The sequence below is a fragment of the Apodemus sylvaticus genome, chromosome 20, assembly GCF_947179515.1.
Source record: "Apodemus sylvaticus chromosome 20, mApoSyl1.1, whole genome shotgun sequence".
Classification (NCBI taxonomy): domain Eukaryota; kingdom Metazoa; phylum Chordata; class Mammalia; order Rodentia; family Muridae; genus Apodemus; species Apodemus sylvaticus.
The window spans coordinates 22,882,528-23,170,885 of record NC_067491.1 but is presented as its reverse complement, the minus strand read 5'-3'; the positions used below and the strand labels follow the sequence as shown (position 1 = coordinate 23,170,885).

Here is a 288,358-nt window from a genome sequence, read left to right as displayed (position 1 = left end):
TTTGGCTGGAGTTTGGTGTTTTCTAAGAGGGGCAGGTGAGAAGTTAAAGAATGGCCGTGATACACAGCATCTTCCCTGGCTGGCAAGGACTTGAGGTCCACAGGGCAGTCCAGCATTTAGAGAAATGAGCTAGTTTATTTCCAGAAATTAAACTACTGTAGTTACTGGAACTGTCACACGTCTTTTTATTTTTGGTTTTTTGGATTTGGTTTTTTTGAGACAGGGTTTCTTTGTGTAGTCCTGGCTGTCCTGGAACTCACTCTGTAGACCAGGCTGGCCTCGAATTCAGAAATCCACCTGCCTCTGCCTCCCAGAGTGCTGGGATTACAGGCGAGCGCCACCACCGCCCAGCGAATTGTCACACTTCTAAATAAAACCGGGTTTTACAAAACAATGTTCTGTTCCGACTAACACTTCTGTGAGATGGTCTTGACCCCACACCTCACGGCTTCCTGACATGGGTATCACTTCATAGCCCATCACTTCATAGCCCAGGCTGGCCTCGAACTTGAGCTTCTCCCAGCTTCATAATATCCTTATTTTTTAATTTCTATAAATTACTATTTTATATTCTGCTTTTTAAAACCTGAGCTCATTTTCTTTGTATAAACAATGTCATCGTTTAAGACTAAAGATCAATTCTTTCTCTAGGAAGACATAAAACATTTGCAGAAGTTGGCTTTAACAAATTAAAATGACTATACAGATGTAAGAATAATCAAAAAAGCAAAATTCTATCACGAAGGGTCAGATGTACCTGAAGTGACTGAGGTAACGGCCTCGTATCTGGTCCCACTTATGTTTGCTTGTTCTAGGCCCTCTACCCCGCAATGGTCACGCTTGCCTCCACAACACATTTGATATTTCTATGACCATGGTTCCGATGAATTAACCAAAATAATTAGTGTAGACTAAAATAACTGAAGAAAGTATAAATTAAAAATGATTGTCATGTTAATCTGCAATAATTACTATGCTCAACCAAGAACGGACACTTCAAGGTCACTGTTTGACTCCCCTCTCGTCTAACTTTGGTGTCACCTGTGGTCTATGTGATGTTTGCCTTTAGAAACACTGTGTCCCTGAGCTTCCACACCAAGAGACCTTAAGGCGTGAGGCTTGGTCACCAGCTAATAAAAGACTCGCAGCCGTGTGGTGGTGGCGCACGCCTGTAATCCCAGCACTCTGGGAGGCAGAGGCAGGCGAATTTCTGAGTTCGAGGCCAGCCTGGTCTACAGAGTGAGTTCCAGGACAGCCAGGGCTACACAGAGAAACCCTGTCTCTAAAACATTAAAAGACTCACTATACTTTTAGTAGTCAGCAAGTGTACTTGTTGGTACCTTTCTCACATGGACGATTACAATAACAAGATTAAAATCAAATCAATGAGCTTTATTGTAAGGAGCCAGGGAGTGGCTCAGCAGGGTGAAGGGACTTGACAATCCTGACTGCCTGAGTTTGACCCTCTGGACCCAAGTGGTAGAAGAGAACCGACTCCAGCACCCTGCTCTCTGACCTCCACATGCAGACAGTGGTGTGTGTGTGTGTGTGTGCTGATCTCACAAAAACAGACAAGTTAATAAATAGACAAACTTTTTAAAAAATTATCGGAGATCGAGTCAACTGGATAAAATGAGACATAAGTAATTTTTAAATTATTTTAATTTCTATTTTATATACATCAGTGTTTTGCCTGCATGCATTTCTGAATGAGAGTGTCAGATCCCCTGGAACAGGAGTTACAAACAGTTACAAGCTGCCATGTGGGCGCAGGGGATTGAACTCAGGACCTCTGGAAGAGCAGCCAGTGCTCTTTACCACTGAGCCATCTCTCCAGCTCCTGGGAGAAATAATTTTTACTTCGGCTATTAACTGGACGAGAAGAAAGAACAGAGTATGGTGGATCATGACGTCACCAAACAGAAACTGCCAACGAGACAATAAGTAAACCAGGGTTTCTTTTAAATAATTTTCAACTTAATTAATTATTATGGTGTGCGTGTGCATGTGTGTGCAAGTGTGCGTGTGTGCGCAAGTGTGTGTGGTGTGTATGTGTGTGTGTGTGTGTGTGTTTGTGTGTGCTGTGTGTGTGTCTGTGGCACGACTCACATGTTCACATGTAGAGGTCAGAGTACAACTTTCTGGAGTTGGTTCTCTCTTTCTAACATGTGGTTTCTGGGCATCAAACTCTGCTCTCTGGGCTTGCATACTAAGCACTTTCCCTGTTGTGCTATCATGCTGGCCCAAGCTGGAATTATTTATAAAACTGCAGACCTTTTTGTCCAGAGAGGCATTTTGTGGAAAAATGTACTACTATCACCAAAATCTTTCCCTGATTAGAGGTTCTGAGAAACAAAGGTTCTACAAGAATTACCAGAAAGTCAGCTGCAGAACTCGCTGTATGCATGTATGAAATTCTCAAATAGCTAATACAAATATTAGTTTTATTGGTTATTTTGTTTTATTTACATTTCAAATGTTATCCCCTTTCCCGGTTTCCCCCTCCACCAAGCAGCCATCCCCTCCCCCTCCCTCTGCTTCTATGAGGGTGCTCCCCCATCTACTCACCCACCCACCCACTCCTGCCTCCCACCCTCGAATTCCCCTACACTGGGGCATTGCGCCTTCCCAGGAGCAAGGGCCTCTCCTCCCATTGATGCCCAACAAGGCCATCCTCTGCTACACATGAGGCTGGAACCATTGGTCACTCCTTGTGTACTCTTTGGTTGGTTTATTTAGTCCCTGGGAGCGCTGGGAGGTCTGGTTGGTTGATATTGTTGTTCTTCCCATCGGGTTGCAAACCCCTGAAGCTCCTTCAGTCCTTCTCCTAATTCATCCATTATGGTCCCAGCGCTTAGTCGGATGGTTGGCTGCAAGCATAGCTTCTGTATTGGTCAGGCTCTGGCAGAGTCTCTCAGGAGACAGCAAGGGCTTCTTGGCATCAATATTGTCTGAGTTTGGTGTCTGCATATGGAATGAGAGATGGTTCAGCCGTTAAAGGCGAGGCTCACAACCAAAAATACTAAGTTTTAAAAAGTGATCTACAAGCTGGACATTGCACCTGGGAGTCAGAGGTCAGAGGATCAATAGTTATTGGTCAGTCTGAATTATGTTCAAGGCCAGCCTGGGATGCAAGAGGCCTTGTCTGAAAGAAAGTCTGAAAAATCCAAGTGCATTATTTCTTACTTTTCTACAGTGATAAAACATCGTGCCTGAGGTGAGGAGGAAAGGCTTGTTTTGTTCTTACAGCCAAAGGGATGAATCCAGCACCATTACCTCAGGAAGTAAGGCAGCAGGTGGGCGTGGCAATTTGAGCAGCAGGAAGCAGAGAGAGCAAACTGAGAATGGTGGGAGGCCCTGAAACTTGAAAGCCCACCTGACTGGCATGCTTACTCCAGCAAAGTCACGGCTTCTCTTTTTTTTTTAAAGACTTATTTATTTCATGTATATCAGTACACTGTAGTTGTCTTCAGACACACCAGAAGATGGCATTGGATCCCCATTACAGATGGTTGTGAGCCACCGTGTGGTTGCTGGGAATTGAACTCAGGACCTCTGGAAGAACAGTCAGTGTTCTTAACCTCTGAGCCATCTCTCCAGCTCCTACCCAATCAGTGCCTCCAAGTGAGGATCAGGCATTCAAACCCCTGAGACTATGAGGGATGTGGAATTCAAACCACCACACCAAGAATCTCCAAAGGCCTGTTAAGTCTCTACAAAGCCAAGACACACTTTATAATAATGAGAGGATATAATGCATCTCACTGCATTGATGTTTATTCTATAATGAGCGAGAGGGAGAGAGAGAGAGAGAGAGAGAGAGAGAGAGATTTAGAAAAACTTGTAGCCCACCATGGTAGCACATGCCTATAATGTCAATATTTGGAAGGACGATCACCAATTCATAGTAAGATTATCTCAAAATGTTATATCTTTTTAAAATTCTGTGAGATAAAATGTATAATGTTTTCCTGATACACACCAAAGTTTTTCTCAGTGGAACATACTTGTGATCAAATGGTTAGAGAAACCGCCTCTTACATGGGATCTATTCATACCTAAAATAAAGATAGCCAAGCTCTATGTAGCCCTGCCTGGCCTGGGACTCCTGTGTAGGCCAGAGTAGCCTCATAATCAGAAAGATTTGCCGGTTTCTGCCTCCTAAGTGCTGAGGAGCATGCACTACCATGCTTGACTTTACATACACATTTTTTTCTTTTCTTTTCATTTCTTTCTTTCTTTCTTTCTTTCTTTTTTTTTTTTTTTTTTTTTTTTTTGGTTTTTTGGATTTGTTTTTTTCAAGACAGGGTTTCTCTGTATAACCCTGGCTGTCCTGGAACTCACTCTGTAGACCAGGCTGGCCTCGAACTCAGAAATCCGCCTGCTTCTGCCTCCCAGTGCTGGGATTATAGGCGTGCGCCACCGCCTGGCTACATACACATTTTTTAAGGAAACACAAATTTATTTTGATTTTGAGGGAATATAGTATATATGGGTTAGAGAGGCAGATGCTCCCCCCCCCCACCCATGTTAACAGGAACGTGCAGCTGGGGTTATTCAACTCTTCATATCTCAGAATAATGAGAAGCAGAGAAAGGGGGAGCTGAACATAGTGGTTTATGCCTGAAACTCTAGCAGTTGGGAGGCTGAAGCTGGGTAATTGCTGAGTTCACAACTAGCCTGGGTTATAGAGTCTATCTCACTTGATCTTAACCAAAAAGCCGAGAAGCAATTAGAGTCTATCTCAAAACAGAAGCAAAAACCAAAACAGGACATAAAAATAGGCTCAGTTATATTTCTGTAGGAAAACAGTCATGTAGCAGTTTCAAGGGTTTTGGGATGGCCTGAGCTTCTAGGAACTGAATTCCTTGCCATTTCCACAGGCAGACTCCAGCACGGCAGCTTGCTTCTTCAAGGTCAGTGTGAAAGTGAGAGTCTGCTGGTGAGATGGATTCTTATGTAATGGGACTGTCCATCGCACGGGCAGGTGCTGGGATGTAACCACAGGACTGAAGTCTTACCACCTGGGTCCTAGTCAGTCTACTGAGATTCCACCCAGACTCATGGAAAGGGGCTTAAGGAAAGACCTTAGCCTCCCAAACACGGGACCACTGAAAGTGATTATCTTAGGGGCTGTCACAAGTACTGTAGAGGAAGGAAACCAATGAATAAACATTCCCCTCTTCTCTATTCATGCAGGTAATTCTTGGTGCATTCTACTACATTCTTTATGTATTTATTCAGTTAGCCTACTGAGGCTAGAGCAGTCTCTCTGTGTGTATGTCTGTGTGTATGTTGGATGTGTGTGTGTGTGTGTGTGTGTGTGTGTGCAGGTGTAGACACCTGGGTGCACACCTGTGAAGGTCAAAGGTTGACATCAGGAGTCTTCCTCTATCGATCTTCATCTTGTTTAGACAGGGTTATGTCACTGAACCTGGGGCCCACTGATTGGCTAAACTGGCCAGGAGACTTTAACACACACACACACACACACACACACACACACACACACACACACACACCACAATTACTGTCATTTAACTTGGATTCTGAAGATCTGAACTGAGGTCCTCATACCTGCACAGAAAACACTTAATCCACTTTTCTATCCAGCTCATGTCTCTAATTACTTGACTGAGGTAGGTTGGCAGGCAGAACTCAAGTCGTTTACACTGTAGGAGAGAACTTTACCAAGTTTGGCACCGGTTAGGCAACTCTTGATGGTTCAACAAAGAGTAGCAATAGTAGTGAGTATGGAAAACTATTAAAGAGTGTTTTTCACAAACCACAAATGCTTATAATCCCAGCACATGGGGAGTGGAGGCAGGAGACCATTCTTAAACTATCTGAGCTCAGTGCCAGCCTGGGCTATATAAGACCGTGTTCCAAAAAAGTAACAACAAAAAGAAAAGAATACTACCATTAAAAATACCACTTTCCTCAGTTTTCTGCTGTGTTGGCTGGTTTTATGTCAACTTGACACAAGCTAAAGCCATCTGAGGGGAGGAACTCAAGTGAGAAGATGCCTTCAGAAGAGGATGGTCACACACTGGTAGGGCATTTTCTTAATTAGTGATTGATGGGGCAGGGCCCAGACCACTGTGGGTGGGGCCACCCCTGGCCTGGTTGTTCCTGTTAGAAAGCAGGCAGAGCAAGCCATGAGGAGAGAGGCAGTAAGCAGCACCCCTCCATGGCCTCTGCATCAGCTCCTGCCTTAGGTTCTTGTCCCGAATGGGTTCCTTCACTGCTTTTGATGATGAGTTGTTCTCTGGAAATGTGAGCAAAATAAACCCTTTCCTCCCCACGTTGCTTTTGGTCACAGTGTTTCACTGCAGCAACAGAAGCCTTAACTAAGACATCTGTGCTTCCTAGATGCTTCCTCCTCAAGTGTTTGAATAACTGTGGCTTTCTCTGGCTGGGTTCTTTATCAGACCACAAGGGAGAAATGAATTGATGCTAAGGCACTACATTTAGAGGCTGGGGTTACGAAGAAAGAGCGTGATGCTTGTGGAAAAGGGTGTGAGAAAGGAAATCCAGCACCCAGCAGGGTGCTTAAGAGTCAGAGTCAGCTGGACACCATGCCAACCGATGGGTGGTACTAATGTTCCCTAGAGCTTAACACTGGCTTCCTGATCAGAGCCCTCATTTTCTTTCCTTAGAATTGACCAGTGCCCTCCAAAATGGTTGAAGACAGGTAGTGACCACTGGACAGGCCCAGTCTTGACTAAGCATTGGCACACCATTTTACAACATCCTCATGAGATCAGATACTATTATTAGTTTCCTGAAGCCCAGGGCAACTATCAGCCCAGTTAGGATGCTGAGTAACTTGCCCCAAGTCACACAGCTAGAAAATGACAGAGCTAAGATTCAGGCTTATGACCAATGACTCAGAATCCCAAGCTTTTAACCACAAGCTTTGCACTCCTGCCTTGGGGGTGGGGTGGGGATCAAGCCAGGAAAGCCTGATTGCTGATGTATATACATATATTATATATAATATGTATGTGTGTGTGTTGAAAGCATGTAAATGAGTATATTTCAATTATTCTGTAACCCAGGGTAGACTAGGACTCGAAGGAGGGTCAGAAGTTCAAAACCATCCTCTCTCTGCTATATAGCAGTTTGGGGGTCAACTTAATGTACACAGGGCCCTGTCTCTAAACAATAGCAACAGCAACAACAATAACAACACACACCTTTAAAACATAGAGAAAGAGGAACCCTTATTCACTGACGGTAAGAGCACAGGTTGTACAGTCATTATAGAATTCAATTTGGAGGTTTCTTCAACACAAAGCCGTAAGTGCAGTGCCGTGTGGCGGAGCTGCTCTAAGCCTGGCCTGTCACGCAGAGAATTGTGTCCCCCGCCACAAACACTCTTGTCTGTCCATCTTTGTTGCTGCTCTACTTACCACAGAAGGAGATGGACGTTAGCTACCTGTATCCAAATGCTCATCTGCTGATAAATGGGTAATGACAATCTGGGGTGTGTGTGTGTGTGTGTGTGTGTGTGTGTGAGAGAGAGAGAGAGAGAGAGAGAGAGAGAGAGAGAGAGAGAGAGAAAGAGAGATTTGGCTCTAAAACAACGAAATCAGAGTTTGCAGGAAAATCAATGAACCTAGATTGTGTAATAAGTGAGGTTGCCCAGTCCCAGAAAGAAAAAAAAGAATCCACATGTTCTCTCTCAAACCTATGTGTGTGTGTGTGTGTGTGTGTGTGTGTAGTGGCTGTCAGTTTGGATATAGTGCAGTGGTCCTTAACATTCCCAATGTTGTGACCCTTTAATACAGTTATGATTAATTCATGTTGTGATGACCCCCAACCAGAACATTTCATTGCTACTTCACAACTGTAATTTTGCTACTGCTATGAGTCCTAGTGTAAATATCTGTGCTTTCTGATGGTCTTAGGCGACCCTAGGAAGGACTCATTTGACTCCCAGGTCGAGAACCACTGACACAGAATAACATTTGGAAAGGAGACCAAGAAAGGGCAACATTAGGTAAGGAGAAAGGAAAGGAGAGGCTGGAAAGCTACTGCGTTTCTAGTTTCAGCTCTGACCTTGGTTTTTCCCTCCTCCTGTGGTGAATGAGTATGTAAAATGTAACTAAACTGATCAAGAAAAACCTGCAAAACCTAAGTGACGCTCCCCTACCTGCTTCCAAATGGCCGTCCTAACTGGACAGCAGTTCACCGAGATAAACAGTTTGGATTGGACAAATGTTGGGTTGAGTAGCTGCCTTGATCTAGTTGTGTGATATTTTTATTTGTGATATTTTTACTCATTACAGTAAAGTGATTGGTGTTATGAAAATAAGGAACACATCACAAATTTGCATGTATTCTTTGTACAAGGGCAGAGTTAATCTTCTATTCTAATTTTATCATGTGTGCTGTCAATATAGTTTTTGTTTGCTTGGTTTGTCTTTGTTACTATGTATTTTTATTGTATGTACTGATCTTTGGTCTCCATCTATGTCTGTATACCATGTGCTTGCCTGATGCCTGCTAGCATTTTGTCTAGGCTCTGCCCCACAGGTACCTAGCAAAAGCCAGGTGTGCCTGACTCACTATAAAAGGGGCGGTTTGCCCCTCCCACTCACTCCCTCTTGCCTTCTTGCTCTCTGTCCTCTTCCCCTCCCCTCTTCCCCTCACCCTCTTTCTCCCCGTGCTCATGCCCTACCTCTACTCCTCTACTTCTCTTCTTTCTCTCTGCCTCTCTCTCTCTACTGCCCTCTCAACTCGCTGCCCCCATGCCCTGAATAAACTCTGTTCTATACTATACCATCCTGTGGCTTGTCCCTCAGGGGGAAGGACACCTTAGCATGGGCCCGTGGAGGCACCCCCTTCCCCCATACCTGACTGCACATCCACCCAACATATTCTCTCACAACAATGCCCACAGAGGCCAGAAGAGGGCATTGGATCTCCTAGATCTGGAGTTCAAGATGATTGTGAGCTACCAACTTGGGTTCTGGGAATCGAACCCGGGTCTTGAGGAAGAGCAGCCATCTTTCTATCCCTTCAACATAACAATTTTTAAAAGGCAAGTATGTCTCTTCAGAAGTTTGGCTTTATTACATATAATCAACCTATTAGGGATTTTTTAAAAAAGGAATTCTGTAATTATATAGCCAGAAGGGGGCAGTTAAATACTTGGAAAAAGCATCCTGTTTAAGGGGAAAAAAAAATTAAAGTTGGGATTGCCTGATGGCATTGCCTGCGTGAGACAGCCGCCTGCCTTTCGAGTGTAATTAGCACCTCCTCGCGCATTCACACTTGGAATTTGTGAAAATAATTGAGCACACTGAAACAGACGGATTGTAAAACCACATTTGAAGGCCTGTCTGTGCTAGACTGCTTGGGCTGGGCTTTATTCATGTGTGTATATCTTGCTTTTATATTATTTTGTGTTTATTATAAAAACACATACAAGAATCTCAAGAAATGACAACAAGACAAATCAGAATCATGATGAGTTACTTAACCGATGCTGGCGCAGACTGGTCGGCTCTAGGTGGCCAAAATGAGAGCCTGCCAGAGCTCTCTTCTGCATAGCTATATGCGGTTCAGGAAATTTAGAGATGGGGAAAAAATGGATTCAAGCACACTTCTGCTAGGGACTTGTCCTACTATGCTACCCAGCCGCTCCACAGTGGGAAAACGTCATTAGCCCACTGTCCAGATATTGCAGTGAGAATCTCGTCATCGTCGTCGTAGTCGTCATCGTCGTCGTCGTCGTCGTCATCATCATCGTAGTCGTCGTCATCGTCGTCGTCGTCGTTGTTGTTGTCATCATCGTTGTCGTCGTCGTCGTCGTCATCATCGTCGTCGTCATCGTTGTTGTCGTCATCCTTGTCATCGTCATCATCATCGTCGTCGTCGTCGTCGTAGTCGTCGTTTGCAGCAGCAGCGGCCGTGTCTTCCTCCTCCTCCTCCTGATTATTATAAAATGCCACTCATCCTTCAAAAGCCACTAAAGGGGACGCTTTCTGTGACAAAAGAGAGGGGAGTTAAGTTAAAATTACAACTACACAATCTACACGCCATGTGACCACTCAGCCATGGTTGGAATGTGACCTCGGCTTGGTCTGTCCTAGCCCTTCAGAAACCCCGAGGTGCATCTACTTCCGTCCTTTCTTGGTTTGCTCTCAGTTAGCCTGCTGAAGGCAGATTAGTCCTTCACAGAAAGGGGAGTCAAGGGTACTTCCCTCCCTCTGGCAGTGACCAGGTTGTCCAGATGACTCTCCCACTCAGGGAGCTAAATCCTCTGCCATGGGGGGTGGGGGGCGAGCCTCCCGCACTTGGGAAGCCAACAGAGTGGCACATTCACGCGTTCAGTTTGTCAAAGTAAGTGAAGCGCTCTTCTAAGAAGACAGAGGAAAGCACGACTAAGGCCTATCAGTACTAGACTGCTTGGATTGGGCTTTTAGTATTGTGTGTATTTATAATTGATTCGTTTTTTCCCCCAAATGTCCTGTATTGTAAAAATAATAAAGATCGACTTGTTTCCGTAGAGTATTCTAGGATTGTTCTGCTTTCCACTATGTATTCTAAGGTTAAAGAAAATAGGACTAGCAGGGCAGTGGTGGCACACACCTTTAACCACAGTGTTGGCATTTAGTGTAGACTCCGCCCCACAGTTACCTGGCAACAGCCAGGTGTGCCTGACTCACTATAAAAGGGGGCCCCCCCTACTGGCTCCCTTACCCTCCCCCCACCATACATCTCCCCAGGTGCTCATGGCCGACCTCTATTCCTCTACACTCTCTCCCTCCCTCTGTCCTCCCTCCCTCCCTCCTTTTCCTTCTCTTGCTGTGCTGACTGATCTGTCCGGGAACACGCAGTTTTTAACTAACACCCAGTACTTGGGAGGCAGGGCCAGGCAGATCTCTGTGAGTTTGAAGCCAGCCTGGTCTATAGAGAGAGTTCCAGGACAGGCAGGGATATACTGAGAAGCCCTGGTTCAAAAAACAAAACAAACAAACAAAAAGAGGAACAAGGAAGAAGAGAAGGAGGAGGAGAAAATGGAGATGCTATTTCTAAGCAGTGCTGACTTCATACTTCTTATGGGTTTGAAAGGGAACCATACTGTGCTAGCATGTAGGAGGCTCTGGCCTTAATGTGCAGCACCACAGAAACAAAACAACCCCGTGCCTCAAGTTCTGAATTTTGATCTTTTGCTGAGTCAGTGGTGTGTAACACAGCACCGGCTGGTTGCACAGCAACTGTGGGGGTATATAATAAACTCTCCATACACTGCCAAGCAAGAATGGCCAGAGGTTAGGCATGTTAAATATACTTACAACTTAAGGTATATCCAATTTATCTCTATCTGGAAATAACAATACTGTATTTGTTTCAGGGCTAGAGATGGCTTCAGGGTGAACAGCACGTGGGCAGCTTAAGGAAGACTGAAGTTCATTTCCCAGCACCCACAACAGGGGGCTCACAACTGCTTGTAAAAATAAACCTTAGCCCAGCAGTGGTGGTGCACCACACACCTTTATTCCCAGCACCTGGGAGAACAGGCAGGTGGATTTCTGAGTTTGAGGCCAGCCTGGTCTACAGAGTGAGTTCCAGGACAGCCAGGGCTACACAGAGAAACCCTGTCTCAAAAAACTAAAAAAAAAAAAAAAAAAAAAAAAAATATATATATATATATATATATATATAAAAATCTTGAGAGATTAAAAATGGAAGTACCCGAATCATTTCCTAACCTTCTTTGAGGAGGCTGTTTTGTGTCCTTATTAACATATATTAATTAACATATATTAATTAACACATTAATTAACATATTAATCACACAGAGCAATGAGTTTCATTTTGACATTTTCTCTCTCCCTCTCACTGTACCCACGAATCTCCTTCCTCTGCTCAGCTTGTCCCCTGTCAATTGCAGGTCCTTTCCCCCTACCCCACCCCACCCCCACCCCACCCCACCCCCACCCCACCCCACCCCCACCCCCACCCCGCCCCACCCCCACCCCCACCCCACCCCGGCCCCTGGTTGCCCAGTGAGTTACTTTAAGTCTCGCTCACAGGTGCACTGGTGAGGGCATGTTTACAGGAGTGTGGGCACCTTTCCAGTGGGGACACCATGGAAGAGGATATTCCTATCTTAGCAACCATTAACTACCTACTGACCTCTGGGGGAGGGGGGGGAGGGGAACTTGCAAGCTCTTCTTCTCTGGCCAGTCACATGCAGGTCTTCTGTAGGTGATCGCGGTTACTGTGAGTTTAAGAGTGCTACAACAAGGTGGTGGGGATGCACACCTTTGATCCCAGCACTCAGAAGCAGAGGCAGGCGAATCTCTGAGCTAGTCTACAGAGCAAGTTCCAATGAGTTCCAAAGCAAAACAGAAAGAGAGAGAGACAGAGAGACAGAGACAGAGAGAGGGGGGGGGGAAGGAGGGAGAGAGAGAGATTGTTTGTTTGTTTTTGAGACAGGATTTCTCTATGTAGCCCTGGCTGTCCTGGCACTCACTTTTGTAGACCAGGCTGGCCTCGAACTCAGAGATCCCACCTGCCTCTGTCTCCAGAGTGCTGGAATTAAAATCATGCGGTGCCACCGCCTAAGCACAAGAGACTAATTTTTAAATCTTTTTATAGAAACCAAACTAATAAAATATAAAAATGTAGATGTTTAGAGATTAATGCTTCATAGAATTGGCACACATGACTGTGGTGACCTGTGAAAGAGCTTCAGTTTGAGTCAAAGGATCCTAACAGAATTTCTTCTTGGGCTGGGGAGGTCAGCCTTTGATGTAATAAGGCTTTCAGCCAATTGGATGAGGTCCAGTCACATTATGAAGAGTAACTTGCTTTACCCAAAGTCCACTCATATAAATGTTAATCTCTTCTAAAAACACCATCACTGAAACATCCTGAATAATGTTTAACCACAGATCTGGGCAAAACGACCTAGCCAATTTGGTATACAAAATTAATCATCACGGTTGAATTTACTTGTTTGTATCACAGTTGCAAAACTGAAAACGATATTCTATGGTTAGAGTGGCCAAGCCCGATCTAGGTTCAAGTGAAATACTAGAACAAAGAATATCCAGCCAGTGCACACTGGCTTTTAAACTGACTTCGAGGCTGGCGGGATGGCTCATCAGGTACAGTGCTTGCTGCCAAGCCTTATGAATTGAGTTTGATCCCTGAGGTTGACGTGGCAAAGGTGAGAACTGAGGTCCTGTAAGTTGTGTTCTGACTTCCACACATGTGCTGTGCGATTCGTGCACACATTCATTCTCGATCCCTCACCCCATCTTTCTCGCTCTCTCTGTCTCTCTCTCTCTGTGTCTCCATCTCTCTGTCTCTCTCTCTGTCTCTCTCCATCTCTTTCTCTGTCTCTGTGTGTCTCCATTTCTCTGTCTCTGTGTGTGTTTCTCTCGATCTCTCTGTCTCTGTCTCTGTGTGTCTCCATCTTTTTATCTCTCTGTCTCTGTGTGTGTTTCTCTCCATCTCTCTGTCTTCCTGTATGTTTCTCTCCATCTCTGTCTCTCTGTCTCTCTGCTTCTCTCTCTCTCTCTCTCTCTCTCTCTCTCTCTCTCTCTCTCTCTCTCACACACACACACACACACACACACACACACACGGTATGAACTGAATTTACATTATTGAATTAAATATCCTTAGTTCAGCCTGGTTCAGCCGCGCTTTCGCTGCAGTGCTTGGTGATAAGGGAGGCTAAGGATCAAGCAGGAGCTCTGCTTAGATCACGCAGCCCCACCCCCTGGCTCCGCAGCTACCCCTGCGTGCAATCCTGGGTGAGTTATTTGGCTTTGCTATAACCGTCCACTTCCTCGCTGTGTAGGGGAATACTAATACCTACTTGTGGGACGATTTGCTTTGTTAAGCAGCACTCTCTGCTCTTGCCCTTGCGGACCCACGGCGGACTGGCCTTTTTCAGTGTTCCTGCAACCTGACAAAGCTAAGTGACTTAGCATCTTGGTGAAATGTTGCGGAACTGACACGTGTCAGCCAGGTGTGGTGTCCATCACAGTGAGCCCGGCACCTAGGAGGCCAGAGGCACGAGGCTCAAGACTTCACGATCTTCCTTCTCAGGTTCACGGGGTGTTCTAGGTTATGTACTACATGAGTTGCTACTTCAAAAATCCAAAGCAAACAAACAAAACACAGGTCTCCCCCGCCCCAAATGCTGAACCCAAACAAACAAGAATTGACAAGTGTCCCTTTCCAGAAGAGAAAGTAAAAGACCAATATGCGTTCCCAAGGTCTTTCTCCCCATCTTTTCCAACCTCGGCAAACGATTTGTGTAAAGATAATGGCACTAGCTGGGCATGCGCGGTGGCTCACTCTTTGAAGTCCAGAATATGGAAGGCAAATGCGGGTGGATCTCTGTGATTTACAAACTCATCTGGTTTACATACAGAGCTCTAGGAAGACTTGTAATGCCATCTACTTGGAAGGCTGTGGCCAGATCTGCTTGAGAGACTGTGGTAAGAGGATTGCCACACTCAAGGCCAGCCTGGGCAACTTAGCAAGATCCTGTTTCAAAATAAAATTTAAAAAAAAAATGAGGAAGGTCTTGGGATGTTAGTTAAGTGGTAGAATACCGACTTATCATGAAGAAGGCCTTGGGTTTCATTCTTGGTGCAGGAAAACGTTTTCAGGATGCTCGGAGGCTGGGGAGATGGCCCAATGGATAATCCTATTTCAAAAAAGGAGAATGGAACCCGCTGAAAACCTAAGTTAAATTCCCAGAACCCAAGCAAAGGTGGAAAGAGAGAATCAAGTCCACAACGTTGTCCTCTGATCTCCACTCAAGCCCTGTGGCATGTGTGTGTTCACACACGTTTTCATACGCACACACAAAGCAACAGCAGTAATAACTGTTGTCACGTGTCTTAACTGTAATCTGAATTCAAATAGGAAGGTACAGAGAAGGGGGGAGGGGAAGAAGGAAGAGGAGAGGTGCAGGAGGAGGAGGAGGAGGAGGAGGAGGAAAAGGAGAATACCGGGCTGGAGCTATATCTCAGTGGTAAAGGGAGGTGGAGCACGTGTGAGGCCATGGTATTTAATCCATAACACCATCACCACTACCACCATAACAACAGCAAAATCATAAAAATAAAAACCAAACCAAAAGCCTTTTGAACAACTACAGTGTACAACTACAACCATTAAAAAAAAAAAAATTCCCCTAAAGAGCAAATGGGAGTTGGGTGTGATGGTGCATGCCTTTGATCCTAGCATTCAGGGAGCAGAAGCAGGGGGATTACTGTGAGTTCCAGCCTAGGTTACATAGCAAAAGCAAATTCCAGACAAGAAGGAGGAGAAGAAAAAGGAAGAGGAGAAGGAGGAGGAGGAGGAGGAAGAGGAGGAGGAGGAGGAGGAGATGGAGGAGGAGGAGGAGGAGGAAAAGAAAAGCAAGGAAGCACAAACAGATGGGGAGCATCTCAGGGTCAGCTTGTTTCATGGTGTCAAGAGTAGAAAGAATGAGTTAGATCTGTCACTTTAGTGACGAACCTTCCTGCCTCCATCTTGGGCTTAAAGCCATCTCATAATAAAGACAAACTAAGTTCATTCCTGTTTGTGATGAAATCTCTGTTTCTGAGATTTCACACTTAACCTTAGCTGTGTGTCTGAGCTGCCTGTCCCAGGGAGTGGCGGCCACACCTCTGCTTCAGGAGGTCGCTATAACCACCTACTGTCACAGCCAGCGTGTTCTGTTCTGTTTCTGTAACCCTGTCTATTTGCCTGCCAAATCCCCCACTGGAAACCCCCTACCCCTGAACTGCAAAAAAACTCTTCTTTTCCCCTCATCCAATAGGGAAGATGAAGTTTTAACCCCTTAAATCCTGCCGTAGGGGAAGGCAGCCCATGTAAAAGAATTATAAAGCTTGCTTTAATTGTTTGTTTTAATTAATTTGGCCATGATGATTTGGGTTGGTGGCCTTTCTCGTATCTCAAATTCCCACATCTTTAGGATTAACATTAGAAGCCAAGACTAGGCTCAGATGTTTTATTATGTGTAATGAAAAAAAAAAAAAAGAAAACCACAATTTATTATGGACAGGAAAATTTGAAAGAAAAGGGTTGGGTCTCATCTTCTCCCTGATTATTAATTGAAACCCTCCGATTTGAGAGGCCAGGTAAGAGAGTTGTGAGGGAGAGCAGGTGACTTGTGTTAAGACCAATGGATAAATCATTGCTGTTATGATATAAATGTTTATGTCCTGCCATTCATATGTTGAAATCTCCACAGCCCCCAAAATGGCGACTGGTATTAAGAAGTATGCCTTTGGGAGGGACTGGAGCCAGAAGCCTCATAAATGACAGTGGCACCCTCGTAAAAGAGGAACAAGAGGCACCCCGACTCCACATGGGAAGACCGCTGTTTATGAGAAAGTGGTTCCTGTGAGATGCAACGTAACCTTAGACTTTCCAGCCTTCAGAGCAATCAGAAATAAGTTTCTGTCACCAAACCTATTCCATCACCCAACCCAAATGGGGGAATATGGTTTTTTACAGCAGCCCCAACATGCTGAGATAATTGTAATATTTTAAAATTTTCTTTTATGTTCTGGTTATATTTACTTATTTTTATGTGTACGGGTGCTTTTGCTTACATGACTGTACACCACACGGATGCAGTACCCACGGAGGTCAGAAGAGTCCAGGAACTGAAGTTACAAATGGTTGTGAGACAATACGTGGGTGCTGGGACTCGAGCCCAGGCCATCTGCTAAAGCAACGAACACTATTACCTGCTGAACCATTTCTCCAACCCCTACTTCAGAATTTAAATAACTATTGGGTATCTGAGTGGAAAGCTTGTCTAGTGAGGCATGCACAGATGGCCATCTAAAATTTTTTTGTGTGTGACGGCAATGTGGATACGTTTTGTTATTCTTCTTTTCATAGGCATATTATAAGTGACAGATATATCTATATCTACCTTTATCAAGGTTAATCTCTATCTCATCTATCCATCAATCTATGTATCTACCTACCTATTTATGTATATATGTATTCTTCTATCTAGCTATCATCTATTCTACTCTACTCTACTCTACTCTACTCTACTCTACTCTACTCTACTCTACTCTACTCTATTCTATTCTATTCTATTCTATTCTATTCTATTCTATTCTATTCTATATAAAGGATATAAGACCCTATGCCTAAGGGATATTTACAGAAACACTGGACCTCTCTGTGTCCCAGTACAATTGTCCCAGTACAATCAGAAGCTGTGTAGTTTTCCCCACTTAGTGTAGATTTGTTGAACATGATACCACTTTACAGTTAACTGACTATCCAGTTTCATTATGGATGCATCAACAACCTCACACTGCAGAAAATACCTGTGAGTATTAGAAACAGAAATTTCCTGACATCCTGGTTCATGTTGCAAATGCTGAATGGATGACACTCTTATTTTAAAAGATTTAAATAGCTAGAAAAATGACATGCTACCATTTTCTAGCGACAATCTTTCCCAACTCTTCTGCCCTAATTTTTACTCAAAAGACATTGCTCTCCAAGATGCTTTCAACAATAAATCATTAACAAATACCGAGAACATATTATGTAAAAAAATACTGTTCCAAAAAACAAAAATGGGACGCAGCAATTTTAAAATCCAGGCCTGATGATGTAGTAGAGCAGAAGACTAAGATTTCAAATTCCACATTTCAATACGGTGTGTGTTGAGCATTACGGTTTTGTTTTCGTTTCCAATCCATTTGGTGTTCTGGATGCTTCCAGCACCTTGGGATAATGTGTTGGGATTACATGTGCATTAGTATAACATGTGGGATGTTTATAAGGTCAAAGGATTACTCCAACAATGAGGCCTGGGGATAAATTCAGTGGTAGGTATTCACCTAGACTGCATAAAGTCCTAGGTTCAGTTCCCAGTACCAGACAAAGAGGAAAAGCAGGGAGGGAGGGAACCAGGGAGGAAGGGAGAAATGACAACTCTGTGTTGGCCAGATCTTTACTTTTCTGACATTGTGCCTGGATTTTCCACCTCCCTTCTTCTCCTCTTCCCTCTCGATTCCCCCCTCCCTCCCTTCTGCCCTTTTTCTTTGATGGGTCTCTTTTTGTCTTTGAATGGAAGTGTTGAATCATAGATCAGTTTTACGCAGGGTAGATATTTTTAACAATATTTAATCTTCTAATCCATCAAAGTGTAATTTGTGTCCATTTGCTAGTGCCTTGTCTCATTCATTCATTCGTTCATTCATTCATTCATTCTCCTCTTATTCCTTCTCTTCACCCTCCATTTCACTCACTCACTCACTCAAACTTTGTGCACCACTGTGGACTGTGTAAAGATCAGAGACCAACTTTGTGGAGCTGAATTAGCCCCCCTTTTACATGGGTTCCAGGGGTCCCCAGCAAGCACCTTTACCCACCGAGCCCTCTGCCATCCGTCCCACCTCTTTGTTTTTGAGTCAGGATTTTGTGGCATAACCAGGATGATCCTCACCTCGCTGGTTGGCCTAGCTCATCTGCGGTTTTCATATGTAACACTAGCACACCGAGGTCATTTCCTCCTATTGCTCCTGGATCTGGGGACTTTTATCTTGTTGGAGTTTGCCAGGCAGGCTTTAACCACTCATTGGAACACTCATGAGGCTGTTTTGGTCCCATGGTCTACTGATGTAGTTACCTCAGTGTCTTATTTTCACATGTTGAGATTCTCATGTAAATGGAAAGAATTAGACTGCCAGAATGGATTATATAGATTATATAAACACTATCTCAAAAAATTATATTAATGAATTTCATGATAGTGATTGAAAAACATTTTTTTTAAAGATTTTCTTTGGATCTAATAATACTAACTCCTAATGACTGCAGAGTTAGCATTTCATCACTGAACCTAACAGGGACTTCTATGCATAAAATCAAAGTGCACACTTCTTGTCAAACATTAGCACTGGAAAAATAAAACATTAACTGAATATATTTTCCCTTCAAACAACAGTAACTGTCCAAGGAGAAGTCTAAGCTTCCATTTGATGCTATTTTGCTGGTTTTTATCAGTTTGACAGCTGTGCATTTGGAATCTGCTCAAATGCTATTCTCAGCCAAACCATGTGAACAAAAGGGTCTGCACATCTGTGTCTTCACCTCTCTAGCGTACTCTGTGTTTGTAGATTGCCTTATGTAGCCTAGAACACACGAGTATGTTCAATTGCCATAGTTCTCTTGCAATGTTTGTACTCTTTCTAAGATTAGACATGAGAAGGTAATGATTTTTATAGTTTTATATTTGGTTAAGGATAAAAAATAACATGCATTAATTATGATGTATTCCCACGGAACTGACCTCCATGTACAGAAAAGAAAATTGACATACATTGACATACCCCCTCCCAATAAGGGTCCAAAGAAACAATAACAACAACAACAACAACAACAACAACACACACACACACACATACACACACACACACATACACAGATGTTACAGTCCAAACTCTGCCACGGGATAACCAGGATTCTTTGGTCCAGGAAGGCACGGGTCCAGCGAAATGACACACAGACACTGAGGTGGTTTTTGGATCTGAGTGTATTTTTCTGGGTATTCCCCTGGTCCAGTCAAGTTAGCATCTCAAATTAAGCATCACATGTCATCTGTCAAAGCTTCAGTTTTCTGAAAAAGGTGACGAAGGTGGCATTGCAGAGCTTGGGCCTGCACTATCCTCCCAAGAGCACCTCTGCCTAGTCTGCCATTCTTCTCTGTGCGATGCCCGGGGCCGCCCTAGGCACCTGGTGATCAGCTCTGGCTGCAGCCCCTAGCCCCAGCCCTGTGAACCAACTGGGGAGTCTCTGTGAGTAATAAGTATGAACTGTATCCTGAATCACACCTGGATAAATTAAGAATGTTGTTTTGGTCAAAGACTCCCTAGGTGGGGTCTGCAAAACAAAAGCAGTTCCTCACAAGCTTCCATTGAGGCAGCTCTGAGCACACACACTTACACAGGTTGGAGATGTACCTTCGTTGGCTAACGTGCATGAGGCCCTGGGGTCTATCCATAGCACTACTTAGATCAGATATGGTAGCACATACTTTTAAAGCCAGTAATTGGGAAATAGAGGCAGGAGGATTAGGAGTTCAAGTTCATCCACTTGGAAAGTCTGAGGCTATCCTGGGCTACAAGAGACCCTGTCCTAACAAACAGGCAATCATGGATCATCGCCATACTGAACTCTCAGTAATTTCTTGATATCATCCAATTCCTAAACAGTATTAAGATTTTCCTGGTTATTCCAGTGTCTTTCTCCTCCTTCCCTTTTGTTGCTATGGTTTTGAGACACTGTCTCATGTACTCCAGCCTCTTTTCTTTTTCTTTTTTTCTTTATTGGATATTTTCTTTATTTACATTTCAAATGTTATCCCCTTTCCCGGTCCCCCCACACCCGGAACCCTCTATCTCATCTCCCCTCCCACTGCTTCTATGAGGGTATTCTCCCACCCACCCACCCATCCTGCCTCCCTGACCTCGAATTCCCCTACACTATATCCCAGCCTCTTAAACTCACTGAGTAAGAGAGGATGACCTCGAACTCTCTTGATCACCCTGTCTCCACTGTTCAAGTGCTGGAATTACAGGAGAACATCTCACAGTTGTCCATCAATGGGTTTTAATATATATAAAACTTTTTTTTCTTTCTTTCTTTCTTTCTTTCTTTCTTTCTTTCTTTCTTTCTTTCTTTCTTTCTTTCTTTCTTTCTTTCTTTCTTTCTTTCTTTCTTTCTGAAATAGCATTTTAATCTGTAGTCCAGGCCAGTTTACAATTCACTGTGTAGCTCACAATGGCCTCAAACTCCAGGTGATCCTCCTGCCCTGTCTTCTAAGTGCTAGGACTATAGGTATGAGCTACTATTCAAGACTGAGAAGCAGTTGGGTTGAATGCGAATCTAATAAAACTCCATATATTGTGTTTAGTTGACAGGTCTGATGAATCTGCTTTAATCACAACAATATCCTTTTTTCCCTGCCTCAAGTGCTGGGAAGACAGCTGGGTACTACTCCCCTGGTTTTGGTTTGCTGGAGAGCAAACATTTGCATGTTGTATAAGAATTCTACCAATGGAGATGTTTCCAGCCCTATAGTACTTTCTGTCTTTTCTTTTTTCCAACTAGGGTCTCAATATGTAGCAAAACTTGGCCTGGAGTTTGACATGTAGACCAGGTTATCATCTGCCACTTAATAAGTGTGAGGCTACCCTGGGCTACAAGAGACCCTGTCTCACCAAACAAACCTGCAACTGTGCATCATAACTACATTGAAGTAATCTTCCTGTTTTTATTTCCCAAGTGTTGGTGATCCAGATTTATGTATACCTATCTTACTTGTAATTAATAAAGGTCATTTTGCTCTAGAATTTTCTCTGCTCTTAGTTTAGATATTTTCAAATGATATGCTTTAGTAATTTAAGAAAGAAAAGTAATTAAGAAAGCAAAGATAGCAGTTTAGATGCAAATGATGTCTACAAAGATTTGGCCAATTGTGAAAGTGTAATTAGTTTAACACTGTAAGATCACTAAGAGTCTGTGGTGGTTGGTCTATGCTTGGCCCAGGGGGTGGCACTATTAGAAGTTATGGCCTTGTTGGAAAAGGCATGGCCTTGGAGTAGGTGTGTCACTGTGGGTGTGGGCTTTAATACCCTAGTCCTAGCTTCCTGGAAGTCAGTATTCTGCTAGCAGCCTTCAGATGAAGATGTCGAACTTTCAGCTCCTCCTACACTATGCCTGGCTGAATGCTACCATGTTCCCACCTGTATGATGATGGACCAAACCTCTGAACCTGTAAGCCAGCCCCAATTAAATATTGTCCTTCTGAGTGGCCCCTGGTCCTGGAAAAGCTCAGTGCAGCAGTGTCTGGGAATACCAGGACAGGGAAGTGGGAAGGGGTGGACTGGGGAACAGGGGGAAGGAATAGGGCTTATGGGACTTTTGGGGAGGGGGGATCCAGGAAAGGGGAAAATCACTTGAAATGTAAATAAAGAATATATTGAATAAAAAAAAATGTTGTCCTTCTAAGAGTTACCTTAGGGCCTGGAGAGATGGCTCAGCAGTTAAGAGCATCTGACTACTCTCCCAGAGGTCCTGAGTTCAATTCCCAGCAACCACATGGTAACTCACACCCATCTGTAATGGGATCTGATGCCCTCTTCTGATGTGTGTCTAAAGGTAGCTACCATGTACTCATATACATAAAATAAATAAATCTTTAAAAAAAAAAAAGAGTTGCCTTGGTCATGGTGTCTGTTCACAGCAGTAAAACCCTAACTAAGACAGTGTCCTTGGAGGCTGTGATCTCTAGAAAGGAGCTGACACTCAAATGTTAAGTTTTGAGCTGGGGATGGCAGCCCACACCTGCAATCTCATCACTTGGGGTTCTGGAGGCAAGAATATTAGGAGCTCAAGGTCATCCTCAGCCACACAGTGAGTTTGAGCTAGCCTGAATTACATGAGACCTGTCTCAAAACCAAAGCAAAGCAAACCAAAGCAAAGCAAACCAAAAACAAAGCACAGCACTGTCCTGCACAGCTCTGCACAGCACAACACAGCACAACACAGCACACACAGCACAGCACAGCACTGCCCTGCACAGCACAGCACAGCACAGCACAGCACACACAGCATAGCACACACAGCACACACAGCACAGCACTACACAGCACAGCACACTGCAGCACAGCACACACAGCACAGCACAACACAGCATACACAGCACACACAGCACAGCACAGCACAACACAGCATACACAGCACACACAGCACAGCACAGCATACACAGCACACACAGCACACACAGCACAGCACAGCACAGCACAATGCAGCACAGCACAGCACGGCACAGTACAACACAGCACTGTATAGTGTAGCACAGCCCAGCACAGCAAAGCAAAGCAAAGCAAACACAAAACAGGACCTGGAGAGAAATGGCTCATTAGTTGAGTGGTTACTGCTCTTAAAAGAGGTTCAGATCCCAGCATCAGTACCAGGTGACCCACAAACTACTCACGACTCCATTTCCAGGAGATCGCCAACTCTCTGACCTCCACAGGCACCTGCATGTACATGGCAGACACAAGCTCATGCAGGCACACACAGAGCCACATGAAAACAAAACAAAACCCAGAAGAGAACAAAGGAAGGATGGAGTTTTAAATAGGGTGGTTATTAACCACAGTCTATTTCCGGAAAGGATTCTCTGGGACTGGAGCTGGGAATCTAATTAAAGCTGTGCACGTGAGAGTTACAGGCCAAAGTAGGTCTCATAGTGATCTACTGAAAGCAGAGAGGGGAGACAGTCAATCAGCAGAGCCCAGAGCAGAAGGAAGAACCGTGAAGGCACAGTCAACGGACTTTATTGGAAGGTAAAGTTCTCTTTCTCAGGCCAGTGAGATGCCGTCATGGGTCAAGTTGCTTGACCCTGGTTTGATCCCTGGGCCCCACATGCTGGAAGGAGAGACCTACTCCCCCAAGTTGTCTCTGAATCTCCACACATGTGCAGTGTCATCACCCCCAAAACAAACTCTAATAAAGTTGTCTCTCTCTACCTTGCCACCTGGAGAATGGGTTAGAAGACCTGGCAGAAGACATCTAGGTAGGGCTTGTCACTAGAAAGCATAACAGTTGGCTGCTCCCTGGTCATTTTGCAAACCTGCATGGCACCCTCATTCTCCAACAACAGCATACAGACTCTTGTAGCTTACAGAGTCCAGGTCCCTTGCTAGCCTTGCTTTTATTTCAGAACAAACCTTATACATGTTTGACAACTGTGCATGACTAGGGTGAGGCTAGCACCCGTAAAAATCACAGCTTATTAAATTGAAAGAATTATATTTGAAATGGCTTATAAAATTGAGACTTCTTGGGAAGCTAATGTTTCTATAAATACAGAGTAGACAAAACTGACTGAAATGGTATATTTAGTCACAGACTAGAATACAAGTACTATTAACATTTTAATTTGTATTAAGGATAGATTTGTATCAGGAACATGGCTCCATTATTAGGATGCTTGCTTCATATATACAATGCCCTGAGCATGATTGCCAATCCTGAATAAACCAACTGTATTTGGTGATACATGCCAATGTCTTAGCTCTCTGAAAAAAATGTAGGCATGAAGGTCAGAAGTTCAAGGTCATCCTTTCTTGTAGGTTGAATAGGAGACCTTTTCTGTGTTACTAGAGACGCCGGTCTCAAAAGGTGAGTCAAGCAAAAACGGAAAAATAAAAGTCATTTGTATATTCTGCAGAGAAATTATAGATCTGGTTTTATCAACAATACAATAAGAAGTAGGCAAAGTTTGGAAAATTCTATGTGAAATAAAGAAAAAAGAAGTAGGGCTTTGATTTAAAAAAAAAAAGAAGAAAAGAAAGAAAGAAAAGAAAGGTGGGGCTGGAGAAATGGCTCAGCAGTTAAGAACACTGGCTGCTCTTCCAGAGGGCCTGGGTTTGAATCCCAGCTTCCATATGATAGCACACAACCATCTGTAACTCTAATTCCAGAGAATCCAATCCTCTCTCCTGGCTTCCAAAGGCACTGCACACATGTGGTGCACAGGCACACATACAGCAAAACATCTGTACGCATTAAATAAAAATAAAATCTAAAAAAACTTCAGGGTGCCTGGTGTGGTCGTGCACACTTTTGATCTTAGTGCTTGGGAGGCAGAGGCTGGGGGACAGATCTCTGTGGATTTGAGACCAGACTAGTCTACAAAATGAGTTGCAGACAGTCAAGATCTCATAGTGAGACCCTCAAAAAAATGCAAAGTATAATTTCTGTGTGCTAGAGTTAATCACAGCTTTGGAAATACAGGAGCTATGATATTTGTATGTTTGTTTTTTGAGATATTCCAACATTTAATCATATTTGTGATAAATTACTTTTTTATATGCCGCCGGAGAACTGAAAGAAAACACATTTGCAACTGGGGATGTCTATGTCATCTGTGTAATAACCTGAGGAAAATGGATCCTCCTTTGATTTGTTCTTTTGAGATAAGAGTCTGACTTTGTAGCCTTGGCTGGCCTGGCACTTGTTCTGTGGCCTCGGTTGACCTTGACCTTCAGGTGACCCTCCTGAATCTGCTTCCGGAGAGCTGGGGTGAGAGACAGGAGCAACCCCCCCCCCATCCCCATCCCCATCCCCCTACCCTCTACTTCTTATTCATTTTAGAATTTGAGTTTAAGATATTTTATGAGTTGAATTAAACATCTGGAGTCAATCTTTGTATCTAAAGCCTCAATTTCTAGCTATTTTTAGGTAAGCTGTTAAAACTCATAGCACCTAATTTTGAATAGGCAATGTGGGTGGAAAGAGTAGGCAGGGCTTTTCAATAGGACTTAATTGTTCAGAAACTGTGAATGCATAATTATGTAATTTGTTATGATGAATTTTCATTTTTAGACTTCTATGGTAGGAATCATTAATGCTTATGTGGAAATCATGTAATTCTGATTCGTATAGCTTGATATCATCAGCTCCTAAATATATACTAATTACTGACTGTATAATAAATCATCTCCACTGGTACCCTGTGCACATTTAAAATAAGAATGTCATTATGAAGGAAAACACTTAAAATGTTGGAGTAGCACAGCTACTTCAGAAGAGAACACCTAGAGAATATTAATGTAATTTTGCCCCACATGGATGAGAAGGAAACCGAGTGGCTGTGTAGAGCATTTTCACCTTCTAAGGCATATGTCAGATAGAAAAAATGCAGATAGCACAAATGCAAATAAGTTGGATGAGGTCGGTTTTAAAATAAATAGGAAATGGAATCTGGTTAGATGTATTTCTGATCTCAAGCATTCCTTTAATGTTATTTTATTCTTTTGAAATTGTTGTTAAACTAATTTTAAAAAATACTATGGTTTTATACATGAATGCTTTTTAGAGTTATACGGATATTGTGGGCGTGAGTTAGATTTATTGATACATTGCTTGCTTCGTGAGTATAAAGCTTTGGGTTCCATCGATCCTCAGAATCCTCTAAGTGCCTGTAATAGCAGCTCTTTCCAGAGACTAGAGGGTCAGAAGTTCGAGGTCTCTCTCAACTGCATGGCGAGTTTAAGGCAAACCTGAATACCTAAGACTATTTCCCTGGCTGCCTACCTATCTATCTATCTATCTATCTATCTATCTATCTATCTATCTATCTATCTACCTACCTACCTACCTACCTCTGTACCCATAATGTTATTGAGCATTATGTAAAGATGATTATCCTTGTACTATTCAAATGCTGATTTCTGTGCCCCATCTCTGGTTGCAAAACATTGCTCCCTAACTATTCCCCGACTGATCAATAAAGAAGCTGACCAGCCAGTGACTGAGCAGGAGAGAGAATAGGGGTGGACTTCCTCCCAGCCAGGGGAGGGTAGGAAGCAGAGAGAGGGAGTGGGAATTCATTCGCCATGGGGAGAGAGTCCAGGAGACCCCCAAGAAAACACCTGGAGCCTGGAGAGCCAGGGCAGCACTAAAATGCAAATATCACTGGAATCTTGACTGGGAGGAAGGCGGATTAGCGGATTGAAATAGAGTAGTACTGCTCAGTTGTTGTACCCTTAAAACTTAAGTAAATATAGTAATCCACTCGCAGTTGTTTGAGAGCTAGCTAATAGAAAAACTGCAACAAACATTTATAAACAGCCACAGGCACGTCTATATATTTATCTATATCTAAATCTAAACCTATAAAGCTAGTTATGGGGTAAGGTAGCACACACAGAGGTAGGTGGATCTCAAAGACAGTCCAGTCTAAATAGAGAGTTCCAGGTCAGCTGAGGCTACACAATAAGACCCTAATCTCAAAATAAAAGAAAAAAAAGACATCTGTAAATTTTTAAAAAGATTTATTTTTATTTATATGAATGAATGTTCTGCCTGCATGTAAACATGGGTTCCATGCATGCCTGGCATCCCCAGAGGCCAGAAAAGGGTGTTAAATCTCCTGGAACTGGGTTTACAGACAGTTGTGAACCATTAGTTCCATACTAGGAATACAAAGTGAGTCCTTTGGAAGGACAGTTCGTGCTTTTAACCACTGAACATTTCTCCAACCCCAGCTTTTTAAAATACATGCCACTTATAACGTTGCTCTTTATTCTCAATTCTCAGGCTTGTGATCCTTTCATTTGGATTTTTTTTTTTCTGACTCAAAAAGTGAATTTCTTCAGGTCTTCCTTTAATGCATACATTTGCAACTTAGCTGCAAATTCTGCCTTTGATTTTTTTGAAAATGATTTTTAAAATTTTTTGCAATATTAGGCTTTTTGTCCTGTCTAGTTTTCAGTGGAAGCTAGGGCTTGGCTACTCCACTTTTAGTCAAGTGCCCTACTACTGAGCCACATAGTTCTTTATTTACGTCTTCTTCTTCTTCCTCTTCTTCCTTCTTCTTCCTCTTCTTCCTTCTTCTTCCTTCTTCTTCCTTCTTCTTCTTCTTCTTCTTCTTCTTCTTCTTCTTCTTCTTCTTCTTCTTCTTCTTCCTTCTTCTTCCTCTTCTTCTTCTTTTTCTTCTTCTTCTTCCTCCTCCTCCTCCTCCTCCTCCTCTGCTTCCTCCTCCTCCTCCTCTGCCTCCTCCTCCTCCTCTTTCTCTTCCTCTTCTTCCTCCTCCTCTTCTTCTTCCTTCTTTCTCCTCCTCTTCTTTCTCCTCCTCCTCCTCTTCTTCCTCCTCCTATTTTTCCTCCTCCTCTTCCTTATTTTGAAACAGGTTTCAACTAAGTTGCCCTGGCTGACTTTGAACTCACTGTGCAGCCCATGAGGGCCTTGACTTTATAATCCTCCTGCCTTGATCTCTCAAATCACTGGGATTAGAGACCTCTGCCATCACACCCAGCTAGCCTCGTTCTTGAAAGAGTTTTTCAACATGGGCCTTAGAATTATGGCTGACGGGTTTTTGTTTTGTGAGAAGTGCCACTATATTCACAAGCTGGCCCCAAACTCACTATATAGCCCAGGCTGGCCTCCACCTTGCAAATCCTCCTGCCTCTGGCACTGAATCTTGGGATAGCAGGCATGCTTCACAACACCCATCCAGTCATTTTCTTTTGGCCAATTGAGTGCACCCCACGCCTTCTGGTTTCTATTGCTGCTGCTGAAACGCATTCCTTTCTTTGCCACTTTAAAGGCTTTCCCTTTGGTTTTGGGATTCTGCAGCTTCATCGTGGTGGATCTAAGTGCGGATTTATTGTTCTTCAAATTGCTTAGGATTTGGAGAGTTTCCTAAGTCCGTGGGCTGCAGTCTATCATCAGCTCTCAAAAGTTCTCAACCATTATCTTGTCAAAAATTGCTTCTGCTTATTGTCTTTTTGCTTTTCTTCCAAAGCCATAATTAGATTTATTTTAAATCTTACAATGTCTTCAATTGCCACTTAGATTCTCTGTCATACATATTTCATATACATAGTTACAAAGAAGTCTTTGTTTTGTTTTTAATTTAAAATAAAATACCATTTTCTTCACCCATCTGTGTATGATGTGTGTGTGCATATGTATGGTGTGTGTGTATGAATGTATGAGTGTGTGTGTGTGTGTGTGCATTGTATGTGTGGGTGCCCATGTATGTGCATGTACATGAGTATGTGTGTGCATGTGTATTGTAGGTGCCCATGTATGTGTGTATACATGTGTGCATGTGATCATGTGTGTGTGTGTGTGTGTGTGTGTGTGGATGTAAGCATATGCCTGCAGGTGCCCTCAGAAGCCAGAGGTGATGGATCCTCTGGAGCTGAAGTCACAGGTGATTGGTACTCATCCAAAGGGAGTGGTGGGAACTGAATTCAGGTCCTTTGCGAGAACAATCCTTACACTCTGAAATGTTTCTCTTCTGTCCTCCAACTTGTATTTCAGCTGTGTCAAATAGATTACTACACCTCTCCATTGATTTTTAAAATATTATTTATGTCTTACTCCCTTAAGTTCTATTTAGCAGACTATGGAGATAACTCAGTTGATGCAGTGCTTGCCACACAAAGCACGAGGACTTGAATTCAATCTCCAGGACCCACATAACAATAGTGCTCGGTTATAAGCCTGATGCTGGCGAGTCAAGAGACAAACAGATCCCTGGGACTCCATGGCCAGATAGTTTAGACAACTTCTTGAGCCTCAGGCCATTGAGAGCTACTATCTCAAAACACATATATGTGCATACATAGTATACACACACACACACACACAAATAGGAAAAATTGCCTTTCATAAATATCACCACTCATTCAGTTTATTGTTTTCTTCACATAATGGTGTGTGTGTGTGTGTGTGTGTGTGTGTCAGGGTTTCACTGTTTAGCCCTGGCTAGCCTGGAACTCACTGTGTAGACAAGGCTGGTCTCAAAATCAGAGATCTGCCTGCCTCTGTGTGCCGAGTGCTGTGATTAACAACCGCCACGCCCAGCCTTCATGCTTGTCTTTCATTCTTAAGTTAGTACTGTTATTTTACAGTTTGTCCTCCATAAATCCAACAACTTAGGTCCTTCCTAATATTATTGTCTTACATTAGAATGACTTCTCACTAATGGTATCTCTTTTAGTTAGGGTTTCTATTGCTCCAAAGATATCTTAACCAAAGCAACTTGGGGAGGAAACCTGGGGAGGCGTACACATCTACATCACAGGACATTATCTAAGGAAGTCAGGGCAGGAGCTCACCCAGGGCAGGAACCTGGGGGCAGGAGCTGGTGCAGAGGCCATGGAGGGTGCTGGTTATTGGCTTGCTCATGATTTGCTCAGACTGCTTTCTTTTTTCTTTTATTGGTTATTTTATTTATTTACATGTGTACTCCTTGGTTGATGGCTTAGTCCCTGGGAGCTCTGGGGCTCTGGTTGGTTGATATTGTTGATCCTCCTATGGGGTTGCAAAGCCCTTCAGCTCCTTCAGTCCATCCCCTAATTCCTCCATTGGGGTCCCCATGCTCAGTCCGATGGTTGGCTGCGAGCATCCACATTTGTATTGATCAGTTATCCTGCTTTCTTATAGAACTAAGAACCACCAGCATGGGGTGGCCCCATTCACAATGCCTAGGGCCTTCTCCCATCAATTTATTTAAGACAATGCCTTCCAGGACTGCTGACAGCCTGGTCTTATTGAGGCAGTTTCTCCTCAGACGAGTCTCCCTCCTCTGCGGTAACTCTCCTTTCTGTCAAGTAGACATTAAGCTAGCTAGCGCAGCTTCCTACTTTATTTTATACTTACTACTTTTAAAATATGAGCAGGTAATTTTTTCTCGATATTACTTTTTAAGGCTCCAGGTGAGGATAGATTCCTTCAGAGAGGACTGCTGTTAGCTTTGCAGGTGTCTGAGAACTTGATCAGTCAAAATCAATAATTATTGGCTTAAGCTTCTCTGCGACTATCCGGGTACTTGGGTGAAAACTGGATCGTGGTGCTAAGTTTCCAGCTATGACTCTGCCTCCCTGCTGTCCGCTAGGTGTGAAGGTTTAAGGTTATTTACTGATTTTCTTATTTGTAGACTCCAGAGGAGAAGAGCATTGGTAAAGACAGGCTTATTTTTAATGTATCTTCACCACGACGACTAATCCTTGGTACTGCAGCTGTGGTGTTTATCTCCCATAAGGCCATGTGGGACGCAAAGCTCATTTTTAGGTCAGATTGAAGTACAGGGGAAATTAAGGGGTCATAGAAAGGGAAAGAACTGCTTACCCAGCACTCTGTTTGAGTATCTTGCCAAGAATTTCCCAGCTGCTTGCAAAGGGCTATAATCACTTTTCTGAGAAGAAAAAATCTCACACAGATTCTGAAACATACTTACAAGCAAAAATTGTCTTCACTTCCAAATGACCCATGAATGGATGATGAACATTCCTCTCAACTTCTCTTGATCTGTGTTTTTTTTTATTTTGTAGCTTAGGAACCCGTATAGTAAACCTCATAGCCCCTCTTAAAATCTTCCTTACTAAAAAGCTGTTCAGATAAAATAAGTGCACCAAGATATTCAATCTTCTCAATTTTTTGAACCATGTAAGTTAATTGAAAGGCCACCTAAATCACATATTGGGTTGTTTCCGTTTCCTAAGACAGGGTTGCACTATATCGTTCAAGCTATCCTAGGACTCACTATGTGGCAGAAGCTGGTCATGAGCTTTAAGTCCTCCTGCCTCAGCTTTTCAAGTGTTGTGACTACAGGGAGGCATCACCACGCCCAGCTTTATAGCTGCTGTTGTCTGCTGCTGGAGAAGCTCCCCCGCCACGGCACACACACACACACACACATACACACACACACATGAGCTCATCCTTTTCTCTTGTTTGTTTCCCTCCTCTTGAGACAAGGTCCTAGTAGCCCACACTAGCCTTGAGCTGTTTGTGTAGATGAGGCTGGGCTTGAACTCCTGACCCTCCTGAGTCAGGCTAGCATTACAGGCATATGATACCATACCTGGAGAGACCACCTATTACACATAGGTTTTTACATGAGTGTTTACAATCTAGCTGAGTAGTTTGTAGATTATTTTTATATCATTAAATAGATGCCTAAATATTATTCTCCTGTAGTGGGCGTAGCCTTGAAGTCACTAATGTGTGGGCTCATTTCAGTTTGGTGTGCTTGTGTCTTAAAATCTCTGTGACTTGCAACAACCACTCTTACTGTTTTACTCTTGCTTCATGTCACCAGCTGCATCTCCAAGGAGGTGGGTGAGCTTCAGATCTTCACTCTTGCTCCTCTTTCCCAAATCCAATCCCCCAATCTCCTCCCCAGCTCTGTAGCAGACTACCTGTGTGGCCTCTCCTCATTTGCTGCCCTAGTTCCCTGGAGTCTAAGCAGATCCTAGTGGGACACCTTGATGTCTTCCCTCCTGTGGAGGCCCCACCCCAAAAGTGTCAACCCCAATACCTTTTAGTATCTGACAAAACAGACTTCAAGCCAGAACTAATCAGAAGAGACAGGGAAGAGCATGACATCCTCACCAAGCGGACATTGCAATTTTAACATCTATGTACCAAACACAGGGGCAAACAAGTTAATAAACCAAACACTACTACAGCTTAAATCACATACTCACCCTCACACATCGATAGTGGGAGACTTCAATGTCCCACTCTCACTAACAGACAGGTCAGTCAGACAAAAAGTAAACAGAGAAATGCTGGAGCTAACTGTCATTATAAATTAAATACTCCTGACATATTTCAGAACATTTCACCGAAACACAAGATAATATATCTTCTTCTTAGAGCCTCATGGAACTTTCTCCAAAATTTATCACATACTTGGACACAGAGCAAATTTCAAAAGAGACAAGAAAACTGAAATAACACCCTGCATCCTAGCTGACCACCGCAGATTAAAGCTGGGTATCAGCAACAGAAATAACAGAAAGCTTACAAAGTCACGGAAGCTGTACAACTCTCTACTGAATGAAAACTCGGTCAAGCCAGAAATAAAGAAATTAAAGACTTTCTAGAATTGAGTGAAAATGAATGCACAACATACCCAAACCTTCGGGGTGCTGTGAGGCAGTTTTAAGAGGCAAGCTTATAATACTAAGTGCCTACATTTAAAACTAATGGAGAGATAGCATTCTAATAAGAACACACATGAAAGCTCTAGAACGAATAGAAGAAATCACATAAGAAAGGAGTAAGTGGCAGAAATAATCAAACTCAAGGCTGCAATCAATAAAATAGAAACAAAATAGAGTATATCAATGAAACAAAGAGTTGATTCTTTGAGAAAATCAGTAAGATCAACAAATCCTTATTCGAACTAATGAACAGGCACAGGGAAACTATCCAAGTTAACAAAACTAGAAACAAGAAAGAGGGGTATGACAGCAGACACCTAAGACACCCAAATAATCTTAAGGATGTGCTTTTAAAAACTGTACTTCACCAAACTGGAAAATCTAAACAAAATGGATAATTGTCTCAATACAAACTTTTAACCACTAGTGAAACCTAAGCAGTTATTAAATGTCTTCCAACCAAAAACATGTGCAGAGCCAGATGGTTTTATTCCAGAATTCTACCAGACTTTCAAAGAAGAGTCAATGCTAATACTTTGCAATTTATGCCACAAAGTAGAAGGAACATTGCCAAGTTCATTTTATGAGGCCAGTTACCCTGATACCTAAATGACATAAAGACATAGCAAAGAAAAAGAATTACAGACCAATTTTCCTTATGAACAGATGCAAAAATAATAAAATACCTGCAAATTGAATTGAAGAACATATCAAAAAAGATCATCCACATGATCAAATAGGTTTCATCCTAGGTATGTAGGAATCATTAAATATACATAAATTGATAAATGTAATCCACTATATAAACAGTCTTAAAGAAAAAAGCCCACATGACCATTTCATTAGATGTAGAAAAGGACCTTGTCAAAATCTAACATCCCTTCATGATAAAATTCCTGAAGAGATAAGGGATACAAGGGACATACCTCAACATAATAAATGCAATTTACAGCAAGCCCTTACTCAACATTAACTTAAATGGAGAGAAACTCAAAGCAATACCTCTAAAATCAGGAACAAGACAATGCCGCTAACTCTCTCCATATCTATTCAATATAGTACTTAAAGTCTTAGCTAGAACACCAAGACAACTGAAAGGGATCAAGGGGACACACATTGGAAAGGAAAAAGTCAAAGTATCATTATTTACAGATGATGGGCTAGTATATAGAAGTGAGCCTAAACATTCACTAGGAAACTCCCACAGCTGATAAACACTTAATAAAGTGGCTGGATACAAAATTAACTAAAAAAAAAAAATTCAGAAATCCTTCTATATACAAATGACAAACAAACTGAGAAAGAAATCAGGGAAACAAACATCTTTTACAATAGCCTTAGAAAATAAAAATATCTTGGGGTAACTCTATCCAAACAAGTGAATGACTTGTCTGATAAAAACTTTAAGCCACTAAAGAAAGAAATTGAAGAAGATATCAGAAGATGGAAAGATCTTTCAGGCTCATTGATCAGTAGGATGAATATAGTGAAAGTGGCCATGCTCCCAAAAGCAATCTACAGATTAAATGCAATTGCTCTCAATTTTCCAAAACAATGTTTCACAGATTGTTTTTAAAGGACAATCTTCAACTTCACATGGAAACAGAAAAGAACCCAGGATAGATAAAACAACCCTGACTAATAAAAGAACTGCTGTATTACCATACCAATTTCAAGTTGTACTACAAAGCCACAGTAATAAAAACAGTATGGGATTGGTACAAGAATGACATGTTGATCAGTGGAATTGAATTGAAGACCCAGACACAAATCTACTTACGGACACCTGAGTTTTGATAAGGAAGCCAGAAATACACTTTGGAAGAAAGGTAACATCTTCAACAAATGGTGCAGGTCAAATTGGATGACTGTGTGTAGAAGAATCTAAATAGATCCATACTTATCAATTTGCACAAAACTCAAGTCCAAATGGATGAAAGGCTTCCGTGTAAAACCAGATACATTGAACTTGATGGACAAGAAGGTGGGAAACGGCCTTGGACTCATTGGCACAGGAGAAGACTTCCTGAACAGAATGTCATTAGCACAGGCACTAAGATCACCAGTTAATAAAGAGAGCCTCATGAAACCGCAAAGCTTCTGTAAGGCAAAGGGCACCATTGTTTGGACAAAGCAGCAACCTATAGAATGGAAGAAGACTTTTGCCAACTATACATCTGATAAAGGGCTAATATCCAAATATATAAAGACCTCAAACAGGTAGGTAGCAAGAAAACAAATAACCCAGTTAAAAACAGGGTACAGATCTAAACAGGGACTTCTTAAAAGAGGAAACTCTAATGGCTGAGAAATGCTTTAAATTTTCAACATCCTTAGTCATCATGGAAATGCAAATCAAAACTACTTTGAGATTTCATCTCACACCTGTCAGAATGACTAAAATCAATAAAAACTAGTGACAGCTCATGCTGGGGAGGATGTGGAGCAAGGAGAACACTCACCCATTGCTGGTGGGAGTGTAAACTGGCAAATACTCTAATGGATATCAGTGTGGTAGCTCCTCAGGAAGATGGGAACCAATCTACTTCAAGACCAGCTATTCTCGGGCACACACAGAAAGGATGCTTCATCCTACCTCAGAGACAGAGTCAACCATGCACATTACTGCTCTATTCAGAACATCCAGAAACTGGAAACAACCTAGATGTTCCTCAATAGAAGAATGGACAAAGAAAATGTACATTTACACAATAGAGTACTTTACACTCAGCTGTTAAAATATATGAAATTATGAAACTTGAAGGTAAATAGATGGAAATAGGACAAAAAAAAAAAAAAAAACCCCTCCTGGATTAACCAAGATGCAGGAAGAGAAAGATGGTATGTATTTGCTTTTATGTGGATGTTAGTGTTAAGCAATGTAAGCAAGCTGCAATTCACAGACCCACAGAAGTTAGACGTAGAGTGAGGGACTAAGGGGAGACAGGGCTTCCTAGGAAACAGAAATAGAATAGCTATGGATGGATTGGGGTTAGGCGTTGACTAGAACAGGAGGATCGAGTGGAGAAGAGAAGGAAGGAGTGAGATGGGGAGGGACTGCATGGATAGATGGCTACAATTAAAGGCTATTTGAGTGGTAGTATGGAAATCTAATTCATAATAAGCTTCCTAAAATATATTCATTTAAGTAGGCTATATAAATGTAGTTGCTAAACAATGGGGGAAGATAGCACCACAACTGAATATCTCTTGTCACCAAATAAAGTTTCTGCTGCTGGGATTGAGTTGCATGTAATTAAGTTATTGGCCAAAGGAGTTTCAACAGAATTCCCAACTAACCCATGTTGTTGCCAAGACTATAGGTGGCATACCACAAACTGATGGTTTAGAACTATTGATAATGGTTCTTCAGTTCTATTCTATTGATCAACGTGTCTGTTTCTGTACCAATACCATGCAGTTTTTAATCACTATTGCTCTGTAGTACAGCTTGAGGTCAGGGATGGTGATTCCCCTAGAAATGCTATTGTTAAGAATTGTCTTAGCTATTCTGATTTTTTTTTTTTTTTTGCCTTTCCAGATGAATTTGAGAATTGCTCTTTCCATGTCTATGAGGAATTGTGTTGGGATTTTGATGGGGATTGCATTGAATCTATAGATTGCCTTTGGTAGGATGGCCATTTTTACTATGTTTATTCTGCCAATCCATGAACAAGGGAGATCTCTCCATTTTCTGAGGTCTTCTTCCATTTCTTTCTTGAGAGACTTTAAGTTATTGTCATACAGATCTTTCACGTGTTTGGTTAGTTACCTCCAAGATATTTTATTTTATTTGTGGTTATTGTGAAGTGAGTTATTTTCCTGATTTCTTTCTCAGCCTGTTTGTCATTTGTATAAAGGAAGGCTACTGCTTTATTTGAGCTAATTTTATATCTGGCCAATTTGCTGAAGCTGTTTATCAGCTGGAGAAGTTCTTTGGTTGAGATTTTGGGGTTGCTTATCATATCATCTGCAAATAGTGATACCTTTATTTCTTCTTTGCCAATATTATCCTCTTGATCTTTTTGTTGTCTTATTGTTCTAGCTAGCACTTCGAGTACTATATTGAATAGATATGGGGAGAACGGGCATCCTTGTCTTATCCCTGATTGCAGTGGGATTGCCTCAAGTATGTCTCCAGTTAATTTGTTATTGGCTGTTAGTTTGTAGTAAATTGATTTTATTATGTTTAGGTATGGGCCTTGAATTCCTGATCACTTCAATACTTTTAACATGAAGGGGTATTGTATTTTGTTAAATGTTTTTTTCAGCATCTAATGCAATGATCATGTGGGTTTTTTCCTTTGAGTTTGTTTATGTAGTGGATTACATTGATGAATTTCCATATATTGAACCATCTCTGAATCCTTGGGATGAAGCCTACTTGATTGTGGTGAATGATGGTTTTGATGTGTTTCTTGGATTCGGTTTGCAAGAATTTTATTGAGTATTTTTCCATCTATATTCATAAGCGAGATTGGTCTAAAGTTCTCTTTTTTGGTTGGGTCCTTGTGTGGTTTAGGTATCAGAGTAATTGTGACTTCATAGAACGAGTTAGGTAGTGTTCCTTCTCTTTCTATTTTATGGAATAGTTTGAGGAAAATTGGTATCAGTTCTTCTTTGAAGGTCTGGTAGAATTCTGCACTAAATCCATCTGGCTCTGGACACTTTTTGGTTGAGAGGTTTTTAATGACTTCTTTTATTTCCTTGTGCAATATAGACCTGTTTAGATAGTTTACCTGGTCCTGATTTAACTTTGGTATGTGGAATCTGTCTAGAAAATCATCCATTTCTTCTAGATTTTCCCATTTTGTTGAGTATAGGCCTTTATAGTAGGCTCTGATTATTTTTTTTTAATTTCCTCCATTTCTGTTATTTTTGTCTCCATAATGATAATGATAATACCTACACAACACAACGAATATGGGGAAGTTGAGCTGGTGCCTACATGGAGCCTTACCTCTATGTTCTAGCATCTAGGTGTAGGCAGCTACTCTGCATGTTACCAAACGAGAAACATAACACCAACCCAGCCACAACCCTGTTGATCTACCTGTTGTCTTGCCTGCAGGAAATGCTATTACAATGGTGGCACAAAGTCTGTGGGAGTGACCAACCAATATCTGACTTGACCCATTCCATGAGATGGACCCATACCTGACACTGCTTGGGAGGCCAAGATCCTGAGACTAGATAGCTCAGGGACCTAGAGTAAAGTCAAATACGACGAATGTTGCAAAACAGCAGCAGCAGCAGCAACAACAACAACACAGCACTGGAATGACTCCAATGGCATTCTGCAACACATATAGGTCAGTGTCTTGTTCGGCTATCATCAGAGAAACTTCCTCCTCTCTGAGGAGGTACAAAGACCCACAGCCAGACAATATGCAGAGAGTAAGTGACCATAGAACCCTTAAACCTAAATAGGGGTGAAACCTCTCCCCTCAGTGCTCAGGGAACCCCTCAGAAAAGGAGAGAGGACGAGTGTAAGAGCCAGAGGGGGTGGAAGACACCAAGAAAACACTGACAAACCAAGATGGATGATTTAAATATGGACTCACAGAGACCGAGGCAGCACGCAGGGCTTACCCAGGTCTGACCAGATGTGGTCTTAGAGCTGAGAGAAGTGGGCAAATGCCTTCAAACCAAACACAGAAGAAGCAAGCTCTAACTGATAACCACTTGAAAATGTAAGTTTGGTTTCCTCCAAGGAGTTCACTGGGGAAACTACTCTTAACAGTTGGCTGCATGCCCAGTAGTAGATGGCCAACAGAATTGAGCTCCAACAGCATCCTGGGAAGTCCTTTGTCTTATAATGTTGTGTTTAGGCTCTCGCCACCCCTCCCCCAATTTTATCTTATTTTAAATTATTTAAAATTTACATATATTTTTCTGCTGCTTTTTTACCCCATAGGTCCTTTGTGTATGTGTTATGGCTTCTAGTTTAGCGTTTTTATGAAGTTCCTGACTGTATAAATGAGTGGGTCTTTTTCTCATGCCTTCTCTTGGGCTCCTTTTCTTCTGTTTTTCTAATTTCAACATGTTTGTTTTTATTTTCTCTCCTTATATTTTGTTATTATTATTATCCCTTAGAAACCTGTTTGTTTTCTAAGGAGATAGAGCAGGAGTGGATCCGGATGGAGGCGGGTGGGAGGAGCTGGGGGGGGGGGGGGAGTAGAGGGAGGAGAGACCAGAATCAGGACATGTTGTTTGAGAAAATAATCTATTTTCAATGAGAGGAAAACATAAACAAAAAAAACAACCCACAAAATATCAGAGAGAGAGAGAGAGAGAGAGAGAGAGAGAGAGAGAGAGAGAGAGAGAGAGAGAGAGAGAGAGAGAGAGATCCTGCCTGTCTAGGCTCGAACAGGGTTATGGAATAGCAGGGATATCAAATAGGTTATCGAATACCTAAAGAAGGTGCCGATGGGGGTCTGTAGTGAGAGTTGTGGTTTCTTTAAAACCCATTTATGTTATGTGGATATGTTTTTATTTTGACCCAGTTGTGGGATAAGGACTGCCTCACAGCAGTGGGTTGAAAACAGAAAGCATGGAGCGGGATAGCGCGGATCTCCTAAACAAGCTCAGAGTTTGAGAAATGGCGACCGCAAGCGCTCAGTACACCCTACAGGTACAGGCACAGGTACAGCCACTGCAGAGGCAAACCGGAGGGCAGAAGCAATCTGATAAACATCATGACGAGATGATGGCGGCTGAAAGTTGTAACGGAGAGAAGTTGAGCTCAAGAGTCGGCCGTTGGGCATCTGAGGTGTCAGTGTGAAGCGGAGACAACACCAGATAACGCAGCCGGGGCAGCTAGGAATGTAGCCGCACAGAAGCCACAGGCAGGAAAAGTCTCAACAAGTGGATTTAGAAGAGCTTAGTGAAGCAGAAGCTGCATTACCAGGACGAACTCCTCTCTCATGAATCGGAAGAAATGGAGCTCATGTCCCAGCATCGTGTGCTCAATAGCGCTCTTCGCTCTCCGGGAGAGGCTTGCTGCCTCTTCAGACTGAGCCAGCTGAACTGGAGGTGTGAAGGAATGACCGAGCTGCAGGACAAGCCGGAGCAACTGGGATGTTTCAGTATTGCCCAACTGTACCAGACGGACCAGTTCAGAGAAGAGAAAGGAGCGAGAGGGAAGCGGTGTCTTGTTATCATGCCCTGGAGAAAGCTTGACAGAAAGTCAGGATCTCCAGGTTCATGAACTTCAGCAGGCTTTGGAGCCCGACTGCAAACTCTGTGCTCGAAGAGGTGGGGGGCTCGAGGGTGGCAGTGGAACGCGAGCTCAGCTTGGTGAAGTCAAGTATCAGTCACCCAAGAAGCAAAAGGCATTCACTTCACCAGAGAGCAGAGGAGCAACAGGAAGTCGGGAACCTCCACATCGCTGAGCATGACGGGATCTTAAACGGAATGTGAGCAGTGGGAACTGTTGTCCGCCATGTTGGAACAGAAGAATGCTGAAATAAAACACCTTTTAGGTGAATTTAGTAACCTGGAGAAATGTAAGAACTTATATGAAAGTATGGAATCTAAGCCTTGCACACCAGGCAACCCTTGTACCCTAGAATACAGCACCTATTATGCAGACACACTTCAGCTAAAGCTCGATAAACTGAACAAAGAAAATGAAGGCACAAGAGGCGATCTGTCCACACAGAGACTGAAGACATTATTTGAGAGTCAGTTGGCCCCGCATATTGAGCGGAAATTGTTTGCAAAGGAAAGACACCTGCAGCATTCAGAAAGAGAAACTATGAAACTGAGAGGTAAGTTAGATGACTCAAAGCTGAAGTAGGAACCCAAAGAGATAACTGAATAACTCTACTCAAAAGAGGTGTGTGTGTGTTGGGGGGGGGGTGCTGCCATCTAATATAACCACCCAGACGAGATAGCTGCTGCTACTGCCATTGGGGAAGAAGTTTCTAGACCCTGCACTTCAGAGAGAGAAGGACTCCTGTCTTGTACAGCAAAGCCATTTGGTGGCCATAAGAGTGCGTGATAAAGTTGAGGGGCCTGGGAAAAGATCCACCTCATTTACTAAGATAATACAAGGCTGTGGAGAAGCCTTCACAGATTTCTTACAGAGATTGATTTCAGCTGTAAACAAACCAGAATCAGGTGTTGACAGAGATTTTGGTGTTTGAGAATTTGAAGACTGTACATGAGAGAGTTGCACCAATAGATGAATGGATAAGAGACACAACTGATATTGGCTCTCACAAGCATCATGCCAATATCATAGGACAAGCAATAGCTAGAGGTCTCTGATATCAAAATACTTGGTGCTTTAATTTCCGTGAATTCAGTCATTTGCAAAGACATTACAAGGCTAAACGTCTCAGAACTCAAAATGTCAGGTGCATTAATTGAGAGGATGTCTTAGGGTTTTACAGCTGTGAAGAGACACCATGACCAAGGCAACTCTTATAAAGGTAAACATTTAATTGGGGCTGGCTTACAGTTTCAGAGGTTCAGTCCATTGTCGTCACGGCAGGAAACATGGCAGCATGCAGGCAGATATGGTGCAGGAGTTGCTGAGAGTTCTACATCTTGATTTGAAGGCTGCCAGGAGGAGGGTGCCTACACTGGTGGAGTTTAAGAACCCGCAGCCCACAAAGCCTACCCCCACAGTGGCCCACTTCCTCCAACAAGGCCACACCCACTCCAACAAGGCCACACCTCCTAATAGTGTCATAACCTGTGAGTCAAACATTCAAACACATGAGTTCATAGGGGCAAAACGTATTCAAACCATCATATTCCACTCCCTGACCCCCACAGGCTTGTAGCCATAATATAATGCAAAATGCATTTAGTCCAGCTTCACAAGTCTTCACAGTCTATCACTGTCTCAACAATGTTGAAAAGTCCAAAGTTCAAAGTCTCCTCTGAGATTCATTCATTCAATCTCTCAACTATATTTCCCTTTAATATCAAAATAAAAAAATACGTGATATATTTCCAACATCACAGGATATACATTACCATTCCAAAATGTCATAGTGCGGGAATACTGGACCAAAAAGCAAGACGAAAATCCAGCTGGGCAAACTCCAAACTCTGCATCTCCATGTCTGATGTCCAACTCCTTTCAGCTTTGCTGACTGCAGCACAATTCTTTGTCTTGGGTTGGTTCCAGTCCCTGTTAGCAGCTTTCCCCAGCAGGCATCCTGTGGCTTTGGCGTCTTGGTGTTATACATGTTGGATATTGCTTAATTTAACCCAGGAAGTGATTAAAATGTCAAGTTCCAATGTTAAAAGTACATTTCTTTTTGTCTGTTTAAGAAGAGATTAAAGAAACAACTTCAAAAAACCGAATGTAGGGGTCTGGGAAGGTGGCTCAGTGATTAAGAGCACTAAGTGCTTCTCTTTCAGGGGGCCTAGGGTTGATCCTCAGCACCCACATGGTGTCTCACAACCATCTTTATCTCCAGTTCCAGGGATCTGATGCCCTCTTCTGACCCCTATGAGCATCAGGCATGCACACGGTACACATTCACACACGCATTCGCACATAAAAAACTCACACACATAAAATAAATCAATTTAAAACTTTTAATAAAACCACATGTGGAATACAAAGCACTGTTGCATGGTTCAAGTGTTTTATTAAATAACAATTATTTTTACTTTTGTGTATGTGTGTATGTCTGTGTCACATGACACACAGCTTCAGTTTCCTCCAGGACTCCTTCAAACCTAGGGCTCTCCCTCTGACTGAAGCTTCACCTCCACCAATGGCCTTTCTTAGCCTCTCACAGTGCTAGCCCCCAGATGCTCTCCATGACCCATGCAGTCCTGTAACTTTGATGCTGACGAAGCCAGCACCACCAGGGAGACACACTGTCAAATTTCGCTACCAGCTTGAGTTGTGTTCTCCGTGCCCTGTGGAGCACAGCTTATGTGTGCTGTGTGATCCTGTGTGCTGATTCTGTGTGCTGTGTGATCCTATGTGCTGATCCTGTGTGCTGTGTGATCCTGTGTGCTGATCCTGTGTGCTGTGTGATCCTGTGTGCTGATCCTGTGTGCTGATTCCTGGAAGACTTCACCAGAGTGGTACTGGTTGAAGGGACTCTAGCCAGTTCTGGCAATGGCAGGCATGGCTCCTAAAGGCCTGGCCTTTCTCCCCAGTTCCTCTGCCTTGCTAAATACTGTTAGGGTCTTAATTGACCTTAATTTGGTCAATCCCTCCTCCCGAGGGTGACTACCAAGGTTCAGCTATTGAAGCATTTAAGCCCAGCAATCAAAAGTCCCTGTTGGATCATATAAATAACATGGCCAATTAAAATTAAACATCTCATCATAATATGGGGGTTCCCCCTTTACCTTTATAAACTGCCATTTGCTTATGGGCTATGACATCTTCTATCCAGAAGCAGTCCTTTGTCCCACTCTGGGACAAATAACTCTTCCCACCCCCTCTCTTGGCCCTTTTCTCCTCTCTCCTTTGTTCCCCTTCCCTTCTCCTTCTTCCTCTATATCTTGTCTTTATCCCTTATCCCTGCCCTCTGTCCCTCTAGAACAAATCCATCTTCTGTGTGCTGAGAACATGGTCTTGGGTATCTTGAGCCATCTCCCCGGTTCCCTACATTGGTCACAGTGATTTTTTTTTTCAGCCTCAGTTAATATTACAGGATCAGTTATCAAGGCCAGAGTTTTATGGTCACAGATTCTTACTTCAAAATATGACAAGACCTGAGTGGTGGTGGCTCATGCCTTTAATCCAAAACTTGGGAGGCAGAGGCAGAAGGATCTCTGAGTTAGAAGACGACCTGGTCTACAGAGTGAGTTCCAGAACAGCCAAGGCTACACAAAAACCCTGTCTCAAAAAACAAAACAACCCTCCCCCAAACAACAACCACCCCCTAAAACCAACAACAAAAATCAAAACAACAAACAACAAAAACATCCAAACAACAACAACCACAAAAGAACAACAAAAACATCACACCAAACCAAACAACATGACAGGACTGGCTTGATAGTTGCTTCTGAAACTTCACAAGCCAGGCTTCTACTATGCTGTACCTCTCTCAGCCTGTTTACCTTCTAGGCTCCCAGTTTATTAAGTTCTGAAACTCACCAATGATTTTTAGCCCATAGTTCCAAAATCCTTATACAATCTTCCTAAAAACAACATGGTCTGGTTAATTACAGCAATACTTCACGCTCCTGGTACCAATTTATGTTCTAATTTGCTCTCTGTTGCTGTGATAGAACTCTGACTAAAAACAAAACAAAACCAAAAAGCCAACTTGTGGGTGGAAGAGTTCATTCGGCTTCCTGCTCACAGTCCATCACTAAGGGGATCTAGGCAGGAGGTCAAGGCAGGAACTGACATTGAGCCCACGGAGATTGCTGCTCCAACTTTTCCTTCAGGCTTGGATTCAGCTACTTTCTAATACAACCCAGGACCATCTGATTAGGCAGAGCACCTCCTGCAATGGGCTGGGCCCTCCTCTGTCAATTAGCAATCTAGAAAATGCCCCATAGTCTATTGGCCAATTTGATGGAAGCAATTTCTTAATCAAGACTCTTTTCTCAGGTATGTCTAGATATGTGTCAAACTGACAAAAACTATGATACCCTAGATGGGGCTGGATTTGAAGTTTCAATCCTCCTGCCTCAGCCTTCTGAGTAGCTATGATTGCAAGGCTGTATCCTGTTTGGATATGGACTGATATTTATTCTAGTCAGCTGTGATATATGTCAGAACCACTAATTATTCATGACAAATATTAGCATATTAGAATATTAGCATATAGGATATAGAAGTGTTTGTTTCCCAAAAGCCTCTTTACTTTCAATTACTTGCATTCATTTTAAAAAAGATTTTACTTTCACTTACGTGTTTGTGAGTACAGGTACCCGTGGAGTGCAGACGTGGGTATCAGATCTACTGAAGTTGGACTGGCAGGCAGTTGTGAGCTGTCCCAGTATGGGTGCTGGGAACTGGATTCTGATTCTCTGGAAGAGCAGTGAGTGCTCTTAACCATTAATTCACATCTCTAGCCTTAAAAAATTAAAAAAAGCCCCATATTTATTTATTGTATGTATATGTGCTTGTGTGTATGTGTGTGTGTATGTGTGTAAGTGTGTGTGTGTGTGTGTTAGTGTAAGACAACTTATGGCAGTGTACTCTCCCTTGTAGTTCCCAGTGATCAAACTCAGGTCTTTAGCTTATTTTAGACTAAACTATTGAGAACCTTCTAGTTCATCTCCCAATCCTTTTTTGTTTGTTTGTTTTTACATGAAGCTAAAAAGTTACAACTAGTCTGTCAGGAATCTGTATAATCCTTAGTATACTGACTGCTTGTTTCTCATGTGAGCAGCATCTGCTGGGGGAAAAGAAAGCTACCACTCCTTAATGAGTGTGTAGTCCAAAGCCTAAGTCTTATCAGAACTGGCAATGCAGAGTAATTCATCTAGATACATATCTAATTAGCTATGTCTCTAATGTAGGTCTCTTTATTACTCATACCCTGTTTTTTCCCTGCACAATTGGCCAGATTTCCAAAGGCCAATTGAAGAAATTGGGGCTGAAGCAAAAGAGAATTATGCGAAGCAATTTGCCTCCTTTGTTGCAATCTGCGGTTTCAATTCTCAGGGTAAAAGCAAAGGAAACAGCCAAACAGTCAAGAAGGTATATTTTTCTTGTTATCTAATATTCTAGGAACATTGTTTAAATATATTTGATTGCTGGTCACAGTAAGAAATACAATCTAAATAACAACAGGGGACATAATTTTACCCTGATTATTTGTTTTTAAATACAGGGTCTTTCTAGGAGTCTATGCAATCCTGGAACTTGCTATGTAGAAAGAACAGTCTGGTCCTGAACTCTACAGAGACGGGCTGTTATGACCAGCTTGTCACAAGGTAACTTTTAAAAAATATTTATGTGTGCGGGTGTTTTGCTTGCCCTGTGCCTGAGGTGGGATTTGTGTCAGAAGAGGTGGGATTTCCTGGAACAAACAGCTGGGTGCAGGGAAGAGAAACCAGGATCTGCAAGAACAACATGACTGCTGACCTCATCTCACCAGCCTCCCACAAACTAATTTTTGCTTGGTTTAGATGTCATGCATTCTTATCTTTTAGATTATATTCCATTAAAACTTAATTCATTAAAAAATAAAATTGGCTTTTGTTAGTCTGTAACAAAAAACATTGCTTCAGATAAGTGACAAGTTTCAATCTGGTGAAAACTGGAATTTTACCATCATTATATAACAAGAAGTCTCCTGCCTCGCACTGCCTCAGCTCTCAGGAAGTAGAGAGCCAGGCAGCTCTCTGTGAGACCAGCGTGGTCTACAGAATGAGCTCCAGGACATCTAGGGTTACACAGAGAAACCCTGTCTCTTTGAAAAACCAAAAACCAAAACAATCAAGCAAGAAAACCAAACAAACCAAGAATATAATAAACTTCCCTTATGCTTAAGTGAAATTCAAATGTAATTTCTCAGGTTTTTTAACAGAAGAATGTGGCAGCCTCTTCCTCTCATTGGAACAGTACTTCATGATAAATCTAAGTGTTTTTCAAATGTTAACGTATCTGCCTCAAGATGTGTCTTAAAGATCAGTGGTCTGGCATAATTTAACTGGGCAGTAAGTTGCTCTTTCTTTGGGCAATGTAATGGCCACGTCTGCAATTTTTTGTAGAGCTGCTACGAAAGACATCAGTAACAGGCAGAATCCTGTGGCCTAGTTAGGTATCTAAACGATCTGAATGTCATCTGATTTCTTGTCAAGAAATGTAATGAAAATTGTGTAAAGTTAAAAAAAGATCTTGGTTCTGGAGTAGAAGGATAAGCGAATAAGGAATTGAATTTTTAAAGGCCGTGTTAGAGGCAGCGCAGTCCTCTTTCTGTCCTGTTAGGTAGCTTTTCTCTTCTGTATTGTAACTGGCTTTCTTCCAGAGATGAGTGCTTCCCCTTTCCTCTCAACAGGATGGAGAGGGGTTCCTGGGGTCACGGCTAAAAAAAAAGTCAAGAGTCGAGGTACCAAAAGCCAAAGAGTTAAATTAGGCTTTATTTTCAAATTGAGAGGGACTTTCAAATTGCCACGCGGCTTAAACTGTCACCAACCTCACTGTAAAAACTCAACGACTGTAAAAGCTGGCACCCAGGATTCTGAACACGACAAGGAACAAAACCAGAAAAAAGCCTGCTAGGCTATTTTCATCCCAGCGTGACTGAAGTCTACATTTCAAACCTCCTGTGAGGCCACCAGCAAATGAGACGCCACAGTGCACGTGTCACTGGAAGGAGGCAGCGGTGGCGGCGGCCTCTGCCTGCTTCTCAAGCCGGAATGAATGTCCACTCCTCTAGGCCGGCTGGGCTGGAAGTGGGCTGGGCTGGAAGTGGACCGGGCCGGAGGTCGGGAGGCAGGTCGTGCGGGTCGCCAGCCCTCCACCTTAGACCTTCCAGAGGGGGAACCTCGAGGGCGCGGAGGCGAGGTGACAGGTCGGCTCGCCACCAAAACGAGCTGTAGCCGCCCATCCGCCCGCTCGCTCGCTAACCGGGGCCACCGCCTCCTTGCTGCGTCACGTGACGGGAAGGGGGCGTGACCCGAACCCCCCCCCGGCTGGGGGCGGGGCTTCGAGAGGGGCGGGCATTGGGATGTGAAGGCTCGTGGCGCCTCGCGGCGTCCAGAAAGGCGGCGTCAGGGTGGATGACAGCATTCTGCTGCGACGCGCTCCCAGCTGGGCGGCGGTGGTAGCGGCAGCGACAGCGGCTGTGGCAGCCCGGGTGGCAGCGGCGTTCGACTCGGCCGCCGCGGAGAGCGGTAGCGGTCGAGAAGAAAGGGGTTCCGCCCTGGCCCGCGGGCGGAGGGGCCCGGAGTTCGCTCGCTGCTCGGGGCCGAGCCCATCGCCGCGGCTCGACTGTGCCCTTCCTCGGGGCTGGCTCGCAGTTACTGCCGGCGACCGCAGCCGAGGGAAGTTGGGGGGGTCCCACCGGACACTAGGACCCCGGACTCCGGCGTCCCTGTGATCCCGCGGAAGCCTGCTCCCTGCGGGCCGCCTCCTCTGGGGCTCCGCATCGGTGAGTGGCGCTCAGTCCGGCGTTGCGGGGCAGCGGAGTCGTGCCTTTGGGGTGACTGTAGTGCCTCAGTCCCGCGTTCCGAGCTCGGGCTGTGGGCACTCCTGGGTACCCCGTGCCGCGAGTTCCTCTCCTTACCTCTCCTTTGTCCCTTTAGAGAGGGAGATTGGCAGGGCTGGCGGGGGTGGCGTGGTTTTGGGGCCCGCGGTAGGTGCGTCTGCAGCGGTACAAAGCCCAGCGGGGACCTGGGATGGGGGCGGGGGCGGCTTGGCGTTCCGGGTCCCGAGTGTCTGCCCCTCCCGAAGTTTGACAGGGCGACGCCGGGGCTCGCCGGAAGCCCCTGCGCAGGACCTGGCGCTTTGTCGCTCCGGGCGGTTAAGGCAAAGCTTGGGGGTTTTCCTGTGACAGCCCTTAAAGAGGTTGTGCCGCCCGCGGGCAGACCGCACCCGCCTTTGCAGGGACTGTCGCGGTGTTCCTTAAACCTCAGCTCCGTTGGTCTTCTTGCCACACTGGAGAAAAGGCGGTGTCTTCGTGGCACTTTTACGTTTTGTTTGCTGCTCGGCTGTGGAGAGTGTAAGCAGGTTCCAGGGAGATTCACATGGAGCATGCTTTTGCTTCATTGAGCAACCCACTCAAGACTGGCTGAAGCGAAGCAACAGTAGATGCAGATTTTCCATTCAGTAAAGTCATTTAACACTTCTTTGTGAGCGACATCTGCGTCGTGAAACATAACCTAATTTCATTTTAACTAAATGCCGTCTGAAATAAGAAGTAACTTGGGTTCCTCTCTAAACAGATGGGAAAACTTATCTGATGATAGCGTATCTGCTTTCAATAACTTAATGAAGTTATTTGCCTTTTTGCTGCTGGAAGACTTAAGTAACAGCAGTATTAGAATACCTTGGGTATAGCAGGGCTTTCTTAAATGTACGTTCACTGTAAACAACCTCAAATTAGTGCAACTAAAGGTCTTTCAAGATAACCATTTTAAACAGTTTTTGCCTCCTAAAGGATTCCAATGAGCAATTGAGGTATAGGGAAATTGCTTGTTACATTTTCCTTGGTGTTTCATCTAAATTTGATCATGTCGAGAGACTGGGATCAGTCGCTATGTTTGCTAGAACCTGTTTTGCAGTGAGATTGTTAAAATGCTAGTTTTATAAAAACAGGTTGGAGAAGGAAGGAAAAGGCCATGCGATTTAAAATGTACTCTACTAAAAGTCCAACTAATTTCTAACACGTTACTCTTTCTTTTGGTAGCAAGTATGTACTCTTTCTTTAGATAGCAAAGAAGGACTGCAGTGTGCTTGTTCAAAGTGTTAGCAAAGGGAATAGATGAAATTTAAGACCTTCCTAAAGCTCTTTAATTATGGAGATTAAGTTGTTGCGGTCAAATTCCATGTGAACAGTTTGAGCCACAAAGATCAACAGAGGTGCTAGAAATGATTGTTTAATTAAAACTGAACAGGGTTTGCTTCTTGCTTTGAGCTGTGATCATTACTGAATGTCTGATCTGTGCAAGTGATCTTTTCATTTAGAATTGTAATTTTTATTTGCTTGCTTTTGTTTTCTGAGATAGGGTTTTGTGTCGCCTAGCTGACCACGGTATTCATTATGTAGCTAAGGCTGGCCTTGGAACTTGGTAAAATCCTCCTGCCTCAGCCTCCTGACTGTATTCCACTGTGCCTAGCTTTTGTTACATTTTTGGAGCTACGAAATGTTTCTTAACACATTAATAGGATTTAGATATTTGGCAAAATGGTTTCTGCTTCTGAATTCATTTTTGAATTGAGAGTTAAAAATATACTTTGGAGATACCTATGCAATCCTTTGAAAAGACATTTTCTTTCAGCTCAGTTTGAAAATAGTGGTACAATTATGATTTATAGAACGTGCCTTACACAAAAATCTTTGTTTTTAAAGGACAAATTGCAAGATTTTAGCTAAACATTGAGTGGTCTTAGTATGTTTCAACCTGGTTTGGGTAATTACTAATCCATCAACGATAGATAACTTAGACAAAGAATTGATATTTAGATGTTTTATAATATTATTTTTGAAAACTTTTGCCTTATAGCAATACTTGAAGTGTCATGTTTTGATATTCCTATATCCAAAGTTGTAAACATGAATAACAATAAACTGGCATGCCAGATAGTCAAAAAACAATGAATAACAATAATCTTGGAATGCCAGGCAATCAAAAGTATAAGATAAGATCATACCTTATTCTTATAAATATGATTTGTAAATGAGACGTAAGTACAGCCTAGAGCTTCTGAGATGATGGGTGTGGTGTTTGCTTGTGACCCTGCTCTTAGGAGATAGAGGGAGGAGTGTTACCTTGTGTTTACAGCTTGTCTTGAGATCCTGTCTCAGAAAAAAAAAAAAAAAACAATCAATCAACCAACCAACCAACCAACCTTTGAGTGTAGGTGGCTGAGTTCAAGGAGATGGGGAGAAGTACTGAATTGCAACACTGTGGCTGAAGTAGGTTCCCCTGGCATTGGACCCTATATAAACAGCTGTGTGCCGATTTCCTGGCAGTGTGCACTAACAGAGGTTTTAGGTTTATCCTTCTACCTTACTCTATACTGCATACTCTCACAAAAGCATGCAGTCAGATAGACGCTAGAAGACGCAATCATAAGGAGGTTGTTTTTCTTTTTTCTTGAAACACATTGTGAATCGGCCACCTGGTAAGGAAGAAGTCCCTAATCTGGAATTCCACACTTGTAAGTTTATCTGTGCTATAGTTCTAGGTGATGCACACTCTTGACAATAGCAATAATGCATTTTGCCTACCAGTCAGTGAAAACGCTCCAAAATAGCAACCATTCATGTTGATCATCAGTTACTATATGGGAAAAAAATCAAAAACCAAAAAGCCCTTATAGTCCCCCCCCCCCATGTGACAGAACACGTGCAGTGTGTGGAGTGCCACTCAAAGTCGATAAAGTAGTAAGACAGCAGAGAAGAAGCTGTTTAATCTGGAAACCTGCTTGGAGAAGTCTAGGGTAGGCTTTGGTGGAGGTCATGTATTTGAAGGTACCCTGGTATATTCAGAGCGTGTGTGTAAGACAGAGTGAACCAAAATTGGACCTGGTGATACAGGCCTGTAACCCAACTATTTGGGAGTCTGAGACAAGGGGATCACAAGGTCAAAGTCAACTTGATCTGTAGAGTAACTTCAAGATCAGCTTGAACGTGCTGACAGGATGGCTTTGCCAGCCTCATGACCTGGCAAAGTTTGATCCCAGGTGGGAGGAGCCTACCAGCTCCTTTAAGTTGTCCTCTGATCACCATAGACAGCCGCTGTGACCCATCCCCTATAAATTAATGAATAAATGCAAAACAGGAGAGCAGCCTGAGCACCTCAAAGCAGAGAGAACTTCACGGGGCAGCTTACGACTTTCATCCCACCCAGCACTTGGAGTCAGAGGCAGGGGACCTCTGAGTTCACAGCAAAAACAAAAAGAAGAAAAGAAAAAAGCTACAAATCTGTTAGGAATGGGTGTAGCTAAACAAAACAAAATCAAGTTTCAGTCAACAAAACAAACATTGAACTGTCATAATAAGCACAGTTGCTTTTACCTTCTGTTACCTTAGGAAGAACTTTTCTTCTCCCATCCCAGTGCTTACTCTGCCCACTCCCCAAGATAAAAAAGTCTGCATGTTGTGTTCAGAAAAGAAAAGTGAAAATACAGTCAGGCTCGGTGGCACATGCTTTTAATTCCAGCACTTGGAAGTCAGAGGCAAGCCTGAGTTCAAGGCCAGCCTTGTTTACAGAGATCCTGGGTAGCCAGGGCTATACAGAGAAACTCTGTCTTGAAAAACCAAACCAAACAAAAAAGTGAAAATACAGAGTATTTCAGTTTTTAGGAATGGCAATATTAGTTACATAGGGAGGTTTGAGTAAATCTTAAATAAGTAATGGGTCCCTCAGCAAGTTACTGACCTTGGCTTTCTCATTTGTAGAGTGGGATACTATCTTTAACCTCACGTAGTGGTTTGGAGAATGCAATTACATGTGTTTTCAACTGCCTACCTCAATATTTAGCATGTGGAGAGATTTCAACAATCATAAAATTATGTGAAATGTTTTCTTTGCATCTAGATCTTTAAATACTGTTTTGGTTCAGCTATCATTAATTTAAACCTAAGGTCTTGCATATAGTAGGCGAGTGCTCTACCACTGAACTATTAGTGGACTACCTAGGCCATTTTCCCCAAGTTCTCATATTTACTTTCTTTACTTAGTTGACTCATGGTAATGTCCTTTTAGATGCATAGTATGTGCTTTTCCTGTCTGTGTCTCTCTTCCCTTAAATTCTCTGTGTAGTCAGTCAGATTTGACACGGAATTCCTGATCCTCCAGTCTGGTTTGGTTATTACAGAGATGCCCATTCATTCCCCAAAGGGAGTTTTTCTTTGTGTAAGACTTAGTGTTTTCTGATAGAAGTGAATCTTAATTTTATTACTGGCCCTTGCTCAGATTACAAGGAATGCTGGATTCCTGGGAATCGTGAAGCTTTAGTACCTATTTGTCCTTTATGACTCCCAAAGCTTCATTATTCTCTGTGAGTTCTTTCTCTTTTCAAGATCCATGTAGTACTCTTATGAAATGCTCGAGATAGACTTTGAGTTTTGAAACGATAGAAAGGCTGCTTACCACAAATTTCCTATTTTAACCAAGAGTAGCAGAAGATCTCACTCTTTAGGCTTTTCTTGTAAAATTAAAAAAAGGATTATTTAAGTGTATATGAGTGTCAGTGTGTAGGTTCATGCCATGAGTGCGGGTGCCCTTGGAGACCAGAAGAGGGCACCAATGCCCTTGATCCAGAAGGCTGGAGTGAGTCACCTCATAAGGGTGCTGTGAACCACCCTTATGGTGGTTCTGAAACCACCAGGAGGCCCTGAAAGAGCAGCAGGCACTGTAACTACCGAGCCATCCCTCCACCTCCTAGAACTTATCTTAAAAGAAATTATCTTCATCATCATACTTTTCTGTCCATTGTTTTTGAAATAGACAAAAAGCCAAAGAATTTTTAAATTACTGTAACATTCTCTATTTGTAGAGATATGGATGAGTGTAAACCTTGAAGATGTTTACTTTGTGTTTTATTCTAGAATTCTGTAGCTTTGGAGCTGACCAATGGTTTCTACAACATTTCTTTCTGTGTGTGCTTGTGTGTACAGGTGTATTTGTATGTGTGTGTTGTGCTTGCTGAGTAGGCTAGACTGGCTAGCTGGCCTGTGAGCTTTAGGTATGATCCTAATCTCCTTTCCGAGCCCTGGGAGTGTAAATGTAGGCCTCTGTTGGCTTTTTACACATGGCCAGGAGAGTGAACTTACGTACCAGATGCTTGCACATGAACAGTAGTTTATCAGATTTCAAAGTTTCTTGTAAAGAAGCCAAGGCCTTTCTAAGTTATGGAATCTGTAGTGGGAGTGCCCCTCTTGGGGAGAGGAGCTGATGTAAGCAGTATTTTGAACAGGAATGGTGAGGTGGGAGCTGTTGACTAGAGGGCACAGACACATTGTTCAAGTATCAAGTGAGAACGCAGGACTGGAAGAATCCAGGTGTGCTAAGTGTATACTTCTGTGCCTTGTGGCTATTCTATCATTGAAGATGAGCAGTTCAGAAGCTAGGGAAAACCACTGTGCATTCTAGTGTGGCTTTTGTAATAGTACTGTTAGATACAAATGTTGGCAGCAATGGATTCTCTTATCACCATCATTTTAGACAGGTACAGAAACAGTAGCATTGGCTTGGTGCCAGACTGTGAGTTCTGAACTACTTATTGCCTCTGACTGACTGGGGTGGCCACAGGGGAAGACTATGCATATGTAGGCTGAATTGACAGGCTGAAAGGGAAAGTGTAGAGAGGCCAGGCATAGAACCCTGTGGGTTTTTACTTAGTAGAGAAGAGATGTAGGAATTTGTTATCAGAAACTGAAATAAATAGAAATTAGAGCTAGCTAGCTAGCTTGTCCCAAGGCTGTTGTTAGGAGGGGTGAGACCAGGGGAGATGGTAGGGAGGGCAGGTGCAGCAGATCACTGCTTACCACAGCCTTCCTTCCTTCCTGTTATCAGGTGGGTGTGGTGGATGTGCTGGGCTGTCACTGCTGGATTGAAAGGACAGAGATGTGGGTGTTCTTTCTTTATGTTTTCTTCTAAGTCAGAAGACTGGAGGTCTTATGGGGTAGACATAGGTTCAAAGGATCTAGAGTCCCTAAATTAGGGGTAGGGTGTTAGGGAGATTGCTCCGTTGGTAAAGTGCTTGCAAGGTCTCCCTGCGTAGGTAGCTAGGTCGTGCTTGTGCGAGCACGAGGACCTGAGGTGGCTGACCGGTGAATGCCTGGGCTCACTGGTCAGCTAACCTCATGTGAGCAGGAAGCCCCACGGCTCGGATAGACAGACTGTCTCAGAAAAACTAGGTGACAGTGCATGAGGAATGACACTCAAGGTTATCCTCTGACCTCCACACAAAAGTATGTTCCTGGGCGCCTGCACACGCACTTGCACTTGCACATACACCTATAACTCAGCACCCCACCCCCACACCACATGGACACACACACACAGGCTCTCTAAGTAAACAGACAGGTTCCAGATGGAAGGAAGGTGTGTACTAAACAGGAACACACCACAATGGACTGTAATTTTGTCTGAAGCTACTGAAAATTTGGGGTTAAGCAGCTAATGGTGGCACAACTGTAAGCCCTTGAGTAGATGAATTATTTGAGATCCTGAGAATATCTGTAAGAATGGTAGCTGAGGTGGGCGGTGCTGAGATGCTGCTCATACATCAGACGCAGAGCGTATGCCGTGGACTCCTCGAGGGCCATTGGCCAAACCTGAGATGCCCATGAGGATGCAGAGGATAGTCCTTGAGTCTGCTTTAGATGAATGCTGATAGTATCCATACCTATGAAAGTTTTGTCTTGTATGCAGATATTACCGTAAGAACTAGCAAGGGAGAAAAACTAAAACTAGAAGAGTTCTCTTAAAGCAGAATTTCCCAACTTGGCCCACAGTATTTCAGCGGGGTAGTGTTTTGGTTATGAGTTCCTGTTTGTTAGAGAACAGGTTACCCCATCCCTGTACCCACGAGATTCCAGGAATACTTCTCATAATTGTAACAGCTAGAAAATGTTTCAAGACATTGCTAAATGTCCCCTGGGGCAGTAGAGACTACCTTAAAGACAGAGTGTACCTGTAGAAAAGACATTTTAAGCTATAGAAAATCACTGTCTTTAGTTAGAGAGCTTTTCCTTCTATTAGGGAATAGATGAGGTTCATGGAGGCTGTTTATGCATGTGGAGTGAAGGAAATCTGTATTGTTTTTGTGAAGATCATAGTTCGTTGGATTTTTATTTATTTTTTTCCTTTTGAGACAAGATGTCATTGTTGAGCTGTGACTGGCCTGAACTCCCTATGTAGTCTAGGAGGCCCTGAGCTCCATGTCATCCTCCTGTTTACGTACCACCATGTCTCCTTCTTTTGAACCTTGACCCATTCTTAGTTCTATCAACTTCATATTTAAAGTCTCCTCCAATCAGCAAGAAGTCTACTGTTTAGCTGAGCCCACATGAAGAATTACTGAAATTTTTCATTTTTTCTTTATTTATCCTTCTAATTATGGGTACTTTGTATTTCCTATATAAACACATTTTCCACTATGTAACCCTACCTCTGCCTTATGTCTTGAGGTTGTTTATAAATGATAAAAGCAAGTAATGTTGATACTATGACTTCGTAAATATAATTTAAGGCTGGGTCAAGTGGTATGCATAGATTATAATCCATTTTCTATAGATTTTATTACGTGACTCCTGAGTTATTAAAAAAAAAAACAGTTGATAATGCCAAGGTTCTGACTATTGAATTTTTCTCAAAGTTTGGGTAGAGCTTCCTGTTTCCCTTATTTTTCCTGTCCCCTCATCTAACACATATCTCTACCCTGGTCTTCCCTGTACTGCCTCCTTACTCCCCTCCGTTTCCTATTCTACCGTGCTTTCAATCTCAGTGGACAGCCTCTAGATTAGACAGTTTACCTTTTAGGTGTCTTCCTATAACTTTCTTCTGTTATGCTGTTTTGTTTGCTTGTTTTCAGACAGGGTCTCACACTGTAGTCCAGGCTTAGCCCAGCTGACCCCAAATGTACAGCAGTCCTTCTGCTCCTAGGCTCTTCGGTGCTAGCAATGAGCCAGCATGTCTTTATTTAAAATTCTTTAATTGGATAACATAACTTCCCTTTGCCCCTATAATCTTGTGGAAGAATACATTCTCAGGTGTGTGTGTGTATCTTTGTGTCTGTCTGCCCACCCACCCGTCTGTCCGTCCATGTCTAGAGGATGAGTGTTGGGAATCCTGATCTATTGCTCTTTAACTTATGGCCTTGAGACAGGGTTTCAATTTTGAAAATCTTGCTGTCTTTCATGTTAGGCTGGCTAGCTAGCAATCCTCAGTGATCTTCCTGTCTCAGTCTTCCGGTTTTAGGGCCCTTCAACCCTGAGCTTACCGGCCATACCATCTGGCTTTTAGGGTGTTGGAGATCCAAATTTAGGTTCTTATTTCTTGCTCAGCAAGTGTTCTTTCCTAGCGAGCCTCGTCCTCAGCTCACTTTTGTTCTTTCTGAGACAGGGATCATGTAGCCCACACTTTCCTTGAATTCACTTTACAGTTGAGGATAACTGTAAACTTTTTTTAAGAATATAATGTTAGAATCTAGCCGCTGCGCTGGCCATGGGCACAATTCACAACCTTTCCCCTTTGACAGATAGCAACAGGCACCCTATTGAGACACTGAGTCTTTAGCTAACAGACTCCCAGCTGCCAAGATCTTTTACCTGGGGAAATGAGTTTACATCAAAGGGCAGTTGTTTTGGTACTGACATATCCTATATCTAGCTCTCTTCCTTGCCTCTTGCCTGGGAATCAGCGAGCTTGGCTATAGGCTTGTGTTTGGAAACTACTCTATCCTCAAAAAGGAGTACTATTATACACAGTTGCCATTACAGTCTGAATTATAGGCATTTTCCAACGTTCTGAAATGCCCGTCTACTGCGTCCTTGGTGATGTTCTGTCTTCATTTCCCTGCTTGCTTGTAGGATGATTCTGCTTGTCTTATTTTCATGCTTGTGATTCTTGTTCTGTCTTTAGACATTTAGAGGCTCCCTTTGCCTCCATGCCTAGCATGTTTCCCTAAGGTTAAGCAACAGATTTTGTTTTTACTTACATTGTAGTAGCATCCCCAGCTATCCCCCTTTGGTCAATTCTTTTTCATGCTTAGTTTTTCATTAGGTGCGTAGTGATTGTCGGTTGACCTGGAGTTTGCTAGGGCTGGGTGTCCTTCCCATGCCTCTCTGGGTTAGGTTTTCCTTTGAGCAGGAGCTCTGGATGATGGAGCATTGGAAGCCAGAGTAGTAGACTGCCCGTTAGCTGGCTTTGTTTTAGGTTAAGTGGGAAGTAACCTGCTACTGGGGCTGTTGGCCTTTTAAATGGCAGACAGTTTTACTTGGTGTCAGTATCCCTGCCTAATTTTCACTTTCTCTTTGGAGAAAAAAAAATATCGGAATTAAAGAAAGAACCCCCCCCCCCCCAAAAAAAAACAAAACCAAACCAAACCACCAACAACCAAAACAAACAAACAAAAAAACAAACAAAAAACCCCTTAGGCACAGTGTGTTGAATGGTTGCAAAGTACAAGTTTAATCCTAGGATCACTAAAAACAAATAGACTTGTCATTTCTGAGGAAAAACTGCTTTGAACCTACAGATTTGAGAACTTGGTTGCTTGATTTATTCAGTATGTTAACTAGTAAGGTATCGCTTAGTGGTTATTTTGTAGAATGTGGTAGAATGAGGTTGCTTCAAACTATTCAACTGAAATTAATCATTTCGTGATTTTTTTTTTAAGATTTATTTTCTTTATTATATGTAAGTACTCTGTAGCTGTCTTCAGACACTCCAGAAGAGGGTGTCAGATCCCATTATGGATGGTTGTGAGCCACCATGTGGTTGCTGGGAATTAAACTCAGGACCTTCAGAAGAGCAGTCAGTGCTCTTAACCACTGAGCCATCTCTCCAACCTCATGATTTTAATTAGATGTAGAAGATACATTCTTGCCAAAATATTCACAAGGGCAGATGACATGGCCCAGTGAATAAAGGAGTCCACAGTGCAAATCTGACCACTTGGGTTTGATCCCTAGGACACAGTGGTGGAAAGAGATAAATGACTCCTGAAAGTTGTCCTCTGACATGTACTGTGACACAGGCCACCAGTCACACTGTAATCAATGAAAAAAAGTGACTCAACTTTTTCTAACCTTGAGATTGATCAGAATTTCTTTTAGGAATAAACTTATAAGTCTATAAGTCATCTCCATCATTGCTTATTTTTGGTAGCTATTCTTAATTTGAATAATAAAAGTTGTGTTAGTTTTTTTCAGAGACCTTTTTTGAGTTGGCATATGGGATTGTAATTAAGTATCTTGTTTACTTACATTATAAATTAAAAATAATGAGCACTTTGGTTGTAGTAATTTGTACTTAGAACTAAAACCAAGGAACATCAAGGTCAGAGTTTGGTATTCAATGACACACTTTTCTTTTATGGCCAGGTTAAAAAATCCATTCTAAATCTTTATTTAATCTGAAGGAATTCTTTTTGGAATAGAGTATCAGTGATAAAATTATATAAGACTGTTTTGAAATAAAATTAGGTCTTGCATTTTAAGCTTTGATTATTAATAGATTTTTAGCTTAAGTATGGATATGAATTTGTACTTGTGGAATTAAGTTTATTATAACTGTATAAAAAATTAAGTTTATTATAACTGTATGCCATACTTAATGAGAATGCACATTTATCTTTTCTAGTACAAGTCAAAACAAGGTTAATAGTTCTTAGAAAAACCATTCAAGAAAACAACAAATACGTAGAATCAGGTGGATTTTTAATTATAATTTAAAATATATATCATTGAAAACATTTAATATATAGAACTAAATTGTTAAACAAAGGAACTAAATTATTGCTATGAGTTTATAGCAACATAACTGTGAGCACAGTCCTTAACGAAGACTGAGGTTACTCTTTGAGACCTCTGTGATGAGCCCAAGGATCCTAGTATTTCAAGTACATTAGGAAACAGTGCATTTGAACAGATACACTAGGAAAATAAGAATACTGTTAGTAGTGAATTATCTTTCTAGATAGATGTGTGACCTTGACAAACCACTTAGTTGTTCATGGTCTTAGTAAGGAAGCACATTGGAACAGGTGGCTTTTAGGATTTTTTTTTTGAGGAAGATTTTTTAGATATTAGAATCCACATCAGGAAATATGGTATATCCTTATAAGAATTCTAGGGTAAATGACATTGCCAAAGCAAATGGAATGACCACAGTTTTTATAAACTCCATGTGTAAGTGAAGCATTTGGTCATGTAGCTGCTAAAGGTCAAATGACGAGTTGAGCCGTGATCTATTTTATTCTGTGGCCATGTTCTTGTTTAGCTTTCCTGAGCCATGTTGTTACATTAGACTGTTGAATTTTATCCTTAAAACTTGCTCCATCTCTTAACCTGTATTTGGTAATAAGCTTGTTTTGTGTTTCAGCACACAAAACAAGTGTTATTGTGACACTTGGGAAAACTAGAAGTCATATATCAGATCTCTCTATGACTTGTGCCCAAAGTACAACTAGAACCAGCTTTTAAATAGATAAACCAGACTTCTGTGTAAGAGGTGATCAGTGAGTCCAAAGTTATCTTGTATTTATTCTAGTAATAACGTTGTTCAAAAACATATCTAGGTCCCCTAGTTCCCCCTCTCCCAACCTAAGGTCCTATTTAGTCCAGGCTGGCCTTGAATTTGCTAATAGCCAAGCGTGACCACTGCCTCCCAAGAACGGAGCTGCATGCCTATGCTACCAAGCCCAAACTTTCTTGCAATTTTATTTTAGTGCCTTTAACCTCATTATTCTAACATATATTCGGTGTGGTAAATTAGATCTTTTTGGGAATTAGTTTGATGTTTGGGAAAAAAAATTCTCATTCTGAACTAAACAACCTTTATTTTTGAAACAAAATGATAATTGTCAGTTTTAGTTAAACATAAACAGTGACTAGAGGAAGAAAACATTGTTGTGTCACTTACTAGGTGATGAGAAAAGAGTAGTTTCAAAATCCCTTTGTGCACTGGCAGTGTGAAGAGTCTCTAGAACTGAAAAGTCTGGCTGGGCATGGTGGTCCCTTTCCCGCCTGTAATAGAGCAGTCAGGAGTAGAGAGAGGGGTGTCGGGATCCATGAAGCCCCCCTGGTGACATAAAGCACTGTCTCAGAAAGCAAAACAACAAAGATTTAGCTACTCTGCATGGAGGTGACTCGGTGTTTTTGTCTTGTCTTGGAGCAGGGTTGCATGTACGCCTGGCTGGTTTCAAACTCGTTCTATAGCCTTGAACTCCTGGTTCTCCTGTCCCCACCTGCCAGGTACTGAGATGACCGGTTACAGGCCTGGGCTTCCAGGCCGGACTTGAGGTGACCTCTATATGGATATAAATTTTGCCATATTCGTTAAAATTATAACCCGAGATTGCATTGTTAGTTCTGTTTCCTGTTTAGGTTGATGCTGTGCTGCTCTGGCACTGTACTTTGGAGAAATAAGTTAGTGAATGAATTCTTTCCATTTTAGAGATTGTCAGATTTTGCAGAACAGTTTGCAGAAGTTTGCATGGTAATTATTGGTTAAATATAACTAGTGTTCCATAAGTTCTGATTGTCTGTGGCTCAGTATAAATCCAAGCAGCTACCCCACGTGAGTGTGCTCTTTATGCAGTTTCACATCTAAATTTAACCTTATCTTAAGAACTTTAGATATAATGTAGGTTGGGGTTGCAGATGTGTTGGTAGAGTGATTGTCTAGCATGCTGGAACCCTGTTCAGTCCTCAGCACTGCATAAAGCAGGCCTGTGGCCAATGTGTGTCTGCAGAAGGAGGCGGAGGGAAGGTGAGAAGCTCCAGGTCATCTGTGGCAGTGCAGCAGGTTGCAGGTTATCTTTAGCTGACTCAAACCCAGGCAACAACCTCCTTAGATTTAGAGGTTCCATTATCCCTACCTGCATGGCATTTGAATGTCAGTAGTGCACTAAGTTCAGGTAATAATAATAAACAGACATGATTACAGAGGAGTCTGTGATGTCATTCTGTCTTCTGATGGTGTCATTTTCCCTTTAAAACTTCCAAATGGCTGAGTTTAATGACGCATTTTCATTTCTAAGGATTAAAAGATAATAAAAATGTCTATAGTACCTTTCTATTTTTGTTTTATATCTGTTTTATCAATTTGTTACTTTTTGAGACAGGGATTTGTTTCTGTAAGTCCGGATGGCCAGGAAGCATTGTGGCACACTGTGTGGCACAGGCAAGCACTAAGCTACTCCAGTCCTTCCTTGGCCTCTTGACTTTGACTCCAGTGTAGAGATTCCTGATAGGAAGGAGTATAGAATCCCTGAATCCCTAAGGGGATATCGGGGATAAAGGGATCCAAAGAAGCTGACATGAACTGAAGGAAAAAAAAATATTTCTGGCAGGGCCTTTGCTAGGCACTGAAAGAATTCACTGTACCTGGGGGGAATGTGTGAAAAGAGTGGGTATCAGAAAGGTGATACTGGGGAAAAGGATTGGATCAGCAGCAGCATGAGACCATCTAAGAATTTAATAAGAGTTCTGTCCTCCTTCTGACCCTCTAACTCCTAGGCACCAAAGCCAGAGATCATGTAGCCCAGTAGACCAGGCTGCTCTCAGACTTTGCCTGTAGTCAAGAATGACTTTGACTGTTTTTGAGGGGTGAAAGGGAGGGTGACAGAGTGTTAGACTGTAGCCCTAGCTGGCCTAGAACTTGGTCTATAGACCAGCTTGCCCAGGAAGCTGCCTCTGCTTCTAGAGTGCCGTGTTTAAAGATGTGTGCCTTATCCCTGGCTACCTTGAACTCTTGTATTAGATGTTTATTGCCAAGCCCAGCTGAAGAGTTGTGATTACTGTTTTAAGAGTTCTTGGGTTCACAAGCCCATATTTTCATTCTGCCTGTGAACTCCTTGGCATGGAGCTGCTGTGTTGTTGGGTTACCCTTCATGACCCTCCAGGCTGCTTAGACCCTGGGCTGCTGATGGATAAGCATCTGTTCAGGGACCACCACATCTCTCCTGTAACTTCCTGTGCCTGGAGGAGCACTGGCATGCCCTGCACTTCATACTCTGGCATGAACATCCAGAGATCAAGATACACGCGTGGAAGGTGCTGGCACACTGATACTGGAGGTGTGTGAGGAACATGACCAGGAGGAAGGAAGCCTTCCCCTGGTCATGAGCTATCTGGATTGCTCCCTGCCTGCCCTGCATCCCTACCACAAAAAAGTCAGTTACAGTTCATTGGTATAGTTTGCCTGTTGGTATCCTCCAAGCCACATCAAGCAGTATCCCCTTGTCAGTTGTGAAGTAGGAGTTATGGGGGTTGGGGAAGGCAGCTCACATAGGACCTGGTTGCCATAGTTGCATCTGATTTCCTGGCCCTGTTTCTACAAGACTCTGCCCAGTGACTGACAGACCTTGGTCAGAAAGCACACTCAGACCTTTTTTGGCCTCTGTTCTGCTGATTACACCTTTGCCATGTGTTGTCTGTCCATGATTGCAGTAGGCTGCAGTGCAAGGCCTGGATGCTGCAAGCTGGGAACAAGTTATAGAGGTCATAGGGATCGTAGATGATGAAGTGGACTGCCTCTGGACTCTTCAAGAGCAGATTGAAGCTGCATTGAGGGAGAGTCTGAGGGAAAGCTGCCTAGATTATTTCGAGTCCAATGCTCAGAGCACCTCACAACTGCAGGAGCCCGGGGTTCAGCTACAGCAGCCTTCTCACAGCCATTACACCATCCAACACTAGTCCTGGATAGGTTTCTTCAGGGGCCACCAAATATAGGAGGGGTCACTGCCACTTGCTCCCTGCTTCTAGGAAGAATCTATACCACATTGGAAGCCTGGGTGGGGCACTTCTCTCCCTCATAAGACTTAAGAGGTCCTGCTTATCCCTACAGTGTGCACTGAGGACCTGGTTAGTGCATGAGAATCTTCTGGCCAGTCAAATACTCTTCCACCCTCAGCTGGTCAGCTTGGCTTTCCCTCTCTAGCTTAGGCTAGGTTAGATTGGCCAGACGAATCAATTCCTCTCTGTTTGGAACACTCATCTTCTCAACAGACAAGACATTCCAGTGCCTTCCAAAAGCCCTTTCTAAAGTTACCAAATTTAGTTCAGGTCTCTTGATAGACATGCGTGGGGAACCAGCGTAGATGGAGAAAGTGATTCTGATTCATCTTAAAGATGTTGAACCTGGCTCCTGGAAGCTTAAAGTACTCTGTTCTTCCATAGGAACTGAGTATGGTTTGCAGCATCCAAGTTGGGCAGCTTATTAGGGCCTGTAACTTTAGTTCCAGATGATCTAAAACCCTTTCTGGCCTTTGGGCATCTACACACACAAACAATTAAAAATAAAAGTAAGTCCTTTAAAGAAAGATTTTGAATTCTTGCTGTATGCCTTTTGATGTATGGTTTTTGTTTTGTTTTTCTTTTCTTCTTCTTTTTTAACTCCAAGACAGCTTTTCTTTGTATCTCTAGCTATCTTGGAACTTGATCAGTAGACCAGGCTGGAATTGAACTCACAGTTCCCTCCTGCCTCTGTCTCCCTAGTGCCAGGATTAAAGGTGTGTACCACCATGCCTGACTTTGATGTATTTTTTAAAATTATTTATTGAATGTATATGAGTGCTTTATCTGCATATACACCTGCGTGTCCGAAGAGGGCATCAGAACTCATTATAAATGGTTGTAAGGCATCATGTGGTTGCTGGCAATTGAACTCAGGACCTCAGGAAGAGATCCTGAAGTGCTCTTAACCGCTGAGCCATCTCTCCAGCTCCTGATGTATGATTTTTTTCCCCCAAAAATACAAGTTTTAGGCTGATGGCAAGGACAGGAAATATCTGCATGAAAACAGTGGTTTAAAGGAGAAGAGAGTAGAGCTAGTGAGCCCAAAAAGTGCTCACTCTCACCGAATCCCAGCACTTGACGGCTGAGGCCTGCCTCTGGGCTACGTGGTGAACTCCAGTTTAGATCAGCGAAGTCTCTAATGAATGGAGAGGCAGCATGAGCATTAGAGATCTGGTAAAGAATGATCTTTGTGTCAGTAGTGAAAAAACTAGAAGGATGGCTACCACTTTTCCATGCATTAGAAGGAAGTTGGAAGAAAACATAGTTTTCTCATTTAAGATACCTCTTACTCGTTAAACTACGACAACAAAGAATAAATAACCTTGAAGACTTCCCGTTGCAAGAGTCTGCTGTCAACTGTTGTGCTTTGAGTATAATCTCTTACTTCTCAAAATGCATGTTGAAATGTGGTCCTTTGTGTAAGAGAGGAGATGGGACATTTAAGAGACTGTTAGAAGTGATTAATATCTTTCTTAGATATTCTCCTCAGTGGCTGCTACAAAGCTGCTCTCCCCACTTCTCTCTGCGCATGCCCACCTGCCCTATATTACCACTGGTGATGCGGCTTTCCACTTTCACCACACTTGGTTACCTGACCTTGGACTTCCCAAATAACTTTCCTTTAATGACTCAGTTGCATGCAACAAAATTGTTATATACCACCATGCACTAACTAAAGGCAAAATCCAGTATATATATATATATATAATTTACAAAACTTATTTAAATATATCTTATAATTTAAACCCTTCTTTAATTATTCTAATGTGTTAGAATAATTCTAATAAAGGTTATACTATCTTTTAAACCTATCACCAAAGGGAAAAAAACAAAACAAAACAGGGTTTCTTGTGTCCCAGGCTATGAACTCCTGATCCTCCCGTTTAGACTCCTAAATGTGAATGTGGGTTACAGGTACAGATCACATTTTACTGAGGTGGTGAGAGTCATAGGGAAAGCCACTTTTAAAGATTACTTACTTTTGAGATGGTCTCACTCTGATCCTCAGGATAACCTTGAACTAAAGCAATTAGCTTCCCTAATGTTACCACATTTAACATGAAGACCAATTAAGGCCAGCTGAGGGTCAGCGCTGGTTATAAAATCGTATCCTTGAAGGCATGAAAAGGTGAGTTTGTGTGTCTGAGAGGAGGGAGGAGGTGAGGGAGAGGAAAGGAAGGATAAAGAGGGGTGAAAAGAATATGAACTTTAGCTATTTTCTAATTTTAACCCACAGTTTTTTAGTTTTACTACACATGTGTGCACATGCATACATACATGCACTTATTTAAAATTTAACTAAGTTTTTTGAAACAGGGTACCAGACAACAGGAGCAACCTACTTACGCCTCCTGAGTGCTGAGGTGTGCACTAGCACGGCCACCAGGTTTTACTAATCTTTTTCGAGGAACAAAATTGTTATATACCCAACACTAAGGGTAAAATCCAGTAACTATGGAGACTGGTTCTTTGGCCACCAGACTCTGTCTGAAATGGTGTTAGGAGCTCCAGTTGGTCTTCCTCTTTTTCTGTTTTTCTGTGAACATGTACATGCAAATGTACATGTTTGTTTTGTGGGATATTTTCGAAGCAGAACTAGAGCTGTGTTACAATGTTAGGTTTTCAGTTTTCCCACTAATGAGTTTGTTAAGTCCTCATATTGAGTTTTGTTTTAAAGCATTAACTCCATCCTAAAGAGTGTTAGGACCTGGCCTCCTGCCCAATGGTTTGGGCACTCTGTGCCTGGCTCCTTCATCCGTGAAATATATTGTGTTGAAGGCTAGTTTGAAGTTTCTTAACAACTCTAAAATGCTATTGAGGAATGCTAGGGTTTTAAAGGCCAGGCAGTGCATTGCATTATATATAGAAAGTGATTGTCTTAATCCAGCTGTGAACACTTAACAGGATGAACTCTTTGCAAATTAAAAATGATGTCAGAGAGGAGTAGGGGGCAGAGTGGATGTCAGAAAACAGATTCAGAACCACCATTTCTTATTTCTTAGTGTAACCAGTAGGAGGGTCTGTTACTTTTAAGATAACAATGACCTAAATTGGAAAAAAATAATTTCCCCGGCTTATAGTGGTATTTGTATGTGTGTCACTTGGGGGAGGAAACATTATTTTGGATAGTGTCTCATTTAGCCCAGGCTGTCCAGGCTGGTCTTGATTTCTTACTCTTCCTGTCTCTATCTCCCAGATGTTGGGTTTATAGCCATGCACTCTATGCCAAGCTTGAATATATTTTTGATTGAAAATTTAAATCACATTTTTGGGGGCTGTTGGGAATGTTTTGCTTTGTTTTGAGAATTAGGTCATCATTTTACAGTGAGTGCCTTGGGAAAGCTGGGTGGGGTCTGAGGCCTTAGAGCCACTGATGGAAAGTCAGGTTTGCTTTCCCACTCCTGGCTTCTGCCATAGCAGTATTGGGCAAGCTTGCTTGGGAAAGGTAGTTGTAGCTGTCTTTTGAATTGGTAGATGAAGGTGTTGAATTACCATTATGGTTACTAGTTTATTATTAATTATATGCTTATTAAAACAACTTTGAGGCTGAGGGTAGGGTACATACCTATAGTCTTACCATTTGGGAGCACTGTGTCAGCAGGAGGATCCGGAGTTTAAGTTGGTGCTTGGCTGGATAAGGAGGCTGAAGTCAGCCTGGACTATATGAGGCTGTTTCAAAAACTGAAGCAAACAAAACATATGGTTTGGATTTTTGCCTTTCATTTTCTAAGTTGTTGACCCTTATTTCCTTGTAGTTTTTCATTTTTGTCTGCTTTTAAGTTTTTATCTCTGTTTTCAGTTTTCCCTGTACATTTATGTGTGTGTGTGTGTGTGTGTGTGTGTGCATGTGTACATGTGTGCTTGTGCACACACATTAGTGCACATGTGGAGATCAGAGGATACCTTGCAGGAATTGGTTTCTTCTACCTTGGGGTCCTGGGCTAGGGTTGACGGCAAATGCCTTCCTTTATGCACTGAGCCATCTCACAGGCCCAGCTAGTTTTGCTTTTTTCTTCCTTGTCTATATGCTCTATTCCTCTGCCATGCTATATATCATTCGTTGTTCTCTCTGCTTTTGTTTGTTTTGGTGCTAGAGATAGAACACAAGGCCTTGTGGTGGCTAGGCAAGCGCTCCACCTGCCGAGCCTTTGTTACTTTATCCTAGTTTGAATTCAGCACTCCTCCCCCGTACAGTGGAGAGGAAACTGTGCCTATGGAAGGGGCTTTTGCCTTAGTTTAGACTTCTTTTTCCACAAGCCAGTCAATGTTCAAGCATGGAAGGGGAAGGGGCTCGTGAGCTTGCAACTTTAACCAAGAAGCTGAGGACCCTTGACAGGCTCCAGGAGAGGGAGAGTCGGTTTTCTTTAAGGGTGGGACCCTGCTAAGTACATTATACTTCAGCCAGCAGCCCCACACCTGTTAGTATACAGGGAACACAAACTGGACAGGGAGGGTCACTCAGGCTTGGGAGGTGGGAAGCGATCTGGGAGTCAATGGAGGAAGGTGAGAGGTGAAGAGGAGGAAAGTCATTGTGTGGGATTCTCAAAGAACTCATAGATTAAAATGATTTCCTTTAAAATATATCTGATATATTCCTTCTTTGAACCCTCCTGGATGTTGAGATATTGAGTAGTATATTTCCTCCTCCTCCTCCTCCTCCTCCTCCTCCTCCTCCTCCTCCTCCTCCTCCTCCTCCTCCTCCTCTTCCTCATCGTCGTCTTCTTCTTCTTCTTCGTCTTCGTCTTCGTCTTCCTTTTCAAAAAAAAAAAAAAAAAGGAAAGATTTATTTTTAGTGCAGCGTTCTGCATGCATGTATGTCTGCACACCAGAAGAGGGCACCAAATTTCATCATAGATCATTATGACCCACCTTGTGTCTGTTGAGAATTGAACTCAGGATCTCTGGAAGAGCAGCAAGTTCTCTTACACCCCTCTCCACCCCTGAGTAGCATGTTTCTAAGATAAATACAAAATATATTTCCTACCCTAAACAAGAAATTTGGAGTATTTTTCTCCTCTACTCATTTATAGCTGCATTTGGAATTTCTTGTAAGAGTTTTTCTTAATTCCCTTTTAAGTTGTTAAACTCATCCTCAGAGTTTGAGGTATGTATATAGATGTTCCATGCAAATTTCTCAACTCTAATCTCCCATAACAAAGCCTTAAAGAGGATTGCCTTGTAGGGCCTCCCATCCTATATTAATCATTCTTGAAGGCATTGGTTTAAAAATTTCCTAAACCTCATTTAAAAAAATACTGTCTGTAGCAGTATTAACCTCTGTTTTTAAATTTTAATTTTATATTATTTATTTTGTGTGTACGGGTGTGGGGCATGCATAGGACAATTGTCTCAGGACCATTTGAATAGTTGGTTCTTTGATTCTCCTACCCTGTGGGCACCAGGTATTGAAAGTTAGGTCATCAAACCAAGCAGCAGGTAGGAACCTTTGCTTGCTGAGCTGTCTCGCTGGCAAACCTTTGACATCTCAGCAGCAAATACCTCCAAAGACTGGGATTGTGTTTACATAGTATAACTTGCTAAACTTAAAGAAGTAATTTATGTTTCTGAAGAGTGATAAATTCTTTTTTGTCCTCCTGGGCTGGAGAGATGGTTCAGTGGTTAAGATCACTGACTGCTCTTCCAGAGGTCCTGAGTTCAATTCCCAGCAACCACATGGTGGCCCACAACCATCTGTAACCATATACATTAAATAAACTCTTAAAAAAAAAAGAGTGAATTTTTTAAAAAACATTTTATAACCTAGAATTCTATCATGAAAAACAAAAAGAATAAATCATGTATGATTTTATACAATATCACACACAATGTGTGTGTGTGTAAATATGTAGTCCAGATGTGTGTGTATGTGTGTGTATGTAAATATGTAGTCCATGAGGGAGAAAGCAACATTCTTTAAGGCTTCTCCCTCTGCTCTACACTTGCCAAGGCCCTTAACTGGGTGTGGCTGTTAGACATGGATCTGATAAAACCTTTGTTTTCTACACACTTTCTCCAAAAGGGTTACTATTGCTGTGATGAAACTCCATGACCAAAAGCAAGTTGTCAATAAAGGCTTTATTTCTCTCACAGTTTATCATCAAAAGCAGTGAGAGCAGGACCTCAAGCAGAGCAGGAACCTTGAGGCAGGAGCTGATGCAGAGGCCATGGAGGAGTGCTGCTTACTGCTTCTCTCCTCATGGCTTGCTTAGCCTGCTTTCTAACAGGAACAACCAGGCCAGGGGTGGCCCCACCCACAGTGGTCTGGGCCCTGCCCCATCAATCACTAACTAAGAAAATGCCCTACCAGTGTGTGACCATCCTCTTCTGAAGGCATCTTCTCACTTGAGTTCCTCCCCTCAGAAGGCTTTAGCTTGTGTCAAGTTGACATAAAACCAGCCAGGCAGAGACTAATCTAATCGAGTTGCTTCCTGCAGTGGCTCCCTGCTCCATCTGATCTTTCATGTTTCATTTCCTACTGTGTCTCCTTTTCTCATCACACAGTGTTCTTAGGCTGAGAATGAAATGGCTCAGAATTGTAACTAGGTGATTTAGCTGTCCTTTCTAAGAAGTGAAGATACTCTCTAAATAAAATGTAGAAAAGAATTACCACTGTACATATCGAATCCTAATGAAAATCTGTTCGTTTGAGTATTGTGAGACGAGCAGTTCTGTATTCTTTCATCAATTTTACATATGAACATGGCCGTGACTGAGAAGTGATTACAAAGGTGAAATAATATAAAAAATTCTTCAAAATGAAAGTTTTTTTTTATTTTATTTTCCTCAACACCTGTAATCCCAGATCTTGGGTTGCCAAGATAGGTGGATCTTCAGAATCCAGGCCAGCCTGAGTTACATGAGGAGTTTAAAGCCAGTGTAGCATGTATAGCAATACTGTCTCAGAAATTTTTTCACACACACACACACACACACACACACACACACACAATTATGGCATTGTTCATATTAGGTTTCTTGAAATACATTATAATGCCATGAGATCATTGCTTTATTTAGTTTTTAGTTTTTACTCATTTATAAACAGGGTCTCCTGTAGCCTAGATTGTTCTTGAGTGTTCTCTGCAAGAAAAGGAATCTGTGGCCTTATTTCCTGATCTTTTGCCTCAATGCTGGGATTACAGACATGTGACACCATGCCTGAATAGTTTTCTGGGAAGTATTTTTACATCTTGATTTCCAAATGAGCTGAATTGAGATTCTGAAAAACTGTAAAGGCTTTCAAAGTTTCTGTAGCACACGGTGACAGATGCACAGCAGGTCCATATGCTGTGGGTCTATTATTATAGTTCAATCATTATTTTTGCTTTAGAGAAGAGCTATGGCTGAGTTCCAAGAGTGAAACTGGTGAATATAGATATTCACATTATTTTCAACAGGAAGAGCTCTCTCTCTGTTGACTCTGTATCTCATACATAACATTGTATCTTCTAGATGAAGAAGTTACAATTCTGGATGTTACTGTGAAATTTAAATGGATATTTGCATCAGATGAAAAGACACTCTGATTTTTTTTTCTCCCATATATGGGCTTGATGCCATAGGCACACTAATTCTGTCATCTCACGACTGCGCCTTTCCGCCTCCGTGCTTCTTCACAGTGCCAGGCCCTCCACCTGCCAGTCCTTCCACCTGCCTGACCCTCCACCTGCCTGACCCCCCACCTGCCTGACCCCCCCACCTGCCTGACCCCCCACCTGCCTGATCCCCCACCTGACTGACCCTCCACCTGCCTGACCCCCCCACCTGCCTGACCCCCCACCTGCCGGACCCCCCACCTGCTTGACCCCCCACCTGCCTGACCCCCCACTGCCTGACCCCCCCACCTGTCTGACCCCCCCACCTGCCTGACCCTTCACCTGCTGCCCTCCACCTGCCTGACCCTCCACCTGCCTGACCCTCCACCTGCCGGACCCTCCACCTGCCTGACCCTCCCACCTGCCTGACCCTCCCACCTGCCTGACCCCCCACCTGACTGACCCTCCACCTGCCTGACCCCCCACCTGCCTGACCCCCCACCTGTCTGACCCCCCCCACCTGCCTGACCCTCCACCTGCCTGACCCTCCACCTGCCGGACCCTCCACCTGCCTGACCCTCCCACCTGCCTGACCCTCCCACCTGCCTGACCCTCCCACCTGCCTGACCCCCCACCTGACTGACCCTCCACCTGCCTGACCCCCCACCTGCCTGACCCCCCACCTGTCTGACCCCCCCCACCTGCCTGACCCTTCACCTGCTGCCCTCCACCTGCCTGACCCTCCACCTGCCTGACCCTCCACCTGCCTGACCCTCCACCTGCCTGACCCTCCCACCTGCCTGACCCTCCACCTGCCTGACCCTCCACCTGCCTGACCCTCCCACCTGCCTGACCCTCCACCTGCCTGACCCTCCCACCTGCCTGACCCTCCACCTGCCTGACCCTCCACCTGCCTGACCCTCCCACCTGCTGGACCCTCCACCTGCCATACACTTCCTTTTTTTCTCCTTTCAAAACTTGTGTCCAAAATTATTTCCTCTAGAAAGCCTTCATCATTTCCTCCATGTAACTCTCACTGTCTTTGCTTTACCTTAATGCAGACATGAGATTTAATATGAGTTGCTAGCATCCATGCGGTGTTAAGATTAACTGCCCCATCTAATTGTCACAGCTGCTGTGACTTCCATTTCACAGACAGGGCAACAGAGCAAATGGACTTTCTCATTCACCACATGCATTTCTTACGGCATAGTCTTAGGTTTAGCTGTGCGAAAATTCCCTATCATTTTAAAAGTGTGTGTGTGTGTGTATTGAGACAGGATCTCAATACACCAGGCTGGCCTTAGTTCACTATGTAACACAGACTTTAGACTGGCCTAAAAGTCCTGATGATCCTTCTGTCTCAGCTTTCCAAGTGCTGGATTAAAAGTATATGCCTGGCGGTGGTGGCGCACGCCTGTAATCCCAGCATTTGGGAGGCAGAGGTAGGTGGATTTCTGAGTTCAAGGCCAGCCTGGTCTACAGAGTGAGTTCCAGGACAGCCGAAGCTATACAGAGAAACCCTGTCTCGAAAAAACCAAATCAAAAAAAAAAAAAAAAAAAGTATATACAGGATGCCCAGCAGCATTGCTTGGGGATAGTTCGTGCTCGCGCTCTCTCTCTCTCTCTCTCTCTCTCTCTCTTTCTCTCTCTCTCTCTCTGTGTGTGTGTGTGTGTGTGTGTGTGTGGTGTGTTTTTGTATAATTGTTTTCATATGTTAAAACACAACTTAAACCCCCCAGACTACTTTATTCAGGTATGGTGTACATGAAATTAAAAAGTTAAAAACAACAGTTTGCAGTTTTGTAGTTGTAGACACCCATGAAACTAGTACCACAATGTAAACAGTTTTCGCAGTAGCCCTTTAAAATTCACACCTGCCTCTTCCCTTCTTCCCTCCTCTTGCCCGCTTTCCCCCAGAGAGCAGCTGGTCTGGGCTCTGTCTCAGCCTGTTCTCACTCATCAGTTAGAAGTAGAGATAGACTCTGTCTGGCGTCTTTGCCCAGCGTCCCTTTCACATGCTTCCTTTTATGGGGACACTGGCTCACTGCATGTCATTGATTTGCTCCCTTGTTAACAGACATCTGGTTTGTTCATATTTCTGCCTATTATAAATGAAGCTGTTATAGAAATGAAGTCTGTTATAGGTCTTTGGCTGGCTACATCTCTCTGAGGCCTATAATGGAGGAGTGTTTTATTTGGTTCTTGCCCATCTTCGTCAACACTTACATTGTTATTTAAAAGTACTGTAGCTATCCTTGTCATTCTTCAGTAGTGTGTCATGGTGGCTTCTCTGCACATCTCTTTGATGGCTAGTGGAACTGACCATCTTGTTTGAACTAGCTATATATATCCTTTTTCCTCTTCCTTTCTTTTTTAAGACAGTGTCTTTCTTATATTGTAGCCCTTGATGGCTTTGCATTCACAGCAATCCTGCCTTATTAAGAGCAATCCTGCCTTATTACAGAATCTTAACCTTCTGAGTGCTGGAATTAGAGATGTAATTTATAATTCTGGCTCTAAAATTTTTAATCTGCTTTTAAATTAGTGCTTCTTTTTTTTTTTAATCTCAGTTCTTCTATTGACTTAAAAACTACTTCTTGAGATTTTATTTATCTTTATTTTATATATATGGATGTTTTGTCTGTCTGTATGTCTGTGTACAATATGCATATAGTACTCTAGAGCAGGGAGGCCAGAGATGGTGTTGAATTCTTTAGTACTGGATTTACAGATAGTTGTAAGCTATCATGTGGTTGCTAGGATCCGGACCTAGGTCCAATCAGTGCCTCACCCACTGACCTAAGAATTTATATAATATTTTTATTTTTTCTGAGACATGTTTCATGTATTGACATCATAGAAGAACAGCCTGTGTTGTAGTTTTTGCTTTTTGTTTTCCTTATTTTGAGATAGTCCACTATGGTCCTGAACTTGCTGTGTGGACTAGGCTGGCTCTGCACTAGAAGGGATCCACCTGTCTCTGCCTCTCGTGTACTGGATTAAAGGCATATGTAATCACATCCAACTAGCTTGCTAATTTTTAGGAAGATCGGTGGTTTGGGGCTGAAGAAACTCAAGTTTGTGTGTCAGAAATACAGGATTTAAATGTGAAATCTGGAACATAGGGTATAGCTCAATGGCAGAGACCTTTCTATCATCGACCTTTCTCCCAGAAGAGGGGATGTTTGGGCAAAGTTTGAACAACAGGCAGGCATTAGGTCATGAAGAGATGTAGTGGGAAGACCGGAGGGGGAGACCTTTACATAATTTTGAGAAACAAAGGACAAGATAGGATTTATAGTTCTGAAAAATAATAGATGGCACAAAACTGAAGACACCAGAGCTTGCCTCTTTAAAAAGTACTAGTAGAAGTGGAAGGATCGCAGGAGTGCAGATGAGAAACCGAGGGCTCTGCTGTGGGAAAGCCACAAGGCATGCTTGGTGGGTTGAGGTGAGCCCTTCAGGAGAGAACTGCTGAGAAGGCTAGGGAAGGGACTGGGAGTGATCGGCCTGTGATGGCAGCTGGAGCCAGGGAGAGGATGAGACACGGAAGCAGCTTTGTTAGAGCTGTGCAGTGCACATGAGAGAAATAAGGAAAACCTACAAGACCATGTTATTACAACTGGGGATGGGAAGAATGTTAAAGGGTTCATTTAACACTGTGAACTCAGAATTCCACTAGGCTTTGAGATGATAATGAAAGTTGTCTCTGTTAATTTCATGGTTTTTTTTGGTTTGTTTGTTTTTTTTTTTTTTTTTTAAATCTCATCTTTTAAAACACTCACTGGAGGAGCTAGAGAGATGGATGCACAGTTTAGAGTGCTTGTTGATCTTGCAAAGGACTTGCTTTCAGTGTCAGCACCTGCATGGGGACTCACAGCTGCCTGTCTGAGGGATCCAGTGTCCCTCCTGGCCTCCATGGGCACCAGGCCCACACATGTGGTCTACTGATACACAGTTGGGTAAACAGTCATACACATAAAATAAAAACAAATTAAAAAAAAGCATTTAGTACATTTTATATTCAGGAGTCTCACCTACTCTTGTTTTCTGCATAACAATTCAACTTTCACTTATTTTACTATTTTCAATTGTAGCCTTTTGGGGACTGGAAAAATGGCTGAGCAGTTAAGAGGTGCGGTTCTTCTTGCAGAGGGTATGGATTCCATTGCCAGCACCGATGTCAGTGGGAGGAAAGTCAACAGAGTTTGTGAAGACCATGAGATCTTCTAGTTAACAACTTAGTTGCAGTTTAAAGTGATCGTACTTGGGACTGGAGAGATAGTTCATCAGTTAAGAGCATTCTAGAGGAGCAGAGTTTTGTTCCCAGCAGTCATGTTGGGTGACTCACAGCCTCGTGTGATTCCAGCTCTAAGGGATCAAATTTCCCTTTCTGGTCCCTCCAGGTTCCTGCACTCAAAATGTACACACACACACACACACACACACACACACACATGCATACACAGCACACACGAGAGAGAATATTAAAAAAATAAAAGTAAATCTGAAGTAATTCAAAAGTGGTTCATACAGATGAGTTCACAACTGTATGGGCCAGCCTGGGGCGTCAGCAGACAGACACCCGAGCAGCTGCCGCAGGTGCTACTAAAGTAGACGAATGTGTGATGGAGAGACGGACAAGGTGGAGTATGTGGTGGGACGATCAAAGGGTTTGTTTGTTACTCACTTTCTTTAAAAAAGAAAAGAAATCTGTTCAGAGTGAACTCTGGTCCTCTGTTCCCATTTGAATTTACATATCATTTATAAAATCAATATGTTTAATTTTTAAAAAAAGGAGTCTGCCGGCTGATTGGTTGCAGTTTTGAGTATATAAATGAATTTGAATGAAATAACAACTTTTAATACATTTAATTTGATTTTTAATTGTGTGTGTGTGTGTGTGTGTGTGTGTGTGTATGCTGATGAGTGTAGGTGCCCAAGGAGACCAGTAGAGTCAGATTCTCCTGGAACTGGAGAAGCGGGTTGTTGAGAACCCCTACCCTACCCTACATAGGCACTTTGAGCTGATTTGGAGCATCTGTAACAGCAGTGTGTGCTTTTGCCTGCCAAGCCATCTCCCTAGCCTGAGAACTTACACTTTAAAAGTATCAAGGCCAGGAACACGGTCTATTCTTATTTGTTTAGATTTTCTTTATTTCTTTTCTGACATTTTGCAACTTTGTATGCATTGTAGAAGTCTTTCCTATTTATATTGAGTTTATTTTCTAAGTATGTGATAGATATTCAATTAGAAATTGAATCGTTTTCTCATAGTTGCTGATATGTAGAAATGAAGTCCATTTTCTTTATAAATAATTTCACTAACTGTACTGTGTTAACCTTGATCTCAGTTACAAACACCTAGGAGGACAACTTATAAGGGAAGACTTGTTTGGTTCATAGTTTCAGTCCATGGTCAGCTCACTGGATTGGTCTGAGCCTCCAACGTTTCATGGAGAGAGCAGGTGAGGAAACTGGAAAGTCGGTTCACAGCAGCCATCAAGCAGACAGGAGTGACAGGAAGTGGCCTCAGCCAGAAGAAGCCCTTCAAAGCCCTCCTGACCTGCTTCCTCCCTAGGCCCCATCCTTCACAGTTCCAGTATTAACTTACCAGTAGTCTAACTTAAGAAATTTGATCCACCAAAGGATTGCACTGTTGATTTTTGTCAGACCTTTATGTGTGTGTTTATGTCTGGAAGTGTTCTCATAGATACAGCTAGCCTTGTGCTTAAACTCCTAGACATTTCTCACTCCAAGTTGACTGAGATTAGTCATTATACACAGTTATTAATTCTACCAATTTGTATATTCTTTTTTATGCAGTTACATTATCTTGAAATATATTTTCTGTCCTTTCATTTCTTAGAATGTAAATTTGGTTTTCTCTAACCCTGTTAGGATCCCTTCTGTGAGGTTAATGGGAATGGTGGTGCACCATATACCACATTACAATGACAGGGGAAGCAGTCAGTATCTCACCTTAAATGTGATGTTTGTTGCAGGCTAGTTAGATTGAAAGGGTATGTCCTCCTAGTTAGCTAAAAGGTTTGATGACAAATGGATGCAAATTGAGACCAGGTCTCCCTGTGTAAACCTAACCCCTCTAAAACTCACAGAGACTTGTCTGCAGTAGCCTTCACTTGGCCCAGGGCTAATTTCTGTGGCTTGTGCCAGCCTCCAAAGGTGCTGTAGTCTCCTTCAGCAGTAGCAGCGTCAGGTGTTCAAGTACACGAGCCTGTGCTGATCCAAACCATCCATATCTATCTCCATCCACCTCTGGGGGCCTGTGATACCGGATGGTCACAGATGGCATGAGCCTGTGTTGATCCACCTCTGGGGTCCTGTGATACCGGATGGTCACAGACGGCATGAGCCTGTGTTGATCCACCTCTGGGGGGCCTGTGATACTGGATGGTCACAGACGGCATGAGCCTGTCTCGGACGTACTTCTCTCTCCCTTTTCTCTGTGACCAAAATGATAAGCCCAAAATACAAAATAAATTTTATAAAACTTAGTTTCTGTACTTTATTAGGCTAACTATAGAGACTGAGGCAGTGTTTTTAGATATACCAAAAGAAAGGGCATGGTCTTTTTAAAACAAGTCTTATTTTGTCTATGGCGTCAAGGCATTTTGAAGAGCTGCTTAATAACAGAGGAGATGCTTTCTTTTTAAGCCTGTTTTTTGAAACCTATGACCATTAAGCTTGTTGTCAATTAAAAAAAAATACCCTTCCATTTCTTCAGATTTAGGATTATATAAATGTCTTTAACTTTTCACTTCTTAGAGCTTCTGAGGTGAGCGCACAGACACTTTAGGCCGCAGCGTATACTTCTCCAGGTGCTGTAACAGAGCAAGTGTGCATTTGGCTCCCGGCTCTGAGGACAGTTCATTAGGGAGCCTGAGGCACCCGGCCAGGCTGTGGAACTAGTGAGGGCGCAGAGACCTGCGGAAGCCGGGCCTTCGCTTACACCGCTTTATCCTGTTCATGCGTCATGAGTGGTGACACCCATGACCAGGGAGGCTCGGCCGCCTTCTCCCTTGAGGATTTTTGCTGTTAGCAGTGTTTAACTGTTTTCAAGGTTGATGAATTTAAGACACAGTCTTAGCTTTAGGCTTTCCTTTTTCTGCTCCCTTTATCATTACATGTGTTGAGATTTTTATTTTGTGTGCATGTGTCCTTTTTCTGTAGAGTGAGTTTATCTTTGTAAAGAGTAAGGATAGAAAATTGACTGCTTAAAAGGAGATTTTAAAAAAAGATAAATATTGATCCTTAAAAACACATGGCCGTGAACTGAGCTTGCAACCCATTTCCCAGGCAGCCCTCGTCTACTTTACACTTCGGTGGTTACATGTGCAGATGTCACTGCAGATGTCAGTCGTGTCTTCATGCTCAATTGCTTCTTTTGCCTTTTTTTTTTTTAAATTTGAAGATTTATTTCATGGTATGAATGTTTTCCTTAATGTATATATATGTATCACGTACATGCCTGGAGCTCGAGGTCAGAGGAGGGTGTTGAGTCCTCTAGAACTGAAGTTTCAGATGGCTGTGATCCACTCTGTGGGTAGTGGAAATTGAATCTAGGTCCTTTACAAGAGCAACAACTGCTCTTACACCTGAGCCCTCTCCCGGTCTTCAGCTGCTTTCTTGATATCTCCATTCAGTGGTGTAAGTGCCGTCTCATTGAGTGTCCACCTGGAGACAAGCTCATATCCACTTCTGGTCTTCCCAAGTCTTCCTACTATATACTGAGTACCTGTTAGTGGTTAACTGTATTTTCAGCTGCTTAGGGCAAAAACCCTTGCCAGGTTTTCCAACCTACTCTATATATGGCTCATCAATAATAATTTGACTATATAGTCAGAGAACATAAATTTGGCACCATCGACCATGTCTTCTGCCTTTCAGATGCATGCCATCATTGTCTCTTATGTAGATTATAGCAGTAAGTACTCATTGTCACTGTTAAGAGCTAGAAACTAAGGCAATCCCACAGATGTTGAATCTTCATTTGTATGTTGTTTTCAGCAGTAACCTTCTGTCTTGTTCAGGGTAAAGTCCTGTTTGTCCTACCAGACTGACCGGTTCAGAAGTTAGCCGCCCTTCTCTTCTCACGGCTCACCATCTACTTCCTTACTAACCTTGCCACAGGAATCCGTTGTGTTCTGTGAACATGCCTGCTGGGTGGTCCAGCTGCAGAGGCGGTGGCCTCACTGACTTTTCTGCCCTGACTGTTGTTTGGCTGTTCCCTCCTGTTACTGGGGTCTTGACTCTGATTCATCTCTGAGGTCTTCCATCGTACGTGATTCTCACCACCCATCTTGTGCTCTTCCCTGCCTGAGTTTTCTCTTTTAGCACTGAGCACTATTTAAAAATGATCAGGTTAGATGGCTTTTGAGAAAAACAAATTACTACAGATAATTAAAGCAAAAGAAAATGAATATGAGGAATTGGATGCTGATAAGTTTATTGGGAAAATGAGAGATGTAAAAGCAGATGATTTTCTGCCCTTTGATTTTGTCACCAGTGATTATTGTAGTTGTCTGGCAGTGCCAAATGAGTAGCTGACAGGGAACCATTTGGTAATCACTCCAAAACCTCATGGTTATTAAAGTCCATGTTTACTATGGCCAGATGAAAAACAGATTGGTTTCTGTCTCCTTTGAACCTTCCAAATGTAATGTACAATATTACATTGTCTCAATGCAAATCATTAAGAATTTCAGAGACCAAGATGTTTACAAAGTGTATTGCTTATGCCTTTAACTTCTGTAATTCAGAAGAAAGCAAAAGGCACTGAGAATGAATGATGAACTGCATCATGTTACTTGTGCCCATGCAGGTACCATATGGATATATGCCACATTAGTTATTTTTTTTTATTGCTGTGATAAAACATCATAACCAAAGCAACTTATACAGAGATTTATTTTGGACTTACAGTTCCAGAAGGATAAGAGTTCATTATTATGGTGGGGATGTGTGGCAGTAAGCACCGTGTGTGTGTGTGTGTGTGTGTGTGTGTGTGTGTGTGTGTGTGTCTGTGTCTGTGTGTGTGTCTGTGTGTGTGTAAAAGTGAGTTGGTAGGGTAGGCTGTCACACGATTGATTTTGGGAATTGGTTAATATGATTATAAGGCTTAGAAATAAAATCTGGGTATAGCTCAGTTAATAGAATGCTTGCCTAGCATACAGAAGGCTTTGAGTTTGAGTCCTAGCACTGCATTAAACTGAATGCATGCTTATAATCTACCATGTGGGATGTGAAGACCAAAGAATCAAAGGTCAAGATCATCCTATGTTAACAACACACACACACACACACACACCTAAAAACAGTAAAAAAAAAAAAAACCTCTAAAATGTACAAGGCAGACTTTCTTCTTGTTTAAAGGACCTCAGTTAGTTTCTCACCAAGGCTCCAGCTGGTTAGATGAAGCCCACTTACCCCACCAATTTTGAGGAATTGGCTCATTGTGACGGTGAGGAGTGTATTTATGAAATATGCAAAGCACATTGGAAACCTAGAGAGTTGGTACTGGCATCTTGAATGAAAGGGAATCAGGAAGCAGAATTGCTTCTTTTTAGAGAATGTCAGTCTTTATTAATATTAATTTAATAGTAATAGCCTTTAACTAATTAGTTGAGTTCTGTACATTGTGGAAATTAACCTATTTTACTTTGAGCGTTTAAATGTTAATCACATCTGAAAAACACCTCAGCAACATTGAGAATTGTACATGACACAATATCTGATTATTGTAGTGTAGCCAAGTTGTTGTATAAAATCAACTTGACACCCACCCATACATGCTTCTGTATATCATATTTGCTGTGGACTGACTTCTACCTTACACTAATTCACAATGAAATTCAAACCTTCAGTATTTCAGAATGTAACTGTATTTGGAGACACAGGGTCTTTAAACAGGTAAAGTGAAGGATCACTGAGATGGCTCAGTGGGTAAAGTGCTTGAATGCAAGCAAGCCCTACATCCACAGTGGAAGGAGAGAAACCATGTATAAGATGCACCCTGACCTCCACATACACACCATAGCCTGTGCATGCCCCCATCATATGTGAACATATAATAATAATAATAATAATAATGATAAGTAGAATTTAAAAGAACAGAAAGTTAAAGGTAAAATGAGGTTATTCGAGTTGGTGCTAATTAAAAGTTTCTAATGTTCTTATAATAAGAATGTTTCCAGATATATACAAAAGATAGGCAAGCACAGAGAGAAGATGGCTGACTGCAAGCAAAGAGGAGAGGCCTGGGAAACTCACTTCCTGTGACCTTGTCCTGGGATTTCCAGTCTTGTTGCTTAGGCCTCCAGTCTGTGGTAGTTTGTTATGAAAGTTTGTGTGAGTCAGGGTTCTCTAAGAGGAGCAGAATTAAAGAATGAATCTTCCCCAGCTCACAATATGTGCATATGTATATATACATACATATATATGTATATATTATATATGTATTTCATGAAAGAAGTAGGCTCTAATGCTAGTGAAGGAGTGGACTTGCTAGTGAGGAGACAGCAACCAAGCAAAGACAGAGAGCAAACTTCCTTCTTCCATGTCTTTTAGGCTGCCTGCAGAAGGTGTGGCCCAGATTAAAGGTGGATTTTTTTCTTCTCAGATCTGAATTAGAAGTGGATCTTTCCACTGCAGATGATTTAGTTAAGAAAAAAACGAATTCTTCACAGGTGTGCCCAGCCATTTGGGATTTAGTTACTTTTAGATGTACTCAAGTTGACAACCAGGAATATCATCATACAGGCCCAGTAAACTGGTGAAGTTAATTTTGGTTCTACTTCCTAGTCCTATGCTCCCAAAAGTAGGACTCAGACTCAAAATATATTTACAAATACCCTGGCTATATAGCTAGGCTATTCTCTGACTAGATCATAACTTAAGATAACCTATATTCTAGTCTACACTCTGCCACATGGCTGGTTACCTGTGCTCAGGTACTGTGAATCAGTCTTGTCACATCTTCCTGGACAAATCTCCCATTCTTAGCTCTATCTCAGAATTCTTTGTTTCCTGGATGTCCCACCTTCTAATCTTATATAATCTTATCTGTAGACCTTAGGGTTAGGATTTTTAATTGATAGATGATGATGCATCCATACAATATACAAGATACAAGATATTCTCTCTCTAAAATTCCCCCTTTTAGTCCAATAAAGGGCTGTTTTTCTTTTAAATATAAATTGAATACAATTATAATAATTGTGAAAACTATAATGTATGATGTAAATTTACAAGGAAAATTCTATTATCTATTCTATCTTGGTGTATTCAAAGTTTTGTATGTAACTCAAATTTTATCCTAACTTGTTTTACTAACCTAAAAACATCTTAAATCCTGAATAACTCAGACTTAATTGTCTCTAGATCTCAAACCCATCAGAGGCCGGGTATTGGTTGCGCACGCCTGTAATCCCAGCACTCTGGGAGGCAGAGGCAGGTGGATTTCTGAGTTCGAGGCCAGCCTGGTCTACAGAGTGAGTTCCAGGACAGCCAGGGCTATACAGAGAAACCCTGTCTCGAAAAAAAACCAAAATCAAAAAAAAAAAAAAAAAAACCAAACAAACAAAACCATCAGAGACCTGAGAAGGAATAATTATTACCTGAGGAAGTAGGAAGTGTAGGCAAGTAGCTTCCAGGATTATATAAAAGATAGACAAAGTTGACTGCTTGAACAGTTTTTCCTAGGATTGTCTCTGTAATGTTGTAGCATCCATCTTCAGCCTTCTGGCCCAGTATATCTGGCATAACTTTTGTGAAGCAGGAATTATGAATGACTTGTTCACCCTGTCTTGGCAGAGTTTGGCAGTTGACTTCCCTGTGTCTGTTCATCCTTTCTGGACAGCATTTTGTTTGTAATTGAAGCATGAACATTTTCTTTGCCCAGTGGCTAGCTTGAAACAATTCCGTATGGAAGTTATTGATGCTCATCACCTTCCTTGAAGTAGAATGAGCTTACTGTCAGGAGCAGACCTGTATCATAGTCAGAAAGATCTTTTAATAATGAATCAATTTTAAATGGCATTTTTTTGTGGATCTCTGAGGTGTTTGAAGACCAACTATTTGTAGTATATCTGAATTGTCAAACATAACCTGTATTTTAATCACCCTTAAGTCTAAGCTCCCTATAGTGTTTCTTCCCCATCTAAGACCATGTCTTGGTTACAAGTACTTGGAACCAGCCCCCTTTAAAGGATAACAACCATCTAACATGTATTGAGTGACCAAAATTCCTTTAGCCCACCTCTTGGGAATGAGATGAAGTTCTCTTATGATGGCTTCTTGTTGATTTTGAACATAGTCTTCCTTTTGGGGGGGGGCCAAGAAAATTGGGAAAATGGTTAGTCTTCAGAAAGCCAGCTGTAATAGTTGCTATCCAGTCTCTATGTGCTGAGAAAGTTCAGGGCTTAACTGAAGTCCTGACTGGAACAGTCTATGATACTGGACTAGTTGGGGTCAGCAGCTTTCTCTGAAGCTGTCCTGGATGTAGAATTTCAAGGAATTAGCATTGATGCAGTTTGAAGTAGAATCATGCAGGGAGCTGGAACAGTAAGCTTCAGCATCTCAGCATCCCCATGGGTGAATCTTGTCAGGTGAATTGTTTTTTCTGTGAATACAAAGCTTTCAGAGGTAATATATAGTTTAGTGTTAATGTATAGAGTGTGCAATGTGCACAGATCAGTTAAAGATGATTATCTGCTCCTTGTCCAAGCAGATGAAAGAACTGTCTTTCTTTAGGAGCTCGTTTGATCATTTAACCATTCTGCAATATAAAAAATAACCTATTTATTCTAATCTATCTTTTGCCATGTGACTGGTTACCTATGCTCAGTGGACCTGTCTTGTTACATCTTCCAGTGCCTGTGCCTGGCTCTATCCCACACAATTCTTTCTGTTCCTTCTTCTGTCCTACCTTCTACCCTTTCCTATAGGCAATAGGTTTTTTAATTAACAGGTGATGTATCTAGACAACACACAAGATATTCTCTCAACAGTAAGCTAATAAGATGCTTGATCCGAAAGGCCACACTTCATCTGACCATGGTACAACTCCCTTGTAAACAACATAATAATCATTTTCTTCTTCTAGGATAAGATGCATAAACATATAGGAATGATGTTAGGCTTGTAACTTCAATACTGACACAGACTTAATTATGACTGTAAATATAATATGAGGTCAGGATATCTTACATGACAAGCCAATGAGAAGAAGGAAAGAAATCAAACTTACTTGATTTATACATGCACATATTCAAAATAAGAAATTAGAGTTTCCTATATCTTATGTAGTCACAGCACACATATATTTATATCTTCTAGTCTATCCATTTTATATTGTTTATCCTCTGTAAGCATCTTGTCTGGTTGTGGTATTTGGACTGTGTTACTATAGTTTTTCACTGACATTAATCATAAGAATTATTAATGTGAAGAGATTTCTAAGAGTTTTTGTATACATTAGAGGTAGCCTTTCTTACATTTGTTTCTTACCAGTGTGATGTCCTTGTAGTAATTGGAGTCAGTTGTTTCTGAGGCATTGATGTCCTCACATGGCTAGGTTATAGTTTCAACCTCTAGTCAAGTGAGATTGTTATTGTGGTCTCAGAATGTATTATTCCTCTCTGTGGAACTAGTACTTCTAGAGCTTTGTATCCCAACTAGTGGAGAAGCCATATAGGAGGTGTCTTTTTCAGAATATGTATGTACAAATTCTTGGTGAGCCATGCTTCAGGAAACAATTGCTGCCTGGATATTGGTGAGTAGAAAGCCATATTCTTGATCCCTAATTCTATCCCTGCCAAGATGGCCACTTTGTTCATGAACCTATTCCCCAGGAATGCCTGGGTAAAGACTTCGTGAAATCACAGAATGGACGATTATCCATTTGATCATTAAATTCCCCACTATGAGGTTACCCTTTGTTAAAACATTCATGTGACACTCAGTTATCATCAGTATCAAAGCTAGTTAGTAGTTTAGACTTCTACATAGTGTCCTGTGTTATTTTTGTTCTCCTATTCACTGATTCAATTTTTTTTCTTTATAACCCTTTAAAACTATAAAGATCATTCCTAGATTATGTGCTGTGGTTTAATAACATGCCCCTCCCTACCCTCAGAAATAAAAGTTTAAAACATATAAGGCTCAGTTACATGAATTTTTTTGTGCACGTGTGTGTGTGTGTGTGTGTGTGTGTGTGTGTGTGTGTGTGTGTTATCTTCTTGTGTATGAATGCACATGTATGCATTCGTATGTGTAGGCAAGAGATTGACATTGGGTAGTCTCAATTTTTGCTCTACTTTTTTGAGGCAGGGTCTCTCCCTGGGCCCGGAGATCATTGTCTTGGCTCAATTTTCTAGTCAGTGAGCCTCAGGGAAGTCCTGGCTCACTCTTCTAGCTGTAGGATTTCGTGCATGTGCCACCATGGTAGGTTTTCAACATGGCTTCTGGGTATGGAATTCAGATCCTCGTGTTATGTGTCAAGTGCATTATATGCAAGTCTTCTCTATTGCTCTAAGTGAACATTTTATTGGAAAGAATAACACATTTTTAGCTAGAGTAAGGAAGAAGGGATTTTGGAATGTCTGAGGCTTATGTAACTCACTTCAACATAGCCTTCATCTTTCTACCTCACTTTGTGGGATGATAAAACATTTATAGTGAAGGTATTACTTTCATTTAGAGCCAATGATTAAAAACAAGAAGGTCAGTGTCATCATTATTTATTATATGCTGTTCTCTAGATATTTGAAAAGTCATTTAGAAAAGGGCAAGGGTAATTACACCTACTCTACCAAGTTCAGTGAGGAAAAGTCACTTAATTTTTTTTAATTGCTCACCTATCTGCATGGTAGCATTTGGAATGTGCAGAGATAATACCAGTGGGATAGGTTCTGAATTGGGCAGGTTATTGTCTAGCCTTTCCTTTGGTCTCTGCTCCATCCCTGCACTTCTTTTAGACAGGACAGATTTTGGGTCAGAAGTTTTGTGTGTGGGTTGCTGTCCCTATCACTCCCCTGGGGGTCCTGCCTGACTACAGGTTGTGGCCTCTTCAGGTTCCATGTCCCCACTCTTAGGCATCTTGTCTTAGTTGATTCCTGGGAGCCTCCTCGTCCCAAGTGTCTGGGACTTCCTAGAGGTTCCCCAACCCCTCTGCAACTGCACATTTCCATCCATTCTCCTGGCCCTCTGGGCCTCTTTCCTGTCTTTCCCTGCACCTGATTCTGCCTCCTCAATTCCCTCCTCCTCCTCTGCCCCTCAGATCGCTCCCTCCTCTTGGCCTCCTATGACTCTTTTGTTTCCCCTTCTAAGTGGGATTCAATCATTTTTGATTGGGCCTTCCTTCTTGTTTAAGTTCTTTGGGCCCGTGGAGTATAACATGGGTATTCTGTACTTTATGGCTAATGATCAGTGAGTATATACCCTGCATGCCTTTTTGGGTTTGGGTTATCTCACTCAAATGATATTTTCTAGTTCTATCCATATATCACAAAATTCATGATGCCTTCATTTTTAATAGCTGAATAGTATTCCATTTTGTAAATGAGCCATAGTTTCTGTATCCATTCTTTGTTTGAGGGGCATCTGGGTTGTTTCCAGTTTCTTGCTATTACGAATTAAGCTATTATGAACATAGTGGAGCACAGGTCCTTGGGGTGTGGTGGGGCATCTTTTGGGTATATGTCCAAGAGCTTCTTTTATTAATTGCTTTTTCCTTTAATTGTTGGAGTTAGGTTTCTGTTTTGTTTTGTTTGTTTGTTTTGGTGACAGCATCTTGTAAATATAGCCAAGGGTAGCCTTTAAACTCTTAGTCATCCTCCTGTTTCAGTCTCCCGAGTACTGAGGTCACAGGTAACCACGCCTGCATCATGATAGACTCATTATTAGGCCAATGTTGGACATCAGTACTTGTTGGTTGGCATTAGCTACTTTGCAGTCTTACTTATTTACATGTCGGTGATGTACACATCACATCCTATACCAACTATTTCCTAGATCACCAACTCCAAATCCCATTCCAGCCTATCCACTTCCCTTTCTTTGTTTTTAAGTTTTAATAACATGTTGTTATTTTCTGATGTGACATTAGTCTATTCGTTTTATACTTGTATATAAGATTTTGTTATATTTGTGTATATAGTATTCTTTTGAAGGGATGCCCAAGTCTTTCAGTTCTAATCTGAATGTTTCATGAAATAAACGAGTTTCTCTTTACTCCATTAGCACAGACAGAACTGTGTTAGGATGCAGCATGAGCGATGCCGTGACTCTGTTCTCGGGGCCTCGTCGGTCCTGTGGCTCTGCTTCCTCATGCTGGATGGCTGCAGTGCCTTAATCCTGCTTCTGGGTATTTCTTTTTGCTTGGGATACTTATCTTTTCCCTAAAGTTTTTTATGGTCATTATTTTGTTATGTGTATGGTGTTGGATCCCCTGCAGCTGGAGTCATAGATGTTACGTGGACATTAGGAATTAGACTCAGGTCCTCTGGAAGAACAGCAAGTGCTCTTAACCACTGAGCCAGATTAATTCTCTACAGATTAATTCTTTTTTTTTTAAAGATTTATTTATTTATGTATATGAGTGCACTGCAGCTGTACAGATGGTTGTGAGCTATCATCATATGGTTGCTGGGAACTGAATTCAGGACCTCTGCTCACTCTGGTTCTGTTCTCTCTGGCCCCACTCACTCTGGCCCAAAGACTTATTTATTATTATATGTGAGTACACTGTAGCTGTCTTCAGACACACCAGAAGAGGGCGTCAGATCTCATTACGGATGGTTGTGAGCCACCATGTGGTTGCTGGGAACTGAACTCAGGACCTCTGGAAGAGCAGTCAGTGCTCTTAACTGCTGAGCCATCTCTCCAGCCCCAGATTAATTCTTAAAATAAATAAACGACCAAAAAGAAACATTTCTCAAAATCCATTTCTGTTGTTGAATTTTTCAGTAACCTTAGCATAAAATGATTTCCCCCCTCTGCTGTAATTCATGATTTATTTTCTACTTTCTTAATACATACAAATTTTCTTTTTCTAGGGTTTCCAGACTTATAGGATGGCTAACCATTAATGGAAGGAAAAGCATAAGTTTATCATCCATTATGGAGGCAGGCTTAGCAGATGGAGAACCTGACAGATCTTCGGTGAGTATTTTAACAAACTATGTTATTTACTTCGGTGAGTAAATAAGGACATGTCATCTACAGCTGGAGAGGCTGCTGCAAGCAGTCACTGAAAGCGAAGCTTCTTTACTTGGTTGGTTGGTTTTGTGGGTTTTTTTGGTGTGTGTGTGTGTGTGTGTGGTTTTGTGTTTTTTGTGGTTTTGTGTTTTTTTGAGGTTTTGTGTGTGTGTGTGTGTGTGTGTGTGTGTGTGTTTGGTTGGTTGGTTGGTTTTGCTTTGTTTTGTTTTGTTTTGTTTTTTTTTTTGAGACAGGCTCTCCCAGTGTAGCCCTGGCCGTCTGTGAACTCACTGTGATAGACCAGCCTGGACTGGAGTTCCTAGAGCTCTGCCTCCTGCCTCTGCCTCCCAAGTGCTGGAATTAAAGGCAGGTGCCACACGCCTTGCAAAAGCAACATACTTAAAGTGCTTTAAAAATAATACTTAAACTCCTGTGTTGTTGTGAGAATTATAGGCTGTTTGAAGATTGTTGGAGCAGAGCCCTATCGAGTTTCTGGTATTTCTACTTCCTATCCTTCTCTGTCTCCTCCTAGCCATATTGTCTTAGACATTCTGATGTAATAGTTTTACTATATATAATATAATAATAGTATTGCTCTTCAAACCTTTTTTGACTCTTAGTAAAATCGAAGAGGACATTAAATACCTCTAAATCTCAAACCATGTGCAGCTCTGAGCAAGGGGAGTGAATGAAACATTTAAGCTAATCAAGAATTAAGAGCAAGTGCCCTATATAGTATTATGAAATTTGAAGGTTTAATAAGTGATCCTTTCTGAATTAGATTCTGGAATTAAAGTATATGTAGATAGCAGTAAAGTATATACTATCCCATAATTGAAAAACAAAAACTGTCACTAGCATAGATTAGGTGGATGATATGTCATTATAAAAATGACTTTGCTCCAGAGTAACCATTTTAACTCTTAGGTTTGAATCATTCTGTTAAATATTGATTGATAGAAGCTTTGTTAGCAGTGTTTCTCTTGCCCAAAGTAAAGGTGTCCTCAGTACAGTGTAGTCAGGGTGGAACTTGATCATTTACTTGTGTGTGTTTCTGAGTGTGGTTTTTGTTTGTGGTGATAATGGAACTGATGTTTTACTAGTAAGCTAATCACCACCCCTAGATTTTGTTTGTTTGATTGTTTACTTATTTAGAAAATTTCTTGTTGGAACAAGGCATGGGCCCACTTTTGTCTTTAATTTACTATGGAAATGAGTTACTATTCATTCTAGGTGTTTGTAGACTTTATTTGGGTGGATGTTCTTTGTTCAGGCTCCAGTGTAAGAACAGTGTAATAACTGCAGTATGCAGCTTTGATGACTTGGATTAACTTGATTCAAATGCGCTTTGAATTTCTGCTTCAGGTTTGTTTTGGTTCCTTAAACATTAAAAAAAAATGTTAACCTTAAGAGTGATCACTTGTTAACAGAGAAGATTGGCTTACACAGGACATGGTAGCTGGCTAGAAAGGGACAACTGATGGTAGCTTATTTTATCTTTATCATTTCAGAAAAAGTTGACAATAAACCTTATATTTAGCATATTATATTTACTTGACTATAACATCATCTTTTGGAAAACTACTTCACTCTTCTTATGGCTGAAATGTGTTTGTCCTAGTTTTGATTAAAAAAAAAAGTCAATAATGGGGCTTGGGTATAGAAGGGCCCAAGTGAGGAGGTCCATTCATTCCCTGAGCAGGAGGTTCTGAGTGATGAAAGGATCAGAGGGCTCCGCAGGAGGAGCTGCAAGCAGCACTCCTCCAGGGTTTCTACTGAGCTCCCTGGCTGAGAATGAGTTCTTTCTCTGACTTTCCTTGGGAATGGACAGTGAAAGTGTAAGCCAGATAAATTCTTTCCTTCTTAAATTGTCCTTGTTCAAGTCTTTTATCACAGTAACAGAAAGGAAATTTAGTAAAGTAAATAAAACTTTAATTAATAGTATTAAATTCTGTACCAGAGTCTGTATTAATAAAATCTCAGTGGTTTTTTTTTTTTTTTTTATTTTAATTCTAAATTCTGCTACTTGAGAAGTTAGAACAAAGAGGTTGGAAAAGAAGGGGTTTTGTTCCTGTTAATTATTTATTCTGTGACATACTACAGTTTATTGTAGAGAGAATAATATTGATAATTTCAATAAACTACAGAAATGTGAAGTTAAAGCTGGTATTATGGTTCACTTTTGAGTTATTTATTTACAAAATAGCACCTTTGGATTTAATGCCCTGAGCCAGCCGACATACAAAAGAGGTGGTGAGAACTTGGGATCTGAAGATTTTTAGCTGGAAATCTGAGCTGAGCTGGCCAGGTTGGTGTAATCCTGTAATCTCAGCCCTTAGGAGGCTAATGCAGGAGAATTATGCATTTGAAGTCAGGTTTTACTAGTGAGACCCTGTCATAAGAAAAAGGAAAAAGCTTTGCCTTGGTGTGATGGGGGTAATGAATAAAATTTCCAGAGTTACAGTTCTTTATGAATTATAAAGATGATAATTGTAATGATAATTGTAACATCTGTCTTCCAGAGTGATTGTATTAATAGAAATGAGGCTTTTATTGCTTATTATAATGTTGCACACATTGTAAATATTCATTAGATAAAAGCTACTATTTTTTCTTTAGTATGTCTTTGACTTAAAAGAATTTTCTTTAAAAAGAATTCTCTCTAAAGATCAGTAAGAGGAGAAGTCTGTGAGATCTATTTATGTACACTGGATAGTTGTAAAAGCTTTATGTTTTTGATTTTTATTTACATGTATGGGTGTTTTGCCTACATGCTTGCTTGGTACTGTGGAGGCCAGAGGAGGGCAACAGATCTCCTGGAACTGGAGTTAAAGACAGGTGGGGTTAGAAAGTCAGCCCAGGTCTCGGAAAGAGCAGCTAGTTCTCATATTCACCGAGCCATCGTTCTAACCTGGAAAAGCTCTAAGAGACTGAATTGTGAATAGCAGAAGTTGAAGTAGGGAGGACTCACTTGATTGAAAATGAGCAGGACATTTCAGGATTAAGTAGGTGAGGATCACCAAGGAATTGGGTGTTAAAATTGAAAGTAAAAGTTGAATATACTGGGTTGGAAATGAAGTGAGTAGTGTTTATTTGCCAGGTATGTGGCTGGTGAATGGCTCACTGGGTAAGGGCACTTGCCACCATGCCTGACAGCCTGAATTTGATCTCTAGAACACACAAGCTAGAAGGAAAAAATCTGGCGCTGGTAAATTATCCTCTGTCCTCCACCTGTTTGCTATGTGTCCCCCACACACTGTATGTTCCCTAATGCGCAAAAGAAAGTAAATCTTTAAAAAGTACGATATCGTTAAAAGTCAATGTCCCCTTAGAATTACATAATTTCATGTTGATATGCAAAGTAGATCTACTTTTAAAAAATAAAATATTCCAATGCACAGTGAGACGGTTCAATAAATTTGGGGAAAAGAAGAGTTAGTTACAAGAAAAATAGCCAGTTCTCTACACAATATATCAGCAGGTTTCCTAGCTGAAATTGTGTTTTGATTTGCATTCCTGGTTGGAGATTTTTTTCCCCATTGGTGATGATAGAACCCAGGGCTTTGAATATGCCAGGCAAATGCTTTACTACTAAACCTACATCCCCAGTCCTGCTTGGGAACCTTCAAGTATGGTCCTAAGATTTTTGGATTCCTAAAAGGCTTTCACAAAATGTGAGATCAAAATTATCTTTATAATAATACTATGGTGTTTGATACTTTTTGCTTTTTCTTACTTTCTTGTTACCTGTATACTGATTTGGTAGTTATTCCAATGTATGTTTGTGAAATCTTGTGATTTCATTTTTTTAGTTTAATTTTTTCCACAGTCTATTTTGGCCTTTTAAAAAAGGGATTTGTTTCATTTTATGTGAGTGGGTGTTCTGCTTGAATGTATGTCTGTATATTGGTGCCAGAGAGATCAGAAGAGAGTATTGGATCCCTTGGAACTGGAATTATGAATGCTGTGAGCCATCATGTGGATGCGGGAATGGAACCTGCATCCTCCGCAAGAACACGTGCTTTTACCTGAAGGAAGAGCCCTTTTCCGTCTGTAGTGCTTTACTATTAAGGTGATTTTCTTTTAGAATTGCAGAAAAGCTACTTCCCTATTATTTTATATTTAGTATGGTACGTTTGACATAATGAACCTATACTGATTTTTATATACACACCTACACATGGACATGTATGTGTGATATATGCATGTGTACCTGTTGGCATATGTGAATGGCTGTGCACACACAAGTATGCATATGGGGGGGCAGAGAATAATGATTATTTCAATTGTTCTTCATATTATTTGCGATGGGATCTCTCACCAAGAGCTATTGGCACTCACTGATTGGTTAGGCCGGGTGACCAGGTAAGCTTTGCTCAAGGCTTGTGTCCGCCTGGACGAGCTGAGGTTATAGGCTCCGCTTGTCGTGCTAAGCGTTTCTAGTGTGGACGCTGAGGGTCTTACTGCTTGTTGAGCAAGCACCTCTTTCTCCAAGCCATCCCTCAGTTCTGGTTTTTTAAGTTCAGGACTGACATTGAGCTTACTATATCCCCGCGGGTGATCTTGAACTTCTGTCTTCTGCCTGTCTCCTAAGCAGTGGCACATACCACCATGTCTAGTCTGTGGAGGTCTTGGAATCAAACACAGGACTTTGGGCATGCCCCACACGCCCTCATTGATAAATTATCATTAATAAATCCTCAGTTAATTGTGTGTGCACATGTGTGTGGTGCACTTAATGGAGGTCAGAGAGAAGCTTGTAAGAGTTGTTTCTCTCCTTCCATTATGTGGGTCCTAGAGATTGAATTTAGGTTGCCAGGTTGACTTACTCCTCATTGAGCCACCTTTCTGACCTGATAAGTTATTATAACATTGCATGTTACCATGTCTCCTTAGGCTTATCTAGGCTGTGGCAGGCTGTCATACTTATCCTGCATTTAATAAGCGTCTACTTTGTTGCTGCTGCTGTCAAAGAAGAACCTCTTACACTGCTCTGCTTGGAACTCACAATGTAACACAGACCAGTAGTTAGCAATCCTGCATCCTCTCAGCTGGGCTGAGACTGCAGGCATGAACCACCACCCGTACACCTTTTGAAGGCTTCTAGTAGGCAGTTGGCAAGGTGTTTCTTACTTGCAGTTCGTCTCTTTTTCTTGCAAGTGAACTGGCCTAAGGAACTTTAGGGAGGAAGATCTTAGAAGTCAAATCTGGTCATTCTCAGGCAGTTCCTGAGCTCAGTATGTAGCCCTTTGGGGACCGTAATGTACCACATGGCTAAGGACGACCTTGAGCTCACTGCCATCCTCCACCTTCCAGGTGCTGGGACTCCAAAGTTTGTGCTGCTGCACCTGTGTATAAATGTCTGCTGTTGGTTTCTTCTCTTCATCCTCAGAACACATAACCTGTGGTTTGTGTGGAAGAGTTGGAGAGTCCCTATGAAAGCTTGTCTGGTAGAGGTTTATCCATTTTCTTTAGTACTTCCTGCTCTGCAGCTGCCTTGTGCATCCATCCACTTCGTGGATGTGTGGTGGTGGTGGTGGTGGTGGTGGTGGTGGTGGTGGTGGTGGTGGTGGTGGTGGTTGTCGTCGTCGTCATCGTCGTGAGTGGGGGCTGACTTCCTTTATTTAAACATGGGTTTTCTTTCCTGTTAACTTTATTTCCTTTACAGCATGACTAATGTGAAGCAAATATTCCAACAATGTCCTGAAATTTAAAAAATGGATTCTGAACATGGGACTTGAGGGGTTCACTCATCTTTGCTGCATGTGTCATTTTCATAGTTCAGAAATGGTATGTACTTAGGGATCATATAATCAGTGTTGATGGCACAACTTTAACCAGAAAACTGAAATAGAAAACTTTTTGTTTTGCTGAAATAGGCTTGAGGGGAACTGGATTTAATGGCTTATTTCTTTTAGTATAGATAAATAAAAATCCAGGTTTTAAACAGATGGACTGAGGATTTCTCATATTTACCACTAAGTACTAATTTTCATAAGCTCTAAGGCTTGCTTAAGCAGGATGTAACTAATCCTGAGTAGGCCAAGGTCTCTACGGCAGTTAACATTGGGTACATCCATCTCAAAATAACTATCAGTAAAACAAAGGATCCCCATACAACTTTTGAAAGAAGTGTGTGGGATTAGAAATTTTATAATGTGAAAAATGAAGGTGACTGTGTGGGGAAGGAAGAGAGAAGGTGTCAGAAACAAGAGCAGTGAGGGAGCAAGGGCAGGACCAACAGCACTGCCTCTCCCCTGTGGGGGCCCTGGGAAGGCGAGACAGAGAGGGTGGTGCAGTGATACACACGTGGGAGATTTCTCAATAACAGTATTTTGCATGCTGGGTAGTTGAAAAAGAAACAGAAATAGAAATCTTACCTGTTAGACATACATGAAGATAAAATTGGAGGGGAAGTCCAGTCAAATCTTTACCATTTTATCTAACAAGAATGGAGCAGTCACAATATTCTCACCTGGATTCAGTAGGTTTTGTTTCCTTATAGCTGTGCAGCTTGATATCAGATTCAGTATGAGGAAGGAGCACGGAGGAAGGGAACCAGGCTTAAGGACGACCGAGTGTGCGGTGGATGGATGGAGGGTGGGGGGATGCATCCTTGGATGCAGGGAAGCTGCTCTGGTTAAACACTTACCTGTGCTTTTGGTAACTTAACCTGCCTCGCTGAGCACAGTCCATGAGCAGTGTCCCGCATTCCTGCCTGCACTGCTGAGAGTAGGTTGGGCTTGTGGGCAGTGCTGTTTGCTGCAATAGAGGAATTTTCAGAAAATACGCCAAGAGCTATGAGCACCAACTAAGATGGAAATTAAATGTCTACCCTGACTCAGAAACTGTTTTAAGTGGTTTCCAGTAAGCTAATTTAACTCTCGCAACTTCATGAGAAAACTGTCAGTTCTATATAATGGATAAGGACAAAAGTAAATTAGTTTCTTAAGGCCACATAATTACTGAGTAGCCAACTGGCGTGCATTTTGGCTCTGTAGGTCAAACATTTGTCCTGCATCTCACCTATCCTAGAATGAGATCACGTGGGGCTTGAATGCTAGTTTTTACTATTTGGAATTTTGTTTTTACATTTTTTTGAACCAGATGCCAGACATTGTGGTGTGCATTTTTTTATCCCAGCACTTGGGAGGCAGAGGCAGGCAGATAGGTCTCTGTGAGTTTCAGGAAAGCCTGATTTACCGTAAAGAGTTTCAGGACAGCCTGGGCTACATAGAGACCCCCGCTCAAATGAGCAAGAAACTAATCCAAGAGATGTGATTTAAGGAATCATCTTCAGAGAATTGTAGAATATTAAAATGGCAATCAGCCAAACATTGGAGTTTTTCTTTCTTGTTTTGTTTTGAAATAGGTTTTCACTGTGTACCCTCGGATAGTGTGAAACTAGCTATGTAGTCTGGGTCTTGAACTTGTGGCCAGCCTGCTACCTCTGCTGTGATTTCAGGTTTGTTTTACCAAGTTTACTCTGAATACTGGAGTTGTCTAGCGTGCTTGATGAAATTCCAGTGCATGGCTGCATCTTTGTTCATGTGAATTAAGATCTCAGGGGGTGAGATGCAGACACTAGTTCCTACACTAGTTCCTACATGTTTCCTAGGAGATTGCAGTTGTAACTTGGATTGACAAAGGAAGTAGAAGCTATTGGTCACATTAGAGAACATGCTATCTAAACAACAGTTTAAGCTGTAGGGTGGCAGTCCCCATAGAGAAAATACATGAAAGGAATTAGAGATATATAAAAGAGGACCTGAGGAGTCTGCGGCAGCTGTGTCTTTTTTTTTTTTTTTTTTTTTTTTAAGGATACAGAAACTAATATTTGGGAAAAGTCTAGTTTTTTTCTTTTTTTAAGCGGTAGTGGACTCAAGGCTTCGGTGTCTGATAGTATTTTCTATCTGTGAGTTTGTGAGCTTAGGGCTTTGATACATGAACCATAGGAGGTGAGTTAATGTATGGGCAGATTATAGAGTATGATGCAGAGAGGACCAGAGGGGTCAATTGTTTCAGAGGAAGGGAGGAGCAGCACTGTGACATGGTACAGCCAGGGATCTAAAGCACATTTTAAAGGTCTGGTTGGACCAGTGGGTGTGGGAACAGTGCAGCGATGCGCTTGGGAGACATGTGTTTCTCCCTTCACTTTGGTTTTCGTTTGGTTATTTTGAGACCAGGTCTCATGTAGCTCAGGCCTTGAACTCGCTTTGTATAAGGTGATTTTCTGCCTCATCACCCAAGTGCAGGCATTAGAGAAGTGCGCCGACACAGCTGGCTGTCTCACGGTGGTTGTCATGATTGTCTCCTATTGCTTGTCTCTCTGTCGCTTTGTTTACTGTTAGTTCTTACCTTTTTTACATCAGGGGTTTTTCAGTTGCTCTGTTCTAGTATTAATGTCTCTCCAGAGAGGATATGGTAGAGTTATGGCAGTACATAGAAAAGGTTTCATTTAGTATCTGTTATGTATTTGCTACTTAATGAGAGCACTATTTTTAGAAAGAACCCTTAAGTCCTTGTGGAGTTTTATGATGTCATAGTTAAATAACTTGGCCACTATTTCTGTTTATAGGTGAATTGGACATAGTGGAACCTTAAAAGTGCTCATTTCACTGCAAGACTTTTCTGTTTTGTTTTACTGTTCTCTGTGGTCAAAAGCCATCCTAGCTGCAAAAAATCAAGAGAATAAGAGAGTAACTGAAGAATTAATAAAGCACTCCATCATGTGCTCTCTAGTAGCTGTTACATCTTTTAGTAGTTTCCCGCATCCTTATTTTTCTGAATTTTGCTTAAACCCCCATTAGATTTTTAGACTATTGTTGTATTACTATACTTGTGTGGTAAGAAAATTATTTCTTGCATTCTTAACTATGTGCTTTATCCTGAACTATGAATCTTACACACTTTCATGGGAATCTCTATAATACCATGAAATAGGTATTCTCTGTAGAGATGAAGAAACTGAGGTCCTCAAAGGGCCATTTGAGTAAGGTCCCTTAGCCAGGCAGAGGGTAATGCTGAGATTAGAAGTACAGAGATTCTCACTCTGTACTTCTTGCCATTGTATGCAAAGACATATTTTTATGTCATAAGCTCATCTATATTACACCTACTCTTTTAGCCATCCTTTTAAAAGTATTTTGTATTCAGTATCTAATATAATGCACATTTTGAAAATTCTGTGTTGTATGACCACTTTCTAGAGTTTGATTCTCTCCTGGCTAATTGTGACTTTATGTCTGAGGTTCATTTTGATATTGGGCACTACATGGTTTCTGAGACCTAAAGAACAAGTAACTACTTTCTGTTTGTTGTAGATTTGTGAGTCACAGAATCAATATTTCCATAGTATTAGCAATCTTGTGTGTAGATTTATAATATTCAGCAAGGTATACTTTGCCATGATTTTTTATGCCGTGATTTTTAGAAAGAGAATAGACTTCTGGAAGCTGAGAAGAAATTTGTTATTACAATTCACAATTCATTCACATCTTGGTCCTGACTCACTCCCTCCTTCCTTCCTTCCCTCCCTCCCTCAAAAATCAAATTCATGGATCTGTGTAAACAATGCATATAATTTGTTAGGTGAAATTCCAAGTAAGTTAAGTTCTTTCATACTGAAAATTAAAATGGTTCAAACCCATTCTGAGTTGTAAGATCAACTGAAATGTTTACTAACCTTCATTTCTAATATAACTGGTTCTCATATCTCGCCTGGTGTGATTGTGGTATGATAAATGGCTTTGGTTGTATTGTTTCCATAACCTTTCCAGGTAACTGGTTGATTGAGTCAGAATTAGAGGAAAATGTTTCATGATGTCAAAGGCTGGGTTTGTAGGTTTAAGCCTTTCATGGGCAGTTGGGACATTTCTTTTGCTTTATGACCACAGTTTTCTTTCTGTTGTCCCACAATTTAAAATACATTAGCTACAAGTAAAAAATCATATTGATCAGTTTTTGAGATTCTCTCTCTGTAAGTACTTTTGATGAGCAAGGTGGGTTTAGTTAGCGAGAAACTCCCAATACCAGAAGAATTACTACGTATGCTCCATCACTAAAAATGAGTTCAAGATAGTGGAAGACAATCCGACTGTGTTGTTGATGAAAGCTGAGGATATTTGTAGGATTGAGGCAGTATCTGTGTTGTGGCTAGCCTGGTATACATGTCTTAAGACAGTAAAAAGAGAGAGTTCACACTTATACTCTATGTTAATTCTCTGTGTGTCATGTTAGATGTGATGGCTAGTTTAGATCAGCTTGACAGAAGCTATGGAGGAGGGAAACTCAATTGAGAAAACAGCCCCTAAGATCTGGCTACAGGTAAGCATGTAGGGTATTTTCTTGAACAGTGTTTGATGGGGGAGGGCCCAGACCGTTGTAGGTAGTGCCATCCCTGGGCTGGTGGTCCTGAGTTCTGTAAGAAAGCAGGATGACCTAGCCAAAGAGAGCAGGCCAGTGAGCAACCGTGGTGACCTCTGCATCCGCTCCTGGCTCCAGGTTCCCGTCTTGTTTTAGTTCCTGTCCTGACTCCTTCAATGATGAACAATGATCAGGTTTATTTGGCTTATGCTTCCTTTCAGGACATTAGATATGCAATATTTTAACATTTTGGAAATAAAAAAGGATAGGCAAGATTTACTTTTGTCGTAGAAAAATTTAACTAATACATTTAACAGTCAGGAATGCAGAAAACTACACTTAAGAAATTTCTTACATGGGCCTGGTCAGGAGGCTCACAGAGGAAGGGCTTGCTACATGAACCTGATGACCTGAGTTTGATTCATAGAACCCATGGAAAGGTGGAAGGAGAGAACTGACTCCACAGGGTTGTCCTCTAGACCCCACCTGAACTCTGTCATGAGAGGCTCTCATATCCCCTAGCAGAAATAACATTAAGAACCTCACTGTTTATTGAGATTATAATTATTATTAAGCCCTTTTCCATCATGTGCTTATTCATTTATTATTTATTGAATGTCTCTAATATGTCAGATTTTCTTGTTGCTTTAAGGCAGTAGAAATAGAGAGTTCTTACTTACACTCTGTTAGCTCTTTGTGCATCAGACGTGCTGGCTAGTTTTATGTCAGCTTGACACACGCTAGAGTCATCTGAGAGGAGACCTCAATTGAGAGCATGCCTCCCTAAGATGTGGCTGCAGGCAAGCATGTGAACGGCCACAGCGAGCACAGCAGTGAACAGACCCTGTTCTCAGAGCACTGGAGTGCCGTCTGAATCTCGAGAGTCCTGTGTCTGTGGGAGCACAGCACGGCAGGAAGGGAGAGTGAGGCAGACTGAGGACGAGGGCGAGGAAGGAGTTCTGAAGAAGCAGCCCTTGAGCAGAAGCTTCAGGACTTACCATCTTCCCTTCCCATCTCCCCTTTCTCTGGTGGAGATTGGGCATGGGCCTTATACATGCTAGGAAGGTGCTCTGCCCATTTCTGTGCTCGGTACATTTTGAGGTAAGATGTAGGTCTGCTTTAGTTCTGCAGGCTGGCCTTGTACTTGTTCTGTAGCCTATGCAGGCCTTGAGTTTGTAACCCTGCTGCCTCAGGCTCCTAAGTAGCTGTGATTACAGCCTTGCAGAACCAAGCCTAGTTATAAGGGTTGTTTTCTGACCAGAGTGACAATGTTCTTAGAACTTGTGGGTCTGTTGAGTTGTTGCTAGGTACAAGGCTAGTGTTTGAAGGAGTAGAAGGTACTCTGGGCTCTGCCATGGTCCTGTCTGATGCTAATGGAAGTGGCAATACACATGGGATCGAATGCTCAGACACTAAGCAGTAAGGGACAATGCCCTGAGGCTCAGATGGGAAGGATAACTCCAGATTGAACTTTGGTAACAGAAGTGGTTTTAATTATAAATGAATTATATATGGTTATATTGCCACTAAGATCAGAGGATTTTCAAGATGTTGGGTAGCTAAACAAAAAGAAAGGGTAAGGGGTGGGGGTGGTACAGATGACAAATCACTGTGCATAATCAGTTCTGGCAGTCAAAAAGTTAAGTGGAGTTTTTTTTTTTTTTTTTTTTTTTTTTTTTTTTTTTTTTTTTTTTTAGGCTTTCTTATGGGAGATCAAAACATTTCTGTGGGATGAATAATTTACCTGAATTGTAGGTTTTAAGTATCAGACTTTGAGGTGTATTTTGTTTAAAAAAAAAAAAAGGTGTATCAAATGTTTTTGAGTGGAGGAATAACATAGTCAACATGATCATTTACGAAATTACCTTAGGCTGAATACTCCCCAGCTCTGTTCTTTGTGTTGTCATGCTTTGAAAGAATACACCCAGTATTTTTAGACAAAATGTTATTAAATTTTACAGTTGCCCCAGAAAATGATAAAATTTAGTAACTAATGCATTCACACAGGAGAAAAAGAAGCATCACAGGAGTTGGTGTGTAAGACCCCAAAAACCGAGGGTGCTCCAGCACCCCACACCCCAGAAGGTGACACCCAAATCACTCGTGAGAAACGGTCTCGATGCAATAACATGAGGGTTTCTTTATTCCAGAATTCTGGGTTCCACAGCCGTACACCGCGCAGGGTTAGAGGACTGTGGACCACGAGTACCGAATTGCAACAGCTTTTATAAGTTTACAACAAAGCCCGAGAATCACAAACTAATCATTTCTTAGCATGGAGAGCCCACGAAATGTGAGCCAATCGATTCATAGTTTTTAGGCCAATCAGTTTAAATTATCAGAGCTCGCGCTCAGTGGACCAATTAGTTTCCTATTTTCTTGAATGTCTACTGCTGCATGAGCTCCTGCATAGGGGTAATGGCGTAAGTTTACAGAAGTAAGATAAGCTTAGCCCATTTCCAGTTACCTTTTGGGGCCAGGATCACCTATTCAAGGCCTTTCTGCTAGCTCTAAACAAAGGGCGGGCTCTGGAATGTGACCTTTTACCTAGTTTCTAACAAAGCGAGATAGCATTTTAAACTTCTGACTTCTTGGGGTCATTAGAGTTAGGCTGTATTATTTTCTATCCTTTCATGTGGGCTGTTTCGAAGAATGATTAAAATTGAGTAGTTCAGATATAACTCCATTTTAGTTAAAAGGGAATACAGTGCATACTTGTGTTGGTCTCTGCAGTAGGAGGCAGATATTTTACCGATTTTTGAATTTCAGTATTTAGCGTGGTGAGTGAGTGGTATGAAAGTCATTATGGACGCAGTGGTATGAAAGTCATTATGGACGCAGCTTCGGAAGTGGGGCAAGCGCAGAGACATGGCACGCTGTTAGTGGCAGGGTAGAGAGCCTGGATTGAGAGAGCATTGTTGTAGAGGAGAAAAATTAATTAGAACTTAATGACTTGATTAGAAATGCGGGTGGGGTGGCCTGTCTAAGTAGGTGGGAAAAATGATGGATAAATGGGAAAAAACTGGTTTCTAAGAGAGGGCTAATAAGTGTTTTATTTTTCAGAAAATCATGCTTTCTAAATAAGTCTAAAAGCCTTCCTTTCCTGACAGAATTTTAGAACAAGAAGTTAATTGCCAAATGTCTAAATGCATGGGTAGGAATGTTTTGAGAGATAAGCTATATCTGCAGGAGAGACATGGAAATTATCTGAGTAACAGGGCTGGAGGCTGCTCTGATCACTCACCCACTGAGAGGACACACAAGGCCCTAAGACAGGCTACAGTAGTACATTGGGAATACCACTGAAGCCCTTTATAGAAAAAAGTTGACAGAATATAAATCATACCAGATGAATATTCCAGAACATTCCAGAGAGAACTTTATAGCTTGACAGGTTGTAATTTCCTGAAGTCACAGGATTCAAAAGAGATGGGGGGGGGGGGTAGTTCCTAATGTGAAAGTACTCTTGAACATCCCTGCTTTCTTCTACATGTTATTTTGTAGAATATTGTTTCTTGTAAACTCTGGGTATTCTTTTATTTCAGACCTCAGGAATTTGAGATAAAATTGCTCCTGAGAATTTTTTTTAAGATCATACCATATTCAGAAGTTGCTGATGTTCAAGAGACAGTGAGTAATGTATGATCCTGCATTGCTGTGGTTTTCTATGATTTTAAGTTTGAAGTGGATATTTTCCACTGCACTTTATACATTGTCATTATACAAAACATCAAGTGTAGGTAGAAAGATCAATTTAAAATTTTGTTTCCACTTCTTATTTCTCTATAAAAGTAATGCATAATAGTGTGCCATAGTTACAAATTATGCAAAAATACAATAAGTAAAACTCTTGCCTTCTAAATATAACTACATTTTGGTGCATCTTTCCTAAGTGTGTTTGTATTTGTCTTACATTAAATGTTGTAAAATGGAGTGGGTACCCAGAGGGCCAAAGCCTGTTATTACTCAATAGTGATAAGCTCTAGTTTCCAGAAAAAAGGGTTCCTTTAAAATCTTTTATGTAAAACTCAAGTATAAAATGTGCACATTTTTGCAGAAGATTACAAGAATATGAGAAATTCAAACTAAGTATAGAGAGTGACTCCTGTTCTAAAAACATGTCGTTCCCAGCTGCATTATATATCTATCACTGAAGTTTCTTATTCTCAGAGCCAAATGCCACGGACTGTCCCAGCTGGGAACTAAATCTGAGGAGGAATTCTGGATATCAGGAGAGGAACAGGTCTAGCGAGTGACAAACAGACACAACCACACACAGAAGCGGCTTGAATCCTAATGTATTTTTCTGGGTATCTCCTATTCCAGTCAAGTTAACATCTCGAATTAAACATCACATTCATCTGTTAAAGCTTCAGTTTTCTCGGGCAGTACAGGGTGTTTACCCATAGTCCAGGGCGCAGGCAGTTAAACTGCTTTTTCATCTTGGCCTGGGAGCTGAGGAAGGACAGTTCCATGCTTAGCTTCCCGGGTGAAGATGGAGGCATTGCAGAGCTTGGAGAGCCGCCTGACTCTCACTGTCTTCCAAGAGCACCTCCGTCTAGTCGGCCCGCTGCATTCTTCTCTGTGCCATGCCCGGGGCCACCGGAGGCCCCTGCGATCAGCTCCGGTAGCAGCCTCTAGCCCCCAGCCTGGTGAGCTAACCAACTACCTACTCAGAGTGTCTCTCTGAGTAAACAGTATCTACTGTCTCCTGAATCACACCTGGATAAGCTAAAAATGTTGTTTTGCCCAAAAGACTCCCTAGGTGGGGGTCTGCAAAACAAAAGTAGTTCCTCATAAGCTTCCTTTGCTATCCAGGTGAGCCTGGGTAGAGATAGCCTGTCTGCATAACAAGCAAGGTCAAGAGTTAAAGGGGAAAAGGGAGAACAGGATTAACATGTCTGCTGAGGATGTCCCTGATTTATCCAATTCAGTTGCAAGACAGAAAGCCTGGCCTCTGGGATGGGGGAGGTAGCTTTGAGCTATGCACCAACTCAAATGTAAATTCTTTCTACCTTGCCCAACACCCACTTGTTGGGCAAGGACATTGTATAAGGTTCTTCAGATATAAATATCCTTAGTCTGGGCCTATTGTCTCGAATCCCTCTGCCCTGCAAGGATGACTAAAAACAAGAAAGAACCTGTGACTTAGAGTTTCTGGAAAATTCTACAGTCTGCTAAAAATGCTTTTTCTACCATATCTGGAGCCATACTACAATATATCCTGTTGGGAGTTACATGTAATTACATAAATGATTGGAGCAAAGAATTGCAGAATTTTTGGCTACAAGATGGATTCTTTTACATCTTAATATGCTCGGTATACTTAGTCCCGGCCACTAGGAAGGAGAGTTTCAGAAGTACAGTAAAGTGCCAAGTGAGATTTTCAGCTTCTGTACTTACAGGGTGTTGCACAGATGTCCCAGGAGACATTTCTCCCCTCTGCCTGTAGAATTTTGTTTTACAGATATCACTGGGCCACTGTGGGACCAAAGATAGTAAACAGAGCAAGCACCCTGAGATGCTTTGTGTAATCCTCCCAGATGTGGGTTCTGGGAGCCGCCTGCCACTGGAATGCTTCTGAGACTTAGTGAGCTGCTAGCTGTAGTGGGGAAGAGGTGTCACCAGCTCTGTCCTTGCTGCATTAGCTCGATGCTTCACCTTATGTTCACCAAATGGCCTAAGTCAAGGCACTCCATATACAGGGAAGAACGTGTATGCAAAGCTTTTGGATATACACCAGTGTCATGAAATCATTTCTGTACCACAAGGTGATTGTTGTCTTGGTTTGCTGAGATGTAGGAGTTCCTAGGTTGAAGGGCTTGTCATAAACTTCTACTTTGTCTTTTATCTTGAATACTCATAGATGAGTGGCATACAGTTAGATATAAAATAAGACCATGGTTCTCATATAGCACTTTTTATGATACTCATAGACTAATGATTTAAATAATTTTGTAAATTATATAGTGCTTCTAGTGAAAGTGTTTTGTAGCTACATTAGATTTTTTTAACTGCATTCAGTCTGATTAGAAGATTTATTTCTGTAATAAACTACTGAGATGAGTTTGAATATTTATTGAATTATAAGAGAAAATGTTTTATCCTATCTTAATGGTCATTCTCTAAACACACTGAGAAGTTTCTAAATTCTTTGAAACGTGAGTAGAATTTTAGTACTTTAGCGAAAGCCAGTGAGTGCCTAGCTTATATTAAAAAAATGTATAAGATACTTATGTAGGGTTATTCCACATTAAATATTCCACAGTCTTTATATAGTATACAACATGGTACTGTATCCTAAAATGTAAGATAGCAAACTAGTCTGTGGTTCACTTAGTGATGTGTGATACTTGACAAGATCATTTGGTATAACCTGCTTCCTATCAGCATCATGCCATGGAGCGAGTGCTGTCATCCATGTCTTCTGGGAGATGTCTCTGAAGCCATGCTGTGTTCCCATGGTGCTTCAGCTGTGGCTTCGAGTGCTTACCTGAGTCTTAGATTTGTTGTCCATTATAATTTGGTTTTCTTGTGATTGTTCCTTTATACTATGGAGCATACGTGTTATGGCATGTGTCAGTCATCAGTGACCAAGGCCTTGAGGTCATAACCTAACTCACATATATATCATCACTTGTGCTTCCTCTACCAGCCTCAACTTCTCTCTACAAAATTTATATATCCAACTGCCTTCTTGGCATCCACTTGGACGTCTTCCTGAGTTCTTGGAGTTCTCCTTTAACACAACTACAAGTGCTCAGCTAATGGCGTTCTCATCATGCAGGCACTCAAGTCCAACCACTTGAAATCATCTTGATGCCCTGTCTCTTGCCTCCCACTGGGTATGCTTGGAAAGTCAGCTGCTGTACTTTCAAAATGTTTTCAGAACTGAACGACCTTCCCACCTGCACAGCTGCTGCTGTTATCCCCAGGTTGTCTCAGTAAAGTCCATAATACTCTAGTTCTTAGAGGATTTTCAGAATAGTAAGTTGGAACAGTTCTGTTAAAATGCAATCAGACATGTCAATCCTTTCTCAAAACCATTCATTGCTTCCCTAATCCCATTCAAAATATAGCCAAAGCCACAACAAGGCTATGAAAAGACTTCTGTAATCTAGGATCTCTTACCACACTGGCCTGCTTCAGGGTTATTACTCTTCACTCTCCTGGTGTCTAGCTTCTGCACTCACACCGAGTCCCATGCCTATGGCACTGCTGCATAGCAATCCTTTGTATGGTTTTCCAGCCCCGTGGAGTCATCGCCATAGTTTTCTCCATCCTGTTGTAGACCACTGCGGTAGGGTGCTGTTGGGCTTCCTGTCTGAAGCCTTGAGCTCCTTTCCCTTGATGCTCTGTATGCCCCTGTTCTCTGATTATTTGTTTTATTTTAAGCTATGTAATATCCTATGAGTTATTACCATTTATTATATTTGACACTTTCTCCACTAACATTTAAGTACCACTTTGACAGAATTCTGGTTTTGGTGCTGTGTGAGTCAGACCCAGGGCTAGAGCTAGGCACACATTAGCCACTGAAGGACAGACCCCAGCCTGGGGCAGGGTGTCTGTCTGTTTCACTTACTGCTAGGATCCTTTAGTATTTAAAATCTGTGCCTATAATTGTTACTCAGTAAGTATTGGTTGGCTGTGTGGAGAGTACATATTTCAGGTCAGTACTCACTGTGACAAACTGAACCACTTAGGATTAATCCAGTGCTGCAAACTGCCAATGGCACAAGCATGCTGAAAGGTGGAATGTTGATATTATAATGCAATTATTGGAACAATACCTCAAGTTCTTGTCTATGTTAGAAATCAGTTTTGAAGAGTACGTGGGTAAAGAATAGAAACTGCACTAAAGTCAGCCCAGCACTGTTAATCAACAGAATTGGAGAATATAAAACAAAACTGTACAATGAAAATGAGCTTATGAACTATTTACTCCAAATAGAAGATGACTTCTAAAACCTTCAAATATGTTTGTAATGTGAAGCTTTATGTGTGTGTACATGTGAACACCATGTTTGCTCTTGTGTGTTTGCATGTGATTAAAACTACCATTTTCCCTTGTGAAGTTACTGGTAAATCTAGGAAAAAACTAATAATGAAAAAAATCTAAAACAAATTTAAAAAGAATTTGTGAAGACAATCCAAAATGGTATCCTGTGGTCCTTATTCCCTGGTGAAGTAGGGAAGCGAGTGGAGGAGCGTCCTCCTTCCCTCCAGAGAGCACAGCACCACTGAGTTTTCTTTGGTTTGGTTTGGCATGGTTTTGGCAGGGGTTGTTTTAAGACAAACATAAATCTAGGTTTTCTCTAAATGTATCATCACAAGATTTTTAAAAAATAGATGTCTTTGAAGCATTTAAAAAGTTGGCTGTAGTTGTCTCAGTCAGCTTCCTGCCTTCATACAGGTTTCCATTATTACTTATTTCTATATTATTACATACAATATTTCATATTATATTATGATCCCAGATTTAAGTCATATTAAACAATGAGCATTTACATCAAATTTTATGAGTCAGGAACCCAAGAACAGCTTATCAAGTGGCTACAGCTTCTCCGGAGGTTGTAGCTAAGCATAGGGGGTTCTGTGGATGTCTGCACTGACGATTGGTTGGACAGGAGACCCTCTGTAAGCTCTCTCTATCAGTCAGTCAGTCACCTCAGTGAGGTGCCTCTTGAGGGCCACCGTAGACAGTCACCTTAGAGAGAGAGGGAGAGAGACAGAGAGAGGAGAGAGAGCGAGCCCCTCAGAGGAGGCTGCCATCCTTTTGCCAGTTTCTCTTCCTGAGTAGTAAGCCAGACATGGTGGTGTGCTTGCAGTCCAGGAGCTGAGGCAGGAGGATCAGGGTTTCAGAACAGCCTGGCATCATGTTAAAACCAAGCCTATACCCCTGGACCCAAAGCAAAACTAACAAAAGGAAATTCAGAGACTGTGCATACACTGGAGAAGAAAGGGTTGTTTACCAGGAAGTAAGGACCACTGGGTCCTTTAGACTGTCTTCACAAGTACTTTTGCCTTTTTAATTTTTTTTGTTTTTCTTTTCTTTTCTTTTCCTTCTTTTATCTTTTCTTTTTTTTGGGGGGGGGGGTGTGATACAGGGTTTCTCTGTGTAGCCCTGGCTGTCCTGGAACTCACTCTGTAGACCAGGCTGGGCTTGAACTCAGAAATCCGCCTGCCTCTGCCGCCCAAGTGCTGGGATTAAAGGCATGCACCACCACCGCCTGGCTGCCTTTTTAAATTTTAAGGTTTATTTTTTACTTTAAATTATGTGTTTATTTGTGTGCCTTTTGTGGGTGTGTGCATGTGTGAGTGCAAAAGTGGTTTCTCTGGAGCTGGAGTTAGAGGTGGTTGTAAATACCCCTCTGCCCAGTGTGGGTGCTAGGAACCAAATTCAGGCCCGCTGGAAGAGCTGGCTGTGTCCTCTGTAGCTGAGTCATCTCTCCATTCCTGATTCACAAACACTTCAGTCTTTTACCCTTTTAATCTCCTCCCTCAGCTCACTGTTGTAGTAAGGACCTGGGCGCGATGAGTCCATTGTCAGCACAGCTGTCTTCTGTGAAGCTGAGATCTGTTCCCAGAAGAATAAGCATGGCTTGGCATCTGAAGGAAGAAACAGACACCAGAACATGATCTCCATAGCCACTCAATAGCTCTCAGGCTAGGAAAGTGTGGACAGTTTCTCCAAGGAGGTGACAGAAGCCTGCAGCAAGGAGCTTACCTTGCTTTGTCACATTGAAATTCGCTTCACTATTCTGGGAAACAATCTAATCAGCGGGAAGGTTTTAGGTTTGGTTCATGCAGTGCAGGTTTCCTGAGAACTGTGTACCAACTAAGGGAGCCCGAGTTACACTTTCCGGTTAAGAGTTTCCAGATAGAGGTCTGCAGCTTCTTTTCTATTGTCAGTTTTAAGTTCTTCATTAAAGAACTGAGTCTTCTGCTGGGTGTGGTAGAACCTAGGAGGCTGAAGGACGACGACTGTGGGTCTGAAGTCAGGCTAGGGTACTAAGTGACGTCGTGTTGGGCGTGGGCAGCAGGGAAGGTGTCCTGGGACTTTCTAAAGGATTAGGAGCTGTGAATTATGCTTGTCTGTAGTCAGTCCTAAGAAAATTATGTCTGACTTAAAACTTATCCTTGGATTATTTATTTGACAACAACTATTTTTATTTTTGCCATTTGGTTTAAAAAATGATCTGTTTTATTGATGTCTTTGTAGACCCTCCATCTTGCTTGTCTTATAATATTCTAAGACTGACTTTCTGTAGAGTGCTTGGATGGTGTGCGTAATCTTAGTAGTGATTGAGTGGAAGGTACTTTTAAAGCTTTAAATTTAAAAGGGTAAGTAACCCTCAGTGAGCTTAGATATATTTCTAAATGGTCTTTACTGCTGCTTAGCCCTGTCTTAAACTGTAAACAGAAGGAACTTTTGGTTTGAGTAATTGTAAAGCATTGTACTTCGGTGATTCCACTTTCTCTTCGTAGCTTCACTTCCCCAAGTTTAAACAAATATTGCTATCACCTAAGCCAAGGTTTTGGTGGGTATTGGGGGGGGGTGGTATATAGAAGGAAATGTCTTATAAATTATGACGATTGAAACTAATGTGCATGTGCTTCCTACTCAGACTAACGCTGTTTCTCTTGTCCTTTGTCTTACTGCTGCTTCCGTCCGGCGTTTGCTTCTCCCTGGTTTGGATTGTGTGTGTTCGCTGCTCAATTCCTCTGCATTAAAAGCTTCTTGGTGATAGCAAAGATGTCCTTGGGCCATCAAGTAAGTAGCTAAAGTTGGTATGTCATGTTTTGAGGACACAATAGTATTTGGTGTTACAAATGAAAAATAATATTTCCTTTTTAATTGTAGAAATCTCAATGGCCACTGTTCATCTTCTGCTATTGTCTGTGTGAGAGCCACAGAGACTGGACTCACAGTCACTCAGAGCAGTGGCGTTCAACCTGTGGGGTCAGACAACCCCTTCATGCATTGGAAAACAAGAGATTTACATTAAGATTCACGACAGTAGCAAGATTACAGTCTTGAAGTAGCAATGAGAATAATTTTATGGCTGGTGTCACTACAACATGAGAAACTGTATTTTGGAAGCATTAAGAGGCTGAGAAACCACTAAGTTAGAAGCTAATTCATTATTTAGAAAGACTTGCTTCTTACAAGTCCCTTGTATAATCACAGGCATAAAGAGATTGTATACGTGACTTATTTACTGCTTCATGAAATTGAGAAAGTGTTTTCATTTATGGAATTTTAATAGAATAATTGGATTGTCATTTTTGTCTGTATTTTGGAGCTTTTTATGAAAGCATGTTTTATTTTAGAGGTCTAGAAACCCTTTAAGATGAAATTATATTCAATTTACTTTAATAGATTTTGTGATTTTGTTGTTTTCTGGATAGGGATGGACATTGTTGTGGTGGCTTTTGAATAAGCACAACAAATAAAGCATGTCACTTCAGATTGTTTTAGTTCATTTGGACAGTGACGGGAAGAGTTGGCATATTAGGAATCAGCAACACTGAACTGAAAAGAACTTCCTAGATCAGTTCTTAAAATCCTGATCCTCTAGATTAAGCCTGAAGCTTAGCTATCCAGGAAGTACAGGCCATAAGCACGACTATTACTAATACTAAACAGTGAGAACAGAGCATTGCTGGCTGGATTTGGGTCTAACAAAGTAATTAAAATTTTATTCCATCATAAATTGAACAGAGATTTGATTTTTAATGAATGATACATAGGAAACTGATTTTGAGGTTTGTGTTTATATATAGAAGTCACCTCACTGTGGTAAGCCGACTCTGTGTTCTGGGCCACAGTTTTTGAGGGGTTCAAAGAAAGGGAATGATCAAGATAATGTCAAAAGTTCTTCATAATGAGATTTTTGTTGTTCTAAGGGGAGGGCAAATGATGGCATGAATATGGTTACATAATCATGTAATGAAACCATAATTTTCCATAATTAACATGTTTTAGTAAAAGGTAATACACACACACACACACACACACACACACACACACTAAAGGTAATATACTAAAGGTAGTGTGTGTGTATAATCTTTGGTCTATGTTAGTTTTTTTCTCTCAAATACATTAGAAAGCATATTTAATTTTTTATAGAAAGCTAATTTAAAGTAATACACTATTTTAACTCACAGTAGTTCTTACTTACAATATGTTACATATTACATGCAATATTACCAGGTGGTGGAAAACAAAAGTAGAAGACCATAAATCTCTTTTTATACATTTTTATTATTCCAAGAATATTTTTAAATCTTAAAACTCTCTACAGATATCACTAATCTTACTACTACCTCAATTTTATTAAAGAAAGGTTCAAATCTTCAGGTCAGTCAGGTTGGCATGCAGATTACTTAGGTATCTTATTTCAGCTCCCATGCAGCAGGGGGGCAAATGCCAGAATTTGCAAAATTCTTCAAAGTTTGATGAGTTGCTGAGAATTTAGGGCGGGTGGTAGAGTCCCTGGCACAGTAACTATAGTAGTTATGCCAGTGTCCTTGCTATAAGTAGCAGGAGCTGCTAAGCAGCTACAGGCACTGTAAGTGGAGCCAGCAGGGGGCACTGTAGTGTCACCATTGGCAGGTGAATCACTTGTTAAGAAGCTATGCTGCAACAGTGATTCCTTTGCCAAATGGTTTTTCAGTTATTTAGCAGATAGTTATCAGTTGTGCCAGTGGACACACACAAAAGCAAAGTCATCGTACTCTTTAAGCTTCTGTTGAGATATTCCACTGCTATATACTTCCTATAGGGCACTAATGATTTGTGTTATGAAGAGAAATGTTTGTGAACTAGTTGAGACAAAAACCACAAAAAGATGGGCTCCCCATCTTACTGTAATGAACGCTGAAAAAGAGGTTACTTGAGAGCGCGGCATGAAGGCACAGGCCTGTAATCTCAACTTTGGGTTCTGTTTCAGAGACCACGCCTCCAAGAAGCACATAAACACTGGGTTAGAAAGAGGTGAACTGTTTCCCCGTGTATGTAGTGGAGTTAAAACACATACCTGCGTGTTACTAACTAAATGCTGAACCGTGATGTAATCTGCTCCCTTTCTCTACCTTGTGGCAGTCCCCAGACATGATGACTATGTTGTATTTTTTATCTTTTATCTTTTGATTTTTTGCTTAAAAAAGGATAAGGATTTGTTTTCAAATTTTAAATTTTTTAAATTACATATGTAGTGTGTGTGTGTGTGTGTGTGTGTGTGTGTGTGTGTGTGTGTGTTAGCACCCAGGTGGTCACAGTATGCTTTTGGAGGTCCGAGGACGATTTGTGGATCTCAGTTCTCTTGTTCCACTATGTGGGTCCTGAGCTTTCTTCATCACATTGGGTGGCAAGTGCCTTTACTACTGAGGTTTGCTTGCTTTTTATTTCTTACATATTGTTTTTTCTGATAATAAAGATTAAATTCAGGGCACCCCTCTCATGCTAAGAAAGTGCCTTGTCAATACCCAGTTTTAAAGGCCTGTACCAGGGTGTATGTAATATGCTGGGAACTTGATTTTTGTAGTTGATGTTATATTTCTGTGACTTGTCCATGCTGTTTGATCCAGAAATACATACCATACACATTATTGTAGCTTACACTTGTGCCACCATTTATTAACCCATGTTATTATCTTATTTTTATGAGACAGATTCTCGCTGTGTAGAACTGACTTGGATAGAACCTGCTATGAGGCATAGCCTGCTCTTGAACTAACAGAGATTTCCTTGCCTTTGCCCTCTAAGTATTGGGATTAATGGTGTATACCACACTTGAATAACACATTTAATTTTGTTTAATTTTAGATTTATTATTGTTGCTGTTTTTATGAGTATTTGTGCTTTGTACTTAATGTCAGTGGTGGTCAGATGAGGGTGTTGGAGCCCTTGGAACCGGAGTTACAGATGAGTGTAGTTGTCATGTGGGCATAGAGAATCTAAAGTCGGGGCCTTTGAAGAGAGCTAGTGCTCATAACTACTGAGTGTCTCTCCAGTACTTCTCATCCCAGCCCCTCTGTTTTATTTTTTAATTGGTGAGTATTTGAGCTGTTTGAGTTTGTTTTTGTTTTGTTTCATTTGATTTCTGAAAAGCATTGCCTTAGTTAGGGTTTTACTGCTATGAACAGATACCATGACTGAGGCAACTCTTATAAGCACAGCAACTAATTGGGGCTGACTTACAGGTTCAGAGGTTCAGTCCATTATCATCAGGGTGAGAATATGGCAGCATCCAGGCAGGCATGGTGCAGGAGGAGCTGAGAGTTCTACTTCTTTATCTGAAGGCTGCTAGCAGAATACTGACTTCCATGCAGTTAGGATGAGGGTATTATAGCTCACACCCACAGTGATACACCTACTCCAATAAGGACACATCTATTCCAACAGGGCCACACCTTCTAATAGTGCCACTCCCTGAGCCAAGCATATTCAAACCATCACATTCTACTCCCTGGCCCCTTAGGCTTGTCCAAACGTGTGAGTCTGTGGGGCCAGACATAAACAGTGCACAATGCAAATAATTTAGTCCAGCTTCAGAAGTCCCTATTGTCTACAGCAGTCTCAACAGTGTTAAAGTTCAAAGTCTCTTCTGAGATTCATCCAATCACTTAATTGTAATCCCCAAAGCAAGACAGGAACCAGCTGGGCAAACTCTGCATCTCCATGTCTGATATCAAAGCAGTCTTCAGATCTCCACTCCTTTTTCATCTTTGTTGACTGTAACAAACTTTCTCCTGGGTTGGTTCCACTCCCTGTTAGTAGCTTTCCTCAGCAGATATCCACGGCTCTGGCATCTCGAACATCTTGGGCTGAGGGTGAGGGTTAGGGTTAGGGTACTTCAATGTTACAGCTTCTTGTTTCAATGTCTGGGATCTACACATGATCTTCTGGGCTCTTCCAAAAGGCTGGCATCACTATTACAGCTCTGCCCTCTGTAGCATTCTAAGCTCAGGTTGATCCTCTCCACTGCCATTGTTGTTTTTGGTGATCATCCTACAGTACTGGCATCTCCAATACACTGGGGTCTTCCACTGCAACTAGGCTTCACCGGTAGCCTCTCATAGGCTCTCTTCATGGTACCAAGTCTCACCTTTGCATGACCCCATCAGTCCTGGACTGTCAACTGCAGCTGAGGCTGCACCTTCACCAATGGCCTTCCTTAGTCTCTCACAGTGCCGAGCCTCAGCTCTTCATGTCCCCTTCATGCCCTCAAAACCAGTGCCGCCTGGGTGACTCTTACACATTACTAAGTACAACTGCAGCACGAGGTACAACCTTGGCTATCTCTGGGATTAAAGGGTTGTACTACCATGCTTGGACCTAAATTTAGCTGGGTAGAATCTTTCCCCAAGGTCACTACTTCCTTACTTCACTTTAATATCCTTGAACACATGATTCAGCTCCATTTCACTTTCTGATGTTCCTTTAATACTCAAACTTTATATTGTATATTTTCTTTCTCAGCTTGCTACATCTATTCAAAATGTTCTTCATCAAACTAAACCAGAGAGCAAAGTCTCTGTTGGGCTTTTCCGAGACTTCTTTTTTCAATACAATTAATATAAATCTCTTTACCTTAGCCTCAGGCAGTCTCTTCAGACAATGGCAAAAAGCATCCACATTCTTATTAAAGTTCTCCACTGAAACCTCTTGGGCCAGCAGGCCTACACAGTTCAAATCACCCTCGGCACCACTGTCTTCCATATTCCTACTAGGTTGGCCCATTAAGCCCCACTTAAAGCATTCCATGGCTTTCCAAATCCCAAAGTCACCAAATCCACATTCTTCCTAATAAAAGCATGGTCAGACTTGTCACAGAAATATCCCAGTCCCTGGTACCAACTCTGTCTTAGGGTTTTGCTGTGACACCATAATCAAGGCAACTCTTATAAAGACAACATTTAGTTGGGGCTGGCTTACAGGTTCAAACTATTATCATCAAGGTGAGAATATGGCAGCATCCAGGCAGACATGGTGCAGGAGGAGCTGAGCATTCTACTTCTTCATGTGAAGGCTGATAGCAGAATACTGATTTCCAGGCAGCTAAGATGAGGGTCTTATAGCCCACACCCATACTGACACACCTACTCCAGCAAGGCCACACCTACCCCAATGGGGCCACACCTTCTAATAGTGCCACTTCCTGGGTTGAGCATATTCAGACCATCATAAGTATATGTGAAAGTTTTTATTTTTATTCTTAGTATGCACATAAGAGTTTTTCTAGGAATAAGAGCAAGATTGTGATACATTTATCAAGTAAGTGGTAGCCCAAAATTGTTTCCCAAAGTACTAGTATCAATTTATATACAACAGTGCCTGAAGAGATTTTGATGACCCAATCTTCCTTATTTGATATTCTCATGCTTATTAATTTTTTTCAATTCTGGTGACTATAAAATATCCTACTGTGAACCTGATTTCTGTCTCTCTGATTACTAAGCAGAAAGAATATTTCCATGTACTAATTGGATATTTGCATTTTCTATTGTGGTACTGCTCAGTTCCTCCTCCTAGTTGCTGTTGGCCTTTTTAAATGTATGTATAGAAACTATAGGTTTAAAACACTTTAGACACAGACTTTTAAAAGTCTATGGCTGTGAATATATTCTTCTATTGAGTGTTTTTTCAGCTTCATTGTGTGATTGATCATCTAATGACCAAACTCATAATTTGAATGTGGTATTGGTCTTGTGTGTAGGTTCCCTTTTCGTTAGTGCCATTGCATCTTTATGTAGGGATCATTGCCTGCTCCAAGTCTACAGAGAGATTTGCTTATATTTTAAAAGTTTTAAGTTTTGTATTTTCATTTGTTTCCTTATTTCAGATGACTTGTGTGTTATAAGAAGGGGATGGACTTTGTTTGTCTGCTAGGGTTTAATCAGGTGACCAGGTGTCTCTCCTCTTTTCCATTGTGTATCTGCACTACACTTATGAAGGGTCTGTGGTTGATTTAGTTTTCTGTGTATTACTATTAATTACAAGTCTCAGAAATAGGGCTTTTTATTTATTTTTTATCTATCAAACAAGTCACATTTATTAGCTGGAAGAGCCAAAATGTATACTTCATGATAGAAAACTTTAATAAAACTATAAATCTAGATTGACTGACTCTTTTAAGTAAAATTTTATCACATACCTTAGTGTCACAGGAAGCAATGCCTTCAATATGTCAGGAAGCACCAATCAGAATTAAGTAGTTACAGGGAAATGCAGCAGACAAAAGCCTTGCACTCATGATATTTGAGTGTAGTGGAGGAGAGGGATTGTTACACATTTCAGATAGTGAAAGCCCATGGTGACAGACAATATCTTGGGATGGGGGCCACTAACACACGGAGGTTGATGAACTGTGCTGAGGTAAAACCAAGAGTCTGTTTATGAGAAAGCACCATAAAGAAACCAAAGAACTTTTCCAGAACAGGCAGCATTCGAATACAGACAGCAAGCAAGAGGAAAGAGTAAGTAAAAATCTGGGCCCAGGGTATTCCAGATAGGAGCAAAAACCAGGCCCCAAGGGCCGGAAGATGGCTCAGCAGTTAACAGAGCTGGCTGTTCTTCCAGAGGATTTGAGATCTGTTCCCAGTATCCACACTGGCTGCCTCACAACAACCTGTAACTCTAGCTCTAGAGGGGTCTTACACTGTCTTCTGGTCTCCACATAAATGTGGCATCACATGCAGATATGACACACATTAAAAGAGAGAGAGATCTTTAAAAAGAAATAAAACAGGCTCAGAGAATTCTAAGATAGCATTTGTGGGGACCCCAAAGGTGGCCTTTATTGTAGGATAAAAAAGCTTGCCTTTGGGGGGGCTCCCCCCATCTCTGTCTTTCCTTTCCTCCTTCTTCCTTTCTTCCTTTTCCTAAGGATTAAACCCAGGGCCCTGCTCTAGGCTAGCACTGTCGATACATCCAAGCTGTAGTGACTGACTGATGGACTGACTGACTAATGGACTGACTGACTGGGGCAGTTTCACTAAGTTGCTAAGACAGGCCTTGACCTTCAGCACTTTGTAGCCTGGGCCAGCATAGAACTTGCAGGTTCCTTCCTCAGCCTTCCCAATAGCTGAGGTTACAGGCAGCAGGCACTGTATAAAATGGAAAGCTATTAAGAATACTTCCATTGCTGTACATTTGAGTTTCCAGCTAAAATGATAATGACTTTAGGCCTTTGTGTGAAAATGAACTCCACACAGTGAAGGGCACATGGTTATCTGATGAACCTCTGACCCAGTGGCTGGTAGGAGCTGTGCAAGTGGGGAGAAGCCATAGCATTCAGATGAGATGCTACTACAGACAAAAGTTTGAAGGAGAGTCTAAAGGTCGCATGGATACCTGGATGGAAGTGTGAGAGGGGGGACAGCCACAGACCATCTCCGTTTGCCTGCAGAGGAAGAGCAGTGGCGCTGGCAGTCCTAAGTACACCTGAGCTGTCTGGGGGCTGGCAGCTGAGACCGGAGAGTTAGTCAGGGAGATACTGTAACTGGAGAAGTATATTTAGGAGCTGCCTGTTCATAGGCTTTTGGTTTTTGTTGGATGATAAAATGAGAGTGTTTTGCATTTTGGTTTTGAAGTATAAGGAGCTAAAATATAATTTTGAAAACCTTAGGGTAATAGGAAATATATGAAACAATTTGATATTTTAAAGATAAAATGGGGCTGGAGAGATGGCTCAGGGGTTAAGAACACTAACTGTTCTTCCAGAGGTCCTGAGTTCAATTCCCCACAAGCACATGGTGCCTCACAACCACCTGTAATAGGATCCTATGCCATCTTCTGGTGTGTCTGAAGACAGCTACAGTGTACTCATGTTTAAAAAGAAATGATAAAATGATAAAAATATCAGTGAGATATGCTAGTTAAATTGACCAGACAAGTAAAAGACCGAGTCATGCGTTTTTACAGTGAAACTAAACTCAGGCACAGCAACATGAAAATGTGTGTCTGTTCTGGGGCATGGGCTCGCCTCACCCCATGCTCTCACGGCTTTCATTCTCCGTTTCTCCTTGAATCTTCCTGGGTTCCTCCTGTTCATTGGAGGCTCGGCCAGCATGCAGGTGAGAAATGCCAAGTCCACAACAAACTGAAAGTTGGGATGGCAAGCTTGGTTTTGGTTTTCTTTTTGTTTTTTTAAACATTGCGGTTTTGTTTTTTTTTTTTTTTTTTTTAAAGAAGACGTTTCTGTAGCAGTGGTTTGTCTGCAGATATGCCTGTGCAATGCCTGCCTGCCTTGGTACCTTCAGAGATCTAAAGAGAGCACTGTATCTCCTAGAACTGGAATTTGTGGGAACAGGGAACTAGGAACTAAACCAAGGGCAACAAGAGCTCCTAACTGCTGGTAACTCCAGCCGCTGCCAGTAAGCCTTTTGAAGACAGACTTAGAAAGCTACTGTGACTGGGTTGCCTGTGTTGTTTGCTCTGAAGTTGTGGAGAAGCCTCAGTTTCCCTGACTTTGAAACTAAAATCTTACCTACTGCCATTCAAAAATTAGAATGTAAAGTATTTTTTCTCATGGTACTAATTTGTATTTTCTGATCATTAATAAAGCTGTACACCCTTCCTTACACTTTTTGATCATTTTATTTCTTCTCTGAAATGATTTGTTGTATTGGCAGATATTAAAGAGTTAATATAAACCCCGTGAAAGATAGTTTCCATAGAGGTTCTTAGCAGTTGGATAGGTACAGTGTCTGCAATAGGTATATTTAACTCAGTTTACCTGTCCATTCCTCTTGGATTTATAGTAAATGAACATAAAAACAAAATGATCATTCAAGTGATTAAGGGGTAAGATTAATATAATCAAAAAGGCACGTTAGGTTTATTCCAAGTTATCAATTATGCCATAAAACCTATTACTTCAATAGTAATTTCTTTTTCTTTTCTTTCTTTGAGCTGTTGTAGCGAACAGTGACGAACCTCAGCATTTGACGCCAGGGAAGATGAGTCAGCGCCAGGGCAAAGACGCTTACCCCACCCCAACTAGGGATCTGCAGCAGCCTTCCCTCAGCCCTGCCAGCCTCCACAGCCAGGGTAAGAGCTCTCCTCTCCGGCGGCAAAGACTGGCATTTGGTGTGCCACAGTGCATTTCTACCTGGCTTTATACAATTTTTGTCCCTGTTTATTTTGTTTGGATCGTTTGCAGTGGGCTTAGAACGAATATACTTTCCTTCCTGGTGAGGCCTTTTCTTAGCCAGGGAAGAAGAAGGGACCACATTTTGGTATTCTTGCCCCCTTACACATACAATAAAAAATACTGAAACTTTCAAAAAGGTTGTCTTCATCTAAATTTCATTTGCAATGTAAATTAATTGCAATGTAAAATAACTTTATGGAATTGGAAAATTTTTAATATTAATTGAGTTAAAGTAATAAATATGTGATAAAAATGAAAAATTTTAAAGATCATTTCCTATGCTTTTGTATTTGAAAATTTCAAAATCCTCACTACTAGCTATTTTGAGATTCATGATTAATTATGGTCCTTCATGGTTCTTCTGCCGTGTCATACATAGAACATTTAAAGTTATTTCTGTAGCTGGGCCCAGGAGTACACTCTTATCATTTCAGCAGTCAGAGTGCAGAAGTAAGAGGAATGTGAACTGGGCTACATGGTGATAACCTGTCTTCGAAACCAGGAGAAGTCATTTTATACACTTGTACCTAATGTTAACCATTCTTTCTCTTACCCCTTCCCCACAGCCCAGTCCTTCTCCATGTCCAGTTATTTGTAACCACTATTTTACACCCACTTCTGTAAGACCAGTTCTTGTAGTTTCTGTGCTGCTGACTCTTAGCTCTCATAACTCCTATACCTCTGGTGGCTGATTTCTGGGCCTGCCTGGTTTATCTAATACAGTATCTTCCAGTTCTCTTGCTGCTACGAGTGATAGAATGTAGTTTTCTTTTGTTGTGTCTCATTTTTTTTATTCGATATATTCTTTACTTATATTTCAAATGATTTTCCTTTTCCTGGATCTCCCCTCCCTGAAAGTCCCATAAGCCCTCTTCCCTCCCATTGTTCCCCAATCCACCTCTTCCCACTTCCCTGTCCTGGTATTCCCCTACACTGCTGCACTGAGCCCTTCCAGGACCAGGGGCCTCTCCTTCCTTCTTCTTGGGCCTCATTTGATATGTGCATGATGTCTTGGGTATTCCAAGCTTCTAGGCTAATACCCACTTATCAGTGAGTGCATACCATGAGTATTCTTTTGTGATTGGGTTACCTCACTTAGGATGATATTCTCCATTTCCATCCATTTAGCTAAGAATTTCATGAATTCGTTGTTTTTAATTGCTGAGTAGCATTCCATTGTGCAAATACACCACATTTTCTGTATCCATTCCTCCTTTGAGGGACATCTGGGTTCTTTCCAACTTCTGGCTATTAAAATAGGGCTGCTATGAACATAGTGGAGCATGTATCCTTATTACATGCTGGGAAATCCTCTGGATATATGCCCAGGAGTGGTATACCAGGGTCCTCTAGTAGTATCAAGCCCAGTTTTCTGAGGAACCGCTAGACTGATTTCCAGAGTGGTTGTACCAACTTGCAACCCCTCCAGCAGTGGAGGAGTGTTCCTCTTTCTCCACATCCTCATCAGCAACTGTTTTCTCCTGAGTTTTTGATCTTAGCCATTCTGACTGGTGTGAGGTGAAATCTCAGGGTATTTTGATTTGCATTTCCCTGATGACTAAGGATGTTGAACATTTCTTTAGTTGCTTCTCCGCCATTCGATATTCCTCAGGTGAAAATTCTTTGTTCAGCTCTGTACCCCATTTTTAAATAAGGTTATTTGGCTCTCTGGAGTCTGCCTTCTTGAGTTCTTTGTATATCTTGGATATAACCCATGTCCTCAAGGGTCTTCCCCAGTTTCTTTTCTATTAGTTTCAGTGTGGTTCTGATTCTATGTGGATGTCCTTGATCCACTTGGAGTTGAGCTTAGTACAAGGAAATAAGAATGGATTGATTTGCATTCTTCTGCATGCTGACCTCCAGTTGAACCAGCACCATTTATTGAAAAGGCTATCTTTTTTCCATTGGGTGGTTATAGCTCCTTTGTCAAAGATCAAGTGACCATAGGTGTGTGGGTTCATTTCTGGGTCTTCAATTCTATTCCACTGATCTACCTGCCTGTCACTGTACCAATACCATGCAGGTATTCTCTGGTGGAGTTTTTGGGTCGCTTAAGTATATTATCATGTTATCTGCAAATAGTGATAATTTGACTTCTTCCTTTCCAATTTGTATCCCTTTGACCTCCTTTTGTTTAATTGCTCTAGCTAGAACTTCAAGTACTATATTGAATAAATATGGAGAGAGAGGGCAGCCTTGACTAGTCCCTGATTTTAGTGGGATTGCTTCAAGTTTCTCTCCATTTAGTTTGGTGTTGGCTACTGGTTTGCTGTATATAGCTTTTATTATGTTTAGGTATGGGCCTTGAATTCCTGTTCTTTCCAAGACCTTTAACATGAAAGGATGCTGAATTTTGTCAAATGCTTTTTCAGCATCTAATGAAATGACCATGTGGTGTTTTTTTTTTTTCCTTTGAGTTTGTTTATGTAGTGGATTGCATTGATGGAATTCCATATGCTGAACCATCCCTGCATCCCTGGGATGAAGCCTACTTGACCATGGTGAATGATTATATTGATGTATTCTTGGATTCGGTTGGCAAGAATTTTATTGAGTATTTTTGCATCGATATTTGTAAGGGAAATTGATCTAAAGTTCCCTTTCTTTGTTGGATCTTTGTGTGGTCTTGGTATCAGCGAAATTGTGGCTTCATAGAACGAGTTGGGTAGTGTTCCTTCTGTTTCTATTTTGTGGAATACTTTGAAGAGTATTGATGTTAGGTCTTCTTTGAAGGTCTGATAGAATTCTGCACTAAAACCATCTGGTTCTGTGCTCTTTTTTTTTTTTTTTTTTTTTTTTTTGTTGGTTGGGAGACTGTCAATGTTCACTTCTAGTTCTTTAGGGGTTATGGGACCATTTAGATGATCTATCTGATCCTGATTAAACTTTGGTAGTTGGGTATCTGTCTAGGAAATTTCCATTTCATCCAGATTTTCCAGTTGTGTTGATTTGAGTATAGGCTTTTGTAGTAGGATCTGATAATTTTTTGAATTTTCCTCAGTTTCTGTTGTTATTTCTCCCTCTTCATTTCTAATTTTGTTAATTTGGATACTTTCTCTGTGGCCTTTGGTCAGTCTGGCTAAAGGTTTATCTATCTTGTTGATTTTCTCAAAGAACCAGCTCTTGGTGTTGTTGCTTCTTTGTATGGTTCTCTTTGTTTCTACTTGATTGATTTCAGCCCTGAGTTTGATGATTTACTGTCTTCTACTCCTCTTCGGTGTATTAGCTTCTTTCTCTTCTAAAGCTTTCAGCTGTGCTGTTAAGCTATTAGTGTATGCTCTCTCCAGTTTCTTTTTGGAGGCACTCAGAGCTATGAGTTTACCTCTTAGCACTGCTTTCATTGTGTACCATAAATTTGGGTATGTTGTGCCTTCATTTTCATTAACTTCTAAAAAGGTTTTTATTTCTTTCCGTATTTCTTCCTTGATCAAGGAAGGTATCATTGAGTAGAGCATTGTTCACCTTTCGTGTGTTTGTGGGCTTTCTGTTGTTTTTGTTGCTATTGAAGACCCTTACTCCAAAGCCATCTGCTATAGGAGGCATGGGATTAGTTCGATCTTATATCTGTTGAGGTTTGTTTTGTGACCAATTATATGGTCAGTTTTGGAGAAGGTACCATGAGGTGCTGAGAAGGTATATTCTTTTGATTTAGGATGAAATGTCCGATAGATATCTAATAAATCCATTTGGTCCAAAACTTCTGTTAGTTTCACTGTGTCTCTGTTTAGTTTGTGTTTCCCTGATCTGTATACTGAGGAGAGTGGAGTATTGAAGTTACCCACAGTTATTGTGTGGGGTGGGATGTGTGCTTTAAGCTTTAGTAAAGTTTCCTTTATGAATGAGGATGCCCTTGTATTTGGGGCATAGACGTTCAGAATTGAGAGTTCTTCCTGGTTGATTTTTCCTTTGATGAGTATAAAGTGTCCTGTGTCTTTTTTGAAGATTTTTGGTTTGTTTCCTGGGACCATTTGCTTGGAAAACAGTTTTCCAGCCTTTTACTCTGAGGTAGCATTTGTCTTTGACACTGAGATGTGTTTCCTGTATGCAGCAAAATCTTGGGTCTTGTTTACGTGTCCAGTCTGTTAGTCTATGTCTTTTTATTGGGGAATTGAGTCCATTGATGTTAAGAGATATCTTCCTGCTATTTTTGATGTAATTTTTATGTTTGTGTGGTTATCTTCTTTTGGGTTTGTTGAAAGAAGATTAATTTGCTTTTTCTAGTGTGTAGTTTCCCTCCTTTTGTTGGTGTTTTCCATTCATTATCCTTTGAAGGGCTAGATTTGTGGAAAGATACTGTGTAAATTTGTTTTTGGCATGAAATACCTTGGTTTCTCCATCTATGGTAAGTGAGAGATTTGCTGGATGTAACAGTCTGGCTTGGCATTTGTGTTCCCTTAGGGTCTGTATGAGATCTGCCCAGGCTCTTCTGGCTTTCATAGTCTCTGGTGAGAAGTCAGGTGTAATTCTGATAGGTCTTCTTTTATATGTTACTTGACCTTTTCCCCTTACTGCTTTTAATGTTCTTCCTTTGTTTAATACATTTGGTGTTTTAATTATTGTGTGACAGGAGGAATTTCTTTTCTGGTCAAATCTATTTGGAATTCTGTAGGCTTCTTGTATGTTCATGGGCATCTCTTTCTTTAGGTTAGGGAAGTTTTCTTCTATAATTTTGTTGGAGATATTTACTGGCCCTTTAAGTTGGAAATTTTCACTCTCTTCTATATCTATAATCCTTAGGTTTAGTCTTCTCATTTTGTCCTGGATTGCCTGGATGCTTTGGGTCAGGAGCTTTTTGCATTTTTCATTGTCTTTGACTATTGTATCAATGCTTTCTATGGTATTTTCTGCTTCTGAGATTCTCTGTTTTATCTCCTGTATTCTGTTGTTGATGCTTGGATCCATGACTCCTGATTTCTTTCCTAGGTTTTCTATGTCCCAAGTTGTTTCCCTTTGTGATTTTACTATTGCTTCTACCTTCTTCTTTACATCCTGGATGGCTTTGTTCAATTTCCTTCACCTGTTTTGTTGTGTTTTCCCTTAGTTCTTCAAGGGTTTCTCCCTTTTTACTTACTTGTGTTCTCCTGTATTTCTTTAAGGGAGTTATCTATGTCCTTCTTGAAGCCCTCCATCAGCATCATGACCCGTGATTTTAAATCCAAATCTTGCTTTCCTGGTGTGTTGGGTTATCCAGGACTTGCTGTTGTGGGAGAATTTGGTTAGGATGGTGCCATATTGCCTTGATTTCTGTTAGCAACGTTCCTACATTTGCCTTTTGCTGTCTGGTTATCTCTGGTGTTAGTTGGTCCTGCTGTCACTGGTTGGTGCTTGCCCCTCCTGTGTGCCTGCAGTCCTATCTCAGCAACTCTGGGTGACATTCTTTCCCCTGGCACAGATTGCTGTAGTGCTGCTGAGTTCCCGGGTGTAGGTGGAGTCCTGGTGGGGTGTGTCTCAAGGGATCCTCTACTCTGGTGATCCCTGCCTACTGTTGTACCCCTCTACACAGTCACAGGAGCACAGATGATGGGACCTCACCTCCAAGCATGGGACTCCCTCTACCCACCCCTGCAGGGCAGATGACTCCCAGCAGGGTAGGTGCCCAGCTGGCTGGCTATGTTGCTGCTGAGCTCCTGGGTGCAGGTGAAGTCCTGGTGGGGGGCGTCCCATGCGATCTTCTATTCTGGAGATCCCTGTCTACTAGTCTGACCCTCCACACAGTCAGAGGAGCAAAGATGGTGATGTCTCACCTCTAAGCGCAGGACTTCCTCCAACTGCCTCCCTGCAGGGCAGATGACCCCCAGCAGGGTAGGTGCCTTGCTGGCTGGCTGTGGCACTGCGGAACTCCTGGGTGCAGGTGGAGTCCTGGCGGGGTGTGTCCCAAGTGATCCTTTTGTTTCTTGATCCCTGCCTACCAATCTGTCACAGGAACAAATATGGCGGCCGAGAGTCACTCTCTTGTAGTTGTATTTGGGTTTGTAGCTCTGTGGCCTGGATCAACTCTGGGTGCAGGCTGTGCTGGCTGTCTCCTCTGTGCTGCTGGGTATATAGCTGGCTTCCTGTGGATGTTCCCAAGCTGGAGGCAGAAACAGGAAGGCTCCTGCCAGGGGCCTCCCGGACAGGATCCCCGAGCTGCAGGGCAGGGCTCACCTGGGCTGGCTGCCTCCTCCACGCTGGCTGCTGGGTGGATATGTGGCTTCCTGTGCCACTTGGAGATGGCACGCTGTGGCCAGGATTTAGTTTTCAAGTATTGCTTGTTTACTGATTTCCACATTTGAGTATTTGGAATTGCTGGATCATGAATAATATTTTTATTACAAAAGATGTACTTTCCCTTACTGTAGTTTTGGTATTTTTTTTCAAGACTTAAATGCTTATCTTAATAAAAAGACTATTTTTGTTTCCGCTCCTATATAGTCAGTTTGCAGTAATGGTTTGAAGTATATAAATAAAATCTGGACACACAAATATACTCACATACTAAGTCAGGCATTCTGTGTAGTCTGACAAAACTTGATGGATAGTACTCTTAAACATTGGCTACAAATGCAATTGGAAAATCCATTTGTGTACTTCCTACTCATTGGTTTGCCTTGAATTTGTATTAAAAATGTACTACACAATAGTGTTTAATACATTTCTCATTTTATTTCACAGAGTATTTAAATCTGTAAAGAAAGATTCAAGATTAAGGTTTGTTTTTTTTTTCACTGTTTCTTTGATGACATTTGTAAATGAAACTCAGCTCTTTTTCCAAAGTACATGGCAGCAAAGAATTCAGTGACTAATATCTGTGGTATTATGGGACTGGCGTTGGCCTTTCAGACCCCATAAAAGGGTGCTAGAGACTCCCACAAGCCTGCGGATTGCACTTTCTACTTTATGAGCATTCTGGTATTCAGCTCGAGTTCTATTGCATACTCTCAGTTCCTTGGCCACACTCCACAGCTGCAGAGAAAGAGATTTTGCTTTTAAGATTTAAGAACTTGAATTTGTTGTGGTTTTCATTTTGGGTGGTTTCAGTTATTCTTTTTTTTTTTTTTTTTTGGTTTTTTTTTTTTTTTTTTTTTTTTGGTTTTTTGGTTTTTTGGTTTTTTGGAGACAGGGTTTCTCTGTATAGCCCTGGTTGTCCTGGAACTCATTCTGTAGACCAGGCTGGCCTCGAACTCAGAAATCCTCCTGCCTCTGCCTCCCAGAGTGCTGGGATTACAGGCATGCGACACCACTGCCCGGCTCAGTTATTCTTCTAAATGATAGTTTGAAATTGTTAAATGGGAAATTCCAGAAAAGCAACTCCTCAGGTTTAAGTTGCACTCAGTTCTGAGTATTGCAATGAAATCTTGTCATGATCCTACTCTGTCCTTCAAGGAGTGTGAACCATCCTTTCTCGAGGGCATTCTGCTGGATGAAACACCCACCCTGTGGTATGGAGGGGTTATATTACAGTATATTGTTGTAATTACTGTTTTGGGTGTCGTTGGTCTTTTCTGTTACCCACTTATAAACCACACATGATATAGTATAGTCTGCGTAAGTCTTAGCACTGTTAGTGGCTGTAGGAATCCACTGAGGTCTTGAATATAATACCCGTGGGAAAGAGAAGGGGGATTGTTAGTAATCTTGTACTTTAAAAAGTTATAGTTAGACCTCTAACTCTCATAATTATACTGGCCGTGTCAGGTTTTAGTGTTTTAATGATATGACTTATCTTTTGAGAGGAGGCTTGTTCAACCCCTCTTCTCCCCAGCCTTCTTGTTTTGGAGGCAGCTTCCCATATGATGCAGGCTGCCTTTAAACTATGCAGTTGGGGACCATGGTCTTGAATGATCCTTCCACTTCCACCCCATGAGTGCCAGGATTACATGTGGGTACCCCCATGCCCAGGTTATGTGGTATTGGGGATTGAACCCAGAACAGCATGCTAGGAAGGCCTCTATCACCTGGCCACATCCCAGTCCCAAGTCTTTATTTAGTAGGATTGTGGAAATTGAAACAGATTCGTTGTTAGGTTGTTACGTATCACTCCTGATACCCTTGTTTGTTTTTGTGGAATGTGCCTTTGACTTTTCAGTAACCTGGCCGAGTCCTAAACGATGCAGCACTTTGACTGCTGCAGTTATTCTTCACTTTGTTTCTTTTCCTTCTAGAGTTCCTATAAATGGGAGAATACCAAGATTCGATTCTATTAAGTTTGCTCATTTTTGAATAATAGCTTTTTATGCAGAAGGTGTTTTACAACATGTTCCATCACATGTGAGGCGTCACTTAATTTTTGGTTGTCCTACTAGTGGGGACATGCAGATGCGTTACAGATTCAAGTTGCACTGGTTTGATCTTTATTGAAGTTGCAGCTCTTCTTCTTTAACTGACTAAAAAGGAAGTGCTGTTTGGCACCCTGCAAATGCCTTGTTCTCTGTCAGCCTTTTACCAAACTATATCAACAAACATTAAAAAAAAATTTTTATGAATGATCTTATTTATTTGTGTGTGTGGCTATATGTGGATATGTGTGTGTGAATGTAGGTACCTGCAGAAGCCAGAAGTGGGTGTCTGCATCCTCTGGAGTGGGAGCTATAGTCATTTATGAGCTGCCTGGTATAGGTGCTGGTAGCTAAACTCAGATTCTGTGAGACTGTGCTCTTAACCTCTGAGCCATTTCTCCAGCCCCCTTGTAAATCTTTTTTGCCAAAAGATGGCTTTCTTAGTTAGGGTTTCTGTTGCTAAGATGAAAACACCCTGACCAAAAGCAGATTGGGGAGTGAAGAGTTTATTTCAGTCACAGTTCCATATAAGAGTTAATCATCAAAAGCAGTGAGGGTAAGAACCCGGGCAGATCGGAAACCTGGAGTCAGGGGCTGATGCAGAGACCATTGGAGCAGTGCTGCTTCCTGGCTTGCTTCCATGGTGTGCTCAAGCCTGCTTTCTAGTAGAGCCCACGGGGGATACCACCCACAGTGGACTGGGCCCTCCCCCATTGGTCACTAATTAAGAAAATGCTTTACAGCGCTATCTTACAGGGCACGTTCTCAACTGAGGCTCCCTCCTCTTTGATGAATCTAGCTTTTATCAAATTGACATAAAACTATAAAACTAGCCAGGACAACTGCTCCATTGTCTGTTTGGCACACAAACACATCACTTGCAATTATAACCTTTCCTTTTTTATTTATCCCCACGATGGGATGGGTTAATAGTAATATCACAGTATATGACATAATAATTCAGTTCAGCTCCTTTAAATATCCAGTGTCTTTTAAAAATCCAGAATATCTTTAAGAAGATCAAAATCTTTCAACTGTGGGTTCCTATATAAATCAAAATTACATAAGATGTTTTCTTCAAGAGGGAAGAATCAGAGCACAATCACAATCTGAACAGAGCAAAATCAAACTCAACAGTGTAATTAACTCATCGTCCAGTTGTCTGGGATTCACTCATGGATTTCTGCGCTCCTCGCAGTGCTTGGGTCACATCTCCAGCTCTGCCCTCCACTGCAGCACACACAGGACTTCTGTGATGGCCGCTCTGCTCCACTGCTGCTGCTCTTCTCTATGGTCTTCCTGTAGTACTGGCATCTCCAAAACTGCTGGGGTTCCTTGCTGCAAATGGGCCCTCTTCAGGGACTCCAGCCCTGCCACACAGTGCCAAGCGTCAGCTTCTCCCCATGACCCCTTCACACCTTCAGAACCAGCACCACCTGGATGACTCTTAGAGCTGCCAGTGATGACTCAGTTCCGCTGCCAGCACAAGGTACAACTTTGGCCAAGCCTGGAACGCAGCTTTTGTGCTGACTCTCGGGAAATGCTTTCCAGAAGATTTCACCTCAGCGATGCTGGTTTCTTTCTAAGCATCATTAATTTCTCAGCTTCAGCTAACTAGCATTGAGTATCCCAGCAAAGAAAAGGTTTCACTTTAGTGGTTCTGCTATCTTGTTAATCACAGCTGATTCTTCAGCCTCAGATGACCAGACACCACAGATTCCTCATACAGAAGGCCCAGTAGAATTTTTGCCTGTCTCTGAAACTTCCCAAACCAGGCCTCCTTCTTCATTTTCACGGCTCTTAACATTCTTCTCTTGCAGGCTCCTATAGAACCGCTGACAGAGTTCACAATGCTCAATGGCTTTTCTAGCCCAAAATTCTGTAGTCTTTCCACAATCCTCTCCAAAACAAATGGTTAGGTCTGTCACAGCAATACCCCACTCCTCTACCAACTTGAATTAGTTAGGGTTACTATTGCTATGATGACCAGAGCAACTTGGGGAGGAAAGGGTGTATTTTGCTCACAGTTACTTATAAAGTTCATCATCAAAAGCAAAGAGAGCAAGAACTTTGGAAGAGCAGGAACCTGGAGGTAGGAGCTGATGCAGAGGCCATGGAGGAGTGGCTTGCTCCCCGAGGCGTGCTCGGATCTCTTTCTTAGAGAACTCAGGACTACCAGCCCAGAGATGGCATCACCCACGGTGGGCTGGGCCCCTAATTGGGGTTCCTGTGCTCAGTCCCATTGTTCACTAAATAAGAAATGCCTTCCAGGCAGATCTTAAGGGTGCACTTTCTTAACCGAGGCTCTCTCCTCTCTGATGACTCTCTCTAGCTTTTAGTAAGTTGACATGAAGCTGAGCTAGTTGAACAATGTTGCCTTTACTTTTGATATTGTTTTAACATTTATCAGTGATGCTTTTCTAAAAAGAAGAGATCTTCTCTATCTTTTTGGCTGTTTTCTGTTTTTAATTGGATATTTTCTTTATTTACATTTTAAATGTTATCTCCTTTCCTGGTTTCCCCTCTGCAACCCCCCTAGCCATTCCCCTTCCCTTGCTTCTATGAGGGTGCTCCCCACCAACCTACCCACTCCTCCCTCACCGCCCTAGCGTTCCTCTACTCTGGGGCATCAAGCCTTCATAGGACCAAGGGCCTCCCCTCCCACTGATGCCAGATAAGGCTTCTTCAACTCCTTCGGACTTTCCCCTAATTGGGGTTCCTGTGCTCAGTCTGATGGTTGGCTACAAGTATCTGCATCTGTGTTGGCCAGGCTCTGGCAGAGTCTCTCATGAGACAGCTGTATCAGGCTCCTGTCAGCAAGCACTTCTTGGCATTAGCAATAGTGTCTGGGTTTGGTGTCTGCATGTGGGATGGGTCCCCAGGTGGAGCAGTCTCTGGATGGCCTTTCCTTCAGTCTCTGTCCCACTGTCTCTGTATTTCCTCTAGGCAGGAGCAATTCTGGGTTAAAATTTTGGAGATGGGTGGGTGGCCCCATCCCTCACCTAGGGGGATAACCTAATCTCTGGATATGGTCTCCCTTGCTTTTGTGGGTATTTCAGCTACTGTCATCCCGTGAGGTCCTGGGAGGCTCTTGCTTTCCTGGCATCTGGGACTTTCTGGTTGCTACTCCCAGTTCCCCACCCCCATCGCTGCACACCTCTGTTCGGTTCCTGGCCCTCTCTATATTTCCTCCATCTCCTCCCATACCTGATTCTTCCCCCTCTTTTCCCCTCCTCCTTCTCTTCTTCCCAAGTCCCTCCCACACTCTACCTCTCTTGATTATTTTGTTCTCCCTTTTAAGTAGGACTTATTTCTCTTGAGTTTTTGGCTGTTTTCAATGTAAAATTTTTAATATGGATAAATTGGGTGTGTTCTTAGGTATTTGTTATGTTTTAGTTTTAACAAAATTGAGATAGCAAAGGCTTGAGAGGATGGCTCTAGTTAGGAGTGGGGTTGGTGCTTGCATAGGACCTGAGTTCAAACCCCCTAGCCATTCCCCTTCCCCTGCTTCTATGAGGGTGATCCCCACCAACCTACCCACTCCTCCCTCACCGCCTTAGCATTGGACCGCCCTGGACATTTTAGCACAGCTGTCTTCTGGCTTCCTTGGGTACTGCACCCCATACACATATCCCTCCCCACACAAAATTATAGTTTTGTAGCACATCAGATTTTTCTGAGTTTATGAATAAGATCGTATTCATAAAAAATACTTAACAGCAGAATGTGGTAGATAACTCCCCATAGTTGATATGATTATTACACTAGTTGTCATAACTATTTTGGTAAAATGGTCACTTGGGTTGAAGGTGATAGGCTCATTTAGAATTCTTTAGTTGAGGCTGGCGCAGCACCTCAGCGGGTAATGTACTTGCTAAACAAACTTGGCAGCCTGATTTTGAGCCTCAAGATTCATAAGATGGTAGGAGAGAACTATTCCATCAGTTTATCTCCTCTCTGCATGCATTCCCTTCCTAGAATATCATGCACATACACAATAAAAGTGAACAAAGGGAATTTCTTTTAGTGTGGATAAGCCCAGGCCTAATATTAATTTTTTTAAAACTTAAAACAAATTATGCCATGCTGCTGTGTGCCTGTAATCCTAGCACTTTCGAGCTGGAGGGAGGAGGATGAGGCCTTGGGCTGTGTGCGACCCTGTCGGGAACAAACACAACATAAAATAAACACCCCCCCCCCATAAAAACAAGCAATCTGTTAAGTCTCTGATGAGATGGTCTGCTGTGATAGCTGATAAACACGCCTAGAAAACCTTGAGAGTCCACAGTATTCGAAATACTCAAGACCAGCATCTCAGCTTCTGAGTGGGAAGAGTTAGTTATAAAGGTATACTGACTAATGCTTAAAAGTGGAATATCTTCTAGTGCTTCTCCATGTGTTAGCTCATAGAATTCCTTGAGGAGCATATATGATGTGTAAGCCATTTCCCCCTTTTACAGATGAGCTTGAACAGTTGGGAAGAGTGGTGTTTCCTGACCAACTTTTCACAGTATACAGTGCAACTCTAATCTGGAAAAGAATTTTAATCTAGATTTTAGATTTTAATAATCTTTTTACATGCACACAATGATTTGTAGAGAGATAGTTGTTACATTTCTTTTGCTGTCTAATGATGTGTATGTAGTCTACTTATAGTGGCGATAATCTGGTTTAGATTTTAAGCTCTTTTTTAATTATTATAATGGAGAAATTAAGCACTATTATATATCCATGTTGTTTGAATAGTTAAAACGAAAATACCGTTCTTAACTCCTCACATTTTACAAGGTCTAAGACTGCCAAACTTGTTTTCAGGGTGGTGGGAAGGTTGGGAGCAGGGTCTCCCCCATGTACTCCAGGGACTGAGCTTCTGCCTGCTGAGAGCTGGGCTCCAGTGCACACTGTGCAGAGGGTGGTCCTCACCCCTGCTCTCTGCTGAGAGCTGGGCTCCAGTGCACACTGTGCAGAGGGTGGTCCTCACCCCTGCTCCCTGCTGAGAGCTGGGCTCCAGTGCACAACCAACCTCACCTCTGCTCTCTGCTGGCAGCCTGTGGGCTAAACTGTCACTCTGTGGGCCTTCTCCATTTGGTTATTCTGCTGGCCATGTAGTGATCATATTGTGGGGTTCATTTGTTTGTTTGGCTTTGCATTTCCTACTGACTTATGTGGAGCATTCCCATGCATACTATGTAGCTTTTAGGAAATACCTGTTCTTATTTAGTCTGCGTACACATTTGGCTTTTCAGGCTGCGTGGTGGTGGCGCATGCCTTTAATCCCAGTGTTTGGGAGGCAGAGGCAGGTGGATCTCTTAATTTGAGACCAGCCTGGTCTACAGAGTGTGTTCTACAATAGCTAGGGCTACACAGAGAAACCCTGCCTAGAAAACAAAACAAATCAAAACTTGGCTTTTTACATTATTATCAAGTTAACAGTTATTAAATATATTTGTGCCATCTTTTAATGGCTTTGTATTTTATTTTCTTACAGTCTTGGCATGCCGTATCAGTGTCTTAATGATTTCCGAGACAGAGCAGATGTTTTTAATTTTAATGTAGATAGCTTTCTAATTCCCCCCCAAGCTTTTCTCATATTAAAAATCTGTTTCTTCACTTCCTGATCACAGCCCACCTCTCTCCTCTCATCCCGCCCCCCATATCCCCTCCCCTTGTCTGAAGAGGAGAGAGGCACTTCCCCCTCTCTGCCACCAACCATCCCTGCACATCAGATCACAGTAGGACTAAACACATCCTCTCCCAAAGAGGCCGAACAAAGCAACCCAGCTGGGGGAAAGGAATCCAGAGGTAGGCAACAAAATCAGAGACAGCCACCATTCCAATTGTTGGACACCAAGCTGCACACCTGCCACATATGTGTAGGGGCCTAGGCCCAGCCCCTGCATGCTCTTTGGTTGGTTGTTCCATCTCTGTGAGCCCCCATGGGTCCAGGTTAGTGGACTCTGCAGGTCTTATGGTGTCCTTGACCCTCCGGTACCAGTAACTCTTCCCTGGTTCTTCCACATGACTACCTGAACTCTGCCTGTTAGATCGCAAGTTGGATCAGTCATTGGCTGGCCATTTTTCCAGTCTCTGTTCCAGCTTTGTCCCTGCATATCTTGTAGGCAGGGAAAATTTGAGCAGAAGGTTGTGTGGGTGAGTTGGTGTCTTTCTTCCTGCACTGGAAGTCCTGGCTGGCGACAGGAGATGGCCACTTCTGGTTCCATATTTCCTGCTGCTAGGCGTCTCAACTAGAGTCACTCCCATGTCCTCCCAGGAGTGTCTTCTGTCCCAGGTGCTCTGGCTTGTCCCAGAAATGCCCGCCCACCAATATCCCTTCTCTCTCTCAGCCCTCTCAGCCCCCCTCCCCACACCGGATCCCCATCCCTGTTCCCCTCCCCTTACTCTCCCACCCAGTTCCCTCTCTATATTCACTTCCTTCTGAGTGAGATTCAAGCATCCTCCCCAGTCCCGCCTAGTTACTTAGCTCTGTGGATTGCGGCATGGTTATCATGTACTTTGTGGCTAATATCCACTTATAAGTGAGTGCATACCATGCATGTCTCTGACAGCTTTTAGTGCCAGGATAGTCTCTCTCTCTTGCTTGCTCTCGCTTGCTCTTCTATCCCCCCTTTCCTCCCTCCATCCCTCCTTCCCTCCCTCCCTCCCTTCTTTTCATCCCCTTCATAATTTTTTGAGAAAGTGTCTCCTGTGATTCAGGCTAGCCTCAACCTTGAACTCTTGATCCTCCTGCCTTCCCAGGTGCTAGGAGGTGTACCACCATAGCTGGCTTCATGTCTCCTTTGATACTTCATTGTTAATATCCCCATCTTGGGTCAGGTCTTATTATTGTATAACTGTGTGGCCCACTGCTGTAGCCTGTTCTGCTAAGCCCTTGCAACATGTCCGTTTTTCCTTACAAAGCAAATAAACAAAAAATTGTTACTATTAAGTTAGGTTATGGTGAAATAGAGGCCCCTTCAGACGTGTGCATATGGCCAGCAAATATATGAAACCTATACAGTCGATCTCCAAGGAAATAAAATGAATGATAATAGAAGGTTATAATCAAATAATCACTTTTTAATTATTCAACCCTGTTATTGAAAAGCTAGTTAGACGGCTCACCTGCATTTGAGTCACCCTCATTAGTGAATAGACAGTGACTATGGTTACTTAGGGTTGTGTGACAGTCTAAGCTGTGTCTGAGAACTCTGGGAGCTGTGCTTAGCTTAGGCACAGAGTCTGCTCTGCAGTGAAGCATAGTAACACACTCAGTGAGCATCTCCAAGTGTATCTCATGTAGCATCATTTGACCCAACAAGTGGAAAGCAGGAACTGCGGGATATACGTGTGTGTTCTAAGTCAAGGCTTTTAAGTATGTAAGTTTTAGTCTCGCAGTCTCATCTTGTATTTGCTTCATAAACCTAGGTAAGTGGTAAGTCCTTTAGTTGGACTGTGGTTTTCTTGGTTTTCCATTGTACAGTGTTCTTCTTCCAAGCCATGTATGTTCTTTGGCTGGTAGTTCAGTCTCTGAGAGCCCCAAGGGTCCAGGTTAGTTGACTCTGTTGGGCTTCCTATGGAGTTCCTATCCCCTTCAGGGCATACAATCCTTCCTATACTTCCTCCTAGTCTTCCTTGAGTCCCCAAGCTCCATCCACTGTTTGGCTGTGAATGTCTGTATCTGACTGAGTCAGCTGCTGGGTGGAGCCTCTGAGAGGACAGCTGTGCTAGACTCCTGAGTGCAGGCAGGACAGAATATCATTAATAGTGTCAGGGATTGCGTCTCAGAGTGGGCTGGTTATTGCTTGGCCATTCCCCCATCTCTGTTCCACTCCCCATGCCTGCAGTTCGTATAGACAGGATCAGTTATAGGTCGAAAGGTTTGTGGGTGGGCTGGTGTCTCTATCACTCTGCTGGAGTTCTTGCCTGGCTACAGGGGACGGCCTCTTCAGCTTCCATGTCCCCAATGCTGTGAGTTACTGCTAAGGTCACTGCCATTGGTTCTTGGGTGCCTCCCTTATCCCAGGTCTCTCTTGTCCTGGAGATGCCCCTCACTTTCCCACCCCATCAGTTACAGATTTCCATTCCTTCTCACTGCCTTCTGGCCATCCTTACTGTTCCTACCCATCCCTGATCCTGAGCCTCCCCATTCCTCTCCCCATCCCGTCTCCCACCAGTTCCTGTCCTCTGTCTGCCTCTCATGACTATTTGATTTCCCCTTCTAAGGGAGATCCAAGGATATTTCTTGTGCCTTCATTGTTGCTTACCTTACTTGAGTCTCAGGCTCCCGGCACATATGTGGCAGATGTGCATGCAGCTGCTTCTCCTGAGCAACTGGGGCTGTTGTTCCACGTGTGAGTGCTGAACAATAAAAGCTGTTGTCTGCACGTGGGATGTGTTCCTCAGTGGGAGAGAATGCACCCTAGGCTCACAGACTAGATGTGCCACGGTGAGGGGTGGGGGTGGGGGACCAGGAGGGGGCAGTGAGTGGGATATCAAGTGAATAACTAAAAAATAAAATAAAATTAAGTAAGATAAAATAAGATAAAGTGTTTTCCCTTGTACTTGTAAACCATTTCTAAAGATACAGCTGGCTTCTTTATTCATTCACTGAGCGGCATCTTGAGTAGGCCAGGATAGCCTCAAACTTGCACGTCTTGAACTCCTTCCTACCTGGGAACCTCCCAAGTGCTGGGATTACAGACGCTGCACTTCCCTTCCTGGCTTGAAAATTCACGTGAAACATTTCTCCTTTGTAGGACCTTATTAAACAATACTGCTGTCTTCAGTTTTAAAATCCCATATCAGTACTTTTGAAATTTTAGAACATGCTCCTTTATATGGTTATTATAATAGAATTTAGATTCAAATACCTTAAGTTACAAGCTTAGTAAGCCATTATTTACTATTTGATAAATTAGCTTAGTTTCATTGTTCTATTTTTTAGCTGTGTGTTTTTTCATATAAATTGACTCATAACAACTTAAGAGAGGACGTAATTACTTAAAAACATAATTGTTTTCTGAAGTAGAATTTCTTCCATTTTCTTGGGATTTTCCTGGTTTTCATTGGAATATCTGCAGACTGACTTTCTCAACTCTCATCTGTCAGGATAAGCTTTAGTTCTTACAGTTGTATTAGAACAGTGACTCAGTTTCTTCCCCAAACTGTACATTTTCCACATTTTTTCCCATTAAGTTTTTTGTAGAATTTATGTGTGGGTATTTTTCCTGCATGTATATCTATGCACCATGTGCATGCCTGGTGCTGTGGAGGCCAGAGGGAGGGCATCAGATCACCTGGACCTGGAGGTACAGACAGTGGAGAGCCACCAGATAGAAGGTAGGGATCAGTCCTCTGTCCTCTGGAATAGTGGCCAGGGCTTTGGACCGCAGAGCCATCTCTTCAGCTCTGTCCCCAGCCCCCACCCACTCACCCCAGGCTTTCTTAAAGATCAGTTTACTTCCTAGTAGTTTGAGTGAAATAGCAGCTATTACAGGCTCAGAAAGGGGAAGATGTGCTTCCTTCTTACCCTTAGTGTGTCTTTCAGTAGTTGCTTAGGAAAGGCAGACATGTTGACTAATTAAGCCTCTTCTCTCCCTTTCTCTGGCTGTTTTTAAAGAACAGGAGTGCCAAAGGAGCATGGGACTAAATCATAGCTCGTCTCACGAGAGATACTCATTCCCTCAGGATTCATAGTCAGGCTTCGTGGTGTGCTGTGATTGGTAGCTTACCTTCTTTGATGTAAAAAGCTATTTTCTACATTTTTATTTTTAAGGTAGTTTTTAAGGTAAATACTTTGCTTTTTGAGAGAATAGCCCATGTTCCTTGCTGAAACTTCAGCCCATTTCATACTTTAGTTTGTTTTGTTTGTTTGTTTGGGATCCAGGTTCCTTTTGCATCTCAGGCTACCTTGAATCCATACTCCTCCTGCCTTACCTTCCTGAGTGCTGGGATTACAGGCATGTACAATTGTATATGGCTCAAACTAATTCTTAAATGTTACAGTCTTGAATTATCATATAAGAAAAGCCTTTGTGTGGTTATGCTTTTACACAACTTAACTTAGACCATTTGAGTAGTTCATTTCTGTTATCCCTTAGTAAATACTCTTAGACCTAAAGTCAGTTCCCTCTCTGTTCGGGCAGAATTAAAAATAATAGGAGTCTATATCTAGAGCTAATAGAAAACATGAGCGTAAAGGAGAGGCTCTGTGCAGCAGCTCTCTACAGTAGAGGGCTGTATCATATTCCCCAGGGCCATGGTAGGCGCTGCTGGTATAATCTCAGACGACAGGCACAAGGGCACCTTTAGTAAGGGGGTCACAGGTACAGAGACACCTAGAAATCACTTTCTTCCATGAACCGAAGCGGTTCTTCCTTCCTCGGTAAGACGTTTGAACATACTCTGAACCTATATAGGCCATAAACATGCAGATATGTTCTCGAATGTGTATGTAGTATAGCTCATGAGAATTGCATTGTTGAAAGAGGACTTTGATTTTCCCTTCCCCTCACCTTTAACTCCACCCTCTGAGTCCTGGTCCTGGCTTCCAGCCATAAGGAGATTTGTTAGAAATCGTCTAAATTACAGGCTGTGTCACATTCTGAGGTTTAGAGGTCTTAATGCTTCGATTCTGAAGTTACAAATACTTCTTTCAATGTGATTGTTTTCTGGTTTGAAATTCACTGTGTTTAGGAAGTTGCTTTATAACATAATGAAAGTCAGCATCATATTTTGCAAATCTAGAAAATAAGAATAGGATATTTTAAAATTCTTCTTGCCAACTGATATAATATCTATATTTAATGCTGTGTCTGCAAAAGAAACTAAAATAACCTGAGAGCATTTATTGAAAATTAAGACTGACTAATCCAGCTTTGTTTTAAGAAGAGATTAGGGGGAGGTCTGGCTTAGCACTGCCAGGCCCTTTTTTTATTTTTTATTTTTTATCAAAGTAGAAAGAGGAATATAAGAGTAACAAGGAACAGTTTTTTTTTTCTTAAAAACAATATTTTTGTTTTAAGTATACTTTTAACTTAAGATACTTTAAGGGTGATCAGATATTACATCTACTAGTTCGTCCTTGCTGTTGGGATTTAATCTCCTTTGTTTGGAAAATCTGGGAGAATATACTCTCCTCTTTACAAAGTAATAGCAGGGCTTCAGTTCAGTTGGCTGCTGTCATTTTCACTTCTGTGAGCAATGTAGAGCCAGATTTTCAGTATATTTTTAATAAATGTATAACAAAATTGTTGTCATAATATGCCAATGAAATGGCTTAGTGAGTAAAAGTATTTTCAGCCAAACCTGACAGTCAGAGTCCTGTCTGATCCCTGACACCCAAATGGTATGGAAGGAAAGAACCAGTTCCTGCAGATTGTCCTCTGACCTCTAAGAGAGGGATTGTTCCCTCTCTGTCTGTATGCACCCCCCCCACACACACACACAAACAAACAAACGAGTACAAAATTATAACTTAAATTCTGTTCATCATAGTGGCTTCTATTAGTGTCTTTCTGTGCATTAGGCAACAACTGAACAACTTTTGTTAAAAGGAAATTACTATCTGTAGGTGCAATGAATTGTCCCGTGTAAATGCGTAATGAGACGGGATCATTGCTACTGCTCACAAGTCCTCAGATGTAGCTCCTGATCGGCTCTTACTGTCACACCCGCTGGCCCTGTGTCACCTATGGCTTTTGCTTACCTTGTATTTATAGTAATAGTACTAGCATGTGTGCATATCTAAAATATTTATTTGGAAGGACTAAGTAAGTGTTCAAAGAAAAACTTTAGATAAATTTAACAGTTTATTTGAACAAGAATAATTCATGTATTAGGCACTATTCCATACCAGACAGAGGTTCCAAGAGTCCTGCTTTGCAGTGTGGGGCAGTGAATACTGACAGACAGAAGTTACAAGTGGAGTACGAGATAGCTTCCTGCCTCATTTGAGCATGGCCTGATCAGTTGGTGGCCTGTAACTGGCTGAAGCTCAGTGGCTTTATGATCTTGGCTGACATCTGACTTTCTGTTGTGAAATTAGACCAAGTTCAGTTGTTTTTTAAATTGTTTTGTAGTTCATTCTATAGGAACTCAAATTACAGAGACAGCCTCAGTCCAAATCTTTGGCCTATACAACAAGTCCTTGTATGAAGAAGGGGCAGTATTACCAGAGAAGGATAAGCCAAAAAAGAAAAAAAACCTCTCTGGGTTGTAGTGTGGCCTTGATTTCTTTGAGAATTTACTAAGAGTCATGTTATGGCTTGGATATAAATGAACCCAAAGGCTCCTGGGTTTTGGGCGCAGTCCCCTGGTATTGGGGCTATTGAGGTAACGGGATCTCTGGGGCTCTGACTTCATCAGTGGAATAAGCCCCTGATAAAGCCTTGCTTCTGAATAGACTAGTAGAAGGAAATCTTGTCCTTAGGTCCTGTTGTCTCCTTGGCTTCCTGGCTACTGTGAAGTAAGCAGGTTTTGTCACATGCTGCTGCCACTGTGGTGTTGTGTTTCACTGCATGCCTTAGAAAGCAAGCATGCACTAACACCTCCGAGATCATGGGCCTAAACCCTTCTTTTTGTATGTCAGTTATTTTGCTAGAGTCATAAAGTGTTCCATAGAAAAGGACAAGTTGTAATCATTAGTGGGACCTGGAAAACAGGGCTCAGCATTGCTTGTAGTTTGGTTCTGGGCTGTTGCTGGCAGCAGGAATACGCAGAAGTACTTAGTACTGTTTAGCCTATAGTAGACTATCAAATAAAAAGTAGGACACCTTCTTGTACTAGAGGTATTGTCAGGTAATTCAACTGTGAGCCTAAGGACAGAGACAAAGTTCTAATAGACGTTAGACCTTGTAAAAGATGGTGCCCTGGCAGAGGACTTTTTGGTAAAAGTAGGTAGTTGACTTGCTGATCTTTTATATCCTAAACAATACTGATTTACTATTATTACCTTTTCTTATTTTTTATACAGTATATATGCTGGTACAGTCTTTTCTACTTGGTATACTGGATAAAAGTGAGTCCTAGAGGAAGTTATTTACATGAGTATTTTCTCAATTCTACCAAAGAGTGAAGAGTGGGTTAGGGAGAGAGTCACAGAGTGTCTGGATGGAGATTATAGAGAGGCTTGGGGGACAGTGAACTCATACAAACATGGGATTCTTTGTGCATCAAATCTGACTCTATTTTGGAACCTGAAATGACAAGAGGTGCACTTGATTCTTTAAAAAAAACAAAAACACAAAAGTAAATAAAACATGAATGAAAAGTAGGATTTTGAAACCTATAATATCTTAAATATTGTCAGTATATTCTAGTGTGCACAGTCGAGAGTTTGACAGGGTTAAGATCTCTAAATGGGGCACATTCTCTGTGGGACATTGAAGACATTGCTTGTGTGTGGGTCTCACCTGTTTCTAGTATAATAATGAATATTTTAAAATATTAATTCATCCATTTGACAAATAATCCAGTGTAATTTGCTGCTGTGAACTGTATACAAAAGGACTTTTTGATAAAAAGACTGACATGTGACATGGCTTTTGTGCCTCTTTGAGCCTATAATTGTGCATCTCAGGTTCAAATTTACATTGCAGATGTATTTCCGTCCTTGTTTATGGTCCTTAAAAAAACAAAAACAACATCTTTCCTTTGATGTTTTTGAACTTTAGGAGAGAATACATTAATCTTATGTTTTCACCTGGAACCTTTGTAGCCTTTACACAATAATCTTCTAATATAGATACTACTCTTAGTATTTCATAGATAAGGAAATGGAGACCCCATTAAACTTAAACCCGACTTAACTGTAACAGGATAATGCCTTTTGTGATAATAGCTTCTTTATTCCTTTAAAGGCAAGCACTAACTATATGAATTAATTATAATTTTCTGATTGTCTTCAATTACTAATAATTTATGCTTTATGGTATGGGGAAGAGTAGAACAAGGCAAAAACAGAGGCCCTCAGATGACAACACGCCGCTCTATAAACGTAACTTTACAATGATTTGGAAATGCCTTTGCCCAAGGGGGTGGATCGCATTATACAGGAACCTTGGTTGTTTTATATGCAGGCCTGGCTGGCCCGGAGCTCACTCTGTAGACCCCCGGCTTCTGCCTCTTGCATGCTAGTGGATGCTAGTGGAAACTGAGGTTTTAATGCTTTTTTTTTTTTCTTAAGAAGTAATGCTCTTAAGGTTGTATAGAATGATGTTTTATATAAATCAAGACTCAGCTTTAAAGTGTGCACATGGTCAGAAAGAAACTGAATCTCAGGATAAAATTCTTGTAAGAATAAACCACCAAGTTTAACTTGAAGGAGTGAGATAGGGTAAGGCAAAAGTAATTTAATAAAATGAGAAGTGTTCTTGGGAATTTTAAAAGTTAGGCATATTGAGATGTTATAGGTTATTACTTTTGAAATAGCAAATTATTTGTTTTTGTATGGACAAGTCATTGGTAGATTATGTATTCTGAACATTTTAAACACAAGGAAGAGGAACTGTAGCAGCTAATGCTTCAAGGGAGTGTGTGCTAGAGTGTGCGGCCTCTTTATGGTGTCATTTAATCTTCTGTGTTGATTGGTTCACATTACCGGTGCTTAAGACTCCTGCATTCCTCTTAGAGTAGAACTTACATCTTAATTCTCTGCTTTAGCAGTTGTGATCCATCAAAATTGTACTTGAAAGAATATCTTTCCTTGTGAATTTTTAATCATGGCCAAGACAAGCAGCAGAATAGATATAAATCTAGAAGCTTCAGTAAAGATAAAAAGTATACTGTTCCAGCTTTCTAGGTTAATATCCACTTATTAGTGAGTGCATACCATGATTCACCTTTTGAGTCTGGGTTACCTCACTTAGTATGATATTCTCTAGCTCCATCCATTTGCCCAAAACATAATCCACACATCAAATGAGGTACAAGAAGAAAGGAGGAGTGGTCCCTGGTTCTGGAAAGACTCAGTGAAACAGTATTCGGCAAAACCAGAACGGGGAAGTGGGAAGGGGTGGGTGGGAGGACAGGGGAAGAGAAGGGGGCTTGCGGGACTTTCGGGGAGTGGGGGGGCTAGAAGAGGGGAAATCATTTGAAATGTAAATAAATTATATCGAATAATAAAAAAAATGTTAAAAAAAAAAAAAAAAAAAAAAAAAAAAAAAAGTATACTGTTGAGATCTATTTTTGAAGTAACCAAAAGCTGGAAAGAGTAGAGTCAAGAGAGGAGGGAGATGTGACCAGATGCTACAAAACAGCGAAAGGCCTGTCGGCTTGAGAAGAGGAGGGCCTGTTACTGCATCGAGAACAGCTAAGTATTGATCTGGCTTTGTTTTTCTAAAGCAGCGAGCTGTGCGGTGCAGGGCATCGTTCCTTTGAAATTAACGAAAGCATTAGTGGAATAGCCCTTTAATCAACGCGTTTTTTAAAAAAGGAACCAGTTGTCTGGCTTGGTGCCTTTGCCGTCAGTCTCTCTGTTTATTGCTGATTTGACAGTCTCTGGTCCTCCTTGGCTGTTAAATGTGTGTGTCCTTTGTTTGCTACATGTGGATGTGAGAGCAAAGCCTGCCTTTGCCACACCGGGCTAATTAGCCTTCTGGGTGAGCATATATATTAAACAGACCTTCTAAACCATGAAAGAAGAGCGCTCACAGCATCGTAGATTTTCTTCATGTACTGGGGTGTCGTCTGGCTTATTCCCTCCGCGGATTGATGGCCGAAAGCTTGTCCGGAATGCTTCGTTTGGAGGGTACAATGAACTTTCTCCTTCCCTACAAGGTTGGTTTGTTTAATCTTGCGTTCTTGCCTTAATTTCTTACATTTTCTTAATGAAAATAACACAGGGATTATAAAATCTTAGCGTTAGGTTTCATTTAAACAATTCTGTTGTGAAAGCTTAGCTGTCAGTAGCTGCCTATCTGTGGCTGGGCTCTCCCTCATTTTCTTGTAATAGTCTCTTCAGCTAAAACTTGAGAGCTAATGTGTCAATAAAATAGGAATCTTGATTTTTTTTATCATGTGCATTTTGATTTAAATGTAGCAGGAAATATATGACCCTTGATGACAATTAAAGCATTTCCAAATTTGATATATAATATATATATTCCTGTAAAGAAATGGTATTGACAGAGGTATTAGCAGATGGAACCCAGACATTTAACATGAATAATTAGTCATTTCTGTAGTCATTTTAATTAATGTTTAACATGTGCTAATCTTACAGTCTTTTAATTCTTGACCAAAGTAAAGTTTTCTAGGTATATATTTTTTGCTAGGTTTACTCATGTGGAGTTAATTTTTGCTAAGAAAATGATTTGTTATATTCAGTGTAATATTTATTAAATAAAATTGGATACCTAAAAGCTATCATTTAGGCATTAAAAGATTGGTCAATAAGATGTAGACAACTTGAACTTTTATTTGAAAACAATTTATTGAGACAAATTCTTAGTTATTCATTTTAATATTAACTAAAATCTACATATATATTGACATTTACATTTTTTTTGAATTTGAAGTAGAGTTTCTGTTTTACCCCTCTCCTTTTTGGGTCTTTGTGAATAACCACGATGACAATAAAGCATGGTTTTGAGATACCTAAGCATTAAATAAATTATTTTAAGTTCACTAATTTCAGATTCCTTTCTAACAATGTTTTTTTTTTTTTAAAAAAAAAAAAAAAAAACAACCCGTGGTTCTAAGCTATACCTAAGTAGCATAAGCTTTGAATAGTATTTAATCTGTGTTGTCTTCTTAACATGGTGTGGTTCCGATCATGCTTCGTTTATGTCCTAAGCAGTGTAAATTTTAGTGTGTCCTTATTCAGAAGTGACTTTAAACTACACTATGTAAATACTGCTATTGCAGCCTTTGCTTTTGGGTAATGAGACTTGGTTCCGCTTTGTGTTTATCTCCTGGCTGCTCTAAGCCGCTGCTAGGTATGTTCGCACATGCTGTTTGTGGACCTTTACACCAAAGATCTGCTCAGAAGTGAGGAGTAATCAGTGACCTTGGTGAACAATAGAAACTTTACTGTCTCAATGTAAAAGCAGATTTAGACTTACTTAGAAATTGAAGGCATCATTGTGAGTTTATTTTGTCAAAGGCATAAATGATTTGCTGTGTCTCTCCATTCTACCCGAAGAGAAATCTTGTAGGGATTCTTCTGTGTTGTGTGATAAAAGCTCTTCAGAGTATCAGCCTTACCAGCCAAGCTGTAGAATCAGGTTCCCCAGAGGAAGGGCTTTTGTTATGTATTTAAGTTAAAGGTAAAAAGAAATGGGCTTCTGATGTCTTTTGAGATATTTTATTGTCCAGAAAAATTATCTTAGATGCATTTGCTTTCATCTAGTAGCATTAGAGGAGAATTAATTCTACACTAGTGATATTTAATAACTTTATCTTACACATGAGTTACATTTTTATTTTTAATTTTTATAGGAAATTTTATCTGTTTCTGCCTCCATCTCTATCTTTCGTTACCACACCCTTCTACCAAGAAATGCATTGTTTTGCTGATAATGAGCAGTAGCTTAGAGCTCCACCCTTGCTGTTCATAACAACCTCGGGATACAGTATGTTAGTTTAGTTTGGTTCTAATTATATCTCCAGATCTCAGCTCTTATTTACAGCTGTGGCCATTGTACTTGTTTCTAGAATGCTACCTAAGAATTGTGGGAAACCCTTAGCAAAGAAATCACCTATAAAAGACTAAAAGCTTTACTTCAGGCTTTTAAAAGTAGTGTTTTACTTCTTTAAAAAAAAAAAAAAAAGCAAACAAACAATTATTCAGGCCCAGAGAGATGGCTCAGTGGTTAAGAGCACTGACTGAACCTTCACAGGACACAGGTTTCATTCCCAGTACCCACATGGTGGCTAACAATGCCTGTATCTCCATTTTCAGGGTATCAGACACCCTCTTCTGGACTCCACAAGTACCAGGTTTGCATGTGGTACACATACATAAATAAATACAAGCAAAATACCCACAGATAAATAGTAAAAAATTTTAAAATTACAACTAGTGTGTGGGGGGAGGGGGGAGAGGGAGGGAGGGAGGGAGGGAGGGAGGGAGAGAGAGAGAGAGATAGAGAGAGATAGAGAGAGAGAGAGAGAGAGAGAGAGAGAGAGAGAGAGAACGCAAGCATGGCCAGGTCAGAGAACAACTTGCAGGATTTGATTCTTTCCACTACTTAGGTCCTAGAGATTGTACCTAGGTTGTCATGATCCGTGGCTGGCAAGCACTGTTACCTCCTCACCCACCTTTCGGACCCTCAACATCGTTTTTCCAAGCGATTTTATAGTTCTTGTTTAGTCAGCATATGGCTGTTAGGTAAACCTGCATTTGTAGCAATATAAGCAAGTTTTTTTGTTTGTTTGTTTTTGTTTTGGTTTTTTTGTTTTTGGTTTTTTCGACACAGGGTTTCTCTGTGTAGCCCTGGCTGTCCTGGAACTCACTCTGTAGACCAGGCTGGCCTCGAACTCAGAAATCCACCTACCTCTGCCTCCCAGAGTGCTGGGATTACAGGCGTGCGCCACCACCGCCCGGCTTATAAGTAAGTTTTAAGAGACCAAAACACCATGAAATGTTTGGTGTCATATCTACGTAAGAGTGGTTCACAGCCCAGTCTGCTCCTGGAGCGCAGTGGGCAGTCATGCCAGCACTTGTTCTTTACAACGCTGCCTTTACTCAGAACCAAGACCTGTTTCAGTAGGAGAAACTCTGCTAAGAATTTTCTAATATAAAATTTATTTAGACAAGAAACTAAAGTCCCTAGAAGTAAACAAACTTGACATGGATTTATAATTACCTGACAGAAGAGTTCTCTTCAGTAGAATTATTGTGAGCCTATGACTATTCCAAATATGAAAACTTTAACGCCAAAGGATACCATAGGGGTCCAAGTTACCTGTGTGTGATTCGTGTTTTGGTTGGACTATCACTAGGGAATTCTTCTGTGTTAGCTTTGGTGAGAACAATTTGGAAAGGCACCCGTGCATTTTGATGTAGAGAGTACCGTGGCACTCTTCAGACTGCCCAGCCTCAGGTCTCCCCTGTGGCGGAGTGGCAGCCCGGGGTGAATTGCTTCTCTGACCTCCACAGCCTGGATCCCACTCTGTGTGTTCTCAGCCGTTCTCCTGCCTTCACCGTCGGCAGCGGTGGCACCGTCACCTTTCTCTGGTGGAGTCCTTGCCTCCTCTCTAAACAGTAGCCTTTTCTGACAAACAGGAGGAAGCAGTGGCCTGGACAGGTTCTCCTTAGGTTGTCCTGGTGACCTGGAACTTGCTCTGTAGACTAGGCTGTCCTCAAACGCAGAGAGATCCCCTAGCTTGTGTTCCCCAAGTGCTGAGATTAAGAGTAGGCACCACCATACTTGACCACTACTAAATACTTTTGACAAAGACCCAAAGGTCCTAATAAGTATACTTTTCATGCCAAAAGTTTTAAAGAAAAGGTCCTAATTATTAAACTTTTATGGCAGATTTTTTTTAAAAAGATTATTTTGTACCTTTGGGAATTCATATGTATTCAGTCTCATGAGAAGATCTAGAGTAAACACTAGCAACAATTTTTTTATTACTGCTTTGTAATTTCCCTTGGAAGTCCAGTCTGCAGTTTGGAAAATCTTTTATTTTAGAGCTTTTGGAGAAGTGGTTTTTTATATGTTCTGAATGTTTTATGTTGATCATCTGGTTTTTAAAAATTTTAGTTAACATTTAAGGAATTTGGTCAAATTTGCATATTTTAGAAAGCATTTAACCTCACCCATTTATAAATAAAATTAAAAATAATTTGAGGTTAATCATATACTATGATATGAAGCTAATTATATGATTTGCAAGTTCAAAATGGAATTCATTTATTTGGTTTGACAAGTCATCTATAACCTAGGTTCATGAACATTTGGGATGTTGTAGATTGCGATTTTTACTGTTTGCTGTAGGGCTGGGGCATGGCTCCGTGGACAGTGTATTCTATGAAAACATGAGGGTCTGAGTTCAGAGCCTCAGCGCCCCTGTACAGTCTAGGTATCGTTCTAGCTGACGGTGAGAGAGAAAAGCTCTCTGGATGGTCCTTTCAGGTCAGAAATGCGCTCGCTGGCGTGCTGGGGTCTATGTTGATTTGCAGAGGACATTCCTAGCGTGTGTGTGGCGATGAATGTGCTCCATAACTGGACACACTGGGGAAGTAGTACAAGCCTGTGTGAGCTTGGCGCTCAGAAAGGGGGTGCAAAGGGAGTCAGAAGCTCAAGTTCTTTCTTAGCTCTGTGTTGAGTCCAAGGCAAGCCTTGGCTACACCAGAGCTTAGCAAAAAAGCTCTAAGAGGATGACATCATATGAATTGTTCAAGTAGCACACAGAATAGTATTTGGGTTGCCCTTGGTGGACTGGGGACTTGTGACTGCTGTTCTCTTTGTTATTTGAGAATTCCACAATGCATGCAGAATAGTTCTGTCATGTGAGCATCCTTACCCTCCAGCCCCCAACTCTTCCCAGATCCACCCCTTCCTAAGTTTGTTCTATTAATGCATCCACGTGGTCGATTGTGTTGGTGAATACCATGTGTATGCAAGTGTGAGGCCAGAAGGATCTCTGAATTTCCTGATGAAAGTTCTTAGGCCCTTTGGAAGAACAGCAAGTGTTCTTAACCCTTGAGCCATCTCTCCAAGTTAAAACAAAAACCTACAGAATCTAGTTTGGTTTTACCGTAGTTATTTTTCTTCATTACTTTATTTACTTTACATCCTGATTCCAGCCACTCTTTCCCCTTAAACTCTTCTGATTCTCCTGAGAGAAGGGGAATCCTCTCATGGTTACCAGCCCACCCTGGCACATTAAGTCACAACAGGACTAAGGGGCTCGTCTTCTCCCAGTAGGCCAGTCAAGGCAGACTAGCAAGGGGAAAGGGATCCAAAGACAGGCACCAGACTCAGAGTCAGCCCTGCTCCTCTTATTAGGGGGCCCAGGTCCAGCCCCTGAATGCTCTTTGGTTGGTGATCAATCTCTGAGAGTCTCCATGGGCCCAGGGTAGTTGACTCTGTAGGTCTTTTTGTGGGTCCTTGACCCCTCTGGTTCCCTCAATCCATCCCCCCTCTCATCCACAAGACTCCTGGAGCTCTGCCTAATGTTCGGCTGTGGGTGTCTGCATCTGTTTCCATCAGCTGTCGGATGAAGCTTCTCGGGAGACACTTGTGCTAGGGCTGAGTGTTGTAAGGCTCCACAGTAATCTGAATGAAATGCAGTGAGGTGAATGTGAGCCACAGTAGTTTGAACTGTATGAGCACAAGTAACCAGCAAGCGACTCTAAAGTGAGTGGCTCATGTCTGCTTTTTAACATCAGTGACTGTATATTCAATATTGTAATAACCCAATATTCCTATTTCCCCCAAAGGTTTTGAAAGAGGAAAAGAAGACATTTCTCAAAATAAAGATGATTCTTCACTCTCAATGTCAAAGAGCAAGGTAGGCGTATTGTTGTTCTCAGTATGCGAAAGGTTACTTTTCTGACATTTAAAATGAAGGCACTGAGCTGAAATCCTGTAGTGTTCATAGGGATTTTTATGTTGGTATTTTTAAACCATGTAGTACATATGAAAAGTATAAAGGTCTATGACTGACTGGGGTACTGTGGAGTACTTGGGGTGTACTGATTGGCAACCATCGCTCTCTTCAGAGTGACACTGGCTATGGTGTGTGGGCTGCAGCAGAACTTCTCAAGCTGAAATCTGAGAGCTCCTCACAGAGGTGTTTCAGGCTTCATGTTTTTAACAAGACATTTTTAAGTATTTTAGATTTATTTATATAATGGTCAAAATATAAATGTAAGCTTATATTTCTTAAAGCCTACTTTTAATAAGGGTTCTCAAACAATTTGATCCCCCCACCCCATTCTTAGCCCACCATCCAAAGGTAGGGGAGAAAAGATGGTAAATAGGACAAAAGGATGTGAGCCTGTTCAGAGGTAGTTCTTTGGGGGCCATTCTAATCTCTGTTTGTTAGGATCATGGGGTTTGCCTCAGTAAAACACCTCAAGAGTATGCATCACATGACACTACCAAAAACTACCTCTTCATATACATTTGACAGATAAGGAACAAAGATCTTTGCAGTAGCATCCTGTAATTAAAATAGGACATGATTATTCTAAGTATTTTTAAAGCACCACTATAGTGATGTAGTGGCACTCTGTAGATTGATAAAAGTTAAATAAGTTTTCAAAATTTGTCCAGGGATTTGACTTCCAACTTTTTTTCTGATAAGATTTAGTAACAGTGATGACAGCTTCTTAAAGGGTTTTGGAATCGACTTAATGGTTTGAAAGAAATCTTATTTCTTTCTTGCTTTTTAAAAAAGATTGATTGATTGATTGATTGATTGATTTAATGTGTATGAGGACACTGTAGCTGTCTTTAGACACTCCAGAAGAGGGTATTGGATCCCATTAGATAGTAGTGAGTCACCATGTGGTTGCTGGGAATTGAACTCAGGACCTCTGGAAGGGCAGTCAGTGCTTTTAACCACAAAGTCATCTCTCCAGCCCCAGAAACCAATTTCTTAACTTGGTGAACTCTCTGCTACCTGTAGCAGTAGGCTTTGTTCATCCTACCATATATTGTTTGCTCCTTTTCTTAGGAATAGTTGAGAGGATTGCATAGCATGTTTTGATGCCTGTTGTGTACATACTATATATAGTTAACGATAAGAATATTTGTAACACCGAGGTGTATGTTTAGGATGAAAGTTTCACAGCACATTTATTTAATGGACATGTGTGTGCAGGTACATGTAGGCATCTGGGGGCAGAGGACAACCTTGATTGTTTTTCCTTAGGTACTACCTGTCTTTTCTCTAATATACAGGGTCTCTCCTTGGCCTGGAATTCACCAAGTAGGTGAGACTAGCTACAGCGAACACAGAGCATCTGCTCCCCCTCTTCAGCGTTAGAGGACCACACACAGGACCACACACACACCCTTTTTGTGTGGGTTCTGGGAATCTAACCAAGGACTTTATGCTTCCCAAATGAGTCGTCTTCCAACCCCAGTGCACTGTATTTATATAACATGCACGAGGGAATGTTTAGTCATATACGTGGGAAAATGTATTTTTTTTAAATTCATTGCAAGGTTCATAGCTGAGTCCCCTGTAATAAAAGTCATATCAACAAGACAAAAATATACAGTTATTTAATGTAATGTCACATAATGTTGGAGCCTTCAGAAATGAATACACCCCCTCCCCTGCCCCAAGAAACAAATAAGGAAACTTAGATTTTTTTCTGTTTTGGTTTGATGAAGAGGACAAGTCTGATTGAGCACAAAGGATAATAAAGGGGCTGGAGATCTCATCCAGTGGCATGCTCCTCATCCAGTGAGTTAGCTCCTTAAAAACACTAGAGGGGGCTCTGCTTTGCTTTCTATTGCTGTGATAAAATACTGACCAAACCAGCTCTGGGAGGAGAGCTTAGACTTCATGCCACAGTCCACTGAGGGAAGTCAGGGCAGGAACTTAATTAAGAACCTGAAGGCAAGAACTGAAGAAGAGACCACGGGGAAAAAATGCTGCTTACTAGCTTGCATAGTCGGCTTGCTTTATTATACCACCCTGGACCCCAGCCCAGGTGTAGCACCGCCCACAGCAGACTGGGCTCGCCCACATCAATCATTAATCAAGAAAATGCCCACACGCCAGTCTGATGGAGGCAATTCTTCAGTTGAGAGTCTTTCTGGGATGACTAAGGGCGGGCAGAAGTCAGGCCTTTTTGTTGAAATCCTTCTTGGTGTCTGTGTGTCATTAGACCCTTCCCGCCTAAAATTACATATTCGTTTGTGGCCTGTTCCAGGGAGACAGATAAGGTGCAGTCAGAATGACTTCTTCCTTCTGCACTTTTCTCTTGGCTTCCTTCGTCTTAAAATAAGTATTTGCTGAGATGCTGCATTTTAGAGCAGTGTGTGCTGAGCTCTGCTGGTCATTATACAGAGCCAAAAAAAAAAAATTGTATCCTAATCATAGCTACAAATACAGTAGAATTTTTTTTTAAGGCTTGTTTTTAAGCACTTGGTACAGGAATTGTGGAAAATGTAGTTTAACAATATTCCTGTGCAGAAGCTTTAATAAACATGAGCACAAAGCCATGTGCCGCCTGTGCATACCTTGAGAGATCTGGAGACGGCAAGGAGATGAGCTCTGCAGGCCTGATGGACACCAGCTGAGTCAGAAGTGGGCCTTGTTACAACTATGATTTTTATAAATGGGAGGATTTGCTGTGTAGATTTTTAAAATTAAATGGGTCTTCATTCAGCTAGGTACACCTCAGCTGCTAAGTAACTACAAATGGCTGGTGGCTCCCATGTCAAACAACTCAAATGTAGTGAAATGGAGGGCAGTCTGGACTACTTGTGACCATGTCCTGGACAAACAAACAAAAACTGTAGTAAATAACTCTTAATATGGTAAACTTTTAGTGTTAGTATTATTACACTCATTTGGCCATTTTTCAAGAGAACCCAAGTAACTAGTTTGTTCCTAAATATTTTAATGTATAATTTGCAAATTCTTATTTAAGTAATTTGGGCAACAAATTTAAATTTTAAAATTGATTTTATTTTTATGTGTATAGGTGATTTGCCTGCATGTATATCTGTATACCACATGTGTGGTACCCAAAGAAGCCATAAGAGGGCTTTGGGTCCCAGAAGAAGTAGAGTTATAGACAAGTTGTGAGCCACCATATGGTTTCTGGGAATTGAGCTCTGGTTCTCTGGAACAGCAGTCAGTGCTCTCAAAGACCAAGACACTTCTCCATCCCCAAACAACATTTTTAAAATGAAGTTTAATTATCTTCATGACAAGAATGGCCAGTATGAGTAATTTGTGTAGTAAGATAAATGGAATTGCTAGGATAAGGGGTTTCTGGAATATAGATCCTGTAACTTGATCCTCCAACATTTGTGTACATACCTACATGTTTGTAAGTTATTACTACTTGTTTTTTAAAAAACAATATGCTTCCCTCAGTAAGTTCCTTTCCAGCCCAAAGTATCTTTGTAATCAGAGTAACTTCTTAATTGCTGTTTTTTTATATAAATGTAGCGTTTAATAGTTTCTAAAGGAAATCAGAAGAAATTTGATACCTAATGCCTTATTCTGAAAGGCAGATTTGTACTACATTTGCAATTTAGAATATAATTAGAAACCTGAGTCACAGCATATACCAAGTATTATGTTAAACACGTTATGTGGGTTACCTCGTTTAACCCCGAACAACCCTGTGAGTTAGTAGAAAATTAGCATACCTTACCAACAAGGACATTAAAACCTAAGGGAGGAATAACTTCTTAAAATCACATTGCCTGAAAGACCATAATACTTAAGTGTGTGTGTCTGGGCTGGGGGTGGGGTGCTGGGGGGTGGGACTCAGCAGTCTAAAAGAAGCCCTTTCTAGTAAAAGCCTTGTAGTCAGTGTTAAGATAGTGAGCAGTCATGTTTACGAAGGACAAAAAAGTTTATTGTCATGAAATAGCTTCAACAAAGATGGTTCATATGTTTTGGTCTGTTAAAAATATGTTAATTCAGAGTCAAGCCTTCTGGGGCATGCCTGGAATTTCAGCTGCTTAAGAGACTGAGGCAGGATTGTAAGTTCAAAGCCAAACCGGGCAGCTTAGAAAAACCCTTTCTCAGAACTTCAAAAGGAAAAAAGGGGTTGTAGAACTAACTCCACGCTAGAGCACTGCTACAGTGATAGAGTGTTTGTAACATGCGAGAGGCCGAATGTTCAACCCCATTACCATAGTTTAAGAAGAAGAAAGTGCTGGTTCAGAAAGGCGAGGCAGCGCTGTTTGGGTCATAGAACCTGGTTACTGACTTAGTGTCGTATCCCAGTAGACTGCACGGTCTGCTCAAAGCTGCTGCGGGCGTCTGTGTCCTGACTTAGCAGCCTCACAGGACATGCTTCTCGCTTGCCTATTCATGACAGTGGAATCCTAGAGTAGCCAAACCAGACATTGTCACTTGGCCTTGTTGGGGAAGTATTTTATTAATAGAAAAACTTTCACGTCTGATTCTGGTTGCTACACTGTATGAAGAGCTTTCAAAAGCAATAAACCAATAAAGTGAGATTACCAAAACCACGAAACTCAGTATTAGGCCAAGGTACAAAATTCTGATTCTCTATTTGCTGTCTGTGTTATTTTGGAAAGTTACTTAATCTATAGGTATAGATTCCTTACTCGTAAAGGTGATGCATACCCAGTGCTTAACATGGTCCTTGGTAAGTAGGACCCAGCCATTGATTTCATCAACATTCATGCTAACAGCATGAGTGCTTTTCTTCGTCAGACAGAAGTATCTAATGTGTGCTCTTCCTGTTTGTAGGAAGCAGAGGTCTGTGACAGTTGTAATGCATTGCATTCCTTTGAAAGCAGCTGTGTCTTCTTTTGGGGCTAAGTCTCAGAGCTATCTGTTTTAGGGAAACAAATAGCTGTATAGCAGGAGTGATTTGAAAAATAGTTTTGGCATCACAGTTCATGCCGTCATCTTGAGAACAAGCAATGTGGTATTTCAAGCCACTTAAGTCAGCAACTTAAAAGTTTAAGTAGGCTGAGCTCTATTTTCTGCATTGAAAATAATTTCAGCTAGTTTCCTGTCAGTTAGCTATCATCATCATAACCTCATCTATGCCCCGTTTATGTAAAGGTATTTCGTGCCAGCCACCAGGAGTATTTTTAGCATAAACAAGATAAATAAGCTTCAATGACATTTTCATTTTGTTGGTTGATCAAAAATGTTTAGCTCATTTCTTTTCTTCGGCTGGTACCCTGGCTGTCTTATCACCAGTGAATGACTATGGTGCTGCCACCATGGGTCATAAAATTGAGTGACGGATCCTTGGTTAAAGCTGATGCTCTATGCCCGTGCAGCTGTTTAACACTTGGAAGCTACCATTTGGATCAAGTTCCATGTATACACAGAGTATTACTAAGAATGCTAGTGTGCTGTCCTGTGTCTGACAATGGTAGAAATGGAAAGTTGTAGGACACTGAGGGAGTAGGCTGATACTGTTCTAAGATTTGTAGAGATAGCTCTCAAACGTATGCTTTGTACCCTAATGGAAGAAAGATGGTGGGCACTGCATCAGGAGACCTTGGTTTTAGTCACTTCTATGTTAACGATTGAAGAGGGAAATATACCTCTCTGAGCCTCTTTTGACATGTAAAGTAAATACAGGAACATGTGTTGCTCAATTTTTAAGGTTTCATGAAGACTCTTAACTATAAACTAAAAAACAAAAACATGTTTTGTCATTAATCACAGTTTAGTACCCTGGAGAGGCAGGAAGAACTAGCTCCTGGGAGTACTTACAGTGTTGAACTACTCCACAATTGAAGTGGCTTTGCCTGAATTTTTGAAGATGGAGGGATTGAGGTAGTGGGTAGTCTGTGTGTCAGTTTAACATCCTATCTTTTTACAGCATATTTGGTCATTTTAACACTGTGTTGGCAATTTTTACACTAAGAATAACTGGACAATTGTATATTTTCTAAGCAATGTCCTGAGAAATGCAATATAAAATTTAGAAATATTAAACTCACATTGCAGATTAATTTTTGAGTGTATGTACATACATGTGAAAATACAAATACCATGTGGGGAAACTTTACATTAAAATCCTCATTTGCTTAAATAATAGCAGCAAATGGGAAGAGTGTAAGAAAGATAATGATACGTTTTATGTGGTATGTAAAATAAATGTAAGTTTTAATTATCTTCTTATTTTCATCTCAGTCTGAATCTAAACTTTATAATGGCTCAGAAAAGGACAGTTCAACTTCAAGTAAGCTCACTAAGAAAGAGTCTCTTAAGGTTAGTTTCTATAATTATTTTAATTTTTTTAAGTATTATAATTACATTTCTCCTTTCTCTTTCTCCCCTCTAAGCTAACATATCCCTCCCTGCTCTCCTTAAATTCATGGCCTCTTCTTTTGTTAATTGTTATTGCATGCATGTATGTATATTCCTAAATATAGCCTCCTCAGTCCATACGTTGCCTGTATGTGTGTTTTCAAGGTTGACCGTTAGCACTGAATACCCAATTGGTGACCCGAGGAAGGCCACGTCTCCTCATCCCAGATTTCCTCAGTAGCATATAGTTCTTTGTGTGGAGCTGGGGCCTTGTGGGTTTTCCTTTGGCGTGCCCATTCGTGGTGTCCTCATGTTTAGGTGGTCATGTTGGTGGAACTTTATGGACATAGCTTCTGGTGTCACTAGGAGCCAGTCTTACAGCAAAGTTGTTGATCTTCTGACATTGTACTTTGCATGTGCTTTTGAAAATGGGCTAATATGAAAAATGCATGTGTATCATCCTAGAGGGAGAGGGAAAGCCTCCAGGAGGCTGCAGAGGCAAACACATGCAAAGCGTTCATCTATTTATGCTGCTGTTAGGACAGCCGATAAGAGTTCTTGATGGCTGTGCCAGAGCAGGCTGCTTTATTAGGCCACAGCTCCTCATAGCACAGGCTCGGGAGGAGGTAGCTTTCTTCACAGCTTCTTCACAGCTTTAACAGAGCAGAGAAGGGACACCCAGTGGAACACCCAGTGGACATTCCTGGCATCCACTTAAGTTAGTTTGCTAATTTTCAGGCCAATGGAATATATATGTTTGTTTGGCCTGTTTCATGTTTTAAACTTTGAGACAGTGAAAGAATCTGAGACAGTTAGAATCTGAGCCCAGATTTCTAACTTTTTTCTTAAGAAATGTGTAGTGTGGAGACTACCTTCCTGAATGCCATAGAACTTGGAGCTTAAAGAACACCTGCTCTCTACTAGGTTTGGGCCTGTGTGCGCTGGCCGTCGCAGAGTAAAGCTGTTCAGAGGCTGCTCTTCAGAGGACATGGCAGCCAGCAACCCTCTGTAGCTCCAGTTCCAGGGGAGCTGCTGGCTTCTCATGCTTCCATGACACTGCATGTATGCGATGGGCAGACACACACAAAATAAAAATAGATAAAAACCTCCCAAAATAAAATGGCAATAAGTCTTAGGTGTTGGATGCAATGAACAGTTAAACTTTATTATGTGTATATAATCTTAATTCAATTTATTACTCTTTCTCCATACAAATAACAAAACAGTAATAGAACTATTAGTTCATTTTTGCTTTCTTGGGTTATTTCAAAGAAGTAATTTACCTACGAAAGTAATTTAATCTTTTGAAAAAGTTGATCTCTTAGTTTCTTAGTTTCTGGCTTGGATTTTAGTAAGAAAAAAGGGCACAATGTCCATTTGGGAGAAATTGCACCATTGCTCATGATAATCAGAAGCTAGTAGCTAAGAAGATTTCTACCAGTAAGAGTATGCACTGGGACCCAGCCTGGTGATTCTCAGCATGGCTTTGGAAGCCAGTCCACAGCTGGGTCCTGTTTCATACTTTGCTAGCTGTGTGACTCAGGGCACGTTACTGTCTCTGCCTCAGTGTTCTTGAATGTAAAACAAATGATAATAATTCTACCTGAAAAGCCTATTGTAGTGATTAAATGAAGTAATGTTATTGGTTTGAGTTTAGAATAATAACAGTTCACTGATGCACTCACTCACTGCTAACACTAGCAATATTTTATTCATGCTAAGAATCTAGTGGCACAGTTAAAAGAACATGACAGACATAGAAACTCTCAAAAAAAGGGGGGCAGATTTTTTGTGTTAAAAACACAGAAATTGCATTTCTATAGACTGTGTGCATCTGAAAGCATAGTACAGAGGGATGCAGTTGTCATGGAAACCAGATTCTAACCTGCTTGTCAAAAACTCCTGGCTAGTTTTTTATCTGAAAATGCTGGAACTGTCAGAAATTGTTTCATGTACTAAGTGTTTTGTTTCCTCTTAATGTCATGTTAGGTACAAAAGAAAAATTACCGCGAAGAGAAGAAGAGAGCCACGAAGGAGCTGCTGAGCACCATCACAGACCCCTCTGTCATCGTCATGGCCGACTGGCTGAAGGTCGGGCTGCACTCTGAGCTCTCCCTGAGCACTTACTCCTAGGGACAGGAAAGCGTGAGGCAAAACAATAGACGCTTACAACTGTTTAATGTTCTATGTGCTAGTCTTACAAGAAGGAACTCAAATAGCATCAGAACAGCAGTTCTGTGAAGGCATTTTGATTAGAGTAAAACCATGTTATTTAGTATAACCCGTTATAAAAATATTTTATTATTTTATTACTCTTTATCATTTGGTATTATTGCAGATTGGAATTTGTATTATTAAATAAAGACGAGTTGATTTAAAAGTTGTACCTGAGCCAGGTAGCAGTGGTACATGCATTTAATCTCAGCCCTTGGGAGGCAAAAGCCAGCAAATCTGAGTTCAAGGCTAGCTTCGTCTACAGAGTGAGAAACCCTATTTTGAAAAACAAAAAACAAACCCTGTCTTGAAACCCTGTCTTGAAAAACAAATTTAAAAAGGTTTTGCTCGAAAAGCGCTGTGCCGCGAGTGCAGGTCCACACTGCTCTCCTGTCTCCTCCCCTCACCCTCACTCAGTCCTCTCCCATTCTTACCAGATGGACGGACAGACGGACAGCTACAGAAATCTTTACTCCTGACTTTGAAAGTAAATGAGTGAGCAGAACTGCTACTGAATGTTTCCTAGAGACATTAAAAACAAGTCTCCCTTTACAATGAGTCTTCATCATGGTTGCACACAGTTCAAATACTGCAAGGGTCTTCTTCAGTTTTGTGCTGAAAACAAATTCCAGCTTACTTTATTTCTTCTTGAGAGAATAGTAGGTCTAGATCCTACTTGTTTCTTTTCCAGAGTCAAACTTACCCTTTGCAAGTCCCCAGACAGCCTCAGGGTGGATGGATGGGCTGTGCCTCCTCTCCCCACCCACTCTGTTATTCTGGAACAAGGCATGCTGTGCAGCCCTGACTAGCCTCGGGCTCATGGCCACCCTCTAGCCTCAGCATCTCACATGCTGAGATTATATAGGCGTATACCACCACATGACACTACGGCTGCCTGCCTTTAAACCAGACCTTCATTTCTCACAGCTCACCCACTTTTTTATTGTTACATCTCCAAGAGCAAGAATATTATGTCAGAGTAACTGTCTTTTCTTTGCTTCTCTTGATTTACCATCTTACTTAGAGAGATCTGACACACACACACACACACATGCACACATATATGCACACGCGCGCACCTTTGCTTGACTGGTTTTCTCTTTTTATTCCTGGCTTCAGAGTCTCCCATTCTCTTTATATCTTGGATTACTAGGGTTCTGCCCACATTGCTCCTTAAGGAGTCATGCAGTCATTTATCCTGTGCTCATGTACATTTACAATTCATCTATATTTAATAATTAAGCATGAAGAGATTCGTGTAATTTGAATACAATAGTGGTAACGTCTTCAGCATTGTTAAGCCAGTGAATTGCCTAGCAACAGTTTTTTAATGAGTGCAGGCATAGGAAGTGATAGAAAAAACCTGATAAAACTATTGACAGCAATAGAGCTTAAGGTGAGGAATATTTCATAAAAAATAGGTAATGTGCCTACACTAAAGACTTCCTCCTAGACATTTATATAGCACATATATAAGTAATGACTGGAAACAGTTATCTAAGAAGGGCACATTTTAAGAACTAGGTAGAGGTTCTTCCTTCTTCATGTTGTTTACCAAATATTTAGGAGAAGTCTTGGATGTACTAACAGCATTCAGAAAAGCAAAGTTAAAAAGACAGAATAATCATTTATTCACAAAAATTACAGTTTTAACAACTGTTACAAAAAGAATAATTTCACTAATAATAGAAGTTTATTTTAATGACCCTTTAGTGGTCAAGGAGGTTAGGGATTCTACTTAATGTATTTGAAACTTTGGTTTACTGTTCCACAAAAACCTAGGCTTCTTAGAATCAGGAGCCATGACAGCTCAACATTTGTCTGCAGTGCATTGCCATGAAGTAGCCTTTTGACTAAAGATGTATTCAGTGTAAATATATATGCAATATACCTTTAGATTAAAACATCTTGATAGCCATTATCCAGTCTAATATTCTGTAGTCTAGAAAGAGAAACAGATATCAGTATTTAAAATAAGCTTATCTTTTTGTAGATTCGTGGTACCCTAAAGAGCTGGACCAAGCTGTGGTGTGTGTTGAAACCTGGGGTGCTTCTGATCTATAAAACACAAAAAAATGGTCAGTGGGTTGGAACAGTACTTCTGAATGCTTGTGAGATCATTGAACGACCATCAAAAAAGGATGGCTTTTGTTTCAAGCTTTTCCATCCTTTGGAGCAGTCTATTTGGGCAGTGAAGGTATGTGAGCACTTGTTGAGGCAAAAGGTAGAGGTGACAGTGAGGACATGTACGGTAAGTCTTGAAGGCCTTCTGACTTGGCCAGAACTCACAATATTGTTTCTGTCCTCTATAGTTTTTAATTTTCCTTCTGTCTCTATGTCTGATTGGATGTGTGCCAAAAAGCCTTTCTCTTGCCTTTAAGACCTAAAACAATTTTTCTGAAAAATTTCCTCAATCTTATTTTTCTCTTTTATCATTGAAGATTAAATTTATGTTTTTTATTAATTGTGGTTCCTCATTCTTCTTTGTAATGTTATATAACGTTGATTGCATCTTTGTGCAATTTCATCAGAGTGGTTATCTAAAACAGAGACTGCCACTTTCTGTGGCCTTCCTTGTAACGATGGGGATGTGTGTTGGGATGCGTGGAACAGAAGCTGTCCTGTTTGCTCTTTCTGTAAAGATAGACCACTGATGTTTTATATCTAAAAGTATCAGTATGGTCCCTGAATGCTATAAAAGCAGAAATAAGCAGGAAAACAGAATGCTTTCTCTGATTTGTGATCAAGGAATTCTCCAAACCACAGATGATGTTGACATTAGCCAGATCAACAAGCTTAAGTTCTCACAGTGGCTCATGGCTTTAGTCAGAGGCTTAAGTTGTTCGCCTTGAATAAAGGACTAACTACATACCAGGCAATAGTGATGTGTCTAGGAAAAGATGTGGGCTTTGTAATCACAGTAGTCTAGATTATAAATTTAGGATTACAGTTATTTTTGTTTTAGAATTCAATTTTTTTTTTACTAGCTAGTTATAACTAAATGTTCACCTACCTAATTTATACTTTCAGAAGCATCATATCTCTCACCTAGTAAGACCTACAGGATGAAAATTCTTGTTAACATTAAAATTGTATTAGTATGGTAAATTTTAGATTTTCTTACTATATGAGCAACCTATATGGATGGAATTTAACCCATAGGTATTTTGAATGGAATCTGTTTCCTCCTCATCTCCTTATGCAAAGGATATGATTTCTCCTGACATACATAAAAGATTGAATCTTAAAGTGATTACTTTAGTAGTTTTTCTAGTAAATAACAAGATTAAAATCTAAGTAGTCTGATTTTAGGCCCTAGTGTACCTTAGTTGTAGGGACAGCCCGACACCCAAGTTTAGCCTTGGTGTGGTACTAATCACTTATCAGTATTCCCTGTGTGTGTGTGTGTGTGTGTGTGTGTGTGTGTGTGTTTTCAAATAACCACAGTTATGAAGTTATTTTCTGTCTTGGCTTATAAAAAGTCAAGGTTTTTGCAATCGGTATTTAAAACAAATAGTAATTAATTATAAAGTATATATAATTGATTTCTTTTTATCTAGAATTTTAACTATATTTCAAGTTACATTATTCCAGTTAATAACTATATATTCCAGTTAATAACTATATTAAGTATAAAATAACTAATTTTAACTATATTTCCAGTAACTTTTAAAAATACTTTTAAGAATACAGTATTTCTCATGTAGTAAAACCTGTAAGATAGAAATTTTGTTAAAATTGTGTTAGTATGTTAGATATTAGATTTTCTTTAATATATGAGTGATATGTACAGATAATATTTAAGTGATAAATGCTATTATTTCTTCAATTTTCTATTATGGAGGGATATTTGTTGGGAAAGATTTTATTACTGAACATTAGCATTCCTAAGGAAGTAATTAAAGCTTGTTTGATTTTAAAGAATTACTTTTGCCTGATAAATTCATATCTGACAAGAATAATACTGGATATTTTACCATTGGTCTATGACATACCCATCTGTTTCCTTTGAAGGGTCCGAAGGGTGAAGCAGTTGGGTCCATAACTCAGCCTTTACCAAGCAGCTACCTGATTATCCGAGCTACTTCTGAGTCGGATGGTAAACACTTTTTGATGGTGTGGCTTTCAGCTTTAAGGGATTATTTTGTGTATTGCTAACCTTGGAGGAACCATGTGTTCATAGGGCAGTTGAAGCAGAATCCTGTAATCATAAACTGTGTAGAACACTAAGGACATTCCCAGCTTTGCAGGCTGATAGAAGGACTTGGGTTTCCTTTTACTCTCCACTGACACGTTAATGCTTTGGGGAATTAATAGTAATTCTTTGTAGTAATTCATTATACATTATCATTTTAAGAGAGATATGCAACCTGTAAGCTGTCATACTTTTAAATTAACATTTGTGGAACAAGTAACACTGGTTTGGTTTTATTTTACATAAGAAAGCAAAATACCAACAACTTATACTCGCACCTTACACACACTCTCTGCAGCTAGATCCATAACTCATTTGGCAAGCAATACAGAGACCAGACCACACCACACACATATGCAACATAGCAACAAGCTTTTTGACTGACGGTGGGTTTGTTCCCTACTGTGGCACTGTATGTCTACATGAGCTGTTGTAAGGAGTCTTAGAGTGCTGCAGTGCTGGTGTCACTGCATGAGAGAGAGTACATGTCGAATGTCACGAGAAGCCTATGACTGAACAGTGCAAGCTGACAAAATTCCCCTACATGGGGGTAGAATGGATGCGACACGTGGGGACAACAATGAAGCAGTATTTCAGTCAGTAGAAACATTCTCTTCACTGTGTTTTATGTACTTTGTGTGATACTTCAAAGCTTCGTGTTAACGCTCTAAGATTTCGGAGATAGTTTGTTTTAGATTGGACATTCTTACATAATACATGTTGTCTCCCATTTATTGTGATCTTAAAATGCTTGTCATTCAAAAAACATTTATATATAAATCAAAAGATTACATTAAAGTCCCGGCAGACTTTTGCCTTTCAATTGTTTCGTGCTTGCTTGTCAAAGAAACAGTATGTTTAAAGGTGAGGTAGACGTGAGATAAGTTGAGATAAAGTGAGATAGACGAACCTGGCTTCTCTCATTCTCTGGCTTCTGATCTGTGCCTTAGGAAGGTGCTGGATGGATGCTTTGGAGTTGGCTTTGAAGTGTTCTAGTCTTCTTAAACGTACCATGATCAGGGAAGGGAAGGAGCATGACCTGAGCATTTCATCGGATAGCACGCACGTGACTCTGTATGGTCTACTGCGTGCCAACAATCTACACAGTGGTGACAACTTCCAGTAAGTAGTTCTTGCTGCTAATTTGATAATTTTTTGAGACCATCCTGCTCATTAAATTTGTTATCGTTTCTACCAACTTAGTAATGTGCTTAGTAATGAAATTTGTGTGCCTTATTATTAGTTGATTTTCTATATATCGGGCATAGGGCTTTATTTTCTTTATTCTAGCCTATGTCGTTTTCTTTTTTCCAGGTACAAGTGAGCTAAGTGTCTCCTTTGTTTTTGTGCATGATGCACCTTCCATTAAGAATGATTTCTACTTCTGTTAGAATCCATTTCAAGATCAGTTTGAACATTGTATGAAACAATGAGACCCCTCTTCCCTTCTGCTGTTCTGGTCTTAGCATGTTTTGTAATGGCACTGGGTTTTGCCTGCCATTTGTGAAGCATTTTTATGGGGTTTGGGTGGGGGCATTTGTTTATTTGAAGTATGTATGGCTGTAGTTTGCCTGTTTGCATGCATGTCTGTGCTCCATATTCCCACAGTGCCTTCAGGGGCTAAAAGTGGGTGTCAGGCCCCTGGGACAGGAGTTACATATGGTTTGGGTGCTGGTAATTGAACCTGGGTCATCTGGAAGATCAGCCAGTTCTCCTCACCACTGAGCCTCTCTAGGCCCTGTGGAAGCTTTTTGAGTGGTAAATTTATCTGGCTTATGGTTTTACCTCTTGAAGTATTCACTGTAGCTAATACTAACAGTATTTCTCTGGCAAAACTCTGGTGCAGTGCACAGATTTTTTTCGGGTGCTGCCTCTTTTTGTTGCTTTACAGAAAACAACCCCTTTCCTCCTCTTATCATTTAAAGCTTTATTTGGGGGCTACAGATTTATTCCCTTAAACTGAAAGTGTTATTTCCATTGTTCCCTGAAATTTACCCCTGCCGATTAAGCCTACCAGATAGTTGTTAAATATAGCTCAAAGCATGTTTCCATGCTATTGTTAGCAGTTATTTTGGGTTACTTTGGAGCTCTTCACAGTGGGAAGTCAGACTTCACTGACTGAGAACCTGATGATCTTGACTTAGTGTATTTTCCTTCAGACCAGACACGGCAGTGGCCCTGCTTCCAGGAACATGGCTGTGAGACAGGAGGTGGACAAGTGTAGCAAACGTAGTCTGCATTTCCTTGTGAATATTCTAGCCCCAGAGTAGAGAGGCAAGAGCTTTGTTGGTCACCTCACCATCACAGGCTTCTGTTGATTGTCTCTGTGCCTTTGTTCACTGATCTGTAAGAGAAGTAGAAGACCGTTGCCTAACATGATAATTTCAAAGATTAAATAAATAAGCTAAATAAAACACTTCGAACTGTGCATCGCCCATAGTAAATGCCACGTTACTCTCAGTTATGAGTTTGTCTTCTTAGCCTTTGCTCTTCCTTGTGATTATCCACTAAGGTTGAATGACAGTGAGATTGAAAGACAGCACTTTAAGGACCAAGATATGTATTCTGATAAATCTGACAAAGAGAACGATCAGGAGCATGATGAATCTGACAACGAGGTGCTGGGGAAGAGCGAAGAGAGCGACACAGATACGTCAGAAAGGCAAGACGACTCCTACATGGACCCCGAGCCTGTGGAGCCTCTGAAGGAGACCACCTACATGGAGCAGAGCCACGAGGAACTGGGGGAGGTGAGTGCCAGGCCTTGTCAGGCCCGCTCACTGCTCACTGGCGCACAGCTAGAGCTGTCACTTGCTTGGCCTGTTGTTTTCCTCAGAGAGTATTTATGTGTCACATGCCTTTTCAAAGGTGCATTTTGAAATTTATTTGCATTTATCAGCAAGCAAAAAGACATACCCGAATGCCATTGTGGTCTTATGGTTTACATTTTCAGCTTTGTTTTTCAAGTAGGGTACTGCTTGATGTCATTGCCAGCTATAAAGTAAATTGCCAATATGCATAAAGTTACAATTTGTTATTACCAGTGCATAGAAGTCAGTGTAAGTAAAACAGTGAACTACACAGCTGGCACTTGAGAATGAGGCAGAGAGTCTGCAAGTTTAAAGGCAGCCCAGGCTACATAGCAAGGGCAACCTGGGCTACCTGGCAAGGCCTTGTTTCAATAGAAAAATAGATTTAACTGAACAAACAATACTTTAGTTCTTTCGCACATACTGTTATTTTGACATTTCTCGCAGCCCTGCGTTTACTTTTATAGACTGTTTTATTACCTATGACTTTTGCGCATTTCCATAATGTCTGCAGTAGTCCCAGAGAGTCGTGTTTCCCTCTGTCACTGTCTGTGTGTCTGTGTCTGTTGACTGTTAAAGGCAGGTGAGGCTTCTCAGACGGAAACTGTGTCTGAAGAGAACAAAAGCCTCATCTGGACCCTGCTCAAGCAAGTCCGTCCCGGCATGGATCTGTCGAGGGTTGTTCTGCCGACGTTTATTTTGGAGCCCCGTTCTTTCCTGGATAAGCTTTCAGATTATTACTACCATGCAGATTTCCTGTCTGAGTAAGTAGAGTCTTCTGGAAATAGAAAATCCCTGTATGGTATTAGAATATGGCGAGAAAATAACAAAAAGCCAGGCACAGCAAACACGGTCGTAAACGCAGCAGCAGGGAGGTAGGAAAGGTGATTCCTGGGCTCAGCAAGGCCAATGAGAGATCCTGTCTCAGCAGCCCAGTGGGGACACCTTGAGGAGTGGTCCTTGGGGACCTGAGTGGCACCACAGGACTATGTGCTGTGCGCTGTCAGTGTGTATTGTCAGTTACTTAGTGATCCATTACAGTAGTAATATCGAAGGCATCATCAGCTTTATCATTGTAAGAGGTTATTGGTTGTTATGGGAAAACTTGCACAGTACATAGTAGCTAAAAGAATTAATTTTCCTGAAATGAAAAGAGCCAGGCATGGTGGTACACATTTTTGATCCTAGCTCTTAACAGGCAATTGCTGTGAGCCTGAAGCCAGTCACGGTTACATAGCAGGAATGATTTATCCCCATCCCCAATAAAAAGAATTCCTGACTGACTTAAACCACTACAAAAGGATCCGCAAGAGTAAGTATGTTCACTGTGAAGAAATGAAACCGAACTGATGCAGTGTGCACTCAGTCGCCTGTGCTGCAGTAAATGGCTTCTTTACTGCTTTGGCTCTTGAACTATGTAACTATAAGATTTTAAATAAAACTTCCTAATAAGAATTTTAAAACTAGGAGGAGAACTATCAGTGTGTTGTTACTAAAGAAAAACTCAACAATTTCATTTGTCAGCAAACCTAGATCTAGATTCTGTCACCTTGCAGGGTATCTTCAAAAGTCAGGCTCCACTGTAGGATGTACCCGTGAAGGAGAGCACCTTTTCATAAATAAGGGCCTAATGAATAGGTCCATTAGCAGCAAAAATGAAAAGAACTTGTCTGTAGCAGTCAGACTCACTACTTGGTAGCAGTTACAATAGTCAGTTGGTCACTAGAGAGGGAAGCTGAGTCATGGTTCCCCCAGACTTCCGCTCTACAGAGTAGATGGTACACTGGTAGTTTGTTCAGGAGGAAACTCAGGCTGGTAACATACAAAGGAAGGGTGCAGGATGATGACTGAGGAAACTGTTGATTGAAATTATCTTAGCTCTTCTTTCACACTTGTAACATGGAAACATCAGCTTCGTAGTAGGGATGATATCAAGCAGTCCTTGAGCTGAAAGGCTTCCATCAGCCCCCTGTGCTCTCCTCTATGTACTATTAAGCTCTTCTACCAACTGTTCAGATTTCATGCAATCAAGTGGGCAGTGGTTGAAGATCCTTCATTGACAGGTGGGGCTGGAAACCATTCATCAACCCTTGGACTGGGCAGCAAGGCACCACAGGATGCATAAGTCTCAAAAACCATGAGAGAAAGGGTTGCGGGACCTGGTATATGTTTTGGGTTGATGGATCCTGAGAGAATCCTGATCTTGTGGAGGCATGGCGTAGATGGCCTGAACAGGAAGCGAAGAGATTACATCTCCAGCCCATTTTAAAAGCAGAAAGTATTTATTTTCTAATCACAGTTAACCACAGAAGTTCTAATTAATCCTGGGTTCTACACAATCCGATTTTGGAAACTTTGGTTCAGAATTTCCAAAAGTATTTTCAGCAGTGCCCTGAGTTTTGGGATAAGGTAAACAGATTTTTTAAAAGAGATTTATTTTAAAAATTATGTGTTATATTTGTTGTAGCAGGTAGGAAGGGCTAAGCAGAGGCCTGTGCACATGAATGCAGGTACCTACAGAAGCCAGAAGGGGCTTGGGTGTTTTGGAGTTGAAGTTGCAGGCAGTTGTGAGCCATTGGACAAGGCTGCTAGGGATGGACCCTGTCCTGCTAGAGCAGTAAGCAGTTTAAGGCTGAGCTATCTCTGCAGCACCAGCGAGAAGTATTCTAGAAGCAAATTTATATGATTGTTTTGCCATTTATTTGAACATGAATTAGGTAGTCATATAACGTATGAAAGAATTTGTGATTGCATAAAATGATTATATTTACCATTTTTGTTTTTTAGAGCAGCTCTGGAAGAAAATCCATATTTTCGTTTGAAGAAAGTCGTGAAATGGTATTTGTCGGGATTTTATAAGAAGCCAAAGGTAATGTCTATATTTGCTTCTTTTTCCTCTTTTTAAGAGAATTTACATTTATATATTGTGTGGGCATGCAGGTGTCATGGTGTCCATGTGGAGGTAGGTCAGTTCTCGTCTTACATCATGTGGGTCTTGCAGATCAGACAGGTCAGCAGAGTTGGAGGTGAGCGCCTTTTCCTACGGAGGCATCTCCTGCCCTCTGCGGCCTGCTGAAGCACACACAGAGGACCTGAGTGCAGAGCGTGCCTGTGATCACTCTGGTCTTAGCCATTGTGATAGACTGACAGTGCTGTTGTGGTAACTCTAGCCAGAGCAGCCTCCTGTCTTCGTTCTGTCTGTTCCAGTACAATCAGAGCAAGAGTAAGGAATATGTTTGATGGTACAGTGGTGGGAAAGATTGTGACACTCAAATAAAATGCTTTAACTGGACCGATGAAGCAGCTGTTTGAGGACAGGTGCCACCAGCAAAACTGTCACCATATCCACAGACAAGTGTGGTTTTAATGCAGTAGATTTCACACTCCTTTAGTTAGGAGAGTGCATTATGCTGGTCAAGCAGTGAAAACTAATACACAGTAGAATTTCATGGAAAGAACGTCAAAACAGAAATTCAAAATTTTAGTTTTTATTTCTAAGAATATTATGAACTCTATGTATGAGCCTGGACAAATCAAATTTTAGATCTATCTGAAAAGATCCGAAAGCTGGAGATGCTGACATACAAATACTGTACTATCTGACTTTCCAATACTGGGTAAGACCGAAATGGCAGCTTTATATTCAAAGACACTGGCCTCCATGGTCACTGCAGCACTCTCCGCAGTGACCAGAACAGAGACCAGGCCCGGCCTGCAGCAGACCGGTGCACAGATGTCAGCTCAGTTAGTCTGCAGCTTTCTTTAAGGCAACCACTGCTCTCCTGAGGCATCTTACAAGAATGTCCTGCATCTCACCGAGTTGCTTTCTTACTTTTAAATTTTATTTATTAAAATTTGGTTGAGATTTTCACACGTGTAATCTTATAATTTGGTCATTTCTACCCCCATTGCCCTCTTTCTTCTCTATATATTCTTAAGATTTTTTTTAAGTTTTTATGTATGATCTTAAGATTGTTTACTAGCAGTTACCATGAAATTGCAAAGTTTGTATTTAGACTAAATCCTGATTGAAGTTATATTTTTATTTCATGTACTTTTTATTTACTATGAAACATTATAAGATGGTCTATTCGACAATTTAACTTTAAACCTGTATTTGTACATTTTAAAAGTGATTTTTTTGTTTTGTTTTATTTAAAACCAGGGACTAAAGAAACCCTATAATCCTATACTGGGTGAGACTTTCCGGTGTTTGTGGATTCATCCTAGAACAAACAGCAAAACTTTCTATATTGCTGAACAGGTATGAGAAGTGCGTGTTCCCAAAAGGATCTGGAAAGTGCTGGAACTTTTTATGAGAAATTCTAACTTGGTAAATCACTGTTATTTAGCTTATTGTTGGGTAAGGTTTGCTAAGCATGGAACATTCTAGATTGGGATACTAGGATGAACTGCAGGGATCTAGTACTGAACAGCGCTGTCATCGTTTGACTCTCTTGGGTGATGCCAGTCAAGCTGTCCATCAGTTTGCAATTCTCCTGACGTTTGACTGGGCTGAACGAGTGGTCTCCATGATCATCGAATGGCTTTGGAAAAGAGTTTAGTTCCTCAGCATGCGGTGCTTCCTTACCATTTTAACAGCACTCAGAGCTTCGTGCGCCTGCTGCTGGGGTGGGGCGGGGTTAGAAGTGCTCCTAACCCACCCCACCCCGGAAGCTATTATAGTCTCAAGTTAGAAATGCTATAATGCTATGCTATCATTTCCACCCAAACTTGAACTGTTTTTTGTTTGTTTTTTGCCTTGTGGTATGAATGCCAGGGGTACATTTCCTTAGAGACAGAAATCTGGTTACTGTAATGAGTAATATTCTGTTGCTTACCAACTATTCTTTCTTACTCAGGCTTAGACCTGAACTTTTGATACTAGCACACTAGCAAGCTCACTCTGTTAAGTGTTGTGACTTTCCCTGTGCTCACTAGGTGTCCCATCACCCACCAATATCTGCCTTCTATGTCAGTAACCGAAAAGACGGATTTTGCCTGAGCGGGAGCATCCTGGCCAAGTCCAAGTTTTACGGTGAGTAGTCCCTGGTCCTAAACTGGAGTTCTCCAAAAGGGAGTGTCTTCTGGTACGTTCTCATTTGTAAATAAATTAGTTTTATTTGTCATTTTTGGCAAATTCATGTCATTTAAGCACCATCTTTAACTGAACACCTTTTACTTCTTCTAAAGGCACATCTTATCTAACTTCAGCACATACATGGAAAGTACCACTTACGGAAGGGCACAGTGAATGCCTACCACAGCCTTCTCATGCAGTGTGAGGTTATTCTGCCTTTACCTTATCACTTTGTTTGGTTTGGTTTCAGTGTACCTGAGGGAACTGCACTATCCTACACTTGATCTTAGCCAAAGGCTGAGAAGCGATGAACTGCACTTTCCTTTCCTGTCTTTGAGTATAGAGAGAATCCAGTTTGAGCCCGGGTCATTCAGTAATGGTATTTAACTTTGGGCTAATAACAAACTATTGAAAATGCTTGTTAGTACAGAAAGGACTGTAGGAAAATATAATAGGAAGCCCTAATGCAATGCTTTTGATAATTCAAAGAAGACATAGTTACAAATTATAGGTGGTAGAATATTATCTTTAAATGCTATTATTTGGCTTCCTAATTTTAAAGATATTTAAAAACTCAGAGAATTAAATTTAAGGATTTTAAACCTGAGTTTGAAAACAGAAATGTGAAATAGAACATCTAAAATATGTAAACAGAAATCTAAATTTTAATTATGTGTGTGGTCAGAGTCAGAAGTGAGTCGGTGAGAGGAGACCTAGAGTCTAGCAGCTTCTGTCAGGAACCCCACAGCATGTCTGTCACAAGCCCCACGGCCTGTCCTTTTAGTTTTTCAACACCTCCTTCCCTACACCACTTTTGCTTTTGACTTGAGTTGGGATTTTTTCCTTCAGAAGTTCCACATATTTTATGTTGAGATTGTTCCTCTCAAGCTCCAGTCCCTCACTCTCCCCAGCTGCACCGTAAGTGGCTTTAATGAGTCCTCGTCCCACCATGTAGACATCCCTTGCTGAGCACCAGGTGCATGGTTTGTATTCTGGTATTGTTTTTTCATTTTGCTTCTTTTTTTCTTATGTTTTAATACAACTTATATGTACCAGGGCTGGCTCTTTATAATTTGAAAGAATCCACATGTCACGAGGGTACTGTATGGTTTTTAATCCTCATTATTTCCTTTGAGTACAGACATCTGAGGAGACTGTGTATATATAACTTAAGAAGTAGTTTATTAAGCAGATAGCATGAGGTATCTCTCATGTTGTACTCTAGAAAAGTTGATCTAGAGACAGTAAAAACGGTAGCTACCAGAGGCCGGGCTGGTTGGGAACCAGGGGAAGGTCATGACTGGGCATACATCCAACAGCAACTCCTATAGACCTTTCATAGCTGTAGGATGCTGGTTTTCTATTTTAAAAATGAATGCTTAATACAGTAGCATGGACAAATCTAAAAAATGTGTGCTAGGTAAAATAAGCCAAGTATAAATTATATATTTTATAGTGCTTGCAAGAATTGGTAATAATAGAATTGCAGGAAACAGATCAGTGTTTCCCCAGATAATAGGGACGTTTTAGGATTGTGGGTTCGGCAGGGAGGTAGATGGGTACGTGCATACATAAGCAGGCAGAGAAATAGACAAGTGAACAGGGGATCAAACCCTAACTGTGGGCATGGTAGAAAAGGGCAGAACTACATTCCCAGCCCCTAGTCATTGAGAGAGTCATTGAAGACCTTTTCGTGTGATTCAGGCTGATGCTAGAGCCCCAGTCCTCCTGTGTCTACCTCCCAAATGTGCTGCCAAGCCAGACTCCTCTATGCAGTACCATATACTATCATACTTTATGCTTAAAATAAGGCCGCTCATTGTATGTTAATTATGTCCCATTAAAGATCCAGATGTTAACAAAAGAAAAAACATGAGACCCATGCTAGAGGAAATCACTATGGCATTTATTCACTTGAATTTTGCATATTTTAAAATAAAACATTTAAATAATTACTGAATCAATTATAAATGTTTAAATTTTAGACTTAACCTATATTGTGTCTTGATGGGATTTTTTTTTCATTTGACTTAACATACTTAAGTATGCCTTTTGGAAATACTCATTTTAGCCAGGCAGTGGGAGCACATGCATTTAATACCAGCACATGGGAGGCAGAGGTGGATCTCTGAGTTTAAGGCCAGCCTGATCTACAGAGTCAGTTCTAGGACAGCCAGGGTTACACAAAGAATCCCTATCTCAAAAAACAAAAACAAAACAAATAAAGAAGAAAAAAAGAAAAAACAAAATCTTTTTTATAAGATTGAGGCTATGAATAAAGTAATGTTTTAGGTAGATTTATTTTGTGAAATTTAATCCTTTTTTTTTTTTTTTTTTTTTTTTTTTAGGAAACTCCTTATCTGCCATACTGGAGGGAGAAGCCCGGCTAACGTTCTTGAACAGAGGAGAAGATTACGTCATGACGATGCCCTACGCTCACTGTAAAGGTAACTTTCCACTCGTGTGCAGGTGTTTCCTAGAACTTTTTTAAAGTAAATGTATGTGGCTGGAATTTGTTATATTTGAGAAAAACTGAGAAGTATTTATTTGAAAACTTGAGCTCATAGTTATATGAGCATATTGCTGTTGAGGACTACCTCAGTGGTAAAGTCATCCACACAGACTCACCTTTTTTGTGATGCATGCCTTAAGAAATTGATTTATAATGATGCATTTATCTCCTGTCAAAGTTTTGAAATTAAATGGAGCTACCTACTCAGAATCCTTAGAAGTTACTTTATGTGCTCTGGCACTAATGCCCTTATAAAGTTTAATCTGCAAGTGTTCAGTGTAGCAAGTCTTTTAAAGATTTTCCTTCACTCTACTTGACAGTTTCTGAGTCATAGCCTTGCTGTGTAGCTCAGGCTGCCCTTCGAGTCAGGATCCTCCTGCCTCAGACTCCCTAGTGTTGAGATCACTAAGAGGTGCTGCAACGCTTGGTTTACATTTGACAAAAGGTCAGATAATGCTCAGAGCTTTGCATACAGTTCTTAAAATAGGAGTGAAATCAAATTATCTACAATTTTTAATGAATAAGAGTTTATATTTTTAAATTTTATATCATTACATCAATGCCCAACAAGCAATGGAGATTTTCATTTTCCTCCCATAGCAGTGTATTGGTTAGAAAATAATAAGATTAAAGCATAGAGATAAAGTGATTTATGAAAGAAGAGAACATATGTGTTTTCTGTGTTGCCAAGTTCATTAATTATTTTATAAAAAGTGAGTTCCATGACCAAATAAGTCTGACAAACAACATTTCATTATCTGCTTTGTCTGAGAAGCTAATGTTGTCCATTTGCTACCAAAGGGCACCTCAGCTGCCTAAATCTATAAAACATGCACTTGAACAAACCTGTTTAATTTTCTGTAACTCAGAATGGTTTGGAATACAGAACTTATTTTTGTGGTTGTGTTTGTTTGCTTAACTTACCTGAATTGGTTCTTGTTATTTGTAGCAATTTTATTCTATAAGTAACAACAAACATGGAATCAATATATATATATATATATTGGGGGGGGGGGGTTGGATTTTTGGTTTTGTTGAGACAGGGTTTCTCTGTGTAGCCCTGGCTGTCCTGGAACTCACTCTGTAGACCAGGCTGGCCTCGAACTCAGAAATCCACCTGCCTCTCCCTCCCAGAGTGCTGGGATTACAGGCGTGCGCCACCACCACCCGGCGGAATCAATATATATCGAACCATTGTTTCTAGAGAAAGTAATGAGTTTACATTGTTTGGAGTCTCTTATCACAGTACTTCCAATGAGCATATTACCTTGTATTATGTGTGCTTGTATTTAGAGGCATTTTATTCAATGTTCCTTGCATTACCGATTCATTGATACACACACACACACTGTGCATGTGTGGCTAACACTTTTAACTCAACTGAATTAGCAAATATTCTTCTGTAAGGGTCATCATAACCTTGTACTCCAGAACACTAATTTCAGCATTGCACTGAATTAGTTTTCAACAGCAAAATTATAAACAAAAAAGGCATGAAAGTACAAAACACATGACAAAAATATTTTGCAGAAGAAGAACTTTTGTTTTGCAGTATGGGCATTGAAACAACACAGTGGGCCAGAGTGTGACTTACCACAAAGCCCAGAGGGCCCTGGTTTGAGGAGTTCCTATGTTTTAACGTGTTTATTATACTTACTGTGCGTATGTGGAGGGTCTCAGCGATTCCTCTCAGAGCCTACGGTTGGCAGCAGGTGCTTTTCCATGCTATCCGATGGGCCCACCACTATACTTTACATAGTCTGTAAAACTGCCAAGGAAACATAATGTGAATAAATGTTTTAATGTTCTAAAACAGGCTTCATGTCTGTATTACAATTTTTTTTTTATTGTGTGAGACAGCGTGCCCTTAAATGGCAAGTTTCTCCTAGGAAGGATAAAATTACAGAACACTGCTTATTTTACATTGTTGTGTCTCTGTCCTCAATATTTTGTAATTTTTCTTTTTTTACTTTAGGAATTCTTTATGGCACAATGACACTGGAACTAGGTGGAACTGTCAATATTACCTGTCAAAAGACTGGATATAGTGCGATACTTGAATTTAAACTAAAGGTTGGTAAAAAAGAAGGATAAAGGGACACCAGTCCACTAGAGCATGTGTCCCGGCAGGCCCTGCCCATCTCTCCATTCCCTCTGCCTTGCTAAAAACTGTTCATTCCATTCCATTCCTAAAGCTAGCCACCAAGGTCTGTTCCCTTATTTGATCAGTATTTCCTCCCAAGGCTGACTACTAAGGTGTAGCCATCAAAGCTCCCTTTGGATCATCTAATTAACATGCCCAATTAAAATTAAACACCTCGTCCTAACACAGGGTTTCCCTTCACAAACTGCCATTTTCCTGTGTGCCACATCTGTCTCCTCCTTGCACAGAGGCAGTGCTTTGTCCCATTTTCGGACAGATACCCCAGCCCCTTCTCCATGTTCCCTTCCCCTTAGCCCTCTGTCCCTCTGGGGAAAACAAATCTTCTTTGTTCTGAGAACTTGGTCTTGGGGGCCCTGAGCTGATAGTTTCCTTTTGTTGGTATTACCTAAGGGGCAGCTGTGCTGTAAATACTGAAGGAAAAAGTTTAGTTGTGAGATAAAAACTAACTAAAAAGCATGATTTATGTCAGTTCAAAGAGAAATCCATCTGAGGACACCTCTGTGAGTATCCTTGGTACAACCTGAGATAAGTTAGCGCCACCATTCCTTTTGTTAATTATAATATTAAAACCTGGTGCCATAGAGGAAATAAGACTGAAGTGACTAAAGTATCTCTGTGAATTACAACACTGCTTTACAGAACCCCAGAAGGTAGATAGGAATGAGACTCTGGTTATGTACAGCAAGACAATTTTATATTAGTTATTATTTCTTTATAAAAATTACTGTGAACTTACATGCTATGGATAACCATGTGCTCGTCACATTTATATGACAAAAATTTGTACGGAGCATATTAGAGATGGCTTGTCTCTTAGAAAATGTTGGGCACCAAGATGTCTTGAAAAATATGAGTGATTGAGAGCAGAACCTTCTAAAGGCTTGCCCCATTATGAGTCTGCAACCTGAAAGGCCGCACTTAGCAGCCACTCACGCGGCCTTTCCGTGTGCCTTCGCTTCTTGATAGCATGGCCACTTGAAGGTTGCTGGAAGTCTTCCTCAGCAGCATGAAGTGTCCAAGTACAAGCCATGGGAGCAAGGTGAGAACTCAGTCGCCTCCATCACTAGACTCAGAAGCCAGATTTACAACATCTCTGCTATCTTCTATTGAAGAGTTACCCACCCACGCAAGCTCAGGGCAGAGGGATAGTTACTGTGCTTCTCAGGAGGTGGCAAGATCTCATTGAAGAAGGTGTAGGGCTGGAGAGGAAATGAGGAGGCACTGTTGAAGCCATCTTTGGAAAATTCCGTCAACAAAACGCAATTTTGAATCCTTTGCACAATGTCAGTTATAATTTTAGTACACCATGTTCAGATAAAAATAGGAGTGATGATGATAGTTGTTGCCCCCACGTTGCTATTTCAGCGACTAGAACCTCTGTTCTACTGAGAAGGTGCTCCGGAGTATTATAGGATGCAGCCCCCTCTCTTGGCCTGTTTTTACATATGTGGTGATGCTAGCTGGGACAGCACAAGCTCCTAGACGATTCTACTTCATGACATATCAAAGCACCAAGCAAGCTTTCTATCTGAGGATACACTTTAGGCAATGTTGTATTTTTCTTCTAATTTTATTTTTTTGGAAAGATTTTTCAAAATTTTTTAATTCTCTCAGTTTTCTGAAGTGTTTCTCTCACTAATGCACTGCCACACCGATAGGAGGTAGTCCTGGAGGTGAGGCAAGCCCAGCTCTGCAGACCGCATCGGTTACTACAGCGGGTCTTTATATTGCACGAGCTTTCTAAGTTATTTAGATTTCAGAGTCTGTTTTAGCTGTATTTTACACAATCATAATTTATCTTTCTTAAAAGTCTCTAACTTAAATTTGAATCAGGATTTCACTGCTTTTACTTTCAAGAGTATGGTAACTATAATTTTTTGAAATGTGGTTATCTACAGTGTATGTAAATATGAACTAAAATGCTCAATACTTTCTTTTTTTAAAGCCATTTCTAGGGAGTAGCGATTACGTTAATCAAATATCAGGGAAACTTAAATTGGGAAAAGAAGTCCTAGCTACTTTGGAAGGCCATTGGGTAAGTATTTTTATATGTTAGCATTATAAAAATAATTTTATCTGATAGAGAAAATGGGCAATCATATTGTAAAAGTAATACTAGTTAAATAAACTTTATCTTAAAAGTGGATATTTTGGCATTCTGTTGCCAGTAATACTTTGTTTTGTATAATGTTTTGTTTCTAACACTTTTAAATGAATAGAAGTAGCTATCAGTTATGGCGCTTACTGTGTACATTATTAAGACTGTAACTCTTATTTATCAATACTTATTAATATTTAGTGGGACTTCATGAAGTAGGCACATAGATACCCATTCATATTCTTCATTTATTTTGTGTGTGTGTGTGTGTGTGTGTGTGTGTGCATGTATGTATGTAGTATGTATCTGTACGTATGCCATGACACATACATCGAAGTCAGAGGACAACTTACCCAAGTCAGTACTCTGATTCTACAGTGAGGGTTCCAGGGATCAGGCTCAGGGGATGAGAATTGGTGGCAAGCCCCTTCCCAGCTGAGCCACCCTTCTGACACATAGAAGATGTCTCCATTTGGAAAGGGAGGGCAGTAGAGCTCAGAGCACCTGAAGAGTTAGCATGAGGTAAGCAGTGAGCTGAGGACGGAGCTCTGGGGCTCTGGCTGGACACAGCCTCCCACTCAGAGGTATTTCCTGTGTAGGGGACAGGAAGGTTCAGGAATATATAACAATAATGGATTTGATTTACTTCTCTGCCAACCTAGATTCATATTTATATAATTTCTTACAAGGAACTTAAGTGACTGAAATGGATTGTGGTATGTTTTTAGATGTATTTCCACTTAGTATATGTTCTTCTTTATTATAATAAACAAGAAAAAAAAAGCAGGTGAAAAATGAAGCTAGGTTTAAGGACTCAGCCAATGGCTATATAGTTTCTGCAAAATTGCTTTTAAAATTCTGCCTCTGCGATCGATCTAGCATTGGAAGGGAATATAAGGACAGAGAAAAAGGAGAGAGGTGATTGGAGAAGGGATGGAGAGAAGAAGGTTTATGGGACATATGGGGAGGGGGGATCCGGGAAAAGGGAGATCATTTGGAATGTAAACAAAGAATATAGAAAATAAAAATATTAAAAAAAAATTCTGCCTCTGTGTGTGTGTGTGCGTGTGCGTGCGTGCACGCATACATGCATGCATACATGCGTGTGTGGTCAGTTCTTTCCTTTCACCAATTGGGTCTCAGGAATGGGTCATCAGGCTTGGTGGCAAATGCCTTTACCCATACTGCTATCTTCCTGGTCCCTGCAAAATGTTTTAATTGACTTCTATGTGAGTATTATTTAGAATATTGGTAAAGCCATCTTTGTCACTTTATTTTATTTTGAGGCGGGGTCTCACTCTGTAGCCCTGGCTGATATGAAACTCAGAGATCTGCCTGCCTCTGCCTTCTGGAAGCTGGGATTAAAGACAGATGTCACCACATCTTGACAAATAGTTGTTCTAAAAACATAGTGTCTAAGACTGTGTTCAGTTTTTAATGCAATGAAGGACTGTCAGACATTTTTCAGTAATTTGATTTCCTACATTGCGCACAGCATCTCACGGACTGAAAACTGTGCTCTTCTTTGACAGTTCAGATGTAGATCTTGAGGCTTTGCCTGTAATATTTGAAATTTGTTAAGTAAAACTTATAAACTCTTATGAACTTTCTACGTAGCCAACCTATTTTTATACAAATGCAAAGAGTTTGGGATTTTGAGAAATGTACTAGTTAACATTTGTTTTAGGATATTTTTTAGTAGAATTCATCAGCAGGAAGAATTTGTTAAGTGTATTACTATACTGTGTGGTCCTCTTCTAAATAAAAATAAACTCTATTAACATTTAATTCCTTTAAATATAGGATAGTGAAGTTTTCATTAATGACAAAAAAACTGATAACTCAGAGATTTTCTGGAATCCAACTCCTGACATTAAACAGTGGAGATTGATAAGGCACACTGTAAAGTTTGAAGAACAGGATGATTTTGAATCAGAGAAGTAAGTACACCATTTTTAGCTAACTTCATGTAAATTAAGGAGTATTTTGAGTTGCATATAGTGTAGTCACACCATATTCTGTCTGCTGTATTGCTAACGTGAAGCTTCACACACCTTCTTGTTTCTCTGTAGCTCAGAGCTAATGTCCTCCTGTTTCTCTCTTTCACTCCAGTGCTTTAATTCTTGTTCTCAGCTTCTGCCTGGCATCTGCCTTCTAATCTGGCTTAGGTCCGGGAGCTGAGGGGAGGAGTCTGCGTTGTTCTGGCCTCTGAAACCAGCCACACCACTTGATGGCCTGGCTTCTAAAGGATTTAAAGGAGTTGGCACTACCATGGATTATGTTATAAGTCATGAAGTTCTCTCTAGAACTCTCAGACTTGGACAAAGTCACTGTTTGTATTCCTTGTTAAGAGTTCTGTGTGAATGTTGCGTTAGTGATCATGTGATAGCTGTGAGTCCTTACCCTGTGGTCCTGCTTCCATGACTCAAGTCTACATGTACTTTATTTTCTACATAAAATCTAGGTTGTCAGCACTGGAGAAAGTGTATGCATCCGGTTTTAAATTCTCCTTCTGGTGTAACAGTCCATGATGCTCCCTGTCCCGAGGGACATGCAACCAACACATACATCCATTTTTGATATGTGTTTATGATTCAATATTTATTTTTTAATAAGGAGTTATATCCAGAGCAAAGAGGCCTTAATTTGCCGTATAGCTGAGATTAACTATGAACTATTATTACTGATCTTCTTGTCTCTACTTCCCAGTATTGGGACAATACTTGGCCAGCTTACATAGTTTAAGCATGAGACAATAAGCCTTAGAAAAAGAAACCCTTTTTTTTCTGCCAGCTAAGTAGAATATGTAACAAATTTCAAAGCCTCTTTCAGTTTCTGACATGATCCCTCTCAGACAGATAAGACTTAGGTGTTATACTTTTACTTAGCTGATGAAAGAAGCTAATTTTTAATCAGAGAAATCATTTTCTCCTGCTGTTTTTTGTTAAATTAGTGGTTCTCAACAGTAATGGTGTATGTAAATCTAGAAAGCATTTAAAAAGTCTATTCTTTGGCCTGTTCCTAGAGACTGAATTTAAAAGTTCTCTGATAAATCCTGCATCCAAGATTTTTTGGTGGATCATCCTGAGGCCTAGGACTCCAAATGAGTGTGTGTCAGGATTGTCTAAGGAGCTACTTAAAAATGTGGAGGACTTTGGGACTTCCTTCTCTATATTCCTGTCAGCCTCGGACAACAGTTTTCACTGTGTGAAACTGTTAGGAACACATGTAATTGATTTCTCTTGCAAAAAGAGCTTAGTAAGTGTTCCTGGTTAAGGTCTTGGCTTTAGTTTCTAAGCATATGAGCATAAGCATTGTTAAAGTCCACATGAGCAGTGTTTACTTTCAACAAAAAATAAAAATCTGTATATATTTCATTTTCTGGTTGCTTTTTAAAAATATCATTTTTACATGTATATTAGACTCTGGCAACGTGTGACAAAAGCTATAAATGCCAAAGACCAAACAGAAGCTACTCAAGAAAAGTATGTTTTGGAAGAAGCTCAAAGACAAGCTGCCAGAGAGCGAAAAACAAAAAATGAAGAGTGGGTTTGTAAGTTATTTGAACTTGACCCACTCACAGGAGAATGGCACTATAAGTTTTCAGAGTAAGTAATTTAAACGTTTATTTAAAAAAAATAACTTAATTGCCTTTATTTCTAGTATATTTACTATCAACCTATGAATGAGTGTGAAATTGTATTTTTATAGATTTACATTTCTATGTGTATTGTCTGATTTACATTTCTATGTGTATTGTCTGATTTACATTTCTATGTGTATTGGTGTATGCCATGTGCCTGTGTTGGGTCCCCAAACTGGAGTTGTGATGGTTGTGAGCCACTGTGTGGTCGGCTGGAGTTGCGATGGTTGTGAGCCACTGTGTGGTTGGCTGGAGTTGCGATGGTTGTGAGCCACTGTGTGGATGCAGGGAATGAACTCAGGTTCTCTGCAAGAGAGGTGACTGCTCCTAACCACTGAGTTACCTCTGCATCCCATAAAGTGGAATTTTGTTTTTGTATTTATTTATTTATTTTTATTTATTTTTATTTATCTATCTATCTATCTATCTATCTATCTATTTATTTATTTATTTATTTGTTTATTTATTTATTTATTTATTTATTTGAGATAGCTCTGGCTGTCTGGAACTCAATTTATAGACCAGGCTGAGCTTGATCTCAGTCTTCCCAATACTGAGATTAAAGGGGTGTATCATTACACCTAGCTTCATAGTGTGAGATTTTAAGCTGGATGTTGTAGTATTATTTTATGCTTAAGGATATAGTCTTCCAAATAAGAATCAGAAGATTGGATACAGAAAATATTAAAATTAGAACAGCATTTGCAATTACATAATGGAATCTAATAAGAAACTAAGTTCTACAGCTATGTAATTCTTTTTCTTATTTAGTACCCGGCCATGGGACCCACTTAATGATATGATACAATTTGAAAAAGATGGAGTTATCCAGACCAAAGTGAAGCATCGCACTCCAATGGTATGTAACATAAAAACAGCTCGATCCTATAGGCTTACAATTTGCTAAAATCTTTAGTATCCTTGGCAATCAGGTTTAAATTTTAAAATTTTAGGTAAGTAAAATGACATAACAGGAGCTCTTAACACCCCAAAGAAACCTTAAAAAAAAAAAAAGCAAAACTACCAGAACTCTCCAAATATTCAAATATTTGAGCAACTAAGGGAATAAAGAACCAAGAAAAGGCTTCAAAGCATTGTAGGGTGCCTGCCTCATCTTCCTGAGCACAGCTACAGTCTTGTGAGGTCTGTGTTCCACCATAAGTCCCTGAATCCAGAAAGGGCAAAGTAGACGGCATGTGCGCGTGCACACACGCGCATACACACACACACACACACACACACACACACACACATCAGGATGCCTGCTGCCTCGAGGGCACGTGTGGATGCCCTCATTCCTGAGGGCTCAAAAAGAAGATGTTATACAAAGGGATCAAACACAGCAAGAGCTGAAAGGTAAATAACGGGGCACTCGCCAGAGGAAACTCCCAATAGATTTAAGTAGGTACCAGACAGACTCGGGTACATAGAGGATGAGCTCAGACTGTTGAAAGCCGCAAACCAAGACAGAGAACAAACAAAAGCAGGGCCTGAAGGCAGCAGGAAAGAACTTGTCATGGAATGTTTCATAGACAATACTAAAGAGTTCTAAAAATATCCAGACAGCTTTAATGAATCCAGCAACATCGCAGAACCCTGCCCCACAAATAACGTTTGTATTTCTATATAGTGAGGAATTTCAAAAGGAAATTAAGAAAGCAGTTCAGTTTATAATAGCATCCAGAAGAGTAAAATTCCTAGTAATAAACAGAACAAAGATGTGGAAGGCTTGCCCAGTGAGAATTGTGATGTGTTGCTCTAGAACATTGATAAGACAGGAGGAAATGAAAAGATAGAGTATTTTTTTGTGCTGAAAGAGTTTACAGTATTACAATACAGCGCTAACCCAAAACAGTCTGTGGAAGTGGGAAAGCTGATGCCCAGAGTCTTATGCAGTCGAGAAGGCCCTTGCAGAGCTAAAATAATCTCACAGTAGTCAAAGCAGACATTTTGATAGAAGGATAGAGTTAGCATATAGGCCACTGGACTAAAACTGAGTCTAGCTGTAAACCCGTACGTTACTTAGCAGTTAAGAACAGTCTCCATTCTTCCAGAGGACCTGGGCTCCACTCCACGCACCCACACGGCGGCTCCAGCCGGCTATACCTGTGGTTCCAGGGTCTGCACCTTCTTCTGGCCTTCGGTAAACATGGCTCAGGCACACACTCGTACATATAAAAATGAAAGAAATTTTCAAAAAAGTTTTAAAAATTATTTTTGGCAATGATTTCTCCCACTCCTTGGACAAAGACTAGTCTCTTAAACAAATGGTACTGAGGTAAATCTACCTGCCTTGTAATATACAAAAAGTAACATAGACTAGATCTATACATAAAATGAGAGTTAAGACTGTACAATTCATAGAAAACAGTGTAAGTCATCATGACTTTATGTTTGGAAATAGATTGTAAATAAGATACTTAAAAACACAAATAACAACAACCAAAACATTAAATTGTTGGGGATGGAGAGCTTGCCCAGCTGTTAGAAACACAGCGTGACATATGTTCTGCTCTCAGCACCTACGTAGCAACTCCCAACCATTCATAACTCCCATTTCAGGGGATCCAGTGTCCCCATGTGGCCTCTTCTAGCATCAGGCACACATGTGGTGTGTTCCAGACCTGCAGGCAGAACATACACACACACACACACACACACACACACAAACAAGCAAACCTTATACATTATTAAACATCAGACAATGCCATGAAGAAGGCAAAGAGACAAGATACAGAATCAAAGGATGCTAATCATTTATCTAAGAGTGTTTAAATACCCAAACTTAAAGAATCCCTGAATTTTCAAAAAGACAACCTGGATTTTTAAAAAGGCAAATAACTACATTAAACATTTCTCCAAATAAGACACAAATGGCCAAAACAAAACAACACATAAAAATGTTTAATATTAGTATATGAAATGTAACTCAAAAGCATTCTTAGTTTATTTCCCACTTACTATGTAAAAAAAAAAAGAAAAAGAAAATACAAGTGTTGGTGAAGGAATGGAAACCAGAGCCCCATGTGCATTTCCTATAGGAACATAAAATTTGCAGCCATTGGGGGAAAATAGTTTAGCGGTTCCTCAAAAAATAACACAAAATTACCTCGTGGCCCAGCTTTTCTGCTCCAAAAAGAAACCACAGAGACCTGCCTGTCTATGCCTCTCTAGTGCTGAGATTAAAGGTGTAACTGTTTAAATCATATTCCGCTGACATGGTAGAGACACATGAGCTGTGCTCTTCCTTCCAAATAGACTATTGCTAACCCCATTTGTCATTGAGAACCTGAATATTTCAAGTAGGATAGTCTGAATCCACAACTGCCTTCTTAGTATACATTATAAGGTGTGTTCTTTTTAAACATATATAAAGTTTCTAAAGAATAACTAAGGATACTTTTGTTAGAATGTTGAAGTGTCATATGAAGTTAAAGATGAGTGACCGTTGAGATGAATGACCGTTGACTTCCTGTATCTCTAAGCATGCACAGTCCCTTACCTTTGATTTATTTCTTCTCTTGATTTTGGTTTTAAGTTTGGGACTGGTGATCACAATTTCAAACCTATTAATTACTACTTTATAGTTTATTATTCCTAGCTAATGTTTAATCCACATCTGAGTCTTGTGCCTGCACATAGATGTTCTTAGTAAGGTTAGGTGTACTGTGAAAAGTATAATTTCAGTTTACTGTAAGCTGCTTTCTGCTTTACCCAAATGACCTAACATCATCCAGTGGGTATGTTCAGCACTGAGAGCAGCGTGGGAATGTGTTCTCCAGCACTGCTGTAGCAGACACTGGCAATGCCCTGGGACAGGTTCACAGCTGGCTGTTTGTGTCTGTACAGACTTAAAGGTGAAGAGCATGCGAACCGACCGCGTGCATCAGTGAAGAAAGGGGTATTGTGTGTATACAGGTCAGGACTGGGACGGAAGTTACTTCACAGAGTTCTTCGTTTTAGTCTCAGTACCCACTTGAAATCAGTGAGGAGGGTTGCTTTCTGAACGCAGCGTGTCTTGTTAAATGTCCTTAGATTGTTTGCTCTCTCATTCCCTTTTTTTTTTCTTTTTTCTTTTTTTGGTTTTTGGAGACAGGGTTTCTCTGTGTAGTCCTGGCTGTCCTGGAACTTACTCTGTAGACCAGGCTGGCCTTGAACTCAGAAATCCACCTGCCTCTGCCTCCCAAGTGCTGGGATTACAGGCCTGCGCCGCTGCCGCCGCCGCCGCCGCCGCCCAGCTGCGCTCTCATTCCTAAGCATGGCACCTGTCGGCAGTTTTGACAGTTGCACGGCAAGTGTACAGGCTAGAATTCCAGGTCATAGGGAAAATTCACATAATAAATATGTTATTTCAGGTTAGTGTTCCAAAAATGAAACATAAACCAACAAGGCAACAGAAGAAAGTGGTAAAAGGCTATTCTTCCCCAGAACCCGACATCCAGGATTCATCTGGAAGTGAAGGTAGGATATTTATCAGAGACTGGTCACTGGGAGTAATTTTAAGGAAATCTTTTACTCTGGTGTTAGGTATATGTAAGTGGTTTTCACATTAACTCGAGGATTACGAGTTTCTGTGGAAAGAGGAAGGGGGTATGAATACTGATTGGGTGCTGGATGAGCAATCATCAGCTTAGAAACACTAGGGGAAAGGGTGGAGGTGGAGAAAGGGAAAGCCAGCAGACGCACCGTGCGTACTGCACACAGCTCCTCCTCTGCGTGCCGGGGATGGTGATGACCGAGTTCAAGAAGCATCGACAAAGTTTTGAGTCACTCCACGTTTCAAAAGAGTTTCTTATTCCTAAATTAGCTAGTAGTATTTGGAAGTCACTGACAGATGAGACTATAAATATGGAAAAGTCATGGACAACTAGATTAAATAGTGTCTTGACCAAGTCAGATATGGTGTGAACTGTCTTCAGCTATATTGAGATGCAGTTAAGAAGGGATTAAAGTAACATCTTGGACATTGTGGGAAACTGAAAAAAGTGTGTTCAATCTAGTAAGCTGGGGCCTGATTTACTTGCAGGGCTAACACTAGAGGGGTAGGCGAGGCCATTAGACGATCCGTGAAGAGGGCGCTCCGTCCAGGTGGGGAGGGAGGGTTCTTGATGAGTTCCTAGACTCTCCAGTGCCTGCGACCTGAGGCTTGGGGCACGGGGTGTGTGATGGCAGAAAGAGACCACTGCAGTGTCACTGTCCAACAGAGGAGGCGGGAGCCAGCTTGTCCTTGCAATGAGTTAGCCTGTGCAAGGTCGGGGAGCCTGGACGATGGGTGTGTGGGGTGTGTATATGTTGGATGGACAGATATGTCTAACTCTTCACCTGCCTCTCTTATCAGTGCCACTGTATTACCTGTAATGTGTCTGCTAATATTTATTGCCCACTTGATGCCTTACAACAGTGGAACTGGGGCAATCGTATGATCCTTAGTTTAGAACAAGAAACCTTGAGAAAAGGGTACAAGCACAGTTGGAAAGGAACTGAAATAACAGCAGTGGTGAAGGGAAAGGAGCTCAGAGCGCTGCGCTCTTCAGCTCTAGGCCAGCGGGCCAGGGGAAGACAATATCTTCCCCAAAGTAAATCAGATTTGTAGACGGTATTTATTTTTGTTTCATGTGCATTGGTGTTTTGCCTGCATGTATGTCTGTGTGAGGCTTTCTGATCCCCTGGGAATGAAGTTACAGACAGCCGCGAGCCGCCATCTAAGTGCTGGGAAATAGACGACAGCCAGTGCTCTTAGCCACCGAGCCATCCCCCAGCCCTAGTAATCCAGATGTTAAGTAGATTGTTTTAGTAAATTGAAAAAATAAAACTAATTACACAAATTAATTTTCAACTACTCTATTCAGTGTTATAGTTTTGATTTGATATGTTTAATATTTAAAAATGCAGAATTATAGTTAGGTTATATTTAGTCAGTGGGCCATCCAAACAAACCAATGCCTAGAAAAATTGTTATTACACAAGCCATTAAACTATAGATTGTGACTACAACTTCATTCAGAATGTCTTTTAGATCAATCTGTAAAACCAAGTGCACGAAGAAAGAAGGGGGTAGACCTGGGAGACATTCAGAGTTCCATTGAGTCTATACGACAAACCCAGGAAGAGATTCAAAGGTAATGCTTCTGACGGTGGGGCGTCCATCATGAGTCCCGAGGACTCAAGCCCTGGTTACAGGGAATCACCACACTCTACGTTTTTATGACTTCACCTCTATTCCCTGAATCCTCAGACATAAAGATTCCTCCCACACTGAACGACTAGCAGAAGGATAGTCATGAGGGTTTTCTCTCTCTGAGGTAGAATGCTCTATTGCTAAAGGCATGCTGGGAATGTGGCTGGGTAGATGTGAAGGAGGAGTTGTTTCTGAGAAAGCTGACAGACTTACTTGCTCCTGCGATCCCCTCTGTGTGTGGCTAATATGCGATGGCACTGTGCCATTTCTTAACTGAAATACATGCATAGCAGAATAGTCACTACCCTGAGACACATGCCATTCTATCATCTAGCACCCAACAGTTCCTTTTTTTTTTTTTTTTTTTTTTTTTGGCCTTTTGGCTTTTTTTAGAGACAGGGTTTCTCTGTGTAGCCCTGGCTGTCCTGGAACTCACTCTGTAGACCAGGCTGGCCTCTCGAACTCAGAAATCCGCCTGCCTCTGCCTCCCAAGTGCTGGGATTAGAGGTGTGCGCCACCACCGCCTGGCCACATCTAAGTTTCTAACACTTAATTATGGGCCTGGAGGAAAGAAGTTCATGCTCCGGTCCCTGACAGAGACTAGCTGTGTGAGTGTTCACATGTTTAGTATTAAGCCTTCATGCCTTTCCTCACAGCACTGGGGAGGCGCAGACAGGCAAATCTGCCTGGTCTATATAGAGCATTCCAGGGAGTTGTGGCAGGTGGAGTGGGGTGGGGCACTCTAAAAAAAGACAGAAAAGGAAGAACTCGGCCTGTCCACTAGGTTACTTTCCAGGGTCACTTTTTTCGTAATGTTTCTGACTATTCCCCGTGCTCTGAACGCAAGCTTGCCTCACTGCCACTCTTCCTTCTGAGCCCTGACGAACTGCCCTTGTCTGTGCTGTTGGTCCCACTGGATGGCATGTGCGCCCTGAGTATACGAGACCTAAGTGATGCTCACATTCTATAATTTAAGTATATGTATAAACCTACTCGGTTACTTTTGCTGCCTTTTTTTCATAGCACATTTCAAAAAAAAAAAAAAGAAAGAAAGAAAGAAAAAAGTCATGGCAATTCACTCAGCAGCTCCTTTTTAATTCTATAAGTAAATTCACATTTTGTAGCATAAAAAAGGCTGTTGAATATTTTTCAGTTTGACCGTGTTAAAAAATATGTTCCATTATTTTTTTCCTAAAGAATTTGGAATTTTTAACTCTGCTCTAGTTGTACAATTAAAGATAAAAGAACTTAACTAAAGAACAAATGTTCTTCTTAAAACCACTCTTGTAATAGAAAAGATAGTTATATTTTATTATGTATTATTTATATTTATGCAATTTATGCTATATAAATTTATATTTATACAATATGTAATTAAAAATAGAAGAAATATTTCTGCATCATTACACTCTGTGTTTGGTGTGGGATCTTAAAAGTAATGTGCTTGACTCAGTGTACTTAAAGCGTCCTAACCTGAAGCCCAGCAGGTCTTGGTCTCAGGACAGTAGTTGATTGAGCTAGTTACTTTAGGTAATATAATAGGCACTTTGTGACAGTAAAGTAGCAAATTTATATAATAATGATGTTTTATGATAACATTTCTAAAAAATAATTGTATTGTTGTTTATTTTGCAGAAATATTATGACTCTTCGAAATCATTTGCTTTCAAGTACACCTGCTACGGATTATTTTCTGCAACAGAAAGACTACTTCGTCATTTTCCTTCTGATTTTGCTTCAAGTCATAATAAACTTTATATTTAAGTAGAAGTTCTCAACAGTTGACTCAATGAACTAGAAAGATTAGATGTGACCTGGGACCAGTGTTCAAATTGGCTTGCTCTTTACTAAAGCATCACAATATTTCTGAATCAAACAAACAAAACTAGGAGATAAATGTAGAAATGTCTGCCTACTTCTCCCATCTGTTATCCTTAACCCGGGACAAGAGCTGCTGTGTGTGGTTATTACAGTCAGCTGGATGTTAAGTGCCAGAACACTTAGATGAGACGGTGCCTACATGCGAGTCTAGGAACCCCACATGTGCATATGCTGTGTCTGCAGTGCGCTGTGAAGTGTTCTGATACCAGTGTTCACAACAAAGATGCCATCACTCCTATAAATACATCTGTGCTCAACTATTGTCTTCAGAAGACCGGCATATAACTTTCATTAGGGAATTACAATGGGAAATGATAGATAATAGACATATTATGAATAATTGAACACATTATACTGTTAAAACCATCTCCAAGTTACCTAGCTCCGTTTGTCTTCTTAGATACACCAAGAAAAAATATATGGGTGATCAGAATTAATATATTGTAAGGGACAAGTAGAAAATTTTTAAGAGTTTACATAAAATTTTCTAACCCCTAGCATTTAATGTTACAGATATAGGTGAATACATAGTTATATGTATATATATCTCACTATTAAAGACTAGTAAGCAGCTACATGGATCTATATGTTACAGTCCCGCCTTAAGCACTTGCTGAAAAGGAATGGTCAGAGGTGTTTGTATAGGTTATGTGAAATCCTGATGATTTGTTGTTTTCTTTATGAAAAACATTTTAGCTTTCATTTAGACACAAGAGTGCTCCAGGAAAATGTAATATCCTACTTCAGAAGTCAGAAAAGGTGGTAAGAAAAGACTGTAGTGGCCTTTGTTTTAAGATATTAAAATCAATTTGCTTAAATGTGCAATAAGTTGAGCATTGGAGAATATCAAGTTATGAAGTTTATCATGTCCTTCCATCGTCCTGGGGCCAGCCACAGTTCTGTACGAGTCTTTCTGTTCCGGCTCAGGCAAATTGTGTTCCTAAGAGGTTTTGCCTATTTATTCAGTTTAATAGTGTGTTTTTTACATAAATATTTATTATTGTCAAAAACACTTCTTTAAAAAGTAGTTACATCTTGAAACGTCATAAAATGTAGATTCTTCAAACTACAGGTTTTAGAAGGGTTTATTGAGTGGCCGCATCTGCCTTCAACTAAGGAGACCAAGATACAGGTACAGCTGCTTACCTCCGCTGAGACGGCAGCTGCGCCGCGGAGACGGGAAGCCCCTTCTGTCTAACAGATAGAAGCATCCTTAGGTTCCTATGAAAAGCCATTTCCAACGTCCTGTTAGCAAAACAATGCTGTATTTCATATGAAAATATTTTAAACTTTTAACAGCATAAGCAAGATGTACCTGTATCCAGTATTTCATTATGGAGGTTTGGGTTATATTTCATATTTGTCAATATATTGTTTGTATTCATATTCTACTACCAATATTATGCTCAACTGCCTATTCATTAATGTGATATTTTGTAAATATTGTACAACTTGATCTTTATATGATTTTAAATTACTATTAATTTATATTATATATAACTTGATTGGTTTATCACTAAAAGTTGTTTCATTGTTAAACCCTGAAATGTTAAATTGTCAGCCTTTGGGCTCTTTCTTAATCCTTTGTGTTGTTTGTGATCTGAACAGTGCTTCATTTGTATTGATATCCAAGACTGGAAAGGTAATTGTTTTTGTTTTTCTAATTTCACTTTAGAGCTATGTTAATGGATCCTTACCCAAGGAGTCAGAAACCAGGGAGCAGGGTGACTGTTTCTTGTACACTAAAAGCTCGTCATGTGCAATCAGATGCTTCTCTGATGCTTTTAGTTGTATGAGTTTCTTTCCGTGAACTGAACACAAAACTCAGGAATTGGTGGATTCATTTGTAAGTCCTTTAACAACATATAATTGAAGTTGAGTTTAGCCAGTGTGTGACTGATCTCAAACAATCTGATCTAAGGGTTAACTTTCTTCATAAATGGATTCCTACTGTGTGGGTGACTGACTAACTGTTCCAAACTTGCTGAACACTCATTGTGGTGTCTAGGGTTTGTGACCATGACCCGTTTGTTTCATCTATTCAAAACTTCATTTTCTCACATAAAATTTTAGATAATCATAATTATTGACAAAATTGTTAAATGTCTGTAGTTGTCTGCCATTTAGTGAGATATTGCTGGCTAAGAAAAGATAGTAATAGGTATATGAGGTGTTAGTATGCTACGGCAATAGGTATTTAACTAGTAATTCCTATCGCTACTGTTTTTTAGTATGACTTAGAAAGAGGCAGTGGTAATCTTTGTCACAGCTCAGTCGACAACTTTGTTACATTGAAAAGTTGGCCTTGTGAGATACAATCCTCATTTGATATTTCATGCTTTTGTGCCTTTAAGGAAATATTTTTGTTATTTTTTGTTTCAGAACCATAACATGTTCCAAGTGTTTCTAAGCTTATTTGTCATGAAAGGGTCATTTGTCTGTGTCACTTGATTTCCTTTTATATAGCTGAAGAATACGTAAACAGTAGTGCTGTACTTTTATAAGGGTTTGTGTAGCTAACTATTTCAAATATATTCATACTCAGACATCAATGAAGTGAACTTGTCAGATTGTTCTGAGTATTGTAAACAGTGCCTTTTTGATGGAATTCACACTGTTTTTTGGGTGTCAACTTGTGCCATATTCAACGAATTTTGTGGAAGGCAGTTTTAACTTTTTGAAGAATATCTTCACCAAAATTTTAAAAAACAAATATATAAAACTTCATCTTTGTTCAGTGTTTAGCATTTCTAGTAAGCAGTAAATAGTTTGGTTTTGCTTATTTTTTGTCTTATTACAGGTATGATGGCATAGATGAGACTGTAGACTATTTTGAATTATGTTAAATATAAATAAAGAAAATGTTCATGTTTATATCCAATTTTCCGACTTGACCCAGTGGGAGGAACCTTTCATAATTCAATAAGTTTACATTTCAATTTCTTTCTTATTTGACTAAATATAAAAAGAGATTCTTTAAAATGTATAACCTGCCACCACTGCATAATTTGATTTCATTTTGTTATGTATTGTGTGGGTTTAGTATATCCAATTTTTGTTACAATTAAAGTACTATTTTGTTACAGTTTTTAATTGAAGATGGACTGTTAACATTGTACAGGACCAGTGTCTTATTAATAAGATTAACATATTTAGTGAGAGCCACAGGAAAACCTTGACAAAAATGAATGTTACTATACTTTATGAAGTATTTAGAAAAATCAGCCTCTTTATTTATCATAAAATTATTTTAATATCATAATATTGAAATTCTTTATTTGAAAAAAATGCCATGAACCATTTGAATGATGAGCCACAGAGGCTCAGTTGAACTTATTTCCACTTTTGGCATGTTAAATATACATTTACATGTTAAATATACATTTACTTTTAAATACTTCAGTTAATGGGTTTATAAAGTCAAGCACTAGCACTGGTCAGTTTTGTATGATAGAAATGTGTTGTCACCTGCAGTGTAAATATAGCACACTGTAGAATTCTCTTAAGGTGCATAGTAAATGTATAGATAGTCATGGGCGATTTTGTAATGTATACATTTCTAATCTATTATTCCTAACCTGTTATGTTTGCAGAGAGAAAAGAATTTTTCTAATGACCTGTAAAATTATGTTAACTTCTACAAGTAGGTATTCTAAATAAACTTTTTTAAAAGAGCAATCTGTGATCCCATGACTCTTGATATAATGTATTAATGCATAATATACTGTTAATCTTATTTATTTTTTCTCTGTGTGTGTGTGTGTGTGAGAGAGAGAGAGAGGGGGGGTACAGGGCTTGAACAGGTTGACAGGAATTTTGACAATCTCTAATGTATGTTTTACTTGATGCTTTATATTCTTTTTTAAAAATAAGTGGAAATTATAAATCATACATTAAAAATGAGGCTTAGCATATCTAAATGACCCCCGAAACTACACAGTAAGAATAAAGGCAGTCATTTTCAGATAAAAAGCCTTCTGAATCATGACTACAGAGTGCACTTCAGTAGAACCTTGATTGTACTGTTTAAATGTCTGAAATAACCCATTATTTCAGTCTAAAAATAATGAATGCAATGGGGGGGGGACAGTATCATTAAACACTGAAATGCTGCCCCCCAAGTCATTTATTACTGAGGAGCCCATATTGAGTTATTGAGTAAACCTCTGATAAGCTCCGGGAAAGTTTTACTCCTTTCTTCCTCCTTCCTCCCCATTCTAACTTGCCCCTCAGAGTCTACTTGCTTCTAGAAATAATGGCAGCGCGGAGTAAGGAAACAGCTGTCAATGTTAAACATCATTAAGTAGCTACAGAATCACTTTCCTGCTAACTTTGACAGGTTTGTTCTGCATTCATCTCTTGTGGGTATATCAGCCCAAGATCCACCAAAAGAATTTTGTGAGTAAATGACAAATACTTGATAGAACTTCGGGTTAGAAACTAAAACCTTTCTAGCTTGTCCACCTCGTAACTTTAAGAGTTTTTTTGTTTATTTGTTTTGTTTCTATTTTCCTGTATGTTGCTCCAATTTGTTGTTTGTTTGTTTGTTTGTTTGTTTTTAAATGAGGAAAGCAGGGACTACAGATGGTCCCTGTATGTAACGGATGACTGAAAAAAGCACCTCAGCTATGAATCCAGGGCTCATGAGTTCCCTGACGCCTGTGTTTTAATACATGAAACCTTTCTGCTTTGGGATTGTATGCAGTACATGAGGTTTCTGTGTTGAATCGTACATAGTAGATTGATCATCTATGTGAATAAAGGGCAAACACCTACTTCTTCTAAAGTGGTTAAAGTAAGTGGAGTTTCTAACCTGAACGCAGACATGGTAGCACACCTCCACCCCAGCGGAAGACACAAGCCTAGACATGATGACCTCCAAGCTCTCCGTGACTATTCTGCATCCTAAAACCGTTAGCAGGAAGGCAAGGAGAGCAAAGCCTGAGATGGGGGCGGTACCCACGCCCCCTCACCCTAGCCCTTCCCTTGCAAAGTCCTACAGTGGCCAGGGACGCCTGCGGGCTTGAGTCAGGAAAATAGGGACGTCCCGGGACCACTCGGGGCTCCGCCCACGGCTGGCGGAGGCTCCGCCCCTACCGCAAGCACTGGGCTCTTCCGCCAAGCGACTCGCGGGCTAATCTATGCTCGCCGTGCTACTGGACTTCCGCCTTTCTCCCCGCCTCTTCCGTTTCCTCCTCCTGTGGTCCATACCTAACGGAAGCGTTTCCGCGGTTCTGCGTCCATGGCGTCCCAGGGGTCCGTGACGGCGGCCTTGCGGGTGGCCGAGGTGCTGGAAGACATCGCGAACCGCTGCGTGGGGCCCGAGGGCGGCCAGGTGTTGTGTACGAAGGCCACCGGCGAGGTGCTGCTTAGCAGGGATGGAGGCTGCCTCCTGGAGGCGCTGCACTTAGAGCATCCCTTAGCCAGGTACCTCGGTGTCCTGCCCGCCGCTAGGCGCGCAGTTCCCTCAACCGCCTATGGGGTCCTGAGGCTTGGATAAAACCAGTGTAGACGTCGGGTCAGAGAGCCTCAACACACTTCTCACTCTTTTCCCATCCCTGGGATCTTAGAATAAAGAAGTTAAAAATAAAGAAAAAAAATAAAACTAAGGCTGTATGCCTGTAGCTATGAAAATATGGGGTTAACTTGGCACCAACACAGAAAATCTGAGTTATTTTTTTTTCCCTTCCTATACAGGATGATAGTGGCGTGTGTTTCCAGTCACCTTAAAAAATCAGGAGATGGTGCTAAAACGTTTATTATTTTTCTTTGCCATTTACTCAGAGGACTTCATGCAATCGGAGAAAAAGAAAAAGATTCATTCTCTTCTGAAAGTATTCAGAGCCATGAAAGGCATTGGAAAAACTGTGGTCAGTGGAAATCTATTTCCCAGGCTCTGCTAACATTTCAGACACAAACACTAGGTTGTATTGTAGACCAAAACTTAAGCAGGCACTACCTGTCTGTCTTTTCTTCATCTGCTGAAGGAAGAACACTGTGTAGGCGCTCTCTGGAGTTGCTCCTGGAAGCATACTTTTGTGGAAGAGTGGGAAGAAACAATCACAGATTCATTTCACAGTTGATGTGTGACTACGTTTTCAAGTGTATGGCTTGTGAAAGTGGGGTTGAGGTATTTGAGTTGTTGGACAACTGTTTTGTAGAGTTGAGTGTTGGCGTGACAGGCCTGCCTGTTTCAGACTCTAGAATTATGGATGGCCTTGTGCTTCCCAGAGACTTTTCTGTGTACTGCCCAGCAGATGGTGACATTAGGATGGTGATAGTAACAGAAATCCTCCAGCCTCTGTTTTCATCGTCTGGCTCGGAATTTGTTCTCAGTTCAGAAACCCAGTTTCAGGCATCTCAGCGCTGGATCATGGACAGGACAAAAACAGTCATGAACTACTTGCGTAGTCAGAATGTCAAACTGCTCCTGTCCAGCGTAAAGCAACCCGACCTTGTTACTTACAGTGCAAGACTAAATAGCATATCAGTTGTAGAGTGCTTATCATCTGAAGAGATTTCCCTGGTCCAGAGGATCACTGGTGTTTCTCCTTGTGTCCTACCAGAAGTCGCTTCACAGTGTGAAATTTCTGACAGTACTTTGGTGAAGTTTTGTAAACCCCTCATCCTTAGATCCAAGAGGTATGCTCATCTTGGCTTGATCAGCACATGCTCATTTATACCTCACTGCGTGGTCCTTTGTGGACCGGTTCTGGGCCTTGTTCAACAGCATGAGAGAGCTTTTCATGGAGCCTTTAAGATGCTTCGGCAGCTGTTTACAGACCTTGATCTAAATTACATCATACAAACCAAAGAGCAGTGTGACTCAAGTCTTCTTGCTTATGACACTAGCGGAGAGAGTAATCACTCGCCAGAAACTGATAAGCATCAGGACATAGTAGCAAAGAACAGAAATAAATTGGAAATTCAAACACATCTAGAGGTATATTCAAGTTTGGGGGCTTCAGATATAAACTTGATAAGAGGTGAGCTGAGGTCAGCACACAGGGAAACAGCAATAGAGCCATGCCAAACAGATGAAGTACTGAAGTGCTTGTCTCCAGAAGACAGCAGGATGTTAACTGAGAGTGATTCCACTGGAAACCCTACAGCAAAAGACACTAGAGCAGAAATTTCTTTCAAACATTTACTGGTCACAGATAATCCTGGAAAGGGGTCCACGTCACCAGTGATACCCAAGTCACTCCACACCTGCACTTCCCAGGGTCATTGGTCGTCAGCTGTGCCAGCAGGCAGTGTTCTGCCAGTGGGTGGGACTTTTGAGATTTTGATGCATTACTACCTTCTCAGATATGCCCGACAATGCCAGCAGTCAGATGAAACTGTCATCAGCACGTTAATAGCTAATGCTCTTTTAGGCATCCCTAAAATCCTTTGTAAGCCCAAGAAGGGAAAGGACAGTTTCCCCCACATACACATTCGGCCTCTCCACGCACCTCAAGCCAGTCAATCAATGGTAAGTGGTCAGTCAGGCTTCGAGTCAGTAGCTGGTAAGTACCAATTATTAACTTCAGTTCTTCAGTGTTTGATGAAAATATTAACCATTGATTTAATAATCAACGTCAAGAGACAGCCTCAGAAAACTGGTGACCAAGAATCAGATGATGAACTCTAACACCCAGTTTTTTTGTTGTTTTAAGATTTATTTATTATAAATAAGTACACTATAGCTGTCCTCAGATACCCCAGAAGAGGGCACCAGATCTCATTATGGATGGTTGTGAGCCACCATGTGGTTGCTGGGATTTGAACTCAGGACCTTCGGAAGAACAGTCAGTGCTCTTAACTGCTGAGCCATCAGTTTTTTTGTTGCTCAAACTTTCAGTCTGGGGCCAGGGTGATGGCTCGGTGGGCAACAGCATTTAATGCCAAACCTGACTACCTGTGGTCCACACCCAAGGTGGAAGGAATGGATCAAGTCCTGAGTCGTGTCCTCTGTTCTATACACACGTTCGCAAACAAATACTAAATGTTAGGAAAAAACTGGGTTCAGCTCAAGCTAAATATTAAAACAGGCTCTGGCTAACTGAAGTCAGTCCAGTCTTTAAGAACATCAGTCCACCAGGCCATGCAGACACAGATCATCAGCTCTGTGGAAGAAAACCTGACTAAATATGTCTCCTTCCTGTCTCAGGTCTGCACTAGTCTGTGTCTAAGGGAGCTTGTCTCTATATTTCCCTTTTCTGTATCTTTTTCCACTTCATTTCCTTGAACTTTATGTCACAGAGTCATGTAATCTCCCGCTGTATCTTTTTCCACTTCATTTCCTTGAACTTTATGTCACAGAGTCATGTAATCTCCCGACTTGAACAAGGTCTTCACATGCCATCTTACATTGTTTGTGAACATGAATATAAAATGTATTTTATTTAAAACATTTTCTGTAGGCCAAATATGTAAAGCAGTAAATAAAAGTCAAATTATCTTTGTAAAAAGCATATAAATTATTTTTCTTTTGGGGTGTCATTTGGTTCGTTTCTGTTTCTATTGGGAAAATTTGGTTGGAGGCTGGGGAGATGGTTCAGCAGGTAAACCATTTGCCACCCAATTCAGGCAACCTGAATTCCAAGGAGAGAAACAACTCCACAAAGCCGTTCTCTGGGCTCCACACCTACACTGTGGCACTAGGCTCCTACGTGCACACAGTAAATAAATCCAAAATCTGCAACTTTGAATACCTGTTCAAAAATAGGAGTATTCATTGTGAACTCTCCTTTGATAATTAGAAGCTTATTCCAGAAAAGATAAGGAATTTGTTCTTTTCATTTTCTCCTGGTTCCTAAGTCTTATAAGGATTCCCTGCATTTGCTAGTTTTTCTTTATTTCACTGATTGGCCAGATTTCAGTAGCAACAAATAATTTGACATTTATTTCTAGTGTAGATCACAAGTGTTTCCCTGTCACTTTATTGTGTATGTAGTCATCTGGACAGTATCTTCTCCTTTTAGTAGTTGTAAATCCCAAAATAATGTTTTGTTTGCACCAGTGTTTAAATGTGCTTGTTAAGTAACAGTGTTATCTGAACCCATTCCCTTAAATACATGCATCTAGTCTATTCATTCAATAAATAAATTCTTAACTGTGCAAATCCTAGGCTAGACAGTGAGTCTGCTATGCTTTCTACAAAGTTAATGGGTAAGTAAATGACATTGGCTTCTGACTGGATTTAGGAAAATTACAACAGAATATCTTTATGTTTGCAAGCCTCCTGACCAGTGATGTGTTTGTGAACTGGAGTGGCCTGGGGTAGCTCTGGGAAAGGAGTCTGTTGCACAGGCTTGAGAAACCCAGGCTGCATCTCTAGTTCCTATGTAGAAGGTAGGCTTAGCTGCTCGCCTGTCATCCTGCAGCTGGGCGTGGCCATCGGGTGCAGACAGGCAGATCCCTGGAGCTTGCAAGCCTGCCAGCCAGTCTGGCTAATTGATTGCTCCAGATTTCAGTGAGACACCCTCTCAAAATAACTGAAAAGCAATAGAGGAAATACATCCAAAATCAGCTCCCTCCTCCCATATGTGCATTTGCACTTGAACACACACACACACACACACACACACACACCTACATTCAAACCTGCTTGTAGCATGCCCCACACAAACCCACAGTATCTTCATGCTGTCCCAGATTTTTAGATTACATACAGCACCATCTTAAAAGTTTATGCCATATGATGCATTATTTCAATTATGTAGAAATGGGGAAAATGATCTCAATTCATAGATGAAGGAACCTTCATTAAATCACTGTACAATTTTCTGTTCATTTTTAATTGGCTGTCAAGTCAGTTTTGCTTCATTTTCTCTGTTGTTGCTTTGAATGCTTTTCAGTCTTGAAGTAATCAGACTTCAGTAAAGTTTGTCTTTGATAGGTTGGCACCTTCTGCTCCAGCTGGCATAGGCGACTTTACAGTAAGTGTGCACATTTGGTGAATGAATTAGTCACATGGTGCTCGTAGAGAACCTCATGAGGTCATAATTTTCTTAAAAATTTCCACAGTCAAAAAAAATCTCGGGAGGACAGACAGTTCGAAAAGGCCAGTCATGTGTAATGGCGTGTGCTTACGTATACCCCAGGCATTGGATGGGTGGAAGCTAAAGGGTCAGGAGTTCAAGGCCAGTGTGGGTGACAGGAGACCAACTGAAAAAGAAATCCGGCACGTGGAGGGAGGGAGAAAGGAAAATGGAAAGAGGTAGAACTGCACTCCATAAAAGAATACTAAAAGTTTTATTCCTCGTTGATGTTATTAAAACAATGAGTAATCTTTATAGAGTTAAAACTGGGGTGTTTACATCCTTGGCTTAAATCGATTTTTTTTTTCCTGTAGATTTTCAAGACAGGGTTTCTCTACGTGACCTGGAACTCACTCTGGAGACCAGGCTGGCCTTGAGCTCACAGAGATCTGCCTGCCTCTGCCTCCCGAGTGCTGGGATTGAAGGTGTGTACCACCACTGCCCGAAAGTACATCTTTTTCTTTTTTCTTTTTCTCTTTATTCTTTTATTCTTTTTTTCTTTTCTTTATTTTATTTTATTTTTTTAATTTATTTTCAAGACTGGGTTTCTCTGTGTAGCCCTGGCTGTCCTGGAACTCACTCTGTAGACCAGGCTGGCCTCGAACTCAGAAATCTGCCTGCCTCTGCCTCCCAGAGTGCTGGGATTACAGGTGTGTGCCGCTGCTGCCCGGATAAGTATATCATTTTTAAACTAATTAAATTCCACAAGGGTTTTGAAGGGACCTGTAGTAAGAACCAAGTTACAGGAAGGATCTGAAATAGAATGTGGACAAGGGGAGCTGTTGAGACACTTTCAAATCAAGCTCATTTTCCTGTTTTCTAGTCCTGCATGATAAATAATCTGAACATTTAGTAAAGTACCTTATTGCTCTGGGTCTTTGGGGCGGGCGGGGCCATTTGGACTTCTCCGTGCAGAGTCACAGGGTGAGCCAAAGTGCAAGCAAAGAGAACTCAGCAGCCTCACTCACAGCTCAGTGGCAGGAGTGTCAGTGACACAGTGTGTGTGGATGGGATACATGGAAGCAGCTAGCCGCTTGGAAATCCAGTCTGCTGTGGCACAGGAAGGCAGAGAAGACAAATATGCCTCCTCAGCGGACCTTTGGGACGTCTCGTGTAAACCTACCTCCCGCAAGCACACATCCTCCAGGAACCTTTATCAACCTCATGTTTTCTTGAGCCTGTATGAGCCATTTTTATCTTCAAACCGATAGGTTTTAAATAAATGAACATCCTTGAGCTGCTTCAGCCAGAAGAGCTGTTTACTCACGCTGTACAGGAGAGAGATGTCATGGGGTTCATGCTTCAAGCCGAAAGCAACGGGGTGGATGAATGCAATTTAAGCACGATCCGGAACTGCTCATTCTCTCCCCGAAGGGATGCATGCACTTCTGTTAGCTGGCACAGGGAAAAATACGGTTTCCACTTTGTCTTGCCTGTGAGTGAGAATGTGGACTTGTCTGTAGCTGAGGCTTGACCACAGTCAGGACGGTACCCTTGGGGGGGGGGGGGATGATAGCACAGGACTGAGGGTTGGATGATCAAGCAGGGCCATTCCAATCCCCTGGACTATATACACTCAAGACCTGTGGGAGGGAACTGAACTGCCGTATCTCTGCCTGTGCTGGGGCCTCCTCCTTAGTTCCACCTTTGTTCAGTCAAAGGTCTCTGCTGTGGCTGTGTGAAAAACTATACATTTTTGAAGTAGCAAAACCACTAGCCATCTAACTTTAGACTTGATCAACTTTTTTCAATACTTAGTTTTTCCAAGATGCTTTTGCTTTGGGGATTTTGGGGGTGGAACTGTGAAATATATTTAATGAAAGCAATTCAAGTACAAATGGCTTGCATTGTTTGTTCAGAAGCTGCTGTAGTATCAGCCCCCCAGACTTCAGGTACACACACAACACTTCCTGTTTCTAGATACGTTCTCAAAACTCCAGCAAAATATTCTCTATGGAAAGTCTCATGGTTGGATATACTTAAGATTATTATTTTTATTTTTAATTATCTATATGTGGTATGTGTGTGTGTGTGTGTGTGTGTGTGTGTGTGTGTGTGTGTGTGTGTGTGACACCCCCAGCTGAGCTGTTTGCACAGGTTTCTTGAGAGCAAAACATCCCTTGGCTTAGCTTGATCCCTGCCTTCCCGCCTGGTGTGGTACGAACTTCGCAGGTGCCTGACCTATGACTATAATTGTTTTTCCTGTTCCCTTCCCTGGCCTCTGGTGTATATATTGCTGGTCTCTCAGTAAAGCTTTGACATTCTCCTTACAGTATGACCCATGTCTGTGTTTTTTGTTAATCCCCCAGGCCTACGCCCGATACTTGGTACCATGGCAGCGCGGGTGCTGTCGTGTGTGTGTGTGTGTGTGTGTGTGTGTGTGTGTGTGTGTGTGTGTGTGTGAGTTTTCATTCCTGTGGAAACCAAAGGCATCAGTCAGAGTCCCCTGGAGATAGAGGTGGGTTATAGGCCATCTATAACTCTCAGTCATGCAATGACAGTGACTAACATGGATCTGAAAACTGAATTTGAACTCAGGTCCTGTACAAGTGCCATTTATTGTTTTTATTCCTTTAGCCCCTGAATTGTCTTCTTAGTGTTTAACCACTTTTGAATTTTGTATTCCCTGAAGGCACAGACATGTTTGTGGTACTGAGAGATACGTGTTTTTTCTAATTAAAATATTTCCTGTACCCTTGTTCCAACATGGAGACCTTCGGGGGCTTTTTATTCCGATCTGGCTGTGGATTAGGAAGGTTTCCATTGGAAAAGAAGCAGCTCTCACTAGAAACAGTCTTTCACCTTCCTGTCTGCACCTCCTAACTGTCCCTCATAGACTAAAACACTTCATCTGAAATATAGCCTTTGTTACTGCGTGCCACCCTCCATGGACCTCTAAGCTGTCCTGAGAGGGTGATTGCTCTCTGTAGACGTGGCAACCACTGAGCAGCCACCCTGAGCTTCCCCAAGGCTTACTTAAAAGGATGAGTACAATATTTTAAACCATCTCCTGTGGTGTGTGGCATTGCTTATTTCAAATGTTTTGAGCTGAACTTCATGAATTGGTAGGGAATTGTCTGAGAAAAATGGCTCCATTTTCCCATTATAAATTGCCAATAGTTGGAGAGAAAAAAAGGACCTTCCGTAGACAGATTGAGCAGTTGATGAGATCATGAAATCTGATTGCGAGGACGTAGACCTTGTCCTCTCAATACGTAGAACATGCATAGAATTTGAGCATTTTTTTTTCAAATTTAAATATGTAAATAACGACGTGAGATTAGCGTTATGGGCCCTGAGGTACACAGACACTTTCAAAATAACAAAACAACACCAACAAAAGCCTTGAGTCATTGGGGTGCAAACAAGAAAACCCGGTGCATTTGGTTCATACAGGAAAGGAGCAATGAAAGCATAGACCCAGCTATCGCACTGAACACTATAGCAACCTCAGCAAACCAGAGGGCGGTGTCGGACTAAGCAAAATTAAACGAGCACAGCTGTGTCTTTATCCCGTCAATGTAGAATTTGCCCGTACAGCCCTCATTCAGATCATGATGTTCCCACCTCAGCTTCTCTCTCCCTCTCCTGTTCACCCACAGTAGAGATGCTGTCCTCCACGGACTCCTGGAGCACTCTGGGGTCAAACCCGCTTAGCTCACAGCAGCTGTGGAAGGGCCAGTGTCCCAGGACACCCTTCTAAGTGCGAAGCACAAAAGTCTTCCAACTCAGCCCCACCTCCTGAAGTTTCCACCCCTTCCAGCATCATCAGCTGTGGACAGTGATGTGGACCTGTGTTCAGCACATGAGACTGAATCAAAGCACAATGACACTCAACTTATAATTTTGTATTTGGAAGACAGGTTCTCAAATTCAGTTATTCAACTCTCCCACCAATTGAGGCCCAGTCTTTGGATCCTACGTAGGAGATCAAGCTTTAGAATTGAGTACGTGGCAGACTCTGGAGGAAGTATTCTTTGAGTATTATCGGCTTCTATAGACATCATTGTCTTTCATGATCCTTGACTAGCTTAAAGATTTGTAGAAAGCAAAGTTATCTTGTAGAGAGCTGATGGGGATTCTCACTTTTAAAACAGATGGATGCTGTCCAGTGAAGGAAGGACACTCCCACTCTGACAAAGGCTAGTCCTGCATTACCAGCATGCTTACTTCCTGTGACTGTAATAAAATACCAGGTAAAATGGCCCTGAAAGCAGGAAAGGTTTATTTTGGTTTATGTTTCGTGGTAACTGGCTCCATCAGTTCTGGGCCTGTGGTGTGGCATATCATGGGGGGGTTGGGGACCATCCTGGGGCAGAGCTGCTCATATCATGAAGGTAGGAAGGGATTTAGAGGGAGAGAGGAGGGAGAGTGAGGAAAGGGGGAATGAATAATAAAAAATATTAGAGACAAAATATGCCTTTCCAGGGACTGCCCCAACTATGCTAAGTCCTGAAGGTCTCGCCACCTCCCTACAGTTCAAAGGTCGCAAGCTCCAGTCACTTGCTTCCCAAAGGCCCTGCCCATAAGCACTATGTGATTGAAGGCCAAGCCAACTCATGGGCTTTGGGAGGGACATTTCTCACCCGAGCCCTGACAGCAGAGGCCAGATCAGTCTTCCTGAAGGTTGCTACTGGTGACTTTCCTTTGGAGTCTCTCTGGAGCCAACACTCGAGGCTGGTCTCCCCACCGCACAGGGAGGAAGTGACAACCTCCCACGTACTTCCTTTTAGAGTTGTATAGTAGTAGTTGTTTTAAGATTTCCCTTTAATACCCTCATTCTCTGGCAGCTTAATCCAATCCCAAAAGAAAATGTGGGTGAGTGAAGGGAGAACCCAGAGTTTTGAAGGGGTCACTTATTCAGGAGCTAGGAGTTGTGTGAAAAGGCAAGATCATAATGTTTGCTGGACACCTTTGCTGGACACCTTTGCTGCATCATATACATTGGAGGTTCTAGATCAGATGCATTAGAGGTTGCAGGTCAGATGCATTGGAGGTTCTAGATCAAATGCATTAAAGGTTCTAGATCAGGTGCATTGGAGGTTCTGGATCAGATGCATTGGAGGTTCTAGATCAGATGCATTAGAGGTTCTAGGTCAGGGGTTTTGTGCATTTGCACAGCCGAGTGTGGAGACTGCTGTTTGGGGTTGTTTTGTTTTGTTTGGGTTTTTCTCCATTTTTGCCTCCAGTTTTTTAACTAGTTCACTTACATAACCACATGGGGGAAACTCAGGGAAACAGATGTGCTGGCCTTAGCAAATCAGGGTGGAAAATTGGATACTATCTCGGCTGCCTCTCTCTCACACCCTTGTCTCCTAAGTTGGCTTCTGCACAGATTGTGGACCTGCTACTAGGATCTTGGCATCTTTTTATTCATATTTCTGAAAGAAAGAAAAAACAAAAAGCACAATTATCCAGCTTTTAAAAGAGGCTGGACTCCCTCACTTTGGCACTGTGAGGGAGGAGCATTTGAGGGACAAGGTGGGGTGGAGAAATGGTTGGATATAGGACTTCAGGAGGTCGGGGCTCAGAAGCTCAGCCAGTTTCAAGAATCTGGGCAAAGGGGGACTTTACTGCTGTCATTGGACAACTGGGGCTCTAATCAAGGGATGTGGGAGCCGTAATAAGGGTCATCGCCTTGCAAGGACCCGGGGAGGAGCAGCCACAGTGAGGACGATGAGAAGGGCATAGCAGGATCTTCTGGAAGTGAGGTGCCCAGTTTTCAGAGGAACCGCCAGACTGATTTCCAGAGTGGTTGTACCAATTTGCAACCCCACCAGCAGTGGAGGAGTGTTCCTCTTTCTCCACACCCTCGCCAACACCTGCTGTCTCCTGAATTTTTAATCTTAGCCATTCTGACTGGTGTAAGATGAAATCTTAGGGTTGTTTTGATTTGCATTTCCCTAATGACTAATGAAGTTGAGCATTTTTTAAGATGCTTCTCCGCCATCCGAAGTTCTTCAGGTGAGAATTCTTTGTTTAACTCTGTACCCCATTTTTTAATAGGGTTGTTTGGTTTTCTGGAGTCTAACTTCTTGAGTTCTTTATATATATTGGATATTAGCCCTCTATCTGATGTAGGATTGGTGAAGATCTTTTCCCAATTTGTTGGTTGCCGATTTGTCCTCTTGATGGTGTCCTTTGCCTTACAGAAACTCTGTAACCTTATGAGGTCCCATTTGTCAATTCTTGCTCTTAGAGCATACGCTATTGGTGTTCTGTTCAGAAACTTTCTCCCTGTACCGATGTCCTCAAGGGTCTTCCCCAGTTTCTTTTCTATTAGCTTGAGAGTGTCTGGCTTTATGTGGAGGTCCTTGATCCATTTGGATTTGAGCTTAGTACAAGGAGACAAGGATGGATCAATTCGCATTCTTCTGCCTGCTGACCTCCAGTTGAACCAGCACCATTTGTTGAAAAGGCTATCTTTTTTCCATTGGATGTTTTCAGCCCCTTTGTCAAGGATCAAGTGGCCATAGGTGTGTGGGTTCATTTCTGGATCTTCAGTCCTGTTCCATTGATCCTCCTGCCTGTCACTGTACCAATACCATGCAGTTTTTAACACTATTGCTCTGTAGTATTGCTTGAGGTCAGGGATACTGATTCCCCCAGACTTTCTTTTGTTGCTGAGAATAGTTTTAGCTATCCTGGGTTTTTTGTTGTTCCAGATGAATTTGATAATTGCTCTTTCTAACTCTGTGAGAAGGGCATTGTGGGAAACCTCGCTCTTCAGTCTTGTGCCTTTAACATCCAGCCAGAGGGACTTGCTGTGGCATGCGAAGAGGAGGAAGACCTGCCACTGATCCCTCCCTGGAGCCGAGGAGGTTCTGTGGACACAGGAGCAGCAGGTCTGAGGAGGGAAGCCGGAGGCGAGCAGGTGCGGGCGATGGTGGAAGGAGCCAGCCTGGTCTATGCGGGCATGAGGCCCCCGCTGACAGAGGGTGAGTTCCTGCAGCCACAGGAATGCGCCAGCCTGAGGATTCCCAAGGACCCACGCAGGGCGACAGCACCTCCCCCTAGCAGCTCCCATTCTTCTGTGAGCTTCAGGATTACTGTTTGCTGTGTGTCAGGGAATAGGGAGAAGGTTGCTCTACTCCAAGCTTGGGCAGTGCTTCGAGCCTTTTCCTTCATCTTCCTCCTTGTGCATTCTGGACAGCAAACCCACTTCAGACTGTCTAAAGCCTACAAATCCCTTTACCACCATCCCCCAAAAAGTCTCTCTGATGAACATAGACATTGGCAAAAGAAAGAAATTGAAGATTTAGTAAAAGTCAGTGTCCTATTTTTCCAGAAGAGCAATAGGTTACAATCGTGGACTTCAGAGTCGCAGTCTCGGGATTTTGAATCCTGGCCTGCCACATGCTGTCTGAGCTTGGGCAGATACTTAACCTCGATAGCCTGGGTGTCATTTGGAAAATGACAGACCTGCGCCTCAAACTTTAGAAATTATGCATCTGAAGTGTGGCTTGCACTAAAACCCAAGTTGCAGGGGTCAATTTTGTTTGAGGTAGTAATTATGAAATTGACTAATAAACATAAAATTATGTAAAAAAATAGAGTATGTACATTTTTATAGACCGTCCTCATTTATTTTTTTTAAATAAAATTTGGGGATAAAAAGGGACTTAGATTACCTCACAGATGGCAATCTTTCTCTCTGCCTCTCTTTCACACACACACACACACACACACACACACACACACACAGAGTGTGTGTGTACCTCCTGAGCCTTAAGAGTAGGGGTTGTGTTGTAACTGTATTGATGGAGGCCAGGCACCCCATGGTCAGGAGTTCTCTCCATTTGTGGCTCTCTGCAATGGGCTTTAGCTGCTGAATAAGACAAGAGAGCCAATTGTGGGCTCCATCACCATTGTACACAATGAGGAAAAACCAAGACGGAGTTGACAATAAAAGTGTGGAAGGGAAAGGAAAGAAGGAAGAAAGGCAGGCAGGGATGGAGGGAGGGAAGGAGGGAAGGGAGGAGGGGGGACGGAGGGAGGGAGGGAAAGAGGGAAGGAAGGAGGGGGATGGATGGAGGGAGGGAAGGGAGGAGGGGGGGCGGAGGGAGGGAGGGAGGGAGGGAGGGAAGGGAGGAGGGGGGACAGAGGGAGGGAGGGAGGGAAGGGAGGAGGGGGGACGGAGGGAGGGAGGGAAGGGAGGAGGGGGGACAGAGGGAGGGAGGGAGGGAGGGAAGGGAGGAGGGGGGACGGAGGGAGGGAGGGAGGGAGGGAAGGGAGGAGGGGGGACGGAGGGAGGGAGGGAGGGAAGGGAGGAGGGGGACAGAGGGAGGGAGGGAGGGAAGGGAGGAGGGAGATGGAGGGAGGGAGGGAGAATAACAAAAATATTAAGATGGAAAGGAGCAAAAAAAAAAAGAAAAAGAGAACCATAATTAGGTTATAAAAACGCGTTCTTTCTTTCATCCTAAAAAAAATAACAAAATCCTTTATGGATCATATATATGTATGTGTGTATATATATATATATATATATATATATATATATATACACACACCTATATATATAAATGGATAAATAAATGGAATATATATATACATATATATATATATAAAACTTTTGGGGTGTGGCGGTTTCAATAGAAAGGCCCCCATAGACTCATGTGCTTGAATTCCTGGTCTATAAAGTGGCACTATTAGGAGGTGTGGCCTCGTTGGAGGAAGTGTGTCAGCGTGATGCTCAAGCTAGGCCTAACTTGGCATTCATCCCTGCTGCCTGTGGGTCCAGTTGTAGAACTTTCATCTTCTTCTCAGGCACCATGTCTGCCTGATGCCCTCCCTACCTCTTACCATGATGATAATGGACTGAACCTCTGAAGTTGTAAGCCAGCCCCAATGAAATGTTGACCTTTCTAAGAGTTGCTTTGGTCATGGTGTCTCTTCACAGCGATAGAACACTGACTAAGACACTGGGCATTGACCATGTGCTCAGACCCAGGTTAAGTCCTTTTCAATATGTTGACTCACTTAACCTGCAGAATCACCTGACTTTGGGCTAGAGAGATGGCACAGTGGTTAAGAGCACTAGACATCCTTGTAAAGGAGCAGAGCTCAGTTCCCAGCACCTTCTTTCAGTGGTTCAAAACAGCCTGTGCCTCCATGTCCTGGGGCTCTGGTCTCTGAGGGCACTTGCACTCAGCTATGTTCTCTCTCTCTCTCTCTCTCTCTCTCTCTCTCTCTCTCTCTCTCTCTCTTTCTCAGACAGACAGACAAACACACATACATACACACATTCTCCCTCTCTTTCACACACATATCTGCCTTTTAAAAATAAAAGTAAAATCTTAACAACAAAAGAATGACCCTGCCTTGTCTGTCTTGATATCCACCTTATAAGAAGGAAACTGGGGGTGGGGGTGGAGGTAATCTTTCCAAAGCCTCCTTGTGCCAAACAACCTGCAGTCTGGCATATGTCTTGCCCCTATTACCAATACAGTCAGGGATGTAATCAATAGATAGCACTTTAGGGTTCCAGAATTTAGAGATGTTATTGCTTAATCACAATTAGTTCAGAATTAACTTACTTTGCAACTTAATCAATATTTCAACAAGTAATTTTCATCTCAATCAAGACCTCAATGTTTTTTTTTTTTTATTATTCGATATAATTTATTTACATTTCAAATGATTTCCCCTTTTCTAGCCCCCCCAACCTCAATGTTTTGTCAGCTTAACGATTATTTATCAGGGCCGGTGCAATGCCTCCGTGGGCAATAGCACTTGCCACAGTGGCTGGTGACATGAGTCCAATCCCCAGGACCTGTGTGGCGGAAGGCAAGCCCTCTGACCTCCACGTGTGTACTGTGGTGCGTGTGTACCCACCAACCCCCAGATAAAGAAGCGAGCCAGCAGAGGCAGAACTCTAATGTTGTGGTTCATAGAAGAACCTCAAAAGGCTGGCGTTCCTCACACAGGGCGACACACAAACTCCAGTGTGTCACCTCTGCGGGGTCCACCTGCTCTGGTGAGTTTGGTTTCTACTGCTTTTCAATAAAGAGACCTTGAGGGGCCTGGAATTTGGTTTCCAAAGAAGTCTAATTTCCCTGCAGAGGCCTATGTCAGATCTCTACATCAGCTTTCTAATGTTAATAAATAATGATAGTTTTCAAAAGAAGTCATTTGGATCATTGGCCTTAGAGATTAATTGGATAATTAACTTAGGAGTGAGCCTATGAAATATATATACAGTGTGTTATAAATCCTGAGGATTTATGTCCTGGTGTTCACGCTAGGCCTGGAGAGTAGAAACTCGCTGCTGCTCCTTCTGCTTTTTCTTCCTTAAACACAGAGACTAGATCAGGAGTTAGAGCATGTGCTGCTCTGCACAGGGCCCGAGTTCAGTTCTCAGCATTGATGCTGAGTGTCTCACTGATTGCCTGTCATTCAGTTCCAGGTAGATCTGAAGCCTCTGGCCTTCACAGACACCAGGACTTGTTTGCATAGAACTCCTACACAGACACACCCAAACACAGAAAGTAAAAGGTCTTAAAGTCTTTGAAAAAAAAGTATTAAATAGATATCCCAAAGATTATTTGAACTCAATCATAGACATAAATGTGACATGCAATACTATACAGTGCTATAAAGCTTCCCAGAGAAGCCATGGGTGGAAATCTGTGTAGGCAAAATCCATGTGAAACAACTGATACATTAGACTTAAAATTAACTTAAACACTGTGCAGAATCAAAGGCAAGTAACAGATTTAGACAAAATATATATAAAGTGAATGTCTCATAAAGGACTTCTACCAAAAATATACAAAGAACTACTAACTCAGCAAGAAACAGTGCGTATGTGGAGGGTCTCAGCGATTCCTCTCAGAGCCTACGGTTGGCAGCAGGTGCTTTTCCATGCTATCCGATGGGCCCACCACTATACTTTACATAGTCTGTAAAACTGCCAAGGAAACATAATGTGAATAAATGTTTTAATGTTCTAAAACAGGCTTCATGTCTGTATTACAATTTTTTTTTTTATTGTGTGAGACAGCGTGCCCTTAAATGGCAAGTTTCTCCTAGGAAGGATAAAATTACAGAACACTGCTTATTTTACATTGTTGTGTCTCTGTCCTCAATATTTTGTAATTTTTCTTTTTTTACTTTAGGAATTCTTTATGGCACAATGACACTGGAACTAGGTGGAACTGTCAATATTACCTGTCAAAAGACTGGATATAGTGCGATACTTGAATTTAAACTAAAGGTTGGTAAAAAAGAAGGATAAAGGGACACCAGTCCACTAGAGCATGTGTCCCGGCAGGCCCTGCCCATCTCTCCATTCCCTCTGCCTTGCTAAAAACTGTTCATTCCATTCCATTCCTAAAGCTAGCCACCAAGGTCTGTTCCCTTATTTGATCAGTATTTCCTCCCAAGGCTGACTACTAAGGTGTAGCCATCAAAGCTCCCTTTGGATCATCTAATTAACATGCCCAATTAAAATTAAACACCTCGTCCTAACACAGGGTTTCCCTTCACAAACTGCCATTTTCCTGTGTGCCACATCTGTCTCCTCCTTGCACAGAGGCAGTGCTTTGTCCCATTTTCGGACAGATACCCCAGCCCCTTCTCCATGTTCCCTTCCCCTTAGCCCTCTGTCCCTCTGGGGAAAACAAATCTTCTTTGTTCTGAGAACTTGGTCTTGGGGGCCCTGAGCTGATAGTTTCCTTTTGTTGGTATTACCTAAGGGGCAGCTGTGCTGTAAATACTGAAGGAAAAAGTTTAGTTGTGAGATAAAAACTAACTAAAAAGCATGATTTATGTCAGTTCAAAGAGAAATCCATCTGAGGACACCTCTGTGAGTATCCTTGGTACAACCTGAGATAAGTTAGCGCCACCATTCCTTTTGTTAATTATAATATTAAAACCTGGTGCCATAGAGGAAATAAGACTGAAGTGACTAAAGTATCTCTGTGAATTACAACACTGCTTTACAGAACCCCAGAAGGTAGATAGGAATGAGACTCTGGTTATGTACAGCAAGACAATTTTATATTAGTTATTATTTCTTTATAAAAATTACTGTGAACTTACATGCTATGGATAACCATGTGCTCGTCACATTTATATGACAAAAATTTGTACGGAGCATATTAGAGATGGCTTGTCTCTTAGAAAATGTTGGGCACCAAGATGTCTTGAAAAATATGAGTGATTGAGAGCAGAACCTTCTAAAGGCTTGCCCCATTATGAGTCTGCAACCTGAAAGGCCGCACTTAGCAGCCACTCACGCGGCCTTTCCGTGTGCCTTCGCTTCTTGATAGCATGGCCACTTGAAGGTTGCTGGAAGTCTTCCTCAGCAGCATGAAGTGTCCAAGTACAAGCCATGGGAGCAAGGTGAGAACTCAGTCGCCTCCATCACTAGACTCAGAAGCCAGATTTACAACATCTCTGCTATCTTCTATTGAAGAGTTACCCACCCACGCAAGCTCAGGGCAGAGGGATAGTTACTGTGCTTCTCAGGAGGTGGCAAGATCTCATTGAAGAAGGTGTAGGGCTGGAGAGGAAATGAGGAGGCACTGTTGAAGCCATCTTTGGAAAATTCCGTCAACAAAACGCAATTTTGAATCCTTTGCACAATGTCAGTTATAATTTTAGTACACCATGTTCAGATAAAAATAGGAGTGATGATGATAGTTGTTGCCCCCACGTTGCTATTTCAGCGACTAGAACCTCTGTTCTACTGAGAAGGTGCTCCGGAGTATTATAGGATGCAGCCCCCTCTCTTGGCCTGTTTTTACATATGTGGTGATGCTAGCTGGGACAGCACAAGCTCCTAGACGATTCTACTTCATGACATATCAAAGCACCAAGCAAGCTTTCTATCTGAGGATACACTTTAGGCAATGTTGTATTTTTCTTCTAATTTTATTTTTTTGGAAAGATTTTTCAAAATTTTTTAATTCTCTCAGTTTTCTGAAGTGTTTCTCTCACTAATGCACTGCCACACCGATAGGAGGTAGTCCTGGAGGTGAGGCAAGCCCAGCTCTGCAGACCGCATCGGTTACTACAGCGGGTCTTTATATTGCACGAGCTTTCTAAGTTATTTAGATTTCAGAGTCTGTTTTAGCTGTATTTTACACAATCATAATTTATCTTTCTTAAAAGTCTCTAACTTAAATTTGAATCAGGATTTCACTGCTTTTACTTTCAAGAGTATGGTAACTATAATTTTTTGAAATGTGGTTATCTACAGTGTATGTAAATATGAACTAAAATGCTCAATACTTTCTTTTTTTAAAGCCATTTCTAGGGAGTAGCGATTACGTTAATCAAATATCAGGGAAACTTAAATTGGGAAAAGAAGTCCTAGCTACTTTGGAAGGCCATTGGGTAAGTATTTTTATATGTTAGCATTATAAAAATAATTTTATCTGATAGAGAAAATGGGCAATCATATTGTAAAAGTAATACTAGTTAAATAAACTTTATCTTAAAAGTGGATATTTTGGCATTCTGTTGCCAGTAATACTTTGTTTTGTATAATGTTTTGTTTCTAACACTTTTAAATGAATAGAAGTAGCTATCAGTTATGGCGCTTACTGTGTACATTATTAAGACTGTAACTCTTATTTATCAATACTTATTAATATTTAGTGGGACTTCATGAAGTAGGCACATAGATACCCATTCATATTCTTCATTTATTTTGTGTGTGTGTGTGTGTGTGTGTGTGTGCATGTATGTATGTAGTATGTATCTGTACGTATGCCATGACACATACATCGAAGTCAGAGGACAACTTACCCAAGTCAGTACTCTGATTCTACAGTGAGGGTTCCAGGGATCAGGCTCAGGGGATGAGAATTGGTGGCAAGCCCCTTCCCAGCTGAGCCACCCTTCTGACACATAGAAGATGTCTCCATTTGGAAAGGGAGGGCAGTAGAGCTCAGAGCACCTGAAGAGTTAGCATGAGGTAAGCAGTGAGCTGAGGACGGAGCTCTGGGGCTCTGGCTGGACACAGCCTCCCACTCAGAGGTATTTCCTGTGTAGGGGACAGGAAGGTTCAGGAATATATAACAATAATGGATTTGATTTACTTCTCTGCCAACCTAGATTCATATTTATATAATTTCTTACAAGGAACTTAAGTGACTGAAATGGATTGTGGTATGTTTTTAGATGTATTTCCACTTAGTATATGTTCTTCTTTATTATAATAAACAAGAAAAAAAAAGCAGGTGAAAAATGAAGCTAGGTTTAAGGACTCAGCCAATGGCTATATAGTTTCTGCAAAATTGCTTTTAAAATTCTGCCTCTGCGATCGATCTAGCATTGGAAGGGAATATAAGGACAGAGAAAAAGGAGAGAGGTGATTGGAGAAGGGATGGAGAGAAGAAGGTTTATGGGACATATGGGGAGGGGGGATCCGGGAAAAGGGAGATCATTTGGAATGTAAACAAAGAATATAGAAAATAAAAATATTAAAAAAAAATTCTGCCTCTGTGTGTGTGTGTGCGTGTGCGTGCGTGCACGCATACATGCATGCATACATGCGTGTGTGGTCAGTTCTTTCCTTTCACCAATTGGGTCTCAGGAATGGGTCATCAGGCTTGGTGGCAAATGCCTTTACCCATACTGCTATCTTCCTGGTCCCTGCAAAATGTTTTAATTGACTTCTATGTGAGTATTATTTAGAATATTGGTAAAGCCATCTTTGTCACTTTATTTTATTTTGAGGCGGGGTCTCACTCTGTAGCCCTGGCTGATATGAAACTCAGAGATCTGCCTGCCTCTGCCTTCTGGAAGCTGGGATTAAAGACAGATGTCACCACATCTTGACAAATAGTTGTTCTAAAAACATAGTGTCTAAGACTGTGTTCAGTTTTTAATGCAATGAAGGACTGTCAGACATTTTTCAGTAATTTGATTTCCTACATTGCGCACAGCATCTCACGGACTGAAAACTGTGCTCTTCTTTGACAGTTCAGATGTAGATCTTGAGGCTTTGCCTGTAATATTTGAAATTTGTTAAGTAAAACTTATAAACTCTTATGAACTTTCTACGTAGCCAACCTATTTTTATACAAATGCAAAGAGTTTGGGATTTTGAGAAATGTACTAGTTAACATTTGTTTTAGGATATTTTTTAGTAGAATTCATCAGCAGGAAGAATTTGTTAAGTGTATTACTATACTGTGTGGTCCTCTTCTAAATAAAAATAAACTCTATTAACATTTAATTCCTTTAAATATAGGATAGTGAAGTTTTCATTAATGACAAAAAAACTGATAACTCAGAGATTTTCTGGAATCCAACTCCTGACATTAAACAGTGGAGATTGATAAGGCACACTGTAAAGTTTGAAGAACAGGATGATTTTGAATCAGAGAAGTAAGTACACCATTTTTAGCTAACTTCATGTAAATTAAGGAGTATTTTGAGTTGCATATAGTGTAGTCACACCATATTCTGTCTGCTGTATTGCTAACGTGAAGCTTCACACACCTTCTTGTTTCTCTGTAGCTCAGAGCTAATGTCCTCCTGTTTCTCTCTTTCACTCCAGTGCTTTAATTCTTGTTCTCAGCTTCTGCCTGGCATCTGCCTTCTAATCTGGCTTAGGTCCGGGAGCTGAGGGGAGGAGTCTGCGTTGTTCTGGCCTCTGAAACCAGCCACACCACTTGATGGCCTGGCTTCTAAAGGATTTAAAGGAGTTGGCACTACCATGGATTATGTTATAAGTCATGAAGTTCTCTCTAGAACTCTCAGACTTGGACAAAGTCACTGTTTGTATTCCTTGTTAAGAGTTCTGTGTGAATGTTGCGTTAGTGATCATGTGATAGCTGTGAGTCCTTACCCTGTGGTCCTGCTTCCATGACTCAAGTCTACATGTACTTTATTTTCTACATAAAATCTAGGTTGTCAGCACTGGAGAAAGTGTATGCATCCGGTTTTAAATTCTCCTTCTGGTGTAACAGTCCATGATGCTCCCTGTCCCGAGGGACATGCAACCAACACATACATCCATTTTTGATATGTGTTTATGATTCAATATTTATTTTTTAATAAGGAGTTATATCCAGAGCAAAGAGGCCTTAATTTGCCGTATAGCTGAGATTAACTATGAACTATTATTACTGATCTTCTTGTCTCTACTTCCCAGTATTGGGACAATACTTGGCCAGCTTACATAGTTTAAGCATGAGACAATAAGCCTTAGAAAAAGAAACCCTTTTTTTTCTGCCAGCTAAGTAGAATATGTAACAAATTTCAAAGCCTCTTTCAGTTTCTGACATGATCCCTCTCAGACAGATAAGACTTAGGTGTTATACTTTTACTTAGCTGATGAAAGAAGCTAATTTTTAATCAGAGAAATCATTTTCTCCTGCTGTTTTTTGTTAAATTAGTGGTTCTCAACAGTAATGGTGTATGTAAATCTAGAAAGCATTTAAAAAGTCTATTCTTTGGCCTGTTCCTAGAGACTGAATTTAAAAGTTCTCTGATAAATCCTGCATCCAAGATTTTTTGGTGGATCATCCTGAGGCCTAGGACTCCAAATGAGTGTGTGTCAGGATTGTCTAAGGAGCTACTTAAAAATGTGGAGGACTTTGGGACTTCCTTCTCTATATTCCTGTCAGCCTCGGACAACAGTTTTCACTGTGTGAAACTGTTAGGAACACATGTAATTGATTTCTCTTGCAAAAAGAGCTTAGTAAGTGTTCCTGGTTAAGGTCTTGGCTTTAGTTTCTAAGCATATGAGCATAAGCATTGTTAAAGTCCACATGAGCAGTGTTTACTTTCAACAAAAAATAAAAATCTGTATATATTTCATTTTCTGGTTGCTTTTTAAAAATATCATTTTTACATGTATATTAGACTCTGGCAACGTGTGACAAAAGCTATAAATGCCAAAGACCAAACAGAAGCTACTCAAGAAAAGTATGTTTTGGAAGAAGCTCAAAGACAAGCTGCCAGAGAGCGAAAAACAAAAAATGAAGAGTGGGTTTGTAAGTTATTTGAACTTGACCCACTCACAGGAGAATGGCACTATAAGTTTTCAGAGTAAGTAATTTAAACGTTTATTTAAAAAAAATAACTTAATTGCCTTTATTTCTAGTATATTTACTATCAACCTATGAATGAGTGTGAAATTGTATTTTTATAGATTTACATTTCTATGTGTATTGTCTGATTTACATTTCTATGTGTATTGTCTGATTTACATTTCTATGTGTATTGGTGTATGCCATGTGCCTGTGTTGGGTCCCCAAACTGGAGTTGTGATGGTTGTGAGCCACTGTGTGGTCGGCTGGAGTTGCGATGGTTGTGAGCCACTGTGTGGTTGGCTGGAGTTGCGATGGTTGTGAGCCACTGTGTGGATGCAGGGAATGAACTCAGGTTCTCTGCAAGAGAGGTGACTGCTCCTAACCACTGAGTTACCTCTGCATCCCATAAAGTGGAATTTTGTTTTTGTATTTATTTATTTATTTTTATTTATTTTTATTTATCTATCTATCTATCTATCTATCTATCTATCTATTTATTTATTTATTTATTTGTTTATTTATTTATTTATTTATTTATTTGAGATAGCTCTGGCTGTCTGGAACTCAATTTATAGACCAGGCTGAGCTTGATCTCAGTCTTCCCAATACTGAGATTAAAGGGGTGTATCATTACACCTAGCTTCATAGTGTGAGATTTTAAGCTGGATGTTGTAGTATTATTTTATGCTTAAGGATATAGTCTTCCAAATAAGAATCAGAAGATTGGATACAGAAAATATTAAAATTAGAACAGCATTTGCAATTACATAATGGAATCTAATAAGAAACTAAGTTCTACAGCTATGTAATTCTTTTTCTTATTTAGTACCCGGCCATGTGACCCACTTAATGATATGATACAATTTGAAAAAGATGGAGTTATCCAGACCAAAGTGAAGCATCGCACTCCAATGGTATGTAACATAAAAACAGCTCGATCCTATAGGCTTACAATTTGCTAAAATCTTTAGTATCCTTGGCAATCAGGTTTAAATTTTAAAATTTTAGGTAAGTAAAATGACATAACAGGAGCTCTTAACACCCCAAAGAAACCTTAAAAAAAAAAAAAGCAAAACTACCAGAACTCTCCAAATATTCAAATATTTGAGCAACTAAGGGAATAAAGAACCAAGAAAAGGCTTCAAAGCATTGTAGGGTGCCTGCCTCATCTTCCTGAGCACAGCTACAGTCTTGTGAGGTCTGTGTTCCACCATAAGTCCCTGAATCCAGAAAGGGCAAAGTAGACGGCATGTGCGCGTGCACACACGCGCATACACACACACACACACACACACACACACACACACATCAGGATGCCTGCTGCCTCGAGGGCACGTGTGGATGCCCTCATTCCTGAGGGCTCAAAAAGAAGATGTTATACAAAGGGATCAAACACAGCAAGAGCTGAAAGGTAAATAACGGGGCACTCGCCAGAGGAAACTCCCAATAGATTTAAGTAGGTACCAGACAGACTCGGGTACATAGAGGATGAGCTCAGACTGTTGAAAGCCGCAAACCAAGACAGAGAACAAACAAAAGCAGGGCCTGAAGGCAGCAGGAAAGAACTTGTCATGGAATGTTTCATAGACAATACTAAAGAGTTCTAAAAATATCCAGACAGCTTTAATGAATCCAGCAACATCGCAGAACCCTGCCCCACAAATAACGTTTGTATTTCTATATAGTGAGGAATTTCAAAAGGAAATTAAGAAAGCAGTTCAGTTTATAATAGCATCCAGAAGAGTAAAATTCCTAGTAATAAACAGAACAAAGATGTGGAAGGCTTGCCCAGTGAGAATTGTGATGTGTTGCTCTAGAACATTGATAAGACAGGAGGAAATGAAAAGATAGAGTATTTTTTTGTGCTGAAAGAGTTTACAGTATTACAATACAGCGCTAACCCAAAACAGTCTGTGGAAGTGGGAAAGCTGATGCCCAGAGTCTTATGCAGTCGAGAAGGCCCTTGCAGAGCTAAAATAATCTCACAGTAGTCAAAGCAGACATTTTGATAGAAGGATAGAGTTAGCATATAGGCCACTGGACTAAAACTGAGTCTAGCTGTAAACCCGTACGTTACTTAGCAGTTAAGAACAGTCTCCATTCTTCCAGAGGACCTGGGCTCCACTCCACGCACCCACACGGCGGCTCCAGCCGGCTATACCTGTGGTTCCAGGGTCTGCACCTTCTTCTGGCCTTCGGTAAACATGGCTCAGGCACACACTCGTACATATAAAAATGAAAGAAATTTTCAAAAAAGTTTTAAAAATTATTTTTGGCAATGATTTCTCCCACTCCTTGGACAAAGACTAGTCTCTTAAACAAATGGTACTGAGGTAAATCTACCTGCCTTGTAATATACAAAAAGTAACATAGACTAGATCTATACATAAAATGAGAGTTAAGACTGTACAATTCATAGAAAACAGTGTAAGTCATCATGACTTTATGTTTGGAAATAGATTGTAAATAAGATACTTAAAAACACAAATAACAACAACCAAAACATTAAATTGTTGGGGATGGAGAGCTTGCCCAGCTGTTAGAAACACAGCGTGACATATGTTCTGCTCTCAGCACCTACGTAGCAACTCCCAACCATTCATAACTCCCATTTCAGGGGATCCAGTGTCCCCATGTGGCCTCTTCTAGCATCAGGCACACATGTGGTGTGTTCCAGACCTGCAGGCAGAACATACACACACACACACACACACACACACACACACACACACAAACAAGCAAACCTTATACATTATTAAACATCAGACAATGCCATGAAGAAGGCAAAGAGACAAGATACAGAATCAAAGGATGCTAATCATTTATCTAAGAGTGTTTAAATACCCAAACTTAAAGAATCCCTGAATTTTCAAAAAGACAACCTGGATTTTTAAAAAGGCAAATAACTACATTAAACATTTCTCCAAATAAGACACAAATGGCCAAAACAAAACAACACATAAAAATGTTTAATATTAGTATATGAAATGTAACTCAAAAGCATTCTTAGTTTATTTCCCACTTACTATGTAAAAAAAAAAAGAAAAAGAAAATACAAGTGTTGGTGAAGGAATGGAAACCAGAGCCCCATGTGCATTTCCTATAGGAACATAAAATTTGCAGCCATTGGGGGAAAATAGTTTAGCGGTTCCTCAAAAAATAACACAAAATTACCTCGTGGCCCAGCTTTTCTGCTCCAAAAAGAAACCACAGAGACCTGCCTGTCTATGCCTCTCTAGTGCTGAGATTAAAGGTGTAACTGTTTAAATCATATTCCGCTGACATGGTAGAGACACATGAGCTGTGCTCTTCCTTCCAAATAGACTATTGCTAACCCCATTTGTCATTGAGAACCTGAATATTTCAAGTAGGATAGTCTGAATCCACAACTGCCTTCTTAGTATACATTATAAGGTGTGTTCTTTTTAAACATATATAAAGTTTCTAAAGAATAACTAAGGATACTTTTGTTAGAATGTTGAAGTGTCATATGAAGTTAAAGATGAGTGACCGTTGAGATGAATGACCGTTGACTTCCTGTATCTCTAAGCATGCACAGTCCCTTACCTTTGATTTATTTCTTCTCTTGATTTTGGTTTTAAGTTTGGGACTGGTGATCACAATTTCAAACCTATTAATTACTACTTTATAGTTTATTATTCCTAGCTAATGTTTAATCCACATCTGAGTCTTGTGCCTGCACATAGATGTTCTTAGTAAGGTTAGGTGTACTGTGAAAAGTATAATTTCAGTTTACTGTAAGCTGCTTTCTGCTTTACCCAAATGACCTAACATCATCCAGTGGGTATGTTCAGCACTGAGAGCAGCGTGGGAATGTGTTCTCCAGCACTGCTGTAGCAGACACTGGCAATGCCCTGGGACAGGTTCACAGCTGGCTGTTTGTGTCTGTACAGACTTAAAGGTGAAGAGCATGCGAACCGACCGCGTGCATCAGTGAAGAAAGGGGTATTGTGTGTATACAGGTCAGGACTGGGACGGAAGTTACTTCACAGAGTTCTTCGTTTTAGTCTCAGTACCCACTTGAAATCAGTGAGGAGGGTTGCTTTCTGAACGCAGCGTGTCTTGTTAAATGTCCTTAGATTGTTTGCTCTCTCATTCCCTTTTTTTTTTCTTTTTTCTTTTTTTGGTTTTTGGAGACAGGGTTTCTCTGTGTAGTCCTGGCTGTCCTGGAACTTACTCTGTAGACCAGGCTGGCCTTGAACTCAGAAATCCACCTGCCTCTGCCTCCCAAGTGCTGGGATTACAGGCCTGCGCCGCTGCCGCCGCCGCCGCCGCCGCCCAGCTGCGCTCTCATTCCTAAGCATGGCACCTGTCGACAGTTTTGACAGTTGCACGGCAAGTGTACAGGCTAGAATTCCAGGTCATAGGGAAAATTCACATAATAAATATGTTATTTCAGGTTAGTGTTCCAAAAATGAAACATAAACCAACAAGGCAACAGAAGAAAGTGGTAAAAGGCTATTCTTCCCCAGAACCCGACATCCAGGATTCATCTGGAAGTGAAGGTAGGATATTTATCAGAGACTGGTCACTGGGAGTAATTTTAAGGAAATCTTTTACTCTGGTGTTAGGTATATGTAAGTGGTTTTCACATTAACTCGAGGATTACGAGTTTCTGTGGAAAGAGGAAGGGGGTATGAATACTGATTGGGTGCTGGATGAGCAATCATCAGCTTAGAAACACTAGGGGAAAGGGTGGAGGTGGAGAAAGGGAAAGCCAGCAGACGCACCGTGCGTACTGCACACAGCTCCTCCTCTGCGTGCCGGGGATGGTGATGACCGAGTTCAAGAAGCATCGACAAAGTTTTGAGTCACTCCACGTTTCAAAAGAGTTTCTTATTCCTAAATTAGCTAGTAGTATTTGGAAGTCACTGACAGATGAGACTATAAATATGGAAAAGTCATGGACAACTAGATTAAATAGTGTCTTGACCAAGTCAGATATGGTGTGAACTGTCTTCAGCTATATTGAGATGCAGTTAAGAAGGGATTAAAGTAACATCTTGGACATTGTGGGAAACTGAAAAAAGTGTGTTCAATCTAGTAAGCTGGGGCCTGATTTACTTGCAGGGCTAACACTAGAGGGGTAGGCGAGGCCATTAGACGATCCGTGAAGAGGGCGCTCCGTCCAGGTGGGGAGGGAGGGTTCTTGATGAGTTCCTAGACTCTCCAGTGCCTGCGACCTGAGGCTTGGGGCACGGGGTGTGTGATGGCAGAAAGAGACCACTGCAGTGTCACTGTCCAACAGAGGAGGCGGGAGCCAGCTTGTCCTTGCAATGAGTTAGCCTGTGCAAGGTCGGGGAGCCTGGACGATGGGTGTGTGGGGTGTGTATATGTTGGATGGACAGATATGTCTAACTCTTCACCTGCCTCTCTTATCAGTGCCACTGTATTACCTGTAATGTGTCTGCTAATATTTATTGCCCACTTGATGCCTTACAACAGTGGAACTGGGGCAATCGTATGATCCTTAGTTTAGAACAAGAAACCTTGAGAAAAGGGTACAAGCACAGTTGGAAAGGAACTGAAATAACAGCAGTGGTGAAGGGAAAGGAGCTCAGAGCGCTGCGCTCTTCAGCTCTAGGCCAGCGGGCCAGGGGAAGACAATATCTTCCCCAAAGTAAATCAGATTTGTAGACGGTATTTATTTTTGTTTCATGTGCATTGGTGTTTTGCCTGCATGTATGTCTGTGTGAGGCTTTCTGATCCCCTGGGAATGAAGTTACAGACAGCCGCGAGCCGCCATCTAAGTGCTGGGAAATAGACGACAGCCAGTGCTCTTAGCCACCGAGCCATCCCCCAGCCCTAGTAATCCAGATGTTAAGTAGATTGTTTTAGTAAATTGAAAAAATAAAACTAATTACACAAATTAATTTTCAACTACTCTATTCAGTGTTATAGTTTTGATTTGATATGTTTAATATTTAAAAATGCAGAATTATAGTTAGGTTATATTTAGTCAGTGGGCCATCCAAACAAACCAATGCCTAGAAAAATTGTTATTACACAAGCCATTAAACTATAGATTGTGACTACAACTTCATTCAGAATGTCTTTTAGATCAATCTGTAAAACCAAGTGCACGAAGAAAGAAGGGGGTAGACCTGGGAGACATTCAGAGTTCCATTGAGTCTATACGACAAACCCAGGAAGAGATTCAAAGGTAATGCTTCTGACGGTGGGGCGTCCATCATGAGTCCCGAGGACTCAAGCCCTGGTTACAGGGAATCACCACACTCTACGTTTTTATGACTTCACCTCTATTCCCTGAATCCTCAGACATAAAGATTCCTCCCACACTGAACGACTAGCAGAAGGATAGTCATGAGGGTTTTCTCTCTCTGAGGTAGAATGCTCTATTGCTAAAGGCATGCTGGGAATGTGGCTGGGTAGATGTGAAGGAGGAGTTGTTTCTGAGAAAGCTGACAGACTTACTTGCTCCTGCGATCCCCTCTGTGTGTGGCTAATATGCGATGGCACTGTGCCATTTCTTAACTGAAATACATGCATAGCAGAATAGTCACTACCCTGAGACACATGCCATTCTATCATCTAGCACCCAACAGTTCCTTTTTTTTTTTTTTTTTTTTTTTTTTGGCCTTTTGGCTTTTTTTAGAGACAGGGTTTCTCTGTGTAGCCCTGGCTGTCCTGGAACTCACTCTGTAGACCAGGCTGGCCTCTCGAACTCAGAAATCCGCCTGCCTCTGCCTCCCAAGTGCTGGGATTAGAGGTGTGCGCCACCACCGCCTGGCCACATCTAAGTTTCTAACACTTAATTATGGGCCTGGAGGAAAGAAGTTCATGCTCCGGTCCCTGACAGAGACTAGCTGTGTGAGTGTTCACATGTTTAGTATTAAGCCTTCATGCCTTTCCTCACAGCACTGGGGAGGCGCAGACAGGCAAATCTGCCTGGTCTATATAGAGCATTCCAGGGAGTTGTGGCAGGTGGAGTGGGGTGGGGCACTCTAAAAAAAGACAGAAAAGGAAGAACTCGGCCTGTCCACTAGGTTACTTTCCAGGGTCACTTTTTTCGTAATGTTTCTGACTATTCCCCGTGCTCTGAACGCAAGCTTGCCTCACTGCCACTCTTCCTTCTGAGCCCTGACGAACTGCCCTTGTCTGTGCTGTTGGTCCCACTGGATGGCATGTGCGCCCTGAGTATACGAGACCTAAGTGATGCTCACATTCTATAATTTAAGTATATGTATAAACCTACTCGGTTACTTTTGCTGCCTTTTTTTCATAGCACATTTCAAAAAAAAAAAAAAGAAAGAAAGAAAGAAAAAAGTCATGGCAATTCACTCAGCAGCTCCTTTTTAATTCTATAAGTAAATTCACATTTTGTAGCATAAAAAAGGCTGTTGAATATTTTTCAGTTTGACCGTGTTAAAAAATATGTTCCATTATTTTTTTCCTAAAGAATTTGGAATTTTTAACTCTGCTCTAGTTGTACAATTAAAGATAAAAGAACTTAACTAAAGAACAAATGTTCTTCTTAAAACCACTCTTGTAATAGAAAAGATAGTTATATTTTATTATGTATTATTTATATTTATGCAATTTATGCTATATAAATTTATATTTATACAATATGTAATTAAAAATAGAAGAAATATTTCTGCATCATTACACTCTGTGTTTGGTGTGGGATCTTAAAAGTAATGTGCTTGACTCAGTGTACTTAAAGCGTCCTAACCTGAAGCCCAGCAGGTCTTGGTCTCAGGACAGTAGTTGATTGAGCTAGTTACTTTAGGTAATATAATAGGCACTTTGTGACAGTAAAGTAGCAAATTTATATAATAATGATGTTTTATGATAACATTTCTAAAAAATAATTGTATTGTTGTTTATTTTGCAGAAATATTATGACTCTTCGAAATCATTTGCTTTCAAGTACACCTGCTACGGATTATTTTCTGCAACAGAAAGACTACTTCGTCATTTTCCTTCTGATTTTGCTTCAAGTCATAATAAACTTTATATTTAAGTAGAAGTTCTCAACAGTTGACTCAATGAACTAGAAAGATTAGATGTGACCTGGGACCAGTGTTCAAATTGGCTTGCTCTTTACTAAAGCATCACAATATTTCTGAATCAAACAAACAAAACTAGGAGATAAATGTAGAAATGTCTGCCTACTTCTCCCATCTGTTATCCTTAACCCGGGACAAGAGCTGCTGTGTGTGGTTATTACAGTCAGCTGTATGTTAAGTGCCAGAACACTTTGATGAGACGGTGCCTACATGCGAGTCTAGGAACCCCACATGTGCGTATGCTGTGTCTGCAGTGCGCTGTGAAGTGTTCTGATACCAGTGTTCACAACAAAGATGCCATCACTCCTATAAATACATCTGTGCTCAACTATTGTCTTCAGAAGACCGGCATATAACTTTCATTAGGGAATTACAATGGGAAATGATAGATAATAGACATATTATGAATAATTGAACACATTATACTGTTAAAACCATCTCCAAGTTACCTAGCTCCGTTTGTCTTCTTAGATACACCAAGAAAAAATATATGGGTGATCAGAATTAATATATTGTAAGGGACAAGTAGAAAATTTTTAAGAGTTTACATAAAATTTTCTAACCCCTAGCATTTAATGTTACAGATATAGGTGAATACATAGTTATATGTATATATATCTCACTATTAAAGACTAGTAAGCAGCTACATGGATCTATATGTTACAGTCCCGCCTTAAGCACTTGCTGAAAAGGAATGGTCAGAGGTGTTTGTATAGGTTATGTGAAATCCTGATGATTTGTTGTTTTCTTTATGAAAAACATTTTAGCTTTCATTTAGACACAAGAGTGCTCCAGGAAAATGTAATATCCTACTTCAGAAGTCAGAAAAGGTGGTAAGAAAAGACTGTAGTGGCCTTTGTTTTAAGATATTAAAATCAATTTGCTTAAATGTGCAATAAGTTGAGCATTGGAGAATATCAAGTTATGAAGTTTATCATGTCCTTCCATCGTCCTGGGGCCAGCCACAGTTCTGTACGAGTCTTTCTGTTCCGGCTCAGGCAAATTGTGTTCCTAAGAGGTTTTGCCTATTTATTCAGTTTAATAGTGTGTTTTTTACATAAATATTTATTATTGTCAAAAACACTTCTTTAAAAAGTAGTTACATCTTGAAACGTCATAAAATGTAGATTCTTCAAACTACAGGTTTTAGAAGGGTTTATTGAGTGGCCGCATCTGCCTTCAACTAAGGAGACCAAGATACAGGTACAGCTGCTTACCTCCGCTGAGACGGCAGCTGCGCCGCGGAGACGGGAAGCCCCTTCTGTCTAACAGATAGAAGCATCCTTAGGTTCCTATGAAAAGCCATTTCCAACGTCCTGTTAGCAAAACAATGCTGTATTTCATATGAAAATATTTTAAACTTTTAACAGCATAAGCAAGATGTACCTGTATCCAGTATTTCATTATGGAGGTTTGGGTTATATTTCATATTTGTCAATATATTGTTTGTATTCATATTCTACTACCAATATTATGCTCAACTGCCTATTCATTAATGTGATATTTTGTAAATATTGTACAACTTGATCTTTATATGATTTTAAATTACTATTAATTTATATTATATATAACTTGATTGGTTTATCACTAAAAGTTGTTTCATTGTTAAACCCTGAAATGTTAAATTGTCAGCCTTTGGGCTCTTTCTTAATCCTTTGTGTTGTTTGTGATCTGAACAGTGCTTCATTTGTATTGATATCCAAGACTGGAAAGGTAATTGTTTTTGTTTTTCTAATTTCACTTTAGAGCTATGTTAATGGATCCTTACCCAAGGAGTCAGAAACCAGGGAGCAGGGTGACTGTTTCTTGTACACTAAAAGCTCGTCATGTGCAATCAGATGCTTCTCTGATGCTTTTAGTTGTATGAGTTTCTTTCCGTGAACTGAACACAAAACTCAGGAATTGGTGGATTCATTTGTAAGTCCTTTAACAACATATAATTGAAGTTGAGTTTAGCCAGTGTGTGACTGATCTCAAACAATCTGATCTAAGGGTTAACTTTCTTCATAAATGGATTCCTACTGTGTGGGTGACTGACTAACTGTTCCAAACTTGCTGAACACTCATTGTGGTGTCTAGGGTTTGTGACCATGACCCGTTTGTTTCATCTATTCAAAACTTCATTTTCTCACATAAAATTTTAGATAATCATAATTATTGACAAAATTGTTAAATGTCTGTAGTTGTCTGCCATTTAGTGAGATATTGCTGGCTAAGAAAAGATAGTAATAGGTATATGAGGTGTTAGTATGCTACGGCAATAGGTATTTAACTAGTAATTCCTATCGCTACTGTTTTTTAGTATGACTTAGAAAGAGGCAGTGGTAATCTTTGTCACAGCTCAGTCGACAACTTTGTTACATTGAAAAGTTGGCCTTGTGAGATACAATCCTCATTTGATATTTCATGCTTTTGTGCCTTTAAGGAAATATTTTTGTTATTTTTTGTTTCAGAACCATAACATGTTCCAAGTGTTTCTAAGCTTATTTGTCATGAAAGGGTCATTTGTCTGTGTCACTTGATTTCCTTTTATATAGCTGAAGAATACGTAAACAGTAGTGCTGTACTTTTATAAGGGTTTGTGTAGCTAACTATTTCAAATATATTCATACTCAGACATCAATGAAGTGAACTTGTCAGATTGTTCTGAGTATTGTAAACAGTGCCTTTTTGATGGAATTCACACTGTTTTTTGGGTGTCAACTTGTGCCATATTCAACGAATTTTGTGGAAGGCAGTTTTAACTTTTTGAAGAATATCTTCACCAAAATTTTAAAAAACAAATATATAAAACTTCATCTTTGTTCAGTGTTTAGCATTTCTAGTAAGCAGTAAATAGTTTGGTTTTGCTTATTTTTTGTCTTATTACAGGTATGATGGCATAGATGAGACTGTAGACTATTTTGAATTATGTTAAATATAAATAAAGAAAATGTTCATGTTTATATCCAATTTTCCGACTTGACCCAGTGGGAGGAACCTTTCATAATTCAATAAGTTTACATTTCAATTTCTTTCTTATTTGACTAAATATAAAAAGAGATTCTTTAAAATGTATAACCTGCCACCACTGCATAATTTGATTTCATTTTGTTATGTATTGTGTGGGTTTAGTATATCCAATTTTTGTTACAATTAAAGTACTATTTTGTTACAGTTTTTAATTGAAGATGGACTGTTAACATTGTACAGGACCAGTGTCTTATTAATAAGATTAACATATTTAGTGAGAGCCACAGGAAAACCTTGACAAAAATGAATGTTACTATACTTTATGAAGTATTTAGAAAAATCAGCCTCTTTATTTATCATAAAATTATTTTAATATCATAATATTGAAATTCTTTATTTGAAAAAAATGCCATGAACCATTTGAATGATGAGCCACAGAGGCTCAGTTGAACTTATTTCCACTTTTGGCATGTTAAATATACATTTACATGTTAAATATACATTTACTTTTAAATACTTCAGTTAATGGGTTTATAAAGTCAAGCACTAGCACTGGTCAGTTTTGTATGATAGAAATGTGTTGTCACCTGCAGTGTAAATATAGCACACTGTAGAATTCTCTTAAGGTGCATAGTAAATGTATAGATAGTCATGGGCGATTTTGTAATGTATACATTTCTAATCTATTATTCCTAACCTGTTATGTTTGCAGAGAGAAAAGAATTTTTCTAATGACCTGTAAAATTATGTTAACTTCTACAAGTAGGTATTCTAAATAAACTTTTTTAAAAGAGCAATCTGTGATCCCATGACTCTTGATATAATGTATTAATGCATAATATACTGTTAATCTTATTTATTTTTTCTCTGTGTGTGTGTGTGTGTGAGAGAGAGAGAGAGGGGGGGTACAGGGCTTGAACAGGTTGACAGGAATTTTGACAATCTCTAATGTATGTTTTACTTGATGCTTTATATTCTTTTTTAAAAATAAGTGGAAATTATAAATCATACATTAAAAATGAGGCTTAGCATATCTAAATGACCCCCGAAACTACACAGTAAGAATAAAGGCAGTCATTTTCAGATAAAAAGCCTTCTGAATCATGACTACAGAGTGCACTTCAGTAGAACCTTGATTGTACTGTTTAAATGTCTGAAATAACCCATTATTTCAGTCTAAAAATAATGAATGCAATGGGGGGGGGACAGTATCATTAAACACTGAAATGCTGCCCCCCAAGTCATTTATTACTGAGGAGCCCATATTGAGTTATTGAGTAAACCTCTGATAAGCTCCGGGAAAGTTTTACTCCTTTCTTCCTCCTTCCTCCCCATTCTAACTTGCCCCTCAGAGTCTACTTGCTTCTAGAAATAATGGCAGCGCGGAGTAAGGAAACAGCTGTCAATGTTAAACATCATTAAGTAGCTACAGAATCACTTTCCTGCTAACTTTGACAGGTTTGTTCTGCATTCATCTCTTGTGGGTATATCAGCCCAAGATCCACCAAAAGAATTTTGTGAGTAAATGACAAATACTTGATAGAACTTCGGGTTAGAAACTAAAACCTTTCTAGCTTGTCCACCTCGTAACTTTAAGAGTTTTTTTGTTTATTTGTTTTGTTTCTATTTTCCTGTATGTTGCTCCAATTTGTTGTTTGTTTGTTTGTTTGTTTGTTTTTAAATGAGGAAAGCAGGGACTACAGATGGTCCCTGTATGTAACGGATGACTGAAAAAAGCACCTCAGCTATGAATCCAGGGCTCATGAGTTCCCTGACGCCTGTGTTTTAATACATGAAACCTTTCTGCTTTGGGATTGTATGCAGTACATGAGGTTTCTGTGTTGAATCGTACATAGTAGATTGATCATCTATGTGAATAAAGGGCAAACACCTACTTCTTCTAAAGTGGTTAAAGTAAGTGGAGTTTCTAACCTGAACGCAGACATGGTAGCACACCTCCACCCCAGCGGAAGACACAAGCCTAGACATGATGACCTCCAAGCTCTCCGTGACTATTCTGCATCCTAAAACCGTTAGCAGGAAGGCAAGGAGAGCAAAGCCTGAGATGGGGGCGGTACCCACGCCCCCTCACCCTAGCCCTTCCCTTGCAAAGTCCTACAGTGGCCAGGGACGCCTGCGGGCTTGAGTCAGGAAAATAGGGACGTCCCGGGACCACTCGGGGCTCCGCCCACGGCTGGCGGAGGCTCCGCCCCTACCGCAAGCACTGGGCTCTTCCGCCAAGCGACTCGCGGGCTAATCTATGCTCGCCGTGCTACTGGACTTCCGCCTTTCTCCCCGCCTCTTCCGTTTCCTCCTCCTGTGGTCCATACCTAACGGAAGCGTTTCCGCGGTTCTGCGTCCATGGCGTCCCAGGGGTCCGTGACGGCGGCCTTGCGGGTGGCCGAGGTGCTGGAAGACATCGCGAACCGCTGCGTGGGGCCCGAGGGCGGCCAGGTGTTGTGTACGAAGGCCACCGGCGAGGTGCTGCTTAGCAGGGATGGAGGCTGCCTCCTGGAGGCGCTGCACTTAGAGCATCCCTTAGCCAGGTACCTCGGTGTCCTGCCCGCCGCTAGGCGCGCAGTTCCCTCAACCGCCTATGGGGTCCTGAGGCTTGGATAAAACCAGTGTAGACGTCGGGTCAGAGAGCCTCAACACACTTCTCACTCTTTTCCCATCCCTGGGATCTTAGAATAAAGAAGTTAAAAATAAAGAAAAAAAATAAAACTAAGGCTGTATGCCTGTAGCTATGAAAATATGGGGTTAACTTGGCACCAACACAGAAAATCTGAGTTATTTTTTTTTCCCTTCCTATACAGGATGATAGTGGCGTGTGTTTCCAGTCACCTTAAAAAATCAGGAGATGGTGCTAAAACGTTTATTATTTTTCTTTGCCATTTACTCAGAGGACTTCATGCAATCGGAGAAAAAGAAAAAGATTCATTCTCTTCTGAAAGTATTCAGAGCCATGAAAGGCATTGGAAAAACTGTGGTCAGTGGAAATCTATTTCCCAGGCTCTGCTAACATTTCAGACACAAACACTAGGTTGTATTGTAGACCAAAACTTAAGCAGGCACTACCTGTCTGTCTTTTCTTCATCTGCTGAAGGAAGAACACTGTGTAGGCGCTCTCTGGAGTTGCTCCTGGAAGCATACTTTTGTGGAAGAGTGGGAAGAAACAATCACAGATTCATTTCACAGTTGATGTGTGACTACGTTTTCAAGTGTATGGCTTGTGAAAGTGGGGTTGAGGTATTTGAGTTGTTGGACAACTGTTTTGTAGAGTTGAGTGTTGGCGTGACAGGCCTGCCTGTTTCAGACTCTAGAATTATGGATGGCCTTGTGCTTCCCAGAGACTTTTCTGTGTACTGCCCAGCAGATGGTGACATTAGGATGGTGATAGTAACAGAAATCCTCCAGCCTCTGTTTTCATCGTCTGGCTCGGAGTTTGTTCTCAGTTCAGAAACCCAGTTTCAGGCATCTCAGCGCTGGATCATGGACAGGACAAAAACAGTCATGAACTACTTGCGTAGTCAGAATGTCAAACTGCTCCTGTCCAGCGTAAAGCAACCCGACCTTGTTACTTACAGTGCAAGACTAAATAGCATATCAGTTGTAGAGTGCTTATCATCTGAAGAGATTTCCCTGGTCCAGAGGATCACTGGTGTTTCTCCTTGTGTCCTACCAGAAGTCGCTTCACAGTGTGAAATTTCTGACAGTACTTTGGTGAAGTTTTGTAAACCCCTCATCCTTAGATCCAAGAGGTATGCTCATCTTGGCTTGATCAGCACATGCTCATTTATACCTCACTGCGTGGTCCTTTGTGGACCGGTTCTGGGCCTTGTTCAACAGCATGAGAGAGCTTTTCATGGAGCCTTTAAGATGCTTCGGCAGCTGTTTACAGACCTTGATCTAAATTACATCATACAAACCAAAGAGCAGTGTGACTCAAGTCTTCTTGCTTATGACACTAGCGGAGAGAGTAATCACTCGCCAGAAACTGATAAGCATCAGGACATAGTAGCAAAGAACAGAAATAAATTGGAAATTCAAACACATCTAGAGGTATATTCAAGTTTGGGGGCTTCAGATATAAACTTGATAAGAGGTGAGCTGAGGTCAGCACACAGGGAAACAGCAATAGAGCCATGCCAAACAGATGAAGTACTGAAGTGCTTGTCTCCAGAAGACAGCAGGATGTTAACTGAGAGTGATTCCACTGGAAACCCTACAGCAAAAGACACTAGAGCAGAAATTTCTTTCAAACATTTACTGGTCACAGATAATCCTGGAAAGGGGTCCACGTCACCAGTGATACCCAAGTCACTCCACACCTGCACTTCCCAGGGTCATTGGTCGTCAGCTGTGCCAGCAGGCAGTGTTCTGCCAGTGGGTGGGACTTTTGAGATTTTGATGCATTACTACCTTCTCAGATATGCCCGACAATGCCAGCAGTCAGATGAAACTGTCATCAGCACGTTAATAGCTAATGCTCTTTTAGGCATCCCTAAAATCCTTTGTAAGCCCAAGAAGGGAAAGGACAGTTTCCCCCACATACACATTCGGCCTCTCCACGCACCTCAAGCCAGTCAATCAATGGTAAGTGGTCAGTCAGGCTTCGAGTCAGTAGCTGGTAAGTACCAATTATTAACTTCAGTTCTTCAGTGTTTGATGAAAATATTAACCATTGATTTAATAATCAACGTCAAGAGACAGCCTCAGAAAACTGGTGACCAAGAATCAGATGATGAACTCTAACACCCAGTTTTTTTGTTGTTTTAAGATTTATTTATTATAAATAAGTACACTATAGCTGTCCTCAGATACCCCAGAAGAGGGCACCAGATCTCATTATGGATGGTTGTGAGCCACCATGTGGTTGCTGGGATTTGAACTCAGGACCTTCGGAAGAACAGTCAGTGCTCTTAACTGCTGAGCCATCAGTTTTTTTGTTGCTCAAACTTTCAGTCTGGGGCCAGGGTGATGGCTCGGTGGGCAACAGCATTTAATGCCAAACCTGACTACCTGTGGTCCACACCCAAGGTGGAAGGAATGGATCAAGTCCTGAGTCGTGTCCTCTGTTCTATACACACGTTCGCAAACAAATACTAAATGTTAGGAAAAAACTGGGTTCAGCTCAAGCTAAATATTAAAACAGGCTCTGGCTAACTGAAGTCAGTCCAGTCTTTAAGAACATCAGTCCACCAGGCCATGCAGACACAGATCATCAGCTCTGTGGAAGAAAACCTGACTAAATATGTCTCCTTCCTGTCTCAGGTCTGCACTAGTCTGTGTCTAAGGGAGCTTGTCTCTATATTTCCCTTTTCTGTATCTTTTTCCACTTCATTTCCTTGAACTTTATGTCACAGAGTCATGTAATCTCCCGCTGTATCTTTTTCCACTTCATTTCCTTGAACTTTATGTCACAGAGTCATGTAATCTCCCGACTTGAACAAGGTCTTCACATGCCATCTTACATTGTTTGTGAACATGAATATAAAATGTATTTTATTTAAAACATTTTCTGTAGGCCAAATATGTAAAGCAGTAAATAAAAGTCAAATTATCTTTGTAAAAAGCATATAAATTATTTTTCTTTTGGGGTGTCATTTGGTTCGTTTCTGTTTCTATTGGGAAAATTTGGTTGGAGGCTGGGGAGATGGTTCAGCAGGTAAACCATTTGCCACCCAATTCAGGCAACCTGAATTCCAAGGAGAGAAACAACTCCACAAAGCCGTTCTCTGGGCTCCACACCTACACTGTGGCACTAGGCTCCTACGTGCACACAGTAAATAAATCCAAAATCTGCAACTTTGAATACCTGTTCAAAAATAGGAGTATTCATTGTGAACTCTCCTTTGATAATTAGAAGCTTATTCCAGAAAAGATAAGGAATTTGTTCTTTTCATTTTCTCCTGGTTCCTAAGTCTTATAAGGATTCCCTGCATTTGCTAGTTTTTCTTTATTTCACTGATTGGCCAGATTTCAGTAGCAACAAATAATTTGACATTTATTTCTAGTGTAGATCACAAGTGTTTCCCTGTCACTTTATTGTGTATGTAGTCATCTGGACAGTATCTTCTCCTTTTAGTAGTTGTAAATCCCAAAATAATGTTTTGTTTGCACCAGTGTTTAAATGTGCTTGTTAAGTAACAGTGTTATCTGAACCCATTCCCTTAAATACATGCATCTAGTCTATTCATTCAATAAATAAATTCTTAACTGTGCAAATCCTAGGCTAGACAGTGAGTCTGCTATGCTTTCTACAAAGTTAATGGGTAAGTAAATGACATTGGCTTCTGACTGGATTTAGGAAAATTACAACAGAATATCTTTATGTTTGCAAGCCTCCTGACCAGTGATGTGTTTGTGAACTGGAGTGGCCTGGGGTAGCTCTGGGAAAGGAGTCTGTTGCACAGGCTTGAGAAACCCAGGCTGCATCTCTAGTTCCTATGTAGAAGGTAGGCTTAGCTGCTCGCCTGTCATCCTGCAGCTGGGCGTGGCCATCGGGTGCAGACAGGCAGATCCCTGGAGCTTGCAAGCCTGCCAGCCAGTCTGGCTAATTGATTGCTCCAGATTTCAGTGAGACACCCTCTCAAAATAACTGAAAAGCAATAGAGGAAATACATCCAAAATCAGCTCCCTCCTCCCATATGTGCATTTGCACTTGAACACACACACACACACACACACACACACACACCTACATTCAAACCTGCTTGTAGCATGCCCCACACAAACCCACAGTATCTTCATGCTGTCCCAGATTTTTAGATTACATACAGCACCATCTTAAAAGTTTATGCCATATGATGCATTATTTCAATTATGTAGAAATGGGGAAAATGATCTCAATTCATAGATGAAGGAACCTTCATTAAATCACTGTACAATTTTCTGTTCATTTTTAATTGGCTGTCAAGTCAGTTTTGCTTCATTTTCTCTGTTGTTGCTTTGAATGCTTTTCAGTCTTGAAGTAATCAGACTTCAGTAAAGTTTGTCTTTGATAGGTTGGCACCTTCTGCTCCAGCTGGCATAGGCGACTTTACAGTAAGTGTGCACATTTGGTGAATGAATTAGTCACATGGTGCTCGTAGAGAACCTCATGAGGTCATAATTTTCTTAAAAATTTCCACAGTCAAAAAAAATCTCGGGAGGACAGACAGTTCGAAAAGGCCAGTCATGTGTAATGGCGTGTGCTTACGTATACCCCAGGCATTGGATGGGTGGAAGCTAAAGGGTCAGGAGTTCAAGGCCAGTGTGGGTGACAGGAGACCAACTGAAAAAGAAATCCGGCACGTGGAGGGAGGGAGAAAGGAAAATGGAAAGAGGTAGAACTGCACTCCATAAAAGAATACTAAAAGTTTTATTCCTCGTTGATGTTATTAAAACAATGAGTAATCTTTATAGAGTTAAAACTGGGGTGTTTACATCCTTGGCTTAAATCGATTTTTTTTTTCCTGTAGATTTTCAAGACAGGGTTTCTCTACGTGACCTGGAACTCACTCTGGAGACCAGGCTGGCCTTGAGCTCACAGAGATCTGCCTGCCTCTGCCTCCCGAGTGCTGGGATTGAAGGTGTGTACCACCACTGCCCGAAAGTACATCTTTTTCTTTTTTCTTTTTCTCTTTATTCTTTTATTCTTTTTTTCTTTTCTTTATTTTATTTTATTTTTTTAATTTATTTTCAAGACTGGGTTTCTCTGTGTAGCCCTGGCTGTCCTGGAACTCACTCTGTAGACCAGGCTGGCCTCGAACTCAGAAATCTGCCTGCCTCTGCCTCCCAGAGTGCTGGGATTACAGGTGTGTGCCGCTGCTGCCCGGATAAGTATATCATTTTTAAACTAATTAAATTCCACAAGGGTTTTGAAGGGACCTGTAGTAAGAACCAAGTTACAGGAAGGATCTGAAATAGAATGTGGACAAGGGGAGCTGTTGAGACACTTTCAAATCAAGCTCATTTTCCTGTTTTCTAGTCCTGCATGATAAATAATCTGAACATTTAGTAAAGTACCTTATTGCTCTGGGTCTTTGGGGCGGGCGGGGCCATTTGGACTTCTCCGTGCAGAGTCACAGGGTGAGCCAAAGTGCAAGCAAAGAGAACTCAGCAGCCTCACTCACAGCTCAGTGGCAGGAGTGTCAGTGACACAGTGTGTGTGGATGGGATACATGGAAGCAGCTAGCCGCTTGGAAATCCAGTCTGCTGTGGCACAGGAAGGCAGAGAAGACAAATATGCCTCCTCAGCGGACCTTTGGGACGTCTCGTGTAAACCTACCTCCCGCAAGCACACATCCTCCAGGAACCTTTATCAACCTCATGTTTTCTTGAGCCTGTATGAGCCATTTTTATCTTCAAACCGATAGGTTTTAAATAAATGAACATCCTTGAGCTGCTTCAGCCAGAAGAGCTGTTTACTCACGCTGTACAGGAGAGAGATGTCATGGGGTTCATGCTTCAAGCCGAAAGCAACGGGGTGGATGAATGCAATTTAAGCACGATCCGGAACTGCTCATTCTCTCCCCGAAGGGATGCATGCACTTCTGTTAGCTGGCACAGGGAAAAATACGGTTTCCACTTTGTCTTGCCTGTGAGTGAGAATGTGGACTTGTCTGTAGCTGAGGCTTGACCACAGTCAGGACGGTACCCTTGGGGGGGGGGGGGATGATAGCACAGGACTGAGGGTTGGATGATCAAGCAGGGCCATTCCAATCCCCTGGACTATATACACTCAAGACCTGTGGGAGGGAACTGAACTGCCGTATCTCTGCCTGTGCTGGGGCCTCCTCCTTAGTTCCACCTTTGTTCAGTCAAAGGTCTCTGCTGTGGCTGTGTGAAAAACTATACATTTTTGAAGTAGCAAAACCACTAGCCATCTAACTTTAGACTTGATCAACTTTTTTCAATACTTAGTTTTTCCAAGATGCTTTTGCTTTGGGGATTTTGGGGGTGGAACTGTGAAATATATTTAATGAAAGCAATTCAAGTACAAATGGCTTGCATTGTTTGTTCAGAAGCTGCTGTAGTATCAGCCCCCCAGACTTCAGGTACACACACAACACTTCCTGTTTCTAGATACGTTCTCAAAACTCCAGCAAAATATTCTCTATGGAAAGTCTCATGGTTGGATATACTTAAGATTATTATTTTTATTTTTAATTATCTATATGTGGTATGTGTGTGTGTGTGTGTGTGTGTGTGTGTGTGTGTGTGTGTGTGTGTGTGACACCCCCAGCTGAGCTGTTTGCACAGGTTTCTTGAGAGCAAAACATCCCTTGGCTTAGCTTGATCCCTGCCTTCCCGCCTGGTGTGGTACGAACTTCGCAGGTGCCTGACCTATGACTATAATTGTTTTTCCTGTTCCCTTCCCTGGCCTCTGGTGTATATATTGCTGGTCTCTCAGTAAAGCTTTGACATTCTCCTTACAGTATGACCCATGTCTGTGTTTTTTGTTAATCCCCCAGGCCTACGCCCGATACTTGGTACCATGGCAGCGCGGGTGCTGTCGTGTGTGTGTGTGTGTGTGTGTGTGTGTGTGTGTGTGTGTGTGTGTGTGTGAGTTTTCATTCCTGTGGAAACCAAAGGCATCAGTCAGAGTCCCCTGGAGATAGAGGTGGGTTATAGGCCATCTATAACTCTCAGTCATGCAATGACAGTGACTAACATGGATCTGAAAACTGAATTTGAACTCAGGTCCTGTACAAGTGCCATTTATTGTTTTTATTCCTTTAGCCCCTGAATTGTCTTCTTAGTGTTTAACCACTTTTGAATTTTGTATTCCCTGAAGGCACAGACATGTTTGTGGTACTGAGAGATACGTGTTTTTTCTAATTAAAATATTTCCTGTACCCTTGTTCCAACATGGAGACCTTCGGGGGCTTTTTATTCCGATCTGGCTGTGGATTAGGAAGGTTTCCATTGGAAAAGAAGCAGCTCTCACTAGAAACAGTCTTTCACCTTCCTGTCTGCACCTCCTAACTGTCCCTCATAGACTAAAACACTTCATCTGAAATATAGCCTTTGTTACTGCGTGCCACCCTCCATGGACCTCTAAGCTGTCCTGAGAGGGTGATTGCTCTCTGTAGACGTGGCAACCACTGAGCAGCCACCCTGAGCTTCCCCAAGGCTTACTTAAAAGGATGAGTACAATATTTTAAACCATCTCCTGTGGTGTGTGGCATTGCTTATTTCAAATGTTTTGAGCTGAACTTCATGAATTGGTAGGGAATTGTCTGAGAAAAATGGCTCCATTTTCCCATTATAAATTGCCAATAGTTGGAGAGAAAAAAAGGACCTTCCGTAGACAGATTGAGCAGTTGATGAGATCATGAAATCTGATTGCGAGGACGTAGACCTTGTCCTCTCAATACGTAGAACATGCATAGAATTTGAGCATTTTTTTTTCAAATTTAAATATGTAAATAACGACGTGAGATTAGCGTTATGGGCCCTGAGGTACACAGACACTTTCAAAATAACAAAACAACACCAACAAAAGCCTTGAGTCATTGGGGTGCAAACAAGAAAACCCGGTGCATTTGGTTCATACAGGAAAGGAGCAATGAAAGCATAGACCCAGCTATCGCACTGAACACTATAGCAACCTCAGCAAACCAGAGGGCGGTGTCGGACTAAGCAAAATTAAACGAGCACAGCTGTGTCTTTATCCCGTCAATGTAGAATTTGCCCGTACAGCCCTCATTCAGATCATGATGTTCCCACCTCAGCTTCTCTCTCCCTCTCCTGTTCACCCACAGTAGAGATGCTGTCCTCCACGGACTCCTGGAGCACTCTGGGGTCAAACCCGCTTAGCTCACAGCAGCTGTGGAAGGGCCAGTGTCCCAGGACACCCTTCTAAGTGCGAAGCACAAAAGTCTTCCAACTCAGCCCCACCTCCTGAAGTTTCCACCCCTTCCAGCATCATCAGCTGTGGACAGTGATGTGGACCTGTGTTCAGCACATGAGACTGAATCAAAGCACAATGACACTCAACTTATAATTTTGTATTTGGAAGACAGGTTCTCAAATTCAGTTATTCAACTCTCCCACCAATTGAGGCCCAGTCTTTGGATCCTACGTAGGAGATCAAGCTTTAGAATTGAGTACGTGGCAGACTCTGGAGGAAGTATTCTTTGAGTATTATCGGCTTCTATAGACATCATTGTCTTTCATGATCCTTGACTAGCTTAAAGATTTGTAGAAAGCAAAGTTATCTTGTAGAGAGCTGATGGGGATTCTCACTTTTAAAACAGATGGATGCTGTCCAGTGAAGGAAGGACACTCCCACTCTGACAAAGGCTAGTCCTGCATTACCAGCATGCTTACTTCCTGTGACTGTAATAAAATACCAGGTAAAATGGCCCTGAAAGCAGGAAAGGTTTATTTTGGTTTATGTTTCGTGGTAACTGGCTCCATCAGTTCTGGGCCTGTGGTGTGGCATATCATGGGGGGGTTGGGGACCATCCTGGGGCAGAGCTGCTCATATCATGAAGGTAGGAAGGGATTTAGAGGGAGAGAGGAGGGAGAGTGAGGAAAGGGGGAATGAATAATAAAAAATATTAGAGACAAAATATGCCTTTCCAGGGACTGCCCCAACTATGCTAAGTCCTGAAGGTCTCGCCACCTCCCTACAGTTCAAAGGTCGCAAGCTCCAGTCACTTGCTTCCCAAAGGCCCTGCCCATAAGCACTATGTGATTGAAGGCCAAGCCAACTCATGGGCTTTGGGAGGGACATTTCTCACCCGAGCCCTGACAGCAGAGGCCAGATCAGTCTTCCTGAAGGTTGCTACTGGTGACTTTCCTTTGGAGTCTCTCTGGAGCCAACACTCGAGGCTGGTCTCCCCACCGCACAGGGAGGAAGTGACAACCTCCCACGTACTTCCTTTTAGAGTTGTATAGTAGTAGTTGTTTTAAGATTTCCCTTTAATACCCTCATTCTCTGGCAGCTTAATCCAATCCCAAAAGAAAATGTGGGTGAGTGAAGGGAGAACCCAGAGTTTTGAAGGGGTCACTTATTCAGGAGCTAGGAGTTGTGTGAAAAGGCAAGATCATAATGTTTGCTGGACACCTTTGCTGGACACCTTTGCTGCATCATATACATTGGAGGTTCTAGATCAGATGCATTAGAGGTTGCAGGTCAGATGCATTGGAGGTTCTAGATCAAATGCATTAAAGGTTCTAGATCAGGTGCATTGGAGGTTCTGGATCAGATGCATTGGAGGTTCTAGATCAGATGCATTAGAGGTTCTAGGTCAGGGGTTTTGTGCATTTGCACAGCCGAGTGTGGAGACTGCTGTTTGGGGTTGTTTTGTTTTGTTTGGGTTTTTCTCCATTTTTGCCTCCAGTTTTTTAACTAGTTCACTTACATAACCACATGGGGGAAACTCAGGGAAACAGATGTGCTGGCCTTAGCAAATCAGGGTGGAAAATTGGATACTATCTCGGCTGCCTCTCTCTCACACCCTTGTCTCCTAAGTTGGCTTCTGCACAGATTGTGGACCTGCTACTAGGATCTTGGCATCTTTTTATTCATATTTCTGAAAGAAAGAAAAAACAAAAAGCACAATTATCCAGCTTTTAAAAGAGGCTGGACTCCCTCACTTTGGCACTGTGAGGGAGGAGCATTTGAGGGACAAGGTGGGGTGGAGAAATGGTTGGATATAGGACTTCAGGAGGTCGGGGCTCAGAAGCTCAGCCAGTTTCAAGAATCTGGGCAAAGGGGGACTTTACTGCTGTCATTGGACAACTGGGGCTCTAATCAAGGGATGTGGGAGCCGTAATAAGGGTCATCGCCTTGCAAGGACCCGGGGAGGAGCAGCCACAGTGAGGACGATGAGAAGGGCATAGCAGGATCTTCTGGAAGTGAGGTGCCCAGTTTTCAGAGGAACCGCCAGACTGATTTCCAGAGTGGTTGTACCAATTTGCAACCCCACCAGCAGTGGAGGAGTGTTCCTCTTTCTCCACACCCTCGCCAACACCTGCTGTCTCCTGAATTTTTAATCTTAGCCATTCTGACTGGTGTAAGATGAAATCTTAGGGTTGTTTTGATTTGCATTTCCCTAATGACTAATGAAGTTGAGCATTTTTTAAGATGCTTCTCCGCCATCCGAAGTTCTTCAGGTGAGAATTCTTTGTTTAACTCTGTACCCCATTTTTTAATAGGGTTGTTTGGTTTTCTGGAGTCTAACTTCTTGAGTTCTTTATATATATTGGATATTAGCCCTCTATCTGATGTAGGATTGGTGAAGATCTTTTCCCAATTTGTTGGTTGCCGATTTGTCCTCTTGATGGTGTCCTTTGCCTTACAGAAACTCTGTAACCTTATGAGGTCCCATTTGTCAATTCTTGCTCTTAGAGCATACGCTATTGGTGTTCTGTTCAGAAACTTTCTCCCTGTACCGATGTCCTCAAGGGTCTTCCCCAGTTTCTTTTCTATTAGCTTGAGAGTGTCTGGCTTTATGTGGAGGTCCTTGATCCATTTGGATTTGAGCTTAGTACAAGGAGACAAGGATGGATCAATTCGCATTCTTCTGCCTGCTGACCTCCAGTTGAACCAGCACCATTTGTTGAAAAGGCTATCTTTTTTCCATTGGATGTTTTCAGCCCCTTTGTCAAGGATCAAGTGGCCATAGGTGTGTGGGTTCATTTCTGGATCTTCAGTCCTGTTCCATTGATCCTCCTGCCTGTCACTGTACCAATACCATGCAGTTTTTAACACTATTGCTCTGTAGTATTGCTTGAGGTCAGGGATACTGATTCCCCCAGACTTTCTTTTGTTGCTGAGAATAGTTTTAGCTATCCTGGGTTTTTTGTTGTTCCAGATGAATTTGATAATTGCTCTTTCTAACTCTGTGAGAAGGGCATTGTGGGAAACCTCGCTCTTCAGTCTTGTGCCTTTAACATCCAGCCAGAGGGACTTGCTGTGGCATGCGAAGAGGAGGAAGACCTGCCACTGATCCCTCCCTGGAGCCGAGGAGGTTCTGTGGACACAGGAGCAGCAGGTCTGAGGAGGGAAGCCGGAGGCGAGCAGGTGCGGGCGATGGTGGAAGGAGCCAGCCTGGTCTATGCGGGCATGAGGCCCCCGCTGACAGAGGGTGAGTTCCTGCAGCCACAGGAATGCGCCAGCCTGAGGATTCCCAAGGACCCACGCAGGGCGACAGCACCTCCCCCTAGCAGCTCCCATTCTTCTGTGAGCTTCAGGATTACTGTTTGCTGTGTGTCAGGGAATAGGGAGAAGGTTGCTCTACTCCAAGCTTGGGCAGTGCTTCGAGCCTTTTCCTTCGTCTTCCTCCTTGTGCATTCTGGACAGCAAACCCACTTCAGACTGTCTAAAGCCTACAAATCCCTTTACCACCATCCCCCAAAAAGTCTCTCTGATGAACATAGACATTGGCAAAAGAAAGAAATTGAAGATTTAGTAAAAGTCAGTGTCCTATTTTTCCAGAAGAGCAATAGGTTACAATCGTGGACTTCAGAGTCGCAGTCTCGGGATTTTGAATCCTGGCCTGCCACATGCTGTCTGAGCTTGGGCAGATACTTAACCTCGATAGCCTGGGTGTCATTTGGAAAATGACAGACCTGCGCCTCAAACTTTAGAAATTATGCATCTGAAGTGTGGCTTGCACTAAAACCCAAGTTGCAGGGGTCAATTTTGTTTGAGGTAGTAATTATGAAATTGACTAATAAACATAAAATTATGTAAAAAAATAGAGTATGTACATTTTTATAGACCGTCCTCATTTATTTTTTTTAAATAAAATTTGGGGATAAAAAGGGACTTAGATTACCTCACAGATGGCAATCTTTCTCTCTGCCTCTCTTTCACACACACACACACACACACACACACACACACACACAGAGTGTGTGTGTACCTCCTGAGCCTTAAGAGTAGGGGTTGTGTTGTAACTGTATTGATGGAGGCCAGGCACCCCATGGTCAGGAGTTCTCTCCATTTGTGGCTCTCTGCAATGGGCTTTAGCTGCTGAATAAGACAAGAGAGCCAATTGTGGGCTCCATCACCATTGTACACAATGAGGAAAAACCAAGACGGAGTTGACAATAAAAGTGTGGAAGGGAAAGGAAAGAAGGAAGAAAGGCAGGCAGGGATGGAGGGAGGGAAGGAGGGAAGGGAGGAGGGGGGACGGAGGGAGGGAGGGAAAGAGGGAAGGAAGGAGGGGGATGGATGGAGGGAGGGAAGGGAGGAGGGGGGGCGGAGGGAGGGAGGGAGGGAGGGAGGGAAGGGAGGAGGGGGGACAGAGGGAGGGAGGGAGGGAAGGGAGGAGGGGGGACGGAGGGAGGGAGGGAAGGGAGGAGGGGGGACAGAGGGAGGGAGGGAGGGAGGGAAGGGAGGAGGGGGGACGGAGGGAGGGAGGGAGGGAGGGAAGGGAGGAGGGGGGACGGAGGGAGGGAGGGAGGGAAGGGAGGAGGGGGACAGAGGGAGGGAGGGAGGGAAGGGAGGAGGGAGATGGAGGGAGGGAGGGAGAATAACAAAAATATTAAGATGGAAAGGAGCAAAAAAAAAAAGAAAAAGAGAACCATAATTAGGTTATAAAAACGCGTTCTTTCTTTCATCCTAAAAAAAATAACAAAATCCTTTATGGATCATATATATGTATGTGTGTATATATATATATATATATATATATATATATATATATATATACACACACCTATATATATAAATGGATAAATAAATGGAATATATATATACATATATATATATATAAAACTTTTGGGGTGTGGCGGTTTCAATAGAAAGGCCCCCATAGACTCATGTGCTTGAATTCCTGGTCTATAAAGTGGCACTATTAGGAGGTGTGGCCTCGTTGGAGGAAGTGTGTCAGCGTGATGCTCAAGCTAGGCCTAACTTGGCATTCATCCCTGCTGCCTGTGGGTCCAGTTGTAGAACTTTCATCTTCTTCTCAGGCACCATGTCTGCCTGATGCCCTCCCTACCTCTTACCATGATGATAATGGACTGAACCTCTGAAGTTGTAAGCCAGCCCCAATGAAATGTTGACCTTTCTAAGAGTTGCTTTGGTCATGGTGTCTCTTCACAGCGATAGAACACTGACTAAGACACTGGGCATTGACCATGTGCTCAGACCCAGGTTAAGTCCTTTTCAATATGTTGACTCACTTAACCTGCAGAATCACCTGACTTTGGGCTAGAGAGATGGCACAGTGGTTAAGAGCACTAGACATCCTTGTAAAGGAGCAGAGCTCAGTTCCCAGCACCTTCTTTCAGTGGTTCAAAACAGCCTGTGCCTCCATGTCCTGGGGCTCTGGTCTCTGAGGGCACTTGCACTCAGCTATGTTCTCTCTCTCTCTCTCTCTCTCTCTCTCTCTCTCTCTCTCTCTTTCTCAGACAGACAGACAAACACACATACATACACACATTCTCCCTCTCTTTCACACACATATCTGCCTTTTAAAAATAAAAGTAAAATCTTAACAACAAAAGAATGACCCTGCCTTGTCTGTCTTGATATCCACCTTATAAGAAGGAAACTGGGGGTGGGGGTGGAGGTAATCTTTCCAAAGCCTCCTTGTGCCAAACAACCTGCAGTCTGGCATATGTCTTGCCCCTATTACCAATACAGTCAGGGATGTAATCAATAGATAGCACTTTAGGGTTCCAGAATTTAGAGATGTTATTGCTTAATCACAATTAGTTCAGAATTAACTTACTTTGCAACTTAATCAATATTTCAACAAGTAATTTTCATCTCAATCAAGACCTCAATGTTTTTTTTTTTTTATTATTCGATATAATTTATTTACATTTCAAATGATTTCCCCTTTTCTAGCCCCCCCAACCTCAATGTTTTGTCAGCTTAACGATTATTTATCAGGGCCGGTGCAATGCCTCCGTGGGCAATAGCACTTGCCACAGTGGCTGGTGACATGAGTCCAATCCCCAGGACCTGTGTGGCGGAAGGCAAGCCCTCTGACCTCCACGTGTGTACTGTGGTGCGTGTGTACCCACCAACCCCCAGATAAAGAAGCGAGCCAGCAGAGGCAGAACTCTAATGTTGTGGTTCATAGAAGAACCTCAAAAGGCTGGCGTTCCTCACACAGGGCGACACACAAACTCCAGTGTGTCACCTCTGCGGGGTCCACCTGCTCTGGTGAGTTTGGTTTCTACTGCTTTTCAATAAAGAGACCTTGAGGGGCCTGGAATTTGGTTTCCAAAGAAGTCTAATTTCCCTGCAGAGGCCTATGTCAGATCTCTACATCAGCTTTCTAATGTTAATAAATAATGATAGTTTTCAAAAGAAGTCATTTGGATCATTGGCCTTAGAGATTAATTGGATAATTAACTTAGGAGTGAGCCTATGAAATATATATACAGTGTGTTATAAATCCTGAGGATTTATGTCCTGGTGTTCACGCTAGGCCTGGAGAGTAGAAACTCGCTGCTGCTCCTTCTGCTTTTTCTTCCTTAAACACAGAGACTAGATCAGGAGTTAGAGCATGTGCTGCTCTGCACAGGGCCCGAGTTCAGTTCTCAGCATTGATGCTGAGTGTCTCACTGATTGCCTGTCATTCAGTTCCAGGTAGATCTGAAGCCTCTGGCCTTCACAGACACCAGGACTTGTTTGCATAGAACTCCTACACAGACACACCCAAACACAGAAAGTAAAAGGTCTTAAAGTCTTTGAAAAAAAAGTATTAAATAGATATCCCAAAGATTATTTGAACTCAATCATAGACATAAATGTGACATGCAATACTATACAGTGCTATAAAGCTTCCCAGAGAAGCCATGGGTGGAAATCTGTGTAGGCAAAATCCATGTGAAACAACTGATACATTAGACTTAAAATTAACTTAAACACTGTGCAGAATCAAAGGCAAGTAACAGATTTAGACAAAATATATATAAAGTGAATGTCTCATAAAGGACTTCTACCAAAAATATACAAAGAACTACTAACTCAGCAAGAAACAGTGCGTATGTGGAGGGTCTCAGCGATTCCTCTCAGAGCCTACGGTTGGCAGCAGGTGCTTTTCCATGCTATCCGATGGGCCCACCACTATACTTTACATAGTCTGTAAAACTGCCAAGGAAACATAATGTGAATAAATGTTTTAATGTTCTAAAACAGGCTTCATGTCTGTATTACAATTTTTTTTTTATTGTGTGAGACAGCGTGCCCTTAAATGGCAAGTTTCTCCTAGGAAGGATAAAATTACAGAACACTGCTTATTTTACATTGTTGTGTCTCTGTCCTCAATATTTTGTAATTTTTCTTTTTTTACTTTAGGAATTCTTTATGGCACAATGACACTGGAACTAGGTGGAACTGTCAATATTACCTGTCAAAAGACTGGATATAGTGCGATACTTGAATTTAAACTAAAGGTTGGTAAAAAAGAAGGATAAAGGGACACCAGTCCACTAGAGCATGTGTCCCGGCAGGCCCTGCCCATCTCTCCATTCCCTCTGCCTTGCTAAAAACTGTTCATTCCATTCCATTCCTAAAGCTAGCCACCAAGGTCTGTTCCCTTATTTGATCAGTATTTCCTCCCAAGGCTGACTACTAAGGTGTAGCCATCAAAGCTCCCTTTGGATCATCTAATTAACATGCCCAATTAAAATTAAACACCTCGTCCTAACACAGGGTTTCCCTTCACAAACTGCCATTTTCCTGTGTGCCACATCTGTCTCCTCCTTGCACAGAGGCAGTGCTTTGTCCCATTTTCGGACAGATACCCCAGCCCCTTCTCCATGTTCCCTTCCCCTTAGCCCTCTGTCCCTCTGGGGAAAACAAATCTTCTTTGTTCTGAGAACTTGGTCTTGGGGGCCCTGAGCTGATAGTTTCCTTTTGTTGGTATTACCTAAGGGGCAGCTGTGCTGTAAATACTGAAGGAAAAAGTTTAGTTGTGAGATAAAAACTAACTAAAAAGCATGATTTATGTCAGTTCAAAGAGAAATCCATCTGAGGACACCTCTGTGAGTATCCTTGGTACAACCTGAGATAAGTTAGCGCCACCATTCCTTTTGTTAATTATAATATTAAAACCTGGTGCCATAGAGGAAATAAGACTGAAGTGACTAAAGTATCTCTGTGAATTACAACACTGCTTTACAGAACCCCAGAAGGTAGATAGGAATGAGACTCTGGTTATGTACAGCAAGACAATTTTATATTAGTTATTATTTCTTTATAAAAATTACTGTGAACTTACATGCTATGGATAACCATGTGCTCGTCACATTTATATGACAAAAATTTGTACGGAGCATATTAGAGATGGCTTGTCTCTTAGAAAATGTTGGGCACCAAGATGTCTTGAAAAATATGAGTGATTGAGAGCAGAACCTTCTAAAGGCTTGCCCCATTATGAGTCTGCAACCTGAAAGGCCGCACTTAGCAGCCACTCACGCGGCCTTTCCGTGTGCCTTCGCTTCTTGATAGCATGGCCACTTGAAGGTTGCTGGAAGTCTTCCTCAGCAGCATGAAGTGTCCAAGTACAAGCCATGGGAGCAAGGTGAGAACTCAGTCGCCTCCATCACTAGACTCAGAAGCCAGATTTACAACATCTCTGCTATCTTCTATTGAAGAGTTACCCACCCACGCAAGCTCAGGGCAGAGGGATAGTTACTGTGCTTCTCAGGAGGTGGCAAGATCTCATTGAAGAAGGTGTAGGGCTGGAGAGGAAATGAGGAGGCACTGTTGAAGCCATCTTTGGAAAATTCCGTCAACAAAACGCAATTTTGAATCCTTTGCACAATGTCAGTTATAATTTTAGTACACCATGTTCAGATAAAAATAGGAGTGATGATGATAGTTGTTGCCCCCACGTTGCTATTTCAGCGACTAGAACCTCTGTTCTACTGAGAAGGTGCTCCGGAGTATTATAGGATGCAGCCCCCTCTCTTGGCCTGTTTTTACATATGTGGTGATGCTAGCTGGGACAGCACAAGCTCCTAGACGATTCTACTTCATGACATATCAAAGCACCAAGCAAGCTTTCTATCTGAGGATACACTTTAGGCAATGTTGTATTTTTCTTCTAATTTTATTTTTTTGGAAAGATTTTTCAAAATTTTTTAATTCTCTCAGTTTTCTGAAGTGTTTCTCTCACTAATGCACTGCCACACCGATAGGAGGTAGTCCTGGAGGTGAGGCAAGCCCAGCTCTGCAGACCGCATCGGTTACTACAGCGGGTCTTTATATTGCACGAGCTTTCTAAGTTATTTAGATTTCAGAGTCTGTTTTAGCTGTATTTTACACAATCATAATTTATCTTTCTTAAAAGTCTCTAACTTAAATTTGAATCAGGATTTCACTGCTTTTACTTTCAAGAGTATGGTAACTATAATTTTTTGAAATGTGGTTATCTACAGTGTATGTAAATATGAACTAAAATGCTCAATACTTTCTTTTTTTAAAGCCATTTCTAGGGAGTAGCGATTACGTTAATCAAATATCAGGGAAACTTAAATTGGGAAAAGAAGTCCTAGCTACTTTGGAAGGCCATTGGGTAAGTATTTTTATATGTTAGCATTATAAAAATAATTTTATCTGATAGAGAAAATGGGCAATCATATTGTAAAAGTAATACTAGTTAAATAAACTTTATCTTAAAAGTGGATATTTTGGCATTCTGTTGCCAGTAATACTTTGTTTTGTATAATGTTTTGTTTCTAACACTTTTAAATGAATAGAAGTAGCTATCAGTTATGGCGCTTACTGTGTACATTATTAAGACTGTAACTCTTATTTATCAATACTTATTAATATTTAGTGGGACTTCATGAAGTAGGCACATAGATACCCATTCATATTCTTCATTTATTTTGTGTGTGTGTGTGTGTGTGTGTGTGTGCATGTATGTATGTAGTATGTATCTGTACGTATGCCATGACACATACATCGAAGTCAGAGGACAACTTACCCAAGTCAGTACTCTGATTCTACAGTGAGGGTTCCAGGGATCAGGCTCAGGGGATGAGAATTGGTGGCAAGCCCCTTCCCAGCTGAGCCACCCTTCTGACACATAGAAGATGTCTCCATTTGGAAAGGGAGGGCAGTAGAGCTCAGAGCACCTGAAGAGTTAGCATGAGGTAAGCAGTGAGCTGAGGACGGAGCTCTGGGGCTCTGGCTGGACACAGCCTCCCACTCAGAGGTATTTCCTGTGTAGGGGACAGGAAGGTTCAGGAATATATAACAATAATGGATTTGATTTACTTCTCTGCCAACCTAGATTCATATTTATATAATTTCTTACAAGGAACTTAAGTGACTGAAATGGATTGTGGTATGTTTTTAGATGTATTTCCACTTAGTATATGTTCTTCTTTATTATAATAAACAAGAAAAAAAAAGCAGGTGAAAAATGAAGCTAGGTTTAAGGACTCAGCCAATGGCTATATAGTTTCTGCAAAATTGCTTTTAAAATTCTGCCTCTGCGATCGATCTAGCATTGGAAGGGAATATAAGGACAGAGAAAAAGGAGAGAGGTGATTGGAGAAGGGATGGAGAGAAGAAGGTTTATGGGACATATGGGGAGGGGGGATCCGGGAAAAGGGAGATCATTTGGAATGTAAACAAAGAATATAGAAAATAAAAATATTAAAAAAAAATTCTGCCTCTGTGTGTGTGTGTGCGTGTGCGTGCGTGCACGCATACATGCATGCATACATGCGTGTGTGGTCAGTTCTTTCCTTTCACCAATTGGGTCTCAGGAATGGGTCATCAGGCTTGGTGGCAAATGCCTTTACCCATACTGCTATCTTCCTGGTCCCTGCAAAATGTTTTAATTGACTTCTATGTGAGTATTATTTAGAATATTGGTAAAGCCATCTTTGTCACTTTATTTTATTTTGAGGCGGGGTCTCACTCTGTAGCCCTGGCTGATATGAAACTCAGAGATCTGCCTGCCTCTGCCTTCTGGAAGCTGGGATTAAAGACAGATGTCACCACATCTTGACAAATAGTTGTTCTAAAAACATAGTGTCTAAGACTGTGTTCAGTTTTTAATGCAATGAAGGACTGTCAGACATTTTTCAGTAATTTGATTTCCTACATTGCGCACAGCATCTCACGGACTGAAAACTGTGCTCTTCTTTGACAGTTCAGATGTAGATCTTGAGGCTTTGCCTGTAATATTTGAAATTTGTTAAGTAAAACTTATAAACTCTTATGAACTTTCTACGTAGCCAACCTATTTTTATACAAATGCAAAGAGTTTGGGATTTTGAGAAATGTACTAGTTAACATTTGTTTTAGGATATTTTTTAGTAGAATTCATCAGCAGGAAGAATTTGTTAAGTGTATTACTATACTGTGTGGTCCTCTTCTAAATAAAAATAAACTCTATTAACATTTAATTCCTTTAAATATAGGATAGTGAAGTTTTCATTAATGACAAAAAAACTGATAACTCAGAGATTTTCTGGAATCCAACTCCTGACATTAAACAGTGGAGATTGATAAGGCACACTGTAAAGTTTGAAGAACAGGATGATTTTGAATCAGAGAAGTAAGTACACCATTTTTAGCTAACTTCATGTAAATTAAGGAGTATTTTGAGTTGCATATAGTGTAGTCACACCATATTCTGTCTGCTGTATTGCTAACGTGAAGCTTCACACACCTTCTTGTTTCTCTGTAGCTCAGAGCTAATGTCCTCCTGTTTCTCTCTTTCACTCCAGTGCTTTAATTCTTGTTCTCAGCTTCTGCCTGGCATCTGCCTTCTAATCTGGCTTAGGTCCGGGAGCTGAGGGGAGGAGTCTGCGTTGTTCTGGCCTCTGAAACCAGCCACACCACTTGATGGCCTGGCTTCTAAAGGATTTAAAGGAGTTGGCACTACCATGGATTATGTTATAAGTCATGAAGTTCTCTCTAGAACTCTCAGACTTGGACAAAGTCACTGTTTGTATTCCTTGTTAAGAGTTCTGTGTGAATGTTGCGTTAGTGATCATGTGATAGCTGTGAGTCCTTACCCTGTGGTCCTGCTTCCATGACTCAAGTCTACATGTACTTTATTTTCTACATAAAATCTAGGTTGTCAGCACTGGAGAAAGTGTATGCATCCGGTTTTAAATTCTCCTTCTGGTGTAACAGTCCATGATGCTCCCTGTCCCGAGGGACATGCAACCAACACATACATCCATTTTTGATATGTGTTTATGATTCAATATTTATTTTTTAATAAGGAGTTATATCCAGAGCAAAGAGGCCTTAATTTGCCGTATAGCTGAGATTAACTATGAACTATTATTACTGATCTTCTTGTCTCTACTTCCCAGTATTGGGACAATACTTGGCCAGCTTACATAGTTTAAGCATGAGACAATAAGCCTTAGAAAAAGAAACCCTTTTTTTTCTGCCAGCTAAGTAGAATATGTAACAAATTTCAAAGCCTCTTTCAGTTTCTGACATGATCCCTCTCAGACAGATAAGACTTAGGTGTTATACTTTTACTTAGCTGATGAAAGAAGCTAATTTTTAATCAGAGAAATCATTTTCTCCTGCTGTTTTTTGTTAAATTAGTGGTTCTCAACAGTAATGGTGTATGTAAATCTAGAAAGCATTTAAAAAGTCTATTCTTTGGCCTGTTCCTAGAGACTGAATTTAAAAGTTCTCTGATAAATCCTGCATCCAAGATTTTTTGGTGGATCATCCTGAGGCCTAGGACTCCAAATGAGTGTGTGTCAGGATTGTCTAAGGAGCTACTTAAAAATGTGGAGGACTTTGGGACTTCCTTCTCTATATTCCTGTCAGCCTCGGACAACAGTTTTCACTGTGTGAAACTGTTAGGAACACATGTAATTGATTTCTCTTGCAAAAAGAGCTTAGTAAGTGTTCCTGGTTAAGGTCTTGGCTTTAGTTTCTAAGCATATGAGCATAAGCATTGTTAAAGTCCACATGAGCAGTGTTTACTTTCAACAAAAAATAAAAATCTGTATATATTTCATTTTCTGGTTGCTTTTTAAAAATATCATTTTTACATGTATATTAGACTCTGGCAACGTGTGACAAAAGCTATAAATGCCAAAGACCAAACAGAAGCTACTCAAGAAAAGTATGTTTTGGAAGAAGCTCAAAGACAAGCTGCCAGAGAGCGAAAAACAAAAAATGAAGAGTGGGTTTGTAAGTTATTTGAACTTGACCCACTCACAGGAGAATGGCACTATAAGTTTTCAGAGTAAGTAATTTAAACGTTTATTTAAAAAAAATAACTTAATTGCCTTTATTTCTAGTATATTTACTATCAACCTATGAATGAGTGTGAAATTGTATTTTTATAGATTTACATTTCTATGTGTATTGTCTGATTTACATTTCTATGTGTATTGTCTGATTTACATTTCTATGTGTATTGGTGTATGCCATGTGCCTGTGTTGGGTCCCCAAACTGGAGTTGTGATGGTTGTGAGCCACTGTGTGGTCGGCTGGAGTTGCGATGGTTGTGAGCCACTGTGTGGTTGGCTGGAGTTGCGATGGTTGTGAGCCACTGTGTGGATGCAGGGAATGAACTCAGGTTCTCTGCAAGAGAGGTGACTGCTCCTAACCACTGAGTTACCTCTGCATCCCATAAAGTGGAATTTTGTTTTTGTATTTATTTATTTATTTTTATTTATTTTTATTTATCTATCTATCTATCTATCTATCTATCTATCTATTTATTTATTTATTTATTTGTTTATTTATTTATTTATTTATTTATTTGAGATAGCTCTGGCTGTCTGGAACTCAATTTATAGACCAGGCTGAGCTTGATCTCAGTCTTCCCAATACTGAGATTAAAGGGGTGTATCATTACACCTAGCTTCATAGTGTGAGATTTTAAGCTGGATGTTGTAGTATTATTTTATGCTTAAGGATATAGTCTTCCAAATAAGAATCAGAAGATTGGATACAGAAAATATTAAAATTAGAACAGCATTTGCAATTACATAATGGAATCTAATAAGAAACTAAGTTCTACAGCTATGTAATTCTTTTTCTTATTTAGTACCCGGCCATGTGACCCACTTAATGATATGATACAATTTGAAAAAGATGGAGTTATCCAGACCAAAGTGAAGCATCGCACTCCAATGGTATGTAACATAAAAACAGCTCGATCCTATAGGCTTACAATTTGCTAAAATCTTTAGTATCCTTGGCAATCAGGTTTAAATTTTAAAATTTTAGGTAAGTAAAATGACATAACAGGAGCTCTTAACACCCCAAAGAAACCTTAAAAAAAAAAAAAGCAAAACTACCAGAACTCTCCAAATATTCAAATATTTGAGCAACTAAGGGAATAAAGAACCAAGAAAAGGCTTCAAAGCATTGTAGGGTGCCTGCCTCATCTTCCTGAGCACAGCTACAGTCTTGTGAGGTCTGTGTTCCACCATAAGTCCCTGAATCCAGAAAGGGCAAAGTAGACGGCATGTGCGCGTGCACACACGCGCATACACACACACACACACACACACACACACACACACACATCAGGATGCCTGCTGCCTCGAGGGCACGTGTGGATGCCCTCATTCCTGAGGGCTCAAAAAGAAGATGTTATACAAAGGGATCAAACACAGCAAGAGCTGAAAGGTAAATAACGGGGCACTCGCCAGAGGAAACTCCCAATAGATTTAAGTAGGTACCAGACAGACTCGGGTACATAGAGGATGAGCTCAGACTGTTGAAAGCCGCAAACCAAGACAGAGAACAAACAAAAGCAGGGCCTGAAGGCAGCAGGAAAGAACTTGTCATGGAATGTTTCATAGACAATACTAAAGAGTTCTAAAAATATCCAGACAGCTTTAATGAATCCAGCAACATCGCAGAACCCTGCCCCACAAATAACGTTTGTATTTCTATATAGTGAGGAATTTCAAAAGGAAATTAAGAAAGCAGTTCAGTTTATAATAGCATCCAGAAGAGTAAAATTCCTAGTAATAAACAGAACAAAGATGTGGAAGGCTTGCCCAGTGAGAATTGTGATGTGTTGCTCTAGAACATTGATAAGACAGGAGGAAATGAAAAGATAGAGTATTTTTTTGTGCTGAAAGAGTTTACAGTATTACAATACAGCGCTAACCCAAAACAGTCTGTGGAAGTGGGAAAGCTGATGCCCAGAGTCTTATGCAGTCGAGAAGGCCCTTGCAGAGCTAAAATAATCTCACAGTAGTCAAAGCAGACATTTTGATAGAAGGATAGAGTTAGCATATAGGCCACTGGACTAAAACTGAGTCTAGCTGTAAACCCGTACGTTACTTAGCAGTTAAGAACAGTCTCCATTCTTCCAGAGGACCTGGGCTCCACTCCACGCACCCACACGGCGGCTCCAGCCGGCTATACCTGTGGTTCCAGGGTCTGCACCTTCTTCTGGCCTTCGGTAAACATGGCTCAGGCACACACTCGTACATATAAAAATGAAAGAAATTTTCAAAAAAGTTTTAAAAATTATTTTTGGCAATGATTTCTCCCACTCCTTGGACAAAGACTAGTCTCTTAAACAAATGGTACTGAGGTAAATCTACCTGCCTTGTAATATACAAAAAGTAACATAGACTAGATCTATACATAAAATGAGAGTTAAGACTGTACAATTCATAGAAAACAGTGTAAGTCATCATGACTTTATGTTTGGAAATAGATTGTAAATAAGATACTTAAAAACACAAATAACAACAACCAAAACATTAAATTGTTGGGGATGGAGAGCTTGCCCAGCTGTTAGAAACACAGCGTGACATATGTTCTGCTCTCAGCACCTACGTAGCAACTCCCAACCATTCATAACTCCCATTTCAGGGGATCCAGTGTCCCCATGTGGCCTCTTCTAGCATCAGGCACACATGTGGTGTGTTCCAGACCTGCAGGCAGAACATACACACACACACACACACACACACACACACACACACACAGCAAACCTTATACATTATTAAACATCAGACAATGCCATGAAGAAGGCAAAGAGACAAGATACAGAATCAAAGGATGCTAATCATTTATCTAAGAGTGTTTAAATACCCAAACTTAAAGAATCCCTGAATTTTCAAAAAGACAACCTGGATTTTTAAAAAGGCAAATAACTACATTAAACATTTCTCCAAATAAGACACAAATGGCCAAAACAAAACAACACATAAAAATGTTTAATATTAGTATATGAAATGTAACTCAAAAGCATTCTTAGTTTATTTCCCACTTACTATGTAAAAAAAAAAAGAAAAAGAAAATACAAGTGTTGGTGAAGGAATGGAAACCAGAGCCCCATGTGCATTTCCTATAGGAACATAAAATTTGCAGCCATTGGGGGAAAATAGTTTAGCGGTTCCTCAAAAAATAACACAAAATTACCTCGTGGCCCAGCTTTTCTGCTCCAAAAAGAAACCACAGAGACCTGCCTGTCTATGCCTCTCTAGTGCTGAGATTAAAGGTGTAACTGTTTAAATCATATTCCGCTGACATGGTAGAGACACATGAGCTGTGCTCTTCCTTCCAAATAGACTATTGCTAACCCCATTTGTCATTGAGAACCTGAATATTTCAAGTAGGATAGTCTGAATCCACAACTGCCTTCTTAGTATACATTATAAGGTGTGTTCTTTTTAAACATATATAAAGTTTCTAAAGAATAACTAAGGATACTTTTGTTAGAATGTTGAAGTGTCATATGAAGTTAAAGATGAGTGACCGTTGAGATGAATGACCGTTGACTTCCTGTATCTCTAAGCATGCACAGTCCCTTACCTTTGATTTATTTCTTCTCTTGATTTTGGTTTTAAGTTTGGGACTGGTGATCACAATTTCAAACCTATTAATTACTACTTTATAGTTTATTATTCCTAGCTAATGTTTAATCCACATCTGAGTCTTGTGCCTGCACATAGATGTTCTTAGTAAGGTTAGGTGTACTGTGAAAAGTATAATTTCAGTTTACTGTAAGCTGCTTTCTGCTTTACCCAAATGACCTAACATCATCCAGTGGGTATGTTCAGCACTGAGAGCAGCGTGGGAATGTGTTCTCCAGCACTGCTGTAGCAGACACTGGCAATGCCCTGGGACAGGTTCACAGCTGGCTGTTTGTGTCTGTACAGACTTAAAGGTGAAGAGCATGCGAACCGACCGCGTGCATCAGTGAAGAAAGGGGTATTGTGTGTATACAGGTCAGGACTGGGACGGAAGTTACTTCACAGAGTTCTTCGTTTTAGTCTCAGTACCCACTTGAAATCAGTGAGGAGGGTTGCTTTCTGAACGCAGCGTGTCTTGTTAAATGTCCTTAGATTGTTTGCTCTCTCATTCCCTTTTTTTTTTCTTTTTTCTTTTTTTGGTTTTTGGAGACAGGGTTTCTCTGTGTAGTCCTGGCTGTCCTGGAACTTACTCTGTAGACCAGGCTGGCCTTGAACTCAGAAATCCACCTGCCTCTGCCTCCCAAGTGCTGGGATTACAGGCCTGCGCCGCTGCCGCCGCCGCCGCCGCCGCCCAGCTGCGCTCTCATTCCTAAGCATGGCACCTGTCGACAGTTTTGACAGTTGCACGGCAAGTGTACAGGCTAGAATTCCAGGTCATAGGGAAAATTCACATAATAAATATGTTATTTCAGGTTAGTGTTCCAAAAATGAAACATAAACCAACAAGGCAACAGAAGAAAGTGGTAAAAGGCTATTCTTCCCCAGAACCCGACATCCAGGATTCATCTGGAAGTGAAGGTAGGATATTTATCAGAGACTGGTCACTGGGAGTAATTTTAAGGAAATCTTTTACTCTGGTGTTAGGTATATGTAAGTGGTTTTCACATTAACTCGAGGATTACGAGTTTCTGTGGAAAGAGGAAGGGGGTATGAATACTGATTGGGTGCTGGATGAGCAATCATCAGCTTAGAAACACTAGGGGAAAGGGTGGAGGTGGAGAAAGGGAAAGCCAGCAGACGCACCGTGCGTACTGCACACAGCTCCTCCTCTGCGTGCCGGGGATGGTGATGACCGAGTTCAAGAAGCATCGACAAAGTTTTGAGTCACTCCACGTTTCAAAAGAGTTTCTTATTCCTAAATTAGCTAGTAGTATTTGGAAGTCACTGACAGATGAGACTATAAATATGGAAAAGTCATGGACAACTAGATTAAATAGTGTCTTGACCAAGTCAGATATGGTGTGAACTGTCTTCAGCTATATTGAGATGCAGTTAAGAAGGGATTAAAGTAACATCTTGGACATTGTGGGAAACTGAAAAAAGTGTGTTCAATCTAGTAAGCTGGGGCCTGATTTACTTGCAGGGCTAACACTAGAGGGGTAGGCGAGGCCATTAGACGATCCGTGAAGAGGGCGCTCCGTCCAGGTGGGGAGGGAGGGTTCTTGATGAGTTCCTAGACTCTCCAGTGCCTGCGACCTGAGGCTTGGGGCACGGGGTGTGTGATGGCAGAAAGAGACCACTGCAGTGTCACTGTCCAACAGAGGAGGCGGGAGCCAGCTTGTCCTTGCAATGAGTTAGCCTGTGCAAGGTCGGGGAGCCTGGACGATGGGTGTGTGGGGTGTGTATATGTTGGATGGACAGATATGTCTAACTCTTCACCTGCCTCTCTTATCAGTGCCACTGTATTACCTGTAATGTGTCTGCTAATATTTATTGCCCACTTGATGCCTTACAACAGTGGAACTGGGGCAATCGTATGATCCTTAGTTTAGAACAAGAAACCTTGAGAAAAGGGTACAAGCACAGTTGGAAAGGAACTGAAATAACAGCAGTGGTGAAGGGAAAGGAGCTCAGAGCGCTGCGCTCTTCAGCTCTAGGCCAGCGGGCCAGGGGAAGACAATATCTTCCCCAAAGTAAATCAGATTTGTAGACGGTATTTATTTTTGTTTCATGTGCATTGGTGTTTTGCCTGCATGTATGTCTGTGTGAGGCTTTCTGATCCCCTGGGAATGAAGTTACAGACAGCCGCGAGCCGCCATCTAAGTGCTGGGAAATAGACGACAGCCAGTGCTCTTAGCCACCGAGCCATCCCCCAGCCCTAGTAATCCAGATGTTAAGTAGATTGTTTTAGTAAATTGAAAAAATAAAACTAATTACACAAATTAATTTTCAACTACTCTATTCAGTGTTATAGTTTTGATTTGATATGTTTAATATTTAAAAATGCAGAATTATAGTTAGGTTATATTTAGTCAGTGGGCCATCCAAACAAACCAATGCCTAGAAAAATTGTTATTACACAAGCCATTAAACTATAGATTGTGACTACAACTTCATTCAGAATGTCTTTTAGATCAATCTGTAAAACCAAGTGCACGAAGAAAGAAGGGGGTAGACCTGGGAGACATTCAGAGTTCCATTGAGTCTATACGACAAACCCAGGAAGAGATTCAAAGGTAATGCTTCTGACGGTGGGGCGTCCATCATGAGTCCCGAGGACTCAAGCCCTGGTTACAGGGAATCACCACACTCTACGTTTTTATGACTTCACCTCTATTCCCTGAATCCTCAGACATAAAGATTCCTCCCACACTGAACGACTAGCAGAAGGATAGTCATGAGGGTTTTCTCTCTCTGAGGTAGAATGCTCTATTGCTAAAGGCATGCTGGGAATGTGGCTGGGTAGATGTGAAGGAGGAGTTGTTTCTGAGAAAGCTGACAGACTTACTTGCTCCTGCGATCCCCTCTGTGTGTGGCTAATATGCGATGGCACTGTGCCATTTCTTAACTGAAATACATGCATAGCAGAATAGTCACTACCCTGAGACACATGCCATTCTATCATCTAGCACCCAACAGTTCCTTTTTTTTTTTTTTTTTTTTTTTTTTGGCCTTTTGGCTTTTTTTAGAGACAGGGTTTCTCTGTGTAGCCCTGGCTGTCCTGGAACTCACTCTGTAGACCAGGCTGGCCTCTCGAACTCAGAAATCCGCCTGCCTCTGCCTCCCAAGTGCTGGGATTAGAGGTGTGCGCCACCACCGCCTGGCCACATCTAAGTTTCTAACACTTAATTATGGGCCTGGAGGAAAGAAGTTCATGCTCCGGTCCCTGACAGAGACTAGCTGTGTGAGTGTTCACATGTTTAGTATTAAGCCTTCATGCCTTTCCTCACAGCACTGGGGAGGCGCAGACAGGCAAATCTGCCTGGTCTATATAGAGCATTCCAGGGAGTTGTGGCAGGTGGAGTGGGGTGGGGCACTCTAAAAAAAGACAGAAAAGGAAGAACTCGGCCTGTCCACTAGGTTACTTTCCAGGGTCACTTTTTTCGTAATGTTTCTGACTATTCCCCGTGCTCTGAACGCAAGCTTGCCTCACTGCCACTCTTCCTTCTGAGCCCTGACGAACTGCCCTTGTCTGTGCTGTTGGTCCCACTGGATGGCATGTGCGCCCTGAGTATACGAGACCTAAGTGATGCTCACATTCTATAATTTAAGTATATGTATAAACCTACTCGGTTACTTTTGCTGCCTTTTTTTCATAGCACATTTCAAAAAAAAAAAAAAGAAAGAAAGAAAGAAAAAAGTCATGGCAATTCACTCAGCAGCTCCTTTTTAATTCTATAAGTAAATTCACATTTTGTAGCATAAAAAAGGCTGTTGAATATTTTTCAGTTTGACCGTGTTAAAAAATATGTTCCATTATTTTTTTCCTAAAGAATTTGGAATTTTTAACTCTGCTCTAGTTGTACAATTAAAGATAAAAGAACTTAACTAAAGAACAAATGTTCTTCTTAAAACCACTCTTGTAATAGAAAAGATAGTTATATTTTATTATGTATTATTTATATTTATGCAATTTATGCTATATAAATTTATATTTATACAATATGTAATTAAAAATAGAAGAAATATTTCTGCATCATTACACTCTGTGTTTGGTGTGGGATCTTAAAAGTAATGTGCTTGACTCAGTGTACTTAAAGCGTCCTAACCTGAAGCCCAGCAGGTCTTGGTCTCAGGACAGTAGTTGATTGAGCTAGTTACTTTAGGTAATATAATAGGCACTTTGTGACAGTAAAGTAGCAAATTTATATAATAATGATGTTTTATGATAACATTTCTAAAAAATAATTGTATTGTTGTTTATTTTGCAGAAATATTATGACTCTTCGAAATCATTTGCTTTCAAGTACACCTGCTACGGATTATTTTCTGCAACAGAAAGACTACTTCGTCATTTTCCTTCTGATTTTGCTTCAAGTCATAATAAACTTTATATTTAAGTAGAAGTTCTCAACAGTTGACTCAATGAACTAGAAAGATTAGATGTGACCTGGGACCAGTGTTCAAATTGGCTTGCTCTTTACTAAAGCATCACAATATTTCTGAATCAAACAAACAAAACTAGGAGATAAATGTAGAAATGTCTGCCTACTTCTCCCATCTGTTATCCTTAACCCGGGACAAGAGCTGCTGTGTGTGGTTATTACAGTCAGCTGGATGTTAAGTGCCAGAACACTTAGATGAGACGGTGCCTACATGCGAGTCTAGGAACCCCACATGTGCATATGCTGTGTCTGCAGTGCGCTGTGAAGTGTTCTGATACCAGTGTTCACAACAAAGATGCCATCACTCCTATAAATACATCTGTGCTCAACTATTGTCTTCAGAAGACCGGCATATAACTTTCATTAGGGAATTACAATGGGAAATGATAGATAATAGACATATTATGAATAATTGAACACATTATACTGTTAAAACCATCTCCAAGTTACCTAGCTCCGTTTGTCTTCTTAGATACACCAAGAAAAAATATATGGGTGATCAGAATTAATATATTGTAAGGGACAAGTAGAAAATTTTTAAGAGTTTACATAAAATTTTCTAACCCCTAGCATTTAATGTTACAGATATAGGTGAATACATAGTTATATGTATATATATCTCACTATTAAAGACTAGTAAGCAGCTACATGGATCTATATGTTACAGTCCCGCCTTAAGCACTTGCTGAAAAGGAATGGTCAGAGGTGTTTGTATAGGTTATGTGAAATCCTGATGATTTGTTGTTTTCTTTATGAAAAACATTTTAGCTTTCATTTAGACACAAGAGTGCTCCAGGAAAATGTAATATCCTACTTCAGAAGTCAGAAAAGGTGGTAAGAAAAGACTGTAGTGGCCTTTGTTTTAAGATATTAAAATCAATTTGCTTAAATGTGCAATAAGTTGAGCATTGGAGAATATCAAGTTATGAAGTTTATCATGTCCTTCCATCGTCCTGGGGCCAGCCACAGTTCTGTACGAGTCTTTCTGTTCCGGCTCAGGCAAATTGTGTTCCTAAGAGGTTTTGCCTATTTATTCAGTTTAATAGTGTGTTTTTTACATAAATATTTATTATTGTCAAAAACACTTCTTTAAAAAGTAGTTACATCTTGAAACGTCATAAAATGTAGATTCTTCAAACTACAGGTTTTAGAAGGGTTTATTGAGTGGCCGCATCTGCCTTCAACTAAGGAGACCAAGATACAGGTACAGCTGCTTACCTCCGCTGAGACGGCAGCTGCGCCGCGGAGACGGGAAGCCCCTTCTGTCTAACAGATAGAAGCATCCTTAGGTTCCTATGAAAAGCCATTTCCAACGTCCTGTTAGCAAAACAATGCTGTATTTCATATGAAAATATTTTAAACTTTTAACAGCATAAGTAAGATGTACCTGTATCCAGTATTTCATTATGGAGGTTTGGGTTATATTTCATATTTGTCAATATATTGTTTGTATTCATATTCTACTACCAATATTATGCTCAACTGCCTATTCATTAATGTGATATTTTGTAAATATTGTACAACTTGATCTTTATATGATTTTAAATTACTATTAATTTATATTATATATAACTTGATTGGTTGATCACTAAAAGTCGTTTCATTGTTAAACCCTGAAATGTTAAATTGTCAGCCTTTGGGCTCTTTCTTAATCCTTTGTGTTGTTTGTGATCTGAACAGTGCTTCATTTGTATTGATATCCAAGACTGGAAAGGTAATTGTTTTTGTTTTTCTAATTTCACTTTAGAGCTATGTTAATGGATCCTTACCCAAGGAGTCAGAAACCAGTGAGCAGGGTGACTGTTTCTTGTACACTAAAAGCTCGTCATGTGCAATCAGATGCTTCTCTGATGCTTTTAGTTGTATGAGTTTCTTTCCGTGAACTGAACACAAAACTCAGGAATTGGTGGATTCATTTGTAAGTCCTTTAACAACATATAATTGAAGTTGAGTTTAGCCAGTGTGTGACTGATCTCAAACATCTGATCTAAGGGTTAACTTTCTTCATAAATGGATTCCTACTGTGTGGGTGACTGACTAACTGTTCCAAACTTGCTGAACACTCATTGTGGTGTCTAGGGTTTGTGACCATGACCCGTTTGTTTCATCTATTCAAAACTTCATTTTCTCACATAAAATTTTAGATAATCATAATTATTGACAAAATTGTTAAATGTCTGTAGTTGTCTGCCATTTAGTGAGATATTGCTGGCTAAGAAAAGATAGTAATAGGTATATGAGGTGTTAGTATGCTACGGCAATAGGTATTTAACTAGTAATTCCTATCGCTACTGTTTTTTAGTATGACTTAGAAAGAGGCAGTGGTAATCTTTGTCACAGCTCAGTCGACAACTTTGTTACATTGAAAAGTTGGCCTTGTGAGATACAATCCTCATTTGATATTTCATGCTTTTGTGCCTTTAAGGAAATATTTTTGTTATTTTTTGTTTCAGAACCATAACGTGTTCCAAGTGTTTCTAAGCTTATTTGTCATGAAAGGGTCATTTGTCTGTGTCACTTGATTTCCTTTTATATAGCTGAAGAATACGTAAACAGTAGTGCTGTACTTTTATAAGGGTTTGTGTAGCTAACTATTTCAAATATATTCATACTCAGACATCAGTGAAGTGAACTTGTCAGATTGTTCTGAGTATTGTAAACAGTGCCTTTTTGATGGAATTCACACTGTTTTTTGGGTGTCAACTTGTGCCATATTCAACGAATTTTGTGGAAGGCAGTTTTAACTTTTTGAAGAATATCTTCACCAAAATTTTAAAAAACAAATATATAAAACTTCATCTTTGTTCAGTGTTTAGCATTTCTAGTAAGCAGTAAATAGTTTGGTTTTGCTTATTTTTTGTCTTATTACAGGTATGATGGCATAGATGAGACTGTAGCCTATTTTGAATTATGTTAAATATAAATAAAGAAAATGTTCATGTTTATATCCAATTTTCCGACTTGACCCAGTGGGAGGAACCTTTCATAATTCAATAAGTTTACATTTCAATTTCTTTCTTATTTGACTAAATATAAAAAGAGATTCTTTAAAATGTATAACCTGCCACCACTGCATAATTTGATTTCATTTTGTTATGTATTGTGTGGGTTTAGTATATCCAATTTTTGTTACAATTAAAGTACTATTTTGTTACAGTTTTTAATTGAAGATGGACTGTTAACATTGTACAGGACCAGTGTCTTATTAATAAGATTAACATATTTAGTGAGAGCCACAGGAAAACCTTGACAAAAATGAATGTTACTATACTTTATGAAGTATTTAGAAAAATCAGCCTCTTTATTTATCATAAAATTATTTTAATATCATAATATTGAAATTCTTTATTTGAAAAAAATGCCATGAACCATTTGAATGATGAGCCACAGAGGCTCAGTTGAACTTATTTCCACTTTTGGCATGTTAAATATACATTTACATGTTAAATATACATTTACTTTTAAATACTTCAGTTAATGGGTTTATAAAGTCAAGCACTAGCACTGGTCAGTTTTGTATGATAGAAATGTGTTGTCACCTGCAGTGTAAATATAGCACACTGTAGAATTCTCTTAAGGTGCATAGTAAATGTATAGATAGTCATGGGCGATTTTGTAATGTATACATTTCTAATCTATTATTCCTAACCTGTTATGTTTGCAGAGAGAAAAGAATTTTTCTAATGACCTGTAAAATTATGTTAACTTCTACAAGTAGGTATTCTAAATAAACTTTTTTAAAAGAGCAATCTGTGATCCAGTGACTCTTGATATAATGTATTAATGCATAATATACTGTTAATCTTATTTATTTTCTGTGTGTGTGTGTGTGTGAGAGAGAGGGGGGGGTACAGGGCTTGAACAGGTTGACAGGAATTTTGACAATCTCTAATGTATGTTTTACTTGATGCTTTATATTCTTTTTTAAAAATAAGTGGAAATTATAAATCATACATTAAAAATGAGGCTTAGCATATCTAAATGACCCCCGAAACTACACAGTAAGAATAAAGGCAGTCATTTTCAGATAAAAAGCCTTCTGAATCATGACTACAGAGTGCACTTCAGTAGAACCTTGATTGTACTGTTTAAATGTCTGAAATAACCCATTATTTCAGTCTAAAAATAATGAATGCAATGGGGGGGGGGACAGTATCATTAAACACTGAAATGCTGCCCCCCAAGTCATTTATTACTGAGGAGCCCATATTGAGTTATTGAGTAAACCTCTGATAAGCTCCGGGAAAGTTTTACTCCTTTCCTCCTCCTTCCTCCCCATTCTAACTTGCCCCTCAGAGTCTACTTGCTTCTAGAAATAATGGCAGCGCGGAGTAAGGAAACAGCTGTCAATGTTAAACATCATTAAGTAGCTACAGGATCACTTTCCTGCTAACTTTGACAGGTTTGTTCTGCATTCATCTCTTGTGGGTATAACAGCCCAAGATCCACCAAAAGAATTTTGTGAGTAAATGACAAATACTTGATAGAACTTCGGGTTAGAAACTAAAACCTTTCTAGCGTGTCCACCTCGAAACTTTAAGAGTTTTTTTTGTTTATTTGTTTTGTTTCTATTTTCCTGTATGTTGCTCCAATTTGTTGTTTGTTTGTTTGTTTTTAAATGAGGAAAGCAGGGACTACAGATGGTCCCTGTATGTAACGGATGACTGAAAAAAGCACCTCAGCTATGAATCCAGGGCTCATGAGCTCCCTGACGCCTGTGTTTTAATACATGAAACCTTTCTGCTTTGGGATTGTATGCAGTACACGAGGTTTCTGTGTTGAATCGTACATAGTAGATTGATCATCTATGTGAATAAAGGGCAAACACCTACTTCTTCTAAAGTGGTTAAAGTAAGTGGAGTTTCTAACCTGAACGCAGACATGGTAGCACACCTCCACCCCAGCGGAAGACACAAGCCTAGACATGATGACCTCCAAGCTCTCCGTGACTATTCTGCATCCTAAAACCGTTAGCAGGAAGGCAAGGAGAGCAAAGAGACAGCAGGAGCTCTAGAGAAGCCTGAGATGGGGGCGGTACCCACGCCCCTCACCCGAGCCCTTCCCTTGCAAAGTCCTACAGTGGCCAGGGACGCCTGCGGGCTTGAGTCAGGAAAATAGGGACGTCCCAGGACCACTCGGGGCTCCGCCCACGGCTGGCGGGCTCCGCCCCTACTGCAAGCACTGGGCTCTTCCGCCAAGCGACTCGCGGGCTAATCTATGCTCACCGTGCTACTGGACTTCCGCCTTTCTCCCCGCCTTTTCCGTTTCCTCCCTCCTGCGGTCCATACCTAACGGAAGCGTTTCCGCGGTTCTGCGTCCATGGCGTCCCAGGGGTCCGTGACGGCGGCCTTGCGGGTGGCCGAGGTGCTGGAAGACATCGCGAACCGCTGCGTGGGGCCCGAGGGCGGCCAGGTGTTGTGTACGAAGGCCACCGGCGAGGTGCTGCTTAGCAGGGATGGAGGCTGCCTCCTGGAGGCGCTGCACTTAGAGCATCCCTTAGCCAGGTACCTCGGTGCTCCTGCCCGCCACTAGGCGCGCAGTTCCCTCAACCGCCTATGGGGTCCTGAGGCTTGGATAAAACCAGTGTAGACGTCGGGTCAGAGAGCCTCAACACACTTCTCACTCTTTTCCCATCCCTGGGATCTTAGAATAAAGAAGTTAAAAATAAAGAAAAAAATAAAACTAAGGCTGTATGCCTGTAGCTATGAAAATATGGGGTTAACTTGGCACCAACACAGAAAATCTGAGTTATTTTTTTTCCCCTTCCTATACAGGATGATAGTGGCGTGTGTTTCCAGTCACCTTAAAAAATCAGGAGATGGTGCTAAAACGTTTATTATTTTTCTTTGCCATTTACTCAGAGGACTTCATGCAATCGGAGAAAAAGAAAAAGATTCATTCTCTTCTGAAAGTATTCAGAGCCATGAAAGGCATTGGAAAAACTGTGGTCAGTGGAAATCTATTTCCCAGGCTCTGCTAACATTTCAGACACAAACACTAGGTTGTATTGTAGACCAAAACTTAAGCAGGCACTACCTGTCTGTCTTTTCTTCATCTGCTGAAGGAAAAACACTGTGTAGGCGCTCTCTGGAGTTGCTCCTGGAAGCATACTTTTGTGGAAGAGTGGGAAGAAACAATCACAGATTCATTTCACAGTTGATGTGTGACTACGTTTTCAAGTGTATGGCTTGTGAAAGTGGGGTTGAGGTATTTGAGTTGTTGGACAACTGTTTTGTAGAGTTGAGTGTTGGCGTGACAGGCCTGCCTGTTTCAGATTCTAGAATTGTGGATGGCCTTGTGCTTCCCAGAGACTTTTCTGTGTACTGCCCAGCAGATGGTGACATTAGGATGGTGATAGTAACAGAAATCCTCCAGCCTCTGTTTTCATCGTCTGGCTCGGAGTTTGTTCTCAGTTCAGAAACCCAGTTTCAGGCATCTCAGCGCTGGATCATGGACAGGACAAAAACAGTCATGAACTACTTGCGTAGTCAGAATGTCAAACTGCTCCTGTCCAGCGTAAAGCAACCCGACCTTGTTACTTACTGTGCAAGACTAAATAGCATATCAGTTGTAGAGTGCTTATCATCTGAAGAGATTTCCCTGGTCCACAGGATCACTGGTCTTTCTCCTTGTGTCCTACCAGAAGTCGCTTCACAGTGTGAAATGTCTGACAGTACTTTGGTGAAGTTTTGTAAACCCCTCATCCTTAGATCCAAGAGGTATGCTCATCTTGGCTTGATCAGCACATGCTCATTTATACCTCACTGCGTGGTCCTTTGTGGACCGGTTCTGGGCCTTGTTCAACAGCATGAGAGAGCTTTTCATGGAGCCTTTAAGATGCTTCGGCAGCTGTTTACAGACCTTGATCTAAATTACATCATACAAACCAAAGAGCAGTGTGACTCAAGTCTTCTTGCTTATGACAATAGCAGAGAGAGTAATCACTCGCCAGAAACTGATAAGCATCAGGACATAGTAGCAAAGAACAAAAATATATTGGAAACTCAAACACATCTAGAGGTATATTCAAGTTTGGGGGCTTCAGATATAAACTTGATAAGAGGTGAGCTGAGGTCAGCACACAGGGAACCAGCAATAGAGCCATGCCAAACAGATGAAGTACTGAAGTGCTTGTCTCCAGAAGACAGCAGGATGTTAACTGAGAGTGATTCCACTGGAAACCCTACAGCAAACGACACTAGAGCAGAAATTTCTTTCAAACATTTACTGGTCACAGATAATCCTGGAAAGGGGTCCACGTCACCAGTGATACCCAAGTCACTCCACACCTGCACTTCCCAGGGTCATTGGTCGTCAGCTGTGCCAGCAGGCAGTGTTCTGCCAGTGGGTGGGACTTTTGAGATTTTGATGCATTACTACCTTCTCAGATATGCCCAACAATGCCAACAGTCAGATGAAACTGTCATCAGCACGTTAATAGCTAATGCTCTTTTAGGCATCCCTAAAATCCTTTGTAAGCCTAAGAAGGGAAAGGACAGTTTCCCTCACATACACATTCGGCCTCTCCACGCACCTCAAGCCAGTCAACCAATGGTAAGTGATCAGTCAGGCTTTGAGTCAGTAGCTGGTAAGTACCAATTACTAACTTCAGTTCTTCAGTGTTTGATGAAAATATTAACCATTGATTTAATAATCAATGTCAAGAGACAGCCTCAGAAAACTGGTGACCAAGAATCAGATGATGAACTCTAACACCCAGTTTTTTTGTTGTTTTAAGATTTATTATAAATAAGTACACTATAGCTGTCCTCAGATACCCCAGAAGAGGGCACCAGATCTCATTATGGATGGTTGTGAGCCACCATGTGGTTGCTGGGATTTGAACTCAGGACCTTCGGAAGAACAGTCAGTGCTCTTAACTGCTGAGCCATCAGTTTTTTTGTTGCTCAAACTTTCAGTCTGGGGGCAGGGTGATGGCTCGGTGGGCAACAGCATTTAATGCCAAACCTGACTACCTGTGGTCCACACCCAAGGTGGAAGGAATGGATGAAGTCCTGAGTCATGTCCTCTGTTCTATACACACGTTCGCAAACAAATACTAAATGTTAGGAAAAAACTGGATTCAGCTCAAGCTAAATATTAAAACAGGCTCTGGCTAACTGAAGTCAGCCCAGTCTTAAGAACATCAGTCCACCAGGCCATGCAGACACAGATCATCAGCTCTGTGGAAGAAAGCCTGACTAAATATGTCTCCTTCCTGTCTCAGGTCTGCACTAGTCTGGGTCTAAGGGGGCTTGTCTCTATATTTCCCTTTTCTGTATCTTTTCCCACTTCATTTCCTTGAACTTTATGTCACAGAGTCATGTAATCTCCCGACTTGAACAAGGTCTTCACATGCCATCTTACATTGTTTGTGAACATGAATATAAAATGTATTTTATTTAAGATATTTTCTGTAGGCCAAATATGTAAAGCAGTAAATAAAAGTCAAATTATCTTTGTAAAAAGTATATAAATTGTTTTTCTTTCGGGGTGTCATTTGGTTCGTTTCTGTTTCTATTGAGAAAATTTGGTTGGAGACTGGGGAGATGGTTCAGCAGGTAAACCATTTGCCACCCAATTCAGGCAACCTGAATTCCAAGGAGAGAAACAACTCCACAAAGCCGTTCTCTGGGCTCCACACCTACTCTGTGGCACTAGGCTCCTACGTGCACACAGTAAATAAATCCAAAATCTGCAACTTTGAATACCTGTTCAAAAATAGGAGTATTCATTGTGAACTCTCCTTTGATAATTAGAAGCTAATTCCAGAAAAGATAAGGAATTTGTTCTTTTCATTTTCTCCTGGTTCCTAAGTCTTATAAGGATTCCCTGTATTTGCTAGTTTTTCTTTATTTCACTGATTTGCCAGATTTCAGTAGCAACAAATAATTTGACAGTTACTTCTAGTGTAGATCACAAGTGTTTCCCTGTCACTTTATTGTGTATGTAGTCATAAGGACAGTATCGTCTCCTTTTAGTAGTTGTAAATCCCAAAATAATGTTTTGTTTGCACCAGTGTTTAAATGTGCTTGTTAAGTAACAGTGTTATCTGAACCCATTCCCTTAAACACATGCATCTAGTCTATTCATTCAATAAATAAATTCTTAACTGTGCAAATCCTAGGCTAAACAGTGAGTCTGCTATGCTTTCTACAAAGTTAATGGGTAAGTAAATGACATTGGCTTCTGACTGGATTTAGGAAAATTACAACAGAATATCTTTATGTTTGCAAGCCTCCTGACCAGTGATGTGTTTGTGAACTGGAGTGGTCTTGGGTAGCTATGGGAAAGGAGTCTGTTGCACAGGCTTGAGAAACCCAGGCTGCATCTCCAGTTCCTACATAGAAGGCAGGCTTAGCTGCTCGCCTGTCATCCTGCAGCTGGGCGTGGCCATCGGGGTGCAGACAGGCGGATCCCTGGAGCTTGCAAGCCTGCCAGCCAGTCTGGCTAATTGATTGCTCCAGATTTCAGTGAGACACCCTCTCAAAATAACTGAAAAGCAATAGAGGAAATACATCCAAAATCAGCTCCCTCCTCCCATATGTGCATTTGCACTTGAACACACACACACACACACACACACCTACATTCAAACCTGCTTGTAGCATGCCCCACACAAACCCACAGTATCTCCATGCTGTCCCAGATTTTTAGATTACATACAGCACCATCTTAAAAGTTTATGCCATATGATGCATTATTTCAATTATGTAGAAATGGGGAAAATGATCTCAATTCATAGATGAAGGAACCTTCATTAAATCACTGTACAATTTTTCTGTTCATTTTTAATTGGCTGTCAAGTCAGTTTTGCTTCATTTTCTCTGTTGTTGCTTTGAATGCTTTTCAGTCTTGAAGTAATCAGACTTCAGTAAAGTTTGTCTTTGATAGGTTGGCACCTTCTGCTCCAGCTGGCATAGGCGACTTTACAGTAAGTGTGCACATTTGGTGAATGAATTAGTCACATGGTGCTCGTAGAGAACCTCATGAGGTCATAATTTTCTTAAAAATTTCCACAGTCAAAAAAAATCTCGGGAGGACAGACAGTTCGAAAAGGCCAGTCACGTGTGATGGCGTGTGCTTACGTATACCCCAGGCATTGGATGGGTGGAAGCTAAAGGGTCAGGAGTTCAAGGCCAGTGTGGGTGACAGGAGACTGACTGAAAAAGAAATCTGGCACGTGGAGGGAGGGAGAAAGGAAAATGGAAAGAGGTAGAACTGCTCTCCATAAAAGAATACTAAAAGTTTTATCCTTCGTTGATGTTATTAAAACAATGAGTAATCTTTATAGAGTTAAAACTGGGGTGTTTACATCCTTGGCTTAAATCGATTTTTTTTTCCTGTAGATTTTCAAGACAGGGTTTCTCTATGTGACCTGGAACTCACTCTGGAGACCAGGCTGGCCTTGAGCTCACAGAGATCTGCCTGCCTCTTCCTCCCGAGTGCTGGGATTGAAGGTGTGTACCACCACTGCCCAAAAGTACATCTTTTTCTTTTTTCTTTTTCTCTTTATTCTTTTATTCTTTTTTTCTTTTCTTTTCTTTGTTTTATTTTATTTTTTTAATTTATTTTCAAGACTGGGTTTCTCTGTATCCCAGGCTGTCCTAGAACTCACTCTGTAGACCAGGCTGGCCTCGAACTCAGAAATCTGCCTGCCTCTGCCTCCCAGAGTGCTGGGATTACAGGTGTGTGCCGCTGCTGCCCGGATAAGTATATCATTTTTAAACTAATTAAATTCCACAAGGGTTTTGAAGGGACCTGTAGTAAGAACCAAGTTACAGGAAGGATCTGAAATAGAATGTGGACAAGGGGAGCTGTTGAGACACTTTCAAATCAAGGTCATTTTCCTGTTTTCTAGTCCTGCATGATAAATAATCTGAACATTTAGTAAAGTACCTTATTGCTCTGGGGTCTTTGGGGCGGGCGGGGCCATTTGGACTTCTCCGTGCAGAGTCACAGGGCAAGCAAAGAGAACTCAGCAGCCTCACTCACAGCTCAGTGGCAGGAGTGTCGGTGACACAGTGTGTGTGGATGGGATACATGGAAGCAGCTAGCCGCTTGGAAATCCAGTCTGCTGTGGCACAGGAAGGCAGAGAAGACAAATGTGCCTCCTCAGCGGACCTTTGGGACGTCTCGTGTAAACCTACCTCCCGCAAGCACACATCCTCCAGGAACCTTTATCAACCTCATGTTTTCTTGAGCCTGCATGAGCCATTTTTATCTTCAAGCCGATAGGTTTTAAATAAATGAACATCCTTGAGCTGCTTCAGCCAGAAGAGCTGTTTACTCACGCTATACAGGAGAGAGATGTCATGGGGTTCATGCTTCAAGCCGAAAGCAACGGGATGGGTGAATGCAATTTAAGCACGATCCGGAACTGCTCATTCTCTCCCCGAAGGGATGCATGCACTTCTGTTAGCTGGCACAGGGCAAAATACGGTTTCCACTTTGTCTCGCCTGTGAGTGAGAATGTGGACTTGTCTGTAGCTGAGGCTTGACCACAGTCAGGACGGTACCCTGGGGGGGGGGGGGGGATGATAGCACAGGACTGAGGGTTGGATGATCAAGCAGGGCCATTCCAATCCCCTGGACTATATACACTCAAGACCTGTGGGAGGGAACTGAACTGCCGTATCTCTGCCTGTGCTGGGGCCTCCTCCTTAGTTCCACCTTTGTTCAGTCAAAGGTCTCTGCTGTGGCTGTGTGAAAAACTATACATTTTTGAAGTAGCAAAACCACTAGCCATCTAACTTTAGACTTGATCAACTTTTTTCAATACTTAGTTTTTCCAAGATGCTTTTGCTTTGGGGATTTTGGGGGTGGAACTGTGAAATATATTTAATGAAAGCAATTCAAGTACAAATGGCTTGCATTGTTTGTTCAGAAGCTGCTGTGGTATCAGCCCCCCAGACTTCAGGTACACACACAACACTTCCTGTTTCTAGATACGTTCTCAAAACTCCAGCAAAATATTCTCTATGGAAAGTCTCATGGTTGGATATACTTAAGATTATTATTTTTATTTTTAATTATCTATATGTGGGGTGTGTGTGTGTGTGTGTGTGTGTGTGTGTGTGTGTGTGTGTAACACCCCCAGCTGAGCTGTTTGCACAGGTTTCTTGTGAGCAAAACATCCCTTGGCTTAGCTTGATTCCTGTTGATCCCTGCCTTCCCGCCTGGTGTGGTACGAACTTCGCAGGTGCCTGACCTATGACTATAATTGTTTTTCCTGTTCCCTTCCCTGGCCTCTGGTGTATATATTGCTGGTCTCTCAGTAAAGCTTTGACATTCTCCTTACAGAATGACCCATGTCTGTGTTTTTTGTTAATCCCCCAGGCCTACGCCCGACACTTGGTACCATGGCAGCGCGGGTGCTGTTGTGTGTGTGTGTGTGTGTGTGTGTGTGTGTGTGTGTGTGTGTGTGTGTGTGAGTTTTCATTCCTGTGGAAACCAAAGGCATCAGTCAGAGTCCCCTGGAGATAGAGGTGGGTTGTAGGCCATCTATAACTGTCAGTCATGCAATGACAGTGACTAACATGGATCTGAAAACTGAATTTGAACTCAGGTCCTGTACAAGTGCCATTTACTGTTTTTATTCCTTTAGCCCCTGAATTGTCTTCTTAGTGTTTAACCACTTTTGAGTTTTGTATTCCCTGAAGGCACAGACATGCTTGTGGTACTGAGAGATACGTGTTTTTTCTAATTAAAATATCTTCCTGTACCCTTGTTCCAACATGGAGACCTTCGGGGACTTTTTATTCCGATCTGGCTGTGGATTAGGAAGGTTGTCCATTGGAAAAGAAGCAGCTCTCACTAGAAACAGTCTTTCACCTTCCTGTCTGCACCTTCTAACTGTCCCTCATAGACTAAAACACTTCATCTGAAATATAGCCTTTGTTACTGCGTGCCGCCCTCCATGGACCTCTAAGCTGTCCTGAGAGGGTGATTGCTCTCTGTAGACGTGGCAACCACTAAGCAGCCAGCCCGAGCTTCCCCAAGGCTTACTTAAGAGGAAGAGTACAATATTTTAAACCATCTCCTGTGGTGTGTGGTACTTCTTATTTCAAATGTTTTGAGCTGAACTTCATGAATTGGTAGGGAATCGTCTGAGAAAAATGGCTCCATTTTCCCATTATAAATTGCCAATAGTTGGAGAGAAAAGAAGGACCTTCCGTAGACAGATGGAGCAGTTGATGAGATCATGAAATCTGATTGCGAGGACGTAGACCTTGTCCTCTCAATACATAGAACATGCATAGAATTTGAGTATTTTTTTCAAATTTAAATATGTAAATAACGATGAGAGATTAGCGTTATAGGCCCTGAGGTACACAGACACTTTCAAAATAACAAAACAACACCAACAAAAGCCTTGAGTCATTGGGGTACAAACAAGAAAACCCGGTGCATTTGGTTCATACACGAAAGGAGCAATGAAAGCATAGACCCAGCTATCGCACTGAACACTATAGCAGCCTCAGCAAACCAGAGGGCGGTGTCGGACTAAGCAAAATTAAACGAGCACAGCTGTGTCTTTATCCCGTCGATGTAGAATTTGCCCGTACAGCCCTCATTCAGATCATCATGTTCCCACCTCGGCTTCTCTCTCCCTCTCCTGTTCACCCACAGTGGAGATGCTGTCCTCCACGGACTCCTGGAGCACTCTGGGGTCAAACCCGCTTAGCTCACAGCAGCTGTGGAAGGGCCAGTGTCCCAGGACACCCTTCTAAGTGCGAAGCACAAAAGTCTTCCAACTCAGCCCCACCTCCTGAAGTTTCCACCCCTTCCAGCATCATCAGCTGTGGACAGTGATGTGGACCTGTGTTCAGCACATGAGACTGAATCAAAGCACAATGACACTCAACTTATAATTTTGTATTTGGAAGACAGGTTCTCAAATTCAGTTATTCAACTCTCCCACCAATTGAGGCCCAGTCTTTGGATCCTACGTAGGAGATCAAGCTTTAGAATTGAGTATGTGGCAGACTCTGGAGGAAGTATTCTTTGAGTATTATCGGCTTCTATAGACATCATTGTCTTTCATGATCCTTGACTAGCTTAAAGATTTGTAGAAAGCAAAGTTATCTTGTAGAGAGCTGATGGGGATTCTCACTTTTAAAACAGATGGATACTGTCCAGTGAAGGTAGGACACTCCCACTCTGACAAAGGCTAGTCCTGCATTACCAGCGTGCTTACTTCCTGTGACTGTAATAAAATACCAGGTAAAATAGCCCTGAAAGCAGAAAAGGTTTATTTTGTTTTATGTTTCGTGGTAACTGGCTCCATCAGTTCTGGGCCTGTGCTGTGGCATATCATGGGGGGTTGGGGACCATCCTGGGGCAGAGCTGCTCATATCATGAAGGTAGGAAGGGATTTAGAGGGAGAGAGGAGGGAGAGTGAGGAAAGGGAGAATGAATAATAAAAAATATTAGAGACAAAATATGCCTTTCCAGGGACTGCCCCAACTATGCTAAGTCCTGAAGGTCTCGCCACCTCCCTACAGTTCAAAGGTCGCAAGCTCCAGTCACTTGCTTCCCAAAGGCCCTGCCCATAAGCACTATGTGATTGAAGGCCAAGCCAACTCATGGGCTTTGGGAGGGACATTTCTCACCCAACCCCTGACAGCAGAGGCCAGATCAGTCTTCCTGAAGGTTACTACTGGTGACTTTCCTTTGGAGTCTCTGTGGAGCCAACACTCGAGGCTGGTCTCCCCACCACACAGGGAGGAAGCGACAACCTCCCACGTACTTCCTTTTAGAGTTGTATAGTAGTAGTTGTTTTAAGATTTCCCTTTAATATCCTCATTCTCTGGCAGCTTAATCCAATCCCAAAAGAAAATGTGGGTGAGTGAAGGGAGAACCCAGAGTTTTGAAGGGGTCACTTATTCAGGAGCTAGGAGTTGTGTGAAAAGGCAAGATCATAATGTTTGCTGGACACCTTTGCTGGACACATTTGCTGCATCAGATATATTAGAGGTTCTAGATCAGATGCATTGGAGGTTCTAGATCAGATGCATTAGAGGTTCTAGGTCAGGGGTTTTGTGCATTTGCACAGCCGAGTGTGGAGACTGCTGTTTGGGGTTGTTTTGTTTTGTTTGGGTTTTTCTCCATTTTTGCCTCCGGTTTTTTAACTAGTTCACTTACATAACCACATGGGGGAAACTCAGGGAAACAGATGTGCTGGCCTTAAGGGAATCAGGGTGGAAAATTGGATACTATCTCTGCTGCCTCTTTCTCACACCCTTGTCTCCTAAGTTGGCTTCTGCACAGATTGTGGACCTGCTTCTAGGATCTTGGCATCTTTTTATTCATATTTCTGAAAGAAAGAAAAAACAAAAAGCACAATTATCCAGCTTTTAAAAGAGGCTGGACTCCCTCACTTTGGCACTGTGAGGGAGGAGCATTTGAGGGACAAGGTGGGGTGGAGAAATGGTTGGATGTAGGACTTCAGGAGGTCGGGGCTCAGAAGCTCAGCCAGTTTCAAGAATCTGGGCAAAGGGGAACTTTACTGCTGTCATTGGACAACTGGGGCTCTAATCAAGGGATGTGGGAGGCGTAATAAGGGTCATCGCCATGCAAGGACCGGGGAGGAGCAGCCGCAGTGAGGACGATGAGAAGGGCATTGTGGGAAACCTCAGCTCTTCAGTCTTGTGCCTTTAACATCCAGCCAGAGGGACTTGCTGTGGCATGCGAAGAGGAGGAAGACCTGCCACTGATCCCTCCCTGGAGCCGAGGAGGTTCTGTGGACACAGGAGCAGCAGGTCTGAGGAGGGAAGCCGGAGGCGAGCAGGTGCGGGCGATGGCGGAAGGAGCCAGCCTGGTCTATGCGGGCACGAGGCCCCCGCTGACAGAGGGTGAGCCACGTGTTCCTGCAGCCACAGCAATGCGCCAGCCTGAGGACTCCCAAGGACCCACGCAGGGCGACAGCACCTCCCCCTAGCAGCTCCCCGTTCTTCTGTGAGCTTCAGGATTACTGTTTGCTGTGTGTCAGGGAATAGGGAGAAGGTTGCTCCACTCCAAGCTTGGGCAGTGCTTCGAGCCTTTTCCTTCATCTTCCTCCTTGTGCATTCTGGACAGCAAACCCACTTCAGACTGTCTAAAGCCTACAAATCCCTTTACCACCATCCCCCAAAAAGTCTCTCTGATGAACATAGACATTGGCAAAAGAAAGAAATTGAAGATTTAGTAAAAGTCAGTGTCCTATTTTTCCAGAAGAGCAATAGGTTACAATCGTGGACTTCAGAGTCGCATTCTCGGGATTTTGAATCCTGGCCTGCCACATGCTGTCTGAGCTTGGGCAGATACTTAACCTGGATAGCCTGGGTGTCATTTGGAAAATGACAGACCTGCGCCTCAAACTTTAGAAATTATGCATCTGAAGTGTGGCTTGCACTAAAACCCAAGTTGCAGGGGTCAATTTTGTTTGAGGTAGTAATTATGAAATTGACTAATAAACATAAAATGATGTAAAAAATAGAGTATGTACATTTTTATAGACCCTCCTCATTTATTTTTTTTTAAATAAAATTTGGGGATAAAAAGGGACTTAGATTACCTCACAGATGGCAATCTTTCTCTCTGCTTCTCTTTCACACACACACACACACACAGACACACAGAGTGTGTGTGTACCTCCTGAGCCTTAAGAGTAGGGGTTGTGTTGTAACTGTATTGATGGAGGCCAGGCACCCCATGGTCAGGAGTTCTCTCCATTTGTGGCGCTCTGCAATGGGCTTTAGCTGCTGAATAAGACAAGCGAGCCAATTGTGGGCTCCATCACCATTGTACACAATGAGGAAAAACCAAGACGGAGTTGACAATAAAAGTGTGGAAGGGAAAGGAAAGAAGGAAGGAAGAAAGGCAGGCAGGGATGGAGGGAGGGAAGGGAGGAGGGGGGATGGAGGGAGGGAGGGAGGGAGGGAAGGGAGGAGGGGGATGGAGGGAGGGAGGCAGGGAAGGGAGGAGGGGGATGGAGGGAGGGAGGGAGGGAGGGAAGGGAGGAGGGGGGACAGAGGGAGGGAGGGAGGGAAGGGGGGGACGGAGGGAGGGAGGGAGGGAAGGGGGAGGGGGATAGAGGGAGGGAGGGAGGGAAGGAGGGAAGGGAGGAGGGGGGACAGAGGGAGGGAGGGAGGGAAGGGAGGAGGGGGATGGAGGGAGGGAAGGAGGGAAGGGAGGAGGGGGGACAGAGGGAGGGAGGGAAGGGAGGAGGGGGATGGAGGGAGGAAGGGAGAATAACAAAAATATTAAGATGGAAAGGAGCAAAAAAAAAAAAAGAAAAAGAGAACCATAATTAGGTTATAAAAATGCGTTCTTTCTTCCATCCTAAAAAAATAACAAAATCCTTTATGGATCATATATGTATGTGTGTGTGTATATATATATATATATATATATACACACCTATATATATAAATGGATAAATAAATGGACTATATATATATATATATATTTAAAACTTTTTGGGCGTGGCGGTTTCAATAGGAATGGCCCCCATAGACTCATGTGCTTGAATTCTTGGTCTATAAAGTGGCACTATTAGGAGGTGTGGCCTTGTTGGAGGAAGTGTGTCAGCGTGATGCTCAAGCTAGGCCTAGCTTGGCATTCATCCCTGCTGCCTGTGGGTCCAGATGTAGAACTTTCATCTTCTTCTCAGGCACCATGTCTGCCTGATACCCTCCCTACCTCTTACCATGATGATAATGGACTGAACCTCTGAAGTTGTAAGCCAGCCCCAATGAAATGTTGACCTTTCTAAGAGTTGCTTTGGTCATGGTGTCTCTTCACAGCGATAGAACACTGACTAAGACACTGGGCATTGACCATGTGCTCAGACCCAGGTTAAGTCCTTTTCAATATGCTGACTCACTTAACCTGCAGAATCACCTGACTTTGGGCTAGAGAGATGGCACAGTGGTTAAGAGCACTAGACATCCTTGTAAACCCAGCACCTTCTTTCAGTGGTTCAAAACAGCCTGTGCCTCCATGTCCTGGGGCTCTGGTCTCTGAGGGCACTTGCACTCAGCTATGTTCTCTCTCTCTCTCTCTCTCTCTCTCTCTCTCTCTCTCTCTCTCTCTCTCTCTCTCTTTCTCTCTCTCTCTCTCTCTCTTTCTCAGACAGACAGACAAACACACATACATACACACACTCTCCCTCTCTTTCACACACATATCTGCCTTTTAAAAATAAAAGTAAGATCTTAACAACAAAAGAATGACCCCGCCTTGACTGTCTTGATATCCACCTTATAAGAAGGAGACTGGGGGTGGGGGTGGAGGTAATCTTTCCAAAGCCTCCTTGTGCCAAACAACCTGCAGTCTGGCATATGTCTTGCCCCTATTACCAATACAGTCAGGGATGTAATCAATAGATAGCACTTTAGGGTTCCAGAACTTAGAGATGTTATTGCTTAATCACAATTAGTTCCGAATTAACTTACTTTGCAATTTAATCAATATTTCAACAAATAATTTTCACCTCAATGTTTTGTCAGCTTAACGATTATATTTCAGGGCCGGTGCGATGCCTCCATGGGCAATAGCACTTGCCACAGTGGCTGGTGGCATGAGTCCAATCCCCAGGACCTGTGTGGCAGAAGGCAAGCCCTCTGACCTCCACGTGTGTACTGTGGTGCATGTGTACCCACCAACCCCCAGATAAAGAAGCGAGCCAGCAGAGGCAGAACTCATGTTGTGGTTCATAGAAGAACCTCAGAAGGCTGGCCTTCCTCACACAGGGCGACACACAAACTCCAGTGTGTCACCTCCGCGGGGTCCACCTGCTCTGGTGAGTTTGGTTTCTACTGCTTTTCAGTAAAGAGACCTTGAGGGGCCTGGAATTTGGTTTCCAAAGAACTCTAATTTCCCTGCAGAGGCCTATGTCAGATCTCTACATCAGCTTTCTAATGTTAATAAATAATGATAGTTTTCAAAAGAAGTCATTTGGATCATTGGCCTTAGAGATTAATTGGATAATTAACTTAGGAGTGAGCCTATGAAATATATATACAGTGTGTTATAAATCCTGAGGATTTATGTCCTGGTGTTCACGCTAGGCCTGGAGGGCAGAAACTCGCTGCTGCTCCTTCTGCTTTTTCTTCCTTAAATACAGAGACTAGATCAGGAGTTAGAGCATGTGCTGCTCTGCACGGGGCCCGAGTTCAGTTCTCAGCATTGACGCTGAGTGGCTCACCGATTGCCTGTCACTCAGTCCCAGGTAGATCCGAAGCCTCTGGCCTTCACAGACACCAGGACTTGTTTGCATAGAACTCCTACACAGACACACCCAAACACAGAACGTAAAAGGTCTTAAAGTCTTTGAATAAAATATTAATAGATACCCCAAAGATTATTTGAACTCAATCAAAGACATAAATGTGACATGAAATATTATACAATATTACAAAGCTTCCCAGAGAAGCCATGGGTGGAAATCTGTGTAGGCAAAATCCATGTGAAACAACTGATACATTAGACTTAAAATTAACTTAAACACTGTGCAGAATCAAAGGCAAGTAACAGATTTAGACAAAATATATATAAAGTGAATGTCTCATAAAGGACTTCTACCAAAAATATACAAAGAACTACTAACTCAGCAAGAAACAGTGGAGCCAAATGAAAACTCAGGGCTTGTGCTCCAATAGGGCTGCTGGGCTCTCTCAGCCAACCCAACCCTCCTTTTGTCCAGTTCTTCAACAGCTTCAATTTCTTGAAACCTTTTTCTAATCTCTATTGGGTCCCCAGTGCTTCTGTGTAATTAAGTTATTTCTGTCATTTGACAGGATCCCGGGAAGATATACACCCTGTCAGCCATTTTGAACATCCTGACCTGGAAACCTGCTCTTTTAACAGTTCAGATGAGCCCCAACATTGTGGTTTTAACAACCAAAGGAAATTGAAGGAACCCAAAGGGGAAATTGAATCAGTTGGCAAAGAGTTTGCCACACAAGCATGAGGATGTAAGTTTAATTCTCTGAATCCATGTCAAAGCTGGGCATAGCTGGGAGTGTTTGTAATCCCAGCACTGCGGAGGCGGGGACAGCCAGGTCCCTGGGGCTTGCTGCCTAGCCAACTAATCAGCCAGCCTGAGGTCCCACTAAGAAGAGATCCTGTCTGAAAAACAAGGCAGATGGTCTCTGACATCATCAGACTTCAGCCCCTTGTCTCTGTGTACCTACCCATGTATGTACACCGCACACAGGAGCACACCAGTACACACGGGAGCCCAGATAGAAATCTAGAGAGACTGGCGGAAGATGTCATCCTGTGGCATTTCTCAGTTGCAGTCCCAAGATCTTCCAAGCCATTCTCGGCCCTGGACACCTTGACACTAAATCAAAAGGCTGCACCTTAGTCAATGAGAGGCCACAGCAAAGGGAGGGGATGTATGCTCGAGTTTCTTCTGGGGACCAGCTAAAACATACATGGTGTTGACTATCTTAGCCTAACAAGTAGCACAGGCTGTATTTGTGCAACCACTGTCTGGATCAGAACACACTGCCCACACCAGGAAATCCTGTCATGGCTTCCTTCAGCTGCCAGCCCCACCGCAGCAGACACCCTCATAACATTAAGTAGCTTTTACACACCGGGAAGGTGAAGTCGTGCTCCTCTGCATCTGGAACTTTCAGTTTGTCATTCTCCGTGTTGGGTGCAGCTGTTGTTGTCTGCTGTTCGCCCCCATTGCGCTGTAACAGATAGATGGACTGTGGAATGATTGATCAATGGTGCTATCAGTTTCATCTTCTTTCTAAGTCTTTACTTCATCTCATTTATTTATCTATCGTGTGTGGGTGCACACCTGTGTGTACACGTGTGCCTCAGTGTACCGGCGGAGGTCACGGGACAACTTACAGTTCTCTTCTTCCACCATGAGGGGCCTGGGGTTCGAACCCAGGTCCTCGGGTTTTGATACTGGGTGTCTTTACTCACTAAGCCATCTTGACAGCATCCCTTCATCTTTCATTTTCATGAACAGCATCTGATCTTGACATTCTGAAGAGCTCAACTGTTGAAAATTAAGTCCAGTGCTGGCCAGGCACACATTTTTAAATGCAGCCCTCAGGGGCCAGAAGCAGGTGGATCTATGAGTTTGAGGCTAGCCTGGTCTACAGAGGGAGTTTCAGAACAGCCAGGGCTATGCAGAGAAACTATTCTTTGCTAACAACATTATTCCTGAGATAACAAAAGCTGATAGATCAGCTCTTGACTGGAGATGGTATCTTCACAAGTCCAGCACCACCGACTTAGGGCCTAACTCTAGGTAGATCACTGTATCAGTTAAATTTCATTGCTGTACTCTTTCGTACATTAGGAATCAATGCTGTTTGGACTGAAAAAAAAAAACAGAAAAATGCAGTATTATAGTGCATTGGCACTAACATTTCTCTATGAAAAATGCTAATGTTTGGGATAGAATTGGTCCCCAACCTGATGCTATGGGGAGTTTGTGGCACTTTTAAGTGGGGTCTAGATGGTAGTTCTTATGTCATTGGGGTCATCTCCTCAAAAGGGAGAGTGGGGGCAAACTCTAGCTCCTGTCTTCTCTTCCGTTTGTTCCCCAGCTACACGAGGAACTCAGCTTCCTCTGCTTCATGTTCTCGATGTGAGGGTCACCGCACCACAGACTCGGGAGTAACAAGGCCTTAGACTGAAACCTCCAACGCCGTGAGCCAAAATGAACTTCCCTACCCTTAAAGCTGATTATCGCCAGGCAGTGGTGGTGCACACCTTTAATCCCAGCACTTGGGGGGCAGAGGCAGGCAGATTTCTGAGTTCGAGGCCAGCCTGGTCTACGGAGTGAGTTCCAGGACAGCCAGGGCTACACAGAGAAACTCTTGTCTTGAAAAACCAAAAGTTGATTATCTCAGCTTTTGATTATTCTGTTACACTAATAGAAAGCTAATGTGATAGTTTTAAATGTTAACTTGCCACAACTCAGAATCATGTGGGAAGAGAGTCTCGATGGAGTACATTTTTATTATCAGGGTGGTCTGTGGGGTGGCTGCCTTTATATTGTTCACTAAAGTAGGAAGAGCAGCCCATTGTGGGCGGCACCATTCCCTAGGCCGAAGGTCCCGAATTATGTGGGACAGTGGAAAACTTGATGATCAGGAAGCAGGTGATGCGAGTGTATTCATTTCTCTCTGATCTAGAGTGTGAATGTGATGTGACCAGATGTTGATTTCCTGCCTCAATTTCCCCAAAACGATGGGCTATAACCTAGAACTGTAAGCCTAATAAACCCTTCTTCCATTATATTGCTCCTTGTCAGGGTATCTTATCACAGAAACAGAAAGGAAACCAAGACAAGCTGGCTAACACAAAAAGGATATGTTTAAACATCCAACTTGTGGAAACATACTTTACAAATAATTTGCATAACAGCAAAGCACAGCTCCTTTGTTATAGTGCTTTAAGGCTAGACAGGTGCATCCAGTTTTATAACCATCATAATCAAGATACAAAAAAAAAAAATTGTGACTTCCCAAACTTCCTTCATGGCCTCTCTCTCTCTGACCTGCCAGCTGGTTTCCTGTTAGCGGACCCAGCATGCTTTGCTGCAAATAGATGAGTGGCACCAGCCTGTGTCCTTGCATTTGCTCCCTGTAGGGCCCTGCTCCTGCCACGTGAGCTTCTTCAGCACCGTGTCCTTTGCCAGCACCCCACAATCCTAACACCTGTTTTACCTAAATCCCTCCCTTCCTTAATTCTGTGCGCAGGGAAACCTTTGGAGAATTTTTAGCAAAGGAATTACATAATTCGATTTCCATTTCCCAAGAATCACCTAGCGATACAGGGGAAGATCCTTGCTTATGAGACATATTCATTGCAGTTAGGGGGGAAAATGTGTCTACAGCTTGCTTTGAGATGGTTCACAAATATGTGTTTGTGTTTTCATGTATATATGTTAATAAAATTGGTTCATGCTAATTGGCAATATTTCATGTTCACCGTACTTTTTCAGCTTGTTGTGGGGGGTCTTAGTTACTTTTCTGTTGCTATAATAAAATGCCCGGGCAAAAGCAGTTTGCGGAAGACAGGACTCCTTTCCCAGCGGACTGCAGTCTGCTCGTCCTCTCGTCGTCTGGATCTTTTTCGGTTTGGATCTTTTTCGGTCAGGGTTCTTGGTACTGCTCCAGTAGCTTCCTCTGCGCATTTGGGAGATCTAGATGCATATGTTGTAAATTCAGAAAGTAAGTTTGAGCTAAAATTATAAAACTTGGAACTGTGAACATCACATGATGTCTAAACTACGGAGCAAAGCAAGATCTCCTAGGACTTGGGTATGGTCAGATAGGAGGCTCAGTCTGCGCTTGGGGAACTGGAGCACGAGAAAAAGGTGTAGTGCGTTGACCCCTCCTGGTCGGATCCCATGCTTCCTGACAAAGCGTATTGACTCCCTAGAGAGATTTACTAACAAAGCAAAGGCTGGGCGTTTAGGCTTGGAACAGTCTAGTTCCTGGGACAGATTTTGTGATCAATTGGCCACACCCACAAGCTTAGTTCCAGTAGTTCCCTTGAGGGCCATCTAGTATGCTGGAAAAATCTCTTAGAGAGGAGTCTGCTGAGGAGCCAGGCATGGGGGTGGGGGATCGGGGGGGAGTTGGGGGGGGTGACACTTCCCAAGGAAACAGAGCCTGCACAGCTGGCTGCCCTCCCCTTGCCCTCTGTTCTCTGCAGCCTGCCAGCAAGGATGTTCACAGTTCCACAAACGGAGGAAAACCTTCCCAGGCAGGGAGAACTAATAGAGAATTCTCTTTCTTGTCCACATCCCTTTGTAGCTTTGTCACCGTCCCGCTGATCTGTCCCTTGGACCGAGAGCTTTCCTTCCACACGCTGTTTGCAGTTCTTACACCAAGGCCCTTATTATTATTTCAAGAGCTTTCTCTCTGTGCGTGACAGGTCCGTGCTTTAAAGTTTTATTTTGTTTCTGGGTCAGTCATATTCAAATAATTCAAAACCAAAAATGGCATGGTAGATACAGAGAAATCTCCTTCCAACCTCCTCCAAAAGGAAGCATGCTCCTGAAGTCACCTGCTTACACTGCTATGATCACTTGGTCACACGTGACCAGGAAACACAGGTTCTAACTAGGTAGTGATCGCCCCTGACAGACAGTGTTCCTACATGAGCATGGTTTGGGGACCCGCTACAGCCTGTCTTCTTCCGCAGGACCCCTGGCCTTCCTCCCTGGGAAAAGGCCGCCATGTTGACTACTGGGAAGAAATAGTTTGAGCAGAGACTTGAAGGGGATTTTGAGGAGGAACGTCTAAGGGGCAGGACCAGCAATGACAGTGACAGGAGTCAGAGAACTGGGACCTAGAAGGTGGTGGTGCCGGAAAGAATCAGGAATGTGTCCAGGCCGCCACGGCCAAGTAGTTGACTTTGATTCTTGTGGAGGTGATGTATCACTGCAGGGGTTGAGGCAGAAGAAGAGTGTGATAGTTTATGTCTTACACACGTATACACGTCATTCCATCTTATTTACCCCCAGCTCTTCACCCTAATCTCACCCAGATCCAACCCTACCTCCTTGACCTCTCCCGACTTTGTGTTCCCTTTCTTCTGTAATAACTCACTGAGTTACGTTTATGCTGACCATGTATTCATCTACGTATGTGTTGACCTACCAGGCACACCCGTAAAGAAAAGCGAGGCTCCCCTAGAAACCCTCAACTACCAATCCCTTCTCAGTTATAGGTGGGGCTTGTGCACCCCGCCTCCGTCCGTGACAGGACACAGGCTGGCTTGGTCTTTATACAGGTCTTACTCAGCTATTCACAGCTGTTGTGGTCACAAGAGCAGCAGGGCCACGATGTCCAGAAGACTCAGTTTCCCTCTAGTTTTTCACAACCTTTGACTCTTACAATGTCCCCTCCCCCTTTACTGAAATGTCCCTTGAGTGTTTGGGTGGGAGAAGTTCCTCTCGTTGCTGAGCCTTGCACATACTCCCTGCACATTGGTCAGATGTGAGTTTTAGCAGTAACTACCATCCACTGTCCGACCTCCTCTGATGAGGTCCGAGAACTTCATTAATCTCTAGGTATAGAGATACAAGTTTAGAAAGACAGATACTATGTCTATTTAGCAGGAAATAGTATTAGGTTCACCCTTAGGAACTACTAGGTCCCCAACCATGGGTTCTTGGCCAGATTTATAGTATCAGGCATATTGTTTCCTCTTGTGTAGTGGATCTTAAATCCAATTAGAAAGAGTGGTTACCTCTGTACAGTGGTGGTACAACAGGCACACCTTGCGAGAGTGGCCATTCCTGTAGGTCATAGGATCACGGGTGGGAAACACTGCTGATGACTTTGTCACAGAAGCCTACATAGCACCCTCCAGCACTGTGAAAGCTAGCCAGTGGGAAGAAGGCTTCCGGTCTCGTGACAACTTGATCTCTCCAAGTCCTGTGACCAAAGTATGTGTTGTTTCTGCGATAGGGCCTTATCATAAAGCTCTGCTGGGCAAGCAGGAGCAATGACAATCTCCTGTGGTGGTGGTGGTGGTGTTTTTGGGAGGGCGGTCTCCGTGATATCCTTGACCAACAAATCATAAGGAGGTATCTTACACCTGGAACTGGGCTTTTAAGTTAGCAATCAATGGCTTCTTGGAGGAGTGTTATCACCTGTGTAGGGTAATTCCAATTAAGTTCTCTCTCTCTTTCATGTGATTATATATTATAAACATTTATGTAAACATTATACACATACACACACACACACACACACACACACACACAGAGAGAGACATGCATTAGTATATTTCTGTATGGCTTTTTCAAACACCCTTAGTGTAAGTTACCCCTCTTTCTCTGCCAGCCTCTGCTCTACCCCGCCGAGTCTCTCCTTACTTATTCCTCCTTTCCCCCTGTTCTTATCACCTGTGTTCTACTGTCCCTCCTCCCCACCAATGTTACCAGGATTATACAGGTCTTCCCAGTAAAACCTACCTTTGTGAGGGAATAAAAGCCAAGAAGATCATTGGAAGTGAAGGCATTGACGAAATCTAAAAATCAGGAGTCATGGAGACAGAGTTGGAAAACACAGACTGAAAAATTTCAGGAATATAAGAGGGGAACTTGAGGTCTCCTATGATCAATTTACACATTCCTGGCTCCTCTGAGAGGACATGGGATGGTGACCCTGTGGAAACTCCTGCTGCTCACACCCGGCGTGATAGCCCATCTGCTCAATGGGGGGACATTTTCCACATATGCTCTCTTATTCCAGAAGAGTCTGGGGTCTACCTCTGGCACACGGGCAGAAATCAGCCTTGTCTTGCTTTCTGTCTAGCTTTCTGAAATGCTTCTGCTCAATACGTACGGTCACGGGAAACAAATGCAAGAATCCTCTCCCCTCCCTCCAGCGGTCACTATTCAGTTCAAGAACACGGCAGGAGCATGAAGCCACTTAGTGTGGCCAGATATTTGATTGCCTCGGGACTCCCAAGATTGTGAACTGGAAAAACCAAGCTGGGTGGCTCAGCCCTAGCACAGACCTTTAACCCAAGAGCTATATAAAGTCAGCCCTAGGTGAAGAGGCAGAGCCGGCAACCACCGACAGGGAATGAACACGAGGAGGGTCATTGAGTCGAAGGGGATGCAACAGGCCCTGGAGAAGAAGGAGCTTTTCCTTCTGGGACATCAGTGGAACAAGAAGGTCAGCTGGGTGCTTTCTCTGGCTCTCTGAGGTAGCAGGTTTTCACCCCAGTGTGGGCTCTGGAGTCTTCATGGAATGGCTGGGATTTTTGTTTTTATAAAACAACAACTTAGTGTGCATTCTCCCTGAGTTTTCATTTATGGGTCACATAACCACTGGCTTTACCCTGTGGGTTCTGATGTCTCTGCACTTCTTCACAGTGCGTTCTGGTAATCTGAGATCAACAGTTCACGCTGCATCTCCCTCAGTTTTCTCCTTCACTCCCGTCTTCACCTTGCTTCGTGTCATTTGAAGTTGCAGAGGTTGAGTCAGCGCGCCATCTTCATGTGTGTTGATTCCATGCTTTGCTGGGTTGACTGGTTCACTCACTTCCTCGGTGGAGCACCCTTGTTTCTGCATCCTTACTTCTGGGATATTATGAGCATCGCTCAGACATCTCTCTAGCTCCGTAAAGGCACACTGGACAGAACAAGGGATCCGCCACGTTCCCTAGTCTAAATCTTTCTCGGATATAGTCATTGGGTAGAATAGGCTGGTGGCTGGTGGTCCTGCTCTGACCTTATTAACCTGGGAAAAGGACTGAGTTCGGACCTGACATTGCTCCCTGAGACCTGGCCCTCAACACACATACTTTGAAAGGGCCTTTGCTCCTCTTGGGCTGAGAGGCCACTCATATCAGCCCTCTCCTCCAAGAGAGTCGAGTGCTATAGCTTAGGTCTTAAACATTTTCCAAGGCATCAGAAGTACTTTTGAGAGGCAGGGAAGGCGCGCACAAGAGATCCTTGGGCCAGTGACCTGAACATGACCTCTCTCCTGCCTTTTCCTTCCTATGCATGCTTCTGCCATGATCTGCTATTTCGTTACAGAGCTAGATTCAGTCAGAGACTACAATCTCCAAGGCTGAGGGCTGAGCCAGCTTTCTCTCCTACACGTATGATGTCAGATGTTTTGCTATAAGATGGAAGGTTAACCTTGATCCTGACCTTCTGGTTAAGGGCATCCATCCTGCTTGCTGAATTCCTTGGCTCTAGGGTGTATCTGCTCCAACCTCCTATACATGCTGCCAGAGCCTTTCCCCTGAAACACCTCAGGATAAGAGCATCCTTCAAAAACCTGACACTTGGTATGACGGGAGCTTGACAGATTCAGTACAGACAAGCTGTCACTAAGTCCTGTAGTGTCTCCTAAGGTGGGACCTAGCCTTTAGTGTTCAGGAAGTATGAGGCTGCCTAGAGTTGTTATGCTCAGGGAGCACTCCATTTTAACCCACTCCATTTTAAAACCAGTCTCTGGGGAATTTTGGTAAAATTTAGCCACTACCTGTAAACCAAGCAAATATCAATTTTGGATGTCCTTCTCAAACATGCTCAAGAGGACCAGCAGTTGCCTAGCATAATTGTGATCTTGGTTGCCAACCACATCTAGAATCTCCTGAAATGCAGGCGGCTCAACAAAAGTCTTCAGAGGGAGTCTCTTGATTAAAGCCTTTGAGGTGGAAAGACCCACCCTAAATTTGGGCCACTCCTCCCTGTAGCAGCCCGTATAAAAGAATGTGGTTAAAGGAAGCGTTTGCTCTTTGCCTGCTTCCCTTCACTCTTGCTGGCAAGTTCCTCTACTCTATTTGAGGCATTCTGGCCTGCTGAGCTCCACAGTGACAGAACCTATGTCACGTTTATCTCTAACCATTAGGTGCCCAAAGTCTGTTAAATGAGTGAGTGAGACAAGAGATGAATTAAAATGTGGATGTGGGAGTTCTCCACTGTGCCGAGCTACTGCACCATGCTGTTGTGAGCTGTGGATGCCAGGCAGAAGCAGAACATTGGTGGAGGCGGGGAGGGTTCAGAGTGGAGGGTTCAGAGTTGAACCTGAGCCTGTCATGCCTGGATAACTTAACAAAATGACTCCCAAAATAGCCAAAGCAGTGATGCTGAGGTCTGCAGGACAAACCTCAAAATTTCCTTTATCAGACCTTCTGAAGACCTGTGAGCTGTAGAACAGACCACATTGCTGGACATCAGAGGCGAAGAAAGCATGTATGGGAAATAATGTCATTATTTCCCCAGGGGAGTCCATACTGCTAAAGCCACATAACATTATCTCTGAATGCCCATCTCTCACACACTGGTAGATGAGTGGCCTTCAGATTAGACCTGTATCAGCCACTGTCATGTACACTGTATTACGTGCTATTGTGAGATGCTAGATGACCACTGTGTAGGGAGGGACTTATGTGCTTGGCTGGTGGACTCACTAGCAATCTGCTTTTCCTACTTCCCAGCCACAGAATGAGTTAGTTTCTCTACTCTCCTGTTACATCATCTTCCTTTTTCACTGAACTTTGTCATGTACTTGCCAGAGTTGGTTATGAAACCCATCTGATTTCTCTCCTGATGCTGGAATTCCAAGAACTTTCTGATATATTGCTCAAGCCCTGTGCCCCCAGAATGTAACATACATTCTGCGTTACAGACTTAGAGGCAAGCAGTAAATTACCCCTCAGAGATGGGCTTGTTTTCAAAATATCTCAGGTATTTCAGAGCCCCCTGCCTTAAAGACACATCTTGATATCTGAGACCCTGAACTCACATACTCATGGATCCAGTGTTCAAACAGGAGTTAGAACTGATTGTGTATGTATGTTCAATGCTAGGAACCAAACCCATAGACGCACATATACTAGGAGTGTTAGTAAGGTTCTTTAAAAGAACAGAACTGATAGAGTATGCATATAGATTTATTAGACTGGCTTATAGGCTGTCGTCTGGATAATCAACAATGCTTGTCTACTAAAAATCCTGTTGTTTATTCACAAAACTGGTGTCTAAGAAGTTCCAATCTGGTGCTGGAGTCCAGAGGATTACTAAAGAGTTTTTGTTCTATACTGAGACCCAAAGAAGGGAAAGGTAGCGGTTTCTCATAGAAGGAAAAGGGAGGATATCTATCTATTTCTAAAAATTTATATATGTATATGTATATGTATATATGTATGCGTATGTGTATATATGTATGTATGCATTGCCCCAGTACCTTTTCCTTAAAAAAACAAAAGAATCTACATCTGTGTCTTTAATTATAGACTAGAGGATAAAATCCAAACGTCGCGTGATTGACGGCATCTTTTTCTTCTCCAGCTTCATTTCTAGTCACTTCCATCCCCAAAGTCTACACTGCATTACCAGAGCTACCAGGGGAAGAGCATTTCTCAGATGTTGCTCCATCCACCAAGTTTCTTGGGACCAAACCCTAAAAATTACACACACACACACACACACACACGCACACACACACACACGCATTTATAACAATAATGTGGAAATTCTAGATTTGGAATGTCTGGGTCTCTTTGAAAGACAAACCATGGTGAAACCAAGATCAGTTAAAGGCACAGATGTAGATCCTTTTTTTTTTTTTTTAAGGAAAAGGAACTGGGGCAATGCGAGGGTTTGCTCTCCTAGTTGCCTCTTTCCTTCCTATTCTGGGATGCCGTTCATCTTTATTTAACCTCGAAGGCCCACGCTTTCCCTTTGGGTGGCTAAAGAGCCACAGAAAACTCCATCTCCTGTGAACTTCAATAGAGTCTGACTGTACCTGCCACACGAGCCTCTTCTGATTCCACACAGCAGTGAGCATTCAGTCTAGTGCCTAATAGGTCTCTAAGTGCCTCGTCTTAGTTTTATCTTCCTCACTACATTAAACTAAAGAGCAAATGATCAAATCCTTAAAAGACACATAATAGAAACTCTAAACTACTTATGAGCTCACTGTGTTAGCAAGGATCTTGTAGACCAGCTTCTCAGTGGACCCAACCTAGAATTTAATAGCCCATAGTGGTTATTTTATTAATAGAATCCACACAATATTTTCCTTAATTGAATACCCTAATGTTGATATCATATTATAAAATATATACAAAATGCCTATAGCATATTGTCTTATATCAAATGTATACAAACTGCCTTAAGCACTACCAATGCAAGTTAGGAACATCAGTGGTTGTAGATGATGAATTTTATTTAACAGACAATTGGTTAACTTTTTAATTTTCAGAAGATAGAAGGCATAAAGAGAAAATAGAACTTTCCTTGGTGATAACATCAGCCGTGATCCAGAAAATTCAATTCATAACCATAGGAGCCATCGCCTGCAGAATGGCGGTGAACATCACAACAAGGTACACGGGCTGGCTGCTTTTTATATCAAATTGACACACGCTAAAGTTATCTGAGAGGAAGAAACCCCAATTAAGAAAATATCCTCGTTGGGAGGCAGAGGCAGGTGGATTTCTGAGTTCAAAGCCAGTCTGGTATACAGAGTGAGTTCCAGAACAGCCAGGGCTACACAAAGAAACCATGTCTTGAAAACAAAGAAAGAAAGAAAGAAAGAAAGAAAGAAAGAAAGAAAGAAAGAAAGAAAAGAGAAGAGAAGAGAAGAGAAGAGAAGAGAAGAGAAGAGAAGAGAAGAGAAGAGAAGAGAAGAGAAGAGAAAAGAAAAGAAAATATCCTCATAAGATTGGGCTGCACAGAGCCATCTTGGGGCAGTCATGCACTTGGTCGGAGTTTGACTTTGGTCAAGGACAATCCCTGGCTTCGGGCAGGAATCTGCCATTAGGACATAATAGGGAAGTAGGTTAAAGCAGGAATTTTTAT

The 288,358-nt window shown here is 41.5% G+C and overlaps 4 protein-coding genes and 1 pseudogene across 38 annotated transcripts; all 5 read left to right on the top strand.

The window, feature by feature from the left end:
• The first annotated feature begins 39,114 nt into the window (after positions 1-39,114).
• On the top strand, positions 39,115-40,338 carry LOC127670519 (protein Spindly-like; annotated as a pseudogene).
• Positions 40,339-47,461: 7,123 nt separating this feature from the next.
• Osbpl8 (oxysterol binding protein like 8) lies at positions 47,462-257,007 on the top strand. 33 transcript variants are annotated; one of them, XM_052164845.1, is made up of 24 exons: positions 47,462-47,560; positions 87,225-87,330; positions 108,472-108,508; positions 117,656-117,793; positions 147,543-147,613; positions 153,935-154,012; positions 156,041-156,142; positions 158,259-158,462; positions 160,280-160,364; positions 161,411-161,582; positions 162,973-163,210; positions 163,850-164,034; positions 166,058-166,139; positions 167,436-167,534; positions 168,212-168,308; positions 170,699-170,797; positions 243,120-243,217; positions 245,254-245,343; positions 247,208-247,344; positions 248,827-249,012; positions 249,823-249,910; positions 253,414-253,519; positions 255,063-255,177; positions 256,873-257,007. In XM_052164845.1, the coding sequence occupies exons 2-24, from the start codon at positions 87,289-87,291 to the stop codon at positions 257,003-257,005; spliced, it is 2,682 nt and encodes an 893-aa protein (XP_052020805.1). In that variant the 5' UTR covers positions 47,462-47,560; positions 87,225-87,288; the 3' UTR covers positions 257,006-257,007. The 33 variants fall into 33 exon arrangements, with proteins under 33 accessions (XP_052020805.1, XP_052020804.1, XP_052020801.1 ...); XM_052164844.1 differs by lacking the exon at positions 243,120-243,217 and adding an exon at positions 207,972-208,069; XM_052164841.1 differs by lacking the exons at positions 243,120-243,217; positions 245,254-245,343; positions 247,208-247,344; ... (1 more) ...; positions 249,823-249,910; positions 253,414-253,519 and adding exons at positions 207,972-208,069; positions 210,106-210,195; positions 212,060-212,196; ... (1 more) ...; positions 214,675-214,762; positions 218,269-218,374.
• LOC127670432 (Bardet-Biedl syndrome 10 protein homolog) lies at positions 191,982-265,353 on the top strand. 2 transcript variants are annotated; one of them, XR_007974577.1, is made up of 3 exons: positions 192,019-192,253; positions 192,524-194,981; positions 265,274-265,353. XR_007974577.1 is itself a non-coding variant. In XM_052164861.1 (2 exons), the coding sequence occupies exons 1-2, from the start codon at positions 192,069-192,071 to the stop codon at positions 194,460-194,462; spliced, it is 2,124 nt and encodes a 707-aa protein (XP_052020821.1). In that variant the 5' UTR covers positions 191,982-192,068; the 3' UTR covers positions 194,463-197,058. The 2 variants fall into 2 exon arrangements, 1 of the variants encoding a protein (XP_052020821.1); XM_052164861.1 differs by lacking the exon at positions 265,274-265,353 and having other exon boundaries at positions 191,982-192,253; positions 192,524-197,058.
• On the top strand, positions 227,128-265,353 carry LOC127670431 (Bardet-Biedl syndrome 10 protein homolog). 2 transcript variants are annotated; one of them, XR_007974576.1, is made up of 3 exons: positions 227,166-227,400; positions 227,671-230,128; positions 265,274-265,353. XR_007974576.1 is itself a non-coding variant. In XM_052164859.1 (2 exons), exons 1-2 carry the CDS (start codon positions 227,216-227,218, stop codon positions 229,607-229,609), a joined length of 2,124 nt encoding a protein of 707 aa, XP_052020819.1. In that variant the 5' UTR covers positions 227,128-227,215; the 3' UTR covers positions 229,610-232,207. The 2 variants fall into 2 exon arrangements, 1 of the variants encoding a protein (XP_052020819.1); XM_052164859.1 differs by lacking the exon at positions 265,274-265,353 and having other exon boundaries at positions 227,128-227,400; positions 227,671-232,207.
• Bbs10 (Bardet-Biedl syndrome 10) lies at positions 262,320-265,041 on the top strand. The gene is made up of 2 exons (XM_052164858.1): positions 262,320-262,550; positions 262,821-265,041. The coding sequence occupies exons 1-2, from the start codon at positions 262,366-262,368 to the stop codon at positions 264,757-264,759; spliced, it is 2,124 nt and encodes a 707-aa protein (XP_052020818.1). The 5' UTR covers positions 262,320-262,365; the 3' UTR covers positions 264,760-265,041.
• Positions 265,354-288,358: the final 23,005 nt, after the last annotated feature.

Excerpts from the sequence above, each read along its gene's own strand:
- Osbpl8 (XM_052164845.1), top strand. The coding sequence starts at position 87,289 with ATGGAGGCAGGCTTAGCAGATGGAGAACCTGACAGATCTTCG. Across the intron at positions 164,035-166,057 it reads CATGCAGATTTCCTGTCTGA|AGCAGCTCTGGAAGAAAATC; the intron begins GTAAGTAGAGTC and ends TTTGTTTTTTAG. Across the intron at positions 253,520-255,062 it reads GGATTCATCTGGAAGTGAAG|AATGTCTTTTAGATCAATCT; the intron begins GTAGGATATTTA and ends AACTTCATTCAG.
- LOC127670432 (XM_052164861.1), top strand. The coding sequence starts at position 192,069 with ATGGCGTCCCAGGGGTCCGTGACGGCGGCCTTGCGGGTGGCCGAGGTG. Across the intron at positions 192,254-192,523 it reads TTAGAGCATCCCTTAGCCAG|GATGATAGTGGCGTGTGTTT; the intron begins GTACCTCGGTGT and ends CTTCCTATACAG.
- LOC127670431 (XM_052164859.1), top strand. The coding sequence starts at position 227,216 with ATGGCGTCCCAGGGGTCCGTGACGGCGGCCTTGCGGGTGGCCGAGGTG. Across the intron at positions 227,401-227,670 it reads TTAGAGCATCCCTTAGCCAG|GATGATAGTGGCGTGTGTTT; the intron begins GTACCTCGGTGT and ends CTTCCTATACAG.
- Bbs10 (XM_052164858.1), top strand. The coding sequence starts at position 262,366 with ATGGCGTCCCAGGGGTCCGTGACGGCGGCCTTGCGGGTGGCCGAGGTG. Across the intron at positions 262,551-262,820 it reads TTAGAGCATCCCTTAGCCAG|GATGATAGTGGCGTGTGTTT; the intron begins GTACCTCGGTGC and ends CTTCCTATACAG.